The 231740-nt window shown below is 41.9% G+C and overlaps 2 protein-coding genes across 2 annotated transcripts; one reads left to right on the plus strand and one right to left on the minus strand.

The window, feature by feature from the left end:
* The first annotated feature begins 6160 nt into the window (after positions 1 to 6160).
* Positions 6161 to 114331, plus strand: LOC134540461 (phospholipase B1, membrane-associated-like). Its single transcript, XM_063383233.1, has 9 exons — positions 6161 to 6296; positions 8814 to 8971; positions 51590 to 51768; positions 52376 to 52589; positions 73012 to 73238; positions 83509 to 83668; positions 88360 to 88514; positions 93060 to 93225; positions 114143 to 114331. The coding sequence occupies exons 2-9, from the start codon at positions 8956 to 8958 to the stop codon at positions 114313 to 114315; spliced, it is 1290 nt and encodes a 429-aa protein (XP_063239303.1). The 5' UTR covers positions 6161 to 6296; positions 8814 to 8955; the 3' UTR covers positions 114316 to 114331.
* Positions 114332 to 127494: 13163 nt separating this feature from the next.
* On the minus strand, positions 127495 to 128501 carry LOC134540468 (dnaJ homolog subfamily C member 30, mitochondrial). The gene has a single exon (XM_063383243.1). The coding sequence runs from the start codon at positions 128360 to 128362 to the stop codon at positions 127682 to 127684; it is 681 nt and encodes a 226-aa protein (XP_063239313.1). The 5' UTR covers positions 128363 to 128501; the 3' UTR covers positions 127495 to 127681.
* Positions 128502 to 231740: the final 103239 nt, after the last annotated feature.

Below are 231740 nucleotides of genomic sequence, written 5' to 3' on the forward strand. Positions count from 1 at the left end.
AGGAATGTGTACATGCATGCACAGTAGACTTAACCACAAACGTGATGGTATATATTTCTTGTTATACACTTTTATTTATCCATGGATCCTCAAAGCTTTAAATTTTTGACAAGAAATTTACAGCGCAGCTACACAGCAAAGTTGACCGGTGAATCTGGAACCTGATTAACCTGTCTCTCGATGTTTCAGCGCAGGCGATGTGTTTTGTGTTAAAATCAAATTAACGAGTGTTACATCTACATATATATAAGGGGAAGCCTAAGATGTACATCAAGTTCTGTCCCTGCCCGAACACGCCCGAATATTAACCTTAGGCCAACCTCGGATTTATTTATATATATTTATATTTCTATGTATATTTTAATTTAGCTATACTAACCTAACTAACCGTCCATAGTGTTTTAAAGTGTTTTAATGTAGCTAACCTAACCGACCACATTGAATATTTGAATTCATTTTTCCTGCGCAAAAATATAACAAATCCCGAGGTTGGCCGAAGGTGAATATTCGGGCGTGTTCGGGTAGGGACAGAACTTGATGTACCCTTATCCTATTAAAGTGTTAGAAATGTGTTTACCCGACCTTGAGGCTGTTAAAGATTATGTTTCATAATAAACACCTATTCTCATTAATATCCTTACCACAAATATGGGTCTGACGTAACACATCCACAGAATTATTGAAATTAAAAAAAATTAAAATTATTCTTTTTTTTTTAACTATTATACTATATTTTGATATGGCTCATATGAATTTGTGAGTATCTTACATCATTACACATCACTAATATTTAAAGTTAAGGTACCTACTTAAATGAAACAATATAATTTTAAAACAAAATATCTGCTATCTCTGGAAAACATTTCAGCAATTTTCTTTAGTGTACGAAGACCCATTGAAACTGATTAAAGATAATGTTTTGTTCAGTCTAGAGAGTATGGTTCAGCCTTTTGATTCTACACAAGATAATTAGATATTATATACTCGACTAAGTTTAGGGTAGGGCAATTGGAATAACTCTGTTCTTATAGGACCTCTGGTCTTGTCCCCAGCCGGTTCAGGATGTGCTCCAACTCTCGCTGTGAAAGAAATTCTGAACTACGACCCAGAAAAACTATTGATGACGGCGACTCAGCTTGGATCCGTACAGGATTGGTTGGAAATTCCTTCAAAATGGGCGTGTCTTGTCCAGTGGCGTAGCCAGGATTTGTGTATGGGGGGTGTTAAGAAGCATGCAAACCCCCCCCCCCCCCCGGCCCGTATTAAAGCGGGAGGTCCGGGGGTCCTCCCCCGGGAAAATTTGGATTTTAAGGTGTAAAATAGTGCTATTTTAGCGGTTTTCGGTACTTAAATTTAAATATTGTAATGGTAAAATTTTTATTAAATTTAATATGAAATTTGTTTGAGTGATTAATAAGAAATTAATTAAATATTTGGTGCTAAGGGGGGGGTTTGAACCCCTAAAACCCCCCCCTGGCTACGCCCCTGGTCTTGTCAATGAAGAAATGAATTGTAGCTGTAGAATTGACTGGAAGTCTCACAGCACAATGGCGGATATTCGCCCGACGCGGTAGTGTAAATGACAGCGAAACACGACTCGCTATGGTCCGAATGGTAAGAACCCGGACTTCCTCGACTTAATACTTGCAAAGCTACATAAATTCTTCGGTAGCCACGTATCTTCTCGTTCTCTGTGCGGGATCTCCATACCGAGGGACCGCCCCACGCACAGAGGACGTCTTCTCAATCCGTAGCCCAACACTTAAGTAATTGTTCTTTCAAAATCGCCGGCCAGGGATCATCTAGGCTAGGAAGAATGACTAAGCGATTTTGCTTCCTACTTGGCGAGAGAGTTAACACTCGAAGTCAATAGGTAACAAGAGCAGTGAAGCGAAATAAGTAATAAATGGAATAATAAATCTCAAATAAATATTCAGCAAATAAGAATAGAATCCCAAACAAGAATATCAACTGATATGTTATGGAATAAGCCTGGGTGGTCACACTATGCACAACTCAGTACTTACATACATGAAAGAAATTATAATTATTCTTATTTAAATGTTAAATTAAACATATAGATAACTAAGAAATAAATGAGTATAAACATGGAAACATGTCTCAATGTTTAAATTTGTTTACATTTGTTTAGAAGGAATGTGCACATGCGTGCACAGTAGATCTAACCACAAACACGATGGTCTATATTTCTTATTATACACTTTTATTTATCCATTGATCCTCAAAGATTTGCTTTTTTGACAAGATATTTACAGTGCACCCATTCAGTTAAGGAGAATCTGGAACCTGATTAACCTGCCTCTCGATGTTTCAGCTCAGGCACATATGATTTCATCATGTTAAACTTACGTCTACGGTGTGCGCACACTTCATTGCATTTCTGTTGCTTACTAAAATTTCACCCTTAATGCGCCTAGAAAAGTAATACTTCAAAAAATTTAGAAGAGATATGGACAGGATATGAGAATGGGTGATGGTTTGCCTCAGGTAGAGACAGAGGTAAAGTGAAGCAGGTGAGGTAACAGGACGGTGAAAGTAGTTACTGGAACTATGATTTTTTTTGTCTGGGAAAGAAAATCAAGTGGTGAGGTGTAGGCCTATAGATCTCCAGGAGAGGGAATTCGAGACATAATTTCTTTGAGGAACGAGCTATATAGACTGAGGAAGCAGGGGTGCAACAACTAAATTTCCAAAGGGGGAGCAATATACCTATTTATAAAGAATCATCGATCCCCCTATTGAAGCGGGGGGTCCGGGGGTTGTCACCCGGGAAAATTTGTATTTCAAGGTGGAAAATGGTGCTATTTAAGCAGTTTTATTACCTAAATATTGATTACACAGCACTTTCTTTGCCCCCGTTTGCCCCCCACTTCAAGGTTTCAGAGGGGGGGGGGGGGGGCAAAATACCCTTGCCCCCCCTGTTGTTGCGCCCCTGTGAGGAAGTAACTATGGATGGTGACCTAAACATGGCGGGGGTAGTGCGGGAACAAGACATGGGAGTAAGGGAGCAAAGGAGGATCTCCCAGTTGCTTGGGCAGGCGGTAGGAAGGAATACGAGACAGAGAAGGCTATAGTTTGATTAGATTTAATACTGGTGACAACAGTGGAGACAGTGTCAAGTTGTGAAGTGATAGAAGGTATTTGTGACAATAGCAACTAGCAACCCGATCCAATAGTGGTGCTAGTAAATGGGAGGAGGCTGACAGAAAATCAGGACAATATAATACTGATTTGTGAAAAGGATAAATAATAGAGGAAGGATACTTGGCAGAAAAGTATGAGAGATGCAGCAAGTATAGGGACTGTATGATAAATGGGTGGCCTTGATGAAGATACTAAACATATATATATATATATATATATATATATATATATATTAGGGAAGTAAGTCTGTCCCATCAATGAGTAAGACGAAGGGGCGACACTCATTACTGTGGCAAAGAGGTTAAAATATTTTTAAAAAGGTAGGGTTGTTGAACACTAGACACCAAAGTAAGTCAGCTGACTTGGGGGGGAGGGGGGGGGGGGGAGGAGGAGATATCTAGAGAAAGAGAAAAAAACTTATGGGAGGATGCTACTGATAAAGAAAACAAAATATATGTACATCGATAAATTGATGGAGGAAGGGACGAAGGGAACCTTATAAGGCATGTGCAGCTATGTAAGGAAGATTTTGTTAGTTGGAAGTCTGCTTGTACAAAGAGGGAGAGAACAGCAGCTGTGCACATATTATATTGAGTTTCCTGATAACTCCAGGTGCAATACCTTACAATCATTGATATTAGAGGATGAGATTACAAAGAGAGCAACCAAAAGCAGGAGATGTTTTTCATGATCTGTATGAGGAAGGGGAATACCTACTGAACAAGTTGAATGCAATTAGGAATTAGGAACTGGATATTGGGGTAGAGCATAATGTAGATGTCTCTGATCACTGGCTGGATGAGAGGAAGTTACCAAGTCAGTGGAAGGAGACAGGATGGTGGTTATATACAAAGAATGAGTGACAAGGCGAACTTTTCAAATTACTGGTAGGTTGGGCAGTTGATGGAAAAGTTGGGATGTTAATATTTGGCAATAGAAAAGTCAGGAAATAATTTATTCATTAACAACTACATGGTTTACAGAGTGTGTATTTATGTTAAATGCAGATGACTGGGTTGTGGCAGGAGTTGATCAAAGTAGTGGCTTCTGTGAAGAAGATAGATAAGTATATAAAACACGCCAAACCTGAACAGACTCAACTGAACACCAGAGGTTATGGGCGGCATTCCGCGGCCTGGGACTCTTGGCGAGCCCCGGATCCGAACCACAACTGAGCTTCTGACCTGGCGGCTCGCATTGGCTATGATGATGTAATCAGTCCGTGGCACATGTGTCGTAGACTGTGTTGTCAGCATAAGCACTGATATGAGCCAAAGTATTTTTCAGATTTTGTATCATACAAGATGGCGTTCCCCCAATCCCCACTCTAACTCCAGTATCAGGATCCCCTATTATAGATTACTTGTACAGCTAAGTTTACAAGTAGTATAGGTAGGCTTATGTATATTTTATCTCATATTGTGCTTATGTGAAACATAACTTTATATTAAACGTGCTGAAATGCCCGCCATTGCCCGGGCTTTACGTATCATGAAACTCTTTTTGTGGAATATGGATGGTTTTTTAAAATTTATGTTGACAGTAGATTTTATTTAAATAGAAATAACCAAACAAACGTTAATTTTAAGTACTTTTTGAACCTTTTATTTCAAAGCTTGAGGGTACCGATATCATCCGTTTGCAAATCCGGAGCGTAAACAACCAATCAAGCGTACCAACTCTTGAGCTAGCTATGTATAGTTGTCCCATTCGAAAAACATGCAAAGTAATTGCCCCTAGTACTTCTTGATACAGCGAATCCAACTCGGATAGGAAACTGCACTTGCTTGAAATCGAACCCGTTTCCGGGAGACAAAGAAATCATCAGAATACAGTATCGAAAAATCACCATAAAGATGTTCCGAAATTCTGCTTTTAAGAGTACGTCAATGTGGAAGGTTTTCGGAAATCTCACATTGACTGTGACCTTCCTCGTGTTTCGGAGGTCAAGTGGCAAAATTTCATCGAGATTGAAGTAAACCTGTAGATTTGTATAAGAAACACACAAACGGAAACTCTTCTTTATTATATAGATCATTTAGGCTCAGGTTTTTTCTGCCTATACAAAGGCGCTTGTTCTGCCGAGTTACTGCAGTAGTTCGAGTGTCCAGTCACTCACGGGCAATTTTGAAACACGTTTTTCAAGTTAACGCGATATGTGCGGGTCTGGTTCGCGACTGTAAACAAGCAAACATGCCTGCACGTAAGTTACGATAGCAGACTTCAATGATAAATGAATGTGTTTTAGGGCGCGGTTACACGGCAGTCTGAACTACTTCAGGTGAACATGTTCAGCTGTTGAGTGCGGTTACACACAGTCTGAACATGTTTCGTTCGAGGCCATTTCCCATTTAACTTAAACAGGTTGGCAAAGTAGTTCAGATCGACATATCTTCTACATTAGCCTCTGATTGGCTGTTTAGAATATAAACAGTCCTTTGCAGATATTCAAGATGGAAAGTGTTCCTGGCACAAGTTCGAGTAATATTATACCGAATGCAACAACAAAACAAATCAAGAAATAATTATATGTATTTTTTTAAATTGATTCTGGCCTTAATTTTCTTAAAACTGAGATAGGTACTCTCGCTCAAAAAATAATAACAAATAAGTTTAAAAAAATTTCTGTGCATGTTGTTTGAATTCCCGATTTCTAAAAAAATATTGAGCAATATGAAAACACATTCCATTTCTGCTGATAATAGGACTGTATAAACAAGTGAGAAAATCCCGCGTTTTCTGGATACAAAATAGAGAAGATCAACAACATAGTCATTCGTTGACAGTAGACAATCGGTTTTAGAGCTGAACACACTTTTCAGCAACTACCGTGTAACCTTACACTTTCGCGTTTGTAAACGTGTTTACTTAAACATGTTCACCTGAAGTAGTTCAGGGTCCCGTGTAACCGCGCCCTAAATCTATAAGTTTGTTGTTTAATTTTAAACAAAGAGAAGGTATTTCAAGGTAAGCGTCGGGGAAGCTCATGGTGCAGTCAGTAAAATGCGATGTGTTAATACTCAGTTGTTTTTCTTCTATCTTCATTAAGTGTCAGTGTGTTATTTCTTCAGAGAATATTCTGAGTATATATAACGTTATAAACTACGTGGTGGTGTTGTCTTTTCTACACAGTAAGAAAATCTATATTAAGTGTAATGCAATTTTTATGTAATTGATTTGAAAGTTGTGCATTAAGTATTGTACATTAGGGCCGACGAAATTATTTGGTCTCTGGCCGTTAGTTTCTCTCTACGCTCCTGTGTAGTTTCCAGCGCTCAGCATGTCCTGTCTCAATATCTTGCGTTTGAGTCTCGTCTTTGTCATTGTTGTATCAATAATGAGTTAGTTTGTGAGGCGTTATGCCTCAAGTGTCCGCAGAAGGTGAAGACATTCACAGAAATTAGCCATGCGGCCTGACAGGAAAAGTTGTGAGTGGAAAAAATTTCGGAAAAGTTTCCTTTTTTTTTTTTCATTGAGGACAAAGAGTTACATAATTTAATATACAACAATTTTTTGTTCTTATCAGCTAATAGACGGTAGCATGGTCATACGAAACTCTCAAAAGTTAAGTGGTATAGAAATCAAAATGTATGTTTAATTTGGTTATTTTTCGTTAAAAAAAAGGCCGTTAAAATTTATTTGTGTGTTTCTGTCAAAGTACCACTTGCTCTCGGTATACGGCAATTGGTGGGAGTAATTTCGCGATTGCGACCGAAGTCAAGTAACGGAAATGTGTAACAGGAAGTAGAGAGAAGCGCGCGCCATTCAATTTTATTTTGAGAATTCAATAGTACCATCTTGTTTATAAGAATTTTAGTAAGGTTTTTGCAAGGGATGCAAATATTTACTTTTTTCCCCTAAAACGAATACTTATAAGTTACAGAATAACAACTCTAAACAGTACCCAAGTGCAAAATTGATATAAGTACTTATGTTTAACAACTTATAGGGCCATCCTGGTAAACAGAAATATAGTTCGGTTTTAAAAACTGTAAAAAAGGTCTAAATGTTTTACTAAAACGGATACTTTAGTAGATAAGAGCACTTAAAGGTTTTGGTGGTGATGGGGATATGTTCGAGTTATACATGGTTACAGCATTTGTGTAATATAAATATTGATGGTTTAATATAAATAAAATATCAACTTAAGGATTTACTACCCCATAATAGAGACCATTTATTGCCACTTATACCCTAAGTAATGAGCTTGACTTTCCACGTTTAAAGCGTTAAAGCGTCCTTGGTGTTTTATAGTACCTACCGTTAATGTTTTTTGAAAGCCTTTTTCACTTTTATCGGAGCAGTTTTATTATATATATATTAAAATTAAGCTCAGAAAATCGAATGATTCAATAGTCGACGTAGCTGCTCCGACAGAGAATTCTAACGGCGGGTGCGGAAACTACGTGTGATTCTCATCGTGAAATCTAGTTGAAAACACAATTTGCGTATATTTTCCATACTCACATTATTTTAAAGAATTTTATGTTAAATTTCATGTCCCGAGTTTCGTACACTTATAAGTGTATTTGTAACATGAGAACACATGAATTTCCTCGTTACCGAGGCTAGATATTACACATCACTAGCGAGTACTAAAAGACTTGCTCACTTTTTTTTTGCAATGTCAGGAAAATTTCTCTAAAAAAGGTGACAATCACCACTCATCCTGCGGTTTCAAATCCTGTAGAGTAATGTAGAGGTAGAGCTAGGGCGAGGCTGCGCAGTTCCGTGGCCAGCATCTACCGTGACTACACACACGTTATGCAGCAGTTGACTAATCAGAATCAAGGACTCCTGCCGAAAAAGAAAACGGTGGGAAACGGAATTCGGTTTTCATTTTATGAATCAAGCGGTTGGCATGGAGGTTCTAGGAATAGTGTCACCCATTAGCCATGCCTATGTTAGCCAAGTCTGCTCTAAGGCGTGCAAGTTATTCACCACTGCGATTTTCAGAACCTTCTTCCTAGTAATAGCAAAGTATAAAATGTAAATCTCTCTCTCCCCCCCCCCCCCCCTCCAAAAAAAATTGATTATTTAACCATGGGCAGTATGAAATCGATGTTTTTATTTTATTATTTTCTGGCCATAGTGATCGGTTGCACCAACCTCCGAAATATTTTATTCCGGGCTCAAATATGGACTTACTTTAGTCACGATAATTTTCACATTGTTTCAATTATGTTTTTTTTTTCATTGTATACTCAGGCTTATTTTGCTGTATTTTATTTGTCGAGGTTTTCACCCAAATAGGGTAATATCTTTCAGTAGGCATGGCCGTGCCAGTCAAGCCACCTAAGGTGGCAAAGAAGGGATAATAAAACTCTGTGAAAAGTAAACTAAAATAATTTCTTTACAAAAAAAACATAATTTTAATTAAAAAGTAAGGTTTCTATTTAAATTTTGTATTGGAAAATGTAAAAGTTATATATATATATATATATATATATATATATATAAAGAAATACCTTATTGCAAAATTCCATGCATAGTTTTAATGAAGCTAGATGGAAATGTAAAAAAAAAAATTAATAAATGTATTTGTTAATCTTTACCTCTACATGGCCATTAATATTGAATTAAGGTTAAGCTAATAAAGAGTATAAATGAATGTGTAAAGATATAACGGAACACATATATTGTTGCAGTAGGCAGGCTCCACGAAGAGCCCGCAAGCTCGGGAGGTTGACCTTGGCGTCGCACGGCCGCAGGTATATAAGCAGCACCGTCCGCCACGGCCTGTCGGAGACACCGCGTCGCCCCGCCAGCCGACTGCCGGAGCCACGAGCGATGCGCGCGCCCGCAGGTTCGACCCTCGACGAGGCCGTGAGCCAAGACGGAAGGTTTGGTTCATGGAAGCTCTCACACAGGGAACAGAGAGTTTTCATGTGTAACATCTCAGCTCTCGGTATACGGCATTTGGTAGGATTAATTTCGTGAATGGAACGGAAGTCGCATGGAACGGAAATGTGTAACCAAGGTGCTGCCGTCTGTGGCGGATTGGTGCGAACCAAAGTTCACCAAGCCAAAGGGAAACTTAACTGTTTAATGAATTTTAACTATAATTGCACGATTGTTTAATAAACTTTTAGAAAATTGTGTCAAAAACCAGGGTTTAGTATTAGGTAGATTTCAAAGAAATACTACTTTTTCTAACCGTTACCATGATGCGACTTTCGGAACATTTTTATATAGTTTTTCGTTGCATGGTCCATATACCCCAAAGCCATTGTCAACTCAAAAGTTTATTTATATATATAACTAGCTGCAGTACCCGGCTTTGCCCGGGCTGAACACCGGGTGATATATTGTCCGCGAGTTACAGCAAAATGGATAGCGATATATCCAGTGTGGTGGACATTAAGAAATGACACATAATTACTGTTTGTGTATCTGTGACCTATGATTTTCTGTTTACCCATGGCGATCGGTTAAAAGGTTTAGAAGTTGATGCGCTACAGCGGCGAGTTACAAAAAAAAATGGATAGCATAAAAACCTTCTTCATGATAAAAACACTTCGATGTGCCAAATTTCATGGCGATCGGTCAAACGGTGTAAGAGTTTATCGACGTCACACATGCCAACATCCAATTATATATATTCTTATATTTCGAAATTTTAGGGCTTTCACTTTTGCGGAAAGTGGATGTTCAGGACCTCGAATGGTTTACAACACTCCATCTCGAAAGAAATGATATTTGAAATTCCTGAAATTTTCGAAATTTTGGGGCTTTGTCTCCAGAAGGGGAGTGGTGATTTGAGGACTCTAAATGGCTGGGAAACAATAAAAATCGAAAGAGAATGATATTTGAAATTTTTTAAATTTTGGGGTTTTGACCCCTGAGGGGGGTGGGTGTGTTGTTGAGGACCCCGAATGGCTCGTAAACACTCCAAATCGAAAGAGAATAGGTTTTTGGAAATTTTGGGAAATTTTTTAATTATTGGGTCTTTGACTCCTTGTGGGGGGAGGGTAGTTTGAGGACCCCGAATGGCTTGGAAACACTCCAAATAGAAAAAAAGTATTCTTAAATTTAAGAAATTTTTCGAAATTTTGGGGTTTTGCATTCCCCCAATCCCCTTACCAAAATTTGTTGGAGAAGACGTCTTTGGGTAAACGTTCCGCCATCCCCCGGACACTTAAGTTCGTAATGACTTATTTTTAATACAATTTCCTCGAATTTTTCGAAATTTTGTGGCTTTCTCTTTTGAGAAAAAGGAGGGGGGGGGAGGTTCAGGACCTCGAATGGTTCGGAACACTCCATCTCGAAAGAAATGATATTTAAATTCCTGAAATTTTCGAGATTTTGGGGCTTTGTCCCCAGAGGGAGAGGGGTTATTTTGAGACCTTGAATAGCAGGGAAACACTAAAAATCGAAAGAGAATGATTTTTGAAATTTTCTAAATTTTGGGGCTTTGACCCCTGTGAAGGGGGGGGGGGGGGTGATGTTGAGGACCCCGAATGGCTCGCAAACACTCCAAATCGAAAGAGAATAGGTTTTAGAAATTTTGGGAATTTTTTTTATTATTGGGTCTTTGACTCTTTGTGGAGGGAGGGTAGTTTGAGGACCCCGAATGGCTCGGAAACACTCCAAATAGTAAAAAAGTATACTTAAATTTTTAAAAATTTTCGAAATTGGGTGGGAAGTCGACTTTGGGTAAAAGTTCCACCATGCCCCGGACACTTTAGTTCGTAATGACTTAATTTTAATACAATTTCCTCCAATTTTTCGAAATTTTGTGGCTTTCACTTTTGTGGAAGGGAGGAGGGGGTGGGTGGAGGTTCAAGACCTCGAATGTTTCGAAGCACTCCATCTCGAATGAATAGATATTTGAAATTCCTAAAATTATCGAAATTTTGGGGCTTTTTCATAGAGGGGGGCGGGGGGTTTGAGGACCCTGAATGACTCGAAAACACTTAAAATCGAAAGAGAAAGCTTTTTAAAAAAATTTAAACTTTCGAAATTTTGGGGCTTTAACCACCTGGGGGGGGGGGGGAGGGAGGTGGTGATGTAGAGGACCCCGAATGGCTCGGAAACACTCCAAATCGAAAGAGATATAAAGGAATATAAGAATGTAGGCATTTAATGTACTCCTATTTACCATAATAACAATATTGACAAATAGAAAAAACTTATTACCTACCTATGAATAATTTTCTAAATAAATTAATAAATAACTCTATGTTTAAGAATTTACGTACATACATAATATTAAACTTCAAACTATACACACCAAAAAAAAAAAGGATGTTTTGAAACTATTTTTTATTTGTCATAATGTTTAAAACATTTGTAGGATTTCTTTATATGTAAAACTGTGGTGGCAATATTCCGCTTATCCAAAGGAGTATAGAAAATAATAGAGATATCACTCCCTGTACACACCAAAAATCTTTGAATTAAGTAAAAAAAACATAGTCCAAAATGAAACAAAAAGTATAAATAACAACTAATTTGACAAAAAAGTTTATACAACTGGAATGACAATGTTATCATCCGCCTGAAATTTAATAGAAGTAGGTAGGTAAGAAATTATATAAGAAATTTAATGAAATTAAAACATACATAAATAAAATTATCTCACACTCAACCAAACATAATGTTTAATATGAAATAAAGGAAGATGGCAATTACACGTAACTATTCTAATGAATAAAAAAAATCAATTTTCCTGAAATAGTAAAATTCAAATTTTTCAACAATATATTACATAATTGATAAATATTTCTGGTCTTCGGTCTCGGCAGCCCTAAGACTCTTGACGCTCAGCAGATAAATTATAAACACTAAACCAAACTCCTTGCAAATAAGTAGGTACTGTAAAAAAATTACAATATTGACAAATAAAAAATATTAGTAGGCCCTGCCAACCTTTCGAAGAAATTTATAAGTTTAAGAATTTATATACCTACATAATATTAAACTTCAAACTATCCACACAATAAAAACCTAAGAATGTTAGTGTAAATAATTTTTTTTATTTGTCATAATACCTAAAATACGTATGTTTACAAAATGAAACAAAGTATAAATAATGACCAATTTGACAAAAAAATTGTACAACTCGAATGACATTGAAAACATACACGTAAAATTTAAAAGAATTATGAGTGCCCTAGGTAGAGAGAAAAAAAAATATATAGAAGAAATTAAATAAAAAAAATGGGTGCGTGTACTTAGGTACGCGCATGAGAAGTTATACTTCTTTGGCATCATTAAAAAATAGTTTTTAATTGCATGCAAAAATATTGCGTGGAGTCCCACCGCGCGGAAGAAGTGAAACTTCGTAATGTGGAAATGAAAATAGGAAGGGGTAGAAATTGATTTTTAGTGAAATCATATTGTATCAAATAAAACTAAAAAAAATAAAGGAAATAAATTTGTAACGATTCATAGATTGATCTTCAGAGAGAGAGAGAGAGAGAGAGAGAGAGAGAGAGAGAGAGAGAGAGAGAGAGAGAGAGACCTATTGAATGTCTATAAAACTTACTTTTTTATGAGAGCAGATTTTCATGAAATAAATCATTGTGCTGAAACATGACTGTCATACGCACAGAAAGTGCTTTCTTTTATTTAAATAACACTTTTTAATTATTATTATTATTATTATTTATTAACATTTTATGTTTTTGTTCTGTGTTCACGTCTTTGGACGTATCTGCAACTACCATTCTCTATGGTGTAATATAAGTGACGCCGAAGCTCAATTAACAAGACCCCTCTAAGGAACATTGGACCTATAACGGCAAATTGAACTTTTTATTTAATAATTACATAAGAGATTTTCCATTGTTGTAAAATCCTATTTTAAATTTAAGGAGTTGTGATGTATTAATTTGTTTTGCTAATTGTCTGTGAGTGATTTTGAACGTGTAATTAAGTCAACAATTTTAATGATTCAGCCAATCAGCGACGTTGTTACTTAAGAGAAGCGTCACTACAGAATTAACAGTAAAAAAGTCTGAAATTAACGGCGATGATGGCTACATAGGCCGGGTTGAAATTCCCTTAAAAACCAATGAAGATGAATAGCTGGATAGGTCATCCTACGATCAGGATGTTTTGAAACGTCGTTTACATCTTAAGTATATGTTATTTAATTAGGGCACGTCATAACTGACGTGTACGGAGGTGTGTTTTACCGTGAGTAACCAGCGACTCATGATGCTATGCTAATTTAAATGGTTTCTACATACCTACATCGTGATTTTGCCGACGGACTATCAAATATTACGTTTCGTTGTTGAGCTATTATAAGATCATATTGAGATAAATATTTTTATTAAAACAATCACACATCCTGTTTTCCATACGTACTTGACTTTTGTTCAATCACCCAGAGGTGAACTGAGACAGATGTCTCGAGATGCTCTACCGCAAATATTCAATGAGTTCAGCCGCGGAAAATAAAAACTAATTTTAATAACGAACATTTTAAATAAATATTATTTTCTCACGTAAATAATTTATTATAAATCGAGATTTTCAACAAACATTATTATTTTGAACCATATGAACTTTTGTTTCATGTTACCATGTGTGCAACCTAACTCCTGTAATTTTATCAAATATAAAACAACATACCACTGGATTGATTAGAAACAAAACATACTTTTATTTAATTAAAGAATATTTATATTAATCGTATGTTTATATGTTGTTATTTTACAGTGTATATGTATGTGTCCTTCATAATTCTAATTGATTTGTTTGTCTATTCCCATGTCTTGTGAAGGTTTTTATAGTGAGAGAATATTTAATATTTCCCTTGTGTATCATACTACATGATCTTTAAACTATTAAGGAATTTACATAGTGCATAAGGGTGGCGCCCATATCTGAATTCTGAGAATTAATTAAAGAATATATTTATTTTCCAGAGCCATAACCATCCATAAATAATTATTCATTATTTAAACTTCCATATTTAAATGACAAGTATATATTGTTGTTATTTAACGATACCACACACTATCTGTGTATTTGTGTATATTTATATAACTAGCACACCACAGATAAGTGGCTACCACTACGTGGAGCCCAACACACACTGATTCTGTCACTTGTCTAAGTACAGAAGAGTGGCAACCCAACTAGTGGGGCCAGATTTGTTTGTATCAAAGCTAATAGGTTTGTTTACATACAAACAAGTATTTCATTTGAACTGTCAAGTAAGCAGGGTATTTGTTGTGATTGTGAATTTTAATTTGTTGGAGGTCAAACACAATGGCTCAGCAAACATATAATTTAAGGAGTAGGGCCAATAGCATATGTGAAGAGTGTCCTAAGAATCACAGCTCTGACAGTGACACATCGTCGGCCATGGAGGAATGTAGTTCGCCAGAGACAAGAATAATGGATGTACCCACACACTCACACACGCAGCATAGTGAGAGGTTAGGGCGGCCAGTGTCACCTATTCCCACAGGAAGTGTAACACTAGAACAGGACAAAACAACGACTACAACAGGCATGTCCACGTCAAGCCCTGACATGACACAGATGCTACAGCAGGTGTTACAACAGCTCGCCAAACAAGCTGAACACACTGCACAGCTCACAAAACAAACCGAACAATCTGAGAATAGGATAATGTCTCAACTAGCAATACACACCAAGCAGGCAGAGCAGGTGGAGACAAAACTAGACCTCACTTGTTCCAGTGTACAGAGTCTAGAACATAGCATAGAGGAGAAGTTAGTGCAGCAACAGAGGGAAATTAACCATGTCGTGGAGAAGGTGACTCAGACAGTTGAACGGGTAGGTGAGTTGGAAACACAACTACTAGCCATCCGTGAAAATGTGACCCTAGAACAACATGGTCTGAGGGAATTTTGCCAGCGCAGTCAAGTCAGTATGAGGGACGAGCTGCATGGACAGACTCGACGACTCGAAGTCAGGTTGGAGGACATAGAGGTGGCGACCTCTAGCCTACGAGATTGTTTGCAGAATCTGACTGTAAGTCAGAGCCCTACACCTGACGCAACTGGTAGGACACAGCGAGAGGCACCTGAAGTACCTCCTACTAGTACATGTAGACCACTGGACACCACACCTGGGTGCAGTTACAGCACCTATCCTACGGAATCACTACCCAGGCAGACTGTAGAGACTAGGGCAGCAGTTGGACCTAGGGCAACTACCACATCAACAGAGCGCCATCTGGACCCGGTAGCTCTGATGCACCATCCAGCAAAGCTGTGGGCAGAGGCCATGCCTACTTTCGCAGGCAGGGCAAATGAGAGCCCTATGAGATTCCTCAGAAAATTCGAGGAATATGTGACTATGTTTAACCTCACCGATGGAGAGGTTTTGAAATGTTTGAACAACGCATTGAAAGGTCAGGCATTCTATTGGTGGGAGCTGACCAGCACAAATACACACAGTTTCACTCAATTTAAAGAGCTGTTCAGACTGCAATTCTGGAACATCAGGATCCAGAGTAATCTGAGGGCACAACTCCACACAGAGAAATACGACCCAAGGAAGGGCACATCTCTGGAGGCACATTTGTCTAACATGTATGACAAAACAAGGTATTTGGATCTCCCTATGACCGATGAGGAGTTTGTGGCTGCCATGTTGACACAGCTGCCGCTGAAATACCAGAAGCAGTTGTCTGGTCTACACTATCGTGATGTCACAGAGTTCCGTGACCGACTGCTAAACTATGATAAGCTCGAGAAACTGGATCGAGTAGTACCCAGGACAGAGGAGGCAGACCGAGCACCACCTCACCAGAAGCAGCACCAGGTCAACCCTTACTGGCAAGGACGTGAGGGTAAACAGAAACCAGAACGCCAGGCCGCAGTGAACTACATAAGTTGGCAAGCAAGGAGGGAAGCACCTCGTGGTAACGGTGGGCCCTACCACAACAGATACAAAGGGGCACACTACAACGGGAAGCGTACCTGGTGGCCCAGCAACAAGGGATACCACAGTGGTGAAGAGGGGGCAGAACGAGCCAGGAAGAGTGCCCGTTATGAAGAGAGAAGGCGGTCCTACTCGCCGGACCAACGGCCACCCAGGGAGTCCCACAAATACGGTCGTCGTGCCTCATCCAATGATGAAAGGGAATATCACTACAACCAACACCGTAGGATGAAGGAGAAACAATACCACGACCAGCGTGAAGATTCCCGCCTGCCATACTACCGAAGCCCCAAGACGACAGACAGCGGTGGAGGCAAGCCCCACTACAGCCACCCGTCTGAGCAACCGGCGTCGCCCAACAGGACGTTTCGCCAGAGCCAACAACCTGAAGTGACTAATCAGCATGGAGCACGTCCACGCTATCTGCTGGAAAACCCTGTTGCAGCAGAGTTTAAGTCCGCAGTACAGGAAGCAGCTGGTACCAGTACATGGTACAATAATAACAGAAATGTGCCAGACTCGCAGGATGCGCGAGTGTCTAAGGGCACGTTAAACTAGAAAGGGTTTCTGTAGGATCGCCCCACACCGAAACCCTACCTCCAGACTCAGGGGTGACTAATGTGACATGTATTTATAGTTGTATAAGCTACCACAAATTTATGTGTACTGTAATGATGAGAGATAATGAAAGGGAATTTTTGTACAAGGAGACCGACGAGGGCGTAGTACCTCAATTTCACACGGTCTGCCCACAAATTAACCTAAACATATATGGGCAAGAAGTGGCTGCACTTATTGACAGTGGAGCAGAGGTGACCTGTATCAGTGAGGAGCTGGTATGTTTCCTAGAACCCATTGGCATGAAGGTACCAAAAATTCCAGTACCTGCCATTAAAATTATTGGTGTTACTTCTAGAGCCAGTCCTATTGTGAACAGGCAAGTGCTCATAACAGTATATGGACTGGGAAAACCCAAGGAGTTGACAGCACTAGTGGTAAAGGGATTAGCAAAACCACTAATCATTGGAACTGATTTTCTGTCACAGTTCGGCATAGTAATAGATTTCAGGAAAAGTACTATACAACCTAGTGACAGTACTACACCGGTGTCATTAACAGATAAATGGCATGTCCGAAACAACTTCATAGGCATTTTAAGTAACACAACTATGTGCAAGCAAGTGTGTAATGACCAAGCCAATGAACAGCTGCAAGCTACCATTGAGGACATCAGACAGTCAGTTCAAGATTACAGAACTGTCACACACATTCAGCTGCAACAGCTATTCAATGTGTTGAGAAATTTCCAGCAGGTATTTTCGGATAAACCAGGGAGAAATAAATTTTATCAGGCACAAATTAAAACCCAGGAGAATGCACCTTTTCATAGGAAGTCCTACCCTGTTCCAGCTAAATACTGACGTCGTCCAGGGCTACGCCCATCTGAGCCCGATGTGCCACCACCTCCCTCCCCTCCTGTTAATCCTCCCGGCTGACGTGTTTTAAATAGCGCGCCGCCGCAAGAGGGCGCTGTAGAATCAGTGCTTCGCTCCCCAAGATATAATAATACTGTGCAAATCTTTTGTTTTGTTCCCCAAGTGCCATATGTTTTATATTAAAATTTATTGTAATTTTTATGCATTTAAATCACTAACCACATCCGCGGCACGACGGGAGACAGGGTAACTGTTCAGGGCGCTTGGCACCAAACACCCTCCCCCCCTCTTCTCCCCGCTACCTCTGCGGCCATTATTGCTCGCGCAGTCGCTTCCCGTCGCCAGCTGGAGAGAGACGCTCCGTTCCGGCTCTCCGAGGAAGGCGTTTTCATAGAGCCATTGTGTTTGCGTGCTTCGAGTGTTGTTTGTCGGCGTGTGGGGCGCCCTGAGATCCCACTGCGTGGTTAAGGTAATTGCGAAAGGGGGAAACGAGTCACGCCGCCACACGGGCTACGTCACGCCTGAGACAGAGTCTTCTCGCCGGGTCCGTGCCCTCTAGACACGGTGGCGCCCACTAAAAGTACGTTATAAATACTACCGAATCCCCCGACCTTGTCAATTGGCTCCCAAGAGCGTGGGGCGTGACAAAAAGCTGCCTTAACCACCAAGACCGGATGCGCAGGAGTTGTGCGATTGTTAACCGGAGTGCACGGAGCCGAGCAGCCATTGTCCGTGCAGCGCGCCTAACGGTACTCCGTCGGAGCCGAGCAGCCATTGTCCGTGCAGCGCGCCTAACGGTACTCCGTCGCGACCTATCCAGTGACCACTAGCGCGCTTCCAGGAATCCAGGCGCAGCAGAGGCATTCCGCATCCCGGGAGCGGTAATTTTGTTGCAGTGCTTATGTGAGTTGAACTAATGCGAGCATGGCAGACGATAGACGACCGGCAGCTGGAGTGGGCTTAATTAAACCAGAGCTCGTGTTTAATATAAACAGTATGTATTGCGTCACGTGCGCACGTCCGAGGCACGTGGGGGGCGTCACGGGGGCCTCGTGGATGGACACGTGCGTGTGTCTGGAACGCTGCGAACCACGCCTGGACGGTTTTGCGGGGCGACTGAATTCAGTCGGGATAGAACGTTTGAAGTGTACTGTGGCAACCTGTACTGGAGAGGCGGGCAAGGACGCTTGGTGCCGAAACTGCCGGGCCTTCAAACACGTGCTGTGTATGGACCAGACCGAGCAGGCTTCTTCACGCGACAGTTGGTACGACTGCACCGAATGTCGGGAGGTGAAGTTCGCAACACGCGGGGCGGCGTTCGCCACGGGGACGCGAGTCTATGTCGAGCCAACAAATGCGTGCGCGCGACCTACGCCTGTGGGTCACATCGAGCTGCCCGAATTTTCTGGACGGACGTGTGACGACCCGGGGAAGTTCGTGCGAGTGTGTCATGAGAGACTGAATCGGTACGGCGTGCCGGACGTGGAGTGGGCAGAGCGCGTGGGAGGCGCGCTAAGAGGGGAGGCGAAGACGTGGTGGAGCATCGTCAGTGAATTCGACATGCCCTGGTCGGAGTTCACACGGCGATTCGAGGCGCGGTTCGCGGACGTGAAAGCGGAGATGAAGGTCAGGACGGAGTTGTACTGTCTGGAACAGAGTCTGAATGAATCGGCGGAGGCGTTCATTGTCAAGAAGCTCCGGCTACATAGACGGCTGTTCCCGGCGAGCAACCCGGAGGGATTGTTGGAGCGCATCGTCGAGCTGATGCGTCCGGAGCTACGCCCGCATCTACGACATGCAACCCGCCAGACGGCCGAGGAGTTCACGCAACACGCGCGCGCCGTTGAGTATGACCTGAAGTCGGTACGGTCATCCAAATCGACAGTACGAGCAGAGACCGTGACAGCCGCTGACGCAACGGCTGTGGTGCCGTACTTCCCATCCGCCAACAACAGTCGGCAGGAACGCCCGCCACCGGCGTGGCGTAGACGCGAGATTGGCGTGGGGCCGCCACCGCAATGCCACTCGTGCCCGAGTGGCACCTTCCACTGGCATGAGGACTGCCCAGTGCGCAACCGATATCGACCAGCAGCCCAACGGAACGATCCGTCGGGAAACGGGCAGCCGGGGGCGACACGCTAACACGGCCCGCCACCCCCGCGCAACCGGCTATCATAACAACAACAGCTGGACCAAGCCTGGGGCACGTGAGCGTGGAGGAGTGCGTGCTACTCCGCATCCCAGTCGTGGTCAACGGGCAGGCAGTCAGTGCCCTCATTGACACTGCCGCCAGCCACAACTGTGTGTCATCGCAGTTCGCCGAAGGGACGCCCTTCGAGGCCTGGCCGGGCCAACTCCAGCTGGCGACCACTGGGAACGCCTGCCACACCAGGGGCGTCGTAACGCTGCACGTGGACGTGCGCGACCAATGTTCGAGCACCACGGCGTTGGTGGTCGACGACCTCCGAGACGACGTTATCCTGGGACATCCGTGGCTGTACGACCAAGGTGCCATGATCGAGGTACGCGATGGGTGCGTACATGTCGGCAACCAGGGCCGCCGTACAGTGTATGGCCTCGGACGCTCACCGCCACCAACCAAACACCAGGTCAGTCTCGCTACTTTCAAGCATGGGGTGCCCCGTGAGCACCAGGCAGCTATCCAGAGTGTAATTGTACCCCGCAGTGACGTGTTCGCGACTGCCGATCCGCTGAGACGTACGACGGTCGCAGAGCACTCTATTCCTACTCACCCCCACACCCCTATGTTCATCCCTCCTGGCAGCTACGGGCACACGGGGAAACAGACCATCCTGAATCAAGTGAGGGAAATGTTGCGAGATGGCATTATCGAGCCCAGCGAGAGCCCATACAACTTCCAGGTCGTGCTAGCGGAAAAAAAAGATGGCACTTTACGTTTCTGCGTTAATTTTAAACCAATTAACAAGGTAACAGTAAACGCACCACCTCCACTGTTGAACATCGCAGATACAATCGCAGGGTTGGGTAATGCAAAGATTTTTTCCTCGTTAGATCTAAAAGCGGGTTACTGGCAAGTACCCATACGCCCAGAGGACCGCCCTAAAACCGCTTTTACGACTCCGGACGGCAGACGGTTTCAGTTTTGCGCAATGCCCTTTGGATTGCAGGATGCACCCGCCACGTTCCAGAACATGATGACGCGTATATTAGGGGACTACGCGGGCAAGTTCGCGGCCGCATATCTTGATGACATTATCATTTGGTCACAGACATGGAACGAACACGCGCACCACCTCGCGTTGATCCTAGAGCGACTAGCCGCCCACGGGCTTACATGTAACCCCGAGAAATGTCACGTAGGTACAACGGAACTAGATTTTTTGGGCCTGGTCGTGAATGCGGAGGGGAATCGGCCAACGTCACAACAACTGTCTGTCATTGTAAACAAGCCTATCCCAAACACTCGTAAGCAGCTGCAACGGTTCATCGGACTGGCCAATTGGCTACGTGCGTTCATACCAGAGTTCTCTGTCATCGCCGCACCACTGACCGAACAGCTGTCACCAAAAAAGTCCTACCGGTGGACCACGGAAATGCAAGCAGCTTTCGAGGAATTGAAACAGCGTTTCCGGCAATGTCACTTGCTGGCCCGACTAGATCCAGGGAAGCAGATAATTGTACAAACGGACGCAAGCCAACAGGGAATAGGAGCCATATTGTTACAGCTTGGAGATGCTGGCGAGCCTCGCATAATTGAGTACGCGAGCGCCAAGTTCGGGGCAGTAGAGCAACGCTACAGTGTGAATGAGAGGGAGTGTTTGGGTGTGGTGTGGGCCCTGAGGAGGTAGAGGCCACACCTAGAGGGCCAGCATTTCATACTGCGGACAGACAGCCAGTGCCTGAAATGGCTTGCCACTATGCAGGGGCGGCGGTCAAAATTGACGCGGTGGGCTATGGTCCTGCAAGCACTCGACTTTACTGTGGAACACGTCGCTGGCAAACAGAACGAGCTGGCCGACGAGCTGTCGCGTAACCCAGACGACACGGTAGAGGCGCGGGACGATGCGGACTGGGACGAGCTCCTCCCACCCACGAGCAGCACACCGACACCTAGGCCACACACACTTAGTCAGGCGGCGGCGCTGTGTGCGATCACAGACGTAAACAATACCCCCACCCTACCGCCTGGGGCGGAACAAGACGATCTAGACGCATTCGTGCGCGCGGCACAACGCAGAGACGAACACACACAAGGGCTAATACGTCAGTGCGGGGAGGCGGCGTGCGAGGGGTATCGTGTGCTCGAGGGATTGTTACAGGCACGCACCGCAGGCACTCAACAACCATGGCGGACATTTGCACCCGCAGTGACGCGACGCGAAATATTCACAATGTTACATGTGAACAGACTAGCCGGACACCCGGGTACGGATCAGACTGTACGTGCAGTACGAGACCTCTTCTTTTGGCCCGGGGTTAACAAGTATGTGAGGGACGGCGTGCGAGGATGCCGACACTGCCAACGGCGAAAGGCGCGGCGAGCCGATGGGCGAGAACAACAAAGACCCCGGCGACCATCCGAGCCATTTCACACGGTCGCTCTGGATTTGATGGGGCCGTACCCAAGGTCAGCACGCGGGAAGAGATTCCTGTTGGTTGTGACGGATTGCTTCACGCGCTGGGTCGAGGCCTTTCCGCTGTCAAACTGCCGCGCTGGCACCATTGCACGCACCATGGACACAGAATTTTTCCCGCGCTGGGGCTACCCACGCGTTGTGTTGACGGATAACGCGTCACAGTTCTCGGGACGGAAGTGGAGGGAGCTATGCGAGGCGTGGCGAGTCACGACACATACCACACCGTTGTACCACCCCCGCGCTAACCCCACCGAGAGGCGCAACCAGGAGATAAAGGCGCAGCTGAGACTCCGGCTGGCTGAAGACCACACCCTGTGGGACACGCACATCCCGGAAATCACTTATTGCCTGCGGCGCCGTGTGAACACAGTTACCGGCGAATCTCCAGCCACACTCGTGCAAGGACGTAACCTACCCCTGCCCGGCCAGTACCGGGTGCAAGAGAGATGCGCGGAGGACAGGGAGGAGACTCCAGAGGAGCGCGGGCGGAACATCGCTATGACGCATGAAGAGGCTCGTCGCAGGCAGGCGGCCTACCAGGCGCAACACACACCCATCACCACACGACCACCGCCGCCACTGACACCTGGGCAGATGGTGTACGCGCGTCTACATCCACTCTCAGCTGGAAACAAAAACTTCTGTGCGGGGCTTGCACCCAAGTGGATCGGCCCCATAGCAGTGTTGCGCATACCAGGCCCCACCGCGGTCGTAGTCACACTTCCGAGTGGTCGTGCCGCGAAGTACCATCGGGATGATGTACGAATCGCGCACGGAGGCGGGGAAGGAGGCCCTGAGGGAGAGGGAAGCGAACCCGTGACCCCCACAGTTACCGAAGACCAACATCACGCCAATGCTGCGACATCAACCCCTATGGAGAACGAGGGCGCAGGATTCCAGGGGTTTTCAGGAGTGGAAGTGGAGTCGCCGGTTCCAGCCCCACGCAGAACGGGCCTGACAAGACAGCTGTTCACAGAGACAGACGGAGAGGACACTCCCTTCCGCGGGTTCGCGGAAACAGACGAACTGTCGACGAGAGGAGACGGTATGCCCTTGCCTCTGATATGTACGCCAGACGAAGCGGACGAACGACCAGAGTCGCCGGACAGCCATGAGATGATGTGGCCATTCCACTATTCCATAGAGGACTCAGACTTTCGGGTCTTCGTGGAAGAACCCGCAGAATCCGAGGCAGGTGAAGGAGAGAGAGGAGCACCCGAGCCCGCTCCAAGGTACAACCTACGACCCAGGAGACATCCAAGGGCACGGAGCTGCTGCTCAGCTGGCGAAATGTAAACATTGCCACAGGGAGCGCGAGGTAAACAATGCCACGCCCACTCAAGGTCGGGAGATGTCATCACATCGGCCTACTTTAGGAGGGGGCAATTGACGTCGTCCAGGGCTACGCCCATCTGAGCCCGATGTGCCACCACCTCCCTCCCCTCCTGTTAATCCCCTCGGCTGACGTGTTTTAAATAGCGCGCCGCCGCAAGAGGGCGCTGTAGAATCAGTGCTTCGCTCCCCAAGATATAATAATACTGTGCAAATCTTTTGATTTGTTCCCCAAGTGCCATATGTTTTATATTAAAATTTATTGTAATTTTTATGCATTTAAATCACTAACCACATCCGCGGCACGACGGGAGACAGGGTAACTGTTCAGGGCGCTTGGCACCAAACACCCCCCCCCCCCTCTTCTCCCCGCTACCTCTGCGGCCATTATTGCTCGCGCAGTTGCTTCCCGTCGCCAGCTGGAGAGAGACGCTCCGTTCCGGCTCTCCGAGGAAGGCGTTTTCATAGAGCCATTGTGTTTGCGTGCTTCGAGTGTTGTTTGTCGGCGTGTGGGGCGCCCTGAGATCCCACTGCGTGGTTAAGGTAATTGCGAAAGGGGGAAACGAGTCACGCCGCCACACGGGCTACGTCACGCCTGAGACAGAGTCTTCTCGCCGGGTCCGTGCCCCCTAGACACGGTGGCGCCCACTAAAAGTACGTTATAAATACTACCGAATCCCCCGACCTTGTCAATACGTACAAGAGGCTACTGCGTATTTGCAGCTCATGGTAGACTGGAATGTGGTGAGAAGGGGGCTAGCCCTTATGCCAACCCTATTGTCTGTGTTGGAAAAAAAGATGGGACTGTGAGACTCTGTCTTGACGCAAGAGAGTTAAACAAAATAACCATCAAGGACAGAGAGAGCCCGGTACAGACATCTGAAATTCTGAGGCTGTACCAAGGTGTCAAATATTTGACCACCATGGATCTGTCATCTGGCTACTGGCAGATTCCACTTGAGCCTGAGTCATGTAAATACACAGCTTTCCTATTCCACAATCAGCAGTACGTTTTTACTGTGATGCCGTTTGGACTCTGCAACGCTGTAGCAGATTTCACCAGGTGCCTTGACACTACTCTAGGGCCTGAGTGCAAAGTATTTGCCAGAGCGTATGTAGATGATATTTTAATAACATCTGTCACTTTTGAGGAACACCTGCAACACATTGCTACTGTGTTACATAAATTACAAAATGCAGGTATGACAGTAAAAATACGCAAATCAAAATTTTGTAGAGAAGAACTGCCATTCTTAGGGCATATCCTTACTCCAGAAGGAATTAAAACAGCTCCAGAGAAACTTCAAATTATTCAAGATTTCCCCACACCCAGGAATGTGAGACAACTAAGAGCCTTTTTAGGCATAGTTGGTTTCTACCGAAACTATTCCGATAAGGTAGCCCAGTGTGCAGTATCTTTGTTCCAGCTCCTTAAGAAAGATAAGGTATGGAAGTGGACTGAAGAGCATGACCAAGCATTCAAAAGTTTGAAAGACCTATTCCTGGAAGAGCATGTGATCTATCATCCTGTTCAAGGGAAAGAATTTCTGCTGTACACAGATGCATCTAATACTGCACTAGGATGCAAACTTGCACAGGAACACCAAGGAGTGGAAAAAACTGTGGCAATGGCCAGCAGAACATTAAGTCCAGCTGAAAGGAACTACACTGTGACTGAACGTGAAGCATTAGCCATAGTGTGGGCCCTACAGAAGTACCGTGACATACTACTAGGTGAGACCATTAAGCTGCTAACTGATCATCAGGCCTTAACTTGTCTGAAGGCTGGGAAGTTGTTTGGGAGCAGACTTACAAGATGGTTTTTATTGCTGCAAGAGTATGATGTACAGATTCAGCACATCAAGGGGTCATCTAACACAACAGCTGATTATCTGAGCCGCCTTGAAGAAATTCAAGACAACACCAGCCCAGCCCACCAGAAGGAATTCCTAGTGGCATCAACAGCAGCAAATGTTTTGAAATCTAATCCAAAGCTCAAAGAACTACTAAAGGACCTGCAAGCCAAGCAGCAGGAGGACAAATTCTGCCAAGACGCTGTCAAACAGCTGACCAGTCACCCAGCGGAACATAAGATTCACCAGTACTTTTGCAAATCCCCTGAAGGAGTATTATTTGCACACTCAAGAAAGAAATACCTATATGAAGATGCATGGAAGCCAGTAATTCCAATCAGCATGATACAGCAAGTCACATGGGAAGTACATGTTGCACTTGGGCATGCAGGAAGCAAGAAGCTAACTGAGGCTCTAAGGAGACAAGTATATTGGCCCAATATGCCTCAATTTATCATACAGGTCACTAGAGCATGTGATCTTTGTCAAAAGTCAAAATCACCTAAAGAACACCTGCATGGAGAGATACAGCCTATTCTCCCCAAGGCACCACTAGAGTTATTGTCAGTGGATTTATTTTGCCCACTACCCCAGTCCAAAGGAGGGGTGAAGTATATATTTGTGGTTCAAGACATATTCACAAAATTCACAAGGCTGTACGCTATTGTAAATCCCACTGCAAAAGCAGTTATGGGTAAATTAAAGTTATTTACTGATGAAGTTGGTATGCCAAAGATGGTACTCTCAGATAAGGGTACACAGTTTACTAGTGAAGTGTGGCAACAGGGCGTACGCAAGTTAGGCGTTATCCCCACTACCATTTCTGTACGCCACCCTCAAAGCAATCCCGTCGAGAGATTGATGAAAACTATTGGAGGTCTACTGCGTATATTGTGTCACAAGTCACAGCAATCCTGGAGGGATAAACTACCATATGTAGAATGTGTAATAAATCACACAGTACACAGTTCGATAGGAGTCACCCCATACGAAGCCATGAGTCTGGATAGGTCTGAGGCGATCGACCCTATCTACCTGCCCCGACTGAGTCAAGAGCAAGAGGAGGAAGTGTTACCCACTGGTGAAGAGGTGGAGCAATTTATAAGAAAGAAGCTTACAGCAGAAGCTGCAGTCCGCAAGAGGAGGCACCCCGCATCTAAATTAGCAACCTTCAAAATTGGTGACCTAGTGCTCAAGAAAACTAATCCAGTGAGCAGAGCTTGGGAAAATGTAACTAAGAAATTATTTTTATTATTTGATGGTCCATATGTTATTACTGGATCCACTCATGAGAATTGCTATGCTTTAGCCGAGCCATCAACAGGCCAGTCAATAGGCCGTTACAACATTGCACAGCTTGTCATGTCCACCATTTTGGCCTCGGCTGGTATGATAGCACAAGCCCCAAGTGCGCCACCCCTCCTACACACTCTATGGGCAGGACATTTAGTTCGCCACCCGCCCCTAGATGGCAGACAAAGGGGAATGTAAAGTAAGGTGACTTTGTCTACCTGCCCCGTCTAACTCAGGGCAAATATGTAAATATATGGTGTTGTGACAAGAAACTGTTAATGATACAAGTGAATGTAAAGAGTTTTGTAAGTCGAATATGTATGCACAGGAAGGGTACAGATGTGCCCTCCCTACTGAATATGTACATATTTTGTATATTTACCCTGGCTGAGCTAAGCCAGGCAGAAAGCTCTTCCCAGTATTTCTGGGCCAATAAAAGTGACTGAATACTTGAGCAGTATTGTTTTAGGCAGCGACCTCTCTGGAGGACCGCTCCTCCCCCTTCCTTCCTCTGGTAGGCAGCGACCTCTCTGCAGGACCGCTCCTCCTCCTTCCCTCCTCCTCTGGTAGGCAGCGACCTCTCTGGGGGACCGCTCCTACCACTCCCTGCTCTTGGGCAGCGACCCCTGCTCGGAGACCGCTCCTGCTCCTCCCTGTGCCCCTCTCAGAAGCCCGGGACAAGTCAAGCTGAGGGAATATAAGAACCCTACCACTGCAAATTAAATGTTGGTCGAAGCACTAATTAATGTTTACCTCATTGTCATGTGAGCGAGTAAGCTGGAGTAACAGCTGAGAGCAGTCAGTATGTGATGGCTAGCACAAGAGCCATGTAATCCCCGTGTTTATGATGTGTTATGTTGTTATGTTTATGGTACGCCAGAAGAGGCGCAATATAGCCGTTGAGTATACCCTTGCGTAAGAGCGGAAGTGTAATTCCCGCCAGTGTCCTGTGACGAGGTGAAGTGACATGCCACCCGCACTGGGATTTTGAGTAGCCGGTGAAGCTATTATGGGTATAAATTATTTATGAAGTATTGGAGTATTTTACGGCTAATGTATTCTTCGATTTGGGTACTGACCCACTAACACTAACACATATTGGGAAGCACTAGACTCGTCCTATTTACTGTGAAGAGCTATGTAATTATCTAGCAAGTAGACATGAGTGTAACTGTGCTCGACAAAATACATGTGAGATGTTATTTCACCTAGCTGTGTACACATGTGTAAACACTGGCAGGCAAAGCAGTTCTACAAGCACAAAACACTTTGCAACTACAAGCAAAATTATTCTAGGTTACCTTGTTATAGGTTATTCCAGTTGATATTTCGTTGCACTGTAACACTTTTCTTGCAGAGATCACCACAATTTAAGATGAAAATAGATATATTATTTTTGGTTTGATATGAGAATACTAATGAAATTGGAAATAGTATTTTTTTTTTCTGATGTTTTAGGTTGGTATCACTTGTGGATACTGATTAGAAAAGTATGCATCCATTTCGCATACAAAACCAATCTGTTAGTAGTGTTGAATTTAATTAGGTTTTTTCCTATATTTGTTATCAAAAGAAAGGGGTATGCTGATCTGCTATGAAATGATAACAAGAAAATTTGCAGAAAACATCTATATGAAGTTTTATTTTGAAAAGGACCCTATACAGAAAATTTATAAATTTTCATTATATGAATCACTCGATTCTTCGAAGTTTGTTTATGAATTTTGTTTCTTTGAAAAAAAAAATCTTGATATAGGCTGACCTGAAAAACACTGTGTAGAATCCTATGTCGCGAGATAACACGCTCTTGCAGTGAGTGTCCACAAGCCTCAAGATAAATCAACTTCAAGTTAAACAATCCTCCAAGCAAAAGAGAAAAATATTCAAGAAAATATAAATTATTTTCAAAATATAAATTCAGCTCTGAGAAAAGAGAAAATGAAAAATGTACTACTCAACAGGAGCTGTTGCAAGCTATCCTGAAGAACACATGTTTTGTTTACAATTGATAATATAGCAAGTTGCTATCTACACTGAGGCTAGGAGCCTCAGATACATTACAATGCTCAATTCCTGTAAGGAATATAATTGTGAAAAATGAACGTGAATTTCCGACCCAGCGAAGCCCGCTGCGGGTCGATAAAACACCATGAAAATGAGAATGAAATGAAAGAGCATCGAACAGCTGATCTGCTCCGATAGTCGCCAGAGTGCAATCGGAAACCACCAGCCAGATGAAAGAGTTCAAGTTACTCACTCGCCGAGGCGACTGATATAAGAAAGAAAAGAAAAAAGAAAATACAAGAGAATTCGTCTGTTCCTGTAAGAAAAGAGGCGGATGAAAAGTAAGCAAAAAAAGGAACATATGATGTGATTTCTTTCACACAGCCTTGTTACCTAGCTAAAAATTACTTTGTTTAGCTGAAAACAAATTTTGTTTAAAGAATTTAAAAAACCCTTTTAAAATGTTATTAAAATCAGGCTATCATAATAACAGCCTATAACACTGTATATAAATGTAATGTAAATGTTATGTTATGAAATTGTGAATTGTAATTTTTTTTATGAATTGTTAATGAAATGTAGATGTAAGATTACATGAAGTTGATATGTGTAATGATATTGGGAAACATACAGGCAGCACTAAGCTTAGGCTGCATGCAAATGAACATTGTGAAAATCACATTTTTACAATATGAGAAATGTATTAATTTTTCTAGTTAATTAATGCAAAGTTATGGTAACTTGAATTTAGAAGTTTCAAGAAATATGTTATTCATGGTTAATGAGCTTATTGTTAATTAAGCTAATATATTGTTCTTGTTATGAAGTAACAAACCGAGATCTATCTAAATGATTTTATTTACATTTAAGCGTTAATATTTTGAGTATCTTTATTAATCCAGTGGTATGTTAGCGGCAAGATAAGAAGTTGATAGGCCTGCAGACACTCGTGCTTGCAAGTGCACGATCACACATGTTATAATTGATAAACTTTGATTTACGAATGAGAGGTTTAAGTTAAGTGAGTGCAGTGATTACACTCAACAATAGGAGCAAACAGAGACGCGAATTCCTTCGGAAGTGTACCTAACAATGACGTGTGCTGCGAACGATGCGCTGGCGCCGCGGTGCTCCACCGCGTCACGTACTGGGCCATGACCAGGGCGGCAGGTGTCGCGCCGAGACACTACCCCAGCAGGAGCAGGTGGCTGTGACCCCGCTTGCTGATCCGTCGCCGCCGCGCGCCTGTGACGTCAGCCGACGTCTCGCGCTGATTTGGTCGGCAGGGCTGTCCAAGGGCAGCTGAATCACCACCCGGTGATGTAAGGTCCCAGGTTCGCCTTCCACAGGATGCTGCCAGCACCACGGATGGAGGCCGATCCACTGCTACAGTGATGACCTGGATAAAGTGAAAGTCCCATTGTTATGCCACATGTACATTTTTCTCACACATTTCCCTTGTGATTGCGACGAATACTTACTGTAAGTATTATCCTCCGAGTGCCACTGCAACCCAACTTAGTTCCAGGACTGATGATGCTGAGAACTTCGACAAGATTGCAAGTTTTCCCGCGAAAATACACCGAAGACCAGCGCAGGTCTGAACTCTGTGACGGAGTGCCGCGTACTGAGGTGCTAGTTCACGAAGCAGGAGAGGGGTGCGGGACAGGTGTCCTTTCTCGCGCCAAAGTTTTTTTTATTCTCCCTCTTTCTTTCGTCGTTTTGTGGTGTCGCGCGAGTCGTTGCCTGGCAACTAACTTTTTTTATTCAACTCGAGCAGCGAGTGTTCAACTGAAAAGCACACCGTGTCTTGTTTAAAAAATTTGAAAACTGCAACACACTATGCTTATCAAGGGCGGCAATTCTGTGCTGAAACATGACTGTCATACGCACAGAAAGTGCTTTCTTTTATTTAAATAACACTTTTTAATTATTATTATTATTATTATTTATTAACATTTTATGTTTTTGTTCTGTGTTCACGTCTTTGGACGTATCTGCAACTACCATTCTCTATGGTGTAATATAAGTGACGCCGAAGCTCAATTAACAAGACCCCTCTAGGGAACATTGGACCTAAAACGGCAAATTGAACTTTTTATTTAATAATTACATAAGAGATTTTCCATTGTTGTAAAATCCTATTTTAAATTTAAGGAGTTGTGATGTATTAATTTGTTTTGCTAATTGTCTGTGAGTGATTTTGAACGTGTAATTAAGTCAACAATTTTAATGATTCAGCCAATCAGCGACGTTGTTACTTAAGAGAAGCGTCACTACAGAATTAACAGTAAAAAAGTCTGAAATTAACGGCGATGATGGCTACATAGGCCGGGTTGAAATTCCCTTAAAAACCAATGAAGATGAATAGCTGGATAGGTCATCCTACGATCAGGATGTTTTGAAACGTCGTTTACATCTTAAGTATATGTTATTTAATTAGGGCACGTCATAACTGACGTGTACGGAGGTGTGTTTTACCGTGAGTAACCAGCGACTCATGATGCTATGCTAATTTAAATGGTTTCTACATACCTACATCGTGATTTTGCCGACGGACTATCAAATATTACGTTTCGTTGTTGAGCTATTATAAGATCATATTGAGATAAATATTTTTATTAAAACAATCACACATCCTGTTTTCCATACGTACTTGACTTTTGTTCAATCACCCAGAGGTGAACTGAGACAGATGTCTCGAGATGCTCTACCGCAAATATTCAATGAGTTCAGCCGCGGAAAATAAAAACTAATTTTAATAACGAACATTTTAAATAAATATTATTTTCTCACGTAAATAATTTATTATAAATCGAGATTTTCAACAAACATTATTATTTTGAACCATATGAACTTTTGTTTCATGTTACCATGTGTGCAACCTAACTCCTGTAATTTTATCAAATATAAAACAACATACCACTGGATTGATTAGAAACAAAACATACTTTTATTTAATTAAAGAATATTTATATTAATCGTATGTTTATATGTTGTTATTTTACAGTGTATATGTATGTGTCCTTCATAATTCTAATTGATTTGTTTGTCTATTCCCATGCCTTGTGAAGGTTTTTATAGTGAGAGAATATTTAATATTTCCCTTGTGTATCATACTACATGATCTTTAAACTATTAAGGAATTTACATAGTGCATAAGGGTGGCGCCCATATCTGAATTCTGAGAATTAATTAAAGAATATATTTATTTTCCAGAGCCATAACCATCCATAAATAATTATTCATTATTTAAACTTCCATATTTAAATGACAAGTATATATTGTTGTTATTTAACGATACCACACACTATCTGTGTATTTGTGTATATTAATATAACTAGCACACCACAGATAAGTGGCTACCACTACGTGGAGCCCAACACACACTGATTCTGTCACTTGTCTAAGTACATCATGAAATCATTCAACGATAAAAGCTGTTTATTAAATTAAGCGGACGGGTTCGCCCGAAGGAGAAAATTGACGCGGCAAGACCTCGTGGACATAGAGAAATGACACACACTCACTATTTATGTGTTTATGAAACATGATTTTTTTCTGCAATTTAAATTGTAATATACAAAAACGGTATTGAAAATTGAAACAAATATGGTGACACTACAAACTGTCAAGATCTTTATTTTTTTCTTACTCTCTACTTAGTTCCTTACAATAGAAAAACGTAACGTAATGGCTTGAAAGCTATTGCACGGCAGGCATAGAGGAATGACACTAACAGTTTGTATATCTATGACACACATTACATAAAATTAAGATTTATTTTTTCAACCCGTTTAAAATTTATTTTTTTAGACAGAAGATAGCCTATGTCCATCCCCAGGATATAATCTATCTCCTTGCCAAATTTCATTACGATCCGTCCAGCCGTTCAGCCGGGAAAAGGTAACAAACAGACAGACAGACAGACAGAGTTACTTTCGCATTTATAATATTAGTATTGATGTATCACAATTTTGTGAACATGATAACTGCCAAAAATTTCTCAAATTTCTTCCAAACTGATACATAAAATCTAATTGTGGAAAATCTCGGTCAAGTTCGTTAATGGGCATTTTACGACCAAAGGGGTAGAAATGGAGAATGTTTTTTTGAAAAACAGAAAAATCGCTGTAACTCCCATACTATGGAAAATATCGTATTAGTTTGAACGTATTATAATTCGTAGAAGTAATATTAAAAACATTTTTGATAGACCAACAATAACTGCAAGGGGTGGAAAAAACAAAGGTTGGAGGACAAAAAAAAATCATAACTGTGTTCGTAGGCATACCATCGAATTCGTTTACATTATTTGTTAATCTTATAATTTTTATCTAAAACTTAGGTCTGAAACACTTTTTGGTAAGATGAAATATTGCTTCAAGAGGTAGAAAAAAAGTTTTTTAAAATAACAAAAATTTCATTTAATCCGTATCTAGTTCACTATTAAATCCATTTATTTTTATTCTAAAACACAAAAAATACTATCGACAACTTTCGTTCGAAAATAATTTTATATGACTGATCATTACTGCAAGAGTGAAATAAAACAGGGGTTGAAAGACAAAAAAAAAAAAAAAAAAAATCAAAAATACCTTATCACGCACACTATTAAATCCGTTCCAATTGTTTTTGAACTGTATGAATATTATTTAAAACATTTTTCTGAAACAATTTTTTATACGACCAACCATTACTGCAAGAGGTGGAAAAAATAAGATTTGGAAGACAAAAAAAATGTCTAACTCCCTTAGTACGGACACATTCGAATCCGTTAAAGTTGTTTGTAAATCTTATAATTTTTATCTAAAACTTTTGTCTGAAACAATTTTTGATAAGTTAAGTCATTGCTGTAAGGGGTTGAAAAATAGGGCATAATTATAAAATTATTATTTTCCGTACTATGTACACTATCAAATTTGTTCTAAATTATTGTGCAACCTTTAATAATTATCAACAACTTTTGTCTGAAATAATTTTATACGACCTTAATTACTGCAAGAGGTGGAATTATCAGGGGTTGAATGACAATAGATTCATAACTTCCTTATTAGGCAAACTATGAAGTCCGTTCAAATTATTTGTAAATCTTATAATTTTTATCTAAAACTTTTCTCTGTAACAAATTTTGATAAAACTAACTATTATTACAAGGAGTTGAAAAAACCTGGGGTTGGAATAAGAAAATAAATAAAACTTCCTTACCATATAAACTACCGAATCCAATCTTATTTTTGTCAAACTTTCTAAACATTGATTCAAAATTATTGTTAGAGTAAATATTTATCTAACTGCAAGGGGTGGAAATAACAAGGTTTGAACGTAAAAAAAATATTACTGTTAAAGTATATTTACAATCAAATCTGTTATAATGTATTATATAAATCATAAACTTCATTTAAAACGTTGACTGAAACAATTTTTGTTGAAACCAGTTATTACAGTAAAAACAGAGACTGAAATAAAAAAAAAATTTCAGTAGGGCCTATCAAATGCATTCGAATATCTTTTAAAACTCTTAATTTTATCTTAAACCTTGGTGCAAGCCAAATTTTTATATGATTACGTTATTAGTGCAAGGGATGACAAATAGTGTTTGAAGGTTAAAACAATTAAAAATTTACCTATTTGGCATATAATATGAAATTCATTCTAAGTTATTTAATGGTGGATACATTGAGCTGAAAATAGTCATAATATTTTTGCTGCATGGAAAATGAGAAAATATTTTATCGAGCATTTTTTAGTATTGGAGAACATAATACATGTTAAGTATACAAGTTCTTAAAATGTTCCAGAAGTTTATAGCAGATTCCAAAATATTTACAGAAAGAAATTTTTTCATATTGCATGTTAAAAGTACAATATTTTGGAGGATGGTAACAGAGTACGTACCTATGAATAAAAAAAATTGACCTAGTAAACTTCAGAGATTATCAGTTATAAATTATTTACTTTATTTCTTCTAATATTTTTCGTAGATTACCCCCCTCCCCCCACCCCCCAACACGTCGGATATCGAATCCTTGAAATACTAAGGATTTGATGGTAATTTGAGGATCTGATTGACCCACCCCTAGTATACATGGTGCTGATATAAGTTTTTTTTTTGAGGGGCAGTGCTCGGGCTGGTCCCACGCCATGCTGCTGTACGGCTGTAGGATGGTAGTGACTACTGTGGCAGCACTTTCAGCCGTTCCGCCTGTTTGCTGGTGCTTGTCCCTCGTTTGTAGTGCGGTGTGTCGTGAGCTGCTCATGGTGCGTCCGAAGTGCGGGAGAACAGGTGTCACGCGGAGACCGGAGACGTACTAGCGTCCCCCAGAGAGCGCCCTCGCTACAGAGGCCGCACACGGTGGCGGACCCAGGGATAGAGGGATGATTCACCCTCCTCAAACCAATGAAAAAATGTGCGAGATCACGGCGCGTTATATTCGGTGATACAAAATGAGCTGTTTAAACATGTGAAATCACAAACCACAATAGCAGTGATGCAAGTTAGGAATGATAATGTAACTGTACAAAACTCTTGCTGTTGAAGTAAGTTTTTTAAAAAACAAAAATAATAAGAGTAGTTTATTTTGGTTGCTCCGGAAACTGGCTTCTGGTTGTGAATTGTGTGGCAGAGCCGACCGCCATATTGGATTGTGACGTCACGGCGGCCATCTTGGTTGAGCGTAACGGGACACAGCGTAACGGGACACAGCGTAACGGGACAAGTAAACAAGTAGTACCTTGACTTTTGACCTTCAAAACTTGTCAAAATTGGGCAAAAATTGCCCAAAATTCCTCAAAAATCGCCAACATTTACATTTCTGTGGAAAAAAATTCCGCCAAAAAATCTCAAAAATTTTGATAAATTGATCATTTCTCTTTCCGAGGGAAAAATTCCCGTTTCGAGGGAAAATTTCCCGTTTTTAGTCCTTAAAAATCCCAGCGGCTAGAAATGTCCATATGTAGGCTTAAGCATCCATGTCTACAGCCTACGATAAGCCTCTGACGTAATCATGGATTATGACGTCACCGTCGAAATTTACGTTACGGCGGCCATCTTTAAAATCTTTATTTATTATCCGATTTTAATGAATTTTTTTTAAAAATTATAAAAAAAATCAAATAAATAATTTTAATAAAAATATTAAACGAAATTACTTTTATGACATGGAGCTCGGAGTCCTCGGTTCGAACCCGACGAGTGTAAAAAAATAAAAATGACGACTGATCCTTCCCCCGTGGTGGGTGCAGGCAGACTGGCCCCCACCACTTTGTTAATAGCATATATATTGCCAGTGAGCATAACGTCATGTCCGCCATCTTGAATATCCGTAATTTTAATGCTACAGATTCGAGAAAAATTCCAAAATTCATCAAAAAATGTACTTATTAGAGTACTGATTGATTAGTTAGATTCCTGTCCTTGGTTCGAAACCGCTAAGAGCAAAAAAACAAAAAGAAACATCAGATTCATCCTCCACAGAAGCCACCTACAGACGAACCTACCACCACCAATAACAAGGTATATATCGTCAACTAGTATGACATCATGTCCACCATCTTGTCTTCGTGTGCTGGAGACCACCATCTTGTTTACATCTGCTAGAGTGTGCTGATGACATGTAAGTATAATTTTCTGGTCACCATACCTTTAACCTCGACTGTTGGCATTGACCTTTGACCTTGAACTTGAAATATGACAATGACCTTGAAATTTACCTTGACCTTGGACTTTGACCTCGACATTGAAATTTGACATTGACCTTGAAAGTTGACCTTTACCTTGAAATACGACCTTGACCTTGAACTTTGACTTTACCTTGAAATTTGACATTGACCTTGACCTTGACGACCATCATGGATCCGACATTTTGCATTCAGTACATGCTACCAGGAGCTACCACATGCTAGTGGTCATTGCCACCAACTTGTTTTCGTCTGCTGGAGGACACCATCTTGTGTGTGTGTACACGTCTTACCATCATGCTAGTTTTATTCTAACCCACTAGAGTGCAGCAATCATTTATTATTTTTCTGTGACACCCGCCATCCTGAAATTTGGACGTCATCTTGAAATCATGTAATTTTTTAGCTAGAAATTCGGGAAAAATTCCAAAATTAATGAAATAAATCACTCATTAATTTACATATTGATTCGATCCGCTCCTGTCCTTGGTTCGATACTCGATCTAAGCAATAATGTTTAATTTTCTGTAAAAAAAAATAAAAATTTCAATAAACTATGTTCAACATTCTTAAAGAGACTTTAAATCCTCTACTACCATCATCCTATCAGACATCAAGACCAACATCTTGGAAAATTCGTAATAATTAACCTAGAAATTCAGGAAAAAGTTCAAAATTCATTAAATAAATTTGCAAACAATATACTGATTAATTAGGTCGACTAAGGTCCTTGGCACTATCCTGGACGAAGCTAAAAGAAATTTAATTTAAATACCAGCTAAGTGTAAGGGTCGAGAAATAAAACACCACAAAGTCCTTTACAAACATAATATTTAAAACACAATTTCTATCCTACTACAGGATCACTTGCGAAAGCCAGCAATCTTATAAACATTTAGCCCTGCATAGACGTGCAACGACTAATTCTTAGCTCCAAATGCTCCAAATGCTACAAATCCTCCAAATTCTCCAACAGCTCCAAATGCTCCAACTGCCTTTTCTTTCAGCAGCTCCAATGATATTGGGCTACAATGCTACGAGTCTAAGAGACTACGAGGCTACAAGGCTACGAGTCTAAAAGGATCTAGCTGGTTACGAGTTATACATGGCTGCGAGACTGCAGGACTAAAAGACCGCATGGCTACTAAACTACATGTCTATGAAGCTACAAGGATACAAGTCTACTCGGCTCCAAAAGCTCCATCAGCTCCAACACGCAATGTACGCAATGTACGCGCAATACATGCAATTTACGTGCAATAAATGTAATGATTACACAGTACACACAGGAAAACGGAATGTACACACAGTACCCACAGGAAAAAACGGAATGTACACACAGTACACACAGGAAACGGAACGTACACACACAGTACACACAGGAAACGGAACGTACACACATTACACACAGGAAACGGAACATACACACAGAAAACGGAATGTACACACAGTACACACATGAAACGTAACGTACACACAGTACACACAGGAAACGGAACGTACACACAGTACACACAGGAAAGGGAACGTGCACACAGGAAACGGAACGTACACACAGAAAACGGAACGTACACACAGTACAAACAGGTAACGGAACGTACACACAGAAAACGGAACGTACACACAGTACACACAGGAAACGGAACGTATACAGATACAGTAGCGGAAACACAGGCTTAGATGGAAATCAGTATACAAGAAATAAAAACATTAATATTTTACTTTCAATATTTAATTTATTTCTCAACATTACACAAATACAAGTAAAAGAGCCAATATTGTGTGTTGCTAGCTTTTCTCAGTTCTTTGAGTTTGAAGGTTATTTCTTTGATACACGAATAGTTTCCTGCACAAAGCGAGCCATGTAGAAGTCTTAGCTGTTCAACCAATATGTTTGGATCTTTCCATGATGTGTAATCAATCTCTTCTACCACCATCTAACTTGCTTGTTTATTATACATAATTTTAATATCACAATCGTCCCAGTGATCATAATAAGCATTATCAGATTAATTTATTATAACACGTCGTTTCCATCGTTTCGGTCTCAGGACACCGCCACATTGTTCGATCTTGTCAGCTTTAGGTGCTTCATCACAGTCTATGTCTTTGTCAACAGCCTCAGAGTCACTGTAACAATCACTGTAGAAGACATCCTCTTCACCCAGATTACCGTAAGAACTCGATATCGATGATGTTGAAGTGTCTTCATCGTCTTCATGCTTCCTTTTTAGGAGTCCATCATTTTTACAAAGATTGGAGGATCTACTGAATATAGGCTTGAATGTATTCTCACTTTCACGGTGTTGATACTTCCATTAATTTCTGTCTGCCCGAAGCCATCAGCATCCTTCAATTTATGTTCTTCGTCACGATCGGGTGAGATAATACCATCACGCTCAGGACAAGGAAAATTATTGTCGTAATGCAGATCACTCTTCTTTAGTCTAGTGGATCCATCGATGTCCTCTATGCCGTAAATAGGCTTGGCTTAACATGTTTTATCATGTCTGTTTAAAATGTCAATTCTTGTTTACAACCTGATACACCGATTACAGCTTAACATTTTGCGTAGTGGGTTTTTAGCACAATCATTCCTCTCATGACGTCTAGCATTCCTTCTCATGACAAAATCCTTGCCACAGTATCTACAGCGGATTCCTTCCGATTCAGTTGCAGATAACAAACCATGGTCCATGGTAGCTTCTGAACTAATGTTAGATATAAACTGACAGTTTACCAATTGGAACCATTTTTTTAAATATAATTTTTTAAATATTTCATCAGCGATAGTTAAGTTATCTAATGCAAAGCAAATTGATGCAAGTAGTTCTGTTTGTCAACAACAGATGTCGACACATTTTTGCTTGCTGGTAAATATAATTTATTTTATGTGGTATGCGGGTTGCTCACTAATGATTGCAAAAGAAGGAAGGCTTCGATATACATCAAGGAGAAGGAAGTTCAATCTTCGTGATAGTGTTTCTCTTCCGTCTTATCAGATATTTTTGAACTGAGTAATGTTATTTTTTTATTTTTTTAAATCCACCTTATAAAAAAAATATCAGTTCTAATTTAGTACCAGATATTAACAATTTATTTGCATCACAGGATAGAATGACATAACTCATTAGGTAAAAAGTCCTTCATGCGGAGATCAATTTCTCATCTGTAACCAGAAGCACTCGGAGAAAACCACCATAATAATGACCAGAAAAATCAGGAGCACACGGAGAAAACCACCATAATATTGACAAGAATAATCAGTAGCACACGGAGAAAACCGCCATAACATTGACAAGAGTAATCGGAAGCACACGAAGAAAACCGCCTCAAGTTTTCTTTAATTACATGAAATTAAAGAAAGAATTAATAAAAAAATAACAATAAAAACGAAAAAATACAAAGACTTCTGGCTTGTACTAGAACTCTAACTTTGCACATCAAAGATAATTTCACAAGCTAGCAGAATCCTTTGTATTTTTTTGTTTTTATTTTTATTTTTTTATTAATTTTTTCTGTAATTTCATGTAATTAAAGAAAGCTTGAGGCGGTTTTCTCCGTGTGCTTCGATTACTCTTGTCAATGTTATGGCGGTTTTCTCCGTGTGCTACTGATGATTCTTGTCAATATTATGGTGGTTTTCTCCGTGTGCTCCTGAAGTTTCTTGTCAATATTATGGTGGTTTTCTCCGAGTGCTTCTGGATACAGGTGAGAAATTTATCTCCGCATGAAGGACTTTTTACCTAATGAGTTATGTCATTTTATCCTGTTAACCAAATAAATTGTTAATATCTGGTACTAAATCAGAACTGATATTTTTTTATTAGGTGGATTTCAAAAAATAAAAAAATAACATTACTGAGTCCAAAAATATCTGATAAGACGGAAGAGAAACACTATCACGAAGGATGAACTTCCTTCTCCTTGATGTCTATCGAAGCCTTCCTTCTTTTGCGATCATTAGTGAGCAACCCGCATACCACATAAAATAAATATTATTTACCTGCAAGCAAAATTGTGTCGACATCTGTTGCTGACTTGCATCAATTTGCTTTGCATTAGATAACTTAACTCTCGCTGATGAAATATTTAAAAAATTCTATTTAAAAAAAGGTTCCAATTGGAAAACTGTCAGTTCGTATCTAACATTAGTCACAGAAGCTACCATGGATTATGGTATGTTATCTGCAGCTGACTCGGAAGGAATCCACTGTAGATACTGTGGCAAGGATTTTGTCATGAGAAGGAATGCTAGACGTCATGAGAGGAATGAATGTGCTAAAAACCCACTACGCAAAAAGTTAAGCTGTAATCGGTGTAGCAGGTTGTTAACAAGAATTGACAGCTTAAACAGACATGATAGAACATGTTAAGCCAAGCCTATTTACGGCATAGAGGACATCGATGGATCCACTAGACTAAAGAAGAGTGATCTGCATTACGACAATAATTTTCCTTGTCCTGAGCGTGATGGTATTAGCTCACCCGATCGTGACGAAGAACATAAATTGAAGGATGCTGATGGCTTCGGGAAGACTGAAATTAATGGAAGTATCAACACCGTGAAAAATGAGAATACATTCAAGCCTATATTTAGTAGATCCTCCAATCTTTGTAAAAATGATGGACTCCTAAAAAGGAAGCATGAAGACGATGAAGACACTTCAACATCATCGATATCGAGTTCTTACGGTAATCTGGGTGAAGAGGATGTCTTCTACAGTGATTGTTACAGTGACTCTGAGGCTGTTCACAAAGACATAGACTGTGATGAAGCACCTAAAGCTGACAAGATCGAACAATGTGGCGGTGTCCTGAGACCGAAACGATGGAAACGACGTGTTATAATAAATAAATCTGATAATGCTTATTATGATCACTGGGACGAATGTGATATTAAAAGTATGTATAATAAACAAGCAAGTAAGATGGTGGTAGAAGAGATTGATTACACATCATGGAAAGATCCAAACATATTTGTTGACCGGCTAAGACTTCTACATGGCTCGCTTTGTGCAGGAAACTATTCGTGCATCAAAGAAATAACCTTCATACTCAAAGAACTGAGGAAAGCTGGCTACATACAATAATGGCTTCTTTTACTTGTATTTGTGTAATGTTGAGAAATAAATTAAATATTGAAAGTAAAATTTTTATGTTTTTATTTCTTGTATACTGATTTCCAACTAAGCCTGTGTTTCCGCTACTGTATATGTGTACGTTCCGTTTCCTGTGTGTACTGTGTGTACGTGACGTTTTCTGTGTATACGTTCCGTTTCCTGTGTGTACTGTGTGTACGTTCCGTTTTCTGTGTGTACGTTCCGTTTCCTATGTGTACGTTCCGTTTCCTGTGTGTACTGTGTGTACGTTCCGTTTCCTGTGTGTATTGTGTGTACGTTACGTTTCATGTGTGTACTTGTGTACATTCCGTTTCCTGTGTGTACGTTCCGTTTCCTGTGTGTACGTTCCGTTTCCTGTGTGTACTGTGTGTGTACGTTCCGTTTCCTGTGTGTACTGTGTGTGTACGTTCCGTTTCCTGTGTGTACTGTGTGTACATTCCGTTTTTTCCTGTGGGTACTGTGTGTACATTCCGTTTTCCTGTGTGTACTGTGTAATCATTACATTTATTGCACGTAAATTGCATGTATTGCGCGTACATTGCGTACATTGCGTGTTGGAGCTGATGGAGCTTTTGGAGCCGAGTAGACTTGTATCCTTGTAGCTTCATAGACATGTAGTTTAGTAGCCATGCGGTCTTTTAGTCCTGCAGTCTCGCAGCCATGTATAACTCGTAACCAGCTAGATCCTTTTAGACTCGTAGCCTTGTAGCCTCGTAGTCTCTTAGACTCGTAGCATTGTAGCCCAATATCATTGGAGCTGCTGAAAGGACAGGCAGTTGGAGCATTTGGAGCTGTTGGAGCTGTTGGAGCGTTTGGAGCCTTTGGAGCATTTGGAGCTGTTGGAGAATTTGGAGGATTTGGAGCATTTGGAGCATTTGGAGCTAAGAAGTAGTCGTTGCACGTCTATGCAGGGCTAAATGTTTATAAGATTGCTGGCTTTCGCAAGTGATCCTGTAGTAGGATAGAAATTGTGTTTTAAATATTATGTTTGTAAAGGACTTTGTGGTGTTTTATTTCTCGACCCTTACACTTAGCTGGTATTTAAATTAAATTTCTTTTAGCTTCGTCCAGGATAGTGCCAAGGACCTTAGTCGACCTAATTAATCAGTATATTGTTTGCAAATTTATTTAATGAATTTTGAACTTTTTCCTGAATTTCTAGGTTAATTATTACGAATTTTCCAAGATGTTGGTCTTGATGTCTGATAGGATGATGGTAGTAGAGGATTTAAAGTCTTTTTAAGAATGTTGAACATGGTTTATTGAAATTTTTATTTTTTTTTACAGAAAATTAAACATTATTGCTTAGATCGAGTATCGAACCAAGGACAGGAGCGGATCGAATCAATATGTAAATTAATGAGTGATTTATTTCATTAATTTTGGAATTTTTCCCGAATTTCTAGCTAAATAATTACATGATTTCAAGATGACGTCCAAATTTCAGGATGGCGGGTGTCACAGCAAAAATAATAAATGATTACTGCACTCTAGCGGGTTAGAATAAAACTAGCATGATGGTAATACGTGTACACACACACAATATGGTGTCCTCCAGCAGACGAAAACAAGATGGTGACAATGACCACTAGCATGTGGTAGCTCCTGGTAGCATGTACTGAATGCAAAATGTCGGATCCATGATGGTCGTCAAGGTCAAGGTCAATGTCAAATTTCAAGGTCAAGGTCAAAGTTCAAGGTCAAGGTCGTATTTCAAGGTAAAGGTCAACTTTCAAGGTCAATGTCAAATTTCAATGTCGAGGTCAAAGTCCAAGGTCTAGGTCAAAGTCCAAGGTCAAGGTCAAATTTCAAGGTCAATGTCAAATTTCAAGTTCAAGGTCAAGGTCAATGCCAACAGTCGAGGTTAAAGGTATGGTGACCAGAAAATTATACTTACATGTCATCAGCACACTCTAGCAGATGTAAACAAGATGGTGGTCTCCAGCACACGAAGACAAGATGGCGGACATGATGTCATACTAGTTGACGATATATACCTTGTTATTGGTGGTGGTAGGTTGGTCTGTAGGTGGCTTCTGTGGAGGATGAATCTGATGTTTCTTTTTGTTTTTTTGCTCTTAGCGGTTTCGAACCAAGGACAGGAATCTAACTAATCAATCAGTATTCTAATAAGTACATTTTTTGATGAATTTTGGAATTTTTCTCGAATCTGTAGCATTAAAATTACGGATATTCAAGATGGCGGACATGACGTCATGTTCACTGGCGATATATATGCTATTAACAAAGTGGTGGGGGCCAGTCTGCCTGCACCCACCACGGGGGAAGGATCGGTCGTCATTTTTATTTTTTTGCACTCGTCGGGTTCGAACCGAGGACTCCGAGCTCCGTGTCATAAAAGTAATTTCGTTTAATATTTTTATTAAAATTATTTATTTGATTTTTTTTATAATTTTTAAAAAAAATTCATTAAAATCGGATAATAAATAAAGATTTTAAAGATGGCCGCCGTAACGTAAATTTCGACTGTGACGTCATAATCCATGATTACGTCAGAGGCTTATCGTAGGCTGTAGACATGGATGCTTAAGCCTACATATGGACATTTCTAGCCGCTGGGATTTTTAAGGACTAAAAACGGGAAATTTTCCCTCGAAACGGGAATTTTTCCCTCGGAAAGAGAAATGATCAATTTATCAAAATTTTTGAGATTTTTTGGCGGAATTTTTTTCCACAGAAATGTAAATGTTGGCGATTTTTGAGGAATTTTGGGCAATTTTTGCCCAATTTTGACAAGTTTTGAGGGTCAAAAGTCAAGGTACTACTTGTTTACTTGTCCCGTTACGCTCAACCAACATGGCCGCCATGACGTCACAATCCAATATGGCGGTCGGCTCCGCCACACAATCCACAACCAGAAGCTAGTTTCCGGAGGAACCAAAATATACTACTAATAAGTTTTTTCAAAGCCTCTCATGAAATATACTCCATATCCGCCACTGGCCGCACAGGGTCCCGATAAAAGCTTCCAACTAAGCTACCACCCGAGCCTGTGTACGTTCGTGGAATAACTTGTCTCACAACTCTTTACTCGTGACAAGCACGCTGTGACGTTAATTATTAATGGCAACTGATACGTCTATTTGCATAAAGCGTGTTTATTTACAATAAATTTTACGCACACGGTTTTTTTTATAAATGAGGTAACAGTTGTCAGCGTTTAAAAATACACCATTCACCCTAAAGTTATCTTTAAAATAAAACAATGTCACCAAATAGTCATTTGATTGTTTAAAATTTCACCTAGTATGAAAACATGCAGAGAATTATTCGTACTACCAAAAACCAAAACTTCAATGAAGATGGCCATCGGAAATCTATACATTCCACAGACCGCTCCACACTGCCAGCCGTGTAAAGTTACATCGTGACTTGCCCGCTGCTGTGTTCGTAATGCTACGAGCATGGCGTCATGAACTATCAGGTGGTGGTATAATGTGGCACTAGTTGTGGTTACTTTCTACCTCCATCGTCATATTGCAACACCCTAAACATTGCGTAAATGGTGCTTGACTATGACTAGGCCTTTTGATGGTCTATAAGTGAGAGCTATGATTTCCGTCGTTAAACCCAGTAACTGCAATAAAAAAAACAGTTCTTAAAAACTGTTCGCACAGTCCGAACACTGCTCTTCAGCCAGTGTCTGCCCCGTGCCGTGAGCATCGGTCGTGCACGTTATGTAACTTTGGTTGGGAGTATTATCCTCCTTCGTGCGAGAATAGCAGTTATCTGTTCACTATCGCAAACAGACAACAAATTTTAATTTCAAACATTTATTTTCATTAATAAATTTCTACTGAATACAATTCTAACGCTGACTGACTGGATCTAGAAGCATGAAAATGAGTTCCTTATACAATAACGTAGGTGAACACTAAGAAAGGATTTTTGAAAAGTCATCCCCTAAGAGGGTTAAATAGGGGATGAAAGTTTGTTATTTTTGATGTTATAAAAATGTAATTTGGTGTTTAGGCTTATTTTTATAAATAAAAATAAGTTGTATTGGCATTTTGGTAATGCATCAAAAATGAGAATCAAATACTTTCACATCGGGTACACGGCTAGTGAGCATATAAAGAGTAACAAAAAAAAAAACTCTGTCTTAACTGTGTATTTGCGTGTAGCAACACCTGCCAGGTATGCAGCCATTATTATCAATGTGATGGGTGACAGTGTAGCATTAGAAAACGAAACTGACTTGAAACTACTACAAAATAATTTGTCACGGCGGGTCACTTTAATTTTTTTTTGTTTCATCCCATATTTTTACTGGTGTTTTTACAAATATGGGCTCTAAAATTAGTTTTCTATGTCACAAAATATGTTTAATAATCACCTGAATTTTACACTATCTATCACTTAACAGTAACCATACCAGGTGCTTCCCCAACAGCATAAGTAGTTCAGGCAGGTATATCACTGCATGAAACATTTTTTAACAACGGCTGTTTCTTCTGTAGAGCACATCATGTCATTCAGTGTTACCTAGGACTCCGCAAAAACTAGAAAATACTTAACTGACAATGTAAACAACTTTTCCCTCGCCATTCAAAGTCCACTAGCTCATATAACTGTATGCAGAAAACTATAACTACAACTATATAGTATAACTATAACTATATAGTAAGGGAACTTATTATTGTATAATAATCTGGGCGTCGTCGTCCTCTGGCGGCCGCCGCGCGAGGCGTGTTGTGATATCCAGCAGCTCGTCTCTTCGTGGAGGAGCCGCGCTGGCCCCGGTGTCGTGACGAGAGGTCACTGGGACTTGCGCAGAGCAGAGTCGTGCTAGTAGCGACCATGAGAGCGGAGAAATGATAGTTGCACAGAGTCATGCTTGAGACATACTTAAATATGTAACGAATGCAGAGGGTTGCATTCCCGATAAGTGAGAATGTACTGCACTCGGTTCCCATACGCTGGTGGTCTCCGGCTCGAAGCTGACCGATGCTGTAAAATGCAGATCCGTGTCAAAGACAATAAATACAGTGTTCAAGGAACCGAACAGGCATAGAGGTAGTATCTGAAAACATATTATGAATTCCCAGACTAACTGATAAGGGCGAAGATCCAGAAATCCAGGATCTTGGACTTCCCTTTGCTTTCCTTCCAGAATCCATTCTCGTGGTGTCAGAACCAGGGGAGAAGGATAATGATAAGAACTCTTACTATATACAGGGTGAGCTTGAATTCAGCAGACACACTTCATCTGCAGGATCATCACAACAAAATAAGTCGAAAATCCTTAAAGGGCTTATTTTCTGAAGTGCTTTCCAAAGCTGATATACGTCATTGAAGTTGGAGCTGAACAATATTTTTACTATACAAAAAAGAGAACGTATTTAAGATGGAACCTTGAGGTTCTGAATTATATTTAATTGACTGATATTCCACAAACACAGCAAATGTTTTGTAGCATAATTATTTCACTGAAGTAATTAGTATCATGTAACAAAACAATGTGGAAAATAAGGTTGTTACTCCCAATTATTAAGGTGAAATAATACAATATTCACGTTGGTTGTATAAAATAACTTTATTTAACATAAATCAGACGCTCAGTGTTCTATTTTCAATTTTTTCCTTATTTACAATAAATTATTGTTCATCTCACACTTCATTAAGTTGTATAGATGTTTTTAACTTATTTTGTCTTGACCAAGATTCACAATAGCTGTATAAATAAATAAATAAATAAATAAATAAATAAATAAATAAATAAATAAATCAACAAATTACGGGTGCACCGATAAAGAGACGTGCTCCTCCTTTGGAAGCCTTTTTAGCAGTTTTTTTGTTTCCACACACCGTCTCTTTGGTAACCTGACTTATTGCAAGGGATTGTATTCCAATCAGACGAATTCTATCATTTGCCTGAGACAATCCGCCTTGGACGAGCCGAGCCGCAAACCCAGGTCCTACAAGTCACAAGTCAGACGCTCTACCCCAGAGCCAGAGTGGTAGAGCGGATACTTGCAGTCTTCTTAACACTAACACTTTGTTTACTGCAGTTTGGTTACACATGCTTAATTTTGACAGACGATTTGGAAAGCGATCACAGACGTATGTGGGTATTTGTAAATAAATACTGAAAAATAAAATATTGACAGACGAAAGCAATCACTAAAATTAACAAAACTACAAGTAAACGTTAACATGAAAGTTTTTGAATGAATGTTCAGTGTTAAATTAAGTAATTTCTTTCTCTGCTAAAACACAACAAAATGTTTAATTTTTCATTCTGTCGCGAAGAAAATCATTTATTATTGACTCATTTTTTTAAGTAGCTTTCACACAATATGATGCAACATTAAAAGAAATACAAGACATTTAAAGTCTATACAATTTTCACGTCTTCGCGAGGATTAGAACACACGTCTTCGACTGCATATGAGCCGAATTAAGTAACCACGATCAACTAAACAGTAATCTAAACAGATTTTTCGTAGACCTAGGTTTGCATGAAAATCGCAATAAAAACATAGTGCAAATTAAAAAGTTTAAACTAGCGCTGGTTAACATAGTTGGCCAACTTACGTCCCGCCCTTTTGAAAAAGGCAAGTTTAACAGCACATGTCCACGGGCATGCAGCTGACCTGCACGGTGTAGTTCAATGAAGCACCAGCTGATCTCGGAGCAAGCAGTTCTGGGCTCGACTCCCGGGAAAGGCATGGCTATATGTGGTCGAAATACAAGTAGGTCTATGTTGGGGGTTTAGATTAAATATATTTTCTGCGAAAAATAAAAATAATTTTGAAAGGTTCAATAAACTTTGTTTTCACATGGTTTAATTGACATCTTACCGGGTGACAAATTATTCTGGATTCGAATGTTGAAGTTTATTCGTATTTTCAAACTTCCTTTTTTTTTTTACGTAGACACACTATTTAAAATAAATGTTGCATACGTTTATAACCACCACGCACGTCTATAACTTTCCCAGAAGTCAAGCCCAGAACCTCTTGCTGCGAAGTTAGTGGTGCTTCAGCCAACTGTGCTACGGAGTACAGAATAAACATGGGCTCTGAAACTCACCACTCCGTCGCCTCAAAAACTCCGTCGCCGAACTCTCGCCGCACAGGCGGCACTCTCGCCACAAACTGCCGCAGAGGCCGGCGTCGCTGCTTGAGTAGTCTGTGGTGCCCTTCTCGAGTCGCGTCATCCCGCGCCGACCCGACGCCCGAAGCGTCGAGATTAGCGTCGCTCGTTCACGCGGTGGCCCGCGAAATTCCCAATTCCGCTCAGCGATAGAAAACAGCGCCTAGGCAGGGCTACGCGCGGCGAGTGGTGATGGGGAGGGGGTAGCGACGACCCTTGTAATCCGGCCAGGCACGCGTGGTATGCCTTACGTCAGTGGGCCGCACGTAACACGGCGCATGACGCCTGTGGCCTGGCAGAGCCGCCAGCCAGCTCCGAACCTGGCGCGTGTCGCGGTCCTGTCGGCGTTCGTAACAATATTTTTACCTACTGCCTGCTGGGGAAAACAGAGTTCAAAAGGATGGCCCAATTATTGAACTGTCAATTTATTAACAACACAAAATGTATAGTTACCTCTTAGTTTTCAAATATTTTAATGTTAATCTGCCAAGAGATTAAAACCTAATGAAACAAATGAAAAACGTGAGCGAGTCTTTCAGTACTCGCCAGAGATGTGCAACATCTAACCTCGGTAACGAGAGAGTTCATGTGTTCTCACGTTTTAAATACAATTATAATACGATACTCCGACACGAATTTAAACGTATAATTATTTTAAAATAGCTGCAATACCCGGCGTTGCCCGGGCTGAACACAGGGTGAAGGGGACCTTTTTCGAAATCAGATGTAGTTAGTATTTGTCTTCTTAATTTGAATGTCAAGTGTGAAAATTAATTTTTATCACTTTCAGTTCCCGACAAACGTTGTTCAGCCAGTTTATAGTTATTTACCTGGTTTGTATGTAATTTAGACTTTATAAAGCAATATAGAAAAAAGCTGAAAAATAAGAGATTACTAATATTGAAAAGATTCCATCATCTAGCTAATGCTTGGACTGCATTGCAATGCCTCATTCAGTTTTGTTTTGTAATATGTTTGAAGTAGTTCCACTTATACAAATCATCCATCCATCTCTCTGTATATTTATCTCTATCTACATCTATATACATCTATGTATCTCTCTATCTCTATTTATCTCTTTGTATCTACATATATACTTCCCACTATCTATATATCTTCTATATATGAGTCTCTATATAGCTCTATACATCTATAGGTATATCTCTTTATCTAACCCATTTCATTCTCTATACCTCGCTCTATCTCAACTTATCTCTCCGTCTCTATCTCACTCTATATATATATATATATATATATATATATATATATATCACTCTATCTCTGTCTCTCTTTTATATTTAAATAAATTGTGTCATGCGTGCGCACTTATACAACAAAAACAGACGAAGTGCCGCTATATAAAATGAAATAAACACATTTTTTGACACGATTCGTGCTCCAACTATTGAAAAATAGTTATACCGTCTCAGTAACCTTCATGGGCATGCGCATAACAAATCACCAAAATTTCATCGCAATCGGATGAATGGTATAGGAATGCATACGGCACAAACAAAAGAAAATTAAAGACATGACAAACTCATAAAACGATGGTGCGTTTAAAATTACAGGCAACTCTATCTATTGACGAAGTTAAGAACAAAACTGTTATTAGCGCCTTTATTTTGCTAGCCGCTGCGAGCTCCACTAAGCGGACTGGTCTCACCAAGAAGAAAAATATTAATTTGCCAGACCTAACTATGTGTATGATCATGTGTCAGACATAGAGAAATGGCACTCACTCACTATTTGTATGTCTATGACCTATGATTTTTTCTGGTATAAAATGAAATTATCACTTTTTCACTCCCTTAGGGATGGAATTTCATATTAATATGGGGTCTATGTGTTAATCCAGGTTATAAGCTAGCTGTAGGCCAAATTTCATTCAAATCCATTCAGTAGTTTTTACGTGAAAGAGTAACAAACATCCATCCATCCATACTTACAAACTTTCGCGTTTATAATATTAGAAGGATAATGCCGAGACTGATAAATAAATGCAAAACGTGTTTTAAACTACATGTATGGACTGGAATCACACATAGTTTCCGCACCCGCCACTAGAAATCGCTGCTGGAGCAGCTACATCGAATATTGAATCGTTTGATAACCATGCCTAAATGTTAAATTATCTAATGAAATGGATCCGATAAGATCAAAAATGATTTGCAAAAATACTAAACCCCGCCTTTGGACCTTAATTTCGACACGGAATTTTATTAAAATACTGCCCATCTCGTTAGAATTATATAAACAATTAATACTATAAAGTTTTCCTTTGGCTTTGTGAACTTCGGTTTGCACCATCCGCCACAGATGGCAGCGCCGTGTTCACACATTTCCGTTTCACGCAACTTCCGTTCCAGTCATGAAATGACTCCAGCCAAATGCCGTATACCTAGAGCTAGGATGTTACACGTCAAACCACATGCCTCTCGTTGTCCGTGTTCTCTCACCACTCTGTCCACACTTGCGCCGTGACTCTTCGTCACCTCGCCGACATCTCATCCGGTCCTCGAAGTCGCTCGTCGCCGAGGAACTTGCCTGCTCGCTGCCAACGCCCCGCGGAACTCAACTCTCGCCCCTCTCGCTGCCTCCTTCCGAGCTCGTCGGCTAGGACCTTACTTCATGCGGCCGGAACTCTTCCAGACGCCTCGGCACCAGGCTTGCACATGTGAAGGATGACGTTGAGGGACAAACCGCGAACACGCTGCGAAGGCGATTCCTTCAAGACCAGAAAGTAAACGACTACCACAAAAAAAATTCTAGGCTGGGACAGGCTCCCTTTGTCATTCCTTCCGGCGGAGTCGTTTCCGGGGTTCTAAATTGCTATGAGTTTCACCCAGTTCAATGCCTTCTCCCTTGGCGCGGTTCGACGGAGCACTATCTCGTGAGAGCCACCGAAAAATAATTGATTATTAACATGGCAAAGATTGCACACACCCGAATTCCTAACTTCTTAACCCAATTGGTTCTGCAACCTCTTTCCCTTTTTGCGCAGCTAAGACGGTCGAGTGTTTTTGAATGTTGTATTGACAAACAAGTGGTTTGTCTCTCATGCACGCCCTTCCTCGACGTTCTGTTGGCAGGGATGTCCGTGCTGGTGCTGGTGGTGTTGGCAGCCATGGCCGGCACGCAGGGACAGCTGCGGTGGTTACAGCTGGAGACGCTGCAGGAGGGGCTGTCCTGGCTGCTCGGCAGCCCCGGGTCCCCGGACATGCTGCGCAGGAGCAGGCACGGCGCCAGCTTCTGGGTCGCCGGCACAGAGGTTGGCCTCGTTCCCCGTTCCCGCGGTTTGCTCCATCTCCGGCTTTTGCTTCTTTCAAATATTTACCACCCACGTCTTGCAAACCACATTTATTATCGTGTTTCATTTTAAGTTTCGTCATATCAGTACCTGAATTGGGACATCTGTTCCTTTTAAAGTAAATATTGTAAGCTTACTGTACCTTTTAACTATGTATTCTGCATTAGTTCACGTTAAATATTCACTTGTTACATACTGAATCCTGTTGATTAAGAGGCTACATACCAGGCTTTAACAATGCGATAACATGACAAAAATCATTTCAATTATTTATATATGTATATGAATTCAATACAGTGGGGATTAAGCCCACATTAAGGGTAGTTTCACCATAAGTTACAATTAATTTCAGCTGAGTTAGGAAAACTAAATTAAATGTATAATAATAAATTGTATTTCACCATTATGTTACTCGTGTCTAAGGAAGATATTCTGGCTTTAATGCAACTGGCTACAAGAGGGTTTTCAGGCAACAAAGTGTTGGCACTATTATAGGCGGATGTATCATGTATCAGCTGAATTATGAATGTTTGAGAGGCGCGCTACTGATATGTTGCAATGCCTGTAGAAATTTCAGGACAGAATTGCCGACGACGTTCCTTTCCCGTGTCCGACGGAAGGGCACAGATCGCCAGAAGCGCCTTCGAGCGTCCACCGCCTCCGCCCGGGAGACATAGACGTGGTGGCCGCCATGGGAGACAGCCTCACCGCCGGGAACGGCATCGCGGGGGGCAATGTGATGCAAGTGCTGATCGAGAACAAGGGGATGTCGTGGTCAATAGGTGAGGCGTGATCGGCGCATTACCAACACATTCCCTTACTTAAGTGTCCAAGTGCCTCTTCGTGAACCTGAACTGAGGTTTTGAAAAACATTCAATACGTAATGTCGGATAAGGTCTGTCTTTATTCAACATTACCAGCCACCTTTCAGAAGAATACATTTATCATTCATACTACCAAAATTTTATATTTTCTATAACAAGGGATCGTCCATTAATCACGTGAGGCTCGAAAAAGGGGGGGGGGGGGTGGTGTCAGGAAAAATCACGAAATATCACAATGGGGAGGGGGGGGGTGTAGAGAGATATCACGTGTATTTATTTTTTCGCGCGATTTCTACTAAACCGAAAAGCGACGCGTGACCTTGACTCGCCGTAGCCAGGCAACAATATCCCCGCCCGCCGCAACATGAACCACCCGGCTCGGCTTGCCAGTCGCCAGTAAGACTGTGATTTTGGCGCCGAATACATGCGTAAAGCACATACAAGCCTTTCCTTTATTATTTTTATGCTAGTGAGAATAAACCTGCAACCTTAATGTGTGTCTGGACATTTTTATCACTGTTTTTAACACACTAGGAAGAAGATAATATTCTGAATTTTTGAAAAATATTTTGTACCAAAAAAATACACGTGATTTGTGCATACTTGAGGCAGTTTATAATAAAATTAACGGGTTGCCTAAACCTGAAACCGGGGTGAGTTAGGTGAAAAACTCGAAAACGACAGAGGAGGTGCGTTGAACTAAAACACATATTTATTCACAATAAATAATCCCAACAAACAAATTAGAAGCAGGACTCTCGATATTATAATAGTCCTGCTCGGGAATGACAGAGTTCTAGATGAAACTCGTTAACAAACTTGGTGATGGTCAATGCAACACACAAAATAATTTTCATAATAACATACCCAATACATATCTAATTTGAATTGAATTAATCTATCACCAAATGAATAAATATTACTGGAGCTCATAATAACAAAGAAATACTAATTACAGTGTATAGTGCAACAATAATACTGAGCTCTCATGAAAACATTATAGTTATACAAATATAACTATATGTCACAATACTAATTATCACTTCACACCCATAGAGCTTAATCGTAGGTAACATCAGAAGAACAGGGCAAATAACTAATTCATCAATACAAAATAGTGATCACTACAACACGAGTGCCAACTCGCTACTGCAGCTTCTCGCTCTCCACTCGCTCCGAGACTCGCCAGCCAAGAGGCGAGTTGTGAAGTCGTCGTGTGCCGACGACGCATGGAACCGCCGACTCTCGCCGGTGACTTCTTGAGTCTCAGCAGACGTCGCCGTGTCTACCAGACACGTCCTCGAAACCACCCGCTCCCCCAAGTAGATGTAAGAGCCAGTGTCGTCGTAGGTTTTCTTTTAAATTGCATACAACTGCCTATAATACTGCTCGAGGAACGACGACAATTCCTCCATGGACCATAGAGTTTTTTATTCATCCCGATGCCATTCAGGCTGAGTAACAGTTCATACGTAAGCCACGTATCTCTACGTAACACACATGAGTGCAATGTCACAAATGGCACTCTAAACACCACTCATAGTATGGCCTCCATGACCAGAAATGAATTCACGGTAACGTGTGACCAATTAACGTAACCGTAAATCTCGTAACCTTTCTTACTTAATAACACCCTGGTTACTATTGAAAAATTATGGTCAAGTCCGTGCTGACACCGGACGTCACTGCCCTGCACCTAAAAGCTTGACGACTACAACTACCGCAACGTCTCTTAAACCCTCAACGTCCATACGTCAATATGTTTTGCTAGGCGCCCACATTACGACCAGCCGAGCGAGAAAACTACTAAGTTTCAGTCGGAATTTGAAATATTTCAGTCACCTGCTGAAAATTTTTCGGAATATTACCAACACCAATTTCGACTCTCACTCGAAAATTTCTATCGCCAAACTGAGGTAATATATCGGCGTCTTCCGACTGTTCCGAAGTCCTGGTGACGGTCGGGCCACGTAACCTTGCGGAGCGGGTCGTAGCTCTCGGGCGAGCTTCTGGTCACAGGGACTCTCCCTGATGGCCGAGCTAGGGCTCACATGTCCCCACGCGTGGCCCTTACGAGAGCTTGGAACATGCATCCATATCCTCCTAGCTGCTCGCAGGAGTCTCTCCCTGATGGCCGAGCTGGGGCTCACATGTCCACACGCGTGGCCCTTACGAGAGCCTGGAACATGCATCCATATCCTCCTAGCTGCTCGCGACAATGACCGTCTTTCAGCCACTTAGACTCAATTTTGTTTCTTTGTTGAAGATTTTTTTTACACTGGGGCAGTTTTTTTTTTCTGTAGGAGTCTTCCCGTTAGTCTAGCTTGCAGGTATAGCGAGTGCTGCAAGCGAGAGGGCGCACACGTTCGAATATGTACAAGATACAGAAAACCATAGGATGGGGTGCGTTTAGGGCACAACAAACGAAAAGGTATTATAATTATGGAATATATATGTACATATAAAAAATTAGTGTCCGGCACTTCCGAATCTTACTCTATTATTTTTTCTAAGCTGACTTCATAGCAATTGCGGAGACTAAACACACATGACATTCACTACTATGTATGGCAAAAATAATAAACCACAAAGAACCTTAAATTAAATGCATAAAATGTGTTTTTATATTTCATTTCCTTAGAAATGAAAAATCCATGACTAATAAATATTCTTCCCAGTCAGTCTTCCTGCATATTTCAGCTCTCCATTTCTTAGAATTTTACTTGTAATAAAAACTCTTGACTGAATAGTGGTCGTCTAAATTGGCACTTGATAGATCATATTAATAATTTTACACACAATGAACAGCAAGCAGTGATGGCATTGATACAGAAGTTTGTGAAGGTAAAAGAATGAACTCGTATTCATAAACAACCATTTTCCATAAAAATATATATTCTATCATTATATCTTGTATTATATTAAATTACACGGAGCTTCATCTAACCTCCTGGTTATCTTCAGTCCATCAATTAAATGACTCGAGGAGAGACTAAAGCAGACACTACTTCATCATTCCCATTGCACACAACTGTAACAACCTCTTCATTCACCATTTATTTAAACCATTTACTTGTCAACTATCTGAATAATGTACTAAAGGATCTAACTAATGAAATTATATAATATGGTCTCCTATTAACTCAACCATTTTCAGACTAGGCTGTTTTTTTTTGTTCTTTTCAATTACTTTATTTTTTCCTTCTCATCGTTTACATTCTGTTGTTCAGTGCCATTCTCATTACTAAGCGATTTCTCAGTGTCTGGTTGTCCCTGAGGTATCACGCTAATGTGGCCAAACTTGGTGATACCATCACAACTCGCCGACGAATCGATTTATGAACAACGAATCGTTAACAGAAAGGTTCGTAGAACCATATAATATTAAAGGTAATGTTGCTTTTAGCATTTATGCATAGCATCAGGATGTGAAAACCTGCATTTGCCATAAGTATATACATATAGATATATACCATACATATGTACAAATTAAGACCAGTTATTCCTGGCCCCAAATTAGACAGATTGTGACAAGATACCTCGCATCTATTTCAAACAAGAAGAGCTGTATAAGCCATTGATGGTGGAGGCGTACTTAAAGAAGAGTAATCAATGTTTGTATACATATTAGCTAAATTAAGATGTTCATTAAATTGGTTGAAAAACGACGATGAATGTGACGACCGCGCCAAACATATAAAAAAAGTACGGCTTATTGTACCATTTTATTTGTAAGATAATGTATCCAACAAAATACTGAATTTTGTTTTTAATGTAGCTTATGAAACTTTTGGGCTCAGTTAATAAAAAAAATTATTTCTTAGTACGATGGTCTAGGTAATATCACTGTAAAGGAATGATTATACTTTGTTAAGAATGCTAAGAATGTGGTAAAAATACGCTTTGCAATTTGCCTCGTTGGTGACGGCAATTATAGCACGAATTGGAAGCACGAAAAAACAATATTTTCTAGCTATTTAATTTGCTTGTTCTAAATGTATTTCTTAGCAAATGTTCAAAATGTCGTACTCCACCAACCTTATAGTAAGTGTTCATCTGGTTTGGTAGAGACACAGGTGATATATATTGTTACGAACGTTAGCAGGGCTGCGGCACGCAGGTACAGCGCTAGCTGGCTGACAGGTGGCCACTGCAACATAAGACATGCTGCGCGCACCTGGGTCACCGTTTCCCACCCCCCTCCTTCCCACCAATCCCTGCGCGGCGCTGATAGTTTGACATCCGAAACCTGACAGCTGCAGAGTTACGCGAGCCGCCGACACGTGTTTCGAGAGATTTCTGCCGTCGTGTCGGCGCGGAATGACGCGACTGGCCCCAGCTGCGCTCGGGAGTTCTGGAACGTGTCTGGGCTGATATAAAAGCCGGAGGCGCCGGCCTCGAAGTAGTTCAGAGTGAAGTCGGGAGTTTTCCCGCGGCGGGGTTTCCGGTCGACAAAGCAGTGAAGTCCCTGGACGAAGGTTCCAGGGCGAAGAGTTCAGTTCCGGGCGATAGTGTCGCGGGCGCGGCAGAGTTTCGAGCGAAGTTTCGAGCGAGGCGTCGAGTGGGATCTCGGCGAAGGGGAAATGCGATGGTGGCGGCGGAGAGCGGCGACGGAGTCCTGCGACGGAGGACCACGAAGGGTGCTGCGGCGAGAGTTGCGCCAGAGGTGCGGCCCAGCGAGGTATGCGGTGTGTAAAAACGAGTGACTGAGGAAGCAACATTTTTAAGTACAGTTGATTAATTGGCATTTTTATATTATTTGCTGGTAATTTAAATAGTGGCAATAAATAAAACTGTGTGTGTAATAAAATATTTAATTGGGCTATCCTTTACGAGCCCCGTAAAATCGTAACAATATGTTTATATTGCCACATCCCATTGTCTCGGGGCAGGCTCACTGAGTTGCTGAGCGGAAGTAAGGTTTAAGTGACGGGGAGCGCCAGGCTAGCTCGTGTGTCTAAACAAAATTGTGTTACTCGTGGGTCGTCATGCACAGTGTGGCTCACTAGGCTCGCAGGCTGTAAATGGCTGAATTAAAATAACTAGCTGCTTCAACGATGCACCGTCTATCTCCAGCATAGTACGCTGATTACTGACTACTCTTAATAACGACTTGTAAATAACTGAATGTAAATAACTGAAGACTTTTACAAAACACATAGTTTTATTGACAAGTAGCACTACATAGGTATGGCTAGTGCCGACAAGTTACAATTTGACTCTTAAGTGGGAAATACACATTACACTAAGACACTGTACCTAGCGGCAGTCTTCATGATAGTTCGATTGGAGGCGGGAAATATCGGCTTTATATGATCGTGGATCAAACTCGACTGGCAGAGCCGTGAATCAATGTTATTTTACGATAAAAGCCTTTACTGATGTCGGCAGAAATATGCGTGACTTTGTAAATAAAATGTTTCTCTGGAGTCGGCCAGTCTCGTAAACGAGTAACCTCGCGGGGTGGTCACATGGCGAAGTGAAGTGGGAAACGGTCAGGTCAGGCCCTGCACAGAAATTTGACCCAGAGACGAGTGGCGAGTAATGTTAATAAAAAGGTTTGAGATGTTGAAAATGCCAGAATGAAGTAGTCAGTGGGCAAAAGTTGATTGCTCTCCACAGAGCACCCACCCCGGATGCAGTCTTACACAGACTGCTGGTGGGAGCTGGCATGAGGAAGGGGATAGTGTCACCTCCTGTCAAAACAGTAAAATAAAAAAAAATAAAAAAAAACTAAGTGATGACTTAGGCTGGAATTCCAAGACACAAAAATAAAAGTTTAGGTGTTGAAGAGGCTGCACATATACCCTAACCGTATTCCTAGTGTACGATAGAACACTGGCAGTCCCTTATTTTTAGGGAACCCGCGTCTGATGACATTAACTCCCGTATATTAAATGTAGTGAATATCGGGGAACGTAAAAAGCGTGTTGGTGTGGCAAATAAAACTTTATGGAACCGAAACTATCCTGGAATACATTTTGTACACCTTAATGGTCATATCAAGAAATAATCTCAACATAAAAAGTGCTTGAGCAAATTAGAATAATGTTTCATATTCTGCAATAAAATACATTAAATTAGCAGTTGGGCAGATTTTATTACAAATATTGGTGTTTCCGAGCACTTTTGTTTATCTATGTCACATAATTTTAATAATATCACAAATCACATATAATACACATTTCACTCCCACATTAAGGGGACTGGGAATTATGAAATTGTTTAAAAAAAAACATTTTTTATGTTTTTGCAGATTATTTTTCTTCAGAATGTTAGCTTTAAAATGACATATTACACTAAGGGTAAATACTAAAATAATTTAGTTAAAAATAATAATTTAAAAGTTGTGATTTTCAGGAAAAACCATCAAAGTACGAAAACAATTACAAAATTAAATGTTCAATAACTTTTTATTTTAAAATGCTATTATATTGGGACTTTTATAGTTAGAAATATATTTTTTCCCTCTTTTGATGTTGGTATTGGAAACCATGTTGAGGCTGTTTGTTTTTTTATAGCAGCTAATACACACTAGTATTTTCAAGTAAAATTTTCAACTGTTTTAGGTGTTTTTACATTTTGTATATTTTCAGAGTCCTTCTTTAGGGTTTAAAATGACTAAAAGTAAGAAACTCTTCAAAAAGAGGACAAATGTAGGCAAACAAAAGCCTATAGTAGTGTGTGAGCCACATGGTGTTGAGGTTATGAATGAACCAGTTGAGGTTAGTTCCAACAATGAAGTGCTTCAGTGTTCATCTGAGAAGAAACTCAATGTAAATATTTACAACACATTTGAAAATAACTGTGACTCAAATGAAATTATTAATTTATCTGTTTTACAAGAAGCTATTCAGAAGTTTGTTGTCTGTAAAAGTTGCAGTGGCATTGTTTCTCTATGTTCAAAGAGAGGTGTTGGTCTTGCCTGTGAAATGGTTTTGCATTGTAGTGTGTGTGAGGAGAAACTAGAGTTTTCTAATAGTAAGAAATATCATTATTCTACAGAAAATAAAAAAGTAAGTTATGATGAAATTAATTTGAGACTGGTTTATGGGTTATGTAGTATTGGGAAAGGAGGGAGAGCTGGCGAGAAGCTTTGTGGTGCCCTAAACTTACCCAAACCTCCATCGAAGTTTCAACACTATGTAAGCATTTTAGGTTCTGCTGTAGAAGAAGTATGCAAAGACTCAATGAAATCAGCTATGGAAGAAGCAGTGGCACAAAATAATAATGATCGTGATTTGACAGTTGCCCTTGATAGGTCGTGGCATCGTAGAGGGCATATTTCACTGCATGGTGTTGTAACATGTACGAGTGTTGATACTGGTAAAGTTATAGATGTAGACATTTTATCAAAGCACTGTACATGCAAGGATAAACTAAAAGGTCAGCATGAAGAAGCATGCACTGCAAACTACAAAGGCACTAGTGGTGGCATGGAGGTTTCTGGTGTTGTAAACATTTTCAATCGATCCATATCACAGTACAATGCACGATATACAAATTATTTAGGTGATGGTGATTGCAAGGGACACAAAGCTGTTCTTCAGGCTACCCCTTATGGCGATAAAACAGTATCAAAATTAGAATGCTTAGGGCATGTACAAAAGAGGATGGGTACTAGGTTGAAAAATTTGAAAATCAAATTGCAGGGAAAGAAACTAGAAGATGGCAAAGTTTTTGGTGGCCGAGGACGAGTTACTGATTCAGCCATAGCGGACATTCAAAAATATTATGGTTTGGCAATAAGAAGAAATTCAAATAATCTTCAAGGAATGAGAGAGAGTGTATGGGCAGAGTATTTCCATTTACTATCATCGGATGAAGACCCCCAGCATGGACTCTGTCCTAAGGGTTCAGAAAGTTGGTGTAAATATCAGCGTGCAAAGAGTAAAGGAGAATGTTATAAACATGCTGATCACTTTCACCTTCCTCGTGTCGTGGTTGAAGAAATGAAACCCATATTTAGAGACCTAAGTGAGCCCGAATTGCTGAAGAAATGTTTACATGGAAGGACACAAAATCCAAATGGGAGTGTAAACAGTGTTATCTGGGACAGACTTCCCAAAACTACATTTGCTGGTTTCCGTACCTTGCATTTTGGAGTGTGGAATGCTGTTGCATCATTCAATGATGGAAATTTGGTGGTGTGTCATGTGTATGAAAGATTGGGTTTCCCTCCTGGTAAAAATTGTGTGGAAGCAATGAAGAGACTAGACAGCTACAGAATAGACGAAGCAAAGCGTGTGGTGAAAAATATTGAAATGAAAGCCAGGCAGAAGAGGAATGCAGCAAAACGGAAGTTGGAGGATCTGTATGAGCAGCAAGAAGACCCGGATGAGCCATCATATGGAGCTGGAATGTATTAGAATGTTAAGTGAGATTGTATTGTATACAGTATTTACTTTAAATGCATTTTTCTCAAAATAAAAATTTTCTCTGCAAATGCCCCTTTTTTCTCAGGAACTATTCGAGATAGAATAATGAAACTTGGAACATAAATTGCTAGTATGATTATGCGACTTTTAACACAAGATTATTTTTCTAAATTAATTAGAAAAAATGTTATTGCAAAAAATTTTGATAAAATTTTGTAAAAAAATTTTAAAATGATAAATATTCCCCCCCCCCCCCCAACTATACCACAACACAATACAATTTCCTTATGTCTATTCCATAAATAAGGCTTCATGAATACGTAAAAAAAATTTCAACATGCTGTGACAAAAGGATCCTGAGAAAATGGGACATTAAGATGCTAATTTTAACACTGTCAAGATAGGGCATTCCCGGTCCCCTTAAGGCCGTCCCTGGTCCAGCGACTTGATAGGAAATTGTAGGTTAAAAAGTGTTTTCTACATCGTCTACAATTTTTCAAATAAAAATTTCGTACTTGGCTTGTTTGCTGCAGTTTTACAACAGAAATCATCTGTCAGATTAATATTGTAGAAAAAATATTGATAAGTATTTTATTTTACGTTTTTAAAACTAAGGAAAACCGAAAAAGTGGTTCAAAAAACAGGCTGTAAGATATACAAATATTTAGAGTCTGCAGAATTTTTCCTTTTAAAGTAAAGATAAAAAAAGTAAGCGGTGGCATACTGCTAACTTTATTAGAACAAGAAATATTTCGTATTTTGCATTTTCAGCTATTTTTTCTGGCCGCGAGTAGGTTCACTTGCGCCTGTCTTGCGCGCGGGAGCGTGCAGCCGGCTGCCGTGTTGCCATTACTTCGGACCCATCCTCGGCTAACGGAATCTGACCCCACCTCCTCCGTGCCAGTAAATAATCTGAATGGTGCGGAGTACTGTGTCAACGACGAGAAGAAAGCTAAGAACAGTGCTATCAATTCAGAGATGCATGGATGTGCTGCGAAAAGCGAAAGGTTTGAAGAGAAGGTGAACCCAATTTTTTTATAGTTTTAATTATTTCTTCCATTTACTGTAAAGTGTGTTTGGGCAAAAAATATTTTGTGCCATAATGTGCTTTACAAAAACTTCCAATTTTTTCAATTTTAAATGTAATCAAGTGATGCTTTGCAAACTAAACTATCCTGATTCAAGAAATGCGTTTATTTTTATGTAAGTATAAGTTTGGCAAAAAATCCTCAGATTAAAAGTAAGAGTAAACAAACAGTTCTACGTGGAAAATTAGATTTGGTAAGCATGAAAACAAGTTAATTTTCAACCGACTTAAAAAAAGGAGGTTCTCAATTCGGTTGCATTGTTTTCATTCACGTGAGTATTATACTGTCCAAGCCAAATTGTTAGTTACAATTAGCCAACTTTTAAATTAATTGCTGCTTATAAAAATATTGTGCCTTACAATTCAATATATATTATTTCAGTTCCTATGTGTAAGACTTAAAAAATTAACATGGCTACGTTGGGGAATTCAACCCATATTCAGCGGCAAACTTAATTTCTTAGCACCATTCGTTACTCCGTCAATAATTTTTACTTAATTCGTCTACCCTGAGAATCTCAGTGCACTAGCTCTGAGATAGCAAAAATTTGGAGATAGTTTCTCTCTTCCCCCCCCCCCCTCCTTTTTTGTTGGAGTTCAAGACAATGTGAACCAAAAGTGGAAACTTGAAACTTGTACCTTAGATAGGTTAAATATATTTTACATATTTTGGAACAACTTAGATCCGCTGTGCGAAAAGTTTCATAATAGATTTCATACTTGCATGCTAAGGTTTACATTAAATAAAAGGCTCAGTAGATTAAGCAGCCGGTAGGTACATATACCATTGTATTATTACATAACATTTTAAGTTGTTCTGTTCTTCGGAGGAGAAAGAATAATTGTAAATTTTTAGACGACTTTCTGAATGTAACTTAAAGATAAATCCCTTTATCAGGCATTATTTTGTTTTTACTTAGGAAGCTACATTGAATGAATCCACATAGCAATGAGACAACAGTTTGAAAATCTTATTAGTTGCCTAAAAATAAGTATTTTATTTAATTTTAGTATACCAATATTAGTCACAAAAAATGGAAAATGTATTGGGGTGTGCGGATATTCGTAAACACGAATAGTTGCGCAGTTATTTATGAACTATTCACATTCGGAAGTCGAATATCAAAGATTAAAATTGCTAATATTTACAGGCACATCTGTAGTTGCTGGTTGTTACTCAGGTGAAGCCAAACCTCTTTTTTTCATAAGATATTATAGTCGTCATTGCTTATTTGCCGATATACAGTAGACTCTTAATCATACGACACTTCACGATTCCAGGTAAAAGCATCGTTATTGTCATTTGGACTAGTTTTGACCATCCCCGATCTAACCTAATAAAAACATTTTTTTTCCCTTGAATCCGTATTCAACCTTCTCTAGCACGAAAATAATACACTGTTATATCTAACTATTTATTTCCATTAATAGTTGGCTGTCTTATGAAAAAACACTGATAACCTACAAGTACATGTAGGACCGGAATTGATACCAAAACAAGCCGTGACACGTGACCGTTCGTCTGGCAGCTAGCATCTACGGGAACAATATCAGCATTCAAATAATGCAGGGTATATTTCACGCAATGTTACCTCACACACTGTGTGTATGGCAGTCCTCACCACCGCTATGTGCCCAGTCGTATTGTGACGCTCCGCAAAAACGGTTGCATTTTTCGTTATGATAATAATACGTGGAAGTAAAAATGGCAGTTACAGTTATAGACTCTGGTTTCTACCTACTGATTACTTTTTGGTAACCAATGAACGTTTTAAGATAAACACGTTTTAAATAGCGAAACTAAACAGAATTACATACAAAGACATTTATAAATATAAGCGTTACAAGATGATAACACCATCTCTTAGCACTCGCCACCCACGACCGTGCTACCACATTCGTGAAATAGCCTTCACGTGACACTCCTGGAAAGAGATCTACAGAACTATCAGGAGATTGCCGCTACTTTCGGGCAGCTGGAGGAATGTCTGCCTCAAGTGGTGTGGGTATGTACGTGTGAGGGCGCCCTGTGACAACACGAAACGAAGCGCTGAATCTCAACAGTGGGCCGTCGACCTTGGGTAGCTAACACAAGCTGGCTGGTAGTATAGTTCTCTTGAAGAGGATCTCAACACGCGGCACCCATGAGTGCAACAAGTTATTTCCCAGCCTACTTCCTTCAAATTTTACAAATATTCAACTCCCCCCCCCCCCCCCACCACCGTTATTCATTGCGAGCATGGAATTTGGATTTTAATTTTAAAAAGTACAACACTGCACTTTTTAATATTTATATCTGATAAATGTGCATACATGATGTTTACATTGCTTCAATAGTTAATAAACATGGTACAATTTTCACTTTGTCTGCAAAAGTTAATATAGTATTACTATTTTCACTACATGTGTTCTGTATTGTTATGTATCTATCTAAGTGAAAATGTAAGATAATTTTTCGACCTTGAAATTATTCGCAATAAATTTAAAAAAATTCCTGTTCGATTCAAAATTTTCGACCACCAAAATACACTATTCGCACAACCCTATAATGTGATAAGATTTGTGTAGTGAAATATGTGTACATGTGATTTGCATAAGTTTTCTTAACGCTACTACTACGATGGTTTTTTTTTAAATTTAGTTTCGGCAAAGACAATTTTCCAAGAAAATGATAGAGAATGGAAAAAAAAAAAAAAAACTAGCTATTGCCATAGGGAACGTAGAAAATGATACACCACATATTAGTGTCGTAGGGGACGGCGGCTGGAATAAGAGGACTGACTGACATAGTTTCAATTTAAGTGGAGTGGTGAGTTATCTTCCTGTTTACACCAATGCTTACTCTATAGTCTGTTGTTCATAAAATAAAATATTTCAGTACTTATAACATCCAGTCAAAATGTGCATATTAACTTTTTTTTTCTTTTGAAAAATTGCATTATCAGAGCCGAAACAAACCAAATCTTGTACCTGGGAGTGAAAAGGAAGTATTGCTTCGCATGCGAATTTGCAAGACTCAAAGACAAAAAGGTGAATGAACATCTTTTCTTTAAAAACTATAGTGGCCCAAGCACTGTAATGGAACAAACTATAATAGTAGAAGGGTTCTGCGGGAGTGTTGAGCAGCATTTGTTAAAATACTTACTTTGGTGACGGAGATTCAGTGTTTACTCTAGAATAAAGCAGCGAGTTCCTTACGGAAGGGAAGTCATAAAAATTGAGTGTGCAAACCACATTGTAAAAAAAACCATTTTCACAAATTTTCCAGAAATATGTCATTTCCACCATCTACGCGTCGTTTTCTTGAATCAAGAATAGTAAGATTAAAATCCGGCGCGGCGCTAGAAAAGCAATCAAAATTGCTGGTACAACTCTTGTTGGTACATCTATCGTTCGATTGAAACTTGGCATAAAAAATGGTCCACATCATGTATTCGGTTGTCACGAAAACTGCCGTGTAGAATACTGAAAAAGAAAAAAATATCAATGAAAATTTTGTGACATTTGTGAAAGAGTCGGGGATTATGGAAGCTATTGAAAAGTCTCTTGATCCTATGGTAATGAAATCTGATAGACTCGTACTTAACAAAACTAAAAATTAGGTTGAGCTATATATGAGTATGTTAGCTAAGTTTTCAGATGGAAAACGGGTAAACTTTGCTAAAAGAGGCTCTTATCACGCTCGTTGTATGGGAGCTGGACTGGCCCATGTCAGAGGTCCTAGGTGGCACTTTATCCCATGGAAAAACAAATTTGGTCGAAGCCCAGGAAAATACTTCCAAACAGTTTTAAAAATTAGCTGTCTCCAGTATGAAGATGGCCCTCCAAATGAAAAGAGACGACCAAACAACACTCCTGGTCCTGATTTGGAGTATGTTCCAAGTGCTGAAGACATTTTGTGTCCTGAAGATAGGCGTGCGCACGGTAGGTGCCACAGGTGCCTTGGCACCACCATTAGGGTTAACGTTATTTTGTTTTTTACAAGCAGAAATAATACATACTTACAAAAAACCGCATTATTTCCAAAAAAATATGTTTTCCAATCGTGTCGAGTAATAGATATGTGCTCATAACACTATCAGTATATCAATTATCAATCGAACCAACTATACACACGGAAACAAGCCAGGTGCAATTACTTGTGTTGTACACGCGGGCCGCGGCTACGAAACTTCTGAAATGTAAATACTTCTAGTTCTCCTCGAATTACATAGAATGCGCGCTCGGTGTCCACTGTTCACTCCACTCGGCAGGCGCACGGAATAATAGCCGCCGTCCGCCAGGTAGCACTACTGTGTAGTGTTTACTCTTACTGTTTACTCATCAGTTTACTGTTCTAATGAGTACACTAGTACAACCTGCATTTGTTACGTGGATCACTCATTAATAATTATCATTTTATTTTCACTAGTTGACAGTTGTTATGGTTCGTTAATTGCTGTATATATCTGTCTGTATGATGTATAAATGGGTGATTAAAATTAAAAAGCCCGATCCCGAAAAGGATTCCAGTTCCAGATCGGAGGGTACGGATGTTCAGCCTGAAAACAGTAAGTTATTTTTCCTATATTTAATCTGTGCACTACTTTATATTTATTTTTTAATTGCATTAGCGTAAAATGGGGTGGAAAGTCCAATGCAAGGTTAGTATATTTTGAGAGATAGCGGCCTGCTGAGTAAACCAATTTTAGCTGTTTTGAAGGCTTTTTAAAATTTCTGTTATTGAATGTGCGTTGTCTTGAAAGTACTTAAGGCGTTAAGGGCAGTTGTTTTAAAATTGCGTTCCTCTTGTAGATAAACACTTTGGACGCACATTTGCTGGTTTTGTGTGCTTAGACCAGCCCCACACGATACCCATTTCCTTAGCAGTTTTCATACCTTTTTTCTGTTAGCGCGCCTGCTCTCGTGTGGGTAACTTTTCAGCACCCTTTCAACGGGTCTGCCTTGGGGTATTAAAGTTTTCATAACAGAAGTCTTAAACAAAACGGTAATAGAACGTGCCAGAGTCATCAAAATGACGGACCCACATGCAGTAACTAAAACCCTTATTCACTTTCGTAAGCATTAGGTGAGATACTAAACGTGTGTGTGTCAAATGAAACTATATGATAGTGAAAGTGTGAAACTACCGTGAAATATATCATTTAAAATAAAATAGTTATAAAAAAAAGTAATCAGAAGTTTTAAAATACGTTATAAAACCGGCTTTACTTTCGTGTAATACACTGTATCTCGACCGAACTATAAGAGCTTCGGTAGTGTAGTGGTAGAGCGCGCAGCTGGGATTCAAAATGTGGATTGTGGTGTGGTTCAAACCACGGTTTTAAGCAACCAACATTTTTTATAATAAGATTATTGTATTATATAAATTGTTCCAAGTAGCATGTATTTTTACATTTTATTTAATGTTTCTTAGAAATGCCACACGTGTTGGCTGAAATGAAACTACAAGACTTTTTTTAGATTAAATAATTTTTAAAATAAACAACTGAAATTTTAATATATTTTCAGTATTTGGTAAAATGTACAGCAGCATATTTATTCTACTCTGTTATGCTTGCTTTGGTCGGCAACTACGTGGCTGGTTTTCTGTTAGCATTCTATGTCTCGTGTATTTGGAGAAATGAATTCTTTCTTCTCTTCTGCTAAACAAATTGTTATGCCCACTTGTATACCCACGGGTATAACAGAATGTGTAGCAGAAATTGGGCATCGTGTGGGGCAGGCTTTACAGGGTTTCTCCTGTTCTCCACAACAGTGCAATTTGGGCATGGGTAGGCGAGTCCCTTAATCATAATACATAATGATTAAGTTGAAATTGAAACCACCTGTAGGTACGTACCCTTACCTTTCAGCTGCTGTTGCTGGTCCCAGTACAGTATTGTTTGCAAAGACGATAAAACGGATGAAGAACCTGTGAAAAGACCAGCTGAGCTTGATGATCCTTGTCAAGACCTACCAAAGAACAGACTAGAGAAATTGGCTAGAATTTCTCGTGGACCATATCATCCTTGTCCTTCAACCTACCCTGCAAAAACTGTTGGAAAGGAATATATCGTTCAAATGTACATGGTTTGAAGATTACAAATGGCTTGAGTATAGAGTTATGAAAGATGCTGCTTATTGTTTTGCATGCCGTTGTTTCGCTCTTAATGACAGTTCAGCCCCTGGGTCAATTGAAAATGCATTCACAACAATGGGGTTTTCTTCGTGGCATAAAGCTCACGAAATGTTCAAAACACATGAAAAGAGTAGATGTCATGTATCAAGTATGGTTGGCTGGGAAAATTTTAATGTAAGTAAACAAGTTTATGTTATGTTGGATGATGCTAAGGAAGCTGAATTAAAAGGAAAAGAGAAAAAAACGTCTGGAAAATCATGAGTACATGTCACGGCTTATTGATATTGTCCGTCTATTGATAAAAGGTGGAAAACCCCTTAGAGGTCATGACGAGAGCGAGGAGAGTGACGGGAAAGGTCTTTTTCTGGAAATCGTTAGCCTTCTGAAAAAATACGATCCTATTTTTAAGAGTTACATTGAAAATGCTCCTAAGAACTGTATTTATCTCAGCAACCACATTCAGAACGACATATTAGCGTCCCTTAGCACAGTAATACTAAGAACTATAAGTGATGAAATTAGGGGCCAACCATTTGCAATTATTGCCGACGAAACATCTGATGTAAGCCATCACGAGCAACTGGCAGTCGTGTTTCGCTACATACCTAAAGGAGATAAATATCCTGTCGAGAGATTGGTGTCCTTACAGCGATTGAAGTCAACTGATGCCGAAAACATATTTAAAGCGATAAACTGTGTACTGACTGAAGTAGGTGTTCTGTGGAAAGATGTAGTTTGTGTGTGTTTTTATGGGGCGTAGGCAATGGCAGGTGAATTTACCGGCGTACAGGCAAGATGCAAAGAGGTCAATTCATCGATAATGTATGTGCATTGTTATGCACATTGTCTGAACCTTGCCTTAGTAAGCGCCTGCACTAGTCACAAGGAAAATCCAATCATAATTGATTTCTTTGGAATAGTCCAGATAATTTTCAGTTATATTGAAGGTAGTCCTATGAGGATATTGGAAAAGAAACTACTATCAAAATCAAGACTCTAAAATCCCTTTCAGATACTCGTTGGGCATGCCGTTCAGAAGCTGTGTCTGTTATTCATGCTCACTTGGTTGACATTGTAAAAGCCATTGAAGAGAGTACATAATCTACTTCCGACTCAAAACTCCGGGCTAAAGGTAAATACATTTTGCTATAAATGCAATCTTTCAACTTCATCGCATCTTTGCAAATCATGCATCCAATCCTTCAGCTTGTGGTGAAAGTGAGCAAAGCCCTGCAAAATCCTAAAATAGACCTATGTCAAGCAGTTGAAGATGTTGAAAGCCTGGCCCTGCCTTGGTAGAAATGAGAAACAACGAACAAGAATTTGAGGTCATTTTCACCAAAACTAAGGAAATGTGTAACTTACTGGATGTTCAAATCCCTACAGTTCGATAAAGAAAAGTCTCAGTCATCTTAGAAGGCATTGTCAGTTCGTGCTCTTCTACTGCCTTCTACGCAGAAACCAAAAAGGATGAGTTGAAACTGTTTACATTTCATCCAGTTTTGGACAGTCTAGTTCAAGGTATCAACTCTAGGTTCGCACAAGAAACCAAGAAAGTGATCTCTGCCACAGGAAAACTAATGGGGTTAAATTTGGGTCCTTACAAGTGTGAAAGTAGTGACTTTGAAGTTCTCTCAAAACAGTTCAGAGTGAATGCTACGGAACTAGAAGCAGAAGTGAAGCTTTTGAAGGCAAAGAGAGATATGGACACCGAATTTCCACCTAATACTGTTCCTGACTGGATTGATTGGCTTTCAAAGTTTCAGCGAAGTTCAACCTACAAAAGCTTCAGTGCAGTAATGAATACATTTGCAACAATGCCTGTAACTAGCTGTACAAGCGAAAGAACTTTTTCAAAGCTTACCATCATAAAATCAAAGCTTAGGTCTACAATGAGCCAGGAACGCTTGAAAAATCTGATGATTCCATTTGTGGAGAAAAAACTGGCTGCTTGTGCAAACACAAATGCTATCATTGACAAATTTAAAAACATTGTTCCGTTTCATCGACGAATGACCCTTTAGTAATACAGAGTATTATGTTCAGCAGATTTCCCTAATGTTTTTTTATTTTTAGTTCTGGACTTGTAAACTTGTTTTCAAAAGAAATTTTGAACAACATTAAACCTAAACATATACTACTACCTAAAATACATTATACTAATCGGATAGGCTTACTCGATGACTTATATGCAGTCGCCGACAAAACATTTTTGTTGTGTTCCAAAAGTTAAAACTTTTGCGCACTCTTATTTGTGTATTTTATTATTTTAATATTTTACATATTTGAGGTATGTTACAAAAACTCCCTTGATTTGTTGATTTTAAAACTTAAAATTTTAAAATGTTTTTTCTAGCATTTATTTGGTGTCTTCAGAAAACATGTAGCCTAAGTACGGTTTTTCAAAGCCACCAGCATGAATTCCGTGCAAACAATTTGTGCAATTTACTTTATGGCTCAACAAAGCTTAAAACTGTAAATAGTTTAGTAGTTTTCCTGGTGATTATAATGTTCAAAGCCACAATTTGTCATAAAAAATGTTAAAAAATTTTCATCTGTGTAAATGTTTTTGTTCGGAAACACCTTAAATAGCACCATTTTGCGCTTTCAAATCGAAATTTTTCCGGGGGAGGACCCCCGGACCCCCCGCTTTAGACTCGGGGTCTGTGAATGATAGGGCTGTTGTGTAATCTGGCACCACCACTACTGAAGTCCTGCGCACGCCTATGCTGAAGACGTGTTGAGTCCTGAAGAACTTGATACAAAGATGAAGTTTATCCTCGAAAACCTGAATCGGGATGCAACAACATTAAAAAATATTCATGAGTTGGAAAGAAGGAAGTACTGTTGGTCAACACGAGAACACTAAATGGAGGGATGCTTCTATGAACAGACTTACAGCATATAGTTTCGGTTTTGTGGTAAAAAGAACACATACATCCTGTCACTGTCTAGTAAAATAAATTTTGTATCACAGGGAGATAAATTCCAAAGCCGTTCAGTTTGGATGAGTTAACGAAAATGTGGCTAAGAATATGTATTCCAAACTAAAAAATGCCGAAGTCGAAGATTGTGGCTTTTTTTTTTGTACACACAAGCTTTTCATTTCTCGGAATATCTACAGATGTACTAGTGGCAGACGATGGTTTGCTGGAAGTTAAATGCTTATTTTCAGCTGGGGACGATAAATTAAAGGACTATATTTAAAAAAAAAAAAGTTTATCGAAGAAAAACTTGGAGATTTGCGTCTAAAGAAACCCCCCCCCCTTTTTTTTTAAAATCAGATTCAAGGTCAACTTGGCGTCTGCAGTAGAAATTATTACGACTTCGTAGTTCATACGAAAAATGATTTCCATATTGAAATAATTTTGTTCGACAAAGAAATTTGGGAAAAACTCATGCTGTCAAAGCTACAACAGTTTTTTGCGGAGTGCTTACTTCCAGAGATAGCAGATCCATTAAATAACCGAAGACTAATTGCGCGAGAGCCTGACTTTGTAAAAGAAGCTCAAAAATCACTAAAGAAAAACATAAAACAGATTACTTCAGTTTTGGTTTCCTAAATGTTATGCATGTTTTCTTCTGTTTTTGACATAGTCCTAATATAACAGTGTATATAATATTATGATAATATTTTGATTGTAAAAGCAATACGATTTTTTTTTTTTTTTTAGAATTTGGGTTATCAAACACATATTTTATGTTTATTTGTAGATTAAATTCGAACTTATTATAAATTTATATAGACACCTCTTTTACTAAAGTAATATTAGACTATGTGTATCGTAGCAGTGAAAGTGCTTGAAAGACTATAATTTCTCTGTTTAAAAACGTATGTCAACATGTTCATTTCAATATTTAATGTTATGCTAAATTATATGTAATTAATATATTTATTTAAATAGTACACATATTGTATAAAAATTTTTAATGGTGTCTTTCAACGGTATCATTAATGTACATACATAAAAACTATCTTTGTGAACTCTCTGTAAAATTACACAAAAAAACTCTGGCCAGAGTATCATTGTTTAATACAGCATTAAATTTTGTATAGTGTTTGTTCCTGTACATTTCAGGAAGTATTTAAGAGATTACTTTATTAAAGTATTTAGTACAATTAAAAAAAAAGTTATTTCTTATCGAGTGAAAGGTTTTTTAATCGATTAGAGTTATAAGACTGGGAATTATTTTTTTATTGTTTTCGGTTTATGCTCGAAATTAGACTACAAAATCATACCCGGGCCGAGATTATACATCAGAATCTCTCGCTATAAGCCACTCTTCAAATAGTAACTAAATCCCAAATAAATAAATTGTTTCAGCGAAGAAATTGTAGTTGACAACTGTTTAGTTGAAAAGGTATGTAAAATAGCACGCGCACAGCATGTGAAGGCCGTGGATCCCGGCGGAGCTGGTGTCTGGCCGCGAGGAAACATATCGGGTGGCAGGGAGGCAGATAACCAAGGCACTGAGACAGCGGCCAGCGCGCGACTGACGACTTGGCAACCCCGCGCGCGGAGTAAGCCTCGCCGCAGCCGAGCGCTGCATATTCGCGACACCCGCGCGCTCTACCGAATAGCGACTGACAGGACTGGCTCTTGTATCCCGTTAAAGGGCCTCTACAACCATTGCTGTTTACAATGGACCCTGGGTATCTAGTCCCAGTATTATCTTTTTTTATTCATTTTTTTCTTATCCGCCTGAAAATATAACCATTAGTGCTAAAACCTATGGCCAATGACTTTCATATATAACATGAATTAACTGGTAACTGTGGTAAGTCATGCACAGGGGGACAGGCCACCTGGAGGGAGTTTCTGACCCTGCCCAACATCCTCAAAGAGTACAATCCACGTCTGATTGGCTATTGCGACCACGACACCTGGAGCCAGAGGAAGGATTCGCAGTTCAACGTGGCTGAGGCGATGGCCACGAGTGCGGACATGCCTCGACAGGCTAGACTGCTGGTCGAAAGGATTGTGGCTGACCCCAGTGTGGATATGCTAAGACACTGGAAGGTAAGGTATGGCTCACTTATTGATCATGGATAGTTAAATAATTTATTAGATTTTGAGTAATGACCCTCGTTTTTTTCCTGATGACTATTGCGATACTATCACTAATCCAGTTTTTTTGAACAAAACCTCTTAACTTGAACGGGACTATTTTCATAGGTAACATGCCTAATCTTAAATTCCGGACTACTGACCAACACCAAAATTATCTTAGTTGATTATTGAGGATAGCAATAATTACGCACATTATTAGTCTATCATTATAAAGTTATATTCTTGTAATAAAAAACCATTCCTTCTGAAGTTGCCACACTGACACTTATTTAATCATACAAATTTTTGTTTATTTATAACCGAGCTATGCATGGAAAAAAGGAATTTCAAAATATAGACACACACTTTAAACTTTTTCTTAATTTTAGCTTTAACAGAACCTCACAATACTCCCTGAAAATATCATTATTACTTTGGTTTTAAAACTTCATTACTCACAGCAAGATCACCGAGTGTGAGAGAGTGGCGATATGAAATAGAGAGAGAGAAAAAAACTGTTTAAGATACTTTCACAAGTATCTTAAAGAAATCAGGGTATGCAACAAAATAACTGACACCTCGTGTCCAGCGAAACTTTCTACTTGGAGGTATTAGTGATGATAAGACTCACATAGGTAATAACTAAATTATGTAAAACAGCCAAGTAGGAACTATAAATATTACTGACATGGTATGTCTCCGAAATAGTTGTGGGAACGTTGTGGATGTTTCTCAGTAGTGTTACTGTTAGATTTTGTTTTCCAGCACCAGCTCTCCCAGGAAGAACAACTGTGCCATTGCACATTTGTAGTAATGCGCATGCTCACTTTATCTATTTTATAGTTATTGTTTTTATTTTATTTTGTATAGCAAACTGGGAGCCATAATTTTTTTTTATTCTTGAATTTGTAAATCATCTTGTAACCAACAATTTCAGCATAATTTATATTTATAAAAGCACAAGTTTCTGTGTTAAAATTCTTATATTAGTTTTACAACAAAATAATTTTACTTTTGTCCATAATGAAAGTTGATTTGGGAAATCGCACTATAGTGTAACTCTATTTGTTTTACATGTGCAGTCTTTCATGTCTCAACTCTATGGTCTTCTTCAGTTGCACAAAATAATATGTCTTTCTTTTTGAAGCATGTCGGCCATGATGTAACTCATAGAAAATAGAGTATATAACTGTTCCTAGCTTCGGCCGTTTCTTAATCTGTTGACATCAATGTCTTAATTAATTCTCCGTACACCGCAAGTGGTGAGTAGAATCGCATATTCCTTCAAGAATATGTGGAAATGATATTTTGTTCAATTATCTTATTTTGTAATACATTTATGTACAGTGTGTGTGCGGAAGGCGTGGGTGGCCATGGGCGCGATTACTTCGTGACACACAACTTCTTCGTCACCTGAGTCATGGTGCTCCTCAGTGCCTGATGCAGCTCGTCTAATCAGGAAAGATCTTCTTTGTTACTTTCTGCATGCAGAAGAGCAACCATGAGCCACCACATATCAAAAGATAAGATTTTAACCTAGCATTTTCGGCATTGTTTTGGACTAATAATTAATTTTTTTTGACTTAACCTATGTAATTTTTAACCTATGTAATTCTTAACATCAAAATCAATGTGCTTAACTTAAATATCTAAAGGGGCCCCTTATCTTAACATTTACTTTTACTATAAGTATGACTGTATACTCATCAATTGATATTAAACTTGTTATTGTTATTATTTAAAGTAAAAGAATTTAAAGAAAAGAAAGTATAAGGAACAGAGAAACGATATTGCTGTATTCATTTAACTAAAACCACTGTTTGTATTAATTTTGACTAGTATATATATTTAACTATTTTATCCTGTAATATGGCCTCCCCAGTCGGCTGAAGGTTCTCATGATTTTCTACACGCCTAACAAGGCACCATTGAGCCCGTTCCCCATGCTTTCACTGTTGACCTCTGTACCTCCTTGGTATTTGGCCAGGTTGAGGTGAAGAGGGCGGCAGACAACCCCCCACAGGAAGGTAAGCCGTGTAATGTTCAGCCCATGTGGCTTACCATAGGACGTCACCTGCGCTAGAAAACAGTGCTATGCAGCCTAGCTTGAACACTCTCTGACCCCTGTGTTGCGGGCTTGTGGGTATGTCCCTAGCTAAACTAGACACTGTATGGTGTAGTCATTCACGAGGACAGGATAATGACTGGGTGAAAATAGTACTCATACACCATGTAATAGTCACATCAGCTTCAATGCAGCACCCACATATACTTATGAGTACATAGCAGAAACACTCCTCACTCTTCGATAGAGTGGCAATTTACATGATTACGTGTCCATCCCGGTGATTAACTTGAATAAAAGAAACGTCGGAGGCCGTCATCCCATAATTGAGGTGCCTGCCCACGTGCCCTGCGGTGCGAGGTGGATAAACTAGGCCCTCTCCCCCCTCAATTTCCACCGCGCTCAAAAAAATCACACAGTGAGATGTGCATGGAGCTTCAGAATAAGAAAAAAACGTGAAAAAAAAATAAATCAAGCAATTGTTGGGAACTCTGTGAGACTGCAGCTTACCTCACCAGTGGGTCGCACAGAACTGGGGCAGGGTTACAAGGTTGCTCCTTACTTTATGCGGGAGCGGAAGTAGTGTTATTTTAATCTCAGATGCTGTCAGTTTGTATCTGGATGGCTGCAAAAGAGCACATAAATATCGCTTAAATAATGAAAGTGTCTGTATTACTGATTCAATTCTTAAAACAATACTTTTATACACCACACTGGCAGTGACCGACCAGGACATCACTGTGTGCGCTCCAACAGAAGCACAGTGGCGGACGATACTGGGACGCAGGCTTTGGTTACTGTTCAGGGCAGTATTGCATCATTCTTAATGCAGAAACATAATCGCCTTACAGTAGTTACCTGGAGATGGTATCTGGTCTAGTATGTGGTAAACAGGCCTTTATAGCAACTCCTGAGGCCAGAACCAGAAGGACCACAGAGGGTGAGGAATTAGAAAATGGATGCGTGAAATACTTCCAGGCAGCACCTAGCTTGCCAGTTTCTACATTGGTGAAAACGAGTTACTCATCCATTAAGAAAAATATTACACTGATAAACATTATAATTACAAAATACCTTCTTTGTCTTTTTAAAAAAATTACTTACATTTATTAAATTATATAAGTAGTTTGCACTCGCTCTAGTTCCTGGTGTGTTAGAGACGTCGCACTACACTAGTTCAAGACACCGCAATAACCTTGCCATCACCCGAGGTCTCGGGTTTGGGACCCCGGATGAGCCCAGTGATTGCTGGCGGAGATTATTTAGTTCTTTTCTTTATGAGGGGGCTCCAGGCTAGCCGTTGTGATTGTGTGGGTCGTTGGCTCCAGTGTGGATCACTGGACTCGAGGCAATTATTAATTTATAAACCTTACAAGAGCTTCCAAATAAAGCTGGTTCAGGCACACAGTTCTTACACAGTAAATATGAGTCTTCTCCTATATAAATTAACTGTTGTTTGTTCTGGCAGCTGCAACACCAGGGTGGATGTCACCAGACACAATTATCGTCTGTCGCCATTAACGTGAGCTGTCCTGTGCAACTGCGAATTTTGTCGTCCTTATCAAGATGCACAGTTATGTTCTTTACCGCGGAACGGATCGTCCGCCCTAGGCCACTTTCTGTTGGCTACTGCCTCGCGGCAGCATCGCAAACTTCCTCCGTGCGAGCTGCGCGAGGGGTGCGTTCCGCCAGCGGGATTCGGTGCTGACGGGGCGGGGACCGGGCTTTACAGCTGCAGGAGGTACGACATCAAATGCCCCCCCCCCCCCCCCGGAAAAGCCCGGTATTACCCCGCGAGCAGTACCCTGCGATGTGGTTGCATCCCTAGCACTGCCAGCAGAATAGAGCTGGGGGCGCCTGGGGTGGCCTCAACCGGTAGGGTCGTCTCTCGTGCTCTGTGATACCAGGTGGAGGTGTAGGTGCCCTGTTTTCCTTGGGTCGTAGTTGGTAGGGCTGTCTCGTCCTCTCTGGCCCACTTGGTGGTGTGGACACCATTGGGGCATTGCAGTACATTACATAGTCCAGCAGTCGCATCGGGCAGCTGCATTTTCGTTCGGGCCTACCTACCCCCTGCTCATCTGGCTTGTCCACTCGTACACGAAATGTTGTGTCTGCGAGTGTCGCCGGGTGACCCCATCCTCCTCGGGTTAGTGTTAGACTCGGTTTGGCTTCTGGTTCTACTGGTTCTGTCACACAGGGGACCGTTTCAAGTGGTTGATCATCCTGTTCCTGGAGTTTCCCTGTCACCATTTCTGTTATCGTGAGCCAGGAGGGGCAGGCCCTGCATTTCCGGCACCTGCATGGTGTGGAATTGGTGCTCGTGTCTTCCTCCCATCTTGGCGGGGGGTCTTCCCTGATCCTTCCCTCTCCTTGCTTCGCGATCTCCATGGCTGGTATGTCGTCATCGGGTATTGGCTCTTCAGCGATCTCACTGTCCCCCTTTTCGTCTGGAGGATGCTCCCCCGGTAGCGCTGTTAGCCGTAGGTCATCCCGGTATATCTTACAGATTCTTCGGCCCCCTAGGTTCGCCAGGTAGGAAGTGGCCCCTAGACGACATTGGACCGTATATGGGCCTCCCCATCATGGTGCGAGTCCGGCATAGTAATTGCGCAGAGTTGCCGACAAGGGGTGGACTCGCGCGAACAAGCGACTGCCAGCTTCTAATGAGTACGGAGGTCGTGTGGTCTGGGGGGTTATCTCCTTGCATAGCTGGTTTGTCGCTGTCGTGGGCCCGCGTGTTCGCTTTCGCGCAGCTGGTTACGCTCCTCTGTCCCTTCTCCTGAATAGGGTATGCCATGGGTAACCCACTCACCAGGCAGTGAGAGATTACGGCCCTGGACCATTTATGCCGGGGTCATTCCAGTGGTGGCGTTCACACGACTCCGCACACAGAATAGTGAATCGGCAACATGGCGGTCCCACTGGGCCTGGTCGTCACTGAGTCGTAGCCACAGCTGTACCTTCAGCTCCTGGTTCCTGTGCTCGGTGGGGTTTGCCCTTGGGTGGTAGGTGGGTGTGGTGTAGTGGGCGATGTGCGTTGTCCTACACCAGTTCTTCCATTGGGCTCCCAGGAACTGGCTACCATTGTCCACGAGGGCGGATTCTGGGTAGCCCCACCGAGGCAGAATGTCTATGATGGTCGACGCTCGCACGTTTCCACAGGGGTAAGCTTTCGTCCACCTCCACCTGGTAAACATGTCTGTTACGACTACCAGGAAGCGCTTGCCCCGTGGCAAACACGGGTACGGCCCCATGTTGTCGAGAGCTATGGTCTGGAACGGGTTGGTAGGTTGGCGGGGTTGTTGCTGTTGCACACCGTCGCCACATCGGGCTTTGCACAGCTGGCAGGTTTCACACTCCCGAACATACTCGCAGAATCCCGGGCCACCCCTGGCCAGTGGTAGTGTTTACTGACTGCTTTACGGGTCTGTTCGGTACCCGGGTGTCCCGCGAGGTATGTGGTCGTGACAGAAGCGTAGCACAACTTCGCAGGCCTCAGGGGGCACATAGGTCTTTCAGCTGGTCGCTTCCCTGGGTGGTTTCTATGTAAGTCTCCCATCCCGATTCTGCCATGTCGCACACCCTTCGCCCTCCGCCTGGCCTCGGAATCTCGCGGTATCGGGGAACAGCTGTTGTGCCTCGAGCACGCGGCAGTTCACATCGGCTGCAGTGTTCGGGGGCATGTCCGCTTCGCCTATGCCCGCGGTGATGCGAGCACATGCCGGGCCAGGCCCGGCGCGTGTGACTGGGTGGTGGGTGGTAGGATGTTCTCCCATTCCTCTGTGTCGAGTGCCTCGTCTCGAGCATCCGGCTCACATGACAGCAGATCGGGCAATTGATTTTCTGACCCCGGTATGTGCTCGACTCTGAAGTCGAATGACTGGAGGAACAATGCCCAGCGAATCAATTGGCCTTTTCGTCCCTGCATGGTATGTAGCCAAGTCAAACACCGATTGTCTGTTCGGAGGATGAATTGTCTTCCTTCGAGGTGGGGCCAGTACTTCTTTATTGCCCAGACTACCGCTAGGCACTCTTGTTCATTACTGTGGTATCGTCTCTCAGCTGGTCCGAATTTTGTGCTGGCGTAATCGATAATGTGACTATCTCCTTGTGTGTCCACATGGAATAGCACTGCACCCCCTCCCAGTGCATTCGCTTCTGTTTGTAAGAAAAGGGGGCACTCGGGATCCACCCAGATCAACAAGTGGCATTGGGTGAATGCAAGTTTAACTTGATCGAATGCCCGTTGTGCCAAAGGGCCCTAGTGGTAGCATGCTTGAGGCTAGAGCAAGTCTGTAAGGGGCGAGATGATCTAAGAAAAGTCCGGGATATAGGTAGCTGCACAGCCAGTTTATTAAGCCTATGAATCTTTGCAGTTGTTTTCGTGTTCGGGGAGCTTCGGCTTCTGCGATCTTCTGCAGGTGGTATAACTGGGGACGGTTCCCACTCTCGCTGACGATGTGACCGAGAAAGTCTACCTCACCAGCCCCGATGTGGCACTTAGCAGGGTTGGCCGTAAGATGGTGGGTGGCCAATCGCTCCATCACTAGGGCCAGGCGACGGCAGTGGTCCTCCCACGTTTCCGAAAAAACGATCACATCTTCGAGGTAGGCTATTTTAAACTGCCCTATGTAGCCTTCTAGGACCCTATCCATTATGACCTCAAAGGTGGCCGGGGCGCACTTCAGACCAAACAGCATCGCTCGGAACTGGAAGCACCTGCCATCAGGCACAGTGAATGCTGTCTTTTCCCTATCTTACCATCTTATCGACACCTGCCAGTAACCGGACTTCAGGTCCAGGGTGCTAAACACTCGAGCTCTACCCAGCCCGACTACGGCCGCCTCGACACTAATATGTGGGGATGGGGAACTGATGGTTACCGCATTCAGTGGCTGGAAATCAGCACAGAACCGGAGGTACCTGTTCTTTTTTGAGGCTAGTACTATATCGGCATTGTAGTGACTATTCGAGGGCTCTATGATTCCATTCTGTAGCATTTCTGTGACTTGTTCACTGATTACTCGCTGTTCGCGAAAACCATACCCGTGTGGGGGGTCGTACACCGGTTGGTCTGTGGTGGTAGGGATAGAGTGCTCGGCCACTGTAGTGCACCTGAGTGGGTCGGCCACGACGAACACGTCCTGTCGCTCGCGAAGGGCCCTGTTTAACTGGTCTTGGAACTCTGGGGGAACATTGTGCTGGAGGTCGGTCAAAGTCAATACTTCGCCAGTTGGTGGGGGCACTCGTCCCATGGTGTACACTTGAGTCGTTCTGTCAGGCCAACGTGGACGCGGGCGGCTCCCATCTTCCGCACTGTGTCGTGCTCCACCAACCACGGTTGTCCCAAAACTAGCTCCTCATGTAATTCTTTTACAACCAAGGCAGTGACATGAGTAATGAATTCCCGCAGCTCACCTTGACATCCGCATATCCGATTATCTAACCAGCATGGGTGGTGGTGACCAGGTACAGCTCGTCACGGTGTTGGCGTAGCACTCCAGATGGCACCAGGGAGGGGTGGACGAACACGTGGCTCACCCCTGTGTCAACCAGGGCAGTAGTGGGTCGGTTGTTCACTTCCACTGGGATTTGGAGTAAGTTGTCCATGGTTCGACCAATCTGTTTCAATATCGGTGGCTGGTAACTTCCTGCAGAGAAGGGGGGTTCTACTCCCGCCTCCCCTGTGACCTGTTTCCCGAAGGCCATTGTTGAGGTTGTGGTTTCTGTTTTGGTGGTTGCATGGTTCCAGCCTGTGGGTAGGCTTGCGTCCGTGGACATTCGCTGTGCCAGTGGCATGTCCCTTGAGGGCAAATTTGACAGCAGGGAGGGGGGCAGTTGAAGTATGTTGTCCCTTGTGGTGGGAACCCTGACACTCGTTGGGCCACCGGTGGTAGTGGTGGCACCTCGTCAATTGCCCGGAAGCATCGTGGTTGGAAAGATGGTGGGGCTTGCAAGGCGAGTTGTCTCCAGCTGCTGGGTGGTCCCTGGTCTCCCCCGTGTGCTTCAGGTGGTTATCGGCGCCAGACCTTTTGAAGGTCTGCTGGACGTAATCCTCTACTGTCGGTGTGTGGCTGACTCGTAGGAAGGGCTGTAACTCATCCAGTAGTAACATGGTGACTGTGGGTAGCACATGGATAGGATCAATATTCGGTGAAATTCGTCTGAACAATTGCAGTTTGTTCGCAATGAAGTTTTCGACCGGTTCTCCATCTCTTTGTGTGGTGCCGTAAAACTGTGATGCTTACTGTCCTATAGGTGCTCTGGTGTTGAACCGGCGCTTGAACGTCTCTTTGAACTCCTGCCACGTGATGTCGAACCTTCCCCACAGGTTCCACCAGTTCCAGGCGGAACCACGCAGTTGTTCGCTGGTCCTCTCTGCCCACTCGTCCTGTGGTAACCCGCAGAGCGCCAGTCGAGTTTCACACTGTTGCAAGTATGCCTCTGGGTCCTCGTATGGAACTCCGCTAAACTCTGCTAGTGTTAGCCAGCGCATCAGGGGTCGGGGTGGGGTTGTCTAGCCTGAGTAGGCTGAGGTCGGCAGCTCCATGTTCGCCGTCCTCTCCATGACATGGCAGGCGAGGTTGGGGGTTGCGTCTAATTTGCTGTTCGTCTGCATTCCAATTTCGCGCTTCATGGTGTTCATGGGCTGCGGTTTTGTTTCGGGTTGTAAGGGCCGTGTTAGTTCAGTTCCTAATTTTTCTCTCCAGTTGTCATCCCAGTTAATCTCCCACTGTTTTGTTACTGGTTCGCTTTTACCTTGCACGAGGCTTGACTTTGGTGGGCATGTACAGGTGTTCCAACACGGAGAGGAGCCTGTCAGTATATCGACATTTTGTGGTCTGAGGCATTGCGGACACACCGACGGTATCTTATGTGGCAGCATTCTGTATGTTTACGAGGTGTATTAGGTTGCGCACAGTTGTTTCGCTGACATCGCGCAGCTGTTCACTCGCCGAGTCGCGGCAGCTTGGGCGGTGGAATGCGGGAGGGTGGGGGGAGGACGGTGATGCGCGAAGGAGTGATGGAATGGACCGGGGGAGGATTCCGAAGCAGGGAAGAGAGAGGAAGCGCATGCAGGTAGGATGGGGGTGCGTGAAAAAACCGGAGAACAGACAGGAAGCGCATGTAATAAGGAGGGGATGAGTGGAGGAGGTGGAAGAGGGGTTGCGAAACAGCAGAGAATGAGAAAACGAGAGGATCCTCGATAGGGAGAGGGGAGGGAGTCCTTTGTCGCCTCACTCCGTCGCCACTTAGTCTGGCCACGATTCCCTAGCGCATCAAAAATGGTAGTTTTTTTCTTGGCTGTTTTGTGTTTAATTTCCGTCAATTTGCTTGACTAGGTTATTGCATTTTTGCCACACGCAGGGGCGCCATTAACCTTCACCCGAGGTCTGTGTTTGGGACCCTGGATGAGCCCAGTGATTGCTGGCTGAGATTATTTAGTTCTTTTCTTTATGAGGAGGCTCCACGCTAGCCGTTGTGATTGCGTGGGTTGTCGGCCCCAGCGTGGATCACAGGACTCACAGCGATTATTAATTTATAAAACTTACAAGAGCTTCCAAATTGAGCTGGTTCAGGCACACAGTTCTTACAGAGTAAATATGAGTCTTCTCCTACATAAATTACCTGTTGTTTGTTCTGGCAGCTGCAACACTAGGGTGGATGTCATCACACACAATTGTCGTCTGTCGCCATTAACGTGCGCTGTCCAGCGCAATCGCGAATTTTGTCGTCCTTATCAAGATGCACAGTTATGTTCTTTACCGCGGGACGGATTGTTTGCCCTAGGCCGCGTTCTGTTGGCTACTGCCTCGCGGCAGCATCGCGAACTTCCTTCGTGCGGGCCGCGCTAGGGGTGCGTTCCGCCAGTGGGATTCGGTGCTGATGGGGTGGGGACCGGGCTTTACCCCCGCAGGAGGTACGACGTCACCTTAAATTGCGACTCAAGGGCATGACCGACAAAAAAAGTTCCATAGAGAGCCCAGGGCACAGAGGGTCGGCATCAGTGGCATCCCGAAATCACTCTAAATATTATGATATATAGTTCCTCGCTGTATGCCATGGTCGATCCCTCTCCTATTTCCCTGAGTGGTATTATTTATGCCATTTCAAATGCTTTGTTAGCATCAAGACAAAAACATTAAAGTAGACCTCTTATTTTGGTTTTTACAGATGGTGACAATATTCATAGGTGCCAACGATTTCTGTCTTGGCATGTGTTACAGAAATGTAACTGCAATACCTCGTAACTGCAAAAGTGCATTGATGAAAGCACTAGATTACTTACAAGCTAATTTGCCTCGCACTTTTGTCTCTCTGGTTGCTACTAAAAGTAAGTAAATATATATTTTAGTATAACCCTTACTTTTAATTTAATTATTAATTAATTTGTGCAATCAATTTTTTTTATATCGAATTCAGTTTTTATTAAATTCACTCTCTCAGCGATATATGACGTTACTTAACTGTAAAAATGCATTCAGCACGCAAATTTCCAGAAACATTTCAGTTATTTATAGTCACTTACCTAATATTTTTTTAGTATTTATTTTTCATAAGTATTAAAACTATCACAACCTTATTTGCAAACCTCATATCACGGTCTTGCCTCATATCGTCATATATAATGTAAGTCAATGCCACATTACAAAATCTCATATTAGAATTGTGTAATTCCCGCCCATCGCACCTTCTATACCGGTTCCTCGAGCAGTTGGCAAAAGGTGTAGTAATAATGTGCAGAAGATGGTGTAGTTACACCTGCAAGTATAACGATTTGGTTCTAATAGTGTGTGTTCTGCTGTACTGCTTCTGGTAACAACATTAAGATCCTTTTCCAGAGCCATATAAGTAAAATCTAAGCAAAAACTTTGAAGTTAGTCAAATGGTTAAATACTTTCTTTAGCTGCTTCCAGATACTGGCCTAATGGATCCCATAGCTAAGGGATCCACTAAAAGTTAATTGTAGGGGATGCGCCCATTTTTACATTGCTACCGAATTCTCACTAGGTATGCTAATGCGTCCCTACACGCGTCCACTAAACCCGAGTTTTCTAGGAATGTGACACTCGCGTCCACTAATGCGTCCCTACATTATTTAGCTTCGGAATAGTGTTGTATTTTGTTTGTTTATGTTAATGCTTCAGAATTTTGGCATAAGATTAGTTGAAAAAATAAATGTTTAGTTTATAACTAAAATAGAGACAAAAAATCGTAAATAAGAAGTATGAAAAGTATTATCTATTGGTGAACTAAAACTATTATAAATGTAGTCAACGAGTCAATATAATTATATAGATAATTTGATTACTTAACTTATATCCCTTAATATGTTTGCCCCTTGAACTCTCTGACTGGGCTGCGTGCCGCAATTCCAGGGCGAAGGCAGCAATCCGACTCGTTGACTCGCTAGGACGGACACTGAAACAGTTTTGTCCTAGTATTAAAACAGGCAACTAGGACGTTACCAACACATAACCTGGGACTGAAAATATGGCACTCGTGGTCTCGGCAATTCGTTACTTGCTGCTAAATTAACTGCGGGAGGTTGAGTGTCTTTTAACAAGGTAACGACATGTAAACTGTTATATAGCAGGTAAGTCTTAAATCAGATACACTATGCAAATGCCCACTCGCCTGCTCTAAACCATGCTGTCGCCACATACAAACCTCTATCAACCCGTTATGCCAAAATATTTCTCAGTCCAGACAAGTATTATTTATCACTAGCCTTATTGACTCATAAATTCTTCCAAGTTCTTGCAGCAACACACAGGACTTTATGGCAAGTACAAAAACAGAGAGAGTTTACCATTTTCAAGTCAAGGAGGCGGTGAAGGCGACGACAGCGGACGAGATTCTTTGATAATGTACATGGGCAGCAAGGTTGTCTCGGCATCGTCGACCAGCAGGCTTCCTCTCCTTCGCCTCTCGAATCGTCCATCGAAAAGTTGGTAGAAATATCTTAACTGTTCCCACGGGAAGTGACTTTGGGTGCAGTTTCCTGGTTCAGATCAGATGCCTAACGAAGCAATCCCAGTCAGTCATTTCTCACTGGCTTACAAAGACGTCACAATCGCCATGGCAGTCCTGGGAGCGGAATGCTCGCACTTGGCATCGATCCCTGGGTCCGCCAGGAGAACCAGGCTGCGCACTACAGCTAATAACCCCAATAATGGTCCTAATTCATTTTTGGGGGTTTAGGGAACATGGCTTTTAGCTCCATAGAGGTGTGTGAGTTAAAATGGCCCGTGGCAAAGTGTGTTAGGTTAATTTTTAATCTCGAGTAGCCTAGGCGGTCGTAAGTTACTCTTATTTCGTGGGATTTCTAGCCCTTCCGGGGGGAGGGGGGTTAAGATTTTAAGTTTAATATGTTTCCGAGCAGTGGTCATGTTCTGCTCAGGTCTTAATTATGTTATTTGCTTAAAGTTTGTTTGGATTTTGATTAGTTTCTTTTTTATTTAGGACTGGAATAGAATTTACTGGGTTCTGTTTTGCCAGGTATTGTTTAAGTCCAAGGTTCTTATGTCACTATGCCACTAACCCCCTCTCTAAATCAAGAGTAGGAGCTAGGGTTGTGGAGGGGACGAGTCCCCTAGACCCACGGCCGGCTCGGAGTGTACCTAGGGTGGTGCTGTGCTGCAGCCCATAATCTCTGCCAGCTCCAGAACTGCACTGTGCGAGATGGGAGTCTGGTAGGAAGACAGCCCAGGTAGGCTCCTGTCGCTGGGGATCTGATTTCTGGGGTGAGCTGGCTCAGCTGCGAGGTGGGCGCCCCGGATGTCCAGCCCGGCCTCCAGCAGGCGAGTGGCATCCTGAGTGGTGGTGAAGACCATCCTGTAGAGACCGGTTGGGCGCCCTGTGGCCCGGCTGTGGCCCTGCCAGCACTAGGTTGGGGTGTGGCCAGCAGCACGCAGGGGCCATGTCCACCTCTTCTGTTGGCACCCTGGCCCCTCTGGCGTTTCTTGCCCCCGCGTAACTGAAACAGTCTCTCTTCTCTTGATAGGAGCGGTCTGTGTCGCCGCGCAGGTCCCCGAAGGTGGCAGCAGAGGCGAGTAGTTTGGAGCGACGAGGAGTGTCAATGCTGCGCCCCACCAACTGTGATTGGGTGTGTCGGTTTCTGGTAGATCTGGCATCTCGGAGCACTGGGGCAGACTCTGGGGCAGGCTGTGCTGCTTATTTGGTGCCAGCGTCGCATCCCAGCATGGTCTTTTAGGTGATACACGAGACGTACCAGATAGGATCGACTGTCACTCACACAGCCGGGGTGCGGACTCGCAGCGGTGGTTTGAGGTCTGCAGAAAGCTGGAGGAGGGCCTTCGTGGCTCTCGTGGTTCACATGCAGACTGTCTGGAATCCACGGTCGTGTTCATTAGGCACATTATCAGTGTTCTGTAGACAGCTGCTCGTTGATAGCAGCTGGCGCAGATTTGTTCCTTTGTAGTGGTCTAGTTTGAAAATCTGGGCGACGACAAGTGGTGTCTCTGCGCCGAGTGGTGCTGTAGACTCCTTCTCTTTCGGACTTCCATAGTTCTCGTCCCAGCCTGTATAGGGTCGCGGAGTATCCCGCACGGAAAGAGGTGGCAAATTCTCAAAGTGTAACTCTGGTGTCAGCACAATTTGGTGAAGCGAAGGTGAAAATATCTTCAACCTGCTTCCTTGTCTGTTTCTTGTTGAATCCATTCGGCATAGTGCTGGACCCTAAGCTGGAACACATCTGCCTGCGTCCGCAACGAGAGCTCGAATGGGCGCAGTTTCCTGTTCAGAGCGCGTTATTCCAATGACAGCCGAATGTAAACGAGCTGCTCCGAAGCTGGCTCGCGCGCGGGAAACCGAGCGGGTGGCGTTGTCCCGTTGCTAGGCGCACATTCGTAAACTGTATCATCATTTACGTTAACGTAAAAACTACACACATTGAAAAATTAAAAATCAGAATGAGAAACTAAAAGTATTTGTAGATATGTGATCTAAATAGAATGCAATAATGAGTTTTAAAACATATTGCAATGTACAGGTTGAGTTGTCCTATAATCATGTATATGCTGAGAAAATTGTTCATTTCATGTCTTTTTTTCATCGAAGTGGACCATAATGCTGACTGAGCAAATAAATTGGTCACATGTTTGTTTCCCCAGTATTTGTTTAGCACAAAAACTTTAACTTCACTGTTTCTGCACACTACAAATTTCTGCCTTAATATATATACTCTATGGTAGTGTAGCTGGGCGGGAATTACAAATTAGGGTTCATGTTTTGGTAATTATAATTTAGACTTTGTTCGAACTTCCAAAACTATTGGATGGAAAATATTATTTGAAGATTTTAATAATTTTTAAATATTAATAGTAATAAGTAAAATCATTAAAATGAAAAAAGTCACACATTCTTAAATCACATTCTTAAGTTTGTAGTTTTGCATCCAAATTTAAAGAAAAAAAGGCCTTAATGTATTACTTATGATAAAGGTTTTTACATAGATTAAATTCCAGTTTAATATTGTAGTAGGCTATGCGTACATTTTCAATCAATACATTTAATACTTTTTTTAAATACTTGTGCACTTTATTACTTTCTACATCTTAAACTTGTTTCTGTAAACTCATTACCTTTTTGCGTGCAGATGTTGAAGAATGTATTTGCGATAAGGTTTTAAATTATATCCTGAAATTTATTCAGGCCATATTGGATAAAATATATTCCTAGTATCTTAAATAAATAATTATAAACAGATTACTTTTTAAATTAAAATATATTAGTTTATATTCAGTCGCCTCTACAGAGTATAATATCAGCCAGAACATTTTTCCTTGTGATTAGTATTATTCATAAAAGAAAGAAAATAATTATATTAATTCCATATTGGTGACTTCTTGATATGCATAGCTAGTTTTATGCAACTTTTCACTGTACATGCAGTCCTTCCCTATGTCTATTAGCAAAGCAGTAAGCTCATTTTGTGATATAATCCAAAATCAAGTCAGAATTTGAACTGTTCATAAATCGAGGTTCATGTCTGCCCGGCAGACATGGAGATAGCAACGAGAGTGAAGGGCCGACCACTCGTCTGCAAGATAATGGGTCAGATCATGTGCCCTTGTCTGGTTGGCTACGGCTTCAGTGACCGACAGCAAGAGTTCAAGAACATCATGGACCAGGTGCAGCGGGCAGGATTTGAACTGGTAACTACTAGCTGCACACAGCAGCACAGTCTGTGATCTTCAATCCGGCATTCTCAAGTTCAGCACCTCCTGTACTCCAGCATCAATCGAGCCACTCACAATCACATTTTTCCCATGGATAGGACCGTTAAGAGAGTTTATGAGGGGGGGGGGGGAGTTCCCGAGGCTCGATGAGTTTTGATTTATGTTAGGACGGAAACCAGAGGCGGCACTAGAGTTTGCAGGGTCCTGGGAAATTAACTTTGGCAGGGCTCTAATATTTTGGAGAGGAGTCTTACCAGGGAGCAGGGGGGATTATGGAATACCTCCCAAGAGAAAGGTGTTCAATGGCACTCTCCAAAGAATTAGAAAAATAAAAGCTAGAAAAAAACAAACATGTTTTGAACCAAAATTTAACTTAATTTTTGACGAAGGTTGTGCTAGTTTATCTTATATGTTGGTATCACTGGTGCAACAGTAATAAAGGGATGGTGCAGGGTCCTATAGCTGAGGGCCCTGGAAGATTGCGCTCCTGACGAAAACCACAAGTATCTTACTAATACAGTTTATAGAATACCTTTCAAGTTATGTGATACACGCAGATCACATTTACGACTACGGCCACTGTAATGTTTACAGTATTTAGAGCTATTTTTTTTATTATATTTTAGTTTTTGTTGTACATTAAATTATACGGAGGGGGCCTGATGAAATCATTTGTCTCTGGACCCTTATTTTTTCCCAACAATCCTGTAGGTAGCTTCTCATTTTCTAGTAGATTGCATATCACATTTGCACAATATTAAACTTTACATATAGTGTACAGCCATAGAGTAGAATATTACGACTTGTTATACATATCATTGCACTAAACATTAATTTTTATTTTGGTATACATTGACGTTAGAAAATCCGGCATGGCTGTATTCCTGAATGTGCTTATTTAAAGAGCTTTTACTGCACTAACAGAAACATGTCAGGCATTTTCTGGGTTTTTTGAATAACTTATAGCATTATTCAAAGTTAAATTAAGTGGCAATCGGAATATCCCCATAATGTATTTTCTTTTAATGTATTGCTGCCGTCCAGGTTCTCGTGTTCGAGACAGGCGCGTATAATTGGCTCTGATTCAAATTGTGTTCCAGGAGGGCGCCAGGTTAGCTCAGCGTCTAACCAATTTTGGGTTTCATGGGTGCGTTGCCCCTGCGTGGCTCGCTAGGACTGTCGGCGAAGTTCGTGGTTGGAGGTGTCCCTAGCTGGTATCACATCACAGGCCCTGTGCAGCATAATACACTGATTCATAGCTGGGATAGGGAGACTCAATACAATAACAAACACGAACTCGAGGTTTAGACTGTCGGTGACATGTCACGCACGGAGTGTGCGGAGTGGTCGTTTAATCAGCTGGACATTTACATTCGCAATTACACTTACACGGCGTACAAGAAATTACCCTACAAAATTACACTTGATTCAATGTGAGTGCTCTGATGCACTGTCACTAGTTAAGCCCTCACGCCAGCCGAGTTTAAGGGGTAAATTGATTGGAGGCGGCCAATCCCGAAAGTTGCTAATTTGGCGGCGCCCGTATTTACCTGTGTGAACCGCGGCCCGCAGTTAAATTCGATACAAAGTTTACACGTAGCTGTCGTCGGCGCCTGTGCACTCGACATTGAATAAAAGTTCATTGGTAGCGGGAGTCGGCCCGTGCCATAAGGTGAACTACCCCGAGTAATGTCTCGTGCGGGGAGTTTAAAGTTAAGCGGCTGGGTTAGGCCCTACACCGTAAAAGGACCGGGGACGCACGGGGAGTTAACGTAACAAAGAAAATAGGTTTGGGTTGTATGGCTATATTTACCAGAAGTACTGTTCGATGTGGACAAAGGATGATGGCTCCCCGTGGAACGCACGTCCGCCCTGGTCCGCGAGTCACTCGGTACTGGCGTCTGGCCTTGGCACGAGGGAAGGTCTCAGCATTATCTCGCGCCTAAGTTGCTAAAGTTCCGTTATTCGGAAATTATTTTAATAATAAGAAACTGAGAGCAGCCCTAAATTCACACATTCATAATTCCTAATTAATCTGATTGGCAGGTGCTCTTTTATAATTATGGTTAACTAATTTACGTAAATTAAGTTTAAATGTTAAGAGTCACACCAGAGACTGTTCGTCGCTTGCTGACTGCTCCAGTGGCTAGTTATACATAAAAAACGGAGAGGTAATACTTACGTAAACACAACACTATAATTAATTAAGGCTGGAGGCCGCGAAGGAGGCACTCACAAACTTATTATGGTAAGTTCACACGTGAGTGACTCGGGCACTCCTGCATCGCACTTTCCTTGGGCGGGGGTTTTAATTAATAGTGGAGTTATTTTTAAATTATGTTTGATTGTTAATGAACTGGGGTCGAGGTGTTTAATAAATTAGACATGGCCCTTGTTTCTACCTTGACATCGGAGGCTCGCCTGACTCGGGTGGGCCATGGCTAGGGGTGTGTTCCGTTAGCAGGGTCGGATACTGGCGGGTGCAGGTTTGGCTTTGGGGAGGCCTTCGGCTGGACGACGTCAGTATATTTATTCATAACTAAATTTCACAATCAAGTTTTTCAAAATCTGGCCTTTATCAAGGCACAAATAATATTGTGGCTGCTTTCCTAAGTTTAGCCTGTTTAAGCTGCAGTTAGGTCTGTCACATATGTAACCACAATCAGAAACCATGATAGATGTCACTCAACATGTATCAGTTCCAAGAAATCTGGTGGAATAATGTCTACACTATGCTGAGCTTTGACCTTAATATATTTTTACCTGTTAAGGATTAAAAATTTGATAGATGAAGGGAATCTTGGCACGTTAGCAGCAGGGTATGGGAGGTACCAATATTAGAATTTTGTCCCTCCTATAGTTAAAAGGATTTGGTTTTATGCTATCTTTTTGACTTACTATATCAGATGGCATGGCTTACACACTACCACGTCATTCCGAGTCGTGAGAGGTCAGCTTGGGGAGACCTAAAGTTCTGCCATTCCCGATTACACCCGAACAATTCACCTTCGGCCAACTTCGGGATTTGTTTTATTTTTGCGCAGGAAAAATTAATTCAAATATTAAAAGTGGTCGATTAGGTTAGCTACATTAAAACACTTTAAAACACTATGGACGGTTAGTTATGTTAGTATAGATACATTAAAATAAACAGAGAAATATAAATATATATAAATAAACCCGAGGTTGGCCGAAGGTGAATATTCGGGTGTGTTCGGGCAGGGACAGAACTTGATGGACATCTTAGGCTTCCTGTCAGCCTGAAGCAGTGACTGCTGTTACTATATTTCATGCAAAATAAATGGTTTACTCTTATGAGGCTCTTGGCAGTTCAATGGACAATTACACACATCATTCAGAGCTAAATGTCATCTTTAGCTTTTTGAAATTTAATAAATTCATGTTCATATTTATAATAAATAAATTTTATTTATATAAGCTGAAATTTTTCATAGCCTCATGATTACTGCCATAGCAACAATACTTAACCCACTCTTGTTATTATTAGAGGTGTAAAAGTAACGAAAAAAAGTGTACCCGTATGTATTCGTTACTATAACAATCAGTACTCGTTACTATCGTATCATTATTCGTTACTTCTGATACCGCATAACATGCAACGAAACGAGTCGTATTGCGTACGCGTACAATATGACGTTGCGTAAATAATAATAAATAGAATATATACAATTAACAATATTTGATAATTAACAGTTTTTGTTAACCAAGAAACGATTAAATCTCATTAGAGCGGCCTTATTATATTATCTCTTTTAAGATAATAAACAAAACGTGAAAATTCGCGATAATAAAAAACAAAAACATACATATTTCTAATTTGTAAAAAAATACTTTCTTACGTTGTTTCTGTTCCAATCTCAAACTTTGTCTACACACACAATACCTTTAATAAACAGTAAAAAAACTTGGACGACGAATTTCCAAATTATACTTTACTTACTAAACAAACATCGTTCTTTGTAACGTAAATTCATCGAATATGCGCGCGCATGCGTGAAACATACGAAACATGCGAGTAACGAAATACAGCCGTGTGTAACGTTTCGTTACTCGTATATAGACGGCGCACCCGTTACTCAGTAACGAATACATACGGTTTGCTACAGCTCTAGTTATTATGTTCTCACACACTAACCTATGCACATATAAGTGCATGCATATAATACCTATCATAAAGTAACATAATTAGTATTTAATATTGCATGTCACCTTTAAAAAAAATTCCTTTTGTAAGTTGATAAAATGACCTTCATGTGAATACCTACCATAAAGATTTTTCATTCCCAAATACATTAAATATTTTTTTTTTCTAAATTCCATTAAACTAATAAATTAACTGGTTACTTTAAAATACCTATTAAGTAACAAAAACATTCATACTTCTTGTATCCACAACACAGAATACCTACTTGAATATTATAATCTTATAATGGAACTTTAACATTAGAAATGCTGGTTTTTTGAGGCTAATCTGAAACAGTACACAGCGATGCTCTTCAGGTTGACTCTGGTCGCTACAACAAGAAGAAAGACTTCACCGTGGTCATGCAGCCATTCACAGTCGACTCTCAGTTCATTGAGAAGGAGACTCCGCATGGGACGGTGACGGACTTCTCGTACTTTGCGGCCGACTGTTTCCACTTCAGCCAGAAGTCGCATGCAAAAAGTACGTTAAGGGCCTGACCTGGGTGTCTGATGCTGTCCAGTAAGGTCTACAATTGAACTCAAAGAGTTGTTCAACACATAAAAAAATTTATATGCCCAGTTAAATAGTTTTTGTTTGTTTATTATTACTACTTTATTATTGTATATCCAATAATACTGTCCCTTTTCCAAAAAAAAAAATTAAAAACATATTTGTCCTTGTGTAATACTGTATGATCTGGAGCGTAAGGAGGATTTCCTTTTTGGGAGGGTTAGAAACACTTCCTTTTTTGGTTGGAATGATATATGTTTTGGATTTGGGGAGGGGGGGATATATCTTACCCTTCGCCCCCCTTCGGTAAACCCTCTGTATGAGAGTACCTACATCAAGGATCACGACCATGCCAGATTATCAAAATTCAAAACTATATAAAAGGGAATACCAAATAAAACAATAGAAAACAATAATGTTTTGTAATAAGCTGCTAAATGGCGAGAAAGACAAAAACAGCGCTGTGGCATGACCTCAGTCAATGTCAACAAACACCCGAATACCCCTGGAAGATTAGAAGACGAGTAACTCAATCAATGCTGGACCAAAGAACACCAGATTAAATAATGCTGACTGCATAGGTATTTGATAGTTCTCACTTGAATTATTTGATTTTTAAATAAAACCATTTTTATTCTTGACGCCGTCCCTGCTGCCTGTTTAGAAATTATGTTAAATTTAAAGGTTTTAAAGAATTTTGATCACAAGGGCGGGGTTCCTGGCCTCGTGGCTGCAGGCAGGGACGCGTCGGCAAAGGGCTCCCCGGGCTGTTATGGCCTACCAGGACGCCGTATTAGAGAAAACACACACGTACGTTTAACAGATTTATTACGTCGCACACGTTACACTTCGCTACGTCACATATGGCACTCTCACGCGACTGGCCGCATCATCGTCGACCTCCACTCAGCCTACATCACCCTCACTTGGCGGTACTCTTTACGGTCGCTCGGTAGCCCGGCAGCTAGTACTTTAAGAGGGGTAGTTACCCGGCGAGTTGCGAGACGAATGCTCGGGTGAGCGGCAAGCCCGTTTCTGCACACGTGGAAGTTTGCGCGGAACGTAACATGAAGTACGCTAACGACTGGTTATACAAGGTCACTTAACACAGAAACAATACACTAGAGTCACTAAGGGCTAGTCCCGAGTTCGGGCAAAGTTCAAGTGTCCCACTCAGGTGGTCACACAATGGCGGCTAATCCGCGTGGTGGCGAGGGCCACGTTATGCTGGGGACGGGCGCGGTGGAATCCGGCGGGATATCTCGTCCGCGACCGTTGCACGTCCCAGGTGATGAATCGTCATTAAGCTCAGTTTCGCGTTCGGCACTGTGCCGCCCTGCGTGGGCTACGAACTAGTTCCCCAAGGGGAGGTTTAGAGCGTGAGGCGCAGGCGCCACGATGGGTCGCCTAAATAAGTTCAATTACGTAGCACTGGAAAGACTCGGTGGCGAGTCACACATTTTAATGAAAGACCGCACGAAATATCGTACGGCCGGTTTGGGCCGACCGGGGAGCTGTTGAAAAGATTTAAAGATAGTTACCTATTGCTGTTAACATGGAGATGGCGCGAAATATGAAGGCTCCCCGTGCGTGGGGCTGCCGGCCCAGGTGAGAGCTAGGTCGCTACTGACTAACCTCCATGGCCACCGGGGCCAGGGAGGGGGAAAATTTAGGCGGGAAACTGCGGAGCGCGGGAAGATAATTCTGGCCAGTTTTGTGAACGATATTGGTTTACAAAATGATTAGTTAATTAACAATAACTATTGGCTATTTTAAAAGTTTTAGTTTTTGACGGTTTTATCAAATGCATGTACATACTACCTAGTTGCGCAGTGCCACACCCGGCCGGGCGCTTTGCACACGTAGGAGGCCGTGACTGACGTCACGCCGTTCGGGGCACTGCACTACGTTGCACGCACGGGCGTGTTCGTGGCACGGCACTGATCAGGTGTTGAGGATACATAACGGCCTGTGCTCTCAGAGAGAGCACTGACGGTGGCGTCATTCTATACAATGGAAAAAGATTATATGGTGAAATGTGATAAAACCGAAATAACACCAAAATGCAAGTTAATATACCATATAGCACCGAAATACAAGTTATACAATGGAATTAAGTAGCATTTAACCAAAACTTAATTAAAATATAAAAAAGTACCTAATCATTTGATGTTTGAAATTCATGAAATGTTATTTCCGGACAATAAATTGTACCAAAGCTCGTGGATGAGAAAAATTCATGGTTTGGTTTTATCGTGAATCTCTCATTGAATCACTTTTAAAATGCAAATGCTGGCTAATTGGGTGTGAACGTTTATACCAGAGTTCGCTGTAGTCGCCGCACCCCTAACCGCACAACTGTCACCAAAGAAGCTGTACCAATGGACCGCGGACATGCAAATGGCGTTCGAAGAACTGAAGCGCAGATTCCAACAATGTCATTTGCTGGCATGCCTGAACCGGGAGAAGCAGATAATCGTGCAAATGGATGATAGCCAGGAGGGGATAGGGGCCATCTTGTTACAGGTGGAAGATGCGATGCCAGCGCAAAATTCGGGGATGTCGAACTACGGTACAATGTAAATTAATGGGAATGTCTGGGCGTAGTGTGGGCTCTCAGGAGGTATCGGCCACACCTGGAGGGGCAGCACTTTATACTGCGAACAGACACCCAATGCTTTAAATGGCTGGCCACGATGCAGCGACAGCAGTCGAAGTTCACGCAGTGGGCCATGACGTTAGAAGCGCTGGTTTTTACTGTAGAAATGAGTTGGCTAACGAAAATCATGTCACCCGGATGACAGCGTGGAGGCCCGGGACGACATGGACTGGGACGAACTCTTACCACCTACAAGCGGCATGCCAACACAGAGCCACACGTGCGGGCAAGCAGAAGCACTGCACCATCATGGACGCGAGTCAACCCCCCACTTGATGCATTCGTGCGCGCTGCACAGCACAGGGATAGACACTCACAGGAGCTGATATGGCGAGGTGGCATGCGAAGGCTACTGCATGCTCGACGGACAGCTGCAAGTGCGCCCCGCAGGCACACAACAATCGTGGCGGACGTTCGCACCTGCAGACGCAAGGCGCGATATATTCAACATGTTACACATGGACTGACTTGCCGGGCACCCGGGTATCGACCAGACCATTCGCGCAGTACGAAACTTCTTCTTCTGGCCGGGTATAAACAAATACGTAAGGAACGCCGTGTGAGGGTGTCGGCACTACCAGAGAAAAAAGATATGGCGGACAGATGGCCTGGAGCAGCAGGTACCACGTCAACCCGCTGAGCCGTTCCACACTATTGCCCTGGACTTGATGGGGCCGTATCCGAGGACAGGATGAGGGAAGCGGTTTTTGCTGGTCGTCACCGACTGTTTTACACGTTGGGTCGAGGCTTTCCCACTGGCAAAATGCAGCATAGGCACTATTGCGCGAGCCCTGGAAACCGAATTCTTCCTGCGTTGGGGCTACCCGCGCGTCCTTTTAAACGTCAACACATCACAGTTCTCGGGACAGAAGTGGAAGGAATTATGTGGAAAATGGCAGGTTACACCGCATATCATGCCGGTATACTTCCCCCGAGCCAACCCTACTGTTAGACATAATAAAGATATGAAGATGCAGATGAGGCTCAGACTGGCGGAAGATCACACGCAGTGGGATACTCACATTCCAGACATCATCTACTGCCTACGACGGCACATCAACACAGTCATCGGTGAATCCCCAGCTATCCTCGTTCAGGGGCGAAATCTCCCCCTACCCGGCCAATACCGAGTGCAGGATGGGCAAAGATAAGACTCGGAGAACACCCTGGTAGCGCACATGTGTGGCATTGCGAGGCATCGCGAGGCTACATGACGAAGCCCATCGCAGACAAGCGAATTACCAGGCACAACACACGCCTGTCACGACACGACCACCACCGGTATTGATGCCCGGCCTGATGGTCTACGCGCGCCTGCACATGCTTTCGGATGGAAGCCGGAACTTCTACGCGGGACTCGCGCCCAGGTGGACCGGACCTGTTCCTGTGGTGCGAGTGCTAGGACCCACTGCGGTCATAATCAACCTACCGAGTGGGCGTACTGCGAAATATCACCGGGACGATGTACGAGTCACACACGAGTATGAAGCGGAACGAGACAGCACTGCAGGAAGTGAACCAGTGACCCCGACAAACACGATGGGTCAGCGACATGCAGGCCCTGAAGTGTCCACCCCCACAGGCAGTCAGGAACCAGATTTCCGGGGTTTACCATAGATAGAAACGCAATCACCATTCCGCGCATGACCGAGTCCACTAGGCGGCTATTCACAGAGACGGAGGCAGAAGACAAGTCCTTCCACAGGTTCCCTGAGGATACACCCTCACCATTAGTCTGGACACCGGATGATGAGGACAAACGTTCCAGAACGCCCAACCACGATGAGATGCTATGGCCTTTCCACTACTACATACAGGACTCAGACTTCAGAGTAACGGTAGAGGAACCCACCGAACCCGAAACGAACATGCCAGGAGAAGGGATGCCAGAGCCAACTTCTGGGTACAACTTACACACCCGTCGGGCCCCACAGGAACTGAGCTGTTGTACGGTACAAGGGACACGAGCAGCGCTGGAAATCAGAAGTAAACAGTGTCACACCCACCCAGCTGCCAGCACAAGTTGTTGTCATATCGACCAACTTTAGGGGGGGGGGGGGGGGGAAGCAATTGACATTGTCCCGGGCTGCGCCCTTCTGAGCCCTATATGCCATCACCACACCCCTTAACCCGCTGCTGGCCCTCTCCTTGCACCATCACCTTCTACTACCCCGGCATTTAAAATCGCCCACCAAAGTGTGTGAGTGCGTGCGTGCGTGCGTGCACGCACGTGTCAGCCCGCGCCCACTGATGTGATGTCAGTGCTCAGCTCCTGAAAGTTGCCGAGCGAGGACGAATGGGGAGTGAGTCGCGATTGCTGCTCGAGGAAGGAGCTTAACGCACCTGTTATCTTTTTCGGAGCATTTTAGTGATACAGGAGGAAACGAGCCTCGCCACACACGGGCTACGTCACGGCCCTGAGAACAGAGTAGTCGTGTCCACATGCCCATTATACATGTAGTGGTGCCCTTAGCTTCGACGGACATGTCAACCCCCATTGCGATAGCAATCAGGATGTGTGTGTATGTGTATGTGAATATATATATATAATCCTTATAGAAATAAATTGCATTAAATTATGTGTCAATACACAATATAAATTCTGTGACTCTACCGTGTCAATGAGGCACAAAATTGCAATACAAATTACTCTCATCTATCTTTTGATGTGTAAACAAACATCTTAGCTCTCAGCATGTGGCATTTGGTTAGAGTAATTTCGTGAAAATGGAACGGAAGTCGATAAACGGAAATGTGTCTGAAAGATAGCGGACCCACGTGTAGCAACATAAACCCGTATGTAGTACTGTAGTCCCTTTTGTAAACATTAGGGGACATACCATAGAACTCGCATGCCAATTGAAACTTTATGATAGTGAAACTACCCTGTAATATATTTGGTAAATTAAAACAGTCCTAGTAAATAGAAATTCCATTTTTAAAATACCTAATAAAACTGGCACTATAAAATTATCATTATAACACATACTCTCCTTGCAATGTATCATCAGGCTTGGTAGGGCAGTGGTACAGTGTGTGGTTTGTTAGCTGAAGGGACGTGGTTCAAATCACATCTCTAGAAAAACTTGTTACTTTCTTTTTTTCATAACAGATTACTGGATTACACAAACTGTGCTTTAAACATGATATATATATTGACGCCAACCATTAGTGCTCCTCGAATCCGCACAGACCGCTATGGCGCATCGCCGCCTCGCCCCGAGCGTGTGCGACGTGAACACACCTGGGTGCAGGGTGGTGCAATGCCTCGAACGTAAGCTGCCCTGCCTAATCGACTGTCGCCCGCGCGAAAGTCGACCACGGGGGTACCGTTAGGTGACCTGATTACCTGGACTTTGAAATTAACATTCAGCACTCTAAAAAACAATATTAATTAAGTAATGACTAAGTTTAAATATTAATTGTAATTCTGGACTTTAGCGCGATCAGGCGGCGTGCATGGCCCGGGATTACTTTTGCACACGACACGTTTTCGCGGGAGTGAGGCTGGGGAGTCGTGCGGACGTCACAGCCCTCGCCAGTTAATCACCGCCCTCCAAGGAGACGAGACGCGAGTCGCCCGCGGAGCCTCTCGACCTCCGCCCTTGCCGTTTCTACCGGAATTGCGTGAGTTTTCAGCCCATCAGAAACGTGTCCTGTAGAGCGCGGCTCCCAGTAAGCGGGTCATGCACGACGCAGCGCATGTATAGCAAGCCTCACAATAAAACACTTTGAATTGAGCCCCCGCGTATTTGTTACAACGCCCGTAGTATAGCGTCCCTGGTGGCTAAAACAGCTGGGGATAACTCTATCGGATCGACCCTTACGGCCTGCCGGCCACGTGGCGACGTCACGCCCTGAGTCAAGAGTCTCGGCTACACACTAGCACGTAGCTATTATTGCTAGTTGGCGCCCAGAAGCAACTTCACACCCTCAACATCACCTTGGCAGAAGGAAGAAGGCGTCAAATGGCGCCCACCTAGTGTGGCAACATAACGCCGCAAATACCATCCGAATCGCAGAAAATCCGGCAGAGTTACGCGTAGGGACAGCACAAAGCGGAGAGAAAGCGCGTGCAGACGTGCAGGCGCCGCGGAACGGGACACGCCGGGGTAATCAGGCCACACCACCCCCCTCCCGTTCTAAGATCGTTCGCTCACCCCATCCCGCCAAACCCCTCGCGAGCGAGTGGACTGCCCCGACCGATCCCGCGCCGAGGACAAACGAGCGCGCCCGAAGATCACCGAGACGCCAGAGTACGTCACCAACCGCGGCCGCGTAAACAACCGCGAGGCGCGTGCATGCGGGCGAGACCGCTCGGTCGTAAGCGCAAGGGGGCGCACCCCCGGATCTGCCCGCGCCCGCCACCGACGCTTCATCCCGACGCTCGGGTCGGACAGCCACGGATCGCGCATGGACAAGAGACCGGACATAGCCATCACCATGGAGAGCTATTGCGCCGGGTGCGGCGAGCCGCACACCACCAGCCACAGCACCGGTGAGTACCCCTACCTGTACTGCACATGCGAAACGGTACGCGTCAAGACGGAGGGGCAGCCCAGAACCCAAGCGGGTCCCCAGTGCGCCGCTGTCCACTGTCCCGGTTACCGAGGCGAGATAGCGAGATGCCAGCAGTGCGGAACAATTAAACACCGCGCATGCGCAGACGCGCTGGAATTCGTAAATTTCCGGGACGGACTTTTTCTGTGTGGGGGGTGCTAGCGACGTGCACGAGAGCACCCAGGGGGTCAGCTAGCTACCACGTCCCGCCCCCTCACCGGGCCTATTATCCTCCCGGAGTTCGCGGGCCTCAACCACGAGGATCCGCGCGTGTTTTTGCGAGCATGCGAGGCGAGGCTCGTGAGGCACCAGATACCGCGGGAAGAGCGGGTGGAACGCGTGAGCGCGCATCTGCGCGGGGAGGCGCGCGAGTGGTGGGCCCAGGCGGGCAGCTACGATGCAGACTGGGAAGACTTCGCCCGCCAGCTGGAGGCGGGCTTCATTGACACCCGAGCCCTGAACACATGTCGGAGTGAGATGTTCAGCCGTTGCCAAAGGGACGGGGAGGCGGTGGAGACGTTTGTTTATAACAAGCTCAGACTATACCGCCGCCTAACACCGGGGGGTCAAACTAGCGACATACTGCCCTTCATAGTGGAGCTAGTGTCCCCCGGACTTCGCCCATTCTTGCGCGAAGCAGTTACTCGCGGGCTGGATGTTTTTCTCGCACGAGCACGAGCCGTAGAGCATGACCTCCAATCAGCTCGCAGCGCCAATGGCGTCGCGACGCCCCGGTCAGCCCCGTCCACCAAGAGGGCGGCGCGCGCAGAGGATGAACGTTCCGTAGTGCCGTACACGGGCCCGCCGCCGCCGAGGGGCAACTACCAGCCCACCGACCCGTCCCCAATGGGGGAGGGGATGCCCCTACCGGGCCCTCCACACCGTGGCGCGGTACAGACGCGTCGCGACGACCACCGTGGGGGGACACAGGGCGCCCAGGACAGCCGGCCAACCCGCTGCTGCTACTGCGCGACAGAGCAGTACCACTGGCACACGGTGTGCCCGACCCGCGAGGCAGTCTGGCGAACGAGAGGGGGCGAGGTAAAGCTCCCGGGAAACTCCGTCTAGGGGGCGGTGACGCAGCTGGCCACCACCCCCAAATTAACAGCCCAGCTCCGCGGAGAGACGCACCCCGGCGCCGCCTAACCACCCAGCCGCCACCCCGCCCACCTATCACAGCTGGAGAGGGTCCGCCTCACCTGTTCGCGATGTTCGCGGCCTGCCCCGGGTCGCCGGCGAGCGACGCCGTCCACCTGGCGTCGGCGCCGCCCCCGCACGCTGCTGCGGGGGCCACCCAGCTGCCGTCCCATCCACCTGGCGCGGGTGGGGGCGGCCCGCCTCACATGTTCGCGGCCTGCCCCGGGTCGCCGGCGAGCGACGCCGTCCACCTGGCGTCGGCGCCGCCCCCGCACGCTGCTGCGGGGGCCACCCAGCTGCCGTCCCATCCACCTGGTGCGGGTGGGGGCGGCCGCCTCACATTTTCGCGGCCTGTCCCGGGTCGCCGGCGAGCGACGCCGTCCACCTGGCGTCGGCGCCGCCCCCGCACGCTGCTGCGGGGACCACTCAGCTGCCGTCCCATCCACCTGGCGCGGGTGGGGGCGGCCCGCCTCACCTGGTCGCGATGTTCACGTCCCGCCCCAGGTCGCCTGCGAGCGACGCCATCCACCTGATGTCGGCGCCGCCCCCGCACGCTGCTGTGGGGGCCACCCAGCTGCCGTCCCATCCACCTGGCGCGGGTGGGGGCGGCCCGCCTCACATGTTCGCGGCCTGCCCCAGGTCGCCGGCGAGCGAAGCCGTCCACCAGGCGTCGGCGCCGCCCCCGCACGCTGCTGCGGGGGCCACCCATCTGCCGTCTCATCCACCTAACGCGAGTGGAGGCGGCCTGCCTCACCCATTCGCGGCCTGCCCCAGGTCGCCGGCGAGCGACTTCGTCCACCTGGCGTCGGCGCCGCCCCCGCACGCTGCTGCGGGGGCCACCCAGCTGCCGTCTCATCCACCTAAAGCGAGTGGGGGCGGCCCGCCTCACCTATCGCGGCCTGCCCCAGGTCGCCGGCGAGCGACGTCGTCCACCTGGCGTCGGCGCCGCCCCGCACGCTGCTGCAGGGGACACCCAGCTGCCGTCTCATCCACCTGGCGTGGGTGGGGGCGATACGCCTCACCTGGTCGCGATGTTCGCGCCCCACACCAGGTCGCCGGCGAGCTACACCAGCCACCGGGTGCCCCCGGCGACCCCGACAGCACCTGCGGTGACTCGTGATGCACCGGCGTTACCCATCAGGACGGACGGGGATGACCAACGCCACCCGTCAGCGGCCCGCACCAGGTCGCCGGCGAGCTACACCAGCCACCGGGTGCCCCCGGCGACCACGGCAGCACCTGCGGTGCCTCCTAATGCACCGGCGTACCCCGTCAGGATGGACGGGGATGACCAGCGCCACCCGTCAGCGGCCCGCACCAGGTCGCCCGTGAGATACACCAGCCACCGGGTGCCTTTGACGACGTCGGCAGCGCCCTTGGAGCAGACGGGTGAGTCGCCCCACCTGGGACAGTTGGGACCTGAGGCTGTGTACCTACTTAGGATACCGGTGGCCATGAATGGGCAACCTGTGCATGCATTAGTGGACACGGCTGCCAGTCATTCCTACGTGTCAGCTCAACTCATACCCGTGGGGGACCTGATCCCGGAGCGTGAGAAGGTACAATTAGCCACCGAGGGGGCGAAGGCACTTACGGTCGGCCGCACCCAAATCACCCTTGCCATTAGAGATCACACCAGTCAAACCACCGCCCTCGTGATGGATGGGCTCAGGGACCAGTTGATTTTAGGGTTGCCATGGTTAGCCCAGGAGGATGCTACAGTAGAAGTGCGGGCGGGGAGGGTGCATGTCGGCAAGCAGGAGAGGCGTACCGTATACGGCCTGGGTCGGCTGATACCACCTCGGCGAGAGAACCCCATCACCCTAGATGAATTGCAAAATGGCGTACCACCCGAGCAGATAGACCTAATTAACCCGGTATTGGCACAACAACCGCAAGTGTTTGCTGCTACTGATATGCTATGACGCACCACGGTCGCTGAGCACGCCATTCCGACCAGGCCACATGAACCCCGGTTCGTCAAACCGTTCGGGTTTGGGCCCAAGGAGAACGAGGTCATCCAGACGCAGATCGCTGAGATGTTGCGCGATGGCGTCATTGAGCCAAGTGAGTCCCGTTACAATTGTTTGATTGTGATGGCCAGTAAGAAGGATGGCTCAATGCGCTTTTGTGTCAACTTCAAGCCAATTAATGACATTACCATCCCAGCACCACCACCCCTCATTAACATCACTGAGGCACTCACCGGGCTGGGGGACGCCCGCATATTTTCGACTCTCGACCTCAAGTCGGGGTACTGGCAAGTCCCAGTACGTCCCGAGGACCGCCCCAAGACAGCGTTCACGGCCCCTGATGGGCGGCGCTTTCAGTTCTGTGCGATGCCGTTCGGGCTGATGGACGCCCCCGCGACGTTCCAGACCATGATGGTCCGCGTCCTGGACGGGTACATAGGCGAGTTTGCCACCGCGTACCTGGACGACGTGATCATCTGGTCACGGACGTGGGAGGACCATGCCCACCATCTCGCGCTGGTCCTCGAACGGCTCGCCACACACGGACTCACGTGCTCGCCGCCCAAGTGTCACATCGGTGCCGCTGAGCTGGAATTCTTGGGGCATATTGTCAGTGCCGAGGGATGCCGGCCCATTCCCGCCCAGCTCGACCTCATTGACAGCAAACAGGCACCCCGCACCAGGAAGCAGCTCCAGAAACTGATGGGGCTGCTCAACTGGTTGCGGTCGTTCATACCCCATTTCGCCACTATCACCGCACCCATGACCGACCTCCTATCACCCAAATCAAAGTTCCGGTGGACGACCGCCGCCGAGCAGGCCCTGACCGCGGTCAAGCAGCGATTCAGAGAGTGCCACACCCTATCACGCCTGGACCCAGACGAACCCATCTTCGTCCAGACGGACGCCAGCCAAGAGGGCATGGGGGCGGTGCTCTACCAGGAAGGGGGAGACGGGGAGCGGCGAGTGGCTGAGTATGCCAGCGCCAAGTTCGGCCCCGCAGAACGCCGCTATCATGCAAACGAGCAGGAGTGCCTTGCGGTGGTGTGGGCCCTAGGGCGCTATCGGCACCACCTCGAGGGGAGGCCGTTCACCCTGCGCACTGATAGCCAGTGTCTGCAGTGGCTGGACTCTACCCAGGGGCGGAAGTCCAAATTTACCCGCTGGGCGCTCATGCTCCAGGGCTTCGCATTCCGCGTAGAACACGTCCCTGGGCGGGAGAACCAGCTGGCAGACGAGCTGTCCCGTCACCCTGATCCCACTACTGTCTTCCAGGACCCCCAGGGCTGGGAGGAACTCCTGCCATCACCTCACCCACCAGCCATCGGCACCACGGCACCCGCACCAGCGGCCCTCTACGCCATCCAGCGGGCGAACCCTACCACCCAGGCAGACACACCAGCCACCCTACTCGCCCTAATGGAGCATGTGAGCCCAGGTCGACGACCCCGACACGCAGCGCGACCTGGCCGCGTGTGGGGAAGGGGTTCAGCCCCATCAGCGTAGTCTGGACGGGGTTTTGCAGAATCGGGCCCCAGGTGATATGGACAGCTGGCAGATCCATGGGCCCCCTGCGGCAAGGCAAGAGGTCCTTCAATTTTTTCACGACCATGATCTGGCCGGCCACCCAGGGGCTGAACAGACCCAACATGCACTCCGAAAGCTGTTCCACTGGTCAGGGGTAGCGCGGGATGTCCGTGTGCATGTGCGCAGCTGCCAACAGTGTCAGCAACGCAAGGCGCGCTGTGCGGACGGGGTAGAACAGCAGCGCCCCCGACGACCGGAGGAGCCCTTCCATACTGTGGCCCTCGACGTCATGGGGCCCTAACCCCGCACGACCCGGGGAAAGCATTTCCTCGTTGTGACCACCGACGTGTTCACGCGATGGTCAGAGGCGTTCGCCGTGTCCAACGCACGCGCAGGGAAGATAGTGGCCCTCCTGGACAGCGAGGTGTTCCCTCGCTACGGATACCCAAAGACGCTACTAACAGACAACGGTACCCAAATCACAGGGAGACGTTGGGCGGCAGACTGCCGACGCTGGGGAGTTGAGCATCACACTACCCCGATGTATCACCCGAGGGCAAACCCGACAGAGCGACGCAACCAGGACATCAAAGTTCAGTTGCGCCTCCGCCTGGGGGATGATCACTCGAAATGGGATGTACACCTGCCCAAGTTGCTCTACTGCCTGCGCCGGCGAGTCAATGCCGTTACCGGCCATTCCCCTGCGGAACTGCTCCACGGTCAGAACCTCGCCCTACCGGGCGAGCTGCGGGTCGCCGAGGCAGCAGGGGCAGTCACCCGCCCACCAGCCATTGACCTAAGGGAAGAGGCACGACGGCACCAAGCCCAGTTCCTGGCCACCCGAACCCCGCAGTCAGCCACTCTCCCAACACCACTGGAGCCAGGGCAGATGGTCTATGCCCGGTATCACCACCTGTTGTCCGGCAGGAAGAACTACTGCGCGGGGCTGAGCCCCAAGTGGGCAACCCCCCGGGAGGTCTTGCGACGCCTAGGCCCCACCACATACCTCATCAGACTCCCAAATGGTAGGGCCACAAAAATCCACAGGGACGACCTGCGCCTCATTTCCACCGCCGAGGATACCTCTGAGGGTAGGGAGTGCCCAAGGGCCCCCACCCCAAGCGCACCAGCCTCACGTGCCATGTCACCAGTCGGCCAATCACCCTACCACCAACCCACCACAGTGGACACCACATCACCGACATCACCACCCCCATCACCAGCTCCCCATCCTACGCCACCAGCCATGCCACCAGCCACTCCACCACCCACCACCTCACCCGCCGACATGCAGGACGTGTGCCGACCCACCATCAGAGCTGATGCACCATCACCGATGTCACCGTTCGCATCACCAGTCACACACCCCACGTCACCGACCATGTCACCTGTCACGACTTCCTGCCATCTTAGCCGAAGTGCGAGGAGCGAGCTAAGAAGACTTGGGCATCTAATTGACCGGTTGGACCCAGGAGGCGAATGCCCCAGCGGGCCAACTACCATGACCGCTCAGCCATGCCCCGGGGTTTTTTACCCCCCCGACCAGCCTGAGGTCAGACAGTCCCACCGAGCGCGCAGGGCGCCGACGAGAGGATGCTGCGAGGGCGGCAGCCAAGAGGTACCCATTGCTCCTCCCGGCAAGGGGGAGGGTGGTGCCCAGACAGCTCCCGGGGTGGGAGGGGGGAACATTAGTGCCGAGGGACCACGACAGTCCACCCGAGTCCGCCAAAATCCGGGGCACCTCAGGGAGTTCATTTGGCACCCACTACGACCACCAGTAGACCGGAAACCACACCCCGACGTACCCCGCCTCGGTGTCATGTCTCTGCTTCCCCCGTTCGCCCAAAACCCAGCAGCCCCGGGACCAATCCCCCAAGGCAGTGGTGGCCTCAGTGCAACGAGGCAATGCGTGTGATCGGGGCGTCGATGACCATAGCGGCCTCAGGAAAAGGGGGGCATTTGACGCCAACCATTAGTGCTCCTCGAATCCGCACAGACCGCTATGGCGCATCGCCGCCTCGCCCCGAGCGTGTGCGACGTGAACTCACCTGGGTGCAGGGTGGTGCAATGCCTCGAACGTAAGCTGCCCTGCCTAATCGACTGTCGCCCGCGCGAAAGTCGACCACGGGGGTACCGTTAGGTGACCTGATTATCTGGACTTTGAAATTAACATTCAGCACTCTAAAAAACAATATTAATTAAGTAATGACTATGTTTAAATATTAATTGTAATTCTGGAATTTAGCGCGATCAGGCGGCGTGCATAGCCCGGGATTACTTTTGCACACGACACGTTTTCGCGGGAGTGAGGCTGGGGAGTCGTGCGGACGTCACAGCCCTCGCCAGTTAATCACCGCCCTCCAAGGAGACGAGACGCGAGTCGCCCGCGGAGCCTCTCGACCTCAGCCCTTGCCGTTTCTACCGGAATTGCGTGAGTTTTCAGCCCATCAGAAACGTGTCCTGTAGAGCGCGGCTCCCAGTAAGCGGGTCATGCACGACGCAGCGCATGTATAGCATGCCTGACAATAAATCACTTTGAATTGAGCCCCAGCGTATTTGTTACAACGCCCGTAGTATAGCGTCCCTGGTGGCTAAAACAGCCGGGGGTAACTCTGTCGGAACGACCCTTACGGCCTGCCGGCCACGTGGCGACGTCACGCCCTGAGTCAAGAGTCTCGGCTACGCACTAGCACGTAGTTATTATTGCTAGTTGGCGCCCAGAAGCAACTCCACACCCTCAACATCACCTTGGCAGAAGGCAGAAGGCGTCAATATATATATATATAGACGTCGACCCAAGTGTCTCCTCGGCTCCTTCAGGCCGTTATGCCTCGTCAACGTCCTCCCTTGTTTCCCCAGTGAACCCTCAGTGTTGTGCATCGGCCAGGGACGCACCCGCGTGCGCCCTAGCATGCCAGTGAGCCATTATTAGTGTGTAAATGTTTCTGTGTTGTATATATTCTTTCCAAATGACCGTGACTTTTTAAGTGTGTAAATAATTTAACCGTAATGTATTTATTAGTGTGTAAATAGTCTTGTAATTCTCGCAAATGTGTCGCAGTGTTAATATGTAATCGCGGCCTGGCGCTCATCCGCGTCGCGAGGGGTGGCGCTCTCCCACGCCGGCCGATTTCTCCTCCCCTCCCCCGCAGCCCGCGCGCGACGGCCCGCGGGCGGGCGGGGAAGGGCAGTTGGACTCAGGACTCGTTCAGCGGCGGACGTGCGCGCCGCTCCGCGCTGATCGCGAGACGTGTCTACCGAGCTCGCTGTCCGGCGACACCGCCACTGTACGAGCATTTGCAGCAGCCGAGCTGCCTACGTTGTGCCGCCCACGCGATTGGGTGTCCAAGTTACGAGTTACGAGTTACGTCACGAGTCGGTCATTATAGGACGGGTAAGCATAGTTACGCATCGCCGAACTATCGCCGTCGTTACGAGTCAGTACGTAAAGAACCGCGCACGCATCACGTGCCTTTTTGAAGCAGTTGGCAATCAGGGACTTTGTTACGTGGGAGGACTGCTAGTTCGCGTCGGGACGAGTGGGCCGTATGAGACGGTCTTCGGGAGTCTGGGTCTTCGTGGGAAGGGCGCACACCCCGCGACGGATCCGCCAGGCCGCGGCAAGCTCTCAGGATGCAATAAAGAGCTCGTGGAACGATTAACATCGAGTGGTCCTTTAAATCTACCTATCATTCTTCCTCGCCATCCCTCCAGGTCCCGTATTTCCCGGTCCCGGCCACGTCGGCCTGGACCCACACCTCTCCGACGAGAGCAGTACGGGCATAACAGGAATTTCCAGTAAACGGGGAAATAGGGACCGGAAGCCGAGGGACATCAATATATCAATACATTATATTTGTGTATATTATTGCTATAATATTATTAAATATATAGCTCAGTCCATAGGCTTGATTATTTCATACTGGGTAGGCCTATATCCTCTATTTTAACTTAAAATAAAATTTAAATAGTTAATTGTGTTTATTAGGAAATGAATGTCCATGAAATTGTTTAGGTAGTATTAAAAAATAAAACTTTATAATAGCACAACTACCCTTTAATACTTTAAAATTTATAGTTATGTAATGAATGTGGAAACTTTTAAGATTAGCTGTTTAATAAATTTTAACAAGATGTGCAGTATTTTAATAAAATTCCTTGTTGAATAACAGGTCCAAAGCCGGAGTTAAGGATTTGTTTCAAGTCTTTTTCGTTTTTATCAGAGCCGTTTCATTATATTATTTACATACTAGTGATGGGCAGAACGGATCTTTTGACCGAATCGGTTCTTTTGGATCAGTGCCGTGAAATGATTCGTTCAGAACGATTCGTTCATCTCGGTCAATTCGTTCTTTTCTGTGTATGGGATCTGGCTCTTTTATCAGGTGTCGTAACTCGTTCATCCTTTAGAGTATTACGTACGTGTTTTTGTATTTGAATTTGAACATTGCTTTCCGTAACCAGTGAATCACAGTTGCGTGTATGAAACAAGATTATTTATATTTTATTACTCTTTAAGTTACAAATATTAATATATAGGCTATTTACACTCTAGTGACAGTAAAGTGTTTACATGTAGACCAACACATTTAGAGAAAAAAGACAAAAATTTAATACTACTACTGCGATTCAGTATGAAGAGAAACAAATGAAGTACATTAATTAACCCAAAAATGGTAAATGTGAACATTTGTAGTTACTTTCCCTGTTATTTTTTAATTCATACGTTTTTTTTTTTTTTTAGTTTTTTATTTCCAAATTTGTGTATGTGAATGTGAAAAAGCAATTTTAAACCACTACTTAACAGTTGACATTTTCAGGTATAGATACTTTTCATGTTACCCTATTTTATTTGATCAGTTATCGTTTGCTCTTGTGAACATGCACACGCTGTGATTACTAATTCTTCAGACTCCTGACGTCATGATTCATTTCACGAACGAATCAGACCGGGCGCGTGGCCGGTTCTCTCATCTCGTTCTCTCGTTCTCTCCGCGTTTTCGTTCTTCCGAATCTTTCAAGGTACCGGCTCTCAAAGAGCCGGTTCTTTACATCGCGAACGAATCGCAAGATTTCGTTCTCTCAAAGATTCGTTCTTTTTGAACGAATCGTTAACGAACGACCCATCACTATTACATACTCTTTCACTCTGCGAATAGAATGATTCGATAGTCGACTTTGCTGCTCCGGCAGCAAATTTTAGCGGCGGGTGCGAAACTATGTAGTATTCAAGTCCAGAAATTTAGTTGAAAACACTATTTGTGTATATGTACTTATCATACTTTAAGATTTCTACATTACATTTCATGTCCGAGTTCTGTGTATTTGCAACATGAGAACCGTTACCGAGGTTAGATGTTACTCGTCACTGGTGAGAACTGTAAGACTCGCTCACATTTTTTTATAATTCATTCCCTCTCTGGATATAATTCTGAAGTCCACACCAGCAAAGTCGTGGGAAAAAGGGTGTTATAAAATTAGATATTAATCTATGCTAACAAAATTAAAAAAAAAAATATAAAAAAAAGCTTACACAAATACACAAAATGACTTTAATATCATTATTGAACAGTTTTGTTATGAATACACCTGAGAATTTTTTGTGTCTATTTCTTCAGTAAAAATGTTGGAAATACATCACATACTTATCTTACAATGGTAAAATATCAACAATACTTTTAAATCACTTGAGCAAAACCACAGTTTATTAGCTAGTGTCTGATGTATGGTTAGTTTAAGAGTGGTAGATTTAATTTGTGAGTCCATTAATGTCAGCAATTGAAAGACATTTGTACAACAAAACAAATCTGATTCTTATACAGAATTATTACAACAGGCAAGATTTATATTGCATTAATTTTAAGCCCAATTCATTTATAAAACAAAATTTTGGTGTTATTGTTTTAAACTTCAGCTAATTCATAATATCTATACTAATATTATAAAGCTGAAGAGTTTGTTTGTTTGAACGCACTAATCTCAGGAACCACTGGTCCGATTTGAAAAATTCTTTCAGTGTTGGATAGTACATTTATCGAGGAAGGCTATAGGCTATATTATATTATCAATAACATTAGGGATCCTCACTAAAAGTCCTATTTAGAATGAAATGCGTTGGAGGGGGTTAGATACAACATGCAGTACATGTACAAAGTATGTGTTGACAATTGCGCAGGCGCTAGAAGTTTATTTCCTATTGCCTATTAACATTGTTGCCACGCACTAGATGCCTTATCATTCTTAATTTTCCCATACAAGTAAAAAACACCCGTGTGATATTAACAACGAAGCAATCAGTACCCTCATAAAAGTTCAATTAGTATTTAAATACTTTTTATCACTTTAAATCGCAAACCTAAACTATTGTTTCTTTTCCTCTTTCTGTGTTTAATTTGTTTTTTAGTGCCCTTTTTTTAAGTATATAATATTCCTTATGTTATGCAGGATGACATTTTCCGAAAATTAGATCCCATGGGTGGTTAAAACCAGGCAACAGTGGGTACTTAGTCTGCATGAGAACAGGATTTTGCATTGTTCATGCCTTCTGCGTCTCCATGGCAACGGGCATCGCGCGGCAGTGGCGTATCCACAAGGAGGGGCATGTATAATGAGCGGCGCAAGAGTGATCTGCCTGTAGACTGCCGTAGCGAAGTACGGGTACATCAGTTGTACGTTGCGTGCACGAGTCGGGAAACCATCGGTGCTATTCATTTTCTCTCCGGTACATTATACAGCATTGTAATAAATTTTCACTGAATTTTTTTTATTTACCATTACTGTAAATGGGAGATGTGGCTTAAATTTTTCAATTAGAATAGCCGTGGGAAGCCGGGTCGGGCAGCTAGTGTATATAATTCAACATAATATGATAATAAAATGTTTCTTGATACTTTGTTTACAAAAATAGTGTGATTTGGACTGTTGATATATAAAATAAGTTTAGAATAAAAAATTTTCAAACAAGTATGACTAAGAATTACTCAAAATTAAATTTTATCAGTATGTAAGCATTTGCATGTTGGGAAACGAAATCTTAGAATATAAGAACAAATTCAAAATAAGTTAATTTTATCTACAATTTTGGTTGATATAGTTTGGTAGAAACTTTGAACTAAATTTAATTTATTAAATTAATACAAATAAAGATTTAATTTTCATGAGCTGAGTTATTTTTTTTAAAAATACAGATTAATTTCATGAGTTAGTTTAAGTTTGGTGCCATATGGCGTATTACTTACATTTTGGTTTTTTAAGGTGCATTGACAAACTTTTCAGTATTATTTTTATTTAACAGTAGAGTCCCGCTAATACAAACAGCTTGTCCCGCACATCTGGTTAATTTGGGCTGGATTTAAAAAAAGCAGCAGCATTTACTAATTTTCTACATCCTTAGTTGGCTCAATAGTATTAACACTAAAATTAAGGTATAGTAAAAGTTGTTATGAATAAAGCACAATGATTTTTATAGTTTTACTCATCCCCACAAAAATCCCCATCCCCTTAATGTCGAAATTCTGTGTACACTCCCATATAAAACTTGCATTTCATGCATTTTAAGACAAATTGTAAGTCAGGACTACCAACTTCCGGTGATCCAGTCCCATCTAGTTGTATTAGCGTTAGTGATGAGCATAACGATTAATTTTAATTAGTTCCATGTAATAATTCATTAAAAAGATTTGTTCATTTCGTTCTTCTACGAGATCTGGCTCTTATCAAGAGTCATAACTCATTGACCTTTTCGAGTATTAGTTCCGTCTTTGGGCCTGGCTGGTTATCGTAATCTGCTCGGCTCAGCAAGCTGAAACTCCAGACGTCTAGCTGTACACTGTCTGTTACAAAAATATTGACTGTTGATCACTGCAAATGTTTCCTGCAGATACACATATATAATTCGGGAGCATTTGCAAACAGAATCGCATTGATGATGATTCCTTTAAACTTGTGTCCGAGCACGATTATCCCGGGTAATGTCAAGGTGGTAAGCCGCAGTGTACCTGGGATTTTCATGGAAGGTTGATTGTAGAATGGTTTAACATTGCTTTCCGTGAAAGGAAATCGCAACACCCAGTCCTGCTGGACTATAGTTCTCTAACCAGGAGCACAACAGAAAGAGTTTAACATGTCAGACATATTTGCATTACATAATGACATATTAGCAAGTGTTTGCACGTCAGTATTCATTTAGGTTCGACAGCTGATGAAAATTTTAATATTATAATTTTGTTTAAAATAAATCCCTTTGTTAAACTTTTTTTTAACATGTTAGTTTTCTTTATATGATATTAATAATTTGTAATTTAAATATATAAGCAACAACTGAACAACCTGGTTTTAGGACTACTATAGAATGCTAGTACACGCAATGTGAAGCCATTAGCCCAAAAATGGTGTGGTGCATTTTTTATTGTTACTTTTCTTTTTGTTTTTAGTTTGCATGATATGTTAGCTTTTTATTTTCAAAGTTTGTGTATGTGGTAAATAACTTTTAAACTACTACTTAACCAGTGACATTGTCAGGTGTATATACTTTTCATGTTACCCTATTTTATTTTATCCTAGTATCGTTTGCTCTTGTTTATAAGCACACTCACGCAGCGGTTACTGATTACTCTGACTCCTGACATCATGATTCATTTCATTAATGAATCCAAGGAACGAATCAGACTGGCCACGTGACCGGTTCTCATCTTGTTCTCTCGCCATTTCATTCTTATGACTCGTGTTCAGCTTTCACGGAATTGACTCTCAAAGAACCGATTCTTTACATCGTGAATAAATCATATGATTTTATTTGCTCAAAGATTCGTTCATTTTGAACGAATCGTTCACAAACAACACATCACTAAGTAGCAGGACTACTGAAATTGCAATGCACCACAAATATTTCCCCTTAAATTTTACTCACGTGGACCAACATGAGTAGTTTATACTATTTTTTTTTGCAACAATTAAACCATTATGCTTCAGAACATTTCCTTAGATTGTATTGTGTAAGAGAGTCTCAGCATGCGGCGCTTCCTGTCCACAGGTGCTAACAGCTTGTGGAACAACCTGCTGGAGCCGGTCGGCAAGAAAACGACGGCCTGGGATAAACCTTTCAGGACCTTCAAGTGTCCAACACCGGAGCAGCCGTACTTCTACACCAGCGAGAACAGCGGGGCACAAAACAGTGGCGCTGACACCAACACTACAGAAAAATAAATTTAAACTAAAGTTACACAAGCATTTTTTATTTGAAATGTATGATCTCAAAACCAGCCCTGAATACAATAGCAGTTTACTGAATCATATTTATTTCTTGGTTTTAAATCTACCTTTGCATTCAGGGCCCTTAACCTGAAATGTGTGAGCAGTCTGCAATCCTCTCAAGGTTGATTAGTTAGCCATCAGTATGTTTACATAGACTTAATATGGCTAACTAAAGACCAATTAGTTAAAGTTGCACAACCACGCCAACGCGTGAGCTCTCGGAAGTTATGTAATCAAAAGACCCTCAAGCCGAATTCCCCTCCGTGAAAAAACATTTCACTTGCGAATTATTGGTTGCTAACCACGAGGGGGATAGTTGCGAGTGGAAAAATTTAAAAAAAAATTCACTCACTCATTCCAATGACACTTGGTTTTTCTGGAGCTACAATATTCAAGTTGTCAGATTAATACCATATACTGTTAACAAAAAATTCAAAACTCATATTTGCAGGAAATAAAGTGAATTACTAATAAATATATAAAATAAAGTTTCTATATATTTATATACCATCCCAACAACAAATAAATAATCATTAAAAGAAAACAAATTCAAAATTACATAGATACAAGATTTACAGCTGGTCCAAATGTATGTACTATTTTAACACTTTTGAGCATTTTTACTTAAAATTTAAATTCTATAACTCAAAACACAGCATTTAATATTTCATTTAAAAAAATCAACAAAATGACTAATGAATAATGATACCTGTGGCCATACGGGCCATCCACATCTTATAAAGAGAAGTCAAGACAGGGTCTGACAAAAAACTGCTGTATAACGAGGCTTTAAGCAAAATACATCAAACTCATTGAGCTGAGAGATGGCGGGAGCTGGGACTGAACAGACTACACTCGTGACAAGCTAGCGATCACACCCTGTCGCCCTGGGTTGCACGTGATCACATCAAACCCAGCCACGCAGCTCTGTAGGAGTCACAGGGGATTTATGCCCCTGCAGCCAAGGTATCTCACAAAGCTGGCAGCCTGGAAACAACTGAATATGATGAGAGTACAAAGTGCAGTACACTGCATAGTTTGTACATTTTTTACATAAATAAAAAATAAGGACTTTTAAAGGGGCCGGTTAAGGATTTAAATGTCTTCAGATATACATGAATATCAATATATTTTTTACACATAGTTTACTTACACATAATCTATTTAAGGGCTCTTAAGCAATAAAAATCAAAATTAAGTATTTTTTTAAAGAAATTAAGGAGGCATTCAAACTCTTCACTGGTCAATAAATTTGCAGATGTTCCGATTTCCTACCTCCAGTGCAGAGAGTACCTCCAGAGTGACCACCACAGCAGGCAGAAAGAGCACATCGCTGCGTCCCAGCATTCTCGCCCCTTTCCCAGTCGCAACTTTCGTAAAGCAAGCAGAAAATAAGCCGCCTTGTGTGAAGAAAAACACTATACTTTAATAACATTTTGCGGTGTAATGCTGTACAGTATTTACAAGTAGAGTCATCACAGTCACCTGATTCATATTTACAATCTACATCAAGTACCAGCCTGAAATGTAGTCGCAAACTTACATATATGCCATTAAAACTTTACAAAATCAGAAACACTTTTTTATACATCCCTGTATTTGTAAAGAAAGCACACAATGTCTTGCATATCTGCTTATACCAATCAAAATTTTAGACCAAGAAAATCGGAGACTTTTAATACTACATCAACCACACGTCTTGTAGCAATGTTCCAAAATGAAGATTTAAAATACCTAATACAACTTTAAAATGTTAATTAAAAAGTTAACAAGAGAAACTCATAGAATTATACTAGAGCAAAATAAGGTAATGTATAGATAAAAATAAATAAGTGAATGTAGAAAACTGTAGTTCAAACTTGCAGGACTTTATAAGTCCAAAGGTCATTTCTTCAGTTACTTAATAGATTTGAATACCTAATTCTGTTAAAATACAATAAATTTCAGCAGAGAATCAGATGTTTCACAACATTCTCAACAGTTCAATAGTTCAATAAGTAATAAGCTACTACATTTTTTGTACCATTCAAAGGCACTCTGAAACAATTTCATAGGTTAGTTGATGTGATATTCATTCAGGGGAAAATGTTTCCCAGACTAACTAATAGATACAAGCGGAATTACCAAAGAAGTGAGTCATTCTTGGGTGTAAAATTAAAAATATAATATAATTTTAATTTTTTAAGTACACTTACAGTAAGAAAGCATACTAGGCTAAACAATTATCTTGAGTAGTAAATTTCTGTACATGTTAAGCCATTAACAAAAATGTAGTTTCTACTTATTACTCAAAATATTTTTTTGGTTATTTTTCTGAAGCATATGTAATTATTCCGAATCACGTATCCTAGTTTACTCCTTGATACTGGTAGCATGATCCTTTATACACTGACTGTGGTACATGATGCATGTTGTTTTAACTTAATAAATCAAAAGATTGTGACCAAACAAAAACTTGATTATCACAATACAAACAAAATGTGTCAGGTCTAGATGAGATTTTTTTTTCTAATTCATCTTATGATCTTGACTCATTGTAATATCACAAGTTTTTGTAATAATTTTTTGACATACTAAATTAAATAAGCAAGCATCATGTAAACAGGATCATGCAATCAGGATCAAAGGATTAACTTGGATACATGATATGGAACTTTCACCCACACCAGCATACCCGCTACTGTGCTGAAGTTCGCTCTATCCGCTGGCTCTATCCGGCCGCCCGGGTGTCTCATACTACAGCGCACTTGGAACAACAACGGCCTAAGTCATTTCACACAAGTACAGACATTTACATCAACATGACTATATTAATTCAATAAAATATGAGATAATTGCTATATATAAACCTTCCTACATGTGTATACTATCAATTAAAATTATAATTGAAGGTAAAAATGCCATAAAAGACGCACCAGGGCCTCTGAGGGCCTCCAAAGTGTGGTTTATAAGGGTTATGCTATAAACATGATTTTTTTCACCACTTTTGGCCGTCCATACCGATAGAGCTTACATATAGGGACCTTCCTACAAGTATATAGAATAAATAAAAATTATTACATGTGAGCAAACCATCGTAGCGGTTGCACCAGGGCCTCTGAGGGCCTCCAAAGTGTGGTTTTTAAGGCTTTTGCTATAAACATGATTTTTTTTCACCACTTTTGGCCATCCATACCGATAGAGCTGACATATAGGGACCTTCCTACAAGTATATAGAATAAATAAAAAATAATACATGTGAGCAAACCATCGTAGCGGTTGCACCAGGGCCTCTGAGGGCCTCCAAAGTGTGGTATAAAAAAAGGTTATGCTATAAACATGATTTTTTTTCACCACTTTTGGCCATCCATACCGATAGAGCTGACATATAGGGACCTTCCAACAAGTATAAAGAATAAATAAAAAATATTACATAAGAGCAAACCATCGTAGCGGTTGCACCAGGGCCTCTGAGGGCCTCCAAAGTGTGGTTTATAAGGGTTATGCTATAAACATGATTTTTTTTCACCACTTTTGGCCATCCATACCGATAGAGCTGACATATAGGGACCTTCCTACAAGTATATCGAATAAATAAAAATTATTACATGTGAGCAAACCATCGTAGCGGTTGCACCAGGGCCTCTGAGGGCCTCCAGAGTGTGGTTTTAAAGGCTTTTGCTATAAACATGATTTTTTTTCACCACTTTTGGCCACCCATACCGATAGAGCTGACATATAGGGACCTTCCTACAAATATATAGAATAAATAAAAATTATTACATGTGAGCAAACCATCGTAGCGGTTGCACCAGGGCCTCTGAGGGCCTCCAAAGTGTGGTTTAAAAAAGGTTATGCTATAAACATGATTTTTTTCACCACTTTTGGCCATCCATACCGATAGAGCTGACATATAGGGACCTTCCAACAAGTATATAGAATAAATAAAAAATATTACATAAGAGCAAACCATCGTAGCGGTTGCACCAGGGCCTCTGAGGGCCTCCAAAGTGTGGTTTTTAAGGCTTTTGCTATAAACATGATTTTTTTTCACCACTTTTGGCCATCCATACCGATAGAGCTTACATATAGGGACCTTCCTACAAGTATATAGAATAAATAAAAATTATTACATGTGAGCAAACCATCGTAGCGGTTGCACCAGGGCCTCTGAGGGCCTTCAAAGAGTGGTTTATATGGGTTATGCTACAAACATGATTTTCTTTCACCGCTTTTGGCCATCCATACCGATAGAGCTGACATTCAGGGCCCTTCCTACAAGCATATAGAATAAATATAAATTATTACATGTGAACAAATTATCGTAGTGGTTGCACCAGGGCCTCTGAGGGCCTACAAAGTGTGTTTTTTGAGGTTATATACCTTTTTATAAAGAATCATCGATCCCCCCTATTAAGCGGGAGGTTCGGGGCCCCTCATCCCGGGAAAGTTTTATTTTAGGGTTTAAAATGGTGCTATTCAAGCAGTTTTACTATGTAAAAATTGATTACACAGCATTTTTTTTGCCCCCGTTTGCCCCCACTTCATGGTTTTGTTTGGGTTTTTAAAGGAGGGGGGGGGGGGGCAAAATACCCTTTCCCCCAGCTGTTGTTGCGCCCCTGATATATATATATATATCTGTGTGTGTGTGTGTCATACAACTGTAACAGATCAAGCTGAATAAGCATTAACAAAAAATTTTTTTGATTGATTTGCGAAGTCAAGATGTAAGGGCAGTTTCCTTATTGTTCGTTGAAATAAATAATTTGCAACTTTTATTTTTAAATGAAAAATGGCAATACCAAGCTGAATTTCTAGGAAGACAACCTACATTAGTCGGCGTAAACAAGAAACTCTTTATTTCTATCAGTAAGATGGCTTCAACCAAGTTGAGGTAAATTAATATTGTCACTTGCTGGAAAAGGACCTCAACTAATTAAAATTAGTGACAAGTCTTGCTAAAGGAGACCAGCAACAGTGTTTTGAAGGATAAGCATTGTGTCACGAATTTCGCATCATAACTGAAGTGAGAGTCACACGTTTTCGTAATATGATTGACATACACTGTCAAAGTTAAAGTAGAAATCTTATATACCTTACCTATTTATGAACATGTTTCTTTACTGTAACCAGTCTTGCATGTATAGTAGTGCTAGCAATTTAACGCTGCGCAGAATTTATTTATTTTTTTAAGTTGTGTTTGTATTGCCCTTTATTTGCCGATATTTACATGATAATTTGTTTTCGAATGGAAATACTTTCTTTTTATCCTCAGATTCTTCATGCATTTGTACGTTGAAAGTGTCAACACCATATAATATTATCTGCTAACTGGAACGTCTGTCAGTTTATTATTGAATGCTCATATGAGTATATTATTTTAAAAATCAAATTTTTTTTGTCTATTTATTTGTTTAAATATAGTTTAGTAATTTTTTGGTAGGCAGCATTTGTTGCAGATCCGATTCGCACTATTCGCCCGACATTTAGCAAACACGCCCTCTTGCTGTGCGTGATACATAACTTTGTTTACTTGCAAACTATTTGTAACAAAATTCGTTACGTAGTTGTAAATTGTAGCAAGCTAATCATACTTTCATCAAATAAATTTAATTTTGTTATTTTTATTTTTTATGTTGGTAATTGATTGTTTTGTATTTTGTGACCCAAATCGGTCGATATTGCCCTATATAAGAGATATATAGGTTTGCACCCGCAAGTCACAAATGAGGATATCTGTCTAGCAAGACATTTTATTACTACTTGTGATTACTTTCGTGTGTTCAAGATCATGCGTGATACATAATAATGCCAACGTTCAGTTTCGGTCAAGCTATCACTTTCGCTATTGCAGCCAATGAACTCGTTGCGAACAAAATAGTGGCATTTAATTATTTACTTCAATTAGCGCAGTTGAGGATTATGATACTTTTCTCGTTATTCAGTTAACATTTACTGGGTACATATTTTGATAATAGAAAAAATTAAAAATTTAGAAAATTTATAAACTCATTGCAACTAACTTACAAGCAATTACATAAGTTTTATTTTTTCTCTTTTGATCTGCAGTAAGCTAACATAATGTCAATCCCGCATAAATTTTGGACAGCCCTGTGGTACGCATACATTCTGTTTTTAACAAGTATTTGCATTCTGCCTCGCTTGTTTCTTGGAATTTTGCGACAAACAAGCTACCAGCGCACCTGCGTCCTAGGAAGCACTTACCTTTACATGATGAAGTGTAAGGAATAGCTAGTTCGTACTTAGGTAGTTTCAATAATGTGCATTTTAACGATGCTACAGTGGTCTTACACAAATTAAAAATTTGATTCATAAAGTTTTGTAATCTAGCCTATATTCTGATGAGTAAAACGTACCTAATTGAACGACGCAAACTCAAACAATAAAATAGGAGAATATTTCAACTTTAATTTATATGTCAAGTGATGATTTGTGTAAACACAATATCACTGAGATGGTTCGACATCGGTTATGCGCAATTTTTACATGTAGGTACCTACGCAAGGGACAGAAGTTTTTGTAGCACGTCTCCAAAATAATACAGGTAACCATTGAGTGTCATTACAAGCATGCAAATAAGTTTCGCTGATAGACATGGCTAACTTGTTCATGAAAAGATAAAGATCATATTATTTACAGCTTTAGTTAAACTGCAAATCTAGGTGTTCTCACAAAACTGCGAATTAAAGTAGTATATAGTGAATTAGCTATTTTCAGCCCCAGTTTGGTGTTTGTTGTACGATTATTCATATAACGTTATATGCCAATGATATTTACCTATATGTTTCATAATTAAATTACTTATTTTAATCGAAGCTTGTAGCTTCTCTTATCATACCGCCAATAATTTAACTCAGACCTACATAATATTAATTATCAGCTATATCTTAGCTAGCTCTTTGATAGTTCATTTGGAATACTGCAGTTAGGGTGCACACTTTACTGTTCAGCCGCATGACTATACCTGTGGTCTAGAGGTGTAAAAGTAACGAAAAAATGTGTACCCGTATGTATTCGTTACTATAACAATTAGTACTCGTTACTTTCGTATCGTTACTCGTTACTTCTGATACCGCATGACATGGCACATGCTATGTTATGTAACAGCATCGTATCGAGTCGTATTTCGTACGCGTACAGTATGACGTCGCGTAAATAAAAATAAATCGAATATAAACAATTAAAAATATTTGATAATTAACAGCTTTTGTTAACCAAGAAACAATTAACTCTCATTAGAGCGGCTTTATTATAATATATATTTTAAGATAAGAACATAAAACGTGAAAATACGCGATTATAAAAAACAAAAACATACATAGTTATAATTTGTAAAAAATACTTTCTTACGTTGTTTCTGTTCGAATCTAAAACTTGTCTACACACACAATACCTTTAATAAACAGTAAAAAACTTGAACGACGACGAATTTCCAAATTATACTTTTATTAATAAACAAACATCGTTCTTTGTAACGAATACGCGCGTGCATGCGTGAAACATACGAAAGATGCGAGTAACGAAATGCATTCGTGTGTAACGTTTCGTTACTCGTTACTAGATGCCGCACCCGTTACTCAGTAACGAATACATACGGTTTGCTACAGCTCTACTGTGGTCTCGAAGCCGTAACAATTTGTTACCACTTCACTGTATAGACAATTGATGTTAAGACGAGATGTTTGGTATCACAACCGCGATCCTCGTTACATGATCTTGGACGCATTTGCGATCACTGACTTCGAAAATGTAAACATTATATTACATTCTCGAAAAAAAAGTCATAATTCGTACATCCGATGAGATAACGTATTGAATAGAGACCCTAATGTAAGCACTAGGCACCTATGTATTAACAGCTAGTTCTTAAAAAAAACTATACCTTTCTATGTTTTGTTTGATTAAGCCATCGTTAATGTGATGGCTGTTTGGCATAACTAGAAACAATTAAATAATTACACCATCGGGTGAGCGAAGTACATTATACGGGGGCCGTTTGAAGAGGGGAAGGGGGGAAATTGTCCCCCTCCCCCCGCCCCAATAGCGGAACCTTGCGGAAACAATATTATCCATATCACAACAAAAACAATTAAAAGGATATACTGGAAAGATATTTTGTGTCATGACTCTTAGAATACCTTACTGTAGTTAAAAAAAAGCCTTGCACTGAAATCAGCTTAAGGACACAACCCCCCACCCCCATCAAGACTCAAGACCGGTTCCTTCCCCTCCGGTTTCATCCCTGGGTCCGCCCCTGCGATTGTAATACAATCAACATGTAAACGTTTAGCATTACTGAAGTAAAACAGGACTGCGGAGTCTAACCTATCGGGTAAATACGTTATCACTAAAGATTATGAAAATAAAAAAATTGGTTTTGCAACATGAATATTCACATAGCATCAACTAAATCGAATGTAAACATTCGGGCCAGTGTAAGCGATTCTATTCAATGTGTTTGCTAGACATTCATGCGGGAATTCATTCGTCTCGATTTAACTAGCTCAATGTAATCATGCTGTCTAGTTAAGGGGTCCGCCTACCTGGGCACACATACGGTGTGCAGAGCTTCAGGAAAAACAACGCGATTTCAAAACTACTCAAGATATCCGAGTGGGGCCTATTTACGAATAGCATTTAAGAGTTCGCTGAGGACCGAAAAGTAGTTTTAATGTCGTATTAAGTTTTTAAACTGTATTTTTAGAAGCGTTAAAATGCCTAAAACGCGTGTTTTCAGAGTAATTTTTAGGCATAAAACAATCAGTACAGATTCTTGAAAGCACTTAAGGGGCTTGCATTACACCTTTATCTTCCTTTCTCCGCCATATAATGTTACGGTCACCGCTCAAATTTCACAGTAATCCCGTGACGACGAGACGAATGCGCGCCAGTTCAGAGACTTGCGCTTAGAGGCTATACCGCGCTGGAAGCACCAGCGAGCGTCGCGCTTATCATCCCGCCTCACTAACACACATACACCCCTGACGAGGCGGGCCCCTTAACATGTTGCTAGCCTTATTGCAATGAGTCTAGCTGAAAACATGACAAATTTTTAAAAATACGTGCTAGATATTGTGCTTTTTGTTAGGGGTTGAATTATTGACAACAATTCTTACTAAAAATTGATCAATAATACTAATTTTTCATAATTGCAAAAAAATTCTGAATTTTTTTTTGTTACATTTCTGAAAACAACAAAATTTAGAAATCAAAATTTATTACTTATTAGCAGCAGGTTTCAATAACAGATGTAAGTAAGCCTATATATTGCTACGATCGCGATGGGCTGCTGTTATGGGCGTTCCTGCGTCATTTCGGCCCGTCTGTTCCTTCCCCTCTTCCCTGTCATCCTCTCCTGCGACATCCTACCCTTTGGCAATGCACACTATCTCATGTCTGCCTCGCGCGATATATTACTCTTTGGCGGCGCAACAACCTGCCGCGAATTGTGTTACCACAAGCCGCTGTAATGCAGCTTAAAAGCATTCTGGCATACTTATCGGAGCGTTTTGGGAAAAAAAATACTGGTGTGTTTATCGAAGTTCTTTGAGCAACCACTGCATCCCTCGACAGGACTCACGATGCGTTTCTCGGCACTTCGACAGCAAAGGTCGCGCGATATCTCAGAGACTTGCCCGATTGTTCTGGACGGGAAGCCGAGGGCTTTATAAGGAGGTGAGGCCGACGTCAGAATGAGTCAGAGTGAGTCTGAGTGTGGGTCGAGGAGTGGAACCCAGAGCAAGGTGAGTAACTCCCATTGTGGGCTGGGAGTGGTGAGTGAGTCTGAGTGGGAGCGAAGACCCGATTGACGAGTGTGACAGTCTACTTGTGAGCGGGTGGCGATTTCCGAGCAAAGAAAGTGACGGGACCATAGTGTGCGACTGAGTGGCGTGTGAGTCTGTGCGAGTGGTCAGGTGCGAGGTAAGAGGTGAACCACTGTTGAGCCTTGCTCCAGTGAAGAGTGTGAGCTGTGAACTTGAGGAACAATTAGTGACTTGTGGACAGATATCATGAGTGTACATTTTGTTAGTTTGTAAATAGCAGTGAATAAAGAAAACCATAATTGACCTAATTGAGCTATCCTTAACGAACCCTGTTTCTGCTCACGAACTCGTAACAATATGCTTCTTTTAATATCTCCCAACCTGAATACCACTAACACTCAATGTAATCGATCTGCTTACTGAACTATTTATAGATTTATACATGTATTTATACTACTTATGCACACTTTCATTTCAGCATTGATTTGGGTTGATATCGGAATACTATGAAACAAGTCATTTACAATGTATACTTAACAGATTCAAAAAATTGATAGTCTAAAGAAATACATAGACAAAAGGATTTATAAATTTTCAAGAAAAGTATCAGTTCGTAACTTAGAAACATATGTAACAATTTTCATAGATTAGTACATTTATTTATTGTTGTATTAAAATATATATAATATTATTCGCACACTTATATATGTAATAACTAGTAGCATGTTTTTCATTTAAAAAAAGATGCATCAGTATGACATGAAACAATCTTTATATAGGCTACCTAGCGTGTCCTTAAATACTTATATACTTTTCAAAACTGAGCAGGACTTAAAATATTGCTATTGTCTCCGTACGCATGTTAACTATACACATGCAAAGGAGGAGAGGGGTGTTTATTAATACTATATACATGCAGGAAGATTTCTATATACCAGCTATATTGGTATGAATGGCCAAAGAGGGTAAAATAAATTAATGTTTGTGAAAGATACCCTTATAAACCACACTTTGGAGGCCCTCAGAGGCCTTGGTGCAACCGCTACGATGGTTTGCTCACATGTAATAATTTTTATTTATTCTATATACTTGTAGGAAGGTCCCTATATGTCAGCTCTATCGGTATGGATGGCCAAAAGTGGTGAAAAAAAATAATGTTTATAGCAAAAGCCTTAAAAACCACACTTTGGAGGCCCTCAGAGGCCCTGGTGCAACCGCTACGATGGTTTGCTCACATGTAATAATTTTTATTTATTCTATATACTTGTAGGAAGGTCGCTATATGTCAGCTCTATCGGTATGGATGGCCAAAAGTGGTGAAACAAAATCATGTTTATAGCAAAAGCCTTAAAAACCACACTTTGGAGGCCCTCAGAGGCCCTGGTGCAACCGCTACGATGGTTTGCTCTTATGTAATATTTTTTATTTATTCTATATACTTGTAGGAAGGTCCCTATATGTCAGCTCTATCGGTATGGATAGCCAAAAGTGGTGAAAAAAATCATGTTTATAGCATAACCGTTTTTAAACCACACTTTGGAGGCCCTCAGAGGCCCTGGTGCAACCGCTACGATGGTTTGCTCACATGTATTATTTTTTATTTATTCTATATACTTGTAGGAAGGTCGCTATATGTCAGCTCTATCGGTATGGATGGCCAAAAGTGGTGAAACAAAATCATGTTTATAGCAAAAGCCTTAAAAACCACACTTTGGAGGCCCTCAGAGGCCCTGGTGCAACCGCTACGATGGTTTGCTCACATGTAATAACTTTTATTTTTTCTTTATACTTGAAGGAAGGTCCCTATATGTCAGCTCTATCGGTATGGATGGCCAAAAGTGGTGAAAAAAAATCATGTTTATAGCAAAAGCCTTAAAAACCACACTTTGGAGGCCCTCAGAGGCCCTGGTGCAACCGCTACGATGGTTTGCTCACATGTAATAATTTTTATTTATTCTATATATTTGTAGGAAGGTCCCTATATGTCAGCTCTATCGGTATGGATGGCCAAAAGTGGTGAAAAAAAATCATGTTTATAGCAAAAGCCTTTAAAACCACACTCTGGAGGCCCTCAGAGGCCCTGGTGCAACCGCTACGATGGTTTGCTCACATGTAATAATTTTTATTTATTCGATATACTTGTAGGAAGGTCCCTATATGTCAGCTCTATCGGTATGGATGGCCAAAAGTGGTGAAAAAAAATCATGTTTATAGCATAACCCTTATAAACCACACTTTGGAGGCCCTCAGAGGCCCTGGTGCAACCGCTACGATGGTTTGCTCTTATGTAATATTTTTTATTTATTCTTTATACTTGTTGGAAGGTCCCTATATGTCAGCTCTATCGGTATGGATGGCCAAAAGTGGTGAAAAAAAATCATGTTTATAGCATAACCTTTTTTTATACCACACTTTGGAGGCCCTCAGAGGCCCTGGTGCAACCGCTACGATGGTTTGCTCACATGTATTATTTTTTATTTATTCTATATACTTGTAGGAAGGTCCCTATATGTCAGCTCTATCGGTATGGATGGCCAAAAGTGGTGAAAAAAAATCATGTTTATAGCAAAAGCCTTAAAAACCACACTTTGGAGGCCCTCAGAGGCCCTGGTGCAACCGCTACGATGGTTTGCTCACATGTAATAATTTTTATTTATTCTATATACTTGTAGGAAGGTCCCTATATGTAAGCTCTATCGGTATGGACGGCCAAAAGTGGTGAAAAAAATCATGTTTATAGCATAACCCTTATAAACCACACTTTGGAGGCCCTCAGAGGCCCTGGTGCGTCTTTTATGGCATTTTTACCTTCAATTATAATTTTAATTGATAGTATACACATGTAGGAAGGTTTATATATAGCAATTATCTCATATTTTATTGAATTAATATAGTCATGTTGATGTAAATGTCTGTACTTGTGTGAAATGACTTAGGCCGTTGTTGTTCCAAGTGCGCTGTAGTATGAGACACCCGGGCGGCCGGATAGAGCCAGCGGATAGAGCGAACTTCAGCACAGTTACCCGCTCCACTTGTTTCCTGTTCCCAATCAACTGAACTAAGATGGGTACATAAGAGGGAAAAACTGTTTGCCTCACATTAATAGGTAACATTATTACTTATTAAACAGATGGAAGTAAATGGAGCACCTAAGTGTAGCATTCTTAGATTTCACAAATAGTTAATTTCTTAATAGATTTTTTCTGCAAATAAATTTGAACGTTTCACGCATTACATCAGTAACATTTAAAATACTGTAAAATTGAGTGGAAGGTTGGTTAGGTCAGGTAAGTGACAACTGAATATTCAGAATCTAGTAAGAATTTTAAAATGCTGTTTAACAGGAAACCCAAGAAGATTAGTAATGTTCAAAACACAATTTTCAAGTTATATTTTCCAGGTACTTGTTTATTCTAAGAAATTACCAAAACTTCCATTGATTGCTCAGCTTGTCCGTGCACAATTTTTGCGACCAACTTGCCCACTATACACCACACGAGGATTCTCGCAAAAGCAGGCAGTTAAAATAATTCATACTATTATATAGCAAAGGGTCATTCTTCAGGAAAAAAATTGGATTTGGTCGGTGGAGTGTCTGGCAACTTAGACTTAACAACATCATAATTATCCCAGGGCATCGCCCCCCAGAAAAATGCCATTAACACGACGAATACGCAAAAACACACCAGATCAAGCCGCTGGAAGCGCCGGTGGTAAGTGTGCCACTCGTTGTACTTGGCGTACTCCCGCTTGGCTGCCTGCCTGCGGGCGAACGAGGCCCCGTAGTGCGCCTGGGTCCACTCGTCAAAGTCGTAGATGGGTGACTTCCCACTGACTGTGGGGGGTCTGCTCCGGTGCTGGCGAGACTCGTAGAACCTTGAATACGAGTCATCTGCTTTCTCCGCATCAGTACCAGCAGAGGGACCTTTGTCGCTTCTATGCAAGATGCCTTTGTCGTACCTTTTCCGCAGTCCCAAATTACCGAGTACTTCGTAAGCTTCTGTGATGTCTCTGAACTTGTCGGCCGCTTCTTGGCTACCTTCGTTCTTATCCGGGTGATGAATTTTGGATAGTTTATAGTATGCTGTTTTAATATCTGACTGAGTTGCTTTCGGAGTCAATCCCAATGAGTCGTATAATGATTTCAAATGTTGTGAATTTACTGAAAATTGTTGGGTATTCTTGAATAGTGGAACCCATGGGTTACGTCGACACAACATTAACATGCTTGCCATTTTACAAATTCCGGCAATGCTCCATTTTTTATATATACTTCTGAAACAATTAGTCTGATAACATTTTCAGCAATACTAATCTTCCTACACAGAGCCAACCACAACCTTAACGAGACTCCATGTTTTTAAACAACTTTTTCCTTAGAGCAACCAGCCTTTCGAATTAATATTTAGCCATAACTAAAATACTTTGTAAATGTTATCACCATAGACTTATAATAAAATTTCAATATATTTAAACCTGGAAATGGAAATAAAAAATTTAAAACTGTTAAAAATGTTATAAGGGGTCAAAAATTTTCCCAAAAAAATTTAGATAGGTACATCTTCAGTATGGTAAAGCATGTAAAAGTGTTGCAGCAAAGGGATACAAGTAAAATCCCACACAATGCTGCTCCCTGGTTAATAAATAGAAAACTAGTTACAATATGTCATGAAACTATTGGCACTAAAGAGATAAAAGTATGCTTGTATCTTCTTGCCTCTCAGCATATCATGTAGATCAAACAGGCTGTGAATCAGCTGTTCACATGTTTACTGAACAATATCTCTTTGCAATAGTTTATTGCAAATAATATGGACGGCTTTTATATAAATAGAACCAAGCGCCATTTTTTACATTTTTGAGATATACCCATAACTGAATGCATGAAACACGCTAAATTCTTTAAAAAAATAGACCCAAGTGATATCTAGACTGTACTGCTATTTGTGAGCACTTGAACCAACAACCATTTTGCATAGAGGTTTTCTACTTTTATTTAAACTGAACCAATAAGTGACATTTGGCGGTTGGTTCTGTTTAAAGAATATTTAATGTGTATTTTCTTTCTTGATTTAAAAAGAACCACGTAATATTATGGTGATTCAACAGTGATAATATTGTGAAATCAAACAGCTGCTGGATTCAATTTGTTTTTAATTCAATGTAGATTTTGAAATACTTGAGGGTACAAAATTCTGTAAGTTAATATTAGATTTGTTATTGTGTGTGTTTATTTTTAACAAGATCATGATGTATATTGTCAAAAGGATCATACAAATGATGATGAAGACTGGGATGATAGTGTTCAAAATCCAGACTACACTCCACATTTAGATTCAGGCAATGAAGGTGAACATAGAGAGACCAAAGACATAGAGGAAGAGAATAAAAATAATAGTAATGTACCTGAAAAGTTAGATGGGCAAACGACTCAAAATAAGAAAGGAGGTAGACCTAAAAAGATGAGAAAACGAAAGCATGTATGTCAAACATGCCAGTCACGGAAAAATCTAAAAGACAGCATCAAACCTCATTTCGTAGTTAAAGGTACTTACTGAAGTCCCAAGAAATTCAATGATTTTAATTGCAACTACCCCAAACGATGCAAAGACAATGTTAATATTGATTCTAGAAAAAAAATTAATTTTGGGATTTAGGATTTTATGATTGCCAGACTGCTTTCATTGCTGCACATATTCAAGAGGTAAATGTTAAAAGAAAGAGGTCATCATCTAACAAACGACAATACACTAGAAAATACGAACTGGACAAAGTGAATGTCTGCAGAGAAATGTTTACTCATGCCTTGGGAGTATCAACAAAACGAGTCAACACATCACTGAACAAAATTCGCTCCGATTGTGTAACTGACAAGAGAGAAACTCAAAGAAAAGGTGTGCCTCGAATTTCTCCCGTTGCAATTCAAAAAATTAAGGATCACATCAACAAGTTTTGTAGGTATAAATCACACTACTGTCGGCGAGTGAGTGGTGATACACAATACCTATCTACAGAACTTACAGAATCAAAAATGTATGAATTTTACAGAGAGAAAAATGAAGGAAATGGAGCAGTAAGTTTTAGTTGCAACAGAATGATACTTCACAGAGATTTTAATATCAAACGGAAAAAGCTGAAAAAAGATACAGCAATGCAGCAATGCAAAACTGCAACAACATTGAAAAGAAAACAATTATGAATGAGTTAAATGTGCATCAGTCAGAAGCTGAAGAAGCAAGAGATGCAATGAATCGTGAGCTTAAGACTGCAAAGGAATGTGAAAATGTGGAAATGTTATGTTATGACATGGAGAAAACATTGCCTCTGCCTAGAATCCCAACAAGGGATGGGTACAAGGCACTGCCGGAAGAGATGCCCAAGAAGTGGGTTCCAGCTTGCGAAAGCATATTGTTACTCATGTCGGAAGGAATGTCACAGACATCATTTTGTGGTCTGACTCGTGTGGGGGCCAGGATAGGAATATCAAAATGGTACTAATGATGAACACATTGTTTGGTGATCCAAACTCACTGAATTCTGTGACACTTAAGTATTTAGTTTCAGGTCACACCTCCCGAATAATTCTGATTTTGGCGATGTGGAATCTGCCCTAAAACAACAGCGACTATATACTTTGGAGGACTACATAAAGGTAATGGAAGGATGCCGTAAAAAGAGAAAATTTGTTGTGACACAAATGCAGAATGACGACTTTAAAGGGACCAGTGAAATAGAGAAAGAGATCACCAACAGGAAGATTGACACAGAAGGAAATAAAATTAACTGGCTCACACTTCGTCAAATTAAATTGGAGGGATGTAAACCACAAGTTCTTCAGATGAAGACCAGCCATTCTCAAGAAACTTTCATTGATGTTAACATTAACAAAAACAAGCGACGAGGGAGACCCTCAGATGGATTTCAATCATCTAAATTAATTTCCCTGTGGCCTGAAGGAAAGCCTATAAGTAAGGAAAAGCTTAAGGGTATTAAATCTATTCATCATCTTATACCTCAAGGAGTATGGCATTTTTATCAGAAATTTCAATCGAGTACAGAGGTTTAAGATGACATAGATGGCTTTGGGAATAACGCAGACTTCACAATGGAAGATTAATAATAAATTGCTTTGTGTTTTATGCTGAAATGTGTAAGTAAAAGTTTCTCATAACCAACTGACTTTTAAAAACATTTTTGTGATTTATTTGTCATCTCATATGGTATAAGTTATTCTTTCAGGGTATCTGGCATTTTTAACACAAAGCTTATATCCGATACATGAAGAACACTTGCCAGATTGTTTTAAGACTGATTATGTAGATTTGCAATGGGCAATTACTGAACGATGGGTATTAAGGTATTTAAAATGGTGTATTACGGTATTTGTTTTTTTGACAACGTGACCATGGCATTCATGTTCCATTATACTTGGTTCTTTTTTAAAAAAACTCTACTTTATTTTATTCAAAGAGAACCAACATCCATTTTTACTGATTAAACTATGATAGGAAGAGAATTCACAATGTTGTGCATAATAATAAAGCAGCTTATTATACCTGTTAAAATATTTTACATTGATTTTTTTATGTAGATGTTTCATTATTTTTTTGACATATGGATACTTTGAACAGTCTTTTCTCAGTTGTGACTGAATGGCGCTTGGTTCCATTTATATAAAAGCCGTCCATATATTATAAATAAGAGAATTGAAAAGTTACAGATACCTTGGGATAGTAGTTCAAGGTGTACCGTAACATTTAATGTTTTCGCCCAGATTAAGTAATTATTTATGTTAATTGATTTATTTGCTAAAAGTAAATAAATTTATTGTTTGAAAACTGTATTTATTTTAAAGTGTATATCTATGTAATTGATGTTCTACGGACTGAAATGAACGTTTGAAATGGACAATATTACAAAGACCCCTCTAAAGAGGCCCTCATGCTGGCAAAATTTTTACTCAATATTTTGAAGGTGTCACGTTTGTACAAAAATTATTGAGTGTGTGAGGAAATATATTGCGCAAAAAAAGGGATGTTCAATATTTAGTGGAGTCTTCAAAAGTTTTCTAAAAGTTTAGAAAAGTTTTGCGGACCTGTCAATATTTTGTAGCACGAGATTGCCTTGTGAGGGGGCTGACAAAATATTGCGCAATGTTTTTGCAAAGTGTGAGGGGTCCAGACCATTCAATATTGTTGTACCAAAATGAGCTCAATAATTTTGCGCAAAATATTGAACGAAATTTTTGTGAGGGCCCCTTAAGGACTTATTGACTTTTAAGGGTAAACGGTTAATTTGAAGCCGTTATTACTTAATGAAAAATGTTATTTCAGTAATTGTTTATTTAAAAATAAAGAGAGATTTTGTGTTCAGCGCTATTGTTACACGTGGATTTTATGAGTTTGATGTTGACGCCGTCCCCGCTACCTCTGATTATTGAGACGTGATTTTTGTTCGTTTCGTGATCTCAGGGAAGGTTCGGCCTTGTGGCTAGAGGTAGGGGTCAACGCAGTAGGGCCCCCCGAGCTGTTATGGCCACTTGGGACGCCTGAATAATAACACAAAGCTTCTGAAGATAGTTGGTGAATTTAATACAGCACAGCCCAATACATGGTGCTGCCCGTTCTGGCCGTAACGGTTTGCCCGACGCGACTAGTCACACGCGCAGCTCACTTCCTCAGTGGCGGCTCACGATTTTTATGCGCGTGAGGGGCGGACTCGTACACGTGATGCGATAGTTACAAAAAATACACTCTGACATGGCACACCATATCTTGATGCACAATACACTACACTATCACCTAACTCTAAATAAACTGGGCTAGCAGCACGTAGGCCCGTATCTCCGGCGACTGTACGTGGTGTCTAGGTGTGTCCCAGGGACTGAATCGTTATTAAGTTTGGTGGCGCAATGCCGTACGACGGTGATACATAAGCCCTGACACGACAGGTAACATTTGGGCAAACAACTATTTCACTAATACATTCCACTTGATAAACTGGGCTAGCAGCACGTAGGCCCGTGTCTCCGGCGACTCTACGTGGTGTCTAGGTGTGTCCCAGGGACTGAATCGTTATTAAGTCTGATGGCACGTGTCGCCTGCTGGCTGCCCCGTGCGGGCCAAAACTATGTAGCCGGTAGGCTAGGTTGGGCGTGAAGCGCCGACGTAACTCCACATAAACTCCCCACAGTACTTACGTATGACGTAGAACACTCATCTTGGAGCACTGATTGAATTAAGTTAAGTACCACATGGTAAATTTAGGCCGACCGCGGAACTGTACGTAAAAGGTTGAAAATAAATTACACTATTGAAAACTACATGTCGGTGAATGCAAAGGCTGAAGGTTCCGCGTTGCGCGCAGGCTGCCGGCCTGGTTGAGCTCTCGAAGGACACTGCCGGTGTCGCCGCGCGCGACCCCCCCTCCTCCGCCAGCCCTCCCGCGGAAACGTGTGAATTTCGCGGGAAACTGAACCGGCCAGGTTCGGGACAAATCGCACAGTGAAACATGACTTTGCAAAGACTGAATTATTAATTAGTGAAAAATAATGTTTAATAAAAACCTGTGGAAAACATAATTAAAATAATTTGTTGTAGTGCGGCGAAAGGATATGCCACACCCGGCCGGATCCTTCCGCTGGCGCAGCACTCGTTGCATGGCATTCGCCTCGTCGCACGCACTGCACTTTGCTGCGCGCACGAGCGCGTTCGGTGCACACGTTTTTACGAGATGCTGATGAGGCATAGCGGTCTATGCGACAGAGGAGCATTGGCGGTCGGCGTAAAATGCCCCCCCTTCTCTGAGACCGCTATGTGCATCAACGCCTCGCTTCACACGCTGAGCACTTCACTGACGTTCGCCGCACTGCGAGCCCTACACTACGCGGTGGAGTGGATGATGTGTTGTGATGCAAAATTATGCCCTGAATACCTCTCCCACTTAATGAATGATAAGGGGTTACGCCCTGACCTGTGTCCTTTACCCTCTTGGGACTGGGCAGCGACGTGCGCCTCTTCTAGTTCAATATGGTGAAAAGTGGGTGGGGGGGTCAGTGTGGTCGGGGTGTGACATGGTGGTGGAATGGGTGACGTGGACAGGGGGAATGATATGGGTCCGGCCACGAGTGTTGGCACCCCTGGAACGCCCCCAACGGGCTGCGCCCGGGTGGAATAGCTCGACTGGGACCTGGACCACTCGTACTCCGCCAGGTAGGCCAGGGGTCGGCGGGCCCTCTGTGGTCGTGGGGTGGGGACTGTGTGGGTAGGGGTCTCCACTGGGCAGAGTGTGGTAGGTTCCCTCGTGTCCGGTTGGGTGGTCGGGCAACTCGCATCCACGGCGGGGACAGGAGCGAACTCTACCCGCTCGCTGTCGTCCGCGCAGCACGTCCTGACCGGGGCCCGACGTCTGAGGGTGGGGCGCCTATCCCTACTGTCCGGCTCCTCCTCCCCATCCTCGGGCTCGTCCACGGATACCCGGAACGTGGCGTCCACCAGGCTGAGGTCCAGCGGCCACAGTGGCTCGTCGTCCTCCTCCTCACAGACCTCTTCCCCCTCCTCATCAGGAAACCAGACCAATGGACTCCCCACCTCCTCGGGGACGTGCGGAACTGTGGCCAGCGGCACCGGGGACCTGCTCGGGGTGTCCCGGAGGTCGGGTTGGATGCACTCATGTGCCTGATCGGGGCTACCCCCGTCTGTGTCGCCCGTGTGTATGTCCCCCCGGGTGGTGGGTTCAGGTGCTGCTCCTTCCCGCGGCGTATCTGTAGCTTCCTGGAGTGTGGGGGATGGTGAAGAGGGGGTCGTTGGGCCAACTCTGACCCCGTGCGCGACTACGCGCAGGTCGTCCCGGTGCACTTTAGGGGGCCGCCCCCTTGGCGTCTGGACCGCATAGGATGAGGGGCCCGTCCTCCACAGGACCTCCCGCTGCTCCGACCATCGGGGCGCCAGCCCCGCGCAAAAGTTACGCGCCCCGGAAGACAAGTGGTGCTGCCTGACATATACCAGCTGACCTGGCTGGATGGGGGGCGGGGGGTGACTACTCATGGGTGTGTGGGCCGCCAGGAATTGGGCCTGCTGTTGTCTGGCGTTCTCCCTTCCCTCCTCATGATTGGGGCGCGCCACCGTGCCCATGGCGACATCGGCCACCCTGCTTTCCCCGGGCAACGCCAAGTTCTTTCCGTACAGGAGCTCGGCAGGGGAATGACCGATGACTGCGTTGGTGCGGCGCCGGAGGCAATACAACAGCTTCGGCAGGTGGACGTCCCACTTGGAGTGGTCGTCCCCCAACCTCAGCGGCAGCTGCGCCTTGACCTCCTGGTTCCGCCTCTCAGTGGGGTTGGCCTGGGGATGGTAAATGGGGGTGGTGTGGTGGTCGAGACCCCATCGGCGACGGTCAGCTCTCCAGCGTCTCCCGCTGAACTGACAGCCGTTGTCCGTCAACAGCACGCGCGCGAAACCATACCGCGGGAATATCTCGTGGTCCAGCAGGGCGGCTATGGTTCCGGCGCGCACGTTGGACACCGGGAAGGCCTCGACCCACCGGGTGAAAATGTCGGTGATGACGACCAAGAACCTCTTTCCCCAGGTGGTCCGCGGGTAGGGCCCCATTATGTCCAGGGCCAGGGTGTGAAACGGGTCGCGGGGCCGGCGGGGACGCTGCTGCTCCACCCCGTCAGACCGCCTCGTCTTCCTCTGCTGGCACTGCTGGCAGCGCCGCACCAGGTCCCGTACGTCCCGCGTCACCCCCGGCCAATGGAAGGTCTTACGGATGTCTAACTGTGTTTGGTGCGCACCTGGGTGTCCCGCCAGCTCGTGCGTGTGGTGGAAGCCCATGACCTGCTCGCGGGCACCGAGCGGCACATGAAGGCACCAGGCGTCCATGTCCCCTGGTACCCGGGTCTCCAACACCCCGTCTACGCACCTGTGGTAGGGGTGAGCCTGCTCCCCACATGACCGCACCTCGGCCTGTGTGGGGTCGTCTGTCCGCTGGGCCTGTTTCACGAATTCCACTTATTCGCTCAGGGTCCCCACAGGCAAGACGGCGGGATGGTCGGGGCCCCTTGGGATGTGAAATAAGGTTGCGGGCGCCTCCCCCGGAGTGACTGGCGTCGCGACTCCCTCTGGCGGCAACAGCCCCTCCCAGTCCTGGTCATCCTGAAACGTGTTGTGTGGGTCGGGATGGCGCGACAACTCGTCGGCGAACTGGTTGTCCCGTCCAGAGACGTGCTCGACCGCGAAGTCGAAGTTCTGGAGCATCAGCGCCCACCTCGTGAACTTCGACTTGCAGCCCTGGGCGGAGTCCAGCCAGCCGAGACACTGGCTGTCCGTCCGCAGCGTGAACCGGCGGCCCTCCAGGTGGTGGCGGTAGCGACGCATAGCCCAAACGACGGCCATGCACTCCTGCTCGTTCACATGGTACCGCCGTTCGGGCTGGCCGAACTTGGCGCTGGCGTACTCCACCACCCGGCGCACGCCTTTGTTCCCCACCTGGTATAGGACGGCCCCCTTCTCCTCCTGACTGGCGTCTGTCTGAAGGAACAGGGGAAGGTCAGGCTGCAGACGGGCGAGCTGGTGGCACTCGCGGAACTGCCGTTTCACCGCATCCAGGGCGGCGTCCGCTTCGCTGGTCCACTGAAACCGGAGCTTGGGTGACAGCAAGTCCGTCATCGGGGCGGTGACGCTGGCAAAATGCGGAATGAACGAGCGCAGCCAGTTGAGAAGGCCCATCAACTTCTGCAGCTGCTTGCGGGTTCGTGGGGCAGGTTTTGACTCAATAAGGTTCAGGTGCTTTGGCAGAGGGCGGCAACCCTCCGCGTCCACCATGTGCCCTAGGTACTCCAGTTCAGCCACGCCCATGTGGCATTTCTGGGGGGTGCACGTGAAGCCGTGTCTGGCCAGCCACTCAAGGACCATACCGAGGTGCTGGGCGTGGTCCTCCCACGACCGTGACCAGATGATGACATCATCCAAGTACGCGGCGGCGAACTCGCCCGCGTACCCGTCTAACACACGCACCATCATGGCCTGGAAGATTGTGGGGGCGTCCATCAGCCCGAACGGCATGGCACAGAACTGGAAACGCCGGCCGTCAGGGGCAGTGAACGCGGTCTTCGGGCGGTCCTCTGGACGTACGGGCACCTGCCAGTACCCGGACTTGAGGTCCAGGGACGTGAAGATGCGGGCGTCGCCAAGCCCTGCCAAAGCGTCTGTTATGTTGATGAGCGGGGGTGGGGCAGGTATGGTTACTGAATTGACTGGTTTGTAATTCACACAAAAACACATGGAGCCATCTTTCTTGTTCGCCATGACAATCTGGCAGTTGTATGGCGACTCACTGGATTCAATGACTCCATCGCGTAGCATTTCCGTGATCTGGGTCTGGATGACGTGCCTTTCAGTGGGCCCGAACCCGTATGGTTTTATGAACTGGGGTTGGTGAGGTCGGGTGGGGATGGTGTGTTCCGTGGTTGTGGTACGGCGGAGCATATCTGTGGCCGCAAACACCTGTGGCTGTTGAGACAAGACATTGTTTATGAGTTCTACATGGGCAGCGGGCACACCATTCCTCAAGTCCGCGAGCGTGATGGGTGTCCCCTGCTCGGCGGGTGGCCGATAGCCCAGGCTGTAAACTGTGCGCCGCTCGTGGTGGCCAACGTGCAATCTCCCCTCCCTGACCTCCACAGTGGCGTCCTCCTGCGCCAGCCAAGGCAGTCCTTGGATCAGCGTCTCCCGTAGTCCCTCTACTACTAGTGCTGTTGTGTGACTAACATGGTACCTGATGGAGAGGGTGATGTTCGCGCGACCGACAATACACGCTGTCGCCCCCTGCGTCGCTAACTGTACCTCCTCCGCACCTGAGTCAATGTCCCGTACGCTCGAGCACTGAGCCGACACATACGTGTGGCTGGCGGCCGTGTCGACAAGGGCATGCACTGGCTGTCCATCCATCCTGACGGGAATCCGGAGTAAATGCCCCGCCCCAGGTCCCAACTGCCCTAATTGGAACGACTCACCGCACTGCTCCCGGGGCGCTGCCGCTGCCGTCAGGCGGTCCGCAGGTGCTGCCGGTGTCGCCGGGGCCACCTGGTGTCCGGTACGGCTCGCCGACGACCCGGTGCGGGCCGCTGACGAGTTGGGTGAGCTGCGCCCGTCCGTCCTGACGGGGCGCCATGGTGCGTACGTGGGTACCGCAGGTGCTGCCGGTGTCGCCGGGGCCACCTGGTGTCCGGTGTGGCGACGACCTGGTGCGGGCCGCTGACGAGTCGGGTGAGCCGCGCCCGTCCGTCCTGACGGGGCGCCACCTGGTGTCCGGTGCGGCTCGCCGACGACCTGGTACGGGCCGCTGACGAGTCGGGTGAGCCGCGCCCGTCCGTCCTGACGGGGCGCCATGGTGCGTACGTGGGTACCGTAGGTGCTGCCGGTGTCGCCGGGGCCACCTGGTGTACGGTACGGCTCGCCGACGACCCGGTGCGGGCCGCTGACGAGTCGGGTGAGCCGCGCCCGTCCATCCTGACGGGGCGCCATGGTGCGTACGTGGGTACCGCAGGTGCTGCCGGTGTCGCCGGGGCCACCTGGGGTACGGTGCAGCTCGCCGACGACCCGGTGCGGGCCGTTGACGGGCGGTGTGAGCCGCGCCCGTCCATCCTGACGGGGCGTGCTGGTGCGTACGTGGGGACCGCATATCGAGCCAGCCTGTCCCGGTATCGCTGTAGGAATATTACGGGGTCTTCGTGCTCCTGCCCTCCGAACTCCGATAGTTTGAGAGTGCCGCCGGGGCGCGGTGTGATAGGAGGCGCCGGCATCGCTGACGGTCAGTCCAGCGCGAGCTCGCATGCACAGCACCTGAACAGCCCATTCCTGAAGTTAAGGAACTCCCGGGCCTCGGTGCACGAGCGGTGCCTCACGGTGCCGCACTGATGGCAGAACGCCATCTCATCTGGCCGCCGATGACATCCACTGCGCCGCACTTAATTGTAGACGTCGGCCCTGGTTTTCCGTCGTCAGTCTGTTTTGTGCCTTCTCTCCGTGTCGCAGGTACAGGTGGCGAAAATCCCTGCAGCGGCATGATTTATTGGCAACCCTGGCAGAAGGCATGCGTGGCATACCCCTTCCATGTCTATGCTTACCGCTCCGTCACGGCTCATGTTCATGCGCGTAGCAGCTGCGCAGCTGCGCCACCCGATCCCTGTGTGAGGCGCGCGGACTTCCGCTCCCACAGCCGTTATCGCGCCTGGCGCGTAACTTGATGCGCGTCTGGCGTGTAACTTGACGCGCGCCCTCTGGCTGTCTGCGCGTCGCGTCCGTTTCCGTGCGATTCCTGAATTCCTACGCGAGCCCTTACTGGTACACTAATTTGAAGCACAAAATTTGAAAAATTTGAGGAAAAATTTGAAAAATTTGAAAAAAAAATTTGAAAGTTAATTTTTAGAAAATGAAAGCCACACTAGTCGGGCGCCAATTTGACGCCGTCCCCGCTACCTCTGATTATTGAGACGTGATTTTTGTTCGTTTCGTGATCTCAGGGAAGGTTCGGCCTTGTGGCTAGAGGTAGGGGTCAACGCAGTAGGGCCCCCCGAGCTGTTATGGCCACTCGGGACGCCTGAATAATAACACAAAGCTTCTGAAGATAGTTGGTGAATTTAATACAGCACAGCCCAATACATGGTGCTGCCCGTTCTGGCCGTAACGGTTTGCCCGACGCGACTAGTCACACGCGCAGCTCACTTCCTCAGTGGCGGCTCACGATTTTTATGCGCGTGAGGGGTGGACTCGTACACGTGATGCGATAGTTACAAAAAATACACTCTGACATGGCACACGATATCTTGACGCACAATACACTACACTATCACCTAACTCTAAATAAACTGGGCTAGCAGCACGTAGGCCCGTATCTCCGGCGACTCTACGTGGTGTCTAGGTGTGTCCCAGGGACTGAATCGTTATTAAGTTTGGTGGAGCAATGCCGTACGACGGTGATACATAAGCCCTGACACGACAGGTAACATTTGGGCGAACAACTATTTCACTAATACATTCCACTTGATAAACTGGGCTAGCAGCACGTAGGCCCGTGTCTCCGGCGACTCTACGTGGTGTCTAGATGTGTCCCAGGGACTGAATCGTTATTAAGTCTGATGGCACGTGTCGCCTGCTGGCTGCCCCGTGCGGGCCAAAACTATGTAGCCGGTAGGCTAGGTTGGGCGTGAAGCGCCGACGTAACTCCACATAAACTCCCCACAGTACTTACGTATGACGTAGAACACTCATCTTGGAGCACTGATTGAAATAAGTTAAGTACCACATGGTAAATTTAGGCCGACCGCGGAACTGTACGTAAAAGGTTGAAAAGAAATTACACTATTGAAAACTACATGTCGGTGAATGCAAAGGCTGAAGGTTCCGCGTTGCGCGCAGGCTGCCGGCCTGGTTGAGCTCTCGAAGGACACTGCCGGTGTCGCCGCGCGCGACCCCCCCTCCCCCGCCAGCCCTCCCGCGGAAACGTGTGAATTTCGCGGGAAACTGAACCGGCCAGGTTCGGGACAAATCGCACAGTGAAACATGACTTTGCAAAGACTGAATTATTAATTAGTGAAAAATAATGTTTAATAAAAACCTGTGCAAAACATAATTAAAATAATTTGTTGTAGTGCGGCGGAAGGATATGCCACACCCGGCCGGATCCTTCCGCCGGCGCAGCACTCGTTGCATAGCATTCGCCTCGTCGCACGCACTGCATTTTGCTGCGCGCACGAGCGCATTCGGTGCACACGTTTTTACGAGACGCTGATGAGGCATAGCGGTCTATGCGACAGAGGAGCATTGGCGGTCGGCGTCAATGTTAAATAATGTAACTGTTATTAGCTTTCGGCCAATCACAAGTCGTTATTTAAAATCCGTCAGGCATTGTTTAACTGACTTAATTTAAGAAGTTTGAGGGAGAATGTAATGGCCTGCTTAAGAGAGAACTCCTACAAGACGGGCTTTATCTAAAAAGATAAAGTAATTAGGAGTGAAATAATATGTGAGTAAGAAATGTAAGAGTCAGTTAATCAATTTATATGTCGGTCATCACGTCTCTCACCTACACATCGTCACATCGCGGCCTAAATATAAAATAAACATTGATAAACTGGACTAAAGTAAACATTAACTACGAGGATATAATTTGATATTTTTTTTTCACACAGTTATCATCACCTAGTGGTCTGATGAGCGAGAGCCTAAGAGCTCTACCGACCTAAGTCGAATTTATCTAGCCGAGGTAAAAACTTTTAAGAACCCTAATATTTGAACTGAACCTTTGTAAAATATATTCGAACCCGAACTAAAAGACATTTGCTTAGTAAAAGAATGTGCGCATCGTCACTCCAGTTATTTGATATTTTTATGTGTTCTGCAGTGCCAACCAATGGTTAGGAATGAGAGTAACAAATAAATAAGTATTACTATTATGAATAAACCTGAGATATTTCCATTAATAAATAATTAAAATTGCTAGTGTGTTGTTATATGTTATTTATAATTTACCCATTACAAGTATATCCATACCCATGACTTTCAAGCAAATACCTAACTGTGGCCTAGTAGTAATAACACATGTAAACTGATTTTTGTGGAAGCACTGGATTTTTTTACACAGAAGAAGTAGCTCTACATAATTTATCTGACCTTCACAAAGTAGGGCCATTTGTATGCAGTGTGTTCGTACATATTTATTTGTCACACAAACGTGGGGCCTATTCCTACTACAAAGAGTAGTAAAGATGCCTGCACATATTTAGCTGGCGCCTCAAAGTGGGACCTTATATATATATACTTACACTGCACATAGTCTAGTGAGCAGTGGGGAAGGATCCTGCACATATTTAGCTGTCAGCCCAACAGTGGGGCCCGATTGAGGTTAGGTACAAAGTGAGTTTATGTATTAAGACCTCAATAGTGAAGTTGTGTGTAGAGAGTTTTCCAGTATCAGTATTGTGTACAATTGCACTATTTTTATAATAGTTAATTTGTGTCACCTATATCTAAGTCCACAAAGAAGTCAAACGAGCAGAACACTTATTCGCTCAGAAGTATGTCGCATAGTGTATGTGATGATTATGCCACTGCACATGGCTCAGACAGTGAGTCTGTAGCCGTGAAGGGGGGTCACAACTGACAACTGAAACGGAGAAAACAGTGAGGGGTCTTTACATTAAGACCCACGGCAGTGGCGGGCTGGTGCTGAAAAAACGGATGATATACCTACGACAAAATATATTTATTTGTAGACATGCATATATAAGTCTATTACAAGCAAATTAGCAACAATTATATGTTCCTCGTGCATTCCCGTGGAATATACAAGACAATCATGCATACAATACAATGTTAAAACAATGTGGAGACAAAGTAGGCAAGGTGGCGAAGCATTAGAAGTAGTACAATAATATGGGCCGCTAGGCTGAAAGCAACAGCAGGAAAGAAATTATAATTACGACGCGGCTTGACAAGAAGTGTCCAATGCCATCGTGGTGTGCCCATATACAACCACAGAACATTTACGCAAGGCTACAGGCAGTACTCGGTGTGAGCAAAAGAAACTAAAGCAAAGAACTAAATTCAAGTAATGACCTGAAGGGTCCAAGATGACTTACAAACATTACAAATCATGGCAGAAATACAAGGGTGAAAGCGCGGCCACAATGCGCAGGCAAGAATAATAGAACATACTAAATACAGAAGCTAAGTTTCACAGCCGAGTACATACCACAACGCGACGCCAGCCCACGGTGACAGCCTTCGAGTCAGACGACCGAGAGACTGCGACGAATAAGCTAGGTGCCAGGTTTATATAGGCCGGGAACAACACACGTCAGAGCGCGCTGGTGGCACGGCGGGGAAGGGAGGAAGAGGGGGGTAGGAAGGGGAGGTTGGAGAGGAAGGGGAAAGGAGGAGAGGGAAGGGGAAAGGAGGGGAAGTCATGCTGTGCAGTGCCCGCTCTGCTTCAACCCCTCTCCCTAAAGTGTCCCTGCCCGGAGAGCCAGAAGATCCACACAACGAAGAAAGTTCATGACGAAATCAGAGACTCGTGACAGCATCAAACAGCAAGCTTCAGGATCGCCGCGGCAATCAACGAGATGGTTCGGACGTAGTCACACGCTATGCAGGTCTTCAGAACAGCGGTAGACGACAGCCAGCGGCTGATACAGAGTACGGAGTAAAAAGTCCAGATATGAATTTGGTGTTCAGCCCAGAACAAGGGCTCGGAGTAGGGCGGTCCCACGAGTCGCAACCACCCAGGCATGGGAGGGGACTCCAGCAGGGAGCACCAAGTCGCAGTACCTTAGCAGGCTGACGAAGGGGTCAGCTACGATGTCCAGGGCCCATAAAGCAAGGGCTAGGGGCAGCCATGGACTCACGGCGGTGCGGGAAGCACTCAGCCGGAATCAACACGGTCGCTCTCCAAGACCCAGAAGCGGCGAGACAGCATCGAGCCTCCACACGACGAGGAAGCCACCAGGCAAGCTCATGGTAGCATGATGGGCAGTAGCACGATGGGCTCTCATAGGCAGGTACCACCAGTAGGGAGGAGGCGATGAACGGAAGGTACCACGGATACGTCTCTCGGTGAGGTGAAGCTGAAGATCGATGGCGGAAGTCGGGCACAGCAAGCAAGGGTAACAGGGAAAAAGGATGGCGCACAAAACTAAAAAAAAAGAAAAGGAGCTGCAATACCACGCACAAATCCAACAAAAGACAAGCTGCAAATACAAATTTCAAACATAAGTTCCTATCAACACAAACACTTATCAACAGGCCAAGAGGATAATCTCATAATAATGCAATACTGCAAAAAGGCTTACAACAAACCCACAAAAAAACTATTTAACGAAAGGTTTCACCTGGGTTACATGAGCCTTTCGAAATTTAAACTTTCGCCTACAGCACCTTAACAAAAGGGTATTGCCACCCAAAAACTTGTCGACACAATAAGGTCCCTCATAAGGAGGAAGTAACTTCACATTTAATTGATCAGCCAACTTAGGCAATTTAAATGCTCTGCAAAGGACTAAATCCCCAATCTTAAAACCATGAGGTGCTCTAGCCTTATTATAATACACGTTCCAATGCCTGGGCATCCAGGCTGGCGCCGAGGGACGGCAAGCCCCACTGGTTCAGTAAAGGAATAGTAAGCTCACGGCCTAGGAATGGGATCGAGGGTGGAAAACCAGTAGCTGAATGAAGAGCCGAATTAAGTCCGACATTAATATACTCCATATCTGAATCCCAAAGAGTCTGATCAGACCGGTAGAAGGAAATCAGGATGCTTTTGAGAACCTTATTTTGCCGCTCTACCATGTTGCCCTGAGGAAAATAAGCTGAACTATAAATAGGTTTAACGGCCCATTCAAAAAGAAAATTCTTATAGATAGTAGACTGAAAATACGGGGCATTGTCAGAAACAATCATACATGGAGGATCAAACAACTCGAAAACCTGTTCCTTAAGCGCCTTAATGATAGTGGCAGCCTTCATGTTTCTAAGAGGTAATAAAATAACAAATTTTGTAAAAATATACAAAACAACAAGCAAACATACATTACCCTTCTTGGAACGTGTCAGAGGTCCAAAAATATCAACATGTAAGACATGCCAGTGCGCTACAGGAGGATCAGCAGCATACAAACCAACCTTATAATTATGCGGCGGCTTAGAAATCTGGCAGTTGAGACAAGATCGAACAAAGCTCCGAACATCAGCATGAAGCTCGGGCCAAAACAGGTGCGCTGAAGTTCTGCGAAAAGTTTTATCATTTCCTAGATGACCACCTAGGAGAGATGCATGAAAATAGGTTAACACCATAGGCCTCAAGACAGCTGGAACAACAGCCTTTCGGGCTCTGCCAGATGTTCCTGTAAAATACAGCATACCACTCTCCTCAACATAGGGAACAGTCTTCTTATCATGAAGATCTCTAAATACCTGCTGGCAGAGGGGGTCCTGAGTCTGACATTCCTTGATATTAAAGTAGGATTCAGGAAAAAATTTATAAGCAGTGATAAATTTAGTAGCATCAGAAGAGCGGGGTTCCAAAGGCTCGAATTCATCGGTGCAAACATGCGAGAAAGAGAGTCAGCTATAACATTATCTTTACCTGGAATATGATGGATGACAAACTGAAATCGTGATAACCTCAAAATCCAATGACCCAGCTTACCTAGCTGATGAGGATGATTAAAGAGCCAACTAAGGGCTCGGTTATCGGTAAATAAATCAAACTCCCGAGCATCAAGATAACTTTCGAATTTTTCTAAGCCAAACAGCACACCACTGGGTTAGACATGAGTGGCCCAAGATAGAACATAGTCGTTGGAGAAAAAAACGTTATTAACGAACCCTTAGTTGAACGAGAGAAAATCATCTTTCCTCCACTACATATCAAGCTGGGCCTTATGAAGCAGTTGGTAAAGGCTCTTGTTAAGGACGAATCATACTTTGCATTTATAAGGGGGAAATGCCTCACCTGAGTAAGAAAATAATTAAAGCAGGAATATTTAATGGCCCATAAATAAGAAAATTCATTAAGGACCAAGCCTTTGTAAGTTCCATGAATGAGGCTAAGCGAAAATCCTGGACTTAAATTGTTGCTGTTGTCGGAAATTTTCTGGGTCAACGAAAAGCAAAAAAATCACGTGGAACTGGTAAACGATATGCTTAAAAATTTCAAATCCCTTGGGTGCAACATTAGTATTAAGGTACACTATTTACACAGCCGCCTGGACCATTTTCCTGAAAATTTAGGAGACAGCAGTGAGGAGAAAAGTGAAAGATGTAATCAAAATATTAAAATTATGGAGGACCGCTATCAAGGAAGATGGGATACACAGATGATGTCAGATTATTGCTGGAGTTTAAAAAGGAACTGTTTCAAGATATATTCAAGAAGTTCACTAAAAAGAAGTTTCCAAAGTGTTGAGTGACTAGTTGGTTCCATCGATGATTTGGTAGCCGACTATCTTTGTACATATAATAATAGTACTATATAGGTACTAATAATATTTGTATAATATAATTATAGTTGTATAATATAGTGATATCTGTATAATGTAATAATATTTGTGTGATTTAATAATAAAAATTTCATTTTTAATTTTTAGATTTGATTCATGGATTTAACCTAAAATAAAGTAAAACCTATATTTCATTCAAAAGTTATATATTTGAAATTAGACCTCCTAGGCAAAACCTAATGCCATATTTGAATTCAGGGCACCAAATCCACATGAAATCAGCTCCAAATACCCCGGCACCAAAACTATTGTTGGTGTGTGTTGTCTAACAGTTTTCAATTGCTCTAGCTAGGAATCCGCATAATATGCTGGCTAGGAATTGTGCCGAGTTTATCAGCTACATCTATTCAATAATTAATTTGTAGCCTACGAGCCTGGTGGACCTCGCTGTGGCCGACGATCCACACAATATCATTGGTTAGATGCATGAACCAGCCTGTCACACCCTACCCTTCCCAGATAATTAACAACTTCAATTCATGCCAGCATTCACTAGGCCCATCACGGGTTTCAGCCATGAGACTGCGGGTGATGGCAGAAGAAATAAAATTTTAAATAAAAAACCCTATATTTCGATACTATTAAATTACACACCCACTGTAACAAAAATATAATCAATACCTACATTACATTTTTAGGCGTTTTATAATTCCTTTAAATTATAATTGCTGTAAAGTTTTAAACAAATTTAATCAGTCTAGGGACTGTCCTCAAGGTTGGAAGGGTTGTTGTTTTGACTGTGACCAGGGCTGGTGGCTGCATTGTGCAGGCAGGAGTGACTACTGGCGGTGGGGTGGGGACCAGGCTTCAGGCCTCGGGAGAGGTATGATATTTAACCACCCCCCTGATTTTCCATAATGAGCCCAGTGTTACCACACAATTGGTCACCCCTGCAATGTATGTTTTGCCTTCGGCGCAGGCAGTAGGTCAAGGCATGGAGCACCTGCGGTGGCTACAACTGATAGGGCTTGCACACTTTGTCAGGTTGTCCAGCATCGCGTGATCAAGGGCGCCATCGTCAGACGCCACCTAACCCCCCCCCCCCCTACATGATGCTTCCCTTGGTGTAGTCCACTAGATAGTCCAGGCACAGACAAACACAGTGGGCTGACATCTTCATGTTTGTCTGTGTCGTGATATTTTTTTCTGAAATTGCTTCCATGTATTGATCTCTGCTATCTATTCATTTATCATTTTAACTTGTTTTACTGTGTGTTTGTGTATTCATCTTTCTTGTCTATCCCTCCAGTTACTCTATTACATATGTGAAAACCATCAATGATGTATATCGTCGATAAAATATTTAGAACCAATCTTTCTTATTGCAAGAATCATTTCAAGAATGTAGGGAGAAGATTGGCGGGTATGTATGAAGTGATGAGTCGGCGAAAGCAGCAGGGTGATCAACGAGTCAAGGAGTAGCTATTTACTGTCGGAACTTGCCGACTGATGAATGCTGCGTGTATGATGGAACAGAAAAATATTGGATCTCTGAATTGTTAACAGCTGCGACTGTTTCCCAGGACAACTGAGTGAAACAATGGTAATGTAATGACGCAAATTACAAGCATCCTGAAATTTTAACGGCATTAAAGACTGGATCATTCACCTCTCTTCCTCCAACGTTCGGCAAGAAAAGTACAAGTCTAAATAAAGGTAGTGAACCTGGTGGCCCCAACATAGTTTTACGAGTATGCTGAATGCGAGGCTGCGGGTTGGCTAGCGACCCAGCTAGCCAACCAGCTGGCCCATTATTCTGCGGGTGGGGCACCGCCCATTAGCGAAATATGTCTAATACGACTAGCAATGGCACCTCACTAACCCTATCCCCATGCTTACACCTTCCGCAATGGTTTCTCATTGAGCTCTTTGCAGCTCTGAAGGGTTCGGTAGATTCCCAGGGTCCCGCCTGTATGAAGTGGCATAATTAGGAAGCCATTGTTCTGGGAATTCCGGTGTTAAATCGATACTGATGATGCGACACTACAAAGGTATGCGAGACCATTCCAGAAGAGGGCCGAGGAAGTGAAGTGACGAGGGTGCCCTGGTGAGTGAAGATGGACGATGAACGACAGGTTTTGTGTGCGGAGACTGGTGCATTGGGTACCGATTCATTCAGGACTGTGGTTGGTGTGGGGCAGAAGAGTGAGTAGTGTGAGGCAGTATGTTGAAACAAAGCTTAGAGGTAAGAGACGAGCATTCGTGATGGTCCACTGCCAACCCGAGATCCAGTCGGAAGAGAAAATTGGGAACCTTATGAAAGAGCGATAAATTTGTAGATTGACATTTTAATTGTTATAACTTAATAGTGTTAACATTAGTTAATAACTAAAACTATATTTAATTAATTTGGCTATCATTTTAAACCTATTTTCCCACTTGTATCATTTGTTGTCAGAAGTAGGGACAGTCTTAATGAATAGACTTAGCTTTCAAATAAAAATAAAAAAATTAATTAAAAATTTAGAATTTACTTATTTAATAATAAAGTTAGTGTCAGGAACTGTAGTTAGTAATAAGGTTCGTGTTAATTTTGAGGGGAAGTTTAGCAAGGTAGTAAATGAAACATAGGTGTGGTTAACATAAGTGACAGTTATATTGTTAGTACATGTTTACGAGAAAGATGGTGGCTTACGAAGTTTGGAACATAATAGTTTGCGTGGCTGAAATAAAAAGTAACCAGGAGAAAATGAAGGATAAAATGGAAAGTAATCATGAAGAAATGAAGAATAAAATTGATAGTGGCCAATAAGAGATGAAGAATGAAAATAAGAGTGAACTAAGGAACAGCCAAAAAGAGGTGAAAAATGCCATGTGAGAGAAATTGACGAAATTAGGAAGCACAAGAAGATATGCCCAATTATCTTGTGGTGGCCCAGGAAAAAAAGCGGAGTGAACTAGTGGCTGCTCAAGAAGAAAAGAAGAATAAAAATTATGAAACTAGCATTCAGTGTGAATGTAAAATACATTGTCTGGAGCAGCATCTCACACAATAGAACAACAATTTGCTGGGCAGAAGCAAGAGCTAGTTGAACATGAAGATATATTGGCACAACAGCTGATGTGGCTAGAATAGGCAACCAAATGGCATATAGAAGCTGTAATCAAGAAGTGTCATTGGATGATTAGAGAAGCATCAGCTTTTGCAAACTGGAAGAGTGTTTCAGGGGAAGTCAAGGTGGAAGGCACTTCCAAAAGCCATTCAAAATTCAAGCCAACCACTTTCGATGGCCAATCTTCATGGCCAGTATACAGGCACCAGTTAGAGGCAGCTGTGGAGGTGAATGGTTGGAGCGAGGAACAGAATGCTACAGCACTTGTCTTGGCCCTGCGGGGACCCCCACTAAAAGTTGCTTTAGACCATACCAGTTCTGGACCAGAAGGACTATGTTGTATTACTAGAAGCTATTGAGCTATTACAGCTAGTTATTAGTGAATTTATAGATGTATTGAAGGACGCACCCACCAGGCCTGCCACAAGAAGAGTTATAATGTGCTGGTTCATGTCCTAGAGATATAATCGGCGTCCAATAGATCCAGAAACACCAACATCTAGACAAGAAGTATGGGATCAGAACCAGATTGCTATGGAAATACTAATGCTACCATGCTATCAAAATGCCTGAAGAAGCTGCTGAATTGTAATCAAGGCTCCCAGTTCTGGAGGACAGGAGATATGCCCACGGTGCTTTATCTGCCAAGAACTAGGGTATATTCAGTGGGACCTCCCGACATGCAAGAAAACCTCACAACAAGAATGGTAGCAGGGAAATGAGCAATAGATTGTGTGAAGGGGCACATGCTAGCTTTTTGGAAAATAACTGCCTTTAGGTAGTTCTCTGTATCTTTACTCCATAGACTATTACATAATGGATGGGTCAACAACAGAAGTGCTTACTTACCATCGACACCTGAGCATCAGCATCTATACTTACTACAGACATCGCTGAGAAGAACACCACTCCCATACCAAATTAAAACATCAACTGGAGACACATCATATGTACATGGACAGCTGCATTTGAAGGTAAAGATAGAGAAGTGGACATTTATTGTTGCTGATGTTAATGATGAAGTAATCTTAGAAATTGACATCATGAATCAATGTGGATATGTTCTTGACATGGAAGGTCAGGAATTGCGAATCAAAGGTGAATAGGTATCTTCGTTACTCCCAAACCATTATAAGTGCTGCCCATAATGCAGGTAGTAGCCAATCATGAGCAGATAATCAGTCCGAATACAGGGACACCATAGGAACAACATGATCTACAATACTGAGTCAGATATGACAATATGCCCAGAGAGACACCTGATCGGCCACAGCATTACCAAGGTTGATGAGATTGTGCGAGTAAATATGGCCAAACTTGATCAAAAATGAAGGTTTTGAAGCAGGAAGAACCAATATTTAGCTGCGAACCAGTCCTTTGGGTAGCCCAGTGTGGAGTTACTCCATCTCACTAGTACACTTTATCACCACTGAGCCCTGAACTAAAGCAGTTATTAAATCAATCTAAGGAGAACCTTTCCCCTGAAGAAACAGAAGAAGTTAATGTTTTTCTACGAAAAAGCTGTATGTGTTCGCCCTGAAGGATGCTGACCTTGTAAGAACGAACCAAGTCTATCATCTCATTAACACAGACAACCAATAACCAAGATGGTAGGACCAACAGTGGATGCCTTTGGAAAAGCAAGAAGAGGCCGAGGAGATGATTTCAGATATGACGAAGAGTGGGATAATAAAACCATGAGCGAGTCCCTTGGCATCCCCAGCCATTATAGTAGCAAAAAAGAATGGCAAACTGAGGTTCTGTGTGGACTTCTGGATGTTGAATGACATCATCAAAAAGGACAGCTATCCCCTTTCACATATTTATGACCTTTATGGACACACTTGCTGGCACTAAGTGGTTCTCGACACTGGACTTGAAGAGTGGTTGCTGGCAAGTGAAACTTAATCCAGATGATAAGTAGAAGAATATATTCTCAACAGGATGTGGATTTTTCCAGTTCACTATGATGCCATTTGGATTAGGTAATGCTCCTGCGACTTTTGAAAAATTGATGGATCTTGTGTTGTATGGCTTGACATGGAAAACATGCCTGGTATTTTTAATGACATTATTGGAGTGGGAAATACAGTGAAGGAGTATCTACAAAATTTTCAGGAAGTTTTTAACATGTTTCGCCATTCACAACTCAAATTAAGCCCTAAGAAGTGCTCCTTGTTCCAACATAGTGTAACATTTATAGGACATGTGGTATCATAAGATGAAATATAGACAGATCCTGAGAAGATCTAGTCTTTCAAGGAGTGATCTCTACCTAATTATAAACATGAAATAAGGAGTTTCCTAGGACTTTCTACCTACTAAAGGCACGTTGTGCCTATTCCAGACCACTGCATCAACTGGCAGAGGAGAACAGACAGTTTTTGTGGACTTCCAGGAGTGAGACTGCCTTTCAGAACATTAAGGAGGCACCATTTTCTAGTCTCATATTTGCCTATGCACCTCAGCATGGAGAATATATCCTAGACACAGTAGTGAGCAGGTTCAGGATAGAAGCGAACGAGTCGTTGGGTGCTATAGCAAAGCTTTATCTAAGCCCGGAATTTACTATTGCATCACAAGAAGAGAACTTCTAGCTGTAGGTAAGTCCATGCAGTATTTTTTACAATTATTTATATGGGAGAAAATTCCTTGTAAGCACTGACCATGCTGCACTTATTGTCAGTTGTAGTTCAAGTAGCCAGAGAGACTTCTCACTAGGGTGGACTGGGCAGACACAGCAGTACGAATCGAACAAAGGAAAGGCAGAACTCACAGCAATGCTGATGCCCTCTATACAGACCATGCAATTTAGATTGCAACCACTGTAAAAGAGCAAAGAAGAACAAAAGAATTGAAGACATATGTACAACCATACAAGCGACTATAAATGGAACAATACCAGCCTAAAAGTGGCACAGCGATAAGACACTAATCTAGGGCCCATTATAGGCTGGTTAGAGAAGGATAAAGGATGTCCATCATGACATGGGATATCCAGTGAGTTAAGGGCTGTGAAAGCTTATTTGGCTCAATGGTATTCCTTAAGGATGGTGAATGGGTTATTGAAGAGGTCATGGGAGCATCCAAATGGAAAAGTGTGGTTACCATGCAGATAAACCCCCCCCCCCCCCACAAGACATACCAGAAGTACTAAAATAAATGCATGATGAAACCTCGGGTGGCTATCTTGGAGTAAGTAAAACTCTAGCCAAGATTCATCAGTCCTACTACTGGTTGGGGTGCTGTGTAAACAATGTGACACCTGTTCAGCCAATAAGGGGCCATAGTACCGTAGTCACGGAAAATTAGGTCCTGCAATGTTGGAGCCCCATTTGAGAGGGTAGCTATTGACATTACTGGCCCAGTCACCAAGACCAAAGGTGGTAACCTGTATATCCTTGTGGAGATTATTTCAGTAAGTTGCCTAAGGTTTATGGTCTTCCAAACCAGGAAGCCACCACCGTAGCGGATGCACTAGTCAATAACCTCATTTGCAAATGCGGGGTACCAATGAAGTTGCACTCAGACTAAGGCCGTAATTTTGAATCTACTATATTCCAGGTGGTGCATCGGTTATTGGGGATAAAGAAAACTGGGACTACAGATTTACAACCACAGTCTGATGGCATGGTGGAAAGGTTCAACATGACCCTAGAAGAGACCTTGTCAAGGCTGTGGCTGACCACCAACAAGATTGGGATTAACACATCCAATTATTCTTGATAGTAGACTCGGCTGGACTGACTCTTTCGAGTATTGTGTTTGGACAGGAGTGGATGCTGCTCTGTAACATCAAGCTCGCTCATCCTAGCCAAGAACCAACCAGCACCAACTAATATGCTTATCATCTCGAGGAGTGTATGACACTCATACACAAGTAGGCTCATAAAAACCTTCGATTATCAACGAGCCTGATGAAGACAAGGTACGACTTGAATGCTAGTTCGACTGGATTTCGGAAGGCGATTTGGTGTGGCTTAACAACCCACAATGAAAAAAAGGCAAATGCCCTAAACTTCAAGCAGTGAGGAAAGGCCTGTATGAAGTGATGAAACGACTAAATGATGTGGTATACTGCATCAAGAGAAGAAAGAGAGAACGAATGAAAGTGATATATTTGGACCGATTGAGGCAATATGCTAGAAGAGATGTGTTGCCTTTTCGGGACAAACAGATTTAAAGAGGAAGCTGTGTTATGAGTATACTGGAGGCGGAACCGTGGGGTGGACTAGCAACCTAGACAGCCCACGAGTGGGGTGTGGTCCACCAGTGTTACATTAATAGTCATATTATCAATGGTGTTCCACTATCCCTCTTCCCGCTTCCTCCTTCCTCGTTACTTTATCACTGAACTCACTGCGATTCTGGATGGTTCGGCACATTCCCAGAGCCCCGCCTGTGTGAACTGGCGTAACTAGGACGCCATTGTTCTGGTAGTTTCGGGTATCAAGTCAGCCCTGATGACGCGATACTTAAAAGGGGTACGAGACCATTCCAGAAGGGGTCTGAGGCTATGCCAGCCTCTGAGGCAGTGAAGTTAAAACTGACCGATACGAATACCTAAGGGTAATTAATAAAGTGCGGTAACTCTTGATGTATTTTAATATATATTAGAGCGAAAAAAAATTAATTCGTTTATAAGTTATTAACATACAGGATCGTCAAACTAATTTATCATATCAAAATAAATTTTCAACAAAAATTTAAGCATTCTATTCAGCTGGCAGCATGCAAGTGGAAAAATACTATGACCGACATGTGAAGTGTTGTGGATTGGTCGGATAGTTGACGAATGAACGGATAGCGGACGGACGGATGTGCGAATCATTGAGAGTCTACCTTAATACCAATATAATATCACAAACCTTTTACCAATAAATAACTTATTGAAGAAAAAGTTTTTAATAACAAAGATTTTACACCTATGGCAACATGGTTGGCCAAATCATCCTAGGCGATAAATAAGGGTTAACAACCATTTACTTAGCACATACTGTAAATTATTTTATATTGGATAAGTTTTACGAAGTACATCTAAGCTAATAAAAAAGTATATTCACAAGCAAAATAAGCTGTTTACTTCATAGGCGCCGACTATGGGGGGGCAGGAGGGGCGGTTGCCCCCCCACTGAACAGATAAGAGGGGCGTCGCCCCTCCTCGTTGGTCACAAAAATTATTAGTTACATTCTTGAAGTGTAACATAACTAGAACTTTCAGAATAATTTTAAGGTAAGGTGATTGTCAATCAAAGTTTACGTTTTACGACTCATGGTGGTCACGCTATAGACATGGTGCATATCACATGGGCTCCGATTACGACCACAGGATCACTGCGTTGGCAGGATGTGCTGCTATCGGGTGTCACTTATCGGCATAATTTGTGCTCGGACGTTTTACCGCCTTTCACATGCTATCAGGTGTCACTTTCGCTTTCGGTATCTTTTGCTTTCAAATGTTACAACCCTTTACGTTCACGACTGCTATCAGTTGGAACATCAATTTATTTTGTTTTTAAATGTTGCCTTCCCTGCGGTTTGTATTTACCGATGCCGAGTATTTCAATGTTTTTATTGTGAGTGAAAACATGCCAATGTGCACGTTAGAATTTATAAAGTTTTAAGGTGTGTAATATAATTGACTTATTCACTTTAACTGTGGTGCATTATGTGGAAGTACATAAAAAAACTGCCCAGTGATAAAACTGTACAACACACAGATCTGACTGTTACCGACAGCAATCAGCAGACAACTTCTGCCTCATCAACAAAGGAGAAGGAAGAAGCACAAGTTCCTGTTACTGGTGAAGGTGGTGAAGAACGAAAAAAGACTTTCGGAACAAAAAAAGAAGGTAATCGACATTTTATTAGAGACTGGGAAAATAAATTTGCTTGGCTTGAATATGACAATAATAAGGATAAGGTATTTTGTAAAATATGTAAAACTATTTACTCTCAGAATAAGTGTGTGAATAAAACTTTTAGTGCAGCTTTTGTGGAACTAGGATTCTGCAATTGGAAAAAAGCGATTGAGAAATTCAATGAACATGAGAAGTCTCGGTTTCACAGGGAATGCACGGAGGCAGATTTTCATTCTCAAGCTGGTACTAATGTGCTCAAACAATTGTCCACAAAAAAAGCTAAAGAAATGGATGAGGCCCGAATTGCTTTGGGTAAAATTATAGGCAGTGTGCGGTTTCTAGCAACTCAAGGATTGGCAATTCGGGGTCACAATGACGAGTCATCAAATATCCTGAAACTACTGAAATTAAGAGCTGAGGACAGCATGGAACTAGATGCTTGGTTACAAAGAGATGGTTATAAATGGATTTCTCACGACATCGTTAACGAAATATTGTCTATTTTGTCACATGCAGTGGTGAATAAGCTTGTTTTCGAGATTAAAGAGAACCAACATTTTTCATTGATAGTCGATGAAACAACTGACTGTACAACTAAGGAACAAGTGTCATTTTGTGTACGAACAGTAGATACAAATCTTGAAATTCAAGAACTTTTTTTAGGATTCTACGAAACCCCCGACACTACAGCTCAAACCTTATTCAACATAACAAACGATGTTCTAGTTCGTCTTCAGTTACCAGTGTCGGACCTCAGAGGTCAGTGTTTTGATGGAGCCAGTAATGTAGCAGGTGTTCATTCAGGTCTGCAGAAGAAAATTAGAGAATTAGAAAATCGAGCCTTATTTGTCCATTGTCAAGCTCACTCTCTTAATCTAGTTACTCAAGATAGCATCAAGAATGTTCCAACTGCTAGAGATGCAATGAACTTACTGCGTGAGATTATTGGGTTTATTAAGCATTCCCCAAAACGCCTTGAGTGGTTTAAAAGGTTTCAAGAAGAACACAGCAAGAATTTAAGGCCACTATGTCCTACAAGATGGGTTATGCGTTACTGTTCTCTTCAGACTCTTTTGTCTAACTACAGTAATGTTATAGCCTTTCTAGACGAATTTTCTAGTCAAGATTCCAGCGAGGCTGCCACCAAAGCTTCCGGATTTCTCAGATATCTGGAAAAATCAGATACACTGGTAATGCTTGAACTGTTGTGTTTAATTTTCCAGCATCTTTCTGCCGCAAACAAATCATTACAAGGCAAAATGCTGCATATGAAAGATTCGTGCCACATTCTGTGTGTTTTGGAGGACACAGTAAAACAGCTGCGAGAGCAGTTTGATGCATTTTGGTCAAAAGTTGATCACAACTCAAAGGCTTTGAATTTAGAGCCTCCACGAGAAAATAGAAAAAGAAAATTGCCAGCAAGATATGATGGTCCTACTCCACCTCATGAATTCACTCCTAAAGAAAATTATAGGCAGATATACATTGAAGTCATGGATAATATACTATCAGGTCTCAAAACCAGATTTGATGTTGAAGCAAGGAAATTGCTGACCTCTGTGGAACATTTTCTTTTGACCCCTTCTTTTCCAGCTGACGAAGTTGTAGCATTTTATGGAAACGACTTCAACAGCAAACGGCTAGAAATGCATCGCGATATGTTCCATGATGTCCTGAAGGGGCAAAATTTAAAATCCCCTGCAAACTTCAAAGATGTGGTTGACATCTTAAAATCTGATGGTATGCAGCATATGAAAGACTATTTTGATGAACTTCACAAGCTTGTACGAATCATCATGGTTATTCCAATTACTACATGTGAAAGTGAACGATCATTTTCGATGCTACGTAGATTAAAAAACTACTTAAGATCTACTATGACAGAGGCGAGATTGAACCATATAGCCCTTCTGAATGCCCATTCAAGTACTGCCAATTGTTTGGATTTGAATGAAATCGCGACATCTTTCATTTTGAAGAATCCGATTCGGCAAAACACATTTTCGTGTAAGTGATGACTGTTCTTACTGTATTTACAAATCAAACTTTTTATGTTATTTACATGTGTTTTTGGTGTAATGGAATAATTTCAAATTAACAAGCCAACACTTGTTGAGATCCGAACTTTAATGAATGAATGTTGGTAATTGTGTGTTACCTGCTATGTTGTAAATAAATTGTAGCTTGTTCTTAATGCATTTTCCATTCTACACCCACTGACTCAAAATTATGGTAAATTATTATCAAGTCTAAATGAGAATGTTCAAATTTTATTATGGATATGGTTTTTATACTTCAAAAACGTGTCGTTATATCGAATTTGTAACTTAAAATTACAACTTATGACGAAAATGGTTGGAAAGTAAGCCTATTTAATTTATGCATGCAACAATCACACACGACAGTGAAAGATAGATACAGCAATAGCATATCACTAAAAGTGCCCCACAATATGAGACTTGCCCCTTGCCCCCCCTCTGAAAACTAGAAGTCGGCGCCTATGGTTTACTTGAAATGTCAATACTTTCATCATTAAAAGAATAATTTTAGTCGCCTAATGATTAGGTAATACGCACTACACACATAACGTTCGAGTTGCGGTTACACCAAGGGAAAACCTTAGTAATTAAGCAGAGAGGTAGCGCAAAGACAAAATTAATACACGATATCATAATGTGCTCATGTTCATAGACTTTGCGGGGCCCTGAGCTATTTTTTTCAGAGACCCATTATTTTTCCAGGAGGGGCCTTACCGGAGGTCTGGGAGGAGGGAAGGAATAGAGAAAAGGACGTTCGATGGCTCCACCCTGGAAATTTAGAAAATTAAACTCTTTGAAACAATTTTAAGCCATGCTGGAATAAATTTCAATTATTGATTTTCTAATTTATATTAAGAAATTTAAATCTTCTTTCCTGATAAATTATACACGGATTACATTTTGAAATATGCTACCGATGCTATTCTGTTGAAATAATGTCATTATATGAGGAAATAAAATCTTTGAAAGATTTTTTAAAACAATCATGAAAACCTAATAGAAATCGAAAGGTATTGCTCAGCACTTTAAATTACATGCTAGTTACAATTAAAATTTCTTTATCTCATTAATCTCCAGTATTTATCACAAGAAACTTAACAAACAAGGAAAATGAAAATAAAAGAGGATGGCGCTTGGCCTTGGGCAGTTGTCCGGCGCTGGGGCTGTCCCTGGCCATGTAGGAAGGTTTAAGTGAAAGATTAAAAGCCACAAACACAGTTAACTACCCTCTTCGTTTTCATGAGAAATTCGAAGATTCGGCCACGAGTTTTAATAAGGACACACTATCGCCTTGACTCTGATTGACGCACGTGTTCGTATTGCCTGCACCTCGCACCGCTCGTGTGCTGAGCGCTCAACTACTGGTCAACATTACAGTACGAATTGCACACGAAAATAAAACGGTACGGGCTGCAAATGAAACTTCCCAACTTCAATAATCCACTTGAAGGATGAAACTAAATAATCAATAACTTCCATGATCTAAACAACTTAGTACACCGTGGAAGTTCTCACTGGAGGTTCACAACTATAACAAAAATGGCACGAAAAAAACTTCAAAATCTTACAGTTGTCCCTCTACTTTTTTTGTTATTTCTCCTTCACCTGCCCACCATCGAGCGCCACACTCCTGGTTGCACTTCTTGATTTTTGTTACTCAATGAGGAATCATCGTCTTGACTGTCCGTACCGGCTCTTGAAGAAGTTCCACTCAAAAAACTAAGGAATATCACATCGGTTGTTCATGCGGCCATGGCAAATACCAATCCAGATGAACTATATCATCTGTATTGAAGGGTACAAACATGTATGCATGTTGTTAAATATTTAAAAACTTGAACCAGCGACGGGTATACTAGGCCAAAACAAGAACGAAACACGGTCTTACGCCCTTCCTGATTCACATACTATTGTAGTAACGAGTCTCAAAGGACTCAAGCTAGTTAATAGTTGCTTGTAAAGAAACAAAGAGGGTTCCATGCAAATAGATTTATATTTTCTAATAACAGGTCATAACACATGCACTGTAACCAGTACGACTGTTTACAGTTATATTATTATTATTATTTTGACTATTATTGTAACATTAATTGTATATTTCATAGGCCGATATTATGTATTTAATTATTTTATTGTAAAGAGGACAACCAAAGTTAACCTATATAACACATCTAATTGCCAGAGACAACACACTTTTAACTTCAGGGTCATCTAAGCATTATTCTTTGGAAACTTTATTCATTTGCTTTAGTTCGGCACTCTTACACGCTTATATCCAAGTTTTATTTCACTATGCAGTTAATTTGGTTTGCTGATTTTTTACATAGCTCCTTGGTTGCTAGGGACTGAAAATAAATAGTTAGAAGGAAGAGGAAGGAGACGCCATCGCCATATTGCAGCGGGAAGACGTTTCTCGGGCTGGGGCGAACCAAAGCCTTGGTTGCCGCCCGAGGAATTGAAGATTCGCGTCATCGGCGGTCGTGTGCTATCTAGAATTCTCCACACTATTATTTTTGAGAATATTTCTGGACTGAATAAGTCTCAGATAGGGAGTATCGGCGACATCTAGTGCCAACTTCCGCGTTGGTCCCGTTCGTCCCGTAGTGGTGCCGGACGACTGATGTCAGTGCCAGCTACGATCGGCCACAACGTTTGGTGAGACCGATCCAAATTAAAACATACTTTTTAGGACGAGAGGGAAGTCGATTCTTCAGCCAAACATCCGGCTACATCAGATCTTCTGTAGTTCGCCAATTACAGCTTCCAGCGTCCAGTGTTCCAGCGTCGCAGCAGACCACCTGGAGGTCCTAAGAAGAGAGCCTCAAGCCTCCGACAGATTATAGCTAGACCCGGCATGGTAGTCGATGTGTTACTGTGACGTCATTTACATCTACTTACTGACACCCAGGTCTGAAAAAAATGATAACATACACAGTAAATTATTTTGGTTGTTCCTCTCGCTGAATTACATGTTAACAGTAATTTCACGTCAATATCAAAGAACCCATTAAAATCGTATGTTTTCCAGCTATTGCTATTTCATTTACAGTAAATGTCAGCTACGTATAAAACAGACCGGGTCATAGGTAATGCAAATTTCCACTAGTCACACAACACTACCTAATTTATTTTTAATAATTACTCTCCTGCCAGTAATACAATGCAGTGACGTGCTAGCTGGATTAGCAGTCTGGGTAATCGATACAGCAGCAGCGTTCCTGAGATCTACTGCGGAGAGAATAGGCGCCAAAACCCCGCAATAACAATAATGATTTACAGTTGACCATATAATACATATTTCAATTAGAGTGGCACCCATTATTGTGGGGCTTGTACAGTTGGCCACACACAGAGAATGTTTACAGTGGCGATCCGACTTTGGGGCCTCGACGAGGGTCTACGCGCACTGGACGAGCTACCTAAAGTGCATTTGTGTAGTTTGCTGTAGCGTAGCATATCAGTACGTCGGAAGCACTACAAAATGGCCGACGATGGTATGTATTTCTTGAGGCACAAAAAGACCAGCTCTGACAAGGAGGAAACGGCCGGCGAGAGCCAGAAAGAAATGCTAGGCTCTGTTGAAAACGAAAAAAACAAAGAGTACACACCCGCACTAAGCATTGAGGCAGGTCATGAAATTAGCTTTGCTCCCGAACCCGCGCACATAGAGGAAAGTAACGCTTCCGAACCAGTTGTACATGCAGCTAAAGAAAACACGAACAATTTTTCCATGGAGGATTTGATGCAAGCCTTGAACGTGGTTACCAGGCAATTTAATACTGCGTTAGAATCCCAGCGAGTAGGTATATATAGTATGTCCTGGTGCAGGGGGGTTGGGGGTCGGGAGCCGGGGAGCCACGGCCACCATCTTGTATTACGTCACTTCCGGCGGCCATCTTGGATTCGACCTTGACCTTTGACCCCGGCGGCCATCTTGGATTACATCACTTCCGGTGGCCATTTTGTTTTTATCTGCCATTTTGTTTACTAGAACATTCCGCCAATTTGAGTTTCGTCCGCCATTTTGAAAATCTTTATTTATTATACGATTTTAATGAAATCAATTGTAAAATTTATAAAAAAATTAAATGAAATTTAAAAATATATTACTTAATAAAATTTTAATTAAAAACCTGCGCATCGAACACCCCACTCCTCTACATTACGAGTACACCAACTAGCCCCCCACTCCTCTGTTACAATGACATCGTCATCGAACACCCCACTAACCCCTGTTACAATTTTTCGTTACACCACATTCTTTAAAATAAATTTATTATCAAAATAAAAATATATATACCATCGTTGTCTGCTGGAGGCAGCCATCTTATTTAGTGGAGACCGCCATCTTGATTTCATCTGATGGATGTCGTCATCGGGTTTAGGTTTCTAAAGTATGTTAGTGTATATAAGGTCGAGTTTCAATTCTCTACCAACATTATTATGAACCTTATAGACAGAAATTTACAAAATCCACAGTCATTTTGTTGTTGTAACCATAATTTTTTCTTAAAGTCTTATCATTTATAGGTTTTAACTAAAATATATGTTATCAATACTATCGTTGTGGATGCGTTAGTTAAAGTAATGATAATTAAAAAAAAAATTATCACTCCATCTTAGCGGACCAAAAAATTTTCAGAGTCCTAACTTACAAGAAATATTCTCTTCTCATGTTTGCGTACACATGTTTAAAAGCTGCATGGAAGCAGATATTTTTAATGTTTGCGTATAATATCATTTCACTTTTCCGAAACCAATTTTAAATAAAATAATAGGAGAATTCATGTTTTAGATTAAAATAGTAAAACAATATATGGGTAAAATTGTATTTATTAAAAATAAAATCTCATGAAGAGAAAAACGTACAAGAAAAACAGAACTATACAGCAAAGGGAAACCATGCAACAAATGGAAAACTATACAACAAATGGAAAATTTACAACAAAATAGATATAACAGCAAAAACAGAAAACTATACTGCTAAACTGTAACTATACACCAAAATGGAAAATATATACAAAAAAATAAAACGACAAAACAGAAAATAAATACAGTAGAAAAACTATACAACAGATTATTTTACAGGTCATTGCCAACATATCCGTGGGGGACCGTGCGGATACCATCTTCGCAGATCAGCCGTTTGTCGTCCTCCCACGTGATGGCCAGCTTATTGCTATATTCGCTGTATAGTATGTGCTGCCGGGAGCGAATGGCTCTTACACCCGCCCTCCTTGTGCGGTGTTCTTGCAGGGCATCCAGGTAGTCGCTGAATGTGATGCGGTTTTTGACCACGCACCGCTGGATGCCCTTGGCCTTTTTCTCGCTCTTACCACCACACCTGTAGGCGTAGAGTTTGGCTCGTAAGCTTACAAACTCCTCCATCACTTCTCCCCCACATTCATCTTTGAATTTGCCAACAACTTTCTTGTTGGTGGGGGAGAAGCAAGGGTGGCCGGAAGGGTAGCAGCTGGTGTCGAACTTCTCCATCAGTATAGGGTCGGCTTGGAGGTCATGGTAGAAGTCCTGTGTCTGGATCTCATACACGAAACTGTCTGTAGCCATGTACGCCAGATGAATATTTTCAGAGTATTTATGCTTCATGGTATTGTAGTGGAAGTCATACATTAGAATCTTTGATAGGTCAAGTACGGCCAGTCCGGCATAGATCGGCTTGTCAAATATTATCGTTTCATGGTTCAGGTGGACTAGAGACAAATTCGGCTCGTACATTGTGCGATCCTTGAAGGATGGGCGGCATACCAACTTCTTGAACCTCTTCTCAGAACACACCAACTCCATTTTGAGCCTTCGTCTCTTGTTCTCCATCAATTTTCCGAAGGTGGAGTTCACAGCCAACTTGAAGAACTCCTTCTCGAATTCGTTTGCTGCTGCTTTACGCTTGTTGGTGTTCAGTCGAATATAGGGCTCCAACCATGCCGACTGCTCAAACTGAAGAACTTTATGTATTCTTATGATTTTTAGTCCATGCGATACGGCTTGCTGGAGGTTTTTATAGTGGACGATGTAGTGCTCTTTATTTTCCAGCGTTGTCATCAGCTTTGATTGTTTTGAGCCGGGAGGACATTGATTCACGGGGAGAAATGGCAGGTCTTTGTGACTTTCGTGGAGCTCGGGAGGGTACTCCACGTCACACTCAATTATGTATCCAGTAGGTGAATTTTCCGGAATAGACATAACATCAACGGATGTATCCGACCATTTGAAATGACGAATTGGAAGCGGTAGAGACATCGCCCACCCGTACAAATTATTTGCATCAATATACTCTAGGAATATGGATGGCTTGGAAGCATCATATGTCTCAGGCACATATGAATTATTCGCAACACAATGACGTTTGATGCTTTGCGCTACACCACCACGAATACCAGCCTCCACAAACATATACATGTCATAATCTGTGAGTAGCTCTAGCTGTACACCTGTGGTTCGAAGCATCGCGTCGAAAGCGAACCCAGGACAAGAAATGTAGTGAGATGGATCTAAACTATATGTCTCCAAACATATGGAACGGAAATTCTCGAATACATCTGCTAGGATCAGAACATCCGTCTTCAGGTACAAGTCAGCATACTCCCCCAAAGTAGCACACTGAAACTTGTCCCAGACTTTCACTGCATGAGCATACTCCGTCTCTGAAATCCCAGAATCAGTCAGAATATTAAAGAAATCATCGATAGGTGGAAGACTCGTATCGTCTAGTCGAGCAAAAGAATCAACGAAGTCGTAGGGGAAGACTCCCTTGCGAGTAACCAACTCCAAGTCATCAGGAGCGAAAAACTCAGCAGTACTGACAAACTTGTCTGCAGGCAAGAACTCAGCGAGCGAAGCAAGACCCCGACTCATGAAACGGAACGTATCAACAAACTGAATGCTGAACTTATCATGTAACTTTTTGGAAAAAGTTATCAGCTTCTCTTCCGAATTAGGAATGATGAAGATGTCTTTAGTGTCGTACCCCAACTTCCTGATAATGAAGGTTGTGGAAGAACACAATCATCTTTTTCGGTCTGCGCCTGAGAAGGTTGCAGTCATTACATGCAGGTCCAATAAATTCACCGGTGAAGTGATTATGATCACGAACTTTCTTTGCGACCCCTCCGAACTTTCCTTTACAGTAGCAACAACACCTTGCTTGCAGAAAAGCAGTGTTCTGCGAATGTGTGAGCGGAGTCATAGGAACAGACGTAGAAAATATTTTCTGTACGTCATGTCCAATCTCCACAATGCGGGATATGAATTTGTCTTCTGCGTCACAACCACGATACACTTCAGGCTGTGAAGGAAGTGAAGAAGTGAGGTGTGCTGGAATGACGGAGTTATCTGCTTTCACATAAATGCAGTAGCTGTATGCTTTATGCTTTTGGTACTGCAGCGTGTATGGCTCATCAGGATTCGGGTGACACGTATGGATTTTCTCCAGAATAGCTTCAAAGTCGCAATATACCACGATGGGCATCTTATCACTATGATGGAAGTTTTTGAACTTCTGAACAGGTGGCTGGCCATTTTCATCAAGCTGTGGCATCTCAATCCCAACAGCAGCATGCTGTTTGCAGAGCACACTGTGTTTTTCCAAACACTGAAGACCAGTGAGCCCACTAACCCTATCCTGATCATCATAATGCTTGAAGCATCTTTTGCAAACATGAATAGCCTCAGTGTGTGTAGTGAGTTGGGACCGAACCAGGGCAGAAAATTTTTTAATGTATGTGAAATGGGACGAATCGTCATTGACCAAGAGCAGCAGATCGAAATGATGTTCTTTCTCTTCAGGAGCGACTCGTGCAGGAACAACATTCAGATTTTCGTCGATACTGTAGATGTTAATAGAGACTCCGGGGTTCTGTTTTTCAAACAGCGGTATTTGCTTGATTGGAGTAGGAAACTCGATGTTCGTGAAGTTGAATTTCTCTTCCAAGTCATGGTACCGCTGGTTGACACGTTCAGGATTCCGCCCTTCCACATACTTTACCAGGATCGCCCACTTGAAGCACATGTGATCATCCAGGTTTTGTGGATTGATCACTGCATGTTTTGTTTCGATGGAAGTAGGTAGGTCGATGTAGGAGCTGGCACGGAGTGGATCAAGCTTGTTGATTCTCAACTGTAGTCTCTTAACGGCCGATAAAGTCCATCCGGACCCCTTACCCATGTAATCTTCCTCCTCCTTGCAGATCTTGTAGATGGACTCGGCAACTGCTTCCTCCACCTCGTGAACTGCGTAGAGGGGGGCATTCATGGTTTTGAAGGCCCTCTTGTCTTCGCTGGCATCCACAGGTTTCTCGTAGTCACACTCCAGCATTATGTTAAATTTCAGCGGTCCATTCTCTTCAATCTCCTCCATGAGCTGGCTTATTATTTTTGCCTTGATGGAGTTGAGATATGCGCATATGTCCTTGGCAGTACTTGTTGTGTTTTCTGCCACGTACGTTTTCAAGTTGCCCTTGAAACCTACTTCGGCGGTGATGAAGCCGTGGGTATTGGCCAGACCCATGCCGGTCACCACCTTTGTACGACTTGGCTTGGACATAACTGCAGGCTTAACTACTGCCATCCTCTGCTTTTTGGTCGGAGGTGGAGCAGGCCTCTTGCATACCTTAATGTGGGCTTTCAATTTGTCAGCCCTGGCGAACTCCTTAGCACAGTTCTCGCAGGAATGCACTATGCGGTTTGGGTTTAGTCCACAAGCAGACTTCTCATGTCGTCTGGCATGGCTGGAGTTCTTGAAGGCCTTATAGCAGAAACTGCACCGCATGCTTGATGTCGTGGTGATAGCACCGGTACATGATGCAAGGTGCTGCTGCATCTTGTCACTGCGAGCGACAGTCTTGCCACATAGGTGGCACTGCTGGTAGTCACGATGCAGGTTCTCGGCACACTGTCGCTCGTGTCGGTAGCAATTCTTAGATGCCGTGAAGGAGGCAGAGCAGAAACGACATTTCTGAACGGTAGATGTCATCTCGACAATCGGTAGTCCGGTCTCAACGTACGGAACACACGAAGGAAGCTCGACGTACGGAGAACTGCAACAAAAGAATTAAGAATACAATGTAGCTAGATGTTACATGAAAACAAACATAACCTCAAAACTCTAGCCCTCAAGCTTACTAACCTAAACTGCTAGCAATGTGATTAAATAAAAAAAAATTGCAAACATACCCTCAAAACTCTAGCCCTCAAGCTTACTGACCTAAACTGCTAGCAATGTTACTAAATAAAAAGGTTGCAAACATTGTTAAAATGTAGAAAATGGTTAAGTCTAACATGTAAATAAAACCTGTATGAGATAATATAATTTTTAATTTCTAGATGCAGTAACAGCATCCTAGGATGAATTTTCTACCGTAAGGTTTAAGGGAAGTATATATTTTTTTGGTCTTACAGAATTTTAGCGTGATGGTGAAGCAGCATCATTGTAAAAGGGGAAGAGAGGGAGATGTTTTATTTGACCAATGAAAAGAGAGCTTAAGGAAAGTCTCCTTAAATGGTTGTGAAAAGGGTTTGTTCCTGGAACATCAGCAAAATGTGTCATTCTGTGGATGTTCAACTGATTGTTCGCAATGAAATGCTAAAAAATTTTAAACGAATGTTGGTCATAATAAATGTAGAATAAATTTTTAATGTTTTAGTTTTGTAATGTGTTCTTACTTTTAAAAAATGTATTAAACATACCCGATTTTTTTTATTTCCTTGCATTACTAGTATTATCATTTAGCTACCTGTCTACCCGAGAGTCAGCTTGGCGCCACGAAGTCGGTGACTAACGGGCCTGTTGTAGCATGCGCATCATGACTGCAGCTCGAGTGCTTCGTGATGATTCTTTGACGAGCTGTTTGTGGCAGGCTCAGACATTCATGAGCGCCTCATGGCGCCACAAAGTCGCGGACTAATGTACCTGTTGTGACATGCACGGTCAAGTCTATTGTTTGGGTCCCCTCGGCACTGCGAGACGACATTCCTGAGTGATGAGTCACGATGCAGGCAGTGCCTCGCGCCCTAATCTCTAATCACCTAGGTAATTAGTGGTTTTACCCGAGAGAGGTTTCCTCTGTTTGGCTGTCAGGTTACATTTCTACCCCCACCCCTCACAGACCTGCTACGACATGCACATAAGTCATGCTGGGTTTTTCCGAAGACAATGGTACTTCCATGTACTACATTCCTATTGGCGGATACAACAGAAATACTCTGTTCCTAATGGTTTTTCCGAGAACAGGCAGGTCCGAGGCTATAAAAGGCCAGGATTAGCTGTCGGAGCTTCATTGTGTTATTGGAGTTTGAGTGAGCTAGTTCGTGTGTGAGTTTCGCTGCTACCACGATTCCTACCGCCAACGATACATCATCTTCTGCAGCTCCACTTCATCGTTTTCTGAGGTATGCTACATGTTTCGTTAATATTTTTATGTTTCTCAGCTTTTTCGTAGGTTATCTGCTAGCTAGTTTTTTCTCTGTACACTTATGTGTGGGTAACCAGTAATTGTTTAGCTTAAACTTTTAACAGTACTTTAAATATTCTAGCATTTTTGAGTTGAGCATTAGTGTAGTTTTGAGGTTATGTAATCAATCATTTTGAGTTAACATTGAATACTTTTTCAGCTTTAACTTTTATCAGTACTTTAAATATTCTACCATTTTTAGGATTGTACATGAAGGAGTAGCTTTGAGGTTATGTTTGCAACCTTTTTATTTAGTAACATTGCTAGCAGTTTAGGTTAGTAAGCTTGAGGGCTAGAGTTTTGAGGATATGTTTGCAACTTTTTTATTTAGTCACATTGCTAGCAGTTTAGGTTAGTAAGCTTGAGGACTAGAGTTTTAAGGGTATGTTTGGAATTTTTTTTTATTTAGTAACATTGCTAGCAGTTTAGGTTAGTAAGCTTGAGGGCTAGAGTTTTGAGGTTATGTTTGTTTTCATGTAACATCTAGCTACATTGTATTCTTAATTCTTTTGTTGCAGTTCTCCGTACGTCGAGCTTCCTTCGTGTGTTCCGTACGTTGAGACCGGACTACCGATTGTCGAGATGACATCTACCGTTCAGAAATGTCGTTTCTGCTCTGCCTCCTTCACGGCATCTAAGAATTGCTACCGACACGAGCGACAGTGTGCCGAGAACCTGCATCGTGACTACCAGCAGTGCCACCTATGTGGCAAGACTGTCGCTCGCAGTGACAAGATGCAGCAGCACCTTGCATCATGTACCGGTGCTATCACCACGACATCAAGCATGCGGTGCAGTTTCTGCTATAAGGCCTTCAAGAACTCCAGCCATGCCAGACGACATGAGAAGTCTGCTTGTGGACTAAACCCAAACCGCATAGTGCATTCCTGCGAGAACTGTGCTAAGGAGTTCGCCAGGGCTGACAAATTGAAAGCCCACATTAAGGTATGCAAGAGGCCTGCTCCACCTCCGACCAAAAAGCAGAGGATGGCAGTAGTTAAGCCTGCAGTTATGTCCAAGCCAAGTCGTACAAAGGTGGTGACCGGCATGGGTCTGGCCAATACCCACGGCTTCATCACCGCCGAAGTAGGTTTCAAGGGCAACTTGAAAACGTACGTGGCAGAAAACACAACAAGTACTGCCAAGGACATATGCGCATATCTCAACTCCATCAAGGCAAAAATAATAAGCCAGCTCATGGAGGAGATTGAAGAGAATGGACCGCTGAAATTTAACATAATGCTGGAGTGTGACTACGAGAAACCTGTGGATGCCAGCGAAGACAAGAGGGCCTTCAAAACCATGAATGCCCCCCTCTACGCAGTTCACGAGGTGGAGGAAGCAGTTGCCGAGTCCATCTACAAGATCTGCAAGGAGGAGGAAGATTACATGGGTAAGGGGTCCGGATGGACTTTATCGGCCGTTAAGAGACTACAGTTGAGAATCAACAAGCTTGATCCACTCCGTGCCAGCTCCTACATCGACCTACCTACTTCCATCGAAACAAAACATGCAGTGATCAATCCACAAAACCTGGATGATCACATGTGCTTCAAGTGGGCGATCCTGGTAAAGTATGTGGAAGGGCGGAATCCTGAACGTGTCAACCAGCGGTACCATGACTTGGAAGAGAAATTCAACTTCACGAACATCGAGTTTCCTACTCCAATCAAGCAAATACCGCTGTTTGAAAAAACAGAACCCCGGAGTCTCTATTAACATCTACAGTATCGACGAAAATCTGAATGTTGTTCCTGCACGAGTCGCTCCTGAAGAGAAAGAACATCATTTCGATCTGCTGCTCTTGGTCAATGACGATTCGTCCCATTTCACATACATTAAAAAATTTTCTGCCCTGGTTCGGTCCTAACTCACTACACACACTGAGGCTATTCATGTTTGCAAAAGATGCTTCAAGCATTATGATGATCAGGATAGGGTTAGTGGGCTCACTGGTCTTCAGTGTTTGGAAAAACACAGTGTGCTCTGCAAACAGCATGCTGCTGTTGGGATTGAGATGCCACAGCTTGATGAAAATGGCCAGCCACCTGTTCAGAAGTTCAAAAACTTCCATCATAGTGATAAGATGCCCATCGTGGTATATTGCGACTTTGAAGCTATTCTGGAGAAAATCCATACGTGTCACCCGAATCCTGATGAGCCATACACGCTGCAGTACCAAAAGCATAAAGCATACAGCTACTGCATTTATGTGAAAGCAGATAACTCCGTCATTCCAGCACACCTCACTTCTTCACTTCCTTCACAGCCTGAAGTGTATCGTGGTTGTGACGCAGAAGACAAATTCATATCCCGCATTGTGGAGATTGGACATGACGTACAGAAAATATTTTCTACGTCTGTTCCTATGACTCCGCTCACACATTCGCAGAACACTGCTTTTCTGCAAGCAAGGTGTTGTTGCTACTGTAAAGGAAAGTTCGGAGGGGTCGCAAAGAAAGTTCGTGATCATAATCACTTCACCGGTGAATTTATTGGACCTGCATGTAATGACTGCAACCTTCTCAGGCGCAGACCGAAAAAGATGATTGTGTTCTTCCACAACCTTCATTATCAGGAAGTTGGGGTACGACACTAAAGACATCTTCATCATTCCTAATTCGGAAGAGAAGCTGATAACTTTTTCCAAAAAGTTACATGATAAGTTCAGCATTCAGTTTGTTGATACGTTCCGTTTCATGAGTCGGGGTCTTGCTTCGCTCGCTGAGTTCTTGCCTGCAGACAAGTTTGTCAGTACTGCTGAGTTTTTCGCTCCTGATGACTTGGAGTTGGTTACTCGCAAGGGAGTCTTCCCCTACGACTTCGTTGATTCTTTTGCTCGACTAGACGATACGAGTCTTCCACCTATCGATGATTTCTTTAATATTCTGACTGATTCTGGGATTTCAGAGACGGAGTATGCTCATGCAGTGAAAGTCTGGGACAAGTTTCAGTGTGCTACTTTGGGGGAGTATGCTGACTTGTACCTGAAGACGGATGTTCTGATCCTAGCAGATGTATTCGAGAATTTCCGTTCCATATGTTTGGAGACATATAGTTTAGATCCATCTCACTACATTTCTTGTCCTGGGTTCGCTTTCGACGCGATGCTTCGAACCACAGGTGTACAGCTAGAGCTACTCACAGATTATGACATGTATATGTTTGTGGAGGCTGGTATTCGTGGTGGTGTAGCGCAAAGCATCAAACGTCATTGTGTTGCGAATAATTCATATGTGCCTGAGACATATGATGCTTCCAAGCCATCCATATTCCTAGAGTATATTGATGCAAATAATTTGTACGGGTGGGCGATGTCTCTACCGCTTCCAATTCGTCATTTCAAATGGTCGGATACATCCGTTGATGTTATGTCTATTCCGGAAAATTCACCTACTGGATACATAATTGAGTGTGACGTGGAGTACCCTCCCGAGCTCCACGAAAGTCACAAAGACCTGCCATTTCTCCCCGTGAATCAATGTCCTCCCGGCTCAAAACAATCAAAGCTGATGACAACGCTGGAAAATAAAGAGCACTACATCGTCCACTATAAAAACCTCCAGCAAGCCGTATCGCATGGACTAAAAATCATAAGAATACATAAAGTTCTTCAGTTTGAGCAGTCGGCATGGTTGGAGCCCTATATTCGACTGAACACCAACAAGCGTAAAGCAGCAGCAAACGAATTCGAGAAGGAGTTCTTCAAGTTGGCTGTGAACTCCACCTTCGGAAAATTGATGGAGAACAAGAGACGAAGGCTCAAAATGGAGTTGGTGTGTTCTGAGAAGAGGTTCAAGAAGTTGGTGTGCCGCCCATCCTTCAAGGATCGCACAATGTACGAGCCGAATTTGTCTCTAGTCCACCTGAACCATGAAACGATAATATTTGACAAGCCGATCTATGCCGGACTGGCCGTACTTGACCTATCAAAGATTCTAATGTATGACTTCCACTACAATACCATGAAGCATAAATACTCTGAAAATATTCATCTGGCGTACATGGATACAGACAGTTTCGTGTATGAGATCCAGACACAGGACTTCTACCATGACCTCCAAGCCGACCCTATACTGATGGAGAAGTTCGACACCAGCTGCTACCCTTCCGGCCACCCTTGCTTCTCCCCCACCAACAAGAAAGTTGTTGGCAAATTCAAAGATGAATGTGGGGGAGAAGTGATGGAGGAGTTTGTAAGCTTACGAGCCAAACTCTACGCCTACAGGTGTGGTGGTAAGAGCGAGAAAAAGGCCAAGGGCATCCAGCGGTGCGTGGTCAAAAACCGCATCACATTCAGCGACTACCTGGATGCCCTGCAAGAACACCGCACAAGGAGGGCGGGTGTAAGAGCCATTCGCTCCCGGCAGCACATACTATACAGCGAATATAGCAATAAGCTGGCCATCACGTGGGAGGACGACAAACGGCTGATCTGCGAAGATGGTATCCGCACGGTCCCCCACGGATATGTTGGCAATGACCTGTAAAATAATCTGTTGTATAGTTTTTCTGCTGTATTTATTTTCTGTTTTGTCGTTTTATTTTTTTGTATATATTTTCCATTTTGGTGTATAGTTACAGTTTAGCAGTATAGTTTTCTGTTTTTGCTGTTATATCTATTTTGTTGTAAATTTTCCATTTGTTGTATAGTTTTCCATTTGTTGCATGGTTTCCCTTTGCTGTATAGTTCTGTTTTTCTTGTACGTTTTTCTCTTCATGAGATTTTATTTTTAATAAATACAATTTTACCCATATATTGTTTTACTATTTTAATCTAAAACATGAATTCTCCTATTATTTTATTTAAAATTGGTTTCGGAAAAGTGAAATGATATTATACGCAAACATTAAAAAATATCTGCTTCCATGCAGCTTTTAAACATGTGTACGCAAACATGAGAAGAGAATATTTCTTGTAAGTTAGGACTCTGAAAATTTTTTGGTCCGCTAAGATGGAGTGATAATTTTTTTTTAATTATCATTACTTTAACTAACGCATCCACAACGATAGTATTGATAACATATATTTTAGTTAAAACCTATAAATGATAAGACTTTAAGAAAAAATTATGGTTACAACAACAAAATGACTGTGGATTTTGTAAATTTCTGTCTATAAGGTTCATAATAATGTTGGTAGAGAATTGAAACTCGACCTTATATACACTAACATACTTTAGAAACCTAAACCCGATGACGACATCCATCAGATGAAATCAAGATGGCGGTCTCCACTAAATAAGATGGCTGCCTCCAGCAGACAACGATGGTATATATATTTTTATTTTGATAATAAATTTATTTTAAAGAATGTGGTGTAACGAAAAATTGTAACAGGGGTTAGTGGGGTGTTCGATGACGATGTCATTGTAACAGAGGAGTGGGGGGCTAGTTGGTGTACTCGTAATGTAGAGGAGTGGGGTGTTCGATGCGCAGGTTTTTAATTAAAATTTTATTAAGTAATATATTTTTAAATTTCATTTAATTTTTTTATAAATTTTACAATTGATTTCATTAAAATCGTATAATAAATAAAGATTTTCAAAATGGCGGACGAAACTCAAATAGGCGGAATGTTCTAATAAACAAAATGGCAGATAAAAACAAAATGGCCGCCGGAAGTGATGTAATCCAAGATGGCCGCCGGGGTCAAAGGTCAAGGTCGAATCCAAGATGGCCGCCGGAAGTGACGTAATACAAGATGGTGGCCGTGGCTCCCCGGCTCCCAACCCCCAACCCCCCTGCACCAGGACATACTATATATACCTACTCCAGCGTATGGAAGTAACAGAGTAAAACAGGTTACAGTCGGAAAGACTAAGGGCGCGGTTACACGGGACCCTGAACTACTTCAGGTGAACATGTTTAAGTAAACACGTTTACAAACGCGAAAGTGTACGGTTACACGGTCGTTGCTGAAAAGTGTGTTCTGTGGCTCTAAAGCCGATTGTCTACTGTCAACGAATGACTGTTTTATTGATCTTCTCTATTTTGTATCCAGAAAACGCGGGATTTTCTCACTTGTTTATACAGAATTATCAGCAGAAATGGAATGTGTTTTCATATTGCTCAATATTTTTTTACAAATCGGGAATTCAGACATCATGCACAGTAAAAATTTTTATTATTTTTTTGAGCGAGAGTACCTATCTCAGTTTTAAGATAATTAAGGTCAGGATAAAATTTAAAAAGTATATATAATAACCTATTGATTTTTTTTGTTGCATTCGGTAAAATATTACTCTAACTTGTGCCAGGAACAAATGGGAAATGGCCTCGAACGAAACATGTTCAGACTGTGTGTAACCGCACCGTACAGCTGAACATGTTCACCTGAAGTAGTTCAGACTCCCGTGTAACCGCGCCCTAACTAACGAAATGGCTAGGCAACTTAATACTGAGTTAGAATCCCAGCGTATGGAAGTAACAGAACAAAACAGGTTACAGTCGGAAAGATTAACTAACGAAATGGCTAAGCAGAGGTCGGAAGCGGCAGAACAAAACAGGTTACAACACCTTGAATTGATAGACAAAGTAGAAGCTAAAATTTGTGACATAACCAGACAACTAGCTACACAAATTCGCGACACACAGGAGGAAGTGCATAACATTCGTGAAACGGTAATGAACAGATTTGAGGAAATTGATGCGCAATAACCGAGCTACAACAACACGTAATTAACAAAGAAACTACGTGCATAGAGGTTGCGAAACGTACTGCAGAGGAGCAGGTCAACAATTACGTTCAGATTAGCGAGACACAATTCACGAACATGAATACCGCGCTACAACAACATGAAGCGAATAGTGCAGACGATTTCCGGACCGTGAACAGAAAATTAATCCAGCTCGAGAACTGCGTGCAGCGCTTGTCATTGTCTGGAGCGGCAGCGCATACACCGATAAACGTTGAAACAACGAGCGCGTCTACAGCGGAAACGATGACGTCAGCGCAGCGAGACACGTCCGCGCCGTATCACCAGGCTACGCCTACTTCCAGTTCGCAACACGTGATTGCTAACACTGCGACCGGACAACCTGTAATAGTATTAGATACATCATCTTTAAATCACCCTGCTAGGCATTGGTCAGATGAAATGCCTGTATTTTCCTCAAAATCAACGGAAAATCCACGTAAATTTATAAAATTATTTGAAGAGTACGCAGAGAGATTTAATCTTTCGGACGCAGAAAAATTGAGGTGTTTGAACAACTGTTTGAAAAGTACCGCGTATTATTGGTGGGAAGTTCACTAAACTTCTGTATCGTCATTTGGACAGTTTAAAGCAGCTTTCCTACAACAACACTGGAGTTTAAAAATTCAGGGGAATTTACGCGCTCAGTTACACAGCGAAAAATACGATCCGAAGAAAAACAAAACGCTTGAGGCCCATTTAAGGTTCCTATCTACCTGCCTTTGAGGTTTCAAAAACATGTACATTGTTTTATGCAATTTCCAATAAAACTATTAGAGCAACAGCTCTTAAATTTTTTATCCGACAAGTAAAATGAATTCTTTCTGGAAGCATATTTTTACATTTTCTAATTTCGTGATGTAATTTACTAAAATTAATTGCTCAAAACAAGCAATTTGATGGCTGAATTCCCGGTTACTTATCTAAAATTTGTGAAATATGAAACAATAAAACTAAAGACGACATTGTTATGATCAAAATGATAGTATAAAAGTGTAGGGTCACCGCTTTGAATTTTAAAATATTCGTTTACGAAAATTGGATATTTTGGTGTTCTTTGTGTCTGACTCGTGCTGCCTAGCGGGAGAGACGCGTCAAGCTCGAGGCGAGGACTAGAAGGGAGGGGATGGCGTGGTCTGCAGGGCCTGGCGGCGCTGGAGGGGTGGTTCTGACCTTGAACATTGCCGCGAGAGATAACTGTAAGCTGATTCTTCCCTACTCGCAGCAGCAGCTTGTGTTTCCTGCCGTTGTATCCTGTACTTTGATGTTTGAGATACCTCAAACCATTCCGCACACGAGAATGTGGATGTTTGTAGAGGAAAACACTCCTAAATAATTATGTAATGTTTGTCTAGTATTCCACTAAATTGCCATCCAACATAAAGTGAATATAAAGTATCTAAACGCATGAGTTAATAGTGATTATATTAAATTGGTTAGAGAACTATAGCAGAAATATTATAAGAAGTAAGTAAAGGCTCCGGTTATTAGTCATCAGTAGAGCCACGGAATTTTCGCGCATTCATTTAGTCGCAAGCTTGAATGCAAACCTCCACACTGTCGCACTGTGTTCATGATTGGACCGCAGTTATCTGGACACGCCCCTCTACGACCGTGAGCCAACGATGTCCAGCTAGGAGAGAAGTAAGCGAATCAGGTAGTGCCAAATAACAAGGATAAAAATGTTCTTGCTAAGAAATCAACCAATGGGAAAGTAAACATGGGTCGAGAACACCTATAACTTTGAATTCTATCCTGAGGCCAGAGGAATCCGCGAAATTTCCGGGACTTTAGTCATCAGCTTCATATATAAAGATGGAAGCGCATGTAGACAAAATAAAAGCAAAATCGGGCAAATTGTTTATGAGTGCAAGAAGGAAGAAGAGAAAAGGAACAGCCTTGATTGAATATCAGAAACAAAGGTATGTCGCATTTTTTTTGCATGGACTCAAATGGGGAACAAAATTTTTTACCAACCACCCTTTTTTTTATTTTGCTCCTCTTCAAAGTGGGTTAGTAATAATAATTTTTCGTGTTTTCAGAAAATACAACAGACTTCAGGAAAATTCGCAAGACATTCTACCGCAAGCCAGTAGTACAGTGCACAGCGCAACTCATGTTTCGCACTCTGAAGTCGGTACAGTGATTGATACACCTCAATGTTCAGTACATGAAACGTGCGACATAGAGAACTCATGTCACGGCTTGAGCACCGTAGAAGTGTAAATAATAGTAGTTTATTTTATTCAGCCATGAAAGATTTTTTCCTAACGTCCCCACTTCTGCGTACTGCAAATCGCTACCAGTAGCTACCACCATATTTTTTTGCACTACAATGTTTTTAATGTCATGTTGTAAGAAAAATTGAGTCTTATTCAAAAGATTAATTTTTAGTAACTTGCGCGTTTGGATGATATACGAATGCATACCATGTGTTTCTATATTTTTAATTAATTTTTACTACTTTGTTTCGTAAGTTATTACCGTAGTTTTTGGTTCCATGTTTCTTTCTCAATCCAGCTATTTTGACTTGTGAAAATAATACAGTAACATGTTCGAAAAAACATTACCACCAATAAGTACAGTATTTTTGCTTGTTACCACTTGCTTCTTGAAAGAAATTTGCTCTCAACGAGTTCTAAATAACTGACGTGATTGGACAATGCCATGGTTACTTCTCTTGAGTTTTTAGTTCAGACTAAATTGAACTATTTGAAAATGAACCTTTGAAAAAATTAAAAACACTGCTTGTTACTAGAGTGGATTATGCATTGAATATTAGTAGTATTAAAATATTTGGGGAACAAATTATAAGAAAAATTGCCTAACAATTATTATCATGGTAAATTTTTGCCCTTGATATAATATTTGAATAGGTTTTAAATATAAAATAAAATTATTTAGAGTGAAAACGGTATTTCCTACTGGAGCAGGCGGGTTGCTGATGATGTAATTATGGAAGACGAAATGGTCGATGGTGTAGAAGATGAAATGCTTGATGGTGTCTGCATAGGAGCAGTAAATGGAACAGTGCTCGTGGCGATGGACGTATTTATTATCAGCAACAATAGAATAACTAGATACGTAGGCTTATAAATCTTTTATAACAAGGCCTTATGAAAATGTTTCTCGTGATATTTTAGGATGAAAATATTACGTCTCATGTTAGTTCTGTTTTGGATTGGCATTAGTTTTTGTAAGATTTTGTCTCAATGATTATCCCCCATGTGGTGGCGGGGTAGAATCCCACCATAGCCTGGTGGACTTGGCATATTACATATAATTGCCAACCTTTTTTCTTTTTTGTTTTAAAACACATTATTAAGTATTTCTCAAACCAAATAAAAACTGAAGTTGCAAAAATATAAGCTTCTGTGCATACCGTCTTTCTACATAATTCGAGTTAGAATGTGGTTTGCTATAACCTTCTGCAATTAATTTCAGTCACTAAAAAAATTCTATGTTTTTGGACAGCTATTTTATTTTTTAAAGAACTGGAATTATCACTCGTAAATACTGGCAGTATACCTCCTCTGTTACTCAGGGCCGTTAGTACATCTAAAACCTCTACCGAAATCTGATGTAACCAAAAACCTAAGAGTTTTTTAGTATGCCAGAAATCTATTAAAACGCGCAATTCGTACCTCGTCAAAAACTTCAGGACATAATTCAAAATAAAGTATTTCATAATATTGATGCTATCTATAACATGCTCATAACCTACAATAGAATTCCAGTTATTATAACAAATATGCTATCTTCTGACATTAAAAAGAAATGAGTGTGCACGTTGTAAAACTACGTAGTCTCAGATTAAACGGGACTCTTTATAGATAAACAATACCCCTTCATCGGTGCTACACCTGATGGCCTCATTGGAAGTAGTACAATAGTGGAAACAAAGTGCCCTGCATCTGCATATGGAAAGGATCTAAGAGAAACCATGAAAGAAGGAAAACTGAAGTACCTGATGTTTTCGGATGATAAAATGAATTCTGAATATTTTTATTAAATTCAAGGTCAGCTACATGTCACACAGAGAGATGTTTGTTTATTTGCTGTCTGTACATCTACCGAAAAGGAAATAACAATCTCGAAGATCGAAAAAGATGACACATTCTGGGAAAACAAAATGAAAAAAAAACTTGTCACATTTTATAAACACTGCATGTTGCCTGAATTGGTGGATCCGAGACACACGCGTAGCATGGAAAAACGAGACCCCATTTACATAACTGATGCTTTACTTCAAAAGAAACAAGATAGGATGTTAAAATCATCTAAGAACACGCCTTCAAGTTCTCAACAACTGGCTCATATTGAAGTGAATCATTAACTTAGCTATACAGTCAACAGACTGATGTTAGGTTCAGTTGGGATACAGGCTTGACAGCTCTGAACTTGAGCAGGACTGAGGTACTGCACGGAAAGTAAATGCAGAATTTTTGTTGCAATAACGATTCCTATCTCCTAATTAACACTTACGACAAAATTACGGAACTAAATAATGCATTGCAATCTAACATGCATTCAGGGAAATGTTCGGCAGTGCTTGTGGACGATATGGTTTGACAACAGTGTAAGTTATGCTTTGTTATAGAGCAATCATCTATTTTTATATAAACTTCTAAGACGGAGGAACATGCGTGTTGGGGTGCTTTACGTCGCAAATGTCTTCTTTTTGTTAAAACAATTTTTTGTTAAATACTGTAGTTGTACAAATAAGTATTATGACTGTAAATTTAAATATATTTGTGTAATTTTTTATCGTAAAATTAACGACGAAATAATAACAGCAAGTGTTTGTATTTTGAGATACTACCTATAGAATCTAAAATACTTGGTTTAACAGTTTTATCATGTGAAATTATATGCTATGTAAGATTTTGTACATAACCTAGCTGAATGTTTTAAATTTGTCTATATCACTCGTTACCTGTCAACAAATTATTACAGCAGGCGTATGTATTTTATGATGCCATGGAATCTAACCACTTGCGTGAAATTGCCCTCATGTAAAAATATGTCTTCTATGAGATTGTATATACAAAATTGCGGATTGTCTTAAATTTGTCTGTATCATTCCTGTCGACGAATTTACCACAAGTGTAGCCTATGTATTTTGAGATGTCATACAAATTAACCATTTGGTTTAGTGTTGTTTTCATGTGAAAGTATGTATTGTATATTATTGTGAATATAAATATATATAATATATATAATGTAGTGGTTGTTAAATCGGTCCACAGCTTACTGCTTCTCAGCCTTTCGTTTACAACTGATAAATTTTGGAAAATTTATGTACATATATAAAAGTATATATATATAAAATTTAGCTTTAGAAATTAGGCAACAAAAATTCAAAATAAATAATTTACGTGTTATCTTATTTCCATTAAAATATTTATCACTGTTCCAGAGTAAAAAGACCAGCAAGTTACTAATAACGCAGGTGAATTTTTTTCGTTTTGCCGCATAATGCTGGATTCAGGGTACACAACGACATTCCGGCTGCTCTGGTGATACTGTGAGCAACACCTGTCCTTAACATGAATAAATAAAGGTAAAGCAGATGGAACAGGCAAAAAAAAAAGTTTTGGAAGTGTGTCTTTTGCACGTCTTTTGCAAGGACCTACGTATATTTTCTAATAATATTTAATTTCCAGTAACCATAACAAAAAAAAAACCTGTAATGTCAGGAATTTATAGCTTTACAGAGTAGAGTTAGATTACAATTACAGTCAATTTATGTATACGTTCTTAGCATGAAGTATTCAGTTTATATTTATATTGCAGTTTATTTTTTGCGACAGAAATTGTGCGAGCGGGAAGCAATGTTTCAGAACTCTGCGTACAAATGTCATACGACTGTGCTGGGACGAAAGCCAAACACAGGTACATTAACGGAACTGGTGGTGGATTCCAGCCTTCCTAGAGGTGGGTCGAAAAGTATCAACCTAATACTTTGTCACTGATACGCGCCTGTATCAGGAACGGCAAACGAGTACACTTGAAAAGTATCAGAGACTTTAGTATCAGTTCAGAATTCACCTGGAACAACACCACGGCCAATGAGCGCAGTACCCGATCGCAGATGACGGTCACTTGGGCGGAGCTTGTGAAAGGGTAGGGAGCAGGAACGACGAATAAGGGATAAAGAAGGGAAAGAATGTTGGGGAGGAAGCGCAGGGGAAGGCGTTGAAGCCTTGAAGGAGAGGCGCAAAGCGATATTGTTACAAGCAGGGCTGTCACTCATGGGTTTTTCCACCCAGATCTGGAGTTTTCCAATGGTGTTTGGGTTTCTGGGTTTTTAAATAATGAATTCCAACAATTCTAGGTTTTTTATAATTTTAATTATTTTTATACCTAAAACAATAATAAAGGTAGTAGCTACTGTATCTGTTGCAATATCTGTTTGATAAATGCAAACAAGTCTATGTGTTTCACACACAAAAATACATATAAACACAAAACTAGTTTTCAAGAAGCTAAGTCGAATATTAAATTAGACACATTCTTCAAAGAGGCTTGCAGAACACAAAACCAATGCAACAATTAACCTTCAAACCAATCTTGTAGAATCAGACTCTGAATAAAGACTAACGTACATGATGCAGTTTTATAAAAACAATTACCGGTTTAAAGAATGCAGTGATGGTGTTTGTTTTGTCATGTATATATTTGTAGGTTTTTTTATGATATGTGCTGGTCCAAGAATTACTTATACAGCCATTTTGCTGCAGTGTAATTTTCTTGTATTGGTTGTATTTAACCGTTTTCAGTCTTGTAAGGTAATTAATTGTTTTATATTAAAACCAGCTATGTTTATATTTTTGAATTAGTACGTAAACATTTTCAACGATAGCATTTTAGACGCATCTGGGTTTTTTACCCATGTGTCTGGGTTTATTTGTAGGTTATCTAGGTTTTTCATGAATATCAGAGTGGCAGCCCTGGTTACAAGTCGTTTTGTTTATTGTCCTACTTCAACGTACGCTCAGTGCGCAGTTCGTGCACAGTCTCGTTCAATAATAAAACTAATGAAATTTTAATATTAAAAAGTACATTAATACAAGATATAATATTTATATTTGTGCACCTAACAGCTATGAAAATGCAAATAAATTCTCAGTTGACACTAATAACAGATGTAATCAACATATGGACTTTCTTTTTCCGAAAACAATTAGTAACTAGTGTTTTTATACATTAAAAATTCACGATTTTATCAAAAATAAAAAATAAAAAAACAGATAGGTACATTAGTGAGCATACTATATCAATGTTTTTTCAAATGTTTCTTCAGATTAGTCGATGATTTATAACTCAGTTTTTGTTTACACAAATTACAATTAGCAAACTTATTATTTTCCGTGAAAAAATTCCACACAAATGAAGTCTTTTTCGTGCACTTATCCATTCCTTATTTCACTATAAAGATACTAACTACAAAGCATGACAGCCCGCAACATGGTGATACACGGCCAGGACGAACTGCAGTGAATGTTGATTTGATTGATACTGGTTGTATCAGGCGGGCATGAGAGTATCAGAGGTAGAGAATTACCAGGCGTGATAAATAATGTATCAGATTCTCCTTCCGGTCGCACGGTCTGCGTACGCGGAGCTTTGTTGCCTCCTGGGACCGTCTGATACAGAAGTATCAGAGACTTGTAACATGGTACAATGCTGTATCAGTATCAGGTTGGGACAGATACCGAAAATTGCTGTCACAACCCACCTCTAAGCCTTCCTTCCTCCACGGCGCCTGCAGCCGACTGTCTGCGAGGGAGGGGGGGGGGGGGTAACGCGCCTTCATCCCCTCCTCTACTGCCGTAGATGCGCGACGAGCCAAGAACTGTGACGCCCCCAGCTACAAACTCCGCCTCCAGGGCGCTCCGTTCAAGGTCATCGGGACAGATACCGAGTTCTCACGCGTCTAGATAGGAACCTTAAGCGACATGTTCGAGCGTACACGTTATCTAGACGTTGTCATGAGCGACGATGAATTCGTGGCAATGATTGTAGGCCAACTTCCGATGCGTTACCAATTACATTTGACAGGTAGAAGCTTTGACGGAATAGCAGATTTCATGGAACAGCTACTCGCAAACGACAGGCTCGACCGTCAGAATAGAAATAGCCAGCGAGAGGAATCGGAAAAATCACCGGTAAACAGACAACCACCACTGTGTCAGCCCTGGAATCAGCGGCGTAATGAAAATTATGTGGACAACAACCAGCGTAAACAGCCGCATGTGAACAGTCTAATTTGGGGCAAGAATAAGCCGGCTCATAGACGAAACACTTGGTATTCAGGCCGTAACAACAAAGATGTTTACCATAGAGGTTCGAAGTCACGCGAGTTTGAACACCCAAAACACAACCGCTCGTGGCGTAACAGCGAGGAACGCGGATAATACAGACGCGGAGGAATTATTTATGATTCAACGCCTAGGCGAGAAGGTAGGGGCGAACAGTCTAGAACCCCGCCTACCTCACCGAGACGGCCACCCAGGTCGCCGCGCTATAAGGACGACAGACATTCGCCCAAATATTCGAGTAAAAACTACGACAACTCGAGACATTATTATGAAAATCTAGGAGAGGCGAAGTCATCCGGTAGTCCGCGGAACCGACAGCCACGCAAAACAAACTCCCCTAGCAAGTTATCGGTTAACCAACTGAGAAGTGAAGCCGCCGGTAATGAAGCTATTCAACTCTCACAAAACACATTCCAAAATCAACCTTCATCTTCATCGCAGTACGCAGGGTATTTTGCGAGACAAGAACTCGTCAACCCTATCACCTACTATGCAAATCCACAAGGCATAGAACCGATACTGGCTAAGTCTACATCCAGTACCGTGACTTTTAGCGTCGGTAATAGCCAGGGAAATAGAAAGTTAAACTAGAAGAGGTCGGTGATGGTACGCCCCGAGCACCGATCGGAAATAGTAATAAGGGGTTAATCCTAGTCCAAGACAGTAAGAGGCTGTATACTATAGTAATGCATGAAAATGAGAGAGATTTCTTGTCAAACGAAGATGAAATTGTCACTAAAATTCCAGAAGCATTTTGTCCGGAATTGAATTTACTTGTTTGCGGATTACTCACACCTGTGTTATTGGATAGTGGTGCTGAGATAAGTTGCATTAGTTAAAGTTTAGTATCTGCAATTGAAGATACAGCTTTTAAATTACCTATATTACCCATTTCAAGTCTCAAGATATTAGGAGTCACATCTAGAGCAAGCCCAGTAGTGAATCGACAGGCAATGATTACGATAGAAGGATTGGGACACACTAAAACAGCTAACCCATTGAACGTTAGAGGTCTAGCGGAACAGACTTCTTAACAAAGTACGGCATTATACTAGACTTTGGAGGATGGTTAGTAACTGCTACTGACAGCACTGTACCAAACACTACAACAAAATGGCAGGTATCTGATAAATTAGTCGGATTGCTACAGCAAGAGATATATCTAATGTGAGCGAAGGAAAATCTTTAATGGCCACATCCGAGGATTTGTTGCAAGCCGTTTTCGAGGTAAAGACGATCGAGAATAGTCAGAAGCAGGAGTTGTATAACTTATTGGAAAACCATAAAATTGTATTTTCAGATAAACCAGGGCGGAACAACTTGTATGAAGCTAAAATAGTTGTGAAAGCAGGAGAACTATTCCACAAGAAATCGTATCCGATACCTGCGAAGTATTTTCGGGAAGCCGAAGAATATTTAAATTTAATGTTAGACTGGAAAGTAGTTCACAGAGAAGCTAGTCCATTCGCTAATCCGATGGTCTGCGTAAGAAAGAAGGATGGTAGTGTAAGGCTATGTTTGGACGCGCGAGAAATAAACAAAATAACTGTAAGAGATCGTGAAAGTCCGCACAACACGAGCGATATACTGAGATTATACCAGGGAGTCAAGTACTTAACTACTCTTGATTTATCTGCAGGTTATTGGCAGATTCCGCTCAAACGAGAGTCACAGCAGTACACCGCATTTCTTTTCAGAAATCACCAATACGTGTTCAAAGTCATGCCATTCGGACTTTGCAATGCGGTGGCGGAGTTCACTCGTTGTTTAGACGCGACATTGGGTCCGGAATGCAAGAGTTTTGCGCGCGCATATGTGGACGACATATTGATAACGTCCAGTACGTTTGAAGAACACATGCAACATCTAAACCTGGTAATATCGAAACTGAGAGCCGCAGTAATGACAGTCAAGCTAAAGAAATCGCTATTTTGCAGGGAAGAGGTACCTTTCTTAGGTCACATACTCACGCCTTCAGGTATTAGAACTGCACCTGATAAGCTAAATGCTATTGTGAATTTTCCTACACCGAGGAATGTAAAGCAGCTCAGGGCTTTTATCGGAGTGATATGTTTCTACAGAAATTACTCGGATCAAGTTGCTAATATCGCATTACCCCTTTTTGCGTTACTCAAGAAAAGTAAAGAATGGAATTGGACCGAAATTGAAAAGCAAGCATTTGAATCGTTAAAAGCCATATTTTTGAAAGAACATGTAATACACCATCCAATCCAAGGACAAACGTTTATTTTGTACACTGACGCATCAGCGTATACATTGGGCGTGAAACTAGCGCAATGTGATGAATTGGGCATAGAGAAAACAGTTGCTATGGCGAGTCGTACTATGAACGCAGCGGAAAGAAATTATACAGTGACCGAGCGGGAAGCGTTGGCAATCGTATGGTCTTTGCAGAAGTTTAGAGATTTAATCCTTGGCGAGAAAATAAAATTAATGACAGACCATCAGGCACTGACGTGTCTAAAAACTGGCAAGACATTCGGTAGCAGATTAACGCGCTGGTGCTTACTGATCCAGGAATACGACATTGAAATACACCACGTGAAAGGTCAAGACAACATAGCAGCTGACTATCTGAGCCGAGCTCCTGACATGTTAGGCGAGTCGTCAATTCAAAACAGAAATAGTAAGGAGTACCTGGTAGCGAAGTTAATCACGCAAGCCATAGAGGAAAATCCTAAGTTACAGGATATATTTCACAATCTTAAGGGAGCGCAAGAAACGGACGATTTTTGCCAAGCAGTCAAAACTAAATTAGTGGAATTACCACAAACTCACAAGATACATCTATTGTATAGTATATCAGAGGAAGGTATTCTCTTTAGGAATAACGCACCTAAAACACCAGTGGAGAAGTATTGGAAACCAGTGATACCAGCTAGCATGCAAAACACTATAGTTCGAGAAATACACGAATTGGTAGGTCACATTGGTTCTCCTAAACTCTACGAAATGCTAAGAAGACAAGTTTACTGGAATAATATGCAGAAGTGTATATTAAGAATAGTGTCTACATGTGACCTATTTCAACAATCCAAACACTCTAACGAAAGTATGGAAGGGACATTTCAGCCAATTTTACCTGAAAAACCGCTACAGCTAGTCTCTATAGACCTGTATGGACCCCTACCCACATCCAAGGCAGGCGTAAAATACGTTGTAGTAATTATGGATATATTTTCCAAATATACTAAGCTTTTTGCTATTAAACAGGCAAACGCCGAGACCGTGTTGAGGAAGATGAAATCATTCATTTCGCAAATAGGAAAAGTAGAGTGCGTTTTGTCAGACCGGGGAACTCAATTCACCAGCGCTAAGTGGCAGCAAGGTATGCAAAGTTTAGGTGTGATCCCTACTACTTCTTCTGTCCGTCATCCTCAAAGTAATCCTGTGGAGCGGCAGATGAGGAATTTAGGAAATATGCTTAGGGCGTATTGTCACAATGCACAACAGAGCTGGCGAGATTATATACCGTTGGTAGAATGCATCCTTAATCATACAGTGCACAGTTCGACAGGATTAACACCCCATGAGATAATTACTGCGGAACGATCAGAGGCGTTACCAATCACCATATTACCCGACCATGATAAGAACACGAAAGAACAAGAATCGATAAGCGAAGATATGAGGGAACAAATAGAGAAGTTTGTTAGAGCTAGTCTACATCTAACTGCAGAACGTCGAAGTAAGCTACAGAAGCCGAAACGAATAACGAAGTTAAATATAGGAGACCTAGTGCTTAAACGAACTAATCCTGTTAGTGACATGTGGAAACAGGTGACGAAGAAGCTGTTTTTATTATACGAAGGACCATTTCAAGTTTGTGAACGAATAAATGAGAACTGTTACACTCTCAAGGAAACTGACAGCGACAAGATCATCGGAAGATTTAATTTAACACAGCTAAGGTTTTATAAGCAACCTAAGGCCTAGATACGCCAATCTATGACGCATATGTAATAGTTGATGTTTGGTCAAGTCATCAGTGACATTCGACATGAAGCAGATTTATTGTTTGGCTATAATTAATGTTTATCCCAACAGTAAGGGCGCACTATGTTGCATCGCTAAAACAAGCACGCATGCTTGAGGCTAATTTAGTGTCCACTGTGTCAGAGTACCAGTGAGGACATTTCTGTGCGTAGAGCACTTATCGACGATTCATTTTGTCCACTGAGCATATAGGCCAGTGCGGACATTTGTCGCTGAAATGCGATTTTCGTCGTCGATGTTTGTCACACCTATAGGTGGTGTGAATTTTTATTAGCCAGTGCGTAAGATTTGAGCCATGCCACATAATTATTTGATCATTGAAATTATTGAAGAATTTGATATCTGCTTTATGTCTACGTCATGGAAGATTTGAAGATCATGAAGATAGCTCGTTAAGATCCAGCAGCGTTCGTCGAGAGGCGTCATCCAAGAGAGAAGAGCCAGTTGTTAGTCAGGCGAAGCACGTCACTGTCACATGCACAATTATTAATACCTGAGAGTATTTTGAGGTATAGTTCACATTACCGTCCATCCTTCAACCTACTTACATATCTGAACACAGCTCTGTCCCTATCGCACTTACACATACACTACTTCGTTTCATTTCTCCTAGCTTCGACATTCACCTTCTTTTCTATTTAGGAATTGTTCCTACTCTACACGCTAAGTTAAACAAAGCAGACAGTATTTCATTACTCTTGTTATGAATATATGAATCTGATGAGATTTCATTTAACTAAATTGGTTATTTGACACATGATTCTTACAAAAGAAAAAGCTTGCCTTATGAGCTAATTTTGAGGATCATTATACTCAACCATTATTATTGAGCTTGTAAGAAAGACATTCCAATCCAATTATAAGCTTTTTGCGTAAGCAGAGGACAACCATTTATTTAACATATTTTTGTCAGACGAACTAAAGAAAGTGAACACTAGTGAGTGCATTTTTCGTCGACATAGAGAAAGTGTTCAAGAACACGAGTGTATATACGTGATAACTACGTAATGTTTTGTTAGTGATTTGTAACTTCGTGCATTATATGAACTGAAAACATTGTCAGGTATTTTGTCAACGATCTACGAATTTGTTAATAACATTTCAACGTACTTATGCCTATGTACATGTTTATTCTCAGCTAAATATTTTATTAATTCTTATCTACAAAAGAAAGAAACACTGAGTCACTTTATTCAGGACTAGATACTGATGATATGTGATATTGTGTATATATATTATAATTTGATTTGTTGTAAATAAGTGATGATATTGATTGAAAAGATAACAACCTGTTACATGTTAGATTAAGACAAGGGATACGTTTAATTTGATTATCTTGAATATTATGTTAATAATTATTGCTTTTATAATATGCTAAATGTAACGTCATGAAATTTATCTCTCACAGACTCTGAGAGACTTTTAACGAAGAGAAGTGAGAAATTTAAGATTTGTTATTCAAGAAAAACGTAGTCATGTTAATTCAATGTATATTTAGAAAGTTTATTTTGATTTTTCTGGAAGAAAAGATCACAACAAACATTGAAGCGGCTCTGTAACCAGTACGACTGTTTACAGTTATATTATTATTATTTTGACTATTATTGTAACATTAATTGTATATTTCATAAGCCGATATTATGTATTTAATTATTTTATTGTAAAGAGGACAACCAAAGTTAACCTATATAACACATCTAATTGCCAGAGACAACACACTTTTAACTTCAGGGTCATCTAAGCATTATTCTTTGGAAACTTTATTCATTTGCTTTAGTTCAGTACTCTTACACGCTTATATCCAAGTTTTATTTCACTATGCAGTTAATTTGGTTTGCTGATTTTTTCCATAGCTCCTTGGTTGCTAGGGACTGAAAATAAATAGTTAGAAGGAAGAGGAAGGAGACGCCATCGCCATCTTGCAGCGGGAAGACGTTTCTCGGGCTGGGGCGAACCAAAGCTTTGGTTGCCGCCCGAGGAATTGAAGATTCGCGTCATCCGCGGTCGTGTGCTATCTAGAATTCTCCACACTATTATTTTTGAGAATATTTCTGGACTGAATAAGTCTCAGATAGGGAGTATCGGCGACATCTAGTGCCAACTTCCGCGTTGGTCCCGTTCGTCCCGTAGTGGTGCCGGACGACTGATGTCAGTGCCAGCTACGATCGGCCACAACGTTTGGTGAGACCGATCCAAATTAAAACAGACTTTTTAGGACGAGAGGGAAGTCGATTCTTCAGCCAAACATCCGGCTACATCAGATCTTCTGTAGTTCGCCAATTACAACTTCCAGCGTCCAGTGTTCCAGCGTCGCAGCAGACCACCTGGAGGTCCTAAGAAGAGAGCCTCAAGCCTCCGACAGATTATAGCTAGACCCGGCATGGTAGTCGATGTGTTCCTGTGACGTCATTTACATCTTCTTACTGACACCCAGGTCTGAACAAAATGATAACATACACAGTAAATTATTTTGGTTGTTCCTCTCGCTGAATTACATGTTAACAGTAATTTCACGTCAATATCAAAGAACCCATTACAATCGTATGTTTTCCAGCTATTGCTATTTCATGTACAGTAAATGTCAGCTACGTATAAAACAGACCGGGTCATAGGTAATGCAAATTTCCACTAGTCACACAACACTACCTAATTTATTTTTAATAATTACTCTCCTGCCAGTAATACACTGCAGTGACGTGCTAGCTGGATTAGCAGTCTGGGTAATCGATACAGCAGCAGCGTTCCTGAGATCTACTGCGGAGAGAATAGGCGCTAAAACCCCGCAAGAACAATAATTATTTACAGTTGACCGTATAATACATATTTCAATTAGAGTGGCACCCATTAATGTGGGGCTTGTACAGTTGGCCACACACAGAGAATATTTACAGCACATAGAGCACATCTGCACAGCAGACACAAAGCAAATCGTACGTACAATTCAAATCTCAGTCCTGAATATTACGAACGTGACTAATAACAACATTAAGAGCTGCAGACATTACAAACCCAAATGATTAATAAACAAAAATTAAGAGTTTCAGAAATTACAGTAATGATTACTAAACCATGAAGCCTCATTAAATACAGGAAATACAAATCATAAATATAGAATGAAAATAAAGCAGAGATTAATGATTCATGCTAGGCCCAAGCCTTGGGGCAATGACCCACACAGTTAATTTACAGGTCCCCTTTAGACCGCGCATGTCGAGTCCCACTGAACAATTTAAAGTGACAGGCCTCTAAGACCTCGCAGCAACTAAGTCAAAATGAAAGTCAAAATGAAAGCTAGCCTTTCCGGTAACGGACAAATGAGCAGGTGGAGGTTTTTGCATGACTAACCGAATACTGAAGAAACATGACCCAGACAGACATTAATTCGAAATGGAATTTAGAAGGACGGTGCCAAACAATAATTTGGAATAAGGCCGCAATATATTAAGTCAACTTACATGGCACGCCGTCCTCGTGCCCACAGTCCAAAAGGGATCCCCTGCTGCTACTTCCACATGTTGGTCCGTTCCCCGCTCGCTCAAGAAGACCCCATTCCCCATACTTCTCAAGCATCACGTTCACAGCTCGGCGAACTAACAGCGCAGGCGCGGAGGGGAAACGTTGCCACGCAACCAAGACACTACACCAGGGGAAGGGGGAACAAGGAGGGGAAACATCTCAGTCGAGGCGGATCTCTTAAGCATTTTCGGCACGCCGCGCGCCGTCGATGTCTTACCTTGGCGACCCCGGCGCCGGCTCAACCTTGTAATTTTCACGCACTATATAACTTGCGATATATTAAAAATGAAATGACTGCAAATAAATCTATTTATTTACCATCTAAGTAGAATAGAAAATATTTGGAATAGTGGAATTAATGTGTGGTGGCGATATGAGGTGTTGTTGTGAAAGGTTTGGTTTGGGTGGGGGGGGGGGGGGAGGCATCAAGATTATTTCTTGCCCCGGGTGTAAACTCGTGTAGTTACGTTCCTGCCTGTCAAGCTCACAACATTTATTGCAAAGTGTGCGGCAGCCACATGCAGTGAGTACTGTGGAGACGTCTTCTAATAACTCTGAGGGTCACGTTTAATAAATGCTTGGTGGGAACTGAGTCCTATAAATCTAATACCAACCACGCTGCATCATCCACTTATGTAGAATACCACCAACTGACAGTAAAAGTGTGAAGAATGTGGATTTCCATCGGCCGTGACGTGCTGATTGCGAACATTGAACATACCTTCATTCGTGAAGGTGGCTGTTTCGGTGCACCTTGAAACAGTTGTATTTCTGCTTATGTACTTTTTTGCACTAGCAACCAGCAATGTGTTGTATAGAACAGTGGATGGATAGTTGGTTGGCTTTGGGCGATTAGTGCAGTGTTGACTTTAAGGCCCACTCTGCAATGTCACGGAAACGGAGACGGATCACGTAAACGGAGACATATCTCCCGGAACAATTCACTATCACGTCTCTGCTGCTTCCACACTGCACGGAAACGTAATAAATGGCAACCAGTGATATACAGTTTTAAAGTTACGAAACATTAATTTAATTTAAAAAATATATTATGCTTCGAGATCATAGCACGGGCATAATTTACATAAATAATAAAAATAAACGAAAAAGTAATCATATATAGAACACTTGATATCCATGTACTTGAAATAATTTTTTAACATATTTAGAACATAAACAAACATGGCTACCACCGCAGCCAAATACTTGGCTTCTATTGGTCTACGGAGCTACGTAAACGGAAGAGATCAGCATTGCCGAGCTGATACGTACGGGTCCGTCTCCGTCTGTGTGCTGTTGTATAAACTCCGTTCCGTGAGATCCGTCTCAATTTCCGTGCCATTGTAGAACGGGCCTTAAGTGCGAAGCTGCGGTTACATAATCGACAAACAGCAATAGCAAGGTAGAATTTTCATTCGCAAAGATAGTCACTATGTTAATACTGTACGGACAGGCGAAAAAAAAAACACTTGCAGCAGAATCACTGCGCATGTATCAAGAACGCTGTCACATATCACGTTAATCGGCTGTAAACGACTGCTTGAAACTTGAAATTTGTGCGCTACTGTTCGTGAATGTAACGTTGCAGGGTTTCGTCTCCGGACAATGTAACTTAGCAAACACTGCTTGTTTTGGCATTCCGTCCTACCCGCAATTTGCTAACACTGTTTTTTTTTAAATATAATTTGCTAACGTAATTTTTCGAACTATATTTGATATGTCATAACATAATGATTAAGCCTGAGCTGAGTTTTAGAATAAGTATATTGCGTGTATTTATTAGCATTTTAATGACAACGTCATATACTTTGAATTCAGCACGGCGTGGTTGTCACCCCTCCTACCCATTTCCCCTCCTTTCTCCTTTAGATACGTCACGATTCCTTCTCCTTCCAACTGGTAATTGATCCCCCACCCTTCAGGTTTATGGCTTCAATGACAGAAGGTGGCAATTTCTCTAACTGACCGACTGCCTTTTGCTGGCAACAGGTAGACCTGAAGCTATGTCACCATTCTGGAGTCTGGCTCGATGCCCTGCTCGCGACCGCAGCTCACACAGCGTAGTACTGCAGCTAGGACTTATCAATGACAGATGGTGGCAATTTCTCTAACTGACCGACAGCCTTTTACTGGCGACAGGTCGACCTGAAGCTATGTCACCACTCTGGAGTCTAGTCCGACGCCACAGTTCGCGACCGCCCCACTTACACGATCATATTACACAGCCACAATGAGTGCTAACTGGCAGCACGACGGGAAACGGCATAAGCCGCCCCCAAAAAGACCAGACCTGACCAAACCAATGCGGACTAAAAGTCCAAGTGCCCCACCCCTTGCATAGTAGAACTTCTACCACGCCCCACTCTTCTTCCAGTACCATCCTTCTATTCCTGTAATCCACCTGCTTGTAATAATGCATGACCTTTGCATCCCGCATGTATGTGCCCAGGGTTTTCCCTCTGTCTATGGAGGTTTCACCTGGGCCCAACTTATCTAGTTTTAGTCTAGAATTAAGAGTGAGGGGAGTTAGTCATGGCGAAAACGTCCGCCATTGCTGGCCAATCCCCTCCTAGCACATGATGCACGTGACCTTTTCTGCATGGTTAAAAACCCGCATGTTTAGAGCGTATAGGGCTTGCCCTGAGACGCACTTAGAGTCTTCCCTACCTAGACCCCTCCCTTACACACTTAGTTTTAACTTAGGTTAGGAAAAAAAACCGTTTATGGCGCTTGCGCTATTCCCCTTCTGGGGCGTGGCATTCGAGGATTTTCAGCGCTGGGTCTCGAGGCTTGTTTAGCTGTAGCTACCGACAGTGTCGGGTCACTTTGCAGCATGTAGTTCCTTTTGTAACTCTTTAAGTCAGTTAGGGGTACCATTCCTAATCCAGCTTAGGACTTTGTCATTTGTTTTAAGGTACATATTTTGTGAGGGTACTTTTTTATAGTTTATCCATGCGTGGGTTGGAGATTATTTGCTGATCTGCAACAAGTACCCTTCAGCATAAATATGAACTTTGTAAAACAGAATGTTAGCATTGAACTGAAAAACTTCGATTGTAATTTGATCAGGAAAAAATAATACGAAAACATATGTAACTTACGGTCTAAAATCCTACCCAAGTCTGGTATACGCATTTGAAGTTGTAGCTAAACGTTTTTTTATTGCAAAGAAAAGAGAAAGTAGCATAATTATTTCCTATAAACGTTTTGACGTGCGGCCTATTATTTCAAAAGATCATTTAATAACAGCAAAAATGTATTTTCCAGTGGTTGTAGAAATTAATTCAGTTAAACTTTATAAAGACGCTCAGCGTTCCGTATTATTTATTGTTTGCAATAAAATGCCTATGCCAGTCGTAGGAAGCCTTTTATACCACAAATCGCTTATATGTTTTCAATTTAATTTTTTGTGACGAATTTCCAACCGAAGATTGTCGTTTGAGTTCTTACTCTTCCTGTAAATAAAGTACAAAAGTTATTTTCTGTAAAAAAAAACCACCTTAGAAATTTTAGTCAGCCTTGTTATCAATGTGGAGTGGTCGGGCTTCAAGGCCCCGAGTCGCTGTCGCTTGTGGACGATACAGAACAACATGCAACCAGATATGAGTTACTTAACTCGCGAGCAACCACGCCAGGGCTCGTAGCACGCGCTGCCATTGACTTCCGAAAACCAACACTGAAAGTTAAATAAATTACTAACAAAACGATGACCATAGCGGTTTGCGCTTTCCGTGTCATCTGAGACGTGACTGCTGGATATTCCAGTTCGTTCTTGCAACGTGTATGATTGATTAAAAGTAATTCCACGAACGTACGCCATTGTTGGTTTTCATTGGTTGACCCAGAGACTCCCCAAGAACTTGAAACAAAGAAGAACACGGCAACACTGGAAGAACAAGCCAACATCAGCTGATTTCGAATACCACGTGCCTAGACAGCACAAACGAACACAGTGGATGTGCTGTAACTACTTGGTGACTAAATTCCTCCCACGGATCATGCATGCGTAAGCAATGTGACGCTTGACATCAGCTGATATTGGCATGTACTTAATGTGTTTATGTGCAGGACCAATAAGAGAAACTGACACGCACACACGCACATACTTCCCCCATTACCTGATCTACAACTTTTCAAACCCCACAATTATTAAAAAAAAAAAAAAAAAAAAAGTGAGTGAGTCTTGCAGTACTCGCCAGAGATTTGTAATATCTAACTTCGGTAACGAGCCAACTCACGTGTTCTCATGTTGCAAATACACTTATAATACGAAACTCGAGCACGAAATTTAACGTATACGCCACAGATGGCAGCACAGTGGTTACACATTTCCGTTCCATTCACGAAATTATTTCTACCAAATGCCGTGTGCCGAGAGTTAAGATGTTACAAATCAATAATAATAGAGACTGAAAGACTGTAAACTTTGCCATGGCTTTAACTGTAAATGTGATCTGTGTGTATCACACAACTTGCAATGTTTACAATGAATTATTTTATCTATGGACCAGTAATTTTCTGTTTTCGCCCTATCAGAAAAAAAATCACTGAACTCAACAGGGCACCTCTGGTACCCGGGCCCACCCTTGGACTGCTCTGCTTGTGTGTTGATTCCTCGCCGCCCAGTCTTGCGGCTGATTCTCCGCGACGGCCGGTGCGAGGCAGCAGCGGCTCGCGTCCGTGAGATTGTCCCGGACTCGGCCTGGACTCGGCCCGGCGCGCAACGAGCCGTGCTCGTGTCCGGCACAAGTCGGCTGCGCCGTTGTGGTGAGCCCGCGATCCTCAAATCCTTGTGCACAATTCCATATACTTGTTATCGTGGAACTGTGGTGTATCTTTTATTTTATTTAAAAAAAAAAAAAAAAATCTCGCGCGGGTTAAAACCGAGACATACAGATATCAAGTGGCATTACAAAGATACTTCAGCCACTATAAACGATAAAAAAAAGTAACATACTAACATGATATGTAACTTACTTACAAACAAGGAAATTACTGTTATAATTATTAAGATGTTTTGTTTTATTAATTCGTGAAATACTCCGGAGAAAAAAAGAAGTTTACACAGATCGAACTAGAATACGCAGAGAATTTCTCGGAGAGTATCTCAGTAGTCTGATATCGAGCGTGCATGAGAGCGAGTACTGTGAGAGAAACATTCTAGCAAGGACGTAGTCAGAGCGGCCTTTGGCCCCTCTGAAGAATATATGGCTTCATTTATGGCCACTGAATATGAACAATTATGGAGTAAGTAGCTTTCTCTTTGAAGCAGTAGTGCATAGTGTAAAGCCGGAGTCACAATGCCACGACGGACAATACACGCTCAGGGGGCGGCGGAATACTGCCATAATGGAAAAATACCATAATAAAAAATTCTGCCTGGGGGCGACGGAAAAAGGCCATAATGACAAACTACCATAATAAAATAATTCTGCCTGGGGGCGACGGTAAAGTGCCATAATGGAAAACTACCATAATAAAATAATTCTGCCTGGGGGCGACGGAAAAATGCCATAATGGAAAACTACCATAAGTTAAAACGCAACCATACAAACCTAATCACAATTCCCTGACAACAGATGGTTAAGTAAGTAAAATATTGCATGATTTATATCATATGTTTAAAATGCCACAACAGATTTTCACCATCAGGTGTATAGCCATCTATAGTACTGAGGTGGTAAATTCAATTGATTCTATTTTACGTCCTGTCAATCAAAAGAAACACATTAATAATATCCACATTATGTTTCTGATGGGCTGTTGGGGTTCAATTTTCGTGGGCTGACTTCACTACGACCCTACTTATTAATGGCTGTGGTGTTGTTTTTGTCGTGTCATGGCTGTCACAGGATATTGTGATTCCAGCATTATGTTTTTAGCATGTGCTGAAAAAAACACTAGAAGAATATTTTAACATATAGATCTAAAGAAAAAACAATTGCCATTAAGAATAAATTAAAATAATCACAACATTTCCAACCTGAGAACTGTGAATACGGAATATTTGTTATACTTTACTTGAGAACGATTCACGTTTGCTGTTTAAGTTTTATTGATTAAGTAGTTATGAAATTAGGCCTATGTTTGAACTGCGTCAATGACTACGAAATCATTTATAATACTCAAATGAGCTGGTTAAGTGAAAACATTTCACAATATTAATTTATGAAAGCCTTGAAATTTTTTTATGTATGTTTACTAGAGGAATAGCCTATTTCCGATATTATATTTCTTCTTATTCTGAAATGCTTGCTTGTCCGTGAACAGATTAATAGCGGGGTCAATGCAGACGGCCAAACACAACGCCACAGCAGAGCGACAATGTGAAAGGAATTAGCCATGACCTACAGTAAGGAAGCATCCTACCAATTTTCTAGAATTATTTCAGGAATCAGCAGAAAAACTCGGTGGGCTGTATCGCGGCCGTTGGTTTCGCGTGATGGGTCAAAAAAAGATGTATTTATATTACGATCTGTTAATAATATAACGTCTATGTCAGCGAGTCGCTTTTTAGTGTAATGGTTTAAAATAAAAACAATAAAAACGAGACAGTGCCTACGTAATAACAATTTTAATTCAAAACAGACACTAAGTGGTAGCTTACTTTTTATTACAATTAATATTCGACGAAATTTTTATTTAACATTGGCTTGTGATATAAGATATCGAAAGCATAATATCAACATTAATGTTTTTTTGGTGAAAGTACAATCTGTACTGCCCAGTGTTATCGGTTCTCTATACACAAACACACGAATCACCGCGCTATCACGCCTGAGTTGTGAGCTACACTGAACATAAGTTTTTTCCTAACCTAAATTAAATCTAAATGTACCTATTTGGGAGGTATAGGTAGGAAAGACTGTTAAGTGCGTCTCAGGCCGAAGCCTATGTGTTACGAACGCAAGCAGGGCCGCGGCGCACGCAGATCCGGAGCTGGCTGACGGCCCCGCACGGCCACTGACGTCACGAGGCCGCCGCTGACGTGAGACATGCCACGCGCGCCTGGCGGATTTCAAGGGTCGTCGCTACCCCCCTCCTCCCCTCCGCTCCCCTCACGCGGCTCTGCCTCGGCGCCGTTACCTGGCACCTGGCAGCTTTTGGGAATCCCGCGGGCCATCGCGCGAGCTGTCAATGCATTTCTCGATGCTTCGGGCGTCGGGTTGGCGCGGAATGACGCGACTGGCCCCAGACGCGCTCATGACTTCTGGAAGGGTGCGAGGCCCTATAATAATCCTGGGACGCCGGCCTCCGCGGGGGAGTTCCGGGGCTATAGACAGGGCGATAGTGCCGCGGGTGCGGCGGATTCTGGGTGACAGTCTGGGCGAGGAGTTCTTCGGCGAGCGAGTTTCTCGGCGATAGTTGAGCGACGAGACAGTCCAGAGCGAAGTTCCGAGCGAAGCGTCGAGCGGACCTCGGCGAAGGGAAGTGCGACGGCGGCGGTGGAGTGTGGCTACGGAGGTCCACGAGGGGTGCTGCGGCGAGAGTTGCGCTAGAGGTGCGGCCCAGCGAGGTGTGCGGTGTGTATAAACCGAGTGACTGGGGAATAAACATTTTTAATTGTAATTGATTATTGTTAGCGATGTAAATATTGGTAATCAATAAAACTGTGTAGTAAAAACTTTAACTGGGCTATCCATTTACGAATCCAGTAGTTTTCCCACGGCGATTATTTTTTTAATATACGTTTCAATTGTTAGAAAAATATTAAAGCAAGATGATACAAACCTTTTCGTCTGTTCTGGTGTCTATATGATTCGATGTTAATTTTAAGACTTTAAGACGATATGACAATGGCCAGCCGGGATTTGAACCTGTGTTCTCTGGAATATGAATCTAGTGTCTTACGACTTGGTCCATAAACTTCGATAGTGTATATTTTCTGATCTTCAGATTGCTTTGTATTGATGTCCCATGCTATAGGCGTGAGTGTACGATAATTGCATAACAGTACAAATACAAAGTTTCAGACAAGCGTACGTTCTCCATGTAGGCTATCATCTCATATCTTGAAAAAATATTGTCATATAATATTATAAGTACAACTATCAAATATTACGGTCTCCTAAATTTTCATTCACGTCTTTTGAGTATATCCTGTACTAGTGCGTGTAAGTAGTATGTAAATGGGGCTCCGAGATCTGGCTTCTGGCTGTGGTGTGTGGCCTGTGGTGTCGACCGCCATCTTGTATTGTGACGTCACGGCGGCCATCTTGGATGTATGTGACCGTGACCTTTAAACTTGACCTTGGCGGCCATTTTGGATAACCATTTTGAATTTGGGCGCCATTTTGTTTTATGAAGTCATCGCCGCCATGTTGTTTTACGATCGCAGCCATTTTGTATTCTGGAACATTCCACCATTTTAAAATTTGAGCGTTGCAAGTTTTCGTTACGGTCGCCATATTTAACTCTTATTTATTATCCGATTTTAATGAATTTTTTTAAATTTATAGAAAAAATTAACTAATAAAATATTAATAAAATTTATAAAAAAACAAAATTTACGACATGGAGCTCGGAGTCCTCGGTTCGAACCCAGTGAGGGCAAAAAAATTAAAATGGCGACTGATCCTACCCTCATGGTGGCTGCTGGCAGACTGATCCCTACCACTTTTTTAAAGTATATATATCATCAGGTAGTATGATGTCATGTCCGCCATCTTGAAAATCCGTAACTTTTATGTTATATAAACAGGAAATTTTTTAAAAATCATTAAAAAAATAATCAATAAAATTGAATAATAAAAATTTAATAAAATATTACTTAAAAACCACTGTTGCACTTATCGTTACGGTCGCCATCTTGGATTATATAAATGTTGCATGTTTCGATACGTCCCACCATCTTGGTTGAGTACGATGCCATCCTTACAATTAAATTTACGACCGCCATATTGGATCCTATTAATGTTGCAATTATCATTATGGTCGCCATTTTTAAAATCTTTATTTATTATCTGCTTTTAATGAAAAAAGTTCAAAATTCACCAAAAATTAACTTATAAGAATAATGATTGATTAGATAGATTCCCGTCCTTGGTTCTAAACCGGTAAGAGCAAAAAATAAAAACGACAGATCTATCCTCCACAGAAGCCACCTACAGACTGACCTACCACCACCAATACCAAGTTATATATATCGTCAGCTGGTATGATGTTATGTCCACCATCTTGTCTTCGTCTGCTGGAGACCACCATATGGTTTTCGTCTGCTAGAGTGTGCTGACGGCATGTTAGTATAATTTTCTGTTCACCATACCTTTGAACTTTGACCTTGACCTTGAAATTTGACCTTGACCTTGAAATTTGACCTTGACCTTGAAATTTGACCTTGACCTTGAAATTTGACCTTGACCTTGACCAGCATGGATCCGACATTTTGTGTTCAGTACATGCTACCAGAAGCTACCACCTGCTAGAGTACATTGCCACCATCTTGTTTTCGTCTGCTGGAGGTCACCATATTGTGTGTGTACTCGTTTTATAGAGTGCATTACCATCATGCTAGTTTTATTCTAACTCGCTAGAGTGCAGTAATCATTTATTAGTACTGAGGTGCCCACCATCCGGATATTGGGGCGCCATCTTGGAATCGTGTAATTATTTACCTAGAAATTCAAGAAAAATTCCTAAATTCACAAAAAAAAAAAACTATCAATTTACAAATTGATTCGATCAGTTCCTGTCCTTGGTTGGATATTTGAACAGTAACAAGTGTAACTAAATATTAAATCGATATTTTATTCTGTTTTCCATTAACTTTCGCGGAGTTTATTAATCATTCTCTCTTCAAAAATAAAACTCAAGACAATATACGACAATGTTCGACGAATTAAATACGTTGCCGATAAGCCCAACATGAAAGTCTAGTTTTTCGATAATCTGAATAACCTATAAATTGTTCATGTACAAAGCCTACATACAGGCCAAGTGTCTCCGGACCACGAGACCGAGTCATGACAATATCAGACGTATAGGCTAGTCATTTCCGGACCTTATGACCTTCTTCGTCGTTAGCTAATTACAGTCAATTAGAACATCGTGAATTTTTTTTATACATGCTAAAGGACCAAGTGACCTTGAAAAATATTTCAGTAACACCAAGAGGTTTTGAACTAGTAAATATTCAGACACTACAGATTTTACTACGCGCAATCAACGAAAAGGAAGCACCATCAACAAAAAGATATCACATTTGGAAGCACATTCAAAAAGGCAGCACATTTTGGAAGCACAAACAAACAGTCAGCACATTTTGGAAGCACAAACAAAAAGGCAGCACATTTTGGAAGCACAATCAAAAAGAGGAAGCACATTTTGGAAGCACCATCAACAAAAAGGAAGCACATTTGGAAGCACCATCAACACAAAGGAAGCACATTTTGGAAGCACCATCAACAAAAAGGCAGCACATTTGGAAGCACCATCAACAAAAAGGCAGCACATTTGGAAGCACCATCAACAAAAAGGCAGCACGTTTGGAAGCACTATCAACAAAAAGGCAGCACATTTGGAAGCACAATCAAAAAAGGCAGCAAATTTGGAAGCACAATCAAAAAAGGCAGCACATTTGGAAGCACCATCAACAAAAAGGAAGCGCATTTTGGAAGCACAATAAAAAATGCAGCACATTTTGGAAGCACCATCAACAAAAAGACAGCACATTTTGGAAGCACCATCAACAAAAAGGCAACACATTTTGGAAGCTCAATCACAAAGGAAGCACATTTTGGAAGCACCATCAACAAAAAGGAAGCACATTTAGAAGCATGAGTTACGAGAACTAAGTCTTAGTTAGAAATCAGATGACAAGAAATAAAAACATTAAATTTTTATTTTCAATATTTAATTAATTCTCAACATTATACACATGCAAGTAAAACAAGCCATTAATGTATGTAGCCAGCTTTCCTCAGTTCTTTGAGTATGAAGGATATTTCTTTGATGCACGAATAGTTCCCTGCACAAAGCGAGTCATGTAGAAGTCTATACGGTCAACCAATATGTTTGGATCTTTCCATGATGTGTAATCAATCTCTTCTACCGCCAACTTACTTGCTTGTTTATTACAAATATTTTAAATATCACAATCGTCCCAGTGATCATAATAAGCTTTATCAGATTTATTTATTATAACACGTCGTTTCCATCGTTTCGGTCTTAGGGCACCGCCATATTCTTTGATCTTGTCAGCTTTAGGTGATTCATCACAGTCTATGCCTTTATCAACAGCCTCAGAGTCACTGTAACAATCACCGTAGAAGGCATCGTCTTCACCCAGATTACCGTAAGAATTCGATATCGATGATGTCGAAGTGTCTTCATCGTCTTCATTCTTCCTTTTTAGGAGTCCATCATTTTTACAAAGTAGGAAGGATCTACTTGAATTCGCCTGAAATGTATTCTCACTTTTCACGTTAAGGATTCTTCCATTGTCTTCATTCTTCCATAAATCATCAACGTCCTTCAATTTAAGTTCTTTGTCGAGATCGGAATAGCCACGAGCATAATCTCTCCCAATACAAGGAAAATTATTGTCGTAATGCAAATAACTCTTCCTTGGTCTAGTAGATCCATCGTTGTCCTCTAGCTTGTACGCAGGCTTGGCGTTACAAGTTCTTTCATGTCTTTTTAAGCTCTCTCTTCGCGTAAACGTTTTGCTACATCGAACACAACTTATCATATTGCGTAGTGGATTTTTAACACAGCCATTCTTCTCGTGTTGTCTTCCATTCTTTCTCAAGATAAATTCTTTGCTGCAAAACTTACACCTGGTCCTTTCAATACAGCGACATACACCGAATCAGGATTCATATTATTTACTGAGACTAATGCCAGATGCAAACTGAGTGTTTTAAATTAGATCCATTATTTAAATGTATTTTTTTTATATTTTATCAGCGAGAATTAGTTACAACATACAAAATACTTGTTACAAGTAGTCCCGATTATTAACATGAGATGTCGCCACGTGTTGTGTTGAGTCATAATTTATTTAGTTTTTTTATGTGGGATACGGGATGCTCACTAACGATGGCAAAAGAAGGATGGCTTCGCTAGACACCAAGGAGAAGGAAGTTAGTCTTGTATGTTAGTGTTTCACAGGTGTCTCATGGTATATTATTTGACTGAGTACCTAATGGTTGTTTATTTTTTTAATTCCACCTGGTAAAACAAAATTGCAAGTGCTGATTTAGTAGCAGAAATTAACGAATTAAATGTAACTCCAAATAAAATGTCATGACTCATTTGGTAAAAAATCCTTCATGCACCGAGCTGTTTCTCAGAATTGACAAAAGCACTTGAAGAAACCACAGGAATAATCAGGAGCACACGGAGAAAACCATAAACATATTGAAAAGAATACTAAGGAGCAAACGTATTGACAAGAATAATCGTTCCTCAAAATGGGAATTTTTAAGTCATTTTGAGTCATTTTTAGGAATTGTGAGGAATTTTTGAGTCCAAGATGGCCACCGTGACGTCACTAATCCAAGATGGTGGAAAAACACCACTACCACATCCTGAACCCTGTGCCCGGAACCCTTTTTCTATACTACTTCTACAGTTTATAAGTGACACGTTTTATTTGAAAAGTTTTGAAAAAAAAGCTCTTTAAGGTCATCAGAGAAGCAAAAATGTTTACTAAAGCATCGTCTTTTGGAAACTTTCCTGGGGGAGGAACACCGGACCAGCCGCTTTTCTGTGAACGGGAGGTGGTGGGAGGGAAGGCATTCCATACAACTCCCCTCAGACCTCTGGCTGGGGTCAAATGACGCTTCCCTCGGACTGGCTCACTGCTGTAACGAGACTCGTGCGTTGACGCACTCGCAACACGGAATGCATCGTGCGGGGCTGTGCAGGCGTGCTCCCGCAAGCTCCGCGGTAATTGGCCGTGTCTCTGCTTCAAAGTCTGTTAATTACGTTGTTTGTGAACAAGAGACTGGTCATTTTAGAATTGGGAGGGGGGAGGTGAGGACTGGGGACAACAGCGCAGTTACGTGACATTCCTCGCGCTACGTCGCGGTCGCAGGGGAGCGCGCTCACTCGGCGCCATCTTGCAACGCGACCCGGCGCTGCGCCAGAGTTTCCGGACTGTCAAATTTTTGCTTCCAACACCTTCCAGTATGTTATGTCAAAGTTGGAGGGTTATGACTTCACCGAAAACGTCACTAGCGCAGCGTTGTTTGTTTGACAGTTCGATGGCTTGAGTTTTCATTAAATATTTTCCATATAGGGTGGATTCTAAAAATAATAAGTTGGATGTTGAATGCGATCGGACAATCAAAATCGTGCCTAGCGAAAACGGAAATATCACCCGTTTCCGTCTCAATGATTCTTTAAAATGACGACGAGCACATGGCCGAAATAAGACGTTAAAAATCACTAACATTATATTCAAAAAGCTACAAGGAACACTTAACTCAGCTATAGTCAATCTAATCAACCAGTCCTTCTCTCTTGGAGAATTTCCAGACCAATGTAAAATTGCAAGAATAATACCAATCTATAAGCAAGGAATTAAAACAGATCCTGGAAACTATAGACCAATATCCATCCTTCCAACTTTATCAAAGATAATGGAAAAATATGTTAAATCTAGACTGCAGTTCTTTTACAAAAAATATAAATTCCTCTATCCTTACCAATATGGCTTCACTGAAAAATCCTCTACAACAAATGCAATTACAGATATAGTAATAAAGCTGGAGGGAGCATTAGATGAGGGCAAGGTTGCAGGTGCAATATTTATAGATCTTAAGAAAGCATTTTATACTGTACACCACAACCTCTTATTACATAAACTAGAAGCATCTGGAGTAAGAGGAATTACCAAACAATGGTTTGCGAGTTACCTAAATAAAAGAAAGCAGTATGTCTCAGTTAACGGAAGGGATAGTGAAGAGCTGGAAATGTCCTATGGAGTACCACAGGGATCAGTCTTGGGACCCTTATTATTTTTGGTGTATATTAATGACCTTGGGGCTCTGCCCCTCCATGGTCTACTTTCCCTGTTTGCTGACGACGCAGGCCTATTCTACACAGCAAATACAACGCGTCAATTATCTGAAAATATGCAAAATGATTTAAATATTGTAAATAATTGGTTCATACAAAACAAGTTGACAATAAATGTACCAAAAACATGCTACATGTTCATAGCCAAATCCTCAGCAAACACCACATTCACTTTTAACCTCACCATAGACAAAAAACCAATACAAAGAGTTAATGTTGTTAATTATCTAGGTTTACAAATTGACAGTAAGCTAACCTGGGATGCCCATATATAAGCTTTATAAAAGCTAAAATAGTTCCTGTAATAAGTATATTACACCGCCTAAAAAAAAGTATTCCACTCTGCATTCGTAAAAGTGTGTACTATGCATTAATACATCCTCATCTTCAATACATGTGCACAATATGGGGTCATGGGTCACATTGTATAATAAAAGAACTAGAAATATTACAAAACGTGCTATTAAAATTTTGTATGGCCTGCCTTTCTTGACCCCGCCCCACACTCTCTTCTTAGAAACTAAAATACGACCAATCAAAATGCAGATTCAACTTGCAAGCATAATTTATATGTACAAAAAATTATCAATAACCTGACACATGGCAATACTTTTTTAGAAAACAATGTTATCCATAGTCATGACACAAGGCTAGCTGGAAATATCCACCTAGATGCTTTTAGCACAGCTAAATATGGATCTGCTAGTGTCACAGTCAACATAACCAAACTCTACAATAACTTGCCAAAAAATATAAAGAAATGAAACCTGAACATTTGTTTGTTAAATGGCTAAAAATATATCTGTGGGAGGAATATTGTAAATGTTAAAAGTGCAGTTATATAGTTACTAATTGATCTCATTTACATATAGACCAAAAGCATCACCAAAATGATGTATAAGAACTATATTATGTGTTGAAAGTGTAATTGATGTTTGTATTAAATAGTAATTTTTTTTAAGTACAATGAATAATTATTTGTGCCAGATCTTATTGTTTAATGTATGATAAATATTTTAAGTGTTAAATGTACAACTGTAATGCTATTACCTGTGAAACTTATTATATCTGTATGAATTGTGTTATGAAAAATTATGTGTCATATTATGCCAAAGTGACGTGTAAGTATAGTTCCAAAACAGAGCTATGCTCTCCGGAACATTGTAAAAAACAATAACTAAAATAATGTTGATATGAATGTCATACCTGTACGAAAACATTTTACATGTAAAAATTAAATTATGCTTATATAACTTTAAATAAAATCACTGAAAATAAATTTAATTATGTGAATTCAATTTATACATGTTCAAATAATTAAAAAATACCCTCATATATAAAATGTTCGAAATTTCCATTTATCATTGTAATGCATTATTTAATTTCCAAATTTATATTAAAATTGACTAGTTTGAGAGAGCTTAGAACTCAAAAAAACTTAGATAGTGTGACATGATTTAAAACATATTTGATGTTATCTGTACAAATTTATTTGATGGATAAAATTGGAAGCTATTTTCCGTTAAATACTACCCCTCCAACTCTACTGTAAAAAATATTCGAGACAAATATTTTACAGTGTGACAGGGCTTTAACCAAATACGTTCGGATCATATAATTTCAGCGCGAAAAAAAGTGAGGGATGGAGCAGAATTTCCGATTTGAAATATTTTCTATTTCCATAGCGTTGCAGGCGCGGTGTTACTTAAATGCGTGTCAGAATAATGTTTCCGAGAGATGGATAAACTAGTGCATTGGTAATTATATTATTATTCTTGTTTTCGAAGTTATTGAAGTCATACTTCTTTAGGCGCGTTATGAAAAAACAATGAGAGTGAATTTTTATGATGCGCGCGCACCATGCAACGAAATTTTCACAGGATGAAAAAAACGGCTACATATAAAAAAATCCCTTTGGACACAGCCCACGGGCGTAGGTATATTTCTAGTACCTATTTCTTCTTGAAATATTTTGGAAACTTCTATAAACTTTTGGAACATTTTAAGAATTTAATGTACATAAATTATTTATGTTCTTCAATATTACAAAATGTTTCGAATGTTTTTAATTAACTCAATGCATCCAGCATTTTAAAATAATATAATTTACAAACAATTTGAACCGAGTTTATGGTGTGCCTACTAAAGGAGTGTTATATTTTGTATTTTAACCCCTCTTTATCCATCCTTTGAAACGGTTGGTTGTATAAGAAATTGTTTCAAACAAAAGTTTTAGATAATATTTTAGGGTTTACAAACAATTAACTGATTTCATAGTGTGGCTACTAAGGGAGATGCTAATTTCTTTTTGTCCTCCAACCCTTGTTTTTTCCACCCCTTACAGCAATGGTTAGTCGTTTTAAAAATTATCTCAGACGAAAGTTGTAGATAATTATTTATGGCTTTACAAACAAACATAACGGATTTAATAGTGTACATGTTGCGGAATTTATGAGGTTTTTTTTTTTATTTTCTCCCTGTGTTTATCAATCCCTTATAGCATTGGTTCGTCTTATCAAAAATTGTTTCAGACAAAAGTTTTAGATAAAAATTATAAGATTAATACGAAATTTGCACGAATTCGATGTTCCTATGAAGGGAGTTATAATTTTTTTTGTCCTCCAATTCTTGTTTTTCCAGTTGTGTTTCCAGTTATGGTTGGTCGTATCAAAAACTTATTCAGACAAAAGATTTTTATATTACTACTACGAGTTATAATACGTTCAAACGTATGTGATATTTTCTATATTATGGGAGTTACAAAGATTTTCCTGGTTTTCAAAAACCTTCCCCATTTCTACCACTTTTGTCGGATATTGCCCATTAAAGAACTCGACCGATTTTTTCCACTACTATATTTTATTTATCAGTTTGGAAATGGTTTGTGAAAAATCATGGCAGTTATCGTGGCCATAAAAATTATATATATATATATTCTTTTGAGTTGACGATGGTTTTGGGGTCTATGGATCAAGAAACGAAAATATATATAAACATTTTACGAAAGTTGTACCATGGTAACGGTTACAATAGGTTGCATTTCTTTGAAATCTACCTAAAAAGGCCACATACAAAAAATAATTATATAGGTGCTTTTAAATATAGGTACCTACTTGAGTGGTTGATCTCGATTATGGGCCCATATCATTAAAAGCGTTAATTTGTGGTGAATGTTAGTGATATAAATTGTGTTTAAAAACTTTTTCAAGTGTATTTATTGTTGGAAAGTGTACTTATATAAACAACCTCTTTGGATATATCGATTGTTGTCAATACCTTTATTCGCTTCAATATTTTGTTTCTCTTGTTTTTATGTATGTTGGTCATTGTTCGTGTTCTCATATTTCAGATTACATGCGTTTATCTTAAGTAGGTATATAATGGTTTTTCTTCTTTTTCCACTGTTGACCTAAATTTCCATCAGGTTATGGGCCCAGATAATTAAGAGTGTGTTAAATTTAAGTTAGCAAGTTCAGAAAAAGTACATAATTAGAGTGGAAGTGTTTATCGGACTTATCGCGCCGTTTAGATCTTTCAACGGACTTAAAATGGCTGAATCGCGACTCCCAGCTATTCGAAAGTTGGAAGGAAGGGCCAAGTACTCAACGTGGAAGTTCGGTATGGAAAATTACCTTGTTGGAGAGCAGCTTTGGAAGTATGTTACCGGCGAAAAAACGGATCCGGCCAAGGACGCATTCGCCAAATCGAGGATTAATCTAATGATAGAAGAACATCTGTACCCTGTGGTAATGGGTTTGAAAACGTCTAAAAAGGTATGGGATAAGTTAGAGAATACTTATGAGGATAAAGGCTGGGGAAGAAGACTCTTCCTATTTAGAATGTATTTCAAAATTAACCTTTCCCAATTTGACCATATGGAAAGTCATCTCAATGAAATCTTGTCCATCTCTCAGAAATTAAATAATATTGGCTCACCAATAGAAGATGAGTTTAAAGGTGTCATTATGTTAAATGGTTTAACAGAAGAATACGACCCTTTAATTTTGGCATTGGATGCATCAAAGGATTCTATTACGAGTGACATAGTTAGTACATTGCTATTACAAAAAGAGTTTAAAAATGAACCTAAGGAGGGTGCATTATTTTCTAAAGGAAAATACAAGTTTAAATGTTTCTCTTGCAATAAAATAGGGCACAAGTCTTTCGAGTGTCCTAATAAAAATAAAGTTAAAAGAAATCAAACCATAAAAAAACCAATTTCAATAGGAAATATAATGATAAAAAGCATGATCAATCCAAAATTTTATATGCAACTGCATTGTCCACAGATTTAGTTAAAGAAAATAAATGGATTATTGACAGTGGAGCGACCACCCATATGTCTCTTAAAAAGGATTGGTTTAAAGAAATAAAACCTAAAAAGTTAGATATAACAGTAGCTAACAATACTAAAATACAATCATCTGGAGAAGGTGTGTCCAATTAACTGATGATTTAAAAATAGGTGATGCTTTGTATGTTCCCGACATTTCACATAATTTATTACCAGTTAGCCAAATGACCAATAAAGGACTAACGGTTATCTTTGATAAGAATAAGTGTCAAATTTTAAACGGAAAAGAGTTGATAGTGTCAGGGGAGAATAAAAATGGTCTATATAAATTAAAGAATCATGACCATTAATTTAATTTTTGTTGCTAGTACTTCCAGTCATAAAGTTTAGCATAGAAGGTAGGGTCATGCCAATAAGTATTCAATGAAACTATTAAATGATAGTATGGCCGATGGCATCAATATATCAGGACCTGCGGATTCTGAAAAGTGTATTTCATGTGTAATGGGTAAACAAACCAGGAGACCTTATAAAAAGGTTGGCCCCAGGGCTGAAACTATTTTATAATTAGTACATAGTGATCTCTGCGGTCCTATGTCTGTACCGAGTTGGGGTGGTGCAAAATATTTATTGACATTTGTGGATGACTTTACAAGGAAAAGTTTTGTTTACTTGTTAAGAAATAAATCGGATGTGACTAAGACATTTAAAAATTTCAAGGCTCTTGTTGAAAATCAAAGTAATAAAAAAATTAAAATTCTTAGAGCAGATATGTTAGAGTGAATATGTTAATTTTGAATTGCAGAACTATTTAAATTCTAGAGGAATAATTCATCAGAAAACAGTTGTCTACTCACCCGAACAAAATGGTGTGGCCGAGCGCCTTAACAGAACACTGATAGAAAATGTTAGGTGTATGCTACATTATGCTAACCTATCAAAGCGTTATTGGGGTGAAGCAGTAAGTACAGCTAGCCTAATTATTTTAAGAATAGGACACCGACTAAAGCTTTAATTGGTAAGACACCAGAAGAAGCCTGGACCGGGAGAAGAATTAATTTCCTATCGCATTTACGTATATTTGGATGTGAAGCATATATGAGAAATAATGACAATAAAAGGAAGAAATTAGACTTCAAAAATAAAAGATATATATTTACTGGTTATGCTCAGGATAGAAAATGGTATAGGTTGATTGATCCTGACGATCCAACTGATATTACAATAGCTCGGGATGTAGTATTCATTGTGAATGATGCCCAACCACCTACGTTGAAAAATAATGAAGATCGTAACCATGAATATGATGATCCCCAACCAACTACGTCGAAGAATAATGAAAGTCATAACGATAGAAGTGAGGTTCCCATAATATTTAGAAATGAGAATTTTTCTGAAGATAAAGATTTAGGAAATACTGAAGATGAGGACTCAAATGAAGACTTCGATAATCAAGAAAGTTCTGAATTTCTCGACTCTGAAGAACCAAAAGAGGCTGTGAGGAGGAGAAGTAATCCGGCAAGGGAGAGACGACCACCAAATTATTTTCATGACAGCGAATACAGTGCTTTGATTATAAATGAATAATATACCAAAAGTTTTGAAGAAGTGAAGACTTCAGCTGAAAAAAAATAAATGGCTGGACGCCATGGAAAGTGAATACAATTCATTGATGGAAAATGATACTTGGGAAATAGTAGATTTACCCCAAGGACAAAATGCAATTCCTTCCAAATGGGTCTTTACAAAGAAAACAGGACCAGGCGGTAGCAGAAATGTCTATAAAGCCATAGATTAGTGGCGAAGGGTTGTTTCCAGCAGTTTGGTGTTAATTATTCAGAAACATTTGCTCCTGTACTTAGGCATTGTTCACTAAGATTACTATTTGCGCTCTCAGCAGAAAAGGGATTGGAGATTCATCATGTTGACATAAAAACAGCATTCTTGTACGGTGACTTAGATGAAGTTTATATGTCGCAACCGCAAAACTTTGAATTTGAAGGTAAAGAAAATTTGGTCTGTAAATTAAAAAATCGATTTACGTCTTAAAACAAACCTCTAGGTCATGGCATAAGAATATTGATGAATCTATGTTGAGATTAAATAATAAGAAGTCTGCTTATGACAGTTGTATATATTTCAAGAAAGAAAGGGGGAAATAGTGATTGTTGCCCGATACGTTGATGATTTTTTCATATTCTTCAACGATTTAGAAGAAGTTAATCAACTTAAAAATTCGCTAAGTCAAGAATATAAATTGAAGGATCTCGGAGAGGCTAAAAGATGTCTGGAGATTCGCATAAGAATAAAAGCGAAACATGAGATATTTGGACCAGGAGGATTATATTGAAGAGGTAATTAAAAAATTTGGTATGGATGCCTGCAAACCTGTTAGCACTCAATTAGAACCAGCAGCTTAATTAGAAGATGTGAATGAAATTTCAGGCAAGCCCTACCAACAGTTGATTGGATCATTAATGTATTTAGCAGTGTTGACTAGACCAGATATTTGTCATGCTGTCAGTAAGTTGAGTCAGTATAACACGAAATATGGTCAACCCCACTGGAACGCTGCAAAACGCGTAATAAGGTACTTAAAAGGATCAAAAGATGTATGTTTGGTGTATAGAAAAAATAATTCTAAAATAACCGGCTATGCAGATGCAGACTGGGCTGGTGAGGGGAACGATATGAAACCATACACCGGATTTATCTTCACTCTGGCTGATGGAGCAGTATCCTGGGAATCCAGAAAACAGAGGACAGTGGCTGCTTCGTCAACGGAGGCAGAATACCTCGCATTGTCAGAGACGACGAAGGAGCTCTATATATTGGAAGAAGCTATACTCCGAATTGGAATAATTTCAGCAACCAATTACCATTTTCAATGACAACCAAGGAGCAGGAAAGCTTGCGGTTGATCCAGTCTCACATAGCAAAACGAAACACATACCTAGATGTTAGGTATCATTTTGTCCGGGACGCCGCGCCGTGGCGAAGAAAGAAGTGGAAGTGAAGTATCTGCCTATGGAGGAGATGGTTGCCGATTATTTGACGAAGGCTCTAACTTATTAAAAATTGAAGTTTGTATGGACAATAATTCTGGTCTGAAAAATTTTGATTTAGATAATGTCTGTTTTTTTTTTCAGTTTTCATTTTTGTTTAATTATATGTTCATATAATAAAGGGAGAGTGTTGGAAAGTGTACTTATATGAAATACCTCTTTGAATAAATCGATTGTTGTCAATACCTTTATTCGCTTCAATATTTTGTTTCTCTTGTGTTTAAGTACGTTGGTCATTGTTCGTGTTCTCATATTTCAGATTACATGCGTTTACCTTAAGTATATAATGTTTTTTTTTTACACTGTTGCCCTAAATTTCCATCATTTATAGAAGTGAGGTTAGGTTATATTTCTTTAAGCGCGTTATGAAAAAAATTATGAGAATGAATTTTTACGATGCTGGCACAGCACGAAACAAAAATTGACAATTAAAAAAGACAATATAAAAATAAAAAATTAAGTGTGTTTTTAAATCATATACTATAGTGATTGATATTTAATACTGGTCCATATAATTAAAAACATTTATTTAGAGTTAATATTAGTGATATAAAATGCGTGTTTATAAATTTTTCAATTGTATTTGTGTGACTTAATGTTCCCGTATGTATAATATCTTATGTATAATATGTCGGTTTGCTTGTAAGCTTCCATTGTCACTGGCAGGGAGTGTATGTGGAAAGTGTATTAGAGCCCGTCTACAATAGTCCGAACCTGTGCGTGGTCCGTGTCCTTATCAGAATGTGAGTGACGTCACATTGTCTCACCGAAAACTGCCCTGTCCACAATTGCGATGTCCGATGTCCGAATGTATTGATTTCTAAAGTTGTCACTAGAGCGCAGTAAATGTGCTAAACCAAATGTTTTTGTTTATTGTTTTGATTCTTTGTAGTTTGAGATTGAACTTATGAAAGTTGTGGGAGTTCAATATTATATATTTATTCAGTAAGGCAAAGTGGCAAATGTACTTAAATACTAAAAAATGAAATCATATCACACTGCCAGAAATGTATTCGTGAGTACCTTTCATTTCCTTCAATAACAAAAACAAACACCACGTTTTCAAACGGGAACCGGAAATTCAAATATCGTGAGTGTTCTGTTCTTTTTCTGTGTCCGAAGTACACAGGTTGGGACAAAAAGTTCAAATTGACGAATGTCTTCGGACCAGGTAGGTTCGGACCTTCACCCACTTGACGCATGACGTCAGAGGGTCACGTGGACCAATCAGCGACGAGTGTCCTTCGGACACAGTTTAGGACATTGCTCTTGTAAGACGGGCCATAAGTCTCCTGATCGTTTTCATGGGAGTGTTTGTGAGGTTATGTTCCCGTATGCATAATTGATTTGCATTATAAAGTTTAAATTATTACAATATTATTTAATAAATAATTATAATTAATAAATTTGAATAACATCCAGCATATTTAATGATTTTAATATTAATTAAAATTCATCTCGATTGTTTTACTAAATTATATAATTAATTGTATGCACATATTTATATTAATATTAAATACTGAGTATTTATTCATATGTATTAATTTGATTTAATTTATAGTTTATCGACTGTATTTATATTTTCAATTTAATCCTTTTATTATTTTATTTCTATTAATTATTTATTGAAAAATTTTAAGTTAATTTTTCATTGCTACAAGAAAGTGTAACTTCCAACGCGCGTACATAAGTACACGCATCCATGGAAAGGTAGAGCTCGAAGAAGTGGACCAAACACGGAAAGCGCGACAGAAGCGCGGGTACTCGCCCTCCGTAGCTGCCAGCCGCTGATTGCGAGTGGAAGGACGAGTCCTTCACGATGCATCCTTAAGCAAATTCATTTAATTTCAAGGCTGCGTTCAATGAGAAACCAGCCGTGCAAGGACGTTTACACCACCTGGTGTATCAACAATGAAATACTTATTCGGCAGTCATTTGTTTCCGTTTACAAATTTTTCACACTCAAATAGCAGGCAGTTTTCAATTTCATAATGTTCAAATCTATCACTTGAGAGGAACAGGTAAGTATAATATGGTGTAGATAGCAGTTTGCTGGCTAGCGTCACATTTCTACCAGAAAACACCGCCACGAACCCCTCAAAGCATGCAAGGATGCATTAAAAGACACTCTATCTTTCACGGAAGGCTGCTTCGGCGAGTCTGTAAGGATCCTTGCAACTATTCGGAAGGTAAGGAAAAAAGGCCGACATACTTACTATAAGATACACTTTCTCAGGGATCCATTACAGGCTAAAGGGTCCTTTAAGGAATTATTCGGAAACAGCAGACGTCCACACGATGTTTACTTCATTCACCCCCACCCCACCCCACCGCCAGCAACTCACGTCGGTCGCAGACATTGCCAGTAGTATAGGATAGCCGGTCCTGAAACAGGCGCCAGGCGCTGGATTGTGATTGTCGGTCCGCCATCTTGGATTTGTGACGTCACGGCAGCAAAAATTCCTCAAAATTCCTCAAAAATGCCTCAAAATGACTCAAAATTTCCCGTTTTAAGAAAAAAATTCCCGTTTTCGAGGGAAAAATTCCCGTTTCGAGGGAAAATTTCCCGTTTTATTCCTCAAAAATCCCAACGGCTAGAAATGTCCTGATAGAGGCTTTAGCATCCTTAACTCAAGCCTCAGTTAAGCCTCTATCAGGATGTGACCTTGACCTTTGACCTTGACCCCGACGCCCATCTTGGATCCGCCATTTTGGATGACATCATTTCGTTTTCTAGAAAATTCCGGCATTGTGTTATCCGCCATTTTGAATTATGACGTCATCGCTGCAATTTCCGTTACGGCCGCCATCTTTAAATTTATTATCCGATTTTAATGAAAAAAAAATTTTAAAATTATAAAAAATTAAATAATAAAAAATTTAATAAAATATTTAAAAAACAAACATTTACGACACGGAGCTCGGAGTCCTCGGTTCAAACCCGACGAGTGCAAAAAAAATATAAATGGCGACCGATCCTTCCCCCGCGGTGGCTGCAGGCATACTGACTCCCACCACTTTTTTTTCAAAGCATATATATCGTCAGGTAGTATGACGTCATGTCCGCCATCTTGAAATTTGGGCGCCATCTTGAAAATCTTTATTTATTATCCGATTTTAATGAAAAAAATTCCAAAATTCATCAAAAAATTAACATATTTGAATTCTGTTTGATTATATCGATGTACGTCCTTGGTTCGATTCCCGACGAGAGTAAACAGTCGATCCTTCCTCCATGAAAGCTACCTAGACTGATCTATCACCACCAATACCAAGGTATATATCGTCAACTGGTATGACATCATGTCCGCCATCTTGTCTTCATCCACTGGAGACCACCATCTTGTTTTCATCTGCTAGAGTGTGCCGATATCATGAAGTATAATTATCTGGTCACCACACCTTTGACCTTGACCTTGAACTTTGACCTTGACCTTGAAATTTGACCTTGACCTTGAAATTTGACCTTGACCTTGAAATTTGGCCTTGACCTTGGAATTTGACCTTGACCTTGAAATTTGACCTTGACCTTGTAATTTGACTTTGACCTTGAAATTTGACCTTGGAATTTGACCTTGACCTTGAAATTTGACCTTGACTTTGAACTTTGACCTTGACATTGAAATTTGACCTTGACTTTGAAATTTGACCTTGACCTTGAAATTTGACCTTGACCTTGAAATTTGACTTTGTCCTTGAAATTTGACTTTGTCCTAGTCGACCATCATGGATCCGACATTTTATGTTCAGTACATGCTACCAGGAGCGACCACCTGCTGGAGTACACCATCTTGTGCGTGTACTCGTATTATAGAGTACATTTCCATCTGGTTAATTTTATTCTAACCCGCTACATTGCAGTAATCATTTATTACCGAGGTGCCCCCGCCATCCTGAAATTTGGGCGACATCTTGGAATAGTGTAATTATTTAGCTATAAATGCGGGGAAAAATTCCAATAGTCTTCGAAAAAAAAATAATCAATTAATTCACAAATTGAATCGATGGATCCCTGTCCATGGTTCGATTCTTGACCAGAGACAGTTGTAACTAATTATTAAATAAATGTTAGGTTCTGTTTTCCATTACCTTTCGCGGAGTTTATTAATCATTCACTCTACGAAAATCAACTCAAGTCATTATACCGGACCAACGAATTTAATCAGTGCCGATTATTTCAATAATCTGAATAACATATAAGCCTTCATGTACAAAGCCACACATATAGATCAATTGCCTTCAGTCCATGAGACCGAGTCATGTCATTATCAGACGTATAGGCTAGTCATTTCAGGACCACATGACCTTCGTAATCCATCGTGACATTTTTATACATTCTAAAGGACCAAGTAACCTTGTAAAATATTTTAGTAACACCAAGAGGTGATAAACTAGTAAATATTCAATCACTACATTTTGTACTACGCGCAATCAACAAAAAAGGAAGCACCAACAACGAAAAGACAGCACCACCAACGAAAAGACAGCTCATTTGGAAGCACCGACAACGAAAAGGCAGCACCGCCAACGTAAATACATCACATTTGGAAGCACCGACAACGAAAAGGCAGCACCGCCAACGTAAATACAGCACATTTGGAAGCACCGACAACGAAAATACAGCAGTGACAACGAAAATACAGAACATTTGGAAGCACCGACAACGAAAAGGCACCACATTTGGAAGCACCAACATCTAAAAGACAGCACCGCCATCGAAAAGGCAGCACATTTTGGAAGCACCAACAACGAAAAGGCAGCACTGTCATCGTAAAAGCACGGACCGCAAGACCGGGTCATGTCAATATCAGACATATAGAATATGAACTCAGTACACACAGGAAAAAGGAATGTACACGTAGGAAAACGGAACGTACACGCTGGAAAACGGAATATACACACAGGAAAACGGAATTTACACTCAGGAAAACGGAACGTACACGCAGGAAAAACGGAATGTACGCGCAGGAAAACGGAAGGTACACGCAGTAAAACGGAACGTACACGCAGGAAAAACGGAACGTACACGCAGGAAAAACGGAACGTACACGCAGGAAAAACGGAACGTACACGCAGTAAAACGGAAGGTACACGCAGGAAAACGGAAGGTACACGCAGGAAAACGGAAGGTACACGCAGTAAAACGGAAGGTACACGCAGGAAAACGGAACGTACACGCAGGAAAAACGGAAGGTACACGCAGGAAAACGGAACATACACGCAGGAAAACGGAATTTACACGCAGGAAAACGGAATTTACACGCAGGAAAACGGAATTTACACGCAGGAAAACGGAACGTACACGCAGGAAAATTGGAACGTACACGCAGGAAAAACGGAACGTACACGCAGGAAAACGGAAGGTACACACAGGAAAACGGAAGGTACACGCAGTAAAACGGAACGTACACGCAGGAAAAACGGAAGGTACACGCAGGAAAACGGAACGTACACGCAGGAAAACGGAAGGTACACGCAGGAAAACGGAAGGTACACGCAGGAAAACGGAAGGTACACGCAGGAAAAACTGAAGGTACACGCAGGAAAACGGAACGTACACGCAGGAAAACGGAATTTACACGCAGGAAAACGGAATGTACACGCAGGAAAACGGAATTTACACGCAGGAAAACGGAACGTACACGCAGGAAAAACGGAACGTATACGCAGGAAAAACGGAACGTACACGCAGGAAAACGGAAGGTACACGCAGGAAAACGGAAGGTACACGCAGTAAAACGGAACGTACACACAGGAAAAACGGAAGGTACACGCAGGAAAACGGAATGTACACGCAGGAAAACGGAAGGTACACGCAGGAAAACGGAACGTACACGCAGGAAAAACGGAAGGTACACGCAGGAAAACGGAACGTACACGCAGGAAAACGGAATTTACACGCAGGAAAACAGATCGTACACGCAGGAAAACGGAACGTATACGCAGGAAAACGGAACGTACACGCAGGAAAAACGGAACGTACATGCAGGAAAAACGGAACGTACACGCAGGAAAACGGAAGGTACACGCAGGAAAACAGAATGTACACGCAGGAAAACGGAATGTACACGCAGGAAAACGGAACGTACACGCAGGAAAACAGATCGTACACGCAGGAAAACGGAACGTATACGCAGGAAAACGGAATTTACACGCAGGAAAACAGAAAGTACACGCAGGAAAACGGAACGTACACGCAGGAAAACGGAAAGTACACGCAGGAAAAACGGAACGTACACACAGGAAACGGAACGTACACGCAGGAAACGGAACGTACACACAGGCTCCAATATTCATTGGCTTCAATATTCATTGGCTCCATCAGTCATTGTCACCAACAGTCTTTTGGTTCCAAAAGTCTTTTGGCTCTAAATATATTTGGCTAGAATTCTTCGAGTCTAAGAGACTATGAGGCCACATGGCTACGAGTCTAAAATGATCTAGATATTTTACGAGTTATACACGGCTTGCGAGGCTAGAGCTACGAAGCTTCTAGTTCACAAGTTTACGTGATTGCGAGGATACAGAACTACTAGTCTACATGAGTACTTGACTACGAAGCTACTCGTCTACAAGGCTCCAATTGCAGCATCTGTCTTCGTCAGAATTTTCTCTCTTGCTCCAACTGCACCGCCACCATTATGTTATAAGATTACATGGATACTTGCTTACGTAGCTTCAAGTCTACGAGACTCCATTACATCATGTCTACGCGACTACGAGCCATGAGGTTACGAGACTACGTGACTACGAATCTTCAAGTTGACGAGACTGCGAGGCTACAGATCTACGAAGCCTCTAGAAAACGAGTTTACGTGTCTGCATGGATACAGGAATACAAGTCTGCATGAGTTCTTGACTACGAAGCTACTCGTCTACAAGGCTACAATTACTACATTTGTCTTCGACGGAATTTTCTCTTTTACTACATCTGCTCCATCACCATTATGTTATAAGATTACAAGGCTACTTGCTTACGTAGCTTCAAGTCTACGAGGCTCCAATGCATCATGACTACGAGACTACGTGCCATGAGGTTACGAGACTATGCGATTGCAAGTCTTCAAGGTTACGTGATCCTGAGGCTATAGGACTACCAAGCTTCCAGAACGTATGGTTATGAGACTGCATGACTAATTGGCGGCGCGGCTACGAAACTTCATGTCTCTAACTGACTACAATAGCACTATTCAGTGGTGAGAGTTAATTTATCTCATGCAAAGGTACTTGCTGCAAGTAGTTCCGCTTTTCAACATCAGATGGCGTCACGTGTTGCTTACAGGTAAATAATATTTATTTCTTATATGCGGGATGCTCACTATCGATCGCATAAGAAGGATGGCTTCGTTAGTCTCCAAGGAGAAGGAAGTTCGTCCTTCCTGCTAGTGCTTCTCAGATTTCTCACGGTCCACCATCTTGGATTGCGACGTTACGGCGACCATCTTTGATGGGTGTGACCTTGACCTTTGACCGAAACCGCAGGAATGATCGCAAGCACTCGGATTAATCATCAAAATATTGATAAGAATAATCAGGAGCACACGGAGAAAACCATCACAATATTGATAAGAATAATCAGAAGCACACGGAGAAAAACGACACATGTTTTCTTTGATATCATAAAATTACAGGAAAAAAATTTAAAAATAAAAATAAATTAATAAAAAATTTAAAAAAATTAAAAAATACATAAACTGATTCTGCTAGCTTGTAAACTTATCATTGTTGAGCAAAAATAGAGTTTTAGTACAAGCCAGAAAAAAATACATAAACTAAAAAATACATAAACTGATTCTGCTAGCTTGTAAACTTATCATTGTTGAGCAAAGATAGAGATTTAGTACAAGCCAGAATCAGTTTATGTATTTTTTAATTTTTTTTAAATTTTTTATTAATTTATTTTTATTTTTAAATTTTTTTTCCTGTAATTTTATGATATCAAAGAAAACATGTGTCGTTTTTCTCCGTGTGCTTCTGATTATTCTTATCAATATTGTGATGGTTTTCTCCGTGTGCTCCTGATTATTCTTATCAATATTTTGATGATTAATCCGAGTGCTTGCGATCATTCCTGCGGTTTCGGTCAAAGGTCAAGGTCAGACCCATCAAAGATGGTCGCCGTAACGTCGCAATCCAAGATGGTGGACCGTGAGAAATCTGAGAAGCACTAGCAGGAAGGACGAACTTCCTTCTCCTTGGAGACTAACGAAGCCATCCTTCTTATGCGATCGATAGTGAGCATCCCGCATATAAGAAATAAATATTATTTACCTGTAAGCAACACGTGACGCCATCTGATGTTGAAAAGCGGAACTACTTGCAGCAAGTACCTTTGCATGAGATAAATTAACTCTCACCACTGAATAGTGCTATTGTAGTCAGTTAGAGACATGAAGTTTCGTAGCCGCGCCGCCAATTAGTCATGCAGTCTCGTAACCATACGTTCTGGAAGCTTGGTAGTCCTATAGCCTCAGGATCACGTAACCTTGAAGACTTGCAATCGCATAGTCTCGTAACCTCATGGCACGTAGTCTCGTAGTCATGATGCATTGGAGCCTCGTAGACTTAAAGCTACGTAAGCAAGTAGCCTTGTAATCTTATAACATAATGGTGATGGAGCAGATGTAGTAAAAGAGAAAATTCCGTCGAAGACAAATGTAGTAATTGTAGCCTTGTAGACGAGTAGCTTCGTAGTCAAGAACTCATGCAGACTTGTATTCCTGTATCCATGCAGACACGTAAAATCGTTTTCTAGAGGCTTCGTAGATCTGTAGCCTCGCAGTCTCGTCAACTTGAAGATTCGTAGTCACGTAGTCTCGTAACCTCATGGCTCGTAGTCGCGTAGACATGATGTAATGGAGTCTCGTAGACTTGAAGCTACGTAAGCAAGTATCCATGTAATCTTATAACATAATGGTGGCGGTGCAGTTGGAGCAAGAGAGAAAATTCTGACGAAGACAGATGCTGCAATTGGAGCCTTGTAGACGAGTAGCTTCGTAGTCAAGTACTCATGTAGACTAGTAGTTCTGTATCCACGCAATCACGTAAACTTGTGAACTAGAAGCTTCGTAGCTCTAGCCTCGCAAGCCGTGTATAACTCGTAAAATATCTAGATCATTTTAGACTCGTAGCCATGTGGCCTCATAGTCTCTTAGACTCGAAGAATTCTAGCCAAATATATTTAGAGCCAAAAGATTTTTGGAACCAAAAGACTGTTGGTGACAATGACTGATGGAGCCAATGAATATTGAAGCCAATGAATATTGGAGCCTGTGTGTACGTTCCGTTTCCTGCGTGTACGTTCCGTTTCCTGTGTGTACGTTCCGTTTTTCCTGCGTGTACATTCCGTTTTCCTGCGTGTACGTTCCGTTTTCTTGCGTGTACTTTCTGTTTTCCTGCGTGTAAATTCCGTTTTCCTGCGTATACGTTCCGTTTTCCTGCGTGTACGATCTGTTTTCCTGCGTGTACGTTCCGTTTTCCTGCGTGTACATTACGTTTTCCTGCGTGTACATTCCGTTTTCCTGCGTGTACGTTCTGTTTTCCTGCGTGTACCTTCCGTTTTCCTGCGTGTACGTTCCGTTTTTCCTGCGTGTACGTTCCGTTTTTCCTGCGTGTACGTTCCGTTTTCCTGCGTATACGTTCCGTTTTCCTGCGTGTACGATCTGTTTTTCTGCGTGTAAATTCCGTTTTCCTGCGTGTACGTTCCGTTTTCCTGCGTGTACCTTCCGTTTTTCCTGCGTGTACGTTCCGTTTTCCTGCGTGTACCTTCCGTTTTCCTGCGTGTACATTCCGTTTTCCTGCGTGTACCTTCCGTTTTTCCTGTGTGTACGTTCCGTTTTACTGCGTGTACCTTCCGTTTTCCTGCGTGTACCTTCCGTTTTCCTGCGTGTACGTTCCGTTTTTCCTGCGTGTACGTTCCGTTTTTCCTGCGTGTACGTTCCGTTTTCCTGCGTGTAAATTCCGTTTTCCTGCGTGTACATTCCGTTTTCCTGCGTGTAAATTCCGTTTTCCTGCGTGTACGTTCCGTTTTCCTGCGTGTACCTTCCGTTTTTCCTGCGTGTACGTTCCGTTTTCCTGCGTGTACCTTCCGTTTTCCTGCGTGTACCTTCCGTTTTCCTGCGTGTACGTTCCGTTTTCCTGCGTGTACGTTCCGTTTTCCTGCGTGTACCTTCCGTTTTCCTGCGTGTACGTTCCGTTTTCCTGCGTGTACCTTCCGTTTTTCCTGCGTGTACGTTCCGTTTTCCTGCGTGTACCTTCCGTTTTCCTGCGTGTACCTTCCGTTTTCCTGCGTGTATATTCCGTTTTCCAGCGTGTACGTTCCGTTTTCCTACGTGTACATTCCTTTTTCCTGTGTGTACTGAGTTCATGGTCTATATGTCTGATATTGACATGACCCGGTCTTGCGGTCCGTGCCTTTACGATGACGGTGCTGCCTTTTCGTTGTTGGTGCTTCCAAAATGTGCTGCCTTTTCGATGGCGGTGCTGTCTTTTAGATGTTGGTGCTTCCAAATGTGGTGCCTTTTTGTTGTCGGTGCTTCCAAATGTTCTGTCTTTTCGTTGTCACTGCTGTCTTTTCGTTGTCGTTGCTTCCAAATGTGCTGTATTTACGTTGGCGGTGCTGCCTTTTCGTTGTCGGTGCTTCCAAAATGGGCTGCCTTTTCGATGGCGGTGTTGTCTTTTAGATGTTGGTGCTTCCAAATGTGGTGCCTTTTCGTTTACACTGCTGTCTTTTCGTTGTCGGTGCTTCCAAATGTGATGTATTTACGTTGGCGGTGCTGTCTTTTCGTTGTTGGTGCTTCCTTTTTTGTTGATTGCGCGTAGTACAAAATGTAGTGATTGAATATTTACTAGTTTATCACCTCTTGGTGTTACTAAAATATTTTACAAGGTTACTTGGTCCTTTAGAATGTATAAAAATGTCACGATGGATTACGAAGGTCATGTGGTCCTGAAATGACTAGCCTATACGTCTGATAATGACATGACTCGGTCTCATGGTCTGAAGGCATTTGATCTATATGTGTGGCTTTGTACATGAACGGCTTATATGTTATTCAGATTATTGAAAAATTAGACTTTCATAATAGGCTAATCGGCACTGATTTAATTCGTTGGTCCGGTATAATGACTTGAGTTGATTTTCGTAGAGTGAATGATTAATAAACCCCGTGAAAGGTAATGGAAAACAGAACCTAACATTTATTTAATAATTAGTTACAACTGTCTCTGGTCAAGAATCGAACCGTGGACAGGGATCCATCGATTCAATTTGTGAATTAATTGATTTTTTTTTTTTCGAAGACTATTGGAATTTTTCCCCGCATTTATAGCTAAATAATTACACTATTCCAAGATGTCGCCCAAATTTCAGGATGGCGGGGGCACCTCGGTAATAAATGATTACTGCAATGTAGCGGGTTAGAATAAAATTAACCAGATGGAAATGTACTCTATAATACAAGTACACGCACAAGATGGTGTACTCCAGCAGGTGGTCGCTCCTGGTAGCATGTACTGAACATAAAATGTCGGATCCATGATGGTCGACTAGGACAAAGTCAAATTTCAAGGACAAAGTCAAATTTCAAGGTCAAATTCAAATTTCAAGGTCAAGGTCAAATTTCAAAGTCAAGGTCAAATTTCAAAGTCAAGGTCTAATTTCAAGGTCAAGGTCAAATTTCAAGGTCAAATTACAAGGTCAAATTTCAAGGTCAAGGTCAAATTTCAAGGTCAAATTTCAAGGTCAAGGTCAAATTTCAAGGTCAAGGTTAAATTTCAAGGTCAAGGTTCAAGGTCAAGGTCAAATTTCAAGGTCAAGGTCAAAGTTCAAGGTCAAGGTCAAAGTTCAAGGTCAAGGTCAAAGTTCAAGGTCAAGGTCAAAGTTCAAGGTCAAGGTCAAAGTTCAAGGTCAAGGTCAAAGGTGTGGTGACCAGATAATTATACTTCATGATATCGGCACACTCTAGCAGATGAAAACAAGATGGTGGTCTCCAGTGGATGAAGACAAGATGGCGGACATGATGTCATACCAGTTGACGATATATACCTTGGTATTGGTGGTGATAGATCAGTCTAGGTAGCTTTCATGGAGGAAGGATCGACTGTTTACTCTCGTCGGGAATCGAACCAAGGACGTACATCGATATTAAAACAGAATTCAAATATGTTAATTTTTTGATGAATTTTGGAATTTTTTTCATTAAAATCGGATAATAAATAAAGATTTTCAAGATGGCGCCCAAATTTCAAGATGGCGGACATGACGTCATACTACCTGACGATATATATGCTTTGAAAAAAAAGTGGTGGGAGTCAGTATGCCTGCAGCCACCGCGGGGGAAGGATCGGTCGCCATTTTTATTTTTTTTTGCACTCGTCGGGTTTGAACCGAGGACTCCGAGCTCCGTGTCGTAAATGTTTGTTTTTTAAATATTTTATTAAATTTTTTATTATTTAATTTTTTATAATTTTAAAATTTTTTTTTCATTAAAATCGGATAATAAATTTAAATATGGCGGCCGTAACGGAAATTGCAGCGATGACGTCATAATTCAAAATGGCGGATAACACAATGCCGGAATTTTCTAGAAAACGAAATGACGTCATCCAAAATGGCGGATCCAAGATGGGCGTCGGGGTCAAGGTCAAAGGTCAAGGTCACATCCTGATAGAGGCTTAACTGAGGCTTGAGTTAAGGATGCTAAAGCCTCTATCAGGACATTTCTAGCCGTTGGGATTTTTGATGAATAAAACGGGAAATTTTCCTTCGAAACGGGAATTTTTCCCTCGAAAACGGGAAATTTTTTCTTAAAACGGGAAATTTTGAGTCATTTTGAGGCATTTTTGAGGAATTTTGAGGAATTTTTGCTGCCGTGACGTCACAAATCCAAGATGGCGGACCGACAATCACAATCCAGCGCCTGGCGCCTGTTTCAGGACCGGCTATCCTATATTACTATTGCCTCCTAACGCCCAAGTCCCGTTGCTGCTTCCACAATGCACAGAAACGTAACAAATGGCAACCAATGTGATTGCATTTCATAGTTACAAAATATTATATTTAAAAAACATTTTTCGATGTCATAACACGGGCAGAATTTACATATATATATATAACATAAACAAACCACAAAGTAATATAACACTAGGTATTATTTTACTTGAAGCAATTTTTAAGGTATTTAGAACATAAACAAACATGGCTACCACCGCAGCCAAGTACTCGGCTTCTATTGGTCGCACGGAGCAAAGTAAGCCTTGCCGAGCATTACGGGTCCTTCTCCGTCAGTGGCGTCTCGTCAGGGCAAGCAAGGCAAGCAGTGCTTGCCCAGGCAGTTTCCAGACATTGTATTTTTTAAATAAATATTTTATTCAGAATAGTATTTTACTTTGGCTCGTGCAGTTAGGTGTATGTATTTTTTACACTATCTTCTTGGGACCCAATACTGTGCGCTGTGCGCTATAAAAAAAGAACTCGTTGACACAAAAACATGCTGTTTTAGAAGCGTTGCTAGGTTTCGAAGCGCTGGTAGGATCGCTTTCAGCAGGAAGGCTGCCGCAGTAGTTTCCTTTCGGAAGGGGGGTGGCATGGTACAAAGGTTCAGGGAGGGGATTGGCTGGAAAAATACGCGGTAGAAGCTACGAAGGTAACGATTTCTTGCCGAACTGGAGCGAACATGGCCGAAGCAGACGATGGAATTTTTCCGCCGACTGCTTCGGCTATGTCCGGTACAGTTCGGCACGGCAGGTGGCGATGTCGCGTTTCAGTCGGCGGTCGTCTCTCGGGGCGCGCGCATCTCTCCCGCGGGCTGTTGGCTGGCAGTGCGTGGGGGATTTGTGGGCGTACGATGATACTACACTCCCACTTAGTATATAAGTAATGTAGAGTAGGTATTTTACTATCAGAATAATGTAATCATTATTTTTCAAAAATAATGTATTTAAAAAAAATGTCAATTTTTCTACCCGTGGAATAGTCAATGTTCAGTTAAGAAAACTACTTAAATAGCACCATTTTGTACCTTGAAATCCATATTTTCCCGGCGGAGGCCCCCAGACCCCCCCCCCCCCAACCTCATCATGTTTTGGTGTGAACGGAGTTATTGCTTCCCCTCATGTAAACCTCACGCCTCGCCACTGTTCTCCGTCTGCGTGCTATTGCAGAAACTCTGTTGCGTGTGATCCGTCTTCGTTTACGAGATCCGTCTGCGTTTTTGTGTCATTGTATAACGGGCCTAGGCGGTGGTCCCGTGTAACCTTACCCCGAGAATGATGACCACGAAGCTGACCAACACGCTTTCACTGAGAACATATCCAAGGGCGGCCGTCATCTTTGTGACTGAGGGACACAGACGTGTCGACCCACGTAGCAACTTTTGTAAACAATGTGTGGAGACGGTGTTTGAAGCACACATTTGCGTTGCAACAGCGCACAGAAAGGTCGTGTCGTTCACATTTCATTATTCATGCTTTCTGTGGCCTATGCGCCTTGAAAACGTTTAAAAACACAATTTGTTCCAAATAAACACGCACGCCACGCTATTGGTATGTTTTTTCTCATTATTAGAAAAATTCACAGGATATCTCAATAAACTTTGTTTTAGTTGAGGAAATGTGAAAGCCCTGCACCCTGAAGCGCTGAAGTTGTATGTTTTCATTAACTCTTAAACCCGCATAAATAAAGTTCAGAGACGCTTATAAACCCCGGAAAGTAAAGCGCACACACACATCCATATTTTGTCTCATGTTCTCAAGTAGAAGCCTTCGATTATGGATTTCGGTCGGTCGGTGAAGAAAGGTTTAAACAGTTATTTGTGTATTTAATTATTTTTATTTGATCTAGAATATTAGAGCATCAGTAGAACCCGAACAGCAGATCGAGCATCTAGTACACTAACAGCATACAACCATATCGGACATCATTAACTGTCACTATACACTCTCTGCAATAACCACTCTTCGGCGCTTGAATTAGGACCCAGCCTAGGAGGGGTTTATAAACTACGTAATAAACGCAAGAACGCAAGAAACGCAATACGTAAAAAGTTGATAAACGACATTTTTAAATACCTGTTTATAAAGTACGCATGGTGCAAAAATGTAACGCAAGCATCGGCCAACTACCAACGTTTCGGCTTGCATTTCTGCCTTCCATGTTTATACATCACGTTTTCAATTGTTAAACAGGTAAAAGAAAATAACACTTTTAAATCAAATTAATGACATCTTATTATGTTTTCATGATACACATTAATTATTATCAAAAGAATCCAGGGGAAGATATTTATTTTCCTCGGATTTACAATTTCAATTCATTCGCAAGTTTGGTGACATCTGCGGTCTTTAGTGCTTTATTTATTTATTCATAGCCAAATTCAGCTCTTTGTTGTTTTACAATTACTGGTACATAAACAAAAAAAACTACGAATTCATAATTAAATATTAGGTTATGTAGGTACATAATAATATCATACAATAAAAAAAACATATAAAAAGGCAGTCCAGTACAAAAATTTAATATTGGTTTCATTTCAACTAGTTTTGCAGTAGCGTGGAATATTCTTTTCATTCACCGAGGCAAGTGAAATATGTTTTACCTCTTCGACCGTGATTCTCCTGCGTTAATCGCGCGTTGTGTTGTTGCGTCGTTGCGTTCTTTGCTTTATTCACAAACCCGGCCGTACTCTGAGCGTGGGGATCGCCCGAGTCGCGGCGCGGGATTGGCCGGAAGGAGAGTGACGTAGGCCGGTTGTCTGATGTCCCTGGCCGAGTTTACCGATCCACTTCACTTCTCCCGCGCGCGGCGCGAGAGACCGTGGGCGGCCTCCGCAGTAGTTTCAGAATCCTCTACCAGCAAGCCCGCTCTACGTCCATCTGAAGTGAGGGTCGCTCTGGCGGCAACAGTCGGCGGTTCTAACACCTCGATCAGAAACCACGCAAGAAAGCACGATCAACACATTCTAGAGTACTGGTTTATAAACTACGCAAAGCGCAATTAGATAAAGCAAATATTTTTCAACTTCCAACTTTCTTGCAATTTGACTTGCGTTTTCGACGGTCATATTTGAAGAGAAGTGAGACACAAATGTTATGTGAATAGAAGACGACTATCTTCTTTTTTACTATCGATGGGTATTGAACCCGAGCCAAAGGATTTCTAGACTATTTCCTTAAAAACTGCTCTACGCCGCTGACTTTATGTATGAAAAAATATTCCCCAAACTCTACTTCAATCTTTAAAGAGGTTTTTCTCACTTCCTAGAGCCCACTCCGGAGAGACATGTTAGGACGTCGAAAGGGGCACCTACCTGCTTCTACTCACAAAGTGAACCCTGACTCGGACCCTCGCCAAGGGCGGCTCCAGTAAGACATCTCGGGAGGGGCTCTCACACAAAGAAGGATGCAGTTATAAATCATTAAATTTAGAGTCACAGATTGGCCTTGGAATATTCACTAAATGTATGGTCTCAAATACTGAACTTTAGTACTTCTATACAAATTATGATGAAAGTAAAGTTTAACACATGAATTAAAATATTTAAGTTAACCTTTACATACCCTACAAAAAAAATAAAAATATATATAATTTGGGCTTGGGAGGGGCTATTGTCCCCTGCGCCTCCCACCCTCCCTCCTGGAACCTCGCCTTGTCAGTCCAAGCAGGGACAAATCTAGGATTTACTCTTCGTTCGGGACAGAAAAATATAATTATTCCCCTCCCCTTTCCCATCTTTCCCAACAGATTTATTTTGTTTAGCATTCGTGTACGTTTTATGTAAACTTTAAAGTCAAACCCCGTGTACTTACCAGTGTTTAAGCGTTCTTTTTAATCTACACTAATATTATAAAGAGGAAAGATTTGTATTTTTGTGTGTATGTTTGTAATGAATAAACTCAAAAACTACTGTGCCGATTTCAAAACTTTTTCACCATTAGAAAGCTACATTCACCCTGAGTAACATAGGCTATATTTATTTCTAGAAAAGATAAGAAATCCTTACTAACACTTTAGTAACGTAACCCAAGGTGTTAAAAAAAATGCCATAAAACATCTTACGTCGCATGCGCTGCGGAAAACATTGATGATAGAATAAAAGTATGTTCTACAATATTAAAGAACATATAAATATCTACAAAAAACTTCCCGATACTATATGTCCAACTATTATCGTTATGTCACAATAACCACTTTTTACATTTTAAAAGTTGATAGAAATACCGACCAAAATTAGACCATGTTATTCATACTTCTGTTTAATTCCTTATCCAAATAAATCATATTGTTTTCAAGACTGTTTCAATTCATGTAGATTACTTTTTGAATTGTTCAAATCAGCTATTCCAATCAATAGATATTACGAATTTAATAAGTCACTAGCGGCCCGTCCCGGCTTCGCACGGGTGGACATGAATTTTTTTATGTTTACCTTTTATTTATATTTATTGTTGTTTAATTTCTACATTTTTTTAAACACAGTATCACATTATCTATGTATACTTACAATCCGAATTTGTTCATCGTTTTTTATTAAAGTAACTTATTTAATCTTAAGGGAGACATATTACTTAGTATTTTTTTATTTACATTTTTTCAACATTTTACATAGCCCCCAAGTATTGTTGGACAATGAATTAGCTCAAACTGTTAACAGTATAGAAATTCTTGTAGACACAATCTATCCCGACACCGAAAATCTCACAGAAAGAAATTTCAATTGGCTCTGTTCGAGGGCGATAGTGTCACCGAGAAACGACTCAGTAAATGAGATAAATAGAACGATTGTGGAAAAAGTACCGGGTGATTTTAAATGTTACAAATCTATTGACACCGTGTGCAACATCGAAGATACAGTGCACTACCCACAAGAATTTTTAAATTCCCTTAATCCTGCCGGCTTTCCACCCCACGAACTAAAATTAAAAGGAGGTACTCCCATTATGCTATTGAGAAATTTAAGCCCTTTCAGTATGTGTAATGGCACAAGACTTTTGATAAAGGAATTACGAGTCACTGTGATTGTAGCAACAATCATCACTGGGCCTGCGGCCGGACAGCTCGCTCACATTCCGCGAATCCCGATGATTCCGACAGATTTGACTATATCCTTTAAAAGGTTTCAGTTTCCTGTGAAGATATCGTTTGCCCTTACGATAAATAAATCACAGGGACAAACTTTTCCGATAGTTGGCATCGACCTAAGAAAAGAGTGCTTCTCTCATGGGCAATTATATGTATGTTGCCCTTTCTCGAGTAGGATCTCCTGAAAATCAATATCTTTTATCACTTACAAATACCACTGCCAACATAGTGTACAGTGAAGCTTTAAGGTAAAAGTTTTGTAAAATAAAAGTAAGAACCAATAGAATTAAATAAAGCTTTAAAATAAAAATGTAAATACAGAAATGTAAAAATTACAATGACTTAGAAGAACTCTTTAAACTAATACACACACCTAAAACAACAAAAAATATTAATAAAAAAATGTACATATATAAAAACTTAGGAAATTTAATTAGGTAGGATCAGATAAAAATGTAAAATGCTGTAAAAATATAATTAAAAAAATACTAAGTAATAAGTTTCCCTTAAGATTAAATAAGTTACTTTAATGAAAAAAGATTAAAAAATTCGGATTGTAAGTATACACATACATAATATGATACAGTGTTTTAAAAAATATAGAAATGAAACAACAAAAAAATATAAATAAAAGGTAAAAATATTTTTAAAAAAATAATGTCCACCCGTGCGAAGCTGGGACGGGCCGCTAGTATACTATAATCGTATAAATAACATAGTATTAAAGGTTCGATGGATAAAACACACACAGCTTTAATAGTGTTACATTGTTAAATTACAATATTGAAAAAATTATTTGACGAAGCACAGAAACTAAACTTACTTTAAATGTTGTATTACCTGAACCCTGTACATATCCAAGGTCGAATTAAAAATTTATGACGAGTATGTAGGTATAACATAACAAATTAGGAATTGGGAATTTATGCACATTATGGAACGGTACCATTTTAAGTTACTAAGTATATATTGTATAGTTTTTTAATTTAATACTTTTTGTAGTCTACAAAAAATTGTCGGTCCATCCTGCACCCCGGCGTCCTAGGCAGGCTGTCCCCTCCCCCTTCAAGCTCTTGGACCCACCCCACCCCTCCCCCAAAGACGGCCTTGGGTCCCAACATCGCAAACATAAAATCACAACAGTTTACTGAATGGATTCAAAACAAACGATTCCCCCTTCAGTTTACTGCGATTGGTCGTGGTGCGTCCTCGTCTCTATAGACGTTAGTGTGGTATGAATACCCCCACACACGATCAGTCGGCACTGAACAGTCGGAACTGCCGTGTATGTGTGCGAACAGTCGGAACTGATGGACTGGCGAACTGGTGGCTTGCCATCAAATCGGACTGTGGGCTCGAGAGCACTAGTGTTTGAGAATAGCTTCTCGCCAGTACGCACAATCAGTCCACCAGTCCATCATCGGAGTGTCATGACAGACATCTTTGTTTGTACTCTTTGGTTGATTTTCTATTTTTCCCCCCTTTTGTTTCCCAACTGAAATTGCAACTTCAATCGCAACATCCAAAGTTTACGATGAAACAATACATCCAACAGCAGATCGGTCCAAACCGACAGTCTGGACTGATCGCGTGTGCAGAGGGCCTGAATTCAGTCCAGCTCCAAGTTCGGACTGATCGTGTCAGGTCGGGTGCGAGGTGTGACGTCACACGATGTCTCCCGGAGGCGCCTCGAAGACCACGGCGGACTCGGAACCACTCGCACAGGGGCGCCAGCTCGCTGCTGGTTGGTCCGACACGAGTCGTGCCGGGGGGCGGGAGAGGGCATCCAGCCCACGACCCTCAGTGAGGTGGGGGGGGGGGAGAGTCCCGGCACCAGCGGCGGGCCTTGAGAGGTAACTCGGGGATCCTGGCGATGCGGAATTTTCCACAGAGAATAGGGAGGTTCGACGGGCTGTCCACCAGAAAATTAAAAAATTAAATAACTCTTCAAAAAATTTAACCAACCAGGAACTTAAATTTCGACGAAAGTTTTGCTAATTTATCTTAACCATTTTACTGAAATGGACAATTTATACTTTATTGATACATGTAGCCTATTTCATCAAACCTTGAATATGTTGGGTTAAGGTGTACCTACATTCTAGCGGACATCACTCTT

Source organism: Bacillus rossius, chromosome 1, assembly GCF_032445375.1.
Source record: "Bacillus rossius redtenbacheri isolate Brsri chromosome 1, Brsri_v3, whole genome shotgun sequence".
NCBI classification, from domain to species: domain Eukaryota; kingdom Metazoa; phylum Arthropoda; class Insecta; order Phasmatodea; family Bacillidae; genus Bacillus; species Bacillus rossius.

Bases quoted from the DNA above. Each gene is read 5' to 3' on its own strand.
- LOC134540461 (XM_063383233.1), top strand. The intron at 52,590-73,011 runs GTGAGGCGTGAT...AGTCATGCACAG, and splicing joins GGGGATGTCGTGGTCAATAG to GGGGACAGGCCACCTGGAGG. The intron at 88,515-93,059 runs GTAACTACTAGC...GATGCTCTTCAG, and splicing joins AGCGGGCAGGATTTGAACTG to GTTGACTCTGGTCGCTACAA.
- LOC134540468 (XM_063383243.1), bottom strand. From the start codon at position 128,362: ATGGCAAGCATGTTAATGTTGTGTCGACGTAACCCATGGGTTCCACTA.